We start from the raw sequence: 288,358 nt of genomic DNA, 5'->3' as shown, positions 1-288,358 counted from the left end.
AAAAAGAAAGAGAGAGAGAGAAAGAGAAAGAAAGAAAGAAAGAAAGAAAGAAAGAAAGAAAGAAAGAAAGAAAGAAAGAAAGAAAGAAATTTTGAATGAGAAGGCAAGTAGGACTGTATTTGTATCTGTAAATGTGCTGCAGGTAATGATATTTTATCCCACAAGGGAGTAAATAGAAAGAGGATTTATCTTTAGTTTGTATAGTAGCCAGCACTGTTCAGAGTGTAAGTCTGAACAGGAGCTCTGTTTCATATTGGTTAGGGATCATGTGGGGCTATGAAAATTTGTGTTGAGCTTTTTGCCAAGTATGCAATGCAGAATTTATGTATATTACTGTCTTGCTCTGGAACATAGCTTGTTTCACTCAGAGAACATTACTCTGGGTTTCTTCAACCTGTTTTTCCTTCTAACCAAGAAAAGGTTACACATTCCTATCCAGTCAGATTCATTTTCCAGATTCAGGATATGATACTAACTAAAGGCAAAGCTAAAAAAAAGTAGAGTGGGTAAATTTTCCTTAAATCACATCTAGATCCTAGTGACTAGACAGACATGTCCATTTTAGATGAGGACACATCATTTGGTTTTCAGTAATCTTTTAAATATAGCTGGTTATTTTTTCTAGTACTGCTGTATAATCAACATATCCTCTGCCATTTTGCAGTAGAACAAGTATCAAAATATTACCATTCATTAATTTGTTAATAGACATGTAATATGTATTTCAGTCATCACCATTCATTTAATGAATAAAATTATTACACAGTTCAGGCAAATTCCCATTTTCTCTCCCAATCACTCTTTCCCTCTTTTTATATGATATGGATATACTCATAACAAACATTGCAATTATGTCTGCTTTTTGAATCTCACGAAAGATCTAAATGCAATGCTTTAAAAGCCTGATAGTTACACATTTGTTCCAGGTTCCAGGTATCTTTTTCTCCATTAAGACAAATTGTGGGAAAATTCAAAAGTACCAAACAAAGCAGCACCTGTGGCATTAATTACTGAACAATTGAACATTCAGCAATCTCATGGCTTTTGACTCCACTGTTTTACAGAAATAAAATATTTAGAACAATCACCAGATCTGCAAATTGAGAAGACTGCTTTAGAGCCTGTAAATTGGGAAAAAAAAAAAAAAAAGCAGATGTTACATGCATGGCTCTGTTCCCCTGCCTTCATTTCAATATTCACTTCCCTATTTTTTAATGTTTTATATTATTTTCCTTAGCAATTATGGCTAAAATATTTATGAACCTCAGGACAACTAATTTGTCAAATTTATGGTTCACCAGACTGAGACCCAGAGTAATAATACTGAAAAAATAAGAGATTTCATTTAACATTTCCTGGCTTTATACAACTCGTAGCACTTTCTTGCCTTATGGCTAATCAATATGATGTAATTTAGTACTTTACTTTTCTCTGAAGAGAATAACATTGAGCTGGCAAACTGCAGCCTTTGCTTTTCATGGAGATTCTCTGCAACCCATTTCTCCCCAACACACACACACACACACACACACACACACACACACACACACCACACACCCCATAGGCAGAAAGGAGGACAAGTGGCGAAATCTGTGTCACCACAGAATGACATCATGAATTTCTCCCCTTATGTATTTGTGTGTGTGCGCATAGTAATATAACTGCAAAAGGGCAGAATGCGTGTTACAACATGAATTTCACTAACATTATGGTTAGGCCATTCCCAAACAACTAAGCCAATATTTAGCAGATTTCAACAGCACCGTTTGACCTCTTTTGGGAGATGGGTTTAACAGTGGTGATATTATTTCCATTTTTCCATCTGCTCCCATCTCCAGAATGAAACCCTGGCCCACAGAGCAGACAATTTTTCACTCTGGGTGGGTTTAAAGAATGAAAATGGGAGCAATTTTCCCCTGAGGGATCTCCTGCTCTTACCCCAACTAACACCCCCCCCCCAAAAAAATAGCCATGTCTGGTGAAGTGATAACATCAACAGATGGCCCTTGATGTCAAACCCCTCAACATCTGGAATAACCGTTTTTCAAAATGTTTCCATTCTGTTTATCAGAATGAAAGCTTTTTCTTAAACATAAAAAGGTACTTGCTAATCCAGATTGATTCGGTATTTTAAAAAAGGCTTCCTCAGAAATCCACTGAAGAAAACAATTGCAACCTCATTCTCTTTCCTGAGTGCCGCCTTCTCCTATCTGCACTGAAATCACTAAATTCAACTTTGAGTTTCCAAGAACCTCTCAAGCTTGGATGCCAGATCTGCTTGCCCAAGTGGAGCAACATATATCGCCATTATTAATCACATTAAGACAGTAAAACAGGTGCCATTTGAAAACAAAAAAAGCAAAGAAATCAGCATGAGTGTTTCGTGCAAATAGCCCTGTTGTACCCCAGCCTTCAAGAACAATTGTTCCTGATTACGGAGCCAGTGTCACTAGGCAACAGTGCATCTGATTTGAACATTGCCATCTTGTGCAGGAAAGGGTAGATTGGTTCAGGTGAGAAGATGCATCTTATCTGTCAAATGACCCATGTTGCTATTTTAAGTAAAGATTGCTACTAATTATACCTCAAGGCAAGATCTATATGAGATTTTATTGTTTTTCCAGGTCAATGTTATAATGCATAACTAGAAACATGGGACACTGCCAGTAGAAAACAGGTATGGTCTTCCCTGGTCATTTCCTAAAACATCTGAATGCTGATGTTGCAGGAGATGAATTATATTGACTGTTCTACCAATGATATCCCATCCCCATCTTTTGGCCATTCGGGAATGGAAGGCTGCATGTTTGAGATCTAATATGAGCCCAGAAATAGCAATTCATGAAAAAAACGAATATCTAAATCAAATATAGATAGAATATCTATCAAGCCATGCCTTTAGAGCAGGGGTGTCAAACCCAAGGCTTTGGGGCTGGATCCAGCCCATAGGATGCTTAGATCTGGCCTGGGGGCTGCCCTGGAAACAACAAAGAACCAGTCCATGGTAACTCTGCCAGCAAAAATAGAGCTCGAGAGGGCCGCTGGCAGCCCTCCCAAACTCCATTTTTGCTGGTAGAATGTTGCAGGAACTCGGGAGCCCATTTTCACTGGCAGAGCACTCAGGTCACCACAGGTGCCCCCGACAAGAGTGACGTCGAGCTGGCCATGCCCCCTTGGCCACATCCCCCTGTCCCCTCCCCCCAAGGTCAAACACAACCCTGATGCAGCCCTCAATGAATTCGAGTTTGACACCCCTGCTTTAGAGTGTTTTCTTACTTGAAAACAGCTTTGAATAATTGGAATTGGTCGGTATAAATCTACTGCTGACTGTACATGGAAGAGTGAAAGTCAACAAGTTTTGGACAACTATTGAGTGTAGAAGACTAAGGAGACAGACTTGAAGAAGAAATACAAGAGCAATTATGAAAATACCAACTTAATCATAAAAGAGAAGGGGTGAAAAGGAAGCCCAAGATTGCCCTGCCTTGATTCTTTTCTGCACAAGAGGAGAAAGTGAAAGAAACTGTCAGATTTTCAAGATTCTGTTATTATAACCTCCAAATACAGAATTCCAGTAGTCTTTGTAGAAACATGTTTGTTGACTTGGCCTACCTCAAAGGGCTGACGATGAGGATGGCTCTAATATTTGAAGTGCTATGTACGGATCTTGAAGTTGTAGAACACATCCTGATGAAAGGATACCAAATTTTCCATATTGTAAGGAAGATACATTTTTCTTTGGTTTTGTCCTACTGCATTCACACATTGCTGTAATCAGAAATTAGGAAGATGCAAGAAAGATATCTATTTATATAATGAGTCCTTAAAAATGCTGTTTGTTGTGATTGTTCTACAAAGGACACCAGAGTCAGAAATAGACTTTTCTACCTCTACTTTCCTGAAACTTCTATAACGACTACCGGAATTCCAGACAATCTACATCAAATACAATCCATGATAATAGAGCACCAGAAAATCATAGGCATGCTTAACTCTCCAAACTACACTTCTCCTTATCAAGATACATGCTATTTACAAATTCCATGTGATGTAGTGGCTTTTGTATGTGAATAAAGCAATGGCTCATCATCAACAGCAAGGTTCACTGTGTCCAACATGATTGTAATGCTGCTAGAACTATTACCAATTGTGAATTTATTTCAAAAGTAGGTAATTCAATAATCATAGTTGAGTCCTGAACACTTTAGTTTATCCTGTAGGGACAAATGAGGCAACCCACTAGTGTTTGTGTGATTGTGTCTCCTTCTATTTTGTATGTGTGCTGTCCAAGGAACAAAATCCAAGCTGCATTCAAGCAGAGGCTAGAAGCAGAATCCCCTTTTGTGGATTGAAGATTGACAATAGTGGATCATCAGTAATTAAGGTAACTAAATCCCCTATAGTTACTAGTAGAAGCATTTATCTCCCCAAACCATGCTCAGAGCTGTCTTGTCAATTTGTGCATATTTTTTCCTCTAAATATGGATTTTCACTGGGCATTGTCTGCACATCACACTTGTATTGATTTTATAGCAGACGGCACAGATGCTATGGCTTCCCTAAAAAAAAGCTAGAAAATACAACTAGATGAGCATATTGAACATTTTTTTTTTACTAAAGTTCTTTACCTTCCCATCCAGTATAACATTTCCCAGGTTCCCTGGGGACAACCAAGTCCCTGGAGACATGTAATGACTAGTATTCAGTCTGGTTAAGATTGTGGTGTATATATTCCAAGAGTTCCATCAAAGTTTTCCATCCTAATAGAAGTGCTTATCAATCTATTATTGTCCCGATGGTGGGTTAAATTGCCCTGATGGACAGGAATGATGTAATGGACTCAGAATGAAAGGTGTTTTGTTTCTGTCTGCCAAAATCATGCTCAGATATAAGGTCTCTCTTATTTTTGAACCTTTTTGAAACTGTTGTTTATCAGGAAAACGCACCTCGTTTTGAATAACCAGGCTGTTTCAAAATAGGCAATGTGATCTGGGGGGGGGAACACTTCCAACTGACCCTTTTTTGAAAAGGATCACATACCTTTTGATTTACTAGAGGGATAGAGAGAGGGGGGAGGGGGAGGAGAAGAAGAGAAAGGAAGAAAGGAAAGAAGGAAGGAAGGAAGGAAGGAAGGAAAGAGAGAGAGAGGAAGGAAGGAAGGAAGGAAGGAAGGAAGGAAGGAAGGAAGGAAGGAAGGAAGGTCTTTACATGGCAACCAGGAGATCAGATGAATATTTTACTGCTTCCTTTTTGTTAATTGTATGAATTTAGTTTTGTGCAGCAATGAAAAACAAATTGTTTTGGAGAAATTTCCTTTTCCTATTACCTCAGCTCTATATCCCCTCTGTTTTGGCAATTTAATATTGCAAAGACTAAAATTAGTCTCCAGTCATATATAAATGTCTGTTGCCAGATGTCCATAGTAAGAGTCATTTCTTGGAACAGCTTTCACCAGCTGCTTTTTTTACAGTCATGACTTCTGCTGATTACATACTTTCTCACTATTTTACACTGGGATTTTTTCAAACATTAAAATGTCCCTTGAATTAATAAATACCCAAACTAGCTTGCCTATGATTTTATCTCCCTGTTCTTTACTTGCAAGTTCCTTTCTTGGAGCTCATAGCTATTGGTTAAACGCAGCAGTGATATTATCAGTTTACTTAATAGTTCTGAAATGACTTCATTAAAAATCAGCAGGAGAATGTGTAGTCCTGATGCAGATTTTAATTACTGAGTTCAGTTAAGGCAATATAAGGTTATAGATGAGATACATTTCACATATTATTTGTAGGTAAGAGATCAAACATCCCCAAAATTTGGAGATACAATTTTCCAATAATTATTGCCATTCATTCATGTTTGAAGGTAGACATCTGAACCTTAAATATACAGTTATGGATAGATGTTCAGGTTAGCATTCTTGGGTGCAAGATTTTGAGCATATATTGTTCCAGCTACTAAAAGCACAATCTGTTATGTTTTGCAGCTTTTATAAATGGATAAATCATTGCTGTGAATTCCACCGAGTCTGTATTTTATTTGTTCTGCTGTCCCTTTGTAGACTAACTTTCTTTGTCAGAAAACATAGCCAATAATATTTAAAAGGAGGGGGAATGCCCATGCCAATTTTTTGGCATTGTTAACCAATATATTGCATCAAAAGAAAATCAAGTGAGCCAGCAATCTTTAGGCAACACATAACAAGAAGCAGAAAGGAGCAAGGAGTTCTTAAAATGACAGCTCTACATGTATAATGCAGCTTTTCAGCTATCTAAGGCAGAGGCATCTGAACTTTTTGGTACAGCAATCCTATTTTTATTTGGGAGAAAGACTACCTTCCCTTCCAATTATATAAACTAGAAAATAATAAATAGCAATAATACTTGCAATTAATTTCAGTTCACTTAGTGTGTTGGGTGAATTTGTCAAATTTATTTTTAGATGAAATGAATGGAATTAATTAGAATTCAATTCATTTAAAAATAAACACAATACATAAATATATATTTAATGCAAATGTAATTTAACATTAAAAACTGAAATACAGTAAACAGAATTTCATGTGAAGAGAGAAGAGGAAGGCATTCAAAGGGGAAAAACATTTGAGCTGAACCACAAAATAAGATGACAGCTAGAAGATGACTATGAAATTTACAACAGACAACAATTCATGAAAGCAGCTGAGGCCAAAAGCAGCATGAAAACATACTGGAAGTAACTGAAAGGGGGGGGCGCCCTGAGTCCTTCGGGAGAAGGGCGGTATAGAAATAAAATTATTATTATTATTATTATTATTATTATTATTATTATTATTATTATTATTATTAATTGGTTAATCTTTAGTGAGATTCACAGCCTTTGAGGCTGGTTAATAGCTCAGCAGCTCGAGTCCTAACCAAGGACCTAGGAACTGTTAAGGTATTGTCGGAGGATGTAAGCTGTTCCGAGTAAGGTGGTTTTTTGTAGAGTCAAAATGTTCAAGTCCGGCAAATTTAGAATTTCTAAATAGCGGGGTAGCCCTTTGGGTATTGCTCCGAGGGCTCCAATTACAATCGGGACAACACACGATTTCTTTTTCCACAGTCGCTCAACTTCAATTTGTAAGTCCCGGTACTTTGTGATTTTTTCTTGCTGCTTATCTTCAATTCATGCATCACCAGGTATTGCAATGTCAATGAACCATACTTTTTTCTTTTCAACTATTGTTATGTCAGGTGTGTTGTGGACCAAGTGCCTGTCAGTCTGAATCCTAAAGTCCCACAAGATCTTGAGTTTCTCATTCTCTAAAACTTTCTCAACCTGATGTTCCCAGTGGTTTTTGCTGTACTCAAATCCAAACTTCTGGCACAATTTCCAGTGAATGATTTTAGCAACACGGTCATGGCGTTGTAGGTAGTCAGTTTGTGAAATTTTGCTGCACCCACTGATCAGGTGGTCGACTGTCTCTTCTTTTTCATTGCAGAGGCGGCATTTGCTGTTGGTGGTAACATGTTGAATTTTTGCCTTCATACAGTTTGTGGCTAGGGCTTGTTCTTGAGCTGCCAAAATAAAGCTTTCTGTTTCTTTTTTCAGTACTCCTGATCTTAACCAGTTCCAAGTTAGTTTCTGGTCAGCTTTGCCTTCAATACTTTTCAAGTATTGGCCATGCAGAGCTTTGTGTTTCCAATTTTCAGCTCGCTGCTCAATTACTTCTTTCTTATATTCTGCTTTTGTTTTAGTTGTCTTTAAAAGGCCTCCTTTATTTACTTCCTTAATCATTGGTTCTTCACTTTTCTGGATGTAACCATTCAAGCTGCATTTTTCTTCTTCCACAGTCTGCTTTACTTGTAGGAGTCCTCGACCACCCTCTGCTCTTGGTAAATATAATCGGTCAACATCACTTTTAGGGTGCAAGGCAGGGCCGGATTTAGATGAAAAGAGGCCCTAGGCTATTCCACTTATGAGGCCCTTTCACCTATAGTGCAAGTGTAATTTTAATTTTGCTAACAATTTGAATGTAGGCCCATCTTGATCTTGAGGCCCCGTCTTGATCTTGAGGCCCTAGGCTGAAGCCTAGTTAGCCTATAGGAAAATCCGGCCCTGGTGCAAGGCATGATTCATTGTCATAAGCTTCCTTGTTTTTCTGTCCAAATTGTCTAACTCCATCTGGGTCCAGTCAATTATTCCTGCAGAGTATCTAATCACAGGTATAGCCCAGGTATTTATGGCTTTTATGATGTTTCCTCCACTCAATTTGGACATTAATATCTTACGAATTTGTCGAATGTACTTGGCTGAAGTTAATTCCTTGACTTTATTATGCATTAAGTCAGAGGCTTCTAAAATCCCCAAGTACTTGTAGCCTTCTTCTGATTTTACTGCCTTTATCATTTCTTCATTCTCTAGTTCTATTCCATCCTCTTCTATGATCTTGCCTGCTTTGGTTGCTATTGTTGCACATTTGTCAATTCCAAACTGCATACCAATGTCTTGGCTGAATTCTTTTGTTGTTGTTGTTGTTGTTGTTGTTGTTGTTGTTGTTGTTGTTATTATTATTATTATTATTATTATTATTATTATTATTATTATCTAACTGAGGAGAAATTGACAAAGAACACCAGCATCTTTACTGTGACCTCTTTGTCTTAAAATATCCATCTCCCAAACTAACATTTAGATGAATTTTTCAACAGTATCAAAAATCAATTCAGATTAGGTTCACCATGCAATTTGACAGACCAATCAGGAAAAGCCTCAGGGCTAGAATGGTATCACTTTATAAATTGAGAAAGTTGTAGAGAATCCCAAGCAAAACAGCTGACTGAAGTCTTGAATGACTGCCTAAATAGCAATAGCATTTAGATTTATATAGTGCATCCTAATGCTTTATAGCACTCTCTAAGCAGTTTACAATGTCAGCATATTTCCCCCCAACAATCTGGGTCCTCATTTTACTGACCTCAGAAGGAAGGAAAACTGAATCAACCTTGAGCCAGTCAGGATCAAACTCGTGGCTATGGCAAAGTTAGCCTGCAATACTGCATTCTAACCAGTGGTGGGATTCAAATAATTTAACAACCGGTTCTCTGCCCTAATGATTTCTTCCAACAACCAGTTCACCAAACTGCTCAGAAAGTTAACAACCGGTTCTCCCGAACTGGTGCGAACTGGCTGAATCCCACCACTGATTCTAACCACTGCACCACCATGGCTCCTATGAATGATATGAACATATGAATGATCGTCCTGAACTATGGAAAACTTTGTTTCTAATATTCAAACAAGACAACCTAGAAAACCCTGTTAACTACTGCCAAATCTCTCTTCTTTCTTTGGTTTACAAGTTCTTTACTCAAGTTATACGGAACAAAATAGAGGAAAAATTTAGATGGACATCATTCATGAAAGTAACCTAGTTTTTGCAAAGGATACTCAACCATTGACTTCTTCACACAATTAACTTGCTGATAGAACAAATAAAAGATATTCACATACCTCTCATACATACTTAAGGTCACTCATTATGAAAATGCATTTGACATAGAAATACACGCAAAGGTAAATGCTTAAAAATAATCAAGGCCTATGAAATTAGACTTGACACAAACTTGACATCATTCATTTTCAGTTCACCAATGACACTGTCATAATCCATCATAATATCCAAGAAGACAAACAGAGTCTAAATAACTTCAATATTGCCAATAAAGCAGCTGACCTGAAAGTTAACAGAAAATCAGCTGTAGCTTCCAATGTAAATGGCTGATTGAAGATGTCTTTGCAAATGAGCAGAGACAATGATCATTGTGAAGAATGAATGACCAGCAAGTAGACCAGATCTTCAAGCTCTCAGGAAAACAAGAGAATAAGCAATTGCCCATGAGTGGTCTGAATGGCAGAGACTAAAACAGCAGTTTCCTGGAGGTTTGAGTGCCAGGAGCCAAGGGAGATGACATCTTTATTCTCAGCAGCAGCTGAGCTTTAATAAGGACACTAAACCAGAAAAACTCACTTTGTAATCACATTCAGAAATGTTCAGTTCAAACACTTTATAGATATTAGAGAGAAAACCATAAAATGACAAGCTTAATTTGACATCTGGTGAGATTTACCTCTTTTTTTTTGGATTATTTAAAATAATATACAATGGGCAAAAAGAAAAAGGATTTTGATCTAAGAAAGTTTTAAACAGACTGGGAGGCCAGTGAAGCTTTGAATATTAAAAAAAAAAGATTTAAAAAATATTTTTAAAAAAAGATTTAAAAAACAAGTACATAATTAAATAATGTGGAAAACAACTGAAGTATTAAACACTTCTATCAATTGTGGCTTGATGGTTGCAAATGAACACTAGAGGGAACCAAAGGACTAAACAGAAAAGAATTTTAAAAATGATTTGTTCCCTTAAATTTTTAAAAACTTTTTAATAATTTTAATAACTAACATATCAGAAAGATGTACAGATATCAATGGATAATTTTTTTAGTAGATGAAATTACTTTTTTTTTTTAACTAACATAAGATATTATAGAACAGGGGTCTCCAACCTTGGCAACTTTAAGCCTGGCGGACTTTAACTCCCAGAATTCCCAGCAAGCTGGCTGGGGAATTTTGGGAGTTGAAGTCCACCAGGCTTAAAGTTGCCAAGGTTGGAGACCCCTGTTATAGAAGACAACAAAATTGATATTACCCAAATGGGAATACAAAAGACAAGATCTGATCTGAACAAGAAATCCTGGATGATGCCTCTTTGTGGGATTTATAAAATAGGCTGGTGATAGTTTGCAAAACTCCTCTTGAATTGATGAAACATCAAATCAATGTACATTAAAATAATGTAAATGTTAAGATTGTGAAAAACAAAACAAAAAAGGATATTTGATCAGATACACATCCTTTTTGTGAGTAATTTTGGTTATTTAAAAATTAAAAATATTTTTTCTTTCAATGAATGTGCATTATTTGTTCATATGGCTACTAAGTTGCTAGGACATACAGTATTTAAGATGTTTGAACCTATCTATTTAATAAATGGAACTATTCAGTGTTTCCTTTGGCCTAGGAGCACTATGTAAAAAATACTGAGACATTAAACGTCCTATGAGCCAAGAAAGTTTATACTACTATAGCTCTCATGTCTTTTTGCAATCTTTAATTGAGTGAAACAGTGCATCGTGGGGCAACAATTTTTAAATCAAGGTATCTCAAATGGACAAACTTAAAAAATGCATCCAAACTTCAGGACCATTACTCCTGTGGTATTGAAATCTCAAAGATCTTCAGACCAGTTCCATTCATAAATTTATAGCTGCTGCTGCTGCTGTATCACCACAGTTAGCTATGTTCAAGTGATTGTGATTTTTGACTACACTTCTCAGAAATCCATAGGTTGCATGGAGCAAGGAAAAGACCCTATGTCCAATCGCTTGATGGGAAGGCCTGACTGGCAAGTGACAATTGAAATGTCCTACTCATAGGAATACTAAACTATCCAAGGATCTCTCTATGTTCGTTGTATAATGTTTCAACCAAATGTTATCTGGCATTTTCAGTTAGACATTACCTACTAAATGTATTTTCATGTAGAAGGGGAGATGCCATTTATTATCCTTTTTATATCAATGAAAATATCAAAAGCACAAGGTAGACATCTCTTCCATGTTAAAGAAGAATGCCTGTGTGGGTATGTACTTGTGACAAACCAAAAAAAGTGCAGTGGGTTTTACTTTTGGCTTCATAATAAAATACAATTTGCATTTCAGCATAGCTTAGATCAAATAGCCCTAGAGAACAGAAATTCATAATGAAAAGGCAAATGCTTTGCTGCCTGTTTAAGCTTTGGATATTGGGAAAAGATCATTTCCAAGGGCAACCTGGAAGATAAGTCATAAGTTTATTTGTCAAGCATATATAAGATAACAGGTAAAAGTATAAACATAATTTGAATACATGAAAAGAGTAAGTAAAAAAGGAATATTAGGACAGGGATGGTAGGCATGCTGGTGTATATCTGTAGAAATCACATTTCCTACAGAATAAATTTGTTGCTGTTAGTTTGTATTAGTATAGAAGCATATTTAAACCTGCATTTTCTTTCTTTGAGAAGAATAGTGAATGAGTGCCTCAAAATAATCCCAAGCAAGAATGACAGTTGGAATGAAAAAGACAACAAAAACAACACTTATTCTCATTTAATTTGCAAAATGTGCCACACAAAGCAATGGAAACTGTCAAAATATATTATTTGTTCCATTTTCCAAGCTTTTCAAGACAATCAGTATGTGCTCACATGTGTGCAATTACTGAAATGCAAATTAAAAGTAGCAACACTGTTTAAAATCAAATAATGTTAAAGTTGCATTACTTAATTCTTATCACAACAAAAATAATACAAAAAATAGCAATCCCTTAAAAGTTTAATCAGTGTTCCACACTGCCTCCTATGTTGTTATAATGTTTTAAATATCTACTTACAAAATGAAAAGTTTGCATGTAAATTGATTTTCTTTGTTAACAGAGCATAATTAAATTCATTCAACTTTCTCCAGATGTTTACATACTGTATATCAGATTTCTAGGCAAACACAATGTAATAGTTATCTCATATGTTCTCCGGAGATATAAATTAAAGGAGTTTGCAACTACTGTATACTTAAAAACACAAAGTATCTGCAAATCAAAGTATGAAAATAGATTTCATTATCCTAAATTATGTTATATTTCCCTTAAGGTGCAAAGTGTCTGCATATAATTAACATTTTTTATTTAAGGAAAGGTAATGTATATCACTCTTATCATAAAGAGTGATATACTTCTTTTTAATTGTAAAACAACCAATAAATTTCCCAAGGTTGTAATGCTGACTTGTCTTCCAGTCAGAGTGGATAAATCAGTGGCACCAGCACTTAAGAATGGTAGAAAAAAAGTAGGATTTCAAAGTAGTCTGAAGTGTAATAGATTGGCATCTATTGAATCTATGGAAAAAATGGTTTTAGTTTCTCCTGGGGGGGGGGAATGGAACAGCAGTTTGTCCTGGCAGATGTTTCTGATTGAGGGTATTTTGAAAGAGCCAGGGTGATCACAATAAGTATGGCAAACAGTCAAAAATATGTGTGCTGAAGTTCAAGTAGATGTAAAAGGAGTAGTAATACAGTTCCAAAGGTGCTTTTCCAAAAGGCACTGGACTTTCTTGGTTTTTTCCTTGAAAATGTTTTGCTTCTCATCCAAGAAGCTTCCTTAGTTCTAACTTTAGAACTTGAAAAGCTAAACATTTTCAACGAAAAAAACCAGAAAGCCTAGTGCCTTTTGGAAAAGCACCTTTGGGACAACCATGACTGGGATGATTGAGAATCTCCATATGGCATAGTAATACTAGTAATAATAACAATAGTAAACTCCTAGCTTTACATATATACAGATAGGGTGACTGAGAAAGCATTTAGAGGTAATGGTAAAATTACATATTATGTACCTCTTTCATGTTACTCAGAAAACGCTTCTAAGATATTCATCTGATATTAAATATAAGAAAACCATAGCTAGAATAGCTAGATATAGATCTTTTGAGTAATGTATTTCAAGAACTTATTAGTTAACAATGTCTCATTTTAGATAGTCCAAGAGAAATCAGTGGGATTAAGAGAACTGTAGGAATTATAAATTCACTGGCATTGTGATTTAAGTCTATCAGTAGTGGTAGCAGCAAACCACATGAGGGTTATAAATAGTAGATACCTTTTGTGTTTCGTTTACAAGTAAAATTAAAGATGGGGTTATATTAAAAAAGCCTATTATATCTGTTTTCTATTAATTCTTCTTATAAGACTCTGGGCAGAAGTGGGATGTTGTTTACAGAACATGCAGCTGGTATTAATATAATTTTCTTTTGTTTGCTTTAAGTTTCAAAGAGCAACACCTAGCACCATAAAATGTGTAAGATATGAGATAGGCACAGATAAACAATTGGGAAATAAATGATAATCTATATACTTGGCTACCCAATTCTGTTTCATTAGTATTTCATTTAACAGAACTGCTATGAAAATTAAAGCCGCAAAGCAATTTTTATTTTCTGCTAGCTTTAAGGAAATCCCCAGAATATTGAAAATGTGCTCGCTTTGACTATTTTTTAACAAGTTTACAGGATTTTAAGAAAATGTCTACTGTACCAGCTAAGGCTTTCAGAATAGATATCACATATTAAGAAAATGCTCATTTATTTTTCTTACATGATAATTTGGAATATGGCAGGTCAGTTGCATGTAATGGTTAAAGGCCCCGGCTAGAAACTGGAAGACCATGAATTCTATGAATAAGATATATACATTGGTTACTAATTTTGGATGTTTTTTTATATTCCAGAAATAAAAAGATATAAAAAAACATGGATCTTATTTCTCTTTTTTTTCATTTTTCTTCTTTTATGATTAATGTATTTTAAATATTATAATATAGGATTATTTTTTAATTATACAACTAACTAGTACATTTTGCTGCTCTGGTTTATTAAACTTCACCATTTTTTTTTTTAAAAAAGATGACTTACTGTATTAATTATATCTTATCAATATGGTTTGGGGTTTTTTACAAAGTTTTAAGTTTTTAGTGTCTTCACAGAAACTTGGTTATTGTATAGATTGGAAAAAGAATAATTCAATAGTTTATGTAAACAGACATAAAATACTGATGCAAGACACTGCTAGTCCTTGTCTTATGACACAACTGAGCCCAACATTTATGTTGCTAAGCAAGACAGTTGAGTTCTGCCTCATTTTACAACCTTTCTTGCCACAATTGTTAAATGAATCACTGCAGTTGTTAAGTTAGTAACATGGTTAACTGAATTTGATTGTCAGAAGATTGCAAAAGGTGATCACATGACCCCGGGACATTGCAACCATCATAAATATGACTGTTGTCAAGCATCTGAATTTTGATCACATCAGTGTGGGAACGCTGCAATGGTCATAAGTGTGAAAAACAGACGTACGTCCCTTTTTTCAGTGTCATTGTAAGTTTGAATACTAAACAAAGTGTTGTAAGGACTACTTGTATTCAAAGCCTTATTTCACTGATTACATTATATTACACTCTGGCTCCAAGACTAGTACACATCCCATCCCATTTGAATCTTGCCACTCTCCTATGAAACAGCTAAGCCTAAATGGCATGAATTCAAATCCCACCTTAGCCAAGAAAGCTGCCTGGATGACCTTGGGCCAGTCCCTCTCTCTTCACCCAACTCACCTCACAGGGTGGGGAAAAAAGGAAGAAGTAGTGTTGGATAAGTTCTCCATCTTGAGCTGTAAAAAGGCGAGATATAAATAAATAATAAGCTTCCTAGTTTGAGGTGTTGTACCAGGATTGGGAAGATTTAATTTGACTTATGAAACCTTTATGAAACCTTATGAAACCTTTATTTATGAAAGATCCCCAAGTGACTTTGGCCCAGTCATCCAGACCAGGCTTTCTCTTGTCCTAGTCTGACGCTGAATGCTATTACAATATCTTTCAGAGTAGGCATTTCAAGAGCAGGGATAAAAAATCTGCCTGGTTCTCCAACCACAGAGGACTGTTTTTCTCCAAGCAATGGCTCAGAATGATGCTTCACTCCAACTCTGGCACTCTTTCCCTTTCTTTGAAGACATCTCAAGCATAGATTATTTTATAGGCAGCATGGGAGCATATCAAAGTCTCACATTGCTGATCTCAGTACCTGAATAGTAGGTAGAAGACTGATGTTCTGCCTCAGGTCCCCCTAGAGATAAACATTTGGGTGAGACAAGATTATGCTGCCATGAATGCTGAGCAAAGTACACCTCTTAGGCAAAATCTTATTGAAAGGTACAAACCACAATAACTTTAGTGGCAATTATGCCACTTCTGCCTTTAGGCATTTTTTCAGTTGCTTTGGCTTTTTCTTCCTTTTTCATAATTCAAGGCTTTACCCCTTATACTTCCTCATTACAGTGAAGAAACAGAAAGCATTCTGAGCACAAATGTTGTACGGCCGCAAATAAAATTGAAAGGAAGAACAGATAAATCATAGCTTAGAATCTAATTTCTATCACAGGCGTCACTCCAGTAAAGTGGTGTGCTTTCAAGATAAGCCATTTTGCAAATCTGAGAGGAAAAAAAAACATTTTAAAAAGCAAAAACTTTAATGATTATCTTAAACCACAATCCCAAAGCTACATTAGCTAAATAGCATATGCTACAGAATAAAAATACTAAGCAATGAACCCTTCTCTCAGGTCACAAGCATTTTGCCCAACTCTTTAGTTAAACATGTTTATTCCTAACATGACAGAGGAAGTGCTTGTTCTAGAAAGAGGACAAGGGAGTAGATAAGAAGTCTTTTAATCTTTGCTTTATAAAATAAATCATATTTTTAAAAAAACATTTCCACTTCTTTTCTTCTCTAAGGCAGCAGGAAGCAAACTGAAGTGTTCCAAAATGTATTGGTCATCATTCCTTACTATTGTGTTAGCTGAAACTTATGGAATAAGTAGTGCAAAATATCTACAGAACACGTGTCTACCTTTGTTTTATACTTTGGATGCAGTAAGCAATCTGCAGATCACATATGACCCAACTTAATTTGCAGACCTCTAGCATGCTAAGAGTATGACATTTGATTAATTTAATTTTCAAGTCTGCTATAAAGTATGTTAAATTACGTTATATAACAACATAACATGTTGTTATATAACATGTTATTATATAATAATACTGAATATTTTCCTGCAAAAATGATTCTGCAAAGTTAGTGAGCTGTTCAAAACATGCAAACCTCATTGCTTAGATTTTACAGATGCCCATGTAATGCCCTTTGTATCAATGGTGAAATCCAATTTTTTTTGCCGGTTCTGTGGGCGTGGCTTGGTGGGCGTGGCTTGGTGGGCATGGCAGGGGAAGGATACTGCAAAACCTCCATTCCCACCCCACTCCAGGGGAAGGATACTGCAAAATCCCCATTCCCTCCCCAGTCCAGGGGAAAAAGAGGTACATAATGTGCACAGTGGTGAAATCCAAATTTTTTTACTACCGGTTCTTGGGCATGGCTTGGTGGGCGTGGTGTGGCTTGGTGGGTGTGGCTTGGGCATGGGAGGGGAAGGATACTGCAAAATCTCCATTCCCTCCCCACTCCTGGGGGAAGGATACTGCAAAATCTCCATTCCCACCCCACTCTGGGGCCAGCCAGATGTGGTATTTGCCGGTTCTCCAAACTACTCAAAATTTCCGCTACCGGTTCTCCGAACTGCTCAAAATTTCTGCTACCGGTTCTCCAGAACCTGCTGGATTTCACCCCTGCTTTGTATTAACAAAAGGAAGAGACTGACAATGCATGGTTAGAATTTTTGAGTATATAGATTTTTTGTATTGCCGCTCAGGAAAGCTTTGATTTTACTTTATTTATATACTTCCTTTCATTCTGGACTTCAGAGTGGTGTATAAAATAATCCTTTTTTTTTTTTTTTTTTTTTTGGTGGCTACAATACTGTGAGTGGTTGAGCTAAGACACCGGACCAAAATCACCTAGTATGCTTCTGTGCTTAGGTGACATTAAAACCTAAGTTTCCCTGCTTCTAGCCCAAACTTTAGCCACAATCACATACTGGTTCTGAAATGGCTTAGATCAGGGGTGATCTTATCTTTGCTATCAGTTTGCAATGGGATCGCATGCGCGTGCTTGCTTCGCTCACAGGCGCACCAAGCTTCTGCGCAGATCGCCTATGACATCTGGGGTGGTAAGCGGAGCCTCCCGCTGGTTTTACTACCGGTTCTTGTGAACCGGTCTGAACCGGGGGCAACCCACCTCCGTAGTGCCGTTGAATAAGGCATTAAGAGCTAAGCCCAACGTTTACTTTTTCATAATAATAAAAGCTAACCATTTCTGTAACAACAAATCTAGATCACAGTTTCATCTTTTTCCACTCAAGTACAAAGTCCAGAAATGGTTTCCAAGTCAGACCTTCTTTTAAAATGCAGGTTAATTTGCTTCTACCTTGTTCCCTCCCTGACAGCAGCAAAGGAGAAATAACATTAAGAGCAAAAATGCTGCGAAGCCCCCTTCTGCAACCTTCCAGAGAGCTAAAGGGATGACAGCCAAGTTAAATAGTTTGAGACCTGAAGGCCAAAGGTAAACAACCACCAATATTATAACCCAAGTGGTATAATAATAAAATGCCAAATTAAGCCCTAGAAGCATTATGCCAAACTCCTGCTCAAGACATAAATGTAAATTTATAATGAACTAAATGCCATATGGTTTTATGAGGTCAGGGGAGGTGGGACTGGTAGGTGAAAGGGTTTGCCTTCCAGCTGATCTTGATTCCTGGCACTACACGGACAATTCCATAGTTTTTAAAAACTGAATATTTTTCAGATGTGGTTTGCTATGGACTTCTTTGTAAGGCTGAGGGACAATGACTGTCATAATCAATCAGTTGGCTTTGTGCCTAAGGTAGGGCTAGAACTCCCAGTTGCCACATTTTAGGCTGGTATTTAAACCATTTAAATCACTACAGCACACTAAACTGGCTTTCAAAAAGCCACAGATACTATGGTATTAATATATCCTAACATATGTTTATTAAGTTATTCAGTCAGACTCACTAACTATTTAATATAAAACAGCTTCTATTTGGACAATTATGCAATTTAATGTTTCTAGGTCAATAAAGTAATATAAAAGCCAGAACAAAGCTCAATTGTATTTCTTAGAAAAGTAATTATCTACACTATTCCAATTGTTTTAGTATATGCTTTGGTACATATCCAAAGGAATTCATGCAAGTTAATAATCTGAATATTTTTTTAAAAAAAAACACCAAATACTTTAAAATAAAAGATTTTTCTCCAAGTAAGTAGTATACTTAACAACTGAGATTAAAAGTACATAGGAAGTCCTGGTAATAATAAATCTATAGAAAACATTTCTAACATATGCTTCATTTGAATGGGAATAATTGATTCATGAACATTATTTTATTCAGATACCAAGTATTACCTATAGTTGCTGCTTTACTTACCTTGGCTATATAAATGCCTTTTCTTTTGTTGTGTGAATTTATTTGGGAAAAAAAGATAAGAACTGCTCTAAACCTATTTTATTTCAAACTTTGCTTTTATCACATTCTCTACTATAAAAAACATATCTGTTTTTTACTATAAAAAACATATCTATGCATAGATACATATGGCTAATATAACATAGAAAATATCAAGTAGTGCACACACGAACATGAGAAGTCCAAAGAGAAATTTGGAATATACATATAAGCTTATTTTTAAAAATCTCAAATTTGGATTTCATTTTTTAAGCAAGTGCAGATTAATGTGCTTTAAAATCTTTAGACTTCCTACTAATTGAGGAAGGACCAGTCTGAAAGTCTTGCATATTTGTTCTTTGCTTTCTATCCAAGGACAGTCCTCCATCTCTTCTTCTATATTCCTTCAGGCCACTACACAAAATTTGATTATATTTCTTTATATTTCTCTGGTTGCTGGCAAAGTGTCCAGGTAACACTGAAATACTCTTCTTTAACTAACATTTTTCATGGAATGTGTTAACATTTAATTAGCTATCCACACCATAATTCCTCAAATCTCCCGATTCCTGTCACTGCAGTTCCCTTTTCTTCATGCAACATGGATCAGGAAAGCAAAGAGCTATAGAACTAATTATCCTGGGTTTTCTAATAATTAATCACACTTATATACCTTTCCACAAGCAATTCAGTATGGTGTTCAGGGTTCTTTCTCCTCCAACAGCTGTATTATCCTCTCAAGAACAATCTTGAGAGCTAAACCCATGCAGGCATTATCAATCTACAGCTCTTCTGGGAGGTAATCCCCATTCCCACTGACATCATTTGAATATCTCTATGCATAGTGGATTCCACAAAAGCCAAGCCCTGCCTTGTGTGGAAGTCAAATTGCTTTCCAGCAAATAAGAGGTTCCTGCTGAATTTGCAAGTGCTCCAAGGAAGCAAACGTCATTAGAATTATGGGATTAGAAGACAATTTGAATAAGCAAATGCTGAGAACTCCAGCTTGACGGGGCTTGAACAAAGCATTCACCACTGTTCCAAAACTACACAGAGAGATTCAAGGTTGCATTGAGAGCCAGCTTGGTGTAGTAGTTAATGTGCCAGGCTAGGAACTAAGAGAATGAGTTCTAATGCAGCCTTGGGCATGAAAACCAGTTGGGTGATTTTGGACCGATCATTTTCTCTGAGCCCAACTCACCTCACAAGGTTGTTGTTCTGGGGAAAAATGAAGGACAAAGGAATATTAGGTATGTTTGCCGCCTTGAGCTATTTATAAAAAAGAATAAAGGTGGGACCAAAACCAACCAACCAAACAATAGATCATTGAAGTTGGGTCTTCCAGTCCTAGTACAATCCTTTAATAACTACGGTACGATTGCTGCACATGAAAAGTGCTAGCCAGATTGAGAATTAAGCTTAAAAAGCAATGCCTTCCTTCAAGGGATAAGGATGCATTGAGAAGAGGATGCAATTTCACAATGAGCTGTGATGAAATTTAATCAAATAATTTAAGTAAAAAACTTATGCCTATTTTATAATGGAAGAAAAATTGCAGAGGGGGGAGAGAGAGAGAGAGAATAATCAAAGAAATACAAAAGCCCAATTGTAGCTCCACTGCATTCCAAGATTGCACTGCGAAGGCTAAGTGGCCCAATGGTCAAATTTTGGAAGCATTAATTTCTAGCTATAGAAGAAAAAAAAACTCCTGGGAAGTAGAGCACTTCTATTTTTGCCTAACACCTAATCCCAAATTATGCTGCTGAAGTTTGATTCCAACAGCACAATTTGGATCATTTTGCTGAGAGCATTAGAGTGCTTTTGAAAGAACAGAAATGGGAAACTGATTCCAACTGAGAGGCTTCATTTGCCGTTCCTACATTTAACCTCCAAAACATTAACTAACCTGGCCAAAACATTCATCCGTGACTCTTTCTGAGCCCACAACCAATCCTCCTTGAGAGCAAAAACTGATTTAAGAATAGTTTAAAATAATTCAATTATTTGCTCATTGTAGACACCGGAAAATTAAAATAGTTGATAAATATTACAATTGTGCTTTGCTATTCATCAAATGGATTATTATCCTGCCTTCTTAATACAAATGTTTTTGCATGCTGTGTTATTAGTTTTGTGGAGAAAAACATACCAACAAAGAAGTATAAAACAAAGGGTTTTTTTTAAATAAATTTTTACTGTATAATCAAAATATAATGATATCATATGACATTGCTTAAGAACCAGAAAGAAATTAAACTAACATTTTAGATCCAAACTCATTGATGGAAGAATAATCAATAAGAGGAGTGAGCCTTTCAGTTCCTGCAGATACTGATACATTCTTGTAGCTGCTGAAATTTTGTTCGTGATAGTTAATGAATCTCTAGCACAGATTTTTGGTGAGTTCAAGGTATAAGGGGAAAAGACCTTACATCCATCAAAAGTAAACTGGTTTCAACCAAATATGTTTTCAACCCTTCCTTATGTTGAAAGAGAATAAACAGGTTTACATTGAATTAATTTCACTACAAAACGCTTAAATCACTCATTAAATTTTCCTATTGTTCTAATGTGCAACAGGAACTTAGTATTTTAGAAATAATCATAATTCAACACATACATGATTTTTTTCTGTGTCAATACATTTTAATAAGAACATGTACATCTTTAAAGTAAAGGTAAAGGTTCCCCTTGCGCATATGTGCTAGTCGTTCCCAACTCTAGGGGGTAATGCTCATCTCCATTTCAAAGCTGAAGAGCCAGCGCTGTCTGAAGACGTCTCCGTGGTCATGTGGCCAGCATGACTAAACGCCAAAGGCGCATGGAACACTGTTATCTTCCCACCAAAAGTGGTCCCTATTTTTCTACTTGCATTTTTTACATGCTTTCAAACTGCTAGGTTGGCAGAAGCTAGGACAAGTAATGGGAGCTCACCTCATTACATGGCACTAGGGATTCGAACTGCTGAACTGCCAACCTTTCGATCGACAAACTCAGTGTTTTAGCCACTGAGCCACCACGTCCCTTGTACATCTTTACTTATTACAAATAATGTAGAGTTCAATTTTTTCATTTTGCCTTATCAACTATAAGTACCTTAATTTTTAATTATTTTTAAACACCACAAAATACCAATTTAGCATCCAAGAACACCAATCTATTTAGACAATAATTTTCATTGTTTCCCGTAATTTCTAGTCCATGGTAGTCTAGAAATGAGGCTACTCTAATACAAAGTATTTGAAGCATAAAGGCTGGGAAGGCAGAAGGGTTAATACTGCATATTGAATACACACATGGGAAAATACCACTTCAAATCATTGTATCAATGAAAAAAAAACCCTTTCAAAGCAATTTAAGCTCAATACATGACCTCCGTTAATGAATAATATATAAAAAAATCTAATTCCAGTAAATAAAACACTTTGAATTACTTAGTATATAGAACAAATCCAATAAGTTGTTGCTATATATACGAGGCATATTTTTAAATTTATTTAATGGTATACAAAAAATACTGCAGGAACATCTTCAGAATTAAACATCACCATTCATTCTTAGTCGAGCCTGTCAAGTGGAATCTGAAAATGGTTCCTTAAATGCGTGGGTTGACTTTCCTTGTCAAATTCCATCAGTTCATGTGTTTTAGTATTTTCCCTTGTTTTAAACAAAACAAATGGGAAGTGTAGCAAATACCATTTTGTGTACAAATGGCTGCCTGGTTGGTTTCAAGGGCTATATTCTGAAATACAGATTTAAAAGCAGATTATAAAAGATACCAGGCTATAGTGAAAGCTGCCACGATTCCATTCAATATAGCCATACTATAGCCCATATGAAAAGAGTGTCCAGTCAGTCGCCTGAAAAGAAAAGAAGATCAATTAATTGATTAACAGATTAGAGAGGACAGATATTTCAAGCCATGAAACATTTTACATAGATAAACTGGCTTCATTTTAATACTTACTATATTCTAATATGTATCTGCCTCTGAACACAGTAATACCATCTAGTGAGCTGCCCTTGTATACAAACTTTTGCATTTAGTCACCACCTAAGATCTGCACCAATGTCCTATATGGAGATCTCATGCACACCCCACTAGCCAGCCTTATAAACCATTATGGCAAATATTGCAGATAAATTTCTTACGTAGTGTTAAAAATGTTTGTGTAAAAGTTTTTGGGTGAAACATGCTGCCATATCCCAATCAAACAGGATTTGGATAATAAGGAATTGTGGAGGAATGAGCTCACAATAAGTTTTAAGACCGCCCAAATTATACAACTAATTTTTAGGCATATGTTTGTTCCAACATAGACCGGCAACTAGCCTAAAAATGTTTTTTTCATTATTTTAAACCGATCACTACACAATATAGTCAGTGTATGAAAACACTAATAAATATTACTTAACTTGACATGTTTAGACTTACTGTATATGTTTGTCTATTCGTATGTACCAACACATACAATGAAAACTACACATAAAAATATGCTATTCTTGGCAGAAGTATAGACACTGTTTGCCACTGCCTTCTTTTGGAATATGCAAAATAACATGAAAGCTTGGAGTTTGCAAAAAGCACCTGAAGGACTCTCAGACTGTGAGGAACAGGATTCTCTGGTCTGATGATTGAACTGTTTAGCCTCAATGCTAAACATTATGTCTGGATGAAACCAGGCACCGCTCATCACCTCCCAATATCATCCCAACAGTGAAGCATGGTGGTGGCAGCATTAGGACCTCAAGCTGGGTGAAGGTTCCCTTTCAACATGACAACGATGCTAAGCACACAGCCAAGACAACGCAGGAGTGGCTTAGGGACAACTCTGTGAATGTCCTAGAGTGGCCCAGCCAGAGCCCTGACTTGACCACTATTGAGCATCTCTGGAGGGACCTGAAAATGGATGTCCACTGACGGTCGCCATCCAACCTGACTGAGCTTGAGAAGATTTGCAAGGAGGAATGGCAGAAAATCTCCTTTGCAGATGTGCAAAGCTTGTCATGCCATATCCAAAAGGACTCGAGGCTGTAATTGCTGCCAAAGGTGCTTCAACAAAGTGTTGAATGAAGGGTCTGAATACCTATGCCAATATGATTTTTCAGTTTTTTTAAAATAGATTTACAGACATTTCTAAAAATCTATTTTCCCTTTGTCATTATGGGGTACTGAGTATAGATTAATGAGGAAAAAAAATGAATTTCGTCAACTGTAGAACAAGGCTACAGCATAACAAAATTGACAGAAGTGAAGGGGGTCTGGATACTTTCTGAAAGCACTGTATTTTTTTTTAATTCTTAAGTATAGCCTACAACCAGGCACTCCATAGTGGCCTCCCATTTCAGTTATAACTAAATCTAACTGTTTAACATCCAAGATCAACAAAGTCTCTAGCTGTAAGATATGTATTATATTTTGATAATAAAAATAACAATGAATTCAAACTCAACTGATTGAATTCTGATTGGCTTATTAAGATCTATTATATATGGATTTTACATCTTTTTTATAATATTTTTACATTTTCTGGAATTCTCAAGAAAAGAATTTTATACTTTGGGTTGTAAAAAATTATGCTACAATACACTCTGCTGGCCAACTCCTGAAACTGCTTAATTTGTTGTCTTAGTATACGAATGTGAACATTGCTCCTAATACAAAAGCCAACAAAGGGCCATTTCTATTAGATAAAAGCAAATTATTGAACTTATTTAAAAAGTAAATTTGTGGTCCATTCATTCTTAAACCTTATTTTCTTGCTTTACCACACCTTTAAGTACTTCGTGATTTACCCATAATAATCATGTTCATTTCTTTTGACAAATACAATTCCTTACAATACACTATATATTACACACATATTTTTCTGCCATCATTTCCACTTAATTTTTTTCCTTCTTTAAGGGACACAAATTAATCAGCTTATTCTGTTGTTGTTTTTTGCAACAACAAAAATTATAAATTACATTGTTTATATTACAGCCATTTTTTATCAAATATAATTGTGCGGCCTTCAAGAAATTTATTTTTAGATTTAGATTTTTAAAAAAATACTTAAATTTCAAAGAAAAAATAAAATATGTAATAAAAATTAGGGGAAAAAATAAAAAAGAGGAGACATTTAAAAGTGTGAGAAAAGAAAGAAAAAATAAAAAAGACTTTCAACTTTCCTTAGTACAGATACAAATATATCATCGGTAAATCATCTCTTATTCTAAGTTAACCATAATATAACCATCATCTAACCCTAATAGCATTTACAATATGTTTACAATCTTAAACAAATCTAATTATCCAGTCATTAATTCAAAAATTCATCATTATCAAGATAAATTATAAAAATAATCAATAATTTAAAAATAAATCTAAACAAAATCTTAAAATAACCAAAGTAGTTAATTTCAAGGTCTCCATCAATTCATTTTTCCAAATCTACTCTTTAGTCTCTAATTTTTACATTTCTTTCATCTCTCTGTATTATAGTGCCTCATTGATAAAATCCTAACAAAAAACTGATTCCCACATTTCCTCCATTCTATTCATCCATCATAGCAAAAAAAGTTCTAATCTCAATGACACAACTGTCTCTATATTTTTTTACAAAAATCTCATTAAACCTTAAGATTCAGATTTCACGATGCTTCATACAATCTATCTAAGCTGCACTGCAAATCATTCAGGTTCTCAGATAACAGCATGTCATCTGTATACGGGTATGTAATGCTGTGAATATACAAGCATTCACTTCTTTAACCAGGATGCTTCTGATGGCACAAGCATTCCCTATATACATTTATCCAAAAATACATTAAATCGAGGAGACATCACGCAACACAGACTTGTTCTTTAAGCAGCATTGAACCATTTGCTAAGCATTTCATTTAACTTTATGTCTGGTTATTCCTTTCATATATTTCTCTTATAAGCCTTCAAAAACATTTATCATACTTTTCTAAATCAGCAAATGATCTGCTGGGTAGAATAGTCTGCTTCCTCCCATAAAACTATATTTCATTCATTAAATTCTGCTCATAGTAAGTTATCATAGTCTTTCAATTAGATTTATGCCAAATAGCTTTCCAAATACCCTTAAACTTCTGTCATGCACACATGCAGCCTTTAAAGACAGATTAAACAAGTTGCACAGCCACTCCACAAGCAAATTACAGGTAGTCCTCGACTTACAACCACAATTGAGCCCAATTTCTGTTGATGAGACACTTGTTAAGTTAATTTTGCCCCATTTTATGACTTTTCTTGCCACAGTTGTTAAGTGAATCACTGCAACTGTTAAGTTAGTAACATGGCTGTTAAGTGAATCTGGCTTCCCTCTTGACTTTACTTCTCAGAAGGTCACACAAAGGGATTGCATGACCCCGAGACATTGCAAATCGTCATAAATATGAACCAATCACCAAACATCTAAATGTTGCTCACAGGACCATAGGGCTAGTGCAATGTTTGTAAGTGTGAAAAACAGACATGTCACTTTTTTCAGTGCCGTTCTAACTTTGAACTGTCACTAAACAAACTGTTGTAAATAGAGGACTACCTGTTTATTGACATTTTAACATTTAACACAATATTTTAACATTTCTCCAGCTACATGATTACACCTTCAGCATTACAAGTTTTCAACATTCTCATAGCATTATAACTTTTAATTCTTCCGTTTTCTTCAACTGAGTTTACAGTATTCATTTCAATCTGACATTATTAGCCTTTCTACAAAAAATTCTAAAACTCTCCTCAAAGATTTCTTAGCTTCAGTTTATCCCATATAATTTTTTCACTTTAATTTTTAATTCTATGCATGGAGTTGGACATCGCTTCTTTGTTTATTCATCCAATTAAAAAAACATTTTTATTTCCAAATAAATTGCTGTATTTTTCTGCCTATTTTGATGCTAATCATTCTTCAATCTCTTTGGCTATACCACTAGCACATATCTTTCTCACCTTTTTTGCAGCAATATTTCACATATTTTCCTTATTCATAGACTCTTTTACTTCATCCTTCTATTAAACATTTTTTTACATCTGCCCTATCAGTACAGTTCCTTGAATCTTAATTTATGCTTGTTACTTTTTTTCCTCTAACATTGCAAGTCACAGTCTTCCATATTTATAGTCATCACTAGATGAGCCAGTAGATAATGTTCTCCATTGCCATTGTGACTTGCCAATCAAAGTTTTTACAATCAAATTTTTACAACTTTTACAAAGTTTTTAATAACAATAAAAAGTATAAATTAACCAAGAAAACTCCTCAGTATTGCAGGAGATCATGTGAAAACGTAGCATGCATATTGTATCAATTTCTTATGGCAGATTTTTAAGCCCAATATCCATTCACATTTGATACTTTCTAAACCGATACTCACTTAAATCGTGCAGGTGAGAGTGGAGTAGGAGGAAACATTCCTGGTTCAAATGAATCAAAATAGATAACTGTCCAGGAAAAACTGCAACACGACAGCCCAGTCATCATGGCTAGAACAAGAATACTCCAAAATCCTTATGGAAGAAAAACTCAACTGTAAACAAGGAAGACTAGAATGTTTTGGATGTAAATACATACACTGATTCAGAGGATTTTAAAGATCAATATGCAATTGAAACAAGAAGGTTATTTTCTTGGGATAGATGGACAAACAGCTGGAAAAAGTCAAGGATCTTTGTTTTTATATAAGATAACTGAAGTGAGATTATTATAGGCACAAAGATGGAAAGATTTGGCACCACTCAGAATAGAGGAACGGTTAGTAATGATGATGGAACCTGCAGAAATGATTAAATTTATTTCCTTGACCAGAGAAAAAACATCTATGTTCATTGGTGAATGAAAACCCCTGATAGTCTTTTTGCATGATACAGAAAAAAATGAACTGATGACTTATAAGTAAAATAGATTGCAGAAAAAAGATAGTTTTTTGATAATTAAAGAATAAAAGGTAATTTTGTATTTGTATTTGTATTTATAATTGCTGTAAAGAAAATAAGAAACTACTTCTAATTCTTTCCATTCATTCTTTTTGCACATTTAGCTTTTACAGGTAATCCCCAGGTTACCAGCGTTCCCTTAGCAAATGTTCAAAGTTACGCGATAAGCACCCCCTAGCATTCATGAACAAGTTTCGAAACTACACATCCTGCAGCACCACAGCAGTTGTTCGCCCTTACAAACAACTCAGAGGCTCTGCAATATTCGTCCTGCACTTTGCCAGCCAAAATGGAGGTTTGGAGGGGCAGTCCTGTCCCTCTGACGCTCTGTTCAGGCCTCTGGAAGCCTTACCCAGCACATTGCAGGCCGAATTGGAGCGTTGGAGGACACTCCATTTTGGCCTACAATGTGCTGGGCGAGGCCTGCACAGGCCTAAATGAAACTGCACAGGAGTGCACGCAGCTGAGAGACTGGAGAGGAGACTGCTTGCTGGATCTTTGCACAGTAAGTGACCCGGCGCGGCAGGTTGGAGGGGGAAGCAATTGTGGGGAGTATGAGGTATTTCATTGGGTCGGGGAGGCCTGGGGTGGTCTTAGGCAGGTGGCCTCTTCCACATGGCCTTCCCCACCGAAATACCTCTTGTGTACTTAACGAGCCTCACATTCGATTAGCGTTCAAGGTACGAGATTCACTTCCACAAATCCTTGGGTTACGAATGGAATGGAGAGGCCACATTCCATTCCTAACTTGAGGACTACCTGTACTTTCTTTTTTCTCCCTTTTCTTTATATTAGTTCTTGCTAGCTTTTAAGTCCTTTTTTGAATTTTTTAAAATAAAAATTATGTAAATCATGAAATCTCAAAATTACAACTTCAGCATTAACATACGGTATGCAAAATGCTGAATTCAAAATACCCCATTTTAAGTTAGAAAAAGCTGGACCAGTATGTCTGGAAGTGTCCCAAGCTCACAACTTTCCTCTGTTTCAAAAAGAGGTCATCTTGACCTTGAACACACTTCTGATATGCAATTTCAAATGTGCATATCCCTAACAAAAATGCCCGAATTCTACCACCAAGAAATAACAACTACCTGGAATAAACCAAAAAGTTAATAGACTTATATCATGTCCAAGGAAAAAACACAACATAACCCAAAATATATTTAGTTAGTCTCTTACTTATACTGGACCTGCCTCTATTTAACTGTTTTTAGGATTGCAGTCATGATTACTGTGTTTGCACTTTACTTTTTCAACTTATTGATCTGTAGAAAGTGTTCATCAATTTAAATAGAGAAATGGAGTGGGTAGAATAAAGTCTATACATAAAACTCTCAAACTCTTATGACTGCCAGCATACTTGGTGGATATTACACAATTTGATACAATTTGAAATTTAAATGTTTTTGTATGAGGAACCCCATCTATTCTACTCTCATAAAAATATTACTAGATATAGAACAATAATATATGCTTTATTTTTAATAATTCTTATTAAAGATTACAATTAGAAAACAAAAAGTAACTACAAAAAATCAAATTTGTAGGTAAGAAAGCCGATCAGTTATAGGTATTTTAATGATACAGCAGCATACATTAATTTATGAATGAATTGCAAAATGTTTCATTTCTGTCAAAAGGAATACCCACCAAATATAAGGAAATTGTCAGAATTCCAAAATGAAGTTACAAAATAAGCCTCACCTAAAATGCTGGTTTCTGTACTATCCATTTTCTCTTTTTCATGTCCTGGATCTGTAAATAAAAAAAGTTTATTTTTACTTTAATTTTTAAAATTTAAAATGTTTAAAGAATTTTAAAATTTACAAGGAATTTTAAATCAAGCCAATTATTATGGAATGGGAGACAAGAGATCCACAACAGTTTTCCTACTAAACGAGCTTTCAGTTTAATATTCAGTGAAAAGCATTGAGTTATATTTTGAAAATTCAAAGCCTTTATTGTCATTGTACATCATGTATACAATAAAAACAAAGAAAAAACAACAAAAAAAGCTGTAATTAATTTTTTCTGCTATTGTGTGTCACTTAAGCTAGTTGACTATGATCTCTGTAGTAAGTCATAGTAATGTGAAGAAATATTACTGGATATCAAACATATGTTTATTTTTAATAATTTTTGATTATTATAGTTGCAATTAGGAAACAAACACGAACTACAAAAAAATATAAAAATAAAAAGTCTCTGCTGCTGAAAAACAACCCCACAGCACGATGCTGCCACTACCATGCTTCATTCACTGTTAGGATGATGTTGGGGCAGGTAATTAGCAGTGCCTGCTTTCCTCCAGACATAACATTTAGAATTGAGCCAAACAGTTCAATTTTAGTTTCATCAGATTAGAGAATCTTGTTCCTCACAATCTGAGAGTCCTACAGGTGCTTTTTGGCAAACTCCAAGCGGGCTTTCATGTGCTTTGCACTGAGGAGAAGCTTCTGTCTAGCCTCTCTGCCATAAAGCCCAGATCGGTGAAGAGCTGCAGTGATAGTTGTTCTTCTGGAACTCTGTCCCATCTCCACACAGCATCTCTGGAGCTCAGTCAGAGGGACCATCAGGTTCTTGATCACTTCTCTTACTAAGGCCTTCTCCCCCAATTGCTGAGTTTGACTGGGTGACGAGCTCTTGGAAAAGTCCTGGTTGTGCTTAGCTACTTCCATTTGAGAATTATGGAGGCCACTGTGCTCTTAGAAACCTTCAGTGCGGCAGAAAGTTTATTGTAACCTTCTCCAGATCTGTGCCTTGCAATAATCCTGTCTCTGAACTCTGCGGGCAGTTCTTTTGACTTCATGGCTTTTGCTCTGCTATAGTATGTATTGTCAGCTGTGAGGCCTTCTCTAGAGAGATGTGTGCCTTTCCAAATCATGTCCAATCAATTTAATTTACCACAGGTCGACTCCAATCAAAGTGCAGAAACATGTCACAAGTGGTCAAGAGAATTGGGAAAAACCAGAGCTAAATTTCAAGTGTTGTTGCAAAGGATCTGAATACTTATACCAATGTGATATTTCAGTTTTTTCTTTTTAATAAATTTACAGACATTTTGAAAATACTGTTTTCACTTTATCATTATGGGGTACACAGTGTAGATTAATGAGGAAAACATGAATTCCAACAGCTGTAGAATCAGGCTACAGTACAACAAAATTGACTAAAGTGAAGGGGGTCTGAGTAGTTTTGGAATGCACTGTATATATAAAGATATAGGGATATGTGTGTGTGTATGTATGTGTAATGTGCATAGATGTGTTATGTAAACTTGTTTTTCCCAAAATAAGACAGATTACCGCAGCTACAAGGCGAGGCAGAGGGGTGGAGCTGCCCCATGCAACCTGCACCGTCTTACCTCAGAGCCCCCACAGCCAGCCCATTCACGCCCTGACACCTGTCTCGCCTTGTGGCTGTGGCACTGGTGCCTCACTCAGCCTCCTGCTCCGTTGCAGCTGTGAGCAAGCAGAAGAAGTGGGCTGCAGGCCACGTGGGCTCCTGCTAGACATGGCTGCCAGTGCTGCCACCGCAAGGCAGTTGTCAGGGCATGGATGGTCTGGCTGCAGGGGCCCTGAAGTAAGCTGGTGTGGGGCAGTTCTACCCCCACCCCTGCCTTGCCTCACCTCGTGTTGGCAGCACCACGAGCAACCAGATGGCATGGATGGGTGGCAGGCTGTGCACTGTAGGCTTTTAAATAGGGTTTATTTTGTGGGTAGCGCTTATATTAACTTCACACATAAAAATCATACTAGGGCTTATTTTTGGGATAGCTCTTATTTTGGGGGAAACACGGTATGGGTATGGATATACATTTTCTTTTGAGAGCAAGAATTTCATTTTTAATGTGTGCCACTGTGCTCAGACTAAAAAAAAATGACAATAACGTTTATGCTAATATTAAAAGATTAAATTATTGCTAATATTAAATTAGCAATAATTTAATTATTATTTAAATAATTAATAATTTATAATATAATAAATTAATATAATATATAGTATAATATAATTAAATTATAATAATTTAATAATTAGAAATATTAAATATTAAAAGATTAAATTTATGCTAATATTAAAAGATTCAACATTGATTTCCTTTAGGAAACAGCTAAGAATCTATCTCTAGCATAGGTTTCCGGTCATCACTCCAAATAGACCTAACGCTAATCCTAAACATAGATTAATTTTCATTTGCAATTGGATTTTCTAACAAATTTTACTGTGGTCCATAAAGAAAAACCTGTCAACTTTGTTTCATTTGAAAAATTCTAGGAATCTACTCTAGCACTAATTTCTGGACCTAACTCTAAGTAGACCTAACTAACTTTTGTTTCATTTGGTTGGAAATGTGTTTTTACCATGTATTTTACTGCGGTTCACAAAAAAAAAATAAAAAAATCAGAAGTCAATGTCACTTTCCTGAAAATACGACTCAGAAGATATGCCTAGCAATAGTTTTTGGTCACGACACCAAGACCTAAGCCTAACCATAACCCAAGATTCATTATACTTGAAAATAGGATTTTCCCATGTGTTTTACTGTGGACTATGAAGAGCACTAGAGCAAAAGATGTCAATGTCGCTTTCCTTAGAAAATCTTTAAGAATCTATCCCGAGAGTAGTTTTCAACAATGACCATATGTAAACCTAATCCTAAACCTAACACTGACCATAGATTGTCAAAAGTAGGATTTTCCAATGTATTTTCCTTGATCCAAAAAAAACCTCAGAATAAAAAGCTTGTCAACTATCCTTTCCTTCAAAAACCTTGAGAGTCTACCCATATCATTACTTTTTGACCATGTAGATCTAATCTTAAGCCTAACCAATATTCATTTTCAATTGAAAATCAACAAGTAGGAATGAAAAAAACTGTCAAAGTTCCTTCCTTCAAAAACCGTAAGGAATTTATCCCAAGCGTTAGTTTTTGGCCATGACACCGAGTAGACTTAAACCTAACCCTAACCCTAACCTAATTCATATTAATTCAAATGGGATTTTCCCATTTATTTTACTGCTGTCCACAAGCAAATCAGAATGAAAAGCTGTCAACTTTCCTTTCCTTTAAAAACTTCGAGGAATCTATCCCAAGCATTCGTTTTTGGCCATGACACCAAGTAGACCAAAACCTAACTCTAGCCGTAAATTCTACTTGGTTTACAGCTCTTTGTTCTGGCTTTTCTGTGGACCACAATAAAATACATGGAAAATCCCTTTTGAATTAATATGAATTTACGGTTAGGGCTAGGGTTAGGATTAGATCTACTTGGTGTCATGGCCAACAACTAATGCATGGGATGGATTCCTTGAGGTTTTTGAAGGAAAGTTGACAGCTTTTCATTCTGAGTTCTTTGTGGATCACAGTAAAATATATCAGAAAATCCCTTTTGAATTAATAAGAATTTAGGGTTATGGCTAGGGTTAGATCTACTTGGTTAGGGTTAAGGTTAGGGTTGACAGCTCTTCGTTTTGACTTTTCTGTGGCTAAGGTTAGGGTTAGGTCTACTTGGTGTCATGGCCAAAAACTAATGCTTGGGACAGATTCCTCGAGGTTTTTGAAGGAAAGGAAAGTTGACAGCTTTTCATTCGGATTTGTTTGTGGACCACGGTAAAATACCTGGGAAAATCCAATTGCCAATGAAAACGAATCTAGGGCTGGAGTTGTGGTTGGAAGCTAATGCTAGGGACAGATTCCTATTGGTTTTAGAACGAAAGAAAAGTTGACAACTGTGGATTTGGAGTTGTTTGTGCACCACTTTAAAATACATGGGAAAATTCCATGGCCAAGAAACTGAAACTAGGGTTAGATCTTCTTGGAGTCATGCCCAACAATTAATGCTAGGGATAGATCCTTGGAGGTTTTTCTAAGTATAGCAACTTTGACAGCTTCTCTTTTTGAGTTGTTTTTGGACCCCAGGAAAATACATTGGAAAATCCCATGGCCAATGAAACTGCATCTAGGGTTAGGGTTAAGGTTAGGTCTACCTTGCCCTGTTTGGGGAAGGGGAGCCGTTCTCTCCCGCCCTGCCTCACCTCGCAGCGCCAGGCAAGCGATGGCTATCAGGAGCGCCAGCAAGGCAACCATCGCCAGGCAACAGAGCACCGAACAGGTCCTGCTCGGCCACTTACTCCCCGCGGCTTCGGAGCCCTGTCAAAAAATAAATAAATAAAATTTCAAAGCCCTCCGTGAACTCCGCCTGACGTCTCAACCAGCCCCCTTCACCTCTGCCCTAACTAACCGCAGCAACTGCATGACGCGTCTCCATGGCAGTGGAATATTTGCTTCTTGGGGGGGCAGAAAGGCGGGAAGAAAGCCTTCCAAAGAGCCTTTGATCGAACTTGATGCGGCAGCGGCGGTAGCAGAAGCGAAGACCCGCTTGCTTTTCCGAACGCCGCTGTCTCCCGCCTAGCCACGCCCACCGTCTGAGCTCGGAACTCCCATGCTGCCCTGTTCCATTTAGGGAAACTCAGCGTACGCGCGTGGGTCGGGCTCTACCTTCCCTTCGTCGCCACGTTCCTTTTATTTTATTTATTGTTTTCCCGCCTGGTTTTACGGCCAGAAATGGTACCTCTCGGCTTTCCGTAGCTCCGCCCATCAACCTCCGTCGCTCGGAGCGAGCTGTTTTCCCAGCGTCCTCTGCGGTGCGCGCGTCTCTCTTTTCCCCCTCCTCGCCTCCATTCCGGCTCCTACTGCCCCCCTCCCCACCCCGCACGCACACACACACACACACACACACACACACACACACTCCAATCTTGGCCGTTCGCCCGCCTTCGGCGAGAGGAGAAGCAGAAGCCCCTCCCCTACCGGCGTGAGGTTTTGTTCTTTCCCCCTCCGGCCGCGTGCGCGGTGATCCCACCTCGCAGACTTCCGACCAGTAACCCCTCCTCTCTTCCCCCCCCCTCCCGCACCCGCGTCCCCGGTCCGGTCTCCCTTCCCTTCTTCTCTGTTCGGTTTCCGGCTAACGGTCTCCCCTCGGATCTCGGCGGAACTAAGCAGCGCCGGCTCGGCGGAGCCAGGCCTGCGCCAGGGGGGAAAGCGATGTCAGGTGGAGACTCGGCGGCCGCCGCGGCCTCTCCTCAGCCGTTGCCCTTCTCGCTGCCCAAGCCTCCCCCCCTGATGCAGCTCAACCCCGGCGAAGGCGTGCGCCCTGTGGGAGCTCCCGGGCCGGAACAGTCGCCGAAAAGCGCCCGCATGGGAGGCCGGCCGGACTGGCCTGCCGGGAAGCCCGTCAGTCTTCTGGCACCTCTCCTTCCTCCGCGCGGGGAACCCGAACCGCTCCTTCCCTTCGGGCCGTCCTCTCGCCAGCCTCTCCGCGGGAGGCTCCTCGGCAGGGGCGGCGGCGGCGGTAACAGTGCGGGCAGCGGGAGCCTCCTCAACCCTGCGATGAGGCTGGGCGGCGGCGGGGGAGGAACCGGCGGCGGCGGCATGGGCCGAGATGCTGTTATGGTAGGTGGGCGGGCGATTTTTATTTTTATTTTATTTTTGGTGTGAGGGAAAGGGGGGGTGGGTGGGAGGCGAAAGTTAAGTTTCACGCTTTTGCTTCGGTTTCAGCTCCCGTCCCAAATTTCATAACCGTGAAGTGAAATTTTTAAAAAAACAAAAACACCCTCATTTGAAGGTGAGGAGAGGGAGTCATTTGGCCTCATTTGAAAGTGAGGACGCAGTCTAGTCGCAAGGGACTCTTGAATTACTCTCCACTCCTGGAGTCTGCCTTGGCTGCAATTTTTCCCCTCAGAGTTTATAAGTGCAGGTATTCGAATGGGAAACGGTAGGCTGGGTGGTCTTGGGCACAGGTTTTTAGACCCTTTAGCATCCAGCCCGTATGGGAGGTTTAGCTAATGCCTGAACGCTGGATGAACGTTAAACTTGTTGCTTGATATCTATGGAGATTCTACAAGTCATCCAGGTCATGGTTGTCCCAAAGGTGCTTCCCCCCCCACCCCTCAAGAGGTGACTGGACTTTCTGGTTTTCCTTTGAAGACCTTTCGCTTCTCATCCAAGAAGCTTCTTCAGCTCTGAAGTGAAGCAACTTCTTGGATGACAAGCGAAATGGGAAGAAGCACCTTGATCATCAGTCTGTCAAATTGGCTTTCTTTTCCCTGCACTTAGAAAGGAATGCTGGAAAGGCCTGTTAAGTGCATATTTTCCCACCGTTCAAGAGAATGGTGAGACTTAATCTTTGCAGCAGCGCCTATGGGAGGGAATCAATAGGAATTGAATAGGAAGAAATAGGAATACCATGTTTCCCCGAAAATAAGACCCTGTCTTATATTTTTTTGAACCCTGAAATAAGCGCTTGGCCTTATTGCCATGCGCTCAAAAGCCTGATTGGACATATTATCAAGGGGATGTCTTATTTTGGGGGAAACAGGGTATTATATTATCATTTGAAAAATCTCCCAATCAGTATTGTTGATTATGTGCCATCGCATTCTTTTTGACTTCTAGCAACCACATCGATGCCTTGATTGTCTATTCTTAATCTGGTCTTTCAGGTCTTTTTAGTGCCAGTGTTACTGAGTCCATCCACCTTGTTGGTGGTCATCTTTTTCTCTTTTCTTCTAACTTTCCCACCATTTAGAGCCTTTTCCAGAACAATAGGTGTTCAGATTTGCTAACTTTATTGTAATTTAATTATAAATAGGATTTGACAAATTGAAACTATTTGGCACAATTATTTGGAAAACCGAGCCAGAATTCTGGAGGACTACAGTTTAGTATGAATTTATTTATATTTATTTATAAATATTTGCTTATTTCATTCATTTATTGATCCAAGCAATCCATTGACTTTCATATCACTCTTTCACTGTTCACCTGCAACTCCTGATTTTTCCACTGCTATGTAGATCACCAAAAACAAACAGACAACCCTGTAGTTTTTTATACTGGCTTAAAGGGGGACAGTAAACTTGATTTGAGTCATAAAACAAAGTAATCCTTTCTATTTAGTGCTGTAGTTACAGGAGAAAAAGTATGAAATTTCAGTGACAAGTCAACATTCATTATTATTGTTCCATGTGAATGTTACCAATATATGTGAAGCATTTGAACAGTCGTAACTTCATGTTTCATAAGTTGCCAAGTCTTATAGCTATTTTCAAATGAAGTAGGTCAATGACAATATTATTTGCAGGAATATTTAATAAACTTGTATCATTAATAGTGCTTAATTCCTAAGAAAGGTTATACCACTTATACTCAAATCTGCCTAATATACATGTTATTTCCTCTTTGAAGACTTGCTGTCCAAGTCTTTCCTGTTTGAAGATTTGCTACCCAAAATATTTCTTTACAGAATTAAGAATATAATGAAGGTATACTTTTCAGAGCAGATTATATATATACATATGTTAATATGTTTTATTCATTTTACAATCTAAAGATAGGTGAAAAAAATCAAACCATTATTCTATCCCCCTCCCAAAATGTCATTAAAATTTTAAAATAGCAAAATAACATCTTAACAAAAAGTATTTCCATTTGATTGCAGAACAAAGATTAGTGACTTGAAATACATAGTTTCCTGTATGTGGCACTTGAAAAAGCCCACTTGCAAATTACCCTAATAATTATTGGAGAAAATAATACAAGCAAAGGGTGTTTTAGGTTATCTTTAGTCAGGATTATGCACAAGTAGATAGCCAAATGCTATTTAATTTAGGGTCTAAAAGTCATAAATCACTAACAAGCTAATGGCTAGGGTACATAATATAATTTATTTTTAGTAAAACTCAAGTCTGCCTCAGTATTTGCACTGAACAGTCTATGTTAGGTGATAGGAATTCATATAGCTATATTTTTAATTCTATACAGCTAAAACTTAAGAAACATACAAGCAGTTTTCATTTTTTTATTTCCATGCTTTAACTTTTGCTTACTTAATATATTTAAACCAATAAATTAAAATTAAAGATCTAATTGTTTTAGACCTGTCAGTGCAAATCTGGATGTTTTATTTAAATTGTTTATAGCTACCCAATTCAGTGGACTCTGTTGAAGGCAGTGAACTGTTATATGTATATTTTAACTACCATTTTATCAGAAAACAGGATCTGATTTTACAGTTCAGATTTTCAGAAGAATGTTTTTTGACATTCTCATCTGGCAGAAAATATATTTTGAGATTGGATCATTTGAAATCTGATGTACAATGTTTCAATCACAGAATGCCTTGTTCAAACACAAAACAGTAGTGTTTGAGTGCAAAGTGAGCTGTCGTAACATTCTGAAGCATTTCAAACTCAAAATCGATTGAAATGTGTTGTACATCCCTAATACTTACTATACTTTTTTCTTGGAGACTTGTTATATGAAAAATACAAATAGCAATTGCAATAATAAAATAGCAAGTTTTTAAACGATCATGAGTTGTAATATCCATAAAGGAAAAAAAATAAAACATATATTGACAAGATTGGCAATATTGTAACAATTTAAAATATCTTGCTCTTTGAGAGTCCTAATTAACCAGATTTGGAAGATAGCTTGTTTCTGTTTTGCTTGCTTTCCTAAAATCCTAAACTGTGTTTTTCAGATGGGACATCCAGGCATGCCTCACTATCCACCCATGGGAATGCATCCTATGGGCCAAAGGCCTCCAAACATGCCTCCAGTATCTCATGGGATGATGCCTCAAATGATGCCTCCAATGGGAGGACCACAAATGGGACAGGTAAATGGGCTTCTGTGATTTTGTTTTATATTTATATATATATATATATATACTACTTTGAAATGAAACAATACTGTAATTTCTATCTTTTAAAAACTTTCCATAGTTCATTAGGAATTGGCACTGATTCATATCAGTACAGTCCCCTTAATCTCTTTTTCTCATTATTCCTGATTTAAATTATTTCAGAAGATTTTTTTTTCTTAAACAGGTGTTAGTTTTCTGCATAACATTTGGGATACGAAAGTATGTTGGCCTTACATTCCTTACTATTTGGTTGAATCCTTACTTCTCCTTAATATATTTCTCCTGTATGTCAATAAGTAGTTTAGCCTTTTCGGATCTGGGCTTTTATTTTTCCTTTTTGTAGTGGCCTTAGCTCTTTGTGTTCAGTGTGATATAAGCAGTATAAAAAAATACCCTTTATTACTACTCTAGATAGTAATCCAGTACTCTACTGTCCATACTTACACTAATTCATACCTTGAATTTTAAAGTCACTCTTAGTATTAGTCCTGTGCTAATAGGGCATTCTATCTTCATATGACATTAAAAATCATGTAAGTCCTTTGCGTTCTGGACAGTATCATAATTTGTTAGTACAGGTGCATGTAGTTTAAACAAGGTTGAATGATGAATAGGAAACATGAAAAGTAATTTGAGCAGTTCAGCTACTTATCTTATTACCCATTAATTGCAAAGCCCCTAATTATCAGCCTATTTAACAACTGATCAAATTCCCTAGGCCATTGCTTTGAATTAAATTGTTGTTCTGCTCACATTACTATTGCTTGGCATATTTTACTGCTTGGCTATCATCAGGAATTCATAGACTGCAAATGGGCGATCTTCTTGCACATATTACTAGAAATGAATTCCAAGAAATGTAAGGCAGGCAAATATATGTGTTTGGCACTTAAAATATGGAGAATTATGTCTTGGATATGAGGTTATTGTCCCATTCATTTAAACAACCCAAGTACTTTCTTCAAGGTATATTATTTTTCTGTTTAAGGAAAAAAACTAACAAATCTTTAGAAGCTCTTTTTTATCACTTTTGGGGGTTACCGTGTTCCACTTATCCAGTTTGTTTTATCATATTTCACACGGTTTATTCTTATTTACACGTTTTTTCCTATTGATATTGGTATTTCCTTTCTCCAGGCACTGATTTATAGATATCTTGAGTTGTGCATCAAGTGATATGTCATAAAATTAAGGCTGTCTCCAAGCACTTAAAGCAGGACTAACATTCAGAGACAATGGGTTATAAATCCATGTGTTGAGAGCCACCACATAGTTGATAAACCCCTGGACCTTTGTGGCTTTCCTAAAACCTGGATTTGTCAAGCACAAATGTTTTATTTTATGGGGATAGAATATAATTGGTGGCCTATATTCTGAAAGTGTTTCTAAAACTATTTGGATGGAGATATTTAGGGAGCAACTCTTGGTTGGAACACACTTATTTGGAAGCAGCAGTGGGGCAAGACTCCTTTCTTCTCCTGCTTCTACAGGATGGTGGGGAATGGGAGGGCCACTCCCATTCTTTCTTCTCTTCCTCACGCTTCCAAGAAAACCTTGTGGATTGAGGGTGGAGCAGTAGCCCTACCAAATACCTCTCCCTCCACACAAGATGGAAGGTAAGAGGGAGCAATAACCTGATGCTCCCTGAAGATACATGGGAATGGGGTTATTTGGCCAACCCTTCAGGGATTGTCATTACATATTTGGGGGTTGATTTCCCTAGCACTATTTGTGGGATCTGCCGATAAAATTGGCTGAATACGGCCAATTAATTATATTATGTGTTGCCATCCTCTTAGTCCCCAATGAGGACTGATGAAAATTTCACAAAACCTTTGCCTTTCTTTCAGAAATTTTTTTCTGGTTAATGGCCATGTGCATACACAAGGAAATTAGCTCTATATGATAAATGCCTTGGGTCTTTGCCCAAGCTGGCTTCTATTAGACCCTTGTGTGTATTGTCTTGCGGCATCATTGTCAGAATAAGAATTATCCCTCACTATATTTACACTGATTTAAGGAATAAGGAAAATGATATGGTTTTAATTGGTTAAGGTAGTTTGCATCCTTGTTGCATGCCTTTCTCCGCTTTTTAACAGTTCATGTTTTTGAACCCTGCAGTCATAATTCTTAAACTTTATAGTTCTCTTCATCTTGGAACATCTTTGCAGCATAACTCTTACTCCAGCCCTGTGAGACAAGTTCTTCAGGTATTATCCTCTGTTCATAGATGAGGTAAATGAGCCCTCAAGATTAATAGAGTTTACTTAGGTCACAGGGAATTGGTTTGGGAATTAGAGGTTTTAGAGTTTTAAATGGATTGGGCCCCATTCCTTCAATGACTTGCAAGTAGTCTAATGTTTGGGTTTTTTAAAAATAAGACACAAGCATATGGGCCCATATACTTGTTTATCTTTCTGCTATCCCTCCATACCAGTCTGCTTCTTTCTTCATGTTTTGTCTTGAGTTCCCTTTCGAAAGACAATCAAGAGTAGATGAACAATTGTGTCTTTATTTGTTGGCCCTCAGCAATTAATATCTTGCCCACTTTAATGCTTCTGATCATTTAGAGCTTTAATAGTATTTATTTGGAACATCATCAGACAATTGCTGGATTCCCTTGTTAAACTTATATGCCCTTTTATAACTCTACTCCTTTGTTATGCCCCAATTTAGCTGTTTGGGAACAGGGTTAAATTATATCCTCCCATGAACAAAAAATAGTTACAGATGTAGTGTGACAGGTTGTAAACAAATACAATAATCATATTTTGATTGTAGATGCCTGGAATGATGCAGTCAGTGATGCCCGGAATGATGGCACCTCATATGTCTCATGGCCCCATGCAGCCAACAGGACCGGTAAATATTCTGTTTACAATTTTAAAGTATTTGCTCCCTACTGTACTGATTCTGTATCCTTTTCCTGTACCTTTTGTCCAATATATAGTTCAGTATCTTTTATTAAAACAATTAACCAACTTGAGCCACTTTATTGCTAATTATTTCAAATTTATATAATGAAAAATGCTATAGTCAGAATATGATTATTTCATGTTTCATTATAAGGTAGCCTCAGGAGTTTAATAGACGGCGTAACTATAAAATTCATAAATATTTTAATTTAATTTAATTGTTTTATTACAAATGCAAACTAATAATTTCATTTTCCTCTCATGCATCACTTTATGTTCTAGGGATCTATAGAGAAAAACTTTGTTAACTCATAGGGTATGTGAAACTTAATTTTGGATGAGATAGACTAACAATGGACTACTGCAATGCTCTATACATGGGGCTCCCCTTGGGGTGCACCCGGAGGCTGCACTTAGTCCAGAATGTGGCCGTGCGGGGGATTATGGGAGCGACGGGGCGCTCACATATGACACATCTCCTGCGCGAGCTGCACTGGCTTCCTGTGGTCTTCCGGGTGTGCTTCAAGGTGTTGGTGACCACCTTTAAAGCGCTCCATGGCTTAGGGCCGGGATATCTGCGAGACCGCCTTCTGCCGCCAATAGCCTCCCACCGACCAGTTCGCTCGCACAGAGACGGCCTCCTCAGAGTGCCATTGGCCAGACAGTGCCGGCTAGCGACCCCCAGGGGGAGAGCCTTCTCTGTGGCAGCACCTGCCCTCTGGAATGACCTACCCCCTGAGATACGCACGATATCAGACCTCCGGATTTTCATCGGGCCCTGAAAACATACTTATTCCATCTAGCCGGGCTGGCTTGATCCCATCCTCTCAGTTTTAATTGAATTCGGTTTTAATTGGGTTGTTTTAAACTTTGGGCCAAAATTATTTAATTGTTTTTAAACTGTTTTTAAATTTTATATGCTATGTTTTATCTCGCCCTGAGTCCTGCAGGAGAAGGGCAGTATAGAAATAAAATAAAATAAAATAAATAAAAATAAATAAACAATCCTAGTTTAAATTTGGAAGGATTTGAAGAAAAGTACAACTACAATTGAGCTGAAAATTTATGTTCCTAAGTGAGACATTCATTAAGTGAGTTTTGCCCCATTTCTTGCCACAGCTGTTAAGTGAATCACTATAGTTAATAACATGGTTGTTAAGTAATCTGACTTCCCCATTGACTTTGCTTGTCAGAAGGTCACAAAAAGTGATCACATGACCGTGGGACCCTGCAACTGTCATAAATATGAGTTAGTTGCCAAGTGTCTGAATTTTGATCACATGATCATGGGGCTGCTGCACTGGCCATAAGTGTGAAAAATGGTCATAAGTCATTTTTGCAGTGTTATAACAGCAAACTTGTAAATCAAGGACTACCGTGTTTCCCCCCAAAAATAAGACCTATCCCGAAAATAAGCCCTAACTTGATTTTTACACGTGTGCCCAATATAAGGCCTACCCCCCAAAGTAAGCCCTATTTAAGACCCTGCCCACTCTGCTACATCTGGTTGCACGAGGTGGAGTGAGGTGCACATGTAAAAACCAAGCTAGGATGGGAGTGGAACTGACTTATGTGCCCCACTCCTGCTTATTTTAGGACAGTTGCAGCCTCCCACGCCCCGACACCTGCCTCGCCTTGCCGGCCCACTTCTGCGGCTGCTTGCTGCCACTTCCACACATCCCCCGTGGCCTCTGTTTCGCCATCAGAGGCCTTCAGGAAAGGCCTCTGCAGCCGAGAAACAAGCTCCAAATTGACATGCACGGTGCCCCTGCCCTCTGTTTTACCGTCAGAGGTCTTCAGAAAGTGGCCACAGAAGTAGGCCAACAGCAGCCACACGGGCTCTGCTGGGCAGGGTTATAGGTGCTGCTGCCATGAGGTGAGACAGTGGAAAAGATATCCCCGAAAATAAGACTTAATGCCTCTTGGAGGCAAAAAAAATAATAAGACTGGGTCTTATTTTCTGGGAAACACGATACCTGTATCTAGATTGCAAATAGGAAGAAGGACCAGCATTCTCTTTGTTATTTAAATTCTATGTCCCAACCTCTGCTTTATAGGTACACATGAAAAATGTAAAATAGATTATTTTGTTTTCCTAGAATGGCTAGTTTAGCTTTAATAGTTATCTGTTGTTTAACATGACCTACAAGATCCTTCCAACTCTGTTGATCTGTAGCAATACCTGATGATTTAATAGTAGATCTAGATTTCCCTGACTCTCATTGACTATCTCAAAGCAAACTCTACTTAACTTGAGAAAGTCAACTTTCAAAATCAAATTGATGCCAAATTCAGGGTGTGAACAGAAGTTGAAATTGGGCATGGAGTGTGTATGGCAAATAAGTTAAAAAATTATAGATAATATTTGTAGGATATACTTCCTGATTATTCTGCATTACAATCTCTTTTCTTTGACTTAATCATTGTTTTAGATTGTTACTCTATGTTGTCTGATAGCTCACACAACATTTCTGTTGCAAGATGTTTCTCTTCAGCTTTCTTTCTCATTGAATCTTTAAGGGTTCAGGGAGTTTTACCTATTCTCTTTATATTGTCTCTTTGCATTGTGTTATTTATTTAGCAATATTTTTGGTACTTGCCTGATCGTCATTAATATTCTTGATTTCACATGGCTAAATAAATAGACTGCAGTATATTAATTTCTATACTAGCTAGTGAGAAAAGGAAATTCCCTCTTTTACAGGCAGTAAAAAATACAGTGAACCAGTGAAGATGAATCAGAGCGTTTCCTATAAAATCTTTTTTTTTTGTCTAATTTCCACAAACTTATCCAATTTAAATATCCCAGAAAAGAATCAAAACTGAATTACTTTTTCTCCCTATATGCTTCCTCAATTGCTTTTCATTTTTATTGGCAGTAGCCTGTGATTTTTTTTAGACATGCAGGCATTTCTTTTCTTTCTTTTGGTCTCCATTTTCAGTTAATTATGAAATAATACTAATTCTCCACGAACAGTATTTCAAAAATCTATCCTTTTTTATTCTATACAGTAAAATATACAGTACATTATTATCCTGTAATAATTTTCTGATCTCTTTCATCTTTAATATCTTAATTGTCTTTTTCAAAAGCTGAATTTTTACCTGAGAGGTCTCTTGGAAGAGAGGCAGGATATAAATCAAAATAATATCTCTTATCACTAAGACTCATCTCCCCCCCCCCTCCAATATCTCCATTTCTAGTGACTTTGCAAGTTCTTCATATCAGCTTTCTGGGAGCAGCTTTGTCATTACTCTTGTTTTGAAACAACTGCATTAGTTTTTGATCAAAATTGAAAGTGCTACCTTTAAATTCTCCATTGAGGGTGGAGACAGCAGCCAGTATGGGTAGTACTTGCCCAGTCAGCCTGAACTTGATACTAACTCAGCATGCTGACTAAAACTGCCTATATAAATGATACTTGAGGATGCTTAATGTTTCCTCTTTCCAGTAATCAATGATTGAGAGAACTAGATAATTGTTAAGAGAAAGTAGTAATTTATTATATTTACAGTAAATGTTGCCCAACTCCTACCGACACTGGGTGGATTACAAGTTGTCTGAAACTTTAAACCAAGAAAAAAAAAAGAGATTTAAAAAAGGGTAAAATTGACAGGATGACAAAACCAGATGGGAACAAAGGAAAACAACCCACATAGTGTGAAGGAAGCTTCAACCAACCATTGTCAAGTCTTCAAGACCCTTCAAATACCAGCAAGTGGTTTTGGATCTTAGGGAGCCTCATTCTGGATGGTAGGTGCTACTTTAGAGAAGGTGCACTTATAGTGTCCTAATAAATGGCATTGCTTAGTCAAAGGAACCCGAAGTGTACCAACCCTGCCAGATCAAATTAGCTGGGCAGATAATATGGAGATAGGCAGTCTCTCAAGCAACTGAGCCTCATGCCATGTAGGGCTTTATAGGTAATAGCTACATCTTGAATCAAATAATGCATTCTGGACCAGTGGAAACTTTTAGATGGTCTTCAACGCTCTCCATATAGAGTGCATTAATCTTGCATGATTGTACACAAAACACATTCCTAAAATCCAAACATGTGGAATCTGCATGAAATGGTAGTGACTGTTTACTTCCCCAAAATAATTATTACTTAACATATATTTTACAAAAATAGTCTCCTTTGAACTGAGCTTCATCGCTGTGATGGCAAACCTTTTAGAGACCAAGTGCCCAAACTGCAACCCAAAACCCACTTATTTATCACATGGCAATTTAACCTGAATACTGAGGTTTTACTACCTAAAATAATGATAAACAAGGCAGAGTTCAGCTAATTGTGGTACCTTGCTCAATAGTAGTAACTATGAGAGGGATCTTGGAGTCCTAGTGGACAACCATTTAGATATAAGCCAGCAGTGTGCAGCAGCTGCCAAAAAAGCCAACACAGTTCTGGGCTGCATAAACGGGGGGATTGAATCAAGATCACATGAAGTTTTAATACCACTTTATAATGCCTTGGTAAGGCCACACTTGGAATATTGCATTCAGTTTTGGTCACCACGATGTAAAAAAGATATGGAGACTCTAGAAAGAGTGCAGAGAAGAGCAACAAAGATGATTAGGGAACTGGAGGCTAAAACATATGAAGAACGGTTGCAGGAACTGGGTATGTCTTGTTTAATGAAAAGGACTAGGGGAGACATGATAGCAGTGTTCCAATATCTCAGGGGCTGCCACAAAGAAGGGTTTTCAACATATTCTCCAAAGCACCTGAGGGCAGGACAAGAAGCAATGGGTGGAAACTAATCAAGGAGAGAAGCAACTTAGAACTAAGGAGAAATTTCCTGACAGAACAATTAATAAGTGGAAGAACTTGCCTGCAGAAGTTGTGAATGTTCCAACACTGGAATTTTTTAAGAAGATGTTGGATAACCATTTGTTTGAAGTGGTGTAGGGTTTCCTGTCTGGGCAGGGGGTTGGACTAGAAGACCTCCAAGATCCCTTCCAACTCTGTTATTCTATTTCTATTTCTAAATCTCTGTAGTTGGTTCAGCCAAACCAGCAAGCAGGTCTTCTCAAGATTGCTGAACAAGCTTCTTAAGATTTGGAGAGGAAAGTAGCAAATTGTTCTAAGAAAAACGTGATAAATGCACTTTTATGCCCCTTCATTTTTTTCTGCTTTTGAAATATTACATTTAACAACAATAGAAAAGAAAAATCTTTGTACTATCATTTCTTAGTTTTTCTCTTCATTTTCTTATCCCAATTTTCTCTGTATATTTTTACTTCTTTTCTTGTTAAAATAAAATAGTTTTAATTTCTATTATTGAAAGAGACATCGCCTTCCTCATAACTAAATACCTACCAATTATTTATCTGGAAGAAAACTGTATCACCATAAAATGTCCTGTCCAGGACAGAAGAAGGGACAGTCTCAGCCTAGATACCTTTGGTTACAAGCCAAAAAATCCAATTACCTTTGGACAGGAAATTCAAAACAAGAAAGTGGAGAGGGCAAAGCCTGCAAGATACAGGCCATGTATCTTTCCTGCAAGATACATGGCCTGTATCTTGCAGGAAAAGACAAGGTTAGGGATGCTTTGAATCCGCTGTATGGAGACCAGATAGCTTTTTTTTGTTCTGCTTCGTAGTCTGATGAGTGGTTCCAATTAACAAATATGCTTAATTCCCTCTCCCCCCCCCCATACCTTTCTCCCAAGGACTCTGCAAATACTATGATTGTCTGGCTGAAAAGCACAACATGGGTAGTTACCAATTTATAGTCTTTGCTTCTCCACTCTACGCCGCTACCGCCACGGGGGCGGCTGCTTGTTTAGCAGCGGTGGCCTTGGCTATAGTGGGAGGGTTGGTTGTTTTTTTGTCCACCGCAATCCGTGACGGAAAAAAAGGGGGGGGAAGGCCACGCATGGTTGGGCACGCTTGGCGGCAGGAGAAGGGGTGGTGCAACAGGGCTGTTTTGTTCGCCGCCGATGGAGTCACCAACTGACTGACTGACCTGATTGAAGCTGAGCCCAATGTAGGGGAGACTGCGGGGTTAGTTTGGCCGGGCAAATTTGCTATCAAAGTGGAACCTGGGCACTGTGCTGCAATGTAGAAACGGGAAATGGAGCAGCCAGCACAAGTTGAGGAAGAGCAGGAAGAAGAGAGGGCCACTCTGTTGCCCGTTTTTCCATTGTCGCACCCGGAGCTTGCCCCACCCACCACCACCCAGATGCTCTCGCTTCCCCCAAGCATTTCTTTGCCTACCTGATTTCCAGCTCCGTGGCGTTTCTCTGTTACGTTTCTTGCCATTGTGTGCAGGGAAACAAAAGTTTGTGGGACTAAAAAAAAAGTTCACTCAATCAATTCCAATTTCGTGAGATCTTTTTCTTTCCAAGAAGTGGGAATTGATTGAGTGAAACTTTTTTTTTAGTTCCACAGACTTTTGTTTCTCTGCAAATGACGGCGAGAAACTCGACAGAGAAACATGATGAAGCTGGGCTGGGGCGACGGCACACGTGCCCAGAGAGGCGATCTCTGGCATGTGTGCCATAGGTTCAACCAATGTAGTTTTCTTTCACAGTACAGGTAGTCCTCGGTTAAAGGCCATTCATTTAGCAATCTTTCTAAGTTAATAGTGGTGCTGGAAAAACTGGCTTATAACCAGTCCTCGCATTTAAGAACTGTCAAAGTGCCCCTCAGTCCTGTGATCATAATTTGAGAGCTTGGCATTTGCTGCATATTTATGATGATCACAGTTTCCTGCAGATTGCCATTTACAACCATCCTGGCCAGCTTCTGTAAAGCAAAGTCAATGGAGAAGCTGGAAATAAGTTGCAAATTACAGAAAAGTTTGTAAAATTGGGTTCAGTTGCACTCTGCCTTACTTAATAATTACACTACTCAACAACAAATTTTTTGGTCCCTATTGGTTATATGTTGAGGTCTGTCTGTAGTTTTCTTTCTTCCTAGCCAATATTGTCTGGTTTTGAAAAGCAAAGCAAGTTCGAATCTGGTTAGTATTTGGACAGGAAATAACCAGAAAATACAAGCACAAAAGACTGGAATGGGAAGTTAAAAAAAACATCTGGCAAGGATAAACCACTTCCGCGTTATTACCTGTGTCTGTCTGTCTGTGTGTGTGTGTATATAAACAAGTCTCTGCTATCATCTCAAATTGAAATAGGTATATATACATATATATATATATATATTTGTTTTTTTTACAGCCAGGAGTGAACAGCATGGATTCGCAAATTGGTATGTATGAATAATCAATTATTTGTTAAGTAATTTAGGCTGTTATAAGAAATATTATTTTTTCTAATTAAAACTAAATTAAATTTTGCCGTTAATTTAATTATCAAAGGAAAATTTGAAAATGTCTGTTTTTATAATGGAACAAACAAACTTTATGGTCTTTAGAAATAATATTTTTTGGATTAAAAGTTCATCTAGAAAAATACAAGAGAAAATGCTAACAATTAGGGGAAAGAATTTAACAACAGAGTAGTCAGGATTGTGTCAGCCCACTAGTTATAGTTTTATTTATTTATTTTTTCATTCATCACACTTCTATACTACCTGTCTCACCTAAGTGACTGGGTGGTTATATTAAAAACATCTCACAAAATATCAAAGCATAAATAAGAATTTATTTGTACTCTCCCTGGCCTCTATGGAGCCTCTTGCACATCCCTTTGCACTTTCCCCAGCCAGCACCTCTCATGTACCTCCTTGCATCTTTGCCATCCTGCATACCTGACCCAAATAGTACCTTTTGAACACCCCTTGGTACTTTCCCTGGCCCTCTTGCATGCCTGCACCATCCTCTCATGCGTCCTCTCCTGTGCACCCTCTTGCTCCTTCCCCCACCAAGCAGCAGCAATTTACCTGCCTGTGGGCCTAGGACTTTCTGCTGGCCTTCCCACGGACTTTGGTTGTATTGGTTACTTGCTTAATAAACATGGGATTCTGTTAACATCAACTGGGGCTGCAGGGATTGCCTTCACTAAGCAATGTGTCCACGCTTTATGGCCATATGGCTTAGGAATGGAAATTCCAGTCCCAATTGCTGTCGTAAGTCGAGGACTCCCTATATTATGTTTTGAATAAACCATAATTTTTGCTAAACAATAAAAAGGTATTTGTAGAGCACACTGGGTGAATTCACGCAACATGCGAAAGTGAATCCAACCAACCCAGTTGACTTTGCACAGTATATGAATCTAATCGCTGCTCTGGAAGAGAAATACTTGAAATATTGGCATGAATAATGCTTTCTAGGAAATTAGGTAGTTAAAATGTGATTTGGCTGATTGCATGTAACACACAACTAACATCTGAACACCTAGGATCTGCTTTTTTATTATTTCTGACTTTCTTTTTAAGTGTAAGTGTAGAGTCTAAATTGTATTAATTAAATGTGGCCTCAGCCAAAATGTGCATCCATGACATTCTGCCTGAAATAGTTCCTGGCAAGTAAGCTGTTAAATATAGGACTTGTGTGCCAATTTATTTTAATAAAACTTGAAAGCTTTTTGAATCACAGTAAATCAGGAAGGATTTGTTTTAGTATTTCCATAAAATTGATTTCTCAATTTTTTTTTTCTGCATAGGTTTAGCTCCCCCTGGGACTCAGGTAAGAAAGGACATTTTGTTTCTTGGTAATTCAGTCATTTCTAGCCAGTTTCCCTGCTGTCTTTCTCCCTCTTATATTAAAGCAAGCACTTTGTTGAGTACTTAACTTTGCCAAAGTCTTAGAACACTCATACTTAGATAGAAGGTTTGAATAGGATAAGTAATGCAGGTAAAGTACAATAACTTGACTTCAGAACTCATAATTTGTATCATATACATAAAGTTACCACTTATGCAATTTTGAACTAGATATGATCTTTGCATCCATTTTATTCAAAACTTTACATTAAATTACATTTAAAATGTAGTAAACATTTTCCCTTGATGGGATTCATTCAAAAGTGCTTAATTATGGCAGGATCATGCCTGACGTTTCAGCTAGTTCTGATTTGTTATATCCAAACCAGGACAAACTATTCAATAATGATAATTTGAACTATTAATGAACCTCTGTTAAAAACCAGCCATAATTCTTAACTAAGGAAATCTACAGGATGTTCAAAATCTACATGTTATCAAGTGTTATGTTAAAATGCAAGCCCTGCTGTACATTTATACAAATTGGGCAGACGTGCCATGCCTGCTATTTTGTAGATTTTTGAGCCTTTCCACCAATATGTAGATACCCCTCTTCTTAACTAATTGTACTTTGTTGTTTATTTGATTAATTTTTTATGCCATATGTCTCCCAGAGACTCTTGTCATAATCTGTTGTAATTATTCTGGAAGAAGAATGAGAAGCAAGAATTGTGACTAAATTAGGCTACAATTCTTCAGTTTGCAAGTTCCCTAATAGCTAATATAGTAATGATTAGGAATTACTTTTCAGAGCAAGTAAGAACATAGTATATTTAACTCCAGTCAGGGTGTTATGAATATATCAGAAAATGTTTTTATAATGCAAATGTGCACAGAAAGACAATTTTTAAGTTATAAAATGTTTTTGTTACTTATTGAATCCTTAAGAATTTTCAAGGTTATGAATGTACAGTAATCTTCAATTTATGACCAAAGTTGGAGCCAGAATTTTGGTTACTAAGCAGTGCAATCCTTAATGAGTCATCATGTGGCCAGATCCCATTTTATAACCAGTTTGCTGTAGTCATTGAGTGAATCTTGGTCGTTAAGTGAATCACGTGCTTAAGCGAATTCAGCTTCCCCAATTAATTTTTCTTGTCAGAAGCAAGCTGGGGAAACCATTAATCATGATTATATGAACGAAGAATATTGCAATCCTTGTAAATTATTGCCAGTTGCCAAGTACCCGAACTGCAATCAAAAGACTGCAGGGACGGTGCAGCAGTTGTGACTTTGAGGGCAGGCTGTAAGTCACTTATTCCAAGGCCATTATAACTTAGAACTATCATTAAACAAATGGTCATAAATCGAGAACTCTACCTGTAGCCATTTTCATAAGCAATCCCTATAGGCTCCATTTTCCAAACAGGGAAAGTATATAAAAGTGTCCCTACAGTGAATTTTGACTCCTTGTAATCATATTAATATGTTGATGAATTTTCTTGACTTTATTGTGGAAATGATTTTCCATTATCGTCTTCTTGGATGTATTTTTCAACTTTATTTCCTACATCTGATGATGCTGATAAGGTTTCTGACATCAGAATTGATTAGGTGCTGCCCCCTGCTGTAGATGAGCGTGGCTTATAGAAAGGCTTTGAAAAGGACAGCAAGTACTGTCTTGAAATCTCAAATTTCATGTCCTCTCATCTGAAAAGTATTCATCTTTAGTATAAATTTATTTTTCTATGTCTCCATTACTTTTTTGAGTTTTTTTATTTCAGACAACACTATTTGCATATAGCTATGCAATCACCTGTTATAAAATAATTAAGATCATATTCTGTTCACTTCTCCATTACTATCAACACATTTGAGACTTAGATTTGATCACAGCAATCAGTGATATCATTTCTACATAATGCAGATTTAATTTTAAAAAACACATTAAACTATAGTTAATGAAGCTAGGCTATTCTGGTAAGCATTATTACATTTAATGGAAGCAGGAGTTTCCTGTTCACCATTGTTGTAACCTAGGTTCTTTTCTTCTCCATTGAGAGTGGAGACAGCAGCCAGCGTGGGTAGTGCCCATCCAATCAGCTTGAAGGACTGAGCCTGCCAATTTTCCCTAGTCCCGCCTCTGTTGCCGGGCAGGCCAGCTTTTGGCTCAGTCCTTCAGCGCTGGCTGGTGTGTGGGACTGCTCTCTAGCTAAATCTCTTTATTCTTATTTCTAATGTTTGAATTTCTGGTTTTTTGACTTTGGATTGTGTGACTGTGCTATTTCTTTGCTATTTGGACTCTGATTGATTATTCCGGCTGACCTTGGACTGCCTGACTTCGACTTCGTGAGTTACCCAAGTCCCTCATTTGGGCTTCGTTTTCCCTGGCTTAGCCAGGGGTGTGGGGATTCCCTCGCCTCTCTCCCTCCCAAGGGGTTTTAATTTCACCTGAACTTCGAGGGACATTCCCCCTGACTCGAGCTGCCTTCGCCTGCTCCGTTTGGGCTAAGTTTCGATTTCCCCTTATTCTCGGCAATTCGGAGGGCGCGCTGCAGCCGCGCCGGCCATTTTGGACGCCCCTCGCTTTCCCGCCATTAAGGAAGTCGCGGCGCTCCACAGCCTGCTCTCCCCGTAATCAAGCCTTTCAGCTGGGGGTTTTTAGCCTCTAGAAGCCTGCTCCCTCGCAGCCGTTTGCCCTAACTCTTAAAGTGAACTTAAAGTGCTGCTGGCTGTTGATCAATTGAGGAGCCTCGCAACCTTAACTGTTTAACTGCCGATCTCTGCAGACTACTAATTGTTGGAGATACATTGCTGGCACAACTATTGCAACTGAGGAGCTTTGCGCCCCCGTTTTGTACTGCAGAGGCCATTATATTTATACAGCATATTATTTCAGTTGTGGAGCTTCACGCCCCCCCCCTTTTCTCCTGAGGCTGTATTCATTTTTTATACGCTGTTTGGTTTGAATCCTAGTGGGGTCTCGCGCCCCCTCCCCTTTACGTTACACAAACCTGAGAACGGTGGCCTTAATCTGCCAGTCTGTCTGCTAATTTGAGTGATTCTCTCAATTGGTTGGGCCTTTTCTTTTATTACGCTTGTTGTTTGTGGAGTTTTCTTACGCTCCCTATCGAGCCTATTTGATTTTCCAAATAGATTTGTCTTTCCAGTCTCTGGGCCTAATTGTGGAGTTCCTCTCGCTCCCTTCTGATACATTAAAATATAATTTATCAAAGCGTAATCTGGCGTGTGGGGGCTTACCTTAAAGCACCCCTTGTTTTGTTGCCATGCCCAAGGCCCTTTCTAAATCTAAGCACGGTCGTAAGGCCAGTGCAAGTAAAGTTGGCCAATCAGACTCCACGTCTGTTACCCAGCATTCTGTCATGGAAGATTCCAGGTCCCGTTCCAGAACTTCTCAATCCTCACGCTCTCATCACAAGTCTTCCACTCGTGATGTGTCATCCTCTTCCTCCAAGGCAGAAAAACGAAGAGACAAAGTTTTGACCAGGTTATGTGACAAGGCTTCTGCTCAGTTGTCTCCTCCCACTATTCAACCTCCTACCTCCTCTAATCCACCTCCAGCAGCCGCTCACTCGCCTTCTCCTGACCAGCTTTCTCTGCAAGATTGCCCAGTGACTATTTCTGAGGAAAATTTGTGGGGTCCTGACGCAGTTTCTCAACCGGTGCCTGATCCAACAATTGTACCGGAGGTTCCTTCATCTGACCCTGTACCTGCTCATTCCTTGGATCCTTCCATCCTTCCAGGTCAGTTACAGCAAATGATCGAGGCAGCGGTTCAAAAGTCATTGGCCACCCGTTCGGGTCTTTCCAGTCGGCATGGATCGGTGAGAGAGGTTTCCCCCTGTTCGGCGGACCCCAGTGACGAAGGATGTTCTCATTCTGTTCGCTCCGTTTCTCCTACTTCGTCCCACTACAGTCATCCTTCAGCCTGCATCGACGAAGGAGATCCTGCTTCTGACCTGTCGGAGGATGAGAACCTTCCTCCCGATCAGCCCACTTTCACAGGCCTCTTTCCTCAAGCCTTATTCAAATCATTGCTCTTCAAAGCGGTTAATACGGCCCGTCTATCCTCTACAAATGCGGATCCTCCCCCATCGTCTTCCTCTGGTTCCTTGGACCCTATGTTCGCGGAACCAGCTAGACCCATAACATCCGTCCCTACTCCTCCTCTCTTTCTGGACGTCGTTAAACGTCAGTGGGAATCTCCGGCTTCGGCTCCCCTTCCTTCGGCTAATGACAAAAGAAACTTTCAAGTATCCTCGGATCTGGAGACTCTTCTTCAAATTCCTTCGGTGGATGCCCCGATTGCAGCTCTTCTTCCTAACTCCAATGTTCCGGGCGAGCCGGACGAGGGTTTCCGTCCTGATGAACGCAGATCTGATCAAGTTCTTCAAAAGGCCTTTCAAAGCTCCTCCTGGGCGATTAAAGCTACTACTACAGCATCCTTCTTTAATCGTACAACGTTACTTTGGTTGCGCCAGTTACAAGACAAACTAGCCCCCGGAGATTCTCGTATCAGACAGGACCTAAATAAAATCGTAGCTGCCGTACAATTTTCAGCCGACTCCACTCTTCACGCTGCTAGGTTTTCTGCGAAATCTTTGGCTTCGGCGGTCACAGCTCGGCGTTTGTTGTATCTCCGTCACTGGCAGGCGGATGCCAGACATAAGTGGCGATTGGCTTCGGTTCCCTTTAAGGGCACGAAGCTTTTCGGGGATGCCTTAGATCCCTTCCTCACAGAGACCAGGGACAAGAAGAAGGTTTTAGCGGCTGTTTTCCGGCGAGGAGCGCCCCGTTTTTCACCTTACCCCTCTCGTTCCTACTCCAGAGGTGCGGATGGGGGGTCCTCTTCTTCCTTTCCCTTTCCCAATGTTAGGAGAGAGGGGTATTTCAGCAGGCAGCGGGGTTCCTCTGATAGATCATTCAGAGGACGTCCCTTTAACTTTAAGCGGCCCTTTCGAGGGGGAGGAGGTCGTTTCTCCCGTCGCCGTCGCTGATTGCTCTTCGGATCCTCCCATTGGCGGTCGGTTGGGTCTTTTTGCCGCTGTCTGGGAAGAATCCACCTCGGACATGTGGGTCCTCGCCACCTTAAGATCTGGGTTGGCCATTGAATTTATTGCCCCCCCCCCTCACACCTTTGTCTGCTGTCCGATTTCTCGTAATCCAGTCAAAAAGTTCCGTATGGATTCATCGGTTCAGCATCTCCTGACTATCAGGGCTATTCAACCTGTCCCTTCCGGTCAGGAAGGTTCGGGATTCTATTCAAGGGTGTTTCTTGTTCCAAAATCATCGGGGGGGTGGCGTCCCATTCTGGACCTCAAACGTTTAAACAGATACGTGGCGTACCGAAAGTTTAAAATGCAATCATTAAAATCTATTCTAGACGGCGTTCGGAGGGGCGATCTCCTCTCTTCCATTGATCTCACCGAGGCCTACCTTCATATTCCTATCCTCCCTTCCCATAGACGGTTTTTGAGGTTTTGTTATGACGGAGCTCACTACCAATATAGGGCTCTCCCATTTGGCCTTTCTTCGGCCCCCCGCACCTTTACGAAGGTGTTGTCTGCCTTGGCGGCTCAGCTCCGTCTTCGTTCAGTCCGTCTCCTCTGTTATCTAGATGATATTCTGTTATTGTCTCCTTCTGTACAGCAAGCTGCCTTAGATATTAGTCTGACGGTTAAGACCCTGGCGGCTCACGGTTTCTCTATTAATTTGGAGAAGAGCCATCTCTCCCCTTCCACTAAATTAGTACACTTGGGTGCACTGATTGACTCTGTTCAGGGCAAAGTTTTCCTTTCTCCCGATAGACAAGCTAGTCTGAGACAGTTGATTTCCCGGGTTGAGGGGAGTCGGGTGGTTTCCCCCTATGTCCTATCTCAACTTTTAGGTAAGATGATATCGGCGATTGCTATTGTTCCCTGGGCTCAACTTCACGCCAGGGAACTCCAATGGTTTCTCTTGCCCTTGCAGAAGGCCGGCAGAGGCACTTCATCGAAGCCGATCCCTCTCCCGTCTGCGGTGCGAAGATCCCTTCGGTGGTGGCGCTCCCCGGCTCTCTCGGCGGGTTGCTTCTTCCTCGAGCCCAAGAGGGTGGTGGTGACGACAGATGCCAGTCTTCTGGGCTGGGGAGCTCATTGCCAAGGTCAACTGGCCCAAGGGACTTGGTCCCCTTCGGAAGCTCGGCATCCCATCAATTGGCTGGAACTGAAGGCTGTTTACCTTGCCCTAAAATCATTCCGTCACCTGATCTCCGGAACCCACGTCCTTGTCCTCACGGACAACGTCGCCGCGAAAGCTCATTTGAACAAACTGGGGGGCACCAGGTCGAAATCTCTTCTAACCCTGGCAGTTGCGTTGGGGATCTGGTCAGAGCGCCACCTGTGTTCCCTTCGGGCAGAACACATCTCCGGAGTGCAGAATGTTCAAGCGGACTGGTTGAGTCGCCGTCAAATAGACAACGCGGAATGGCGCCTCCTTCCGCTCCTCTTTCAGGAACTGACTCTTCGCTTCGGCCGTCCAGTGATCGACCTGTTCGCGACTCACGAGAACTCTCAACTTCCGCTGTTCTTTTCACGGTACCCTCATCCTCGAGCAGCCGGTGTCGACGCTCTTCGGACTCCTTGGCCTTCGGGCCTTCTGTATGCTTTCCCCCCTACGGCCCTCCTTCCCAGGGTCATCCGCAAGATTCTATCCGAGCGAGCGGAAGTGATCCTTGTGGCTCCTCATTGGCCTCGGAGACCCTGGTTTGCGGACCTCGTGTCCCTATCGGTGACCCCATCGTGGCGCATTCCTCTCTTGGGCAACATTCTCACACAAGGCGCTCTGCAGCACCCGGACCCGGCCTGGCTCAATCTAACCGCCTGGAGATTGAGCGGTGCACTTTGAGAGAGGTACAAATCCCGGCTGATGTTGCGCATACTTTGCTATCCTCACGACGGCCTTCTACGGAGCGGATTTACTCGGCCACCTGGCGGAGTTTCTGCAACTGGTGTGGCCAGGTCGGTATCTCGCCTCTTCAACCGTCAATTATTCATATTCTGATGTTTCTACAGAAGGGCCTCTCCCAGGGCCTTTCTCCCAACACTCTCCGCCGTCACATTGCTGCTTTATCATCAGTACTTACCTGCGGCTCCTTGTCATCTCTGGCTCATCATCCCTTGATCCGCCGATTTCTTCGGGGAGCGAAGAATTTGTGTCCTCCTATTCTGCATCGCTATCCGACCTGGGATCTTCCTCTGGTTTTACAGTCTCTTACGTGTTCCCCGTATGAACCACTGCGTACTACCAGTCTCAGACTTCTTACCTGCAAGGTAGCCTTTCTGGTGGCAATCACTTCGGCTCGCCGCATATCTGAGCTCGCCGCTTTGTCCACCCGTTCGGACCTTTGTGTTTTCCATGCTGACCGGGTGGTGCTCCGTTTAGACCCTACTTTCGTGCCGAAAGTCAACACAGTTTTCCACCGTGCTCAGGAACTGGTTCTTCCAAATTTCTGCCCCCGGCCCGCGCATCCGCGGGAACGTCGTTGGCATTCTCTCGATGTCCGGCGGGCTCTGCGAATATATTTGAAGAGGACGGCTCCCTTCCGTCGTTCGGAGTCGCTTTTTGTCTCCTTCTTACCTACTTCTCAAGGCAGTAAAGTCTCTCCTTCAACCATCGGTCGTTGGATCCGCCAGACTATTGCCTCGGCCTACGATGTTAGATCTCTTCCGCGCCCTTCAGGTTTGACGGCTCATTCCACCCGCAGCGCGGCTACGACTGCAGCTTGGGCTACACAGGCTTCCTTGCTGGAAATTTGTAGAGCGGCCACGTGGACTTCTCCGAGTCCCTTCATCAGACACTACAAACTCGACCAGTTTGCGTCAGCCGAAGCCTCGTTTGGTCGCCGAGTTCTGCAACGAGTGGTTGCTGGAGAGGACAATGCGGTCCAGCGTGATCCCCCCCTATCTTCGGGACAGTGAACTTGGGTATGTCCCACGCTGGCTGCTGTCTCCACTCTCAATGGAGAAGGATCGTTGGTCTTACCTGATACGTTCCTTCTCGTTGAGTGGAGACAGCAGCCAGACCCTCCCTTTCTCTTCTTCAAACTGGACTCCGCATTTCTATTGTTTTTTTCTGTCTTTGGTTTCGTCTTGGTCCCACACACCGAGTCTGTCTTCCAGTCTTCGCCAAAGCTGGCCTGCCCGGCAACAGAGGCGGGACTAGGGAAAATTGGCAGGCTCAGTCCTTCAAGCTGATTGGATGGGCACTACCCACGCTGGCTGCTGTCTCCACTCAACGAGAAGGAACGTATCAGGTAAGACCAACGATCCATCTCTGAATAACTGCCATTTTGTAGATTGGGTTATATTTCATTGCGCGTAGATTTGAATCAGAAACAAGGTAGATCATAAAAATATGATTAACAGAGATGGCATAGCGTGTCTTATGATCTTGAAATGACAGATTCCTTTATATTGAATATGTCAGAGAATGTTCGGTAAGGTTTTGTTCCAATTGCTATGCTTTTCAAAATCCAACTGAGAAGTTGGACCATTAACTCATAAGATTTGGTCTTGTCCTATTGGCACAAACTGCCATCATCAATTTATTAATATGACTGGATAAATAACTCTGTAATAAACAAGCATGCATCCCTCTTGATTACATCCCTAGCATTTGGAATCTATCAAGACAACCACATAATGAACTTTTCATTGGAACTATTTAAAAGCATTGTATAACACCGAAAGAAATACATTGGTTTATAGTGACATTATTATTATTTTTTTGTTAATATCTGATAAAGGCTTAAAAAGCAATGTGATCAAAACCTTTGCTTTTTCAAGGTACAGAAATAAAATTAAGGAACAAGGTTATCCCTTTTATATCTTGAATAAAAACATAACTGCATTTCACTGGATTAAATTTTAATTCATATTTTCTTTATTTAGCCTACACCTCCAGTTTGTGCGGTGCAACAAGCCACTCCAACCAATAACTCTACTAATGAAGAGCCCTCAAAACAGGTTTCATGTTTTTCTCTTAACAGTTTTGTTATACTCTATCTTAAAATCCCAAGACAGAAATAGAATGTTCTATTTTCCTTAGAAATCTACGTGGTCAGAGCATAAGTCACCAGATGGGAGGACATACTATTACAATACTGAGACCAAACAGTCTACCTGGGAGAAGCCAGATGATCTTAAAACCCCTGCAGAGGTAAAAGAAGCAACTGAAAATGTAATTATTTAACTATCCATGTCTCACTAAATGAAAAAGAAATATTTACTATTAAGAAAAATGTTCCTTTCGATGTGCAATTCTAGTATCCTAGTCTTTATATTAATGCTGCATTAGGCAGAGAATGACCAAAGAATTTTATTTCATGAAACGAATTTTGTGTAACTTGTATCTTTGCAATTTTGCATCTTCATCCAAAGATTCTGAAAGCATTTTACTACATTCATTTTTGTATTATAGAATGATTTCTGATATTGTGTTGTTTCCCCTTCCTTAGCAATTGTTGTCAAAATGCCCATGGAAAGAATACAAATCTGATTCTGGAAAGCCTTATTACTACAACTCTCAAACAAAGGAATCCCGTTGGGCAAAACCCAAAGAACTTGAAGATCTTGAAGGTAATTATGATGTTTTATCTTCAACATAAGCTTTATAGATTGTGGCAATTCCAGTTAGGGAAGGTAGGAGATTCAGACCATATAATGAAATAATCTAAGATATTTTAAATGTTTTAGAGGAATAATTGGATAAATTATTGTTGACAAAAGATAAAAAGGATACAGTCACCCTCAGTAACTATAGAGGAACAACCTGTTGCACAGAACCAGCAGCAATTCTCAGACAGCAGTTCTAAAGGATCTTAGGCAGTGATCTGTTTTTACCATTTGAGACTGGAATTGGTAGGAAATTCCAAAATTGTACCAAAATTATTACTGATTTATACTCTATAGCTCATACGTTAGTGTTAAGATGAAAAGATCAAAGAAGTGCATTCTTTAAATATAATGTTCATTAAGATTTTGGACTACAAAAGTAAACATTAATACAAACTAAACTTGGAAAAAGAGAAAAGAATAGAAAAAAGAATGAAAAGTGCAGGAAAAAAGAAAAGGAAAAGAAAAGATATAATGAAGAAAAAGAAAAATATATAAAGAAGTGATTTCCAACATTCATCACAAGTATTAACAAATTTACTAATTCTTCATCCCTTTATGGTTACAAATATCTATTCATCCCATCCCTTATCTGTGAGCAAATTCATAAAACATCAACTTTTCAGTCCTGGTCTCAGCAAATAAAGCAATTAAAAGATTGCTAGAACTTTGCAGAACAATGTTTTATTTTAACCTTAATCAAATAAGCCATTTTACATTCCTTCCTTTTACCTCTAACAGTTTTAATCTTTAAGTCCTACAAATGTTGTAGGACTTGATTTCTCTTTAATTCTTCTTTATCCCATTACACAGATTCCTGTGTGATGAGATAAAGCCTGTTTTGGTACTTTCTCTGCTATGTCAGATTAAATTTGGTTCCACATCTGTGGTTCCTTCATTAACACCTTTTAGAATAGTGCAGCCATAGAAGCAGATAATCATTATTGACATTGTTGATGTTGTAGTTACTAATTTTTGGCTCTGTTCTCTAATATTTTTGATGTTATAACATTTTATGTCATTTTGTAAGTCCCACTGTTAACTGACATCTAGAACATGCTTGTATTTTTTCCTTACTGCTTAGAATTTTTGGTCCCCTTTAGTGTCTAGTATCCTAAAATCATAAAGTAACTTAATCTTTGGTATGATTTACAATAGCCAGGATAGCCAAAATAAGTCTGTTTCTAATGAGAAATTATTTTTATAGTTAATTCCAAAATCTTATGGTGAAAGTCAGTGTTCCAAATTCGTTAAATTCCTTAAGTTGTTTATAACTTTAATATATCAAAATCTTACTTAGCTTTTTGCTGTCTATTTTAAATTAAGTTCTTAAACTTCTAATTATGTTTTCTTTTATTCAGAACTAAAGATAAATTTACCCAATGAGTTTTCAAATGTTCCAAAAATCTCTAATAGCTTTAAGTTAATAGGTAATTTTCAAAAGTGATTAGACAGCAGGACTTGCAAATTTAGGGTCATTATAATGCTCAACTATGGTTGTGAACAAAATGGTTAAATCCTTTGTTCCCTGGCATTCAGACCTGTGGAAAATCACTCTCCTGCTATCTGCTTGTGAAGAGCAGTTATCCAGAACACATTTGAGTGATCTCTTGTCCTCTTTTTATCTGGAGAGGTTCCAGAATAGTGGTTTACTCACTGGTTCTTTGGTCTTTGCCACGGTCATTGGCTTAGTTTTTGCGAAGATGTCTTCAGTTCACCATACCTCCGCCAGAAGTCTGACGTCTGTATTTTTAAAATACCTTTTGTGTTCTGTCATCTGAAAAAGTTATTCATTCATTCATAAAACACTTTTGACATATAGGCTATACTATATTTTCACTTAAAAATAAAAAAAGTGATTTTTCACATGCAGAATGTTTTCGGGTCTATCTCTAAAATGATATACAATATCTTAAATATATAAATACTTCTTTGTTCTTCTTTTACAGCAATGATTAAAGCAGAAGAAAGCAGGTATGCTTACAAAAACTTTTCTTAAATATGTCTTTGTACTTAAACTAAAATGCAGTCAAAACTGATGAAAAGATTAATCCATTTTAAAAACCTTTTTGGAAGAGGAAAAGTAGAGATTAAATACAATATCTCGGAAAGTACTTAGGTAATTATATATGTAGCATCAAGGTTGAAACCAGTATGTTGAACTACATTCCGAAAACAATTGACAATCTTAACAGGATTTGAAACAATGCTAGTACTATATCATTCCTGGTTTGCATCCCAGCAGCTGAATTTTACACAGTTTTAGCTTCTCAACCTGCTGATATTAATTGTTCAGTAACTGATGTAAAGAAAGAATGGATGTTCCTGGATATTCATTTCTAAGGAAGTAATTGATATTTCCCTAGAAAATGATTCAGCCTTTTCATAAAATTAATTAAAATGAATGCATGTTGACAGCAAATTACAGTATTGTGACCTCTTAATTTTGAGGAACATAGCAGTCACAATCTGAGGCTTTTCCTATTGATGTGTTCCTTAAGTCTTAAAAACAATAGAAAAGGGGTTTCGGAAGTTTGAATTATGAGATTTACCTCCTGCCAAAAAAACCCTTAGCACGAGGCTGCAAGGCGAACCATAACCAAAAATGGAACACCTGCCTATATAAATTTTAATTTAGAAATCATTTAATTAAATATGCACAAATAATGTATGTTAGCGACTAATTTTTATAATTTGGAAGGAAGAAGCTTGCCTCTCCGTTTTATGTAAAAACAAGTGTGGAAGTTGTAAGTTTGAATGTATAGGGAGACTTTGCCCTGTCTTAATGAGTGACTTTAAGAATATCCAGTGAAATTGATGAGCAGATTAGGAATAATAAAAAGCACATTTTATCTCAGGTGTGATTAATTAGTAGTGATTTGCACAGAATATGATTTTCATTAATGTCTTGAATAGCTTTTAAAGTATTAAGAAGTATATTAATTGGCAGCTCTATTAATAACTAATAGCCTTGTTTACTAAATTAAGTGTGCTGGGTTGATATTCTATTTATAACTGCAGATACATGGAATTATATGTGATAGAACAGCCTGCATTTCATTAGACTTTTAGTAGAAATTTTTAAGGCATTAATGCTGTCAAACACCATGGCTTGCCTGTTCTGAAGGAGATGCAGAAAGATAGAAGCTGATGCTATCCCTGTCTTGTAAATCAGTTACAAATTGGACTTTTCATGGGGGAAAGTTATTTACAGATGTGCAGTGGAAAATATGATCTTTGAGAAATTGGCAGGATTTTTAGAACAAAAAATGATTTCTATTTCTATAACAGCAAATCCGAAGAATCTGCTCCAGTTTCATCTGCTGCGGTTGCACCAGGGATTCCAGTTGCTGCTGCCAGTGTTCCTGACATACCAGTACCTGTACCGTCAGCCCCTGTTGCTCCTGCTGTGGCCTCAGCTCCAGAATCAGAGCCTTCCGCTGTGGCTCCAATTATAGAAAATGATGCTGGAATAGCTCCTTCAACAGATGAGCAGGTACAGCCAGTGGCTCCTTCTGTTGTACAAGAACAGAGCATGGAAGTTATCACAAACTCTGTGGAAGAAACGCCAAAGCAAGAATCCTTGGAGTAAGTAATAGTTCTTAATAACCTCATCTCCTATTATTTTTCAAGAGAATCTTTCATTGTTTGGGAGAAAAAGTGGGTTTCTTTTCTTTAAAAAAATGGAAGAAGAAAAGACAAGAAAAGTACTGTTGTTGTTTTTTTAGTTATTAACTTCTAGTACCTTTAGGGGCTTGTCATCTTAAATTGTGCAGGAGGAAAAGATAGCCACAATGGAGGCTTGGTTAAATAGATTATCTTTTAATTTCTTTTCCACTTCCTGTAGCAAAGATAAGAGGGAAAAGTTCCCAGAATATCTTTCATTTATTTTTCCTGCTAGAGAACCTTCTTGTGAAACCTGGAATCTTTTTCTTACAGGCTTGTTTTTCCAACTCTGGGTGTTATACATGGTGTTTCTTTATATTGCCATTTCTGACCCGAATTTCATCTCATTTATGATAGACTATATATCCAATGAACAGAGAGCAACTTGCTAGGCCCATGCCATTTTGTAATAGCCTGAAGAATTGGACAGACTTAATTTATAATGAATTAAATGATTAAATCTTTTGAATAATGAATTCTTCATGGCAAGAATATGTAATTTGGATTGTCTCAGGGGCCACTTTAAGCTTTGCATAACATTGAGAACTGCACTCCAAAAGTGGGAGGAGCCAAAACTCAAAGGGGGCTGATTTTGGAGGATAGGCTTAAGGGACACACTAACTTTCTTAAGAGTGCTCATTTAAGGGACATCTAGTGTATCAGTTGTCTAAGTGAATGATGCATGTCAAATGTATTAATATATTTGGAACTATCCTGAAATGGTTAACTAGCTATTACTTTTGAAAGGGCATCAGCCTAATATGATTACTGCCTCAGTAGATATTCCATTTAATTAATGTTGCTATTTGTTAAAGTAACCAACTTTTTTTTTAATTGATAGTGTTGTACTCAAAAAGGAAGAAGAGGAAGCCCAACCGGTTAAAAAAACTTATACTTGGAATACGAAAGAAGAAGCCAAGCAAGCATTTAAAGAACTATTGAAAGAAAAGGTTTTTATACTGAGTCAACTATTCTTTAAATTTCAAGAATTACAAATATAATTGATTAGGAGAGTAGCTGATTTTTGTAAGAACTTGAGTAACATTCATGCAAAAATAAATACCAAATACTTTATCTAAACAAGTGGATTTTATAAAATGTCCTGTAAAAATCCATGGGAAAAAGATTTTTTAATATGGAAATTTCAGTTCATAGGCAAGGCAGTTATAGGTTTTTAAAGTTTCAGGCAGATAAGTTGGGATAAGAAAGGGTTAGGTGTGTTTAGAATTTTGGATATTCTGCTTAATCATGATTTCATTCTTGGTGACTGCTGAAACATAACTGCTGAATCAAAAAGTTAATGTTTTCTGAGTGATAGTTTTAATACCTTTAAAAACAAGAATTGGGAAATAAGTATTCTTGGGCTTGCTTTTTCTAGAAATGTGAAGGATTCTGTGACATCACAGTGATATAAGTGTGTTATACATGATATTTGTCATCACTATTATATAACTTTTTCTGGGAAAATATATTAACTATATTGGGTTAAAATGTATTATCCTGAGTGTAAAATATCAAGCCAGATAACTTATTTTCCTTTAGATAACAGAAAATTACATAAGATTAAGCAGTTCTTTTTAAGCTCCTCACTTGTGAAAACAAAATGTCAGTTCCAGAACTTGTGTGATTTATCTTATATATTCACAGCGTGTGCCATCCAATGCCTTTTGGGAACAAGCCATGAAAATGATCATTAATGATCCAAGATATAGGTATCACGAGATTATTTTATTTTCATTGCAAAAATGACTAATTTTATTTTCAATAACCTAGATATAAAAGGGCTAATTTTAGTTGATGTTTCCTCAATTTGCAGCGCTTTGGCAAAATTAAGTGAGAAGAAGCAAGCCTTTAATGCTTACAAAGTCCAGACAGAGAAAGAAGAAAAAGAAGAAACAAGATTAAAATACAAAGAAGCAAAAGAATCTTTTCAGCGTTTCCTTGAAAATCATGAAAAAATGACATCAACAACCAGATACAAGTAAGATTAGCTAATATATAGTCCAATGCTAAAATCTTAGTATCATGGCTGAGATCTTTCCTTAGGAACTCTATGTCTGCACACAGATTGCAATAACTACGTAGGATAGGCTGGTGGGAATGACAGTACAGGTAGTCCTTGGGTTACTATGACAATTGAGACAAAGATATGTATTACCAAATGATGCAGTCGTAAAGCAGGTCATTGCATGTCTCCGTTGCTTAGCAACTGAATTCTGGTACTCCTGGTTGCTCTGTAGGACTGCAGGATTCATTAAATGAAAACTCTTGTGATCATGGGAGGCAGGAGCCGCAGGCAAGCAGGTTGATGGATGAGGGCTACAGGCTTGAGAGGGTGCCAGAGAGCATGGGGCTTGCTGTTGCATAGAGTTAGAGATGGTAGACCTTAGCAATGACAGCCTTCAGCAGTCTTTGCCCATTGCAAGGCCTCGATTTCAGGCCAAGCAGTGGACAGAGTGCTATCCTGTTGGTAAATAAATATTTCCAGTTTTAGTTGATAAGGAAATTGAAGGAAAATCTTCGGATTGAATTAGAGTAGGGGTCCCCAAGCCCCAGGCTATGGCCCACAGCTGGGCCTTGAGCTGTTTGAAACGAGCCGTGGGACTGGTGGGGTGAGTGCACATGCGCATCCCAACTTGCGCACGCTCCATTCGTGCGGAACCATCACCCCACACCACCCCCAGCCAGTTTGCAAAGCTGGATAGTTTGGGAAACTCTGAATTAGAGGTAGAGAAAATTAAGAAGAACAATAATACAAATATTAGTGGTTGATGTTCAGAATACTTTTCAGATTTGTGTTAACTGCATATTGGTTCCTTTTTATCAAGAAGAAAAAAATAACTCGATACTAGTTTAAATAATAGAAGGAATAAGATGCTGGTAGTTATCAAGGGAAAATGTAGTCAAAATAAGATGTTTTTAATAGATTTATTATGTGATTTTTGTATTCCTGTATGTAGAAAAGCTGAACAAATGTTTGGAGAGCTGGAAGTCTGGAATGCAATTTCTGAACGTGATCGCCTTGAAATTTATGAAGATGTTCTATTCTTCCTGTCAAAAAAAGAAAAGGTAATTGATTATCTTTCTAACCTAAACAAAAAAAAATCTGTGTTGTACTCTGGGATAATAATGTCTACCGTATTTTTAAACAATATATTTGAGATTCGGGGAGTAAATTTCTGTCCTGGTTTTGCCATAAAAATGCCTAATGTTTTTAATTATTGACTGATAGAATTTGTTTCTTAAATAATTAACAAAAGAAGAGAAAACTTGATGTTCTAGTGTTGGATTTTTCTAGAAAGGAGTCAAATTAAAAAGCCTGGTAGTTCCTTGCTAAGATTAACACTTATCACCTTTCCCTGCAAAGAGGGATTTTTATAGAATTGAAAGTTCAGGCCAAACCACAGAAATAGGGTGCAGTTGTTCAGTATTTGTGCATGTCTGTCATATCAATTATGGGCAATGCTGCATTTTAGGAAAACATCACTATTTTTTATGTCTGTCTTTTTTCCAGGAACAAGCCAAACAGCTAAGGAAGAGGAACTGGGAGGCATTAAAAAACATTCTGGACAATATGGCTAATGTCACTTACTCTACTACATGGTCAGAGGCTCAGCAGTATCTGATGGACAATCCTACATTCGCAGAAGACGAAGAACTTCAGAGTAAGGATAATCGTGTTTTACCTTTCTATAAAAAAATAAACTTTTAATTGATAATAGCAACTCATCTATTAAAACTGTTAAATCAAAATTATAATTGAAAGCTTCTGCAATAAGTTTACCGTTCCATTATAACCACACTCTCAAAATCCTCTCCAAAGAGCTGGGATTTATCTACCATGGATTTGGACAGTGATTTGTATAGAACTGAGTAAATATTTCCCTGTCCCCCCAAAAGCTGCCTCTTTCAGCAAAGCTTGCTTCTGTTGGTGAAGATATATAGTTTGGAATCCACATATAGAGATACAGTTTTAAACTTGCGATTGTGAATAAACACATTTATTTGTATTAAGAAATTATTTTGTTCTGAGTTAAATAATTAGCATAGGGCAAGTATAGAAATAAATACTGTATCTGTCCAGTTTCCAAGAGGAATCGTGAATAAACCTTGCCAATACATATGAATAAGACAACTAGGTAGGCATTTTCAGGACATTGTCATTTAGTTTTTAGAACCTCTGTGTCACATAATTTTTGCCTTCATAATGGTATGAAATAAATCCATTTTTTCATTACCATAGTTTAAAAAAGGCCCCTAGATTGGGAACATAGGATTTGAATTATAGATGAAGTTATAGAATAAATTGCATGTTTATAATTTTGAAATCTCACTTTTAATCCTGAAGTCAGTTGGTTAAAAAATCTAGTCTTCAAGTTTAAGGCTGAAAGCTATTTTTCTTTTGAATACCGGTACTTCTTAACTGTGCTTTCCAGCTAAAATGGCTTCTAATGTGGGGTTTTTGCTGAAATTATTATATTCTGAAATCAGTTTGTAAAGAAGTGACTACTTGTTTGTTTGCCTAAGACATTTCTTTTAAGGTGGCTGTTCTGGACCAACTGGTTTACTTCAGATACACAGAAACAATAAAAATCAATTTTGCCACATTTTGATACAGATCCTTCTGTATTAATCTGCCTTTGCAAGTCCATGAATCAAAAGTTAAAAGACTTTATTTTATATTATATCAGATGTACTGAATGTTGTGCAAGTGCCATTATAAAATTAGGCCACTTTGGGATACTTGGAATTATCAATTTCACGGTCACAGAGTTTTGTATAGCTCTATATTGCAGTGTTTCAGCACCCTATTTAGAGTGAGATAACATTAACTAGCTTAATATTTACAAGCACAAAGAAAAAGTGTGTGTGTTTGAAGCTTGGGGAAGATCACAAACCAAACGATTTATATTTTAAGTGACATATTTAATTTTATAAAAATGTACTCCTATTTTTGTAGATATGGATAAGGAGGATGCATTGATCTGTTTTGAAGAACACATAAGAGCACTGGAAAAAGAGGAAGAAGAGGAGAAGCAGAAAGGCTTACTCAGAGAAAGGCGACGACAGCGAAAAAACAGAGAATCTTTTCAGGTTACTGAGAAAATGTTAACTTCTATTTAGTACCAACTTCAGAGCTTTCAGATATTTTAAGTATCAGCTGGGTAAAAAAAATCAGCAGCTGTTCTGATTCTGAGCATTGTGAATATTTCAGTGATCTTTCTTTGACTGCGTGGAAAATTTCTTCCAAGATTAAAAGCTGGAGGAGGAATGCTGGGCAAGAGAGATTTTAGTACATTGGAAGAGCTAACTGATTTGACTTTCACATTAGAAGTTCTTTATGCTTTTTTGGGATTGTAAAAAAGGACAGTGTCTGGCTTTTTAAAAATTTAATTACAAGATTCCCTGTTTTCCACTTTTCCCCCAGATATTTTTGGATGAGTTGCATGAACATGGTCAACTGCACTCGATGTCATCCTGGATGGAGTTATATCCAACTATTAGTTCTGATATTAGGTTTACTAATATGCTTGGTCAACCTGGTAAGTGTACCCTCTCTTGCTAAGAGATTGGGCTAAGTAATGTTTGGATAATGTGTGTGAATATTTTTGGCATTTCTTACATTGCTAAGAAATGGAGCTTTTTGAATAAAGAGAGCTCGTGACCCATGTAAGATCTCTTCCCCCCCCTCCCCTTTAGGTTCAACAGCACTGGATCTTTTCAAGTTTTATGTTGAAGATTTAAAAGCCCGCTACCATGACGAAAAGAAGATAATCAAAGATATTTTAAAGGTGAAGTAATGTACATTCTTAAATTAGGAGAAAAGCAGAATTTTTAATCCAAATTTATTACATTTATTTCAAAATCTGCTAGTTTTGAAAATAGTAGTATTGTATTTGTAATGCAATACTAGTAGTAGTGCATTACAAATATTTGTTTCTGTGGGATTCCTGTATTTTCCAGTATTATCAAAAACGTTGTATTGCAGGATAAAGGATTTGTAGTTGAAGTGACTACTCCTTTTGAAGACTTTGTAACGGTCATCAGTTCCACTAAAAGAGCTACTACATTAGATGCTGGAAATATCAAACTGGCTTTCAATAGTGTAAGTTTTTTTTAAATATATATCAATACATGTTAACACTATTAGATATTGATTGTGCCCAATGTTATTAAATAATATTAGTCTCTAGTGTCAATATATAAAATCGGTATTGTTGAATCTAAAGTATAAATTCTTCCTCAGTGATGAAATATGCACTCAGTTGGCTATTTAGGTAATGCAAGATCTTGATTTAACACTGAAATTCTAATGCTGAGAGTTCAGAGGTCGTCATTTCAGATACTAGTCTAGCGGAAGACCAGGCCAGTGGTCCCTGTTTTGTCTGAACAGGTAAATGAAAGTTTGCACAATCCTGCAGACCAGAATTTAATCTGAAACGTATTCTTGCAATGCCAAGCTATTGTTTTGTAGATATATCTGAACAACTTCTATATATGGCAAATGATAAGAAAAGTGGTTTGCAATGATATTGCATTATGACTACTTTCCCCTTTTTTCCTGCAATGATCCTTTCATTTAATGGCCCCTTGAATCTTTAATGCAGTTGTTAGAAAAAGCAGAAGCCCGTGAACGTGAGAGAGAGAAAGAAGAAGCTCGCAAAATGAAACGAAAAGAGTCTGCTTTTAAAAGCATGTTAAAACAAGCAACACCTCCCATTGAATTGGATGCAGTCTGGGAAGATGTAAGCATGTCCTACAGCATCTTGATTTTTTTTTCTTTTATTTTAAAAATTAAAGAACTTTTTTCAACTATTTTAATTATTTAACCTATTACTGGAAAATGACCTTCAAGAAATGTATGGTAGTGTAATCAGTAGCAAATCTTTTCCAAAGTATAAGAGGAGTGATAATAGAAATATTATCAAGGAATGTAATTTAAGTATTTTAGGGAATAATTCAGAGAAACAATAATGAAATGGAGAAATTCTCAGTGGTGTTCTTAATATAAAAGGGTGACGGGTGTGTTTCTTTATGAGGTACAGATTTCTTTTATAGTCATAGGTTTAATATTCATAGAATGATAATATTGTTACTGCTATTATTGCTGAAAACAAAATTTTGTTGCTGATGTAATAGTTAATGCCACTTTATGAATTGCTGTCTAAATTCTTAACCTTCCATTTTCACCAAGGTAGCCTTGTGTAAGATGCAGTTATGGTAATAAAAAAAATCAATAACTTCAGAAAATCTATGATTTACCTTATAATGTTCCAATGGAAAACAAAAGACAAGAGTTGGATGTATGCAAATAAATTCATGTGAAATGTGAATTAATAAACAATTTCTTTGGGGGCATGTTTTAAAAACCAAAACATTTTCTTTTTGGGAATACATTGCTTCATAAATTTGCATTACTAATATAATTCCTTTTTGATATAGATTCGGGAGAGATTTGTAAAAGAGCCAGCATTTGAAGACATCACTTTAGAATCAGAGAGAAAACGAATATTTAAGGATTTCATTTATTTACTGGAGGTAACGTCTGACATACCAGTTTAACACAATATTTTCTAATAGATTTGTACAAGTTCTCAAAGAATGGTTACTTTATAATGTTCACTGAAGAGTATTATAGCTATGTTAATACAGTTGAAACTGGTGGACGTGAGAAAGATCTTCAAAGGGCAGCTGTGGAACAAGTCCAGAAAAATGTGGGCTGGCCAACTTCAGCCAAGGCATTGCTCCGTGGTGGCAGGAAACCATAGAACGTGTTCTAGGAATTTCCCAGTCCTTTATTCTCATGCATGATTTTTCACTTACACATTGGTGATACTTTACATTTTTTACAATAACATTATCGCGGGCCAAATAGCAAATGGGGTCATTTTAAACCCTAGGAATATATGTCAGTTTGAGCATACTACTGGTGATTGATAGTTATCTTCATGAGCACTAGAGTTTTGCAAATTCTTTGAAAAAAGTGCTTCAGATTTCACTTGGAACATCTGTTCTTCAGCCTTTAATACAGCTGTGTCTTTTTCTGCACTGGCACAACTATCTCAGAAGCTGTTCTTGGCAATTTGTGGTTGTGCACAATCACTTCTTCGCCCCACCCCCAACACCCCTCACACACACCCAAAAGTGCAAGAGGATACCAGCTACCATGTTTCCCCAAAAATAAGATCCTGTCTTATATTTTTTTGAACCCTGAAATAAGCGTTTGGCTTTCTTGCCATGCGCTCAAAAGCCCGATTGGGCTTATTATGAGGGGATGTCTTATTTTGGGGGAAACGGTAGATTTATTCTTCCTCCTGCAAAGACTGCTGTAGAAAGGGTCTAAGAAGAAGTTCCTGGCAGGCTGTGGCAATATGATAAGTGCTGAAATTTTTTCAAGCAGAATAGTTGTTCTTCAGTCTCTCTCCTAGTAGATTTGCTGAGACTTTGGGGGGCGGGAGGAGTGCAACACTGGAATAAGGTCTATGTAGACCATAAGGGAGGTTTCCAAAAGCTTCCGTTACTGCCTCTCTGTGATTTAGGCAAGTAGTATAAGAAAGCAGCACTTTTGATAACTAGTTTGATAACAGCAAACTATTTGCTGTTTCAAAGCAATAATTCTGATTCTTTTGATGTTGCAGCATGAATGTCAGCATCATCATTCAAAGAACAAGAAGCACTCTAAAAAATCAAAGAAGCATCATAGAAAGAGGTCTCGCTCTCGTTCGGTAAGGCCTTTGATAACATGCTACAGGGAACTCATCTCAAAAGCTATCTTTAAAAGCTCTTGTATGTTAAGCATACTTTTTTTTTTTATTTCTTTAAAGGGCTCAGAATCCGAAGATGACGATAGCCATTCAAAGAAAAAGAGGCAACGTTCAGACTCACGCTCAGTTTCTGAACGCTCCTCCAGTGCAGAATCTGGTATTTTTTTCTCTAAATCTTGGCTGGGAGGCGGTGTGTGCTAAATTTCAACAATCTGATTTCCCTTTCATTTCCTAATTTGTTTTGCATCAATAGAGAGAAGCTACAAGAAGTCAAAGAAACACAAAAAGAAAAGCAAAAAGAGGAGACACAAGTCTGTGAGTATTTCTGTTTTGCATCTTTCAGTATGAAGGATTTTCAATATCTTCTATTTTCTAAGTTTTAAATAACGGTTATGCATCTGTCTCACAGCTTGTTAGTATGATCAGCAAATGTATGTATTTATTTATACATGCAATTTAGGTAATTGCCTTTGGTGGTGCTAAGCAATATGCAAAGATTAAAACCAAAAAAATCATAACATTAATAGTAAAATCAATTTTAAAAACATGAATGTATCACATGCCTGTGTTGGAAGAACCATTAGTGCTTTAGTGACTAAAAAAAATACAAAACATTCAAGCAAGCACACTTAACTTCCGGACTCAAGTGCCTGTGAAAATATTTAGGTCTTTAAAGCCTTAAGAAAGACAAACAGGGTCAAGGCCATCCCAAAGGCAGGCACAGTAACAGAGAAGATGACAGGATCTGGAATATGCCAACTCTGCTCATTCTGGTGGGGTTGACAGACAGGTGGCCTAATGCTAATAGATAATACTGCAACCAAGGATTAGGGTTTGTTTTTAAATGAGAACTTGGATTCAGTTCAGTCTTGTCTTGTGGACCTATTTGCAACAGCATTGCTGCATATTTAGGTTGACTGTCACCTATTTCAGCTTACACATTAGTAACATAGAGGAATAAGCAGTACCATTTTTATAACGGTTGTGGCCAACTTCAAGCCTTGCATTTTTTTTCCTCCTCCTTTTGTGAACTAGAATTTCAGTGTGGCAGTGCTTAATATGTCAGGTTACTGAGCAAAGGGAAAAAGCCAAAATTTATACTCTAGTTAGCTTGACTTGATATCTACGGTTAAGATAAACTTCAGGATTTGATGTAATTCTGAAGAATTAGTGGAAGTCGGAAAGTTTAATCCAACACAGTTTTACAGCATTAGTTTGGAGCACATGGAAATTATTTAGACAGAGTATGTTTATTTATTTATTTAATTATTTATTTATTTAATTTATTTAATTTATGTCCCGCCCTTCTCCCCGAAGGGACTCAGGCCGAGAATTAAAATAACATGCAATATAAAAGTTAAAATAATTAAAAATAAATTAAATTAAACGGCCGCCCCAATTTAAAACCCTTAGCAATACAATTAAAAACTCCTAAAATCTATTCAGGCCAGGCTGAAATAAATTTTATTGCTGAAATAAAAATGTCTTCAGGGCCTTACGGAAAGTGCGGAGATCCAGAATCAGCCGTATTCCGGGAGATAGCTCGTTCCAGAGGGCGGGTGTTTCCACAGAGAAGGCCCTCCCCCTGGGGGCCGCCAGCCGACATTGCTTGACCGACGGCACTCTGAGAAGGCCCTCTCTGTGAGAGCGTATTGGCCGGTGGGAGGTTATCGGTAGCAGCAGGCGGTCTCGTAAATACCCTGGCTCTAAGCCATGGAGCGCTTTAAAGGTGAGAACCAACACCTTGAAGCGCAGAGGGTTCACATTTTAGAAGAATCTTGGGGTAGTACACTGGAAATTGCAGTAGATTGCTGTTTGCAATATATTGCTGCTTTTGATTTATATTCTTTTATTTTATTTTGCACAGGATTCCCCGGAATCGGATGCAGATCGAGAAAGAGAGAAAAAAGAGAGAGAAAACGAAAAAGAAAGAAGTAGACAAAGATCTGAATCTAAGCATAAATCGCCACCTAAGAAGAGACCTAACAAAGATTCTGTAAGTTTGTTTTATTTTACCAAGTTCAGTATATTAATGACTGCAACATTTCTGAATTATACATGGTTTCTGGAATACTATTTCCATTCCATAACCACAGTTTACTTTGATCACACATGAACATCCCATGAAGCATATAACAATCTTTGACAGTCTTTAGTGTGGCTTGCTGCCTGTGCCTTGCTCAGAGTATGTGCGTGCTTGCACATACACACACACACACACACACACACACACAGAGAGAGAGAGAGAGATTTATTTCTAGCAAGTTGGAGAAAATATATGAATGATGCTGGGGAAAAGGCTTGCAAAAATCAGCCTGTTTGTTTCATCCCTGCATGCAAATTACTATCAACACAATCGGCCAAATAACTGTTTAAAAATCTCTAATAACACAATTGGTAACACAGCAGATCCTTTTTGCAAAATCCCTTTTCCATAAAACACATCATCACCCTGTTTGATGGGCTGGATAAAGTGCAATTTGCATAAGGAAGGTCATTCTGGCATGTTTTCTTCCCAGCACAATCCTGCAACCAACAGCGTTCGATTACAAGAAACATCAGAAGAAGCAGATCAGATTCGGGTAAGACCAGATATATTGCATTTGGTGTGGTGTAGTATGGTGGGGCGTGAGAACAAAAAGAAATGAAGTTTGCACATACTTTTTATAAAATGCAATTTTTGAAAGATCTCAGAATATTTAGTTCAGTATGTTTGAACGGTCAATATTTGGAGACTCAATGAAATCTGTTCAAATCAGAGATTTAATCGAAGAGGAGGAGGAGATAAGGTCAGTTTATACAGGCATTTGCCAAAAAATGAAATTTCTGTAACATCTTTTATGTCAACACATATAAAATGACACGTATTATTCATCTGAATAATAGTATAAATGTTTATTATATCCTTCTAATTACTATATTTTTGATATGCAGAATGGCACTTGAAAATAACTCCCCCACCCCCCACCCCCAAAAATTAAGGTTACAGATGACCTAGATGAAAACAAGACATGTCCTCAGGAACTTTTACATAGGCTATTGGATATGTAATTATCAGAAACAATGTTTATTTGAACATGTGAATGCCTTTGTAAGGTTAACTTAGACTAATAATTGGGGATGTGGGACGGATAGTTTGCAGTGTGAAAGTTATTTGTGCGAAATTAATTTTTTTAAAAAATAATGCTGGCAGAACTCGGTTAAGTGACAGTACTCAACTGAACTTAAGTTGATCTAAATAGCCAACTAGGATTAGTCCCAATTAATACATAAATAGGAGTTTATCTGAAGGGTCTATAGTTTTAAATTGACAGTTCCAATTATCATTTTTTCTGATTGATAATTCTAATTTTCCTTACATCTTGGATTGAGGATTCAAAGATCACCTGATCTGTTTCATCTGGCTGTGAAGTGTTGATAAACTTTGACTTAGATGACTAAATGAGAATTTTAAGCAAGTTGTATTTTTAATATTTAAAATGGATATTTAATAATAGTTAAAGGGTCACTAAATCTTCATCTGAGAAAACAGAACAGTTTAGTGCTGTTATGCCAGTAACCATTCCTGATGGGCTATTTGAAAAAATACTTTGTGACTTGCCTTAGGGAACATGCAAAGAATATCATTAGTTTTTTTAAAGAAAAACTATTGGATTGGATGAATCAGTTGTCTATTTTAAAAAAAGACTATTGGATTGGATGAATCAGCTGTCTATCAATATGAGTCTGCTTAACAGAATGGATTCTTCTGTTAATGTATCACAGACTGATAGGTATTTTGAGTGCCAATTTTGGGTAGGTGCATTTGAAGATGAGTAGGAAAATAGCATTAGACTACTCAGTGTTAGGCACAGCCTTAAAATTGCTTCTTAAATTCTGGTTGTATCCAGATTATCCCTTCACATTCTCCATTTGCATAACAGGAAAATATATTTTGTTTAGCACAGAATTTTATAGAAATAATTTTGCAGTAGTTTTTTTCCCCCCACCATCAAACAAGTATGAAATCTGTATTACCTATTGGTAACCAAATTGCATTTCTTAATATGGAATTTGTGTGTAGCATAAGAGGTACCGCCCAATAAAATCAGTCCTGGGAGATGAGGGTTACAGGGTGGGCTGGGCAAGAAAGGCGGCTGGTCCCTGATCTAAAAGGAATTGAATCAGGAGTGAAATGCTACCGGTTCGGACCGGATTGTCCGATCTGGTAGTGATGGTTGCTGCTGGTTCAGAGAACAGGTAGCAAAAATCCCTGCTCACCCCATGCCCAGCTGAGCCACACAATCATCAGAGGCTTTTTTTTTACTTTTAAAAGCATAATCATCAGAGGCTTTAAAAAAAAAAAAAGGCAAAAAAAATGTGTTTAAAAGAAAACAAAAGCCTCTGACCATCAGGCAAATCAGCTGGGATCATCAAAGCCTTTTAAAAGTATTTTTTTGTTACAACCTCTTCAGCCAAAGAGGTTGTAGAATGCAATGTTTTATCTTGGCTGTACACCGCCCTGACTCCCGCAGGAGAAGGGCAGTATAGAAACAAAATAAAATAAAATAAATAAAATAAATTTGTCATTATCTGTTTGCAGGGTAATTGGGATACCTCTGGTAGTGAATTAAGTGAAGGTGAACTTGAAAAACAAAGGAGGACCCTCTTGGAACAACTGGATGAAGATCAATAAGAAATATTTATACCAAATATGTTTACAAATTTGATTTAATAAAGATATAGATGACTAATTTCAGGAAATGGATTCCAATGTTCTGAGTTACAGTGGCATAATTGTGGCTCTTCGGTTCCCTTCCATAACTAAATATTTGACACAGGTAGCAGTTTGGCAAAGACGGTGAATATTCAGGATTCAACCTGAAGTCCTATTTCTTATCATCTAGATAGCCTGTATATATCCCCCCCCCCCCATGTACCGTTCCAATTCTTAAGACAGCACATTAGGATGAGCAGAAAAGCTTTTTTAAAAAAAAAAATCTTTAAAATAGTGGCTTGGAAAAATATTTAAGCCTTTCAGGCCTCTCATCTCTAAAATGGCTCACACTCAAAAGTCATTAAATTCTTTTCCTTGTCAAAGAAGCTCCAAGCGCAGGTGCACCTGCCCCTCCTGAAAAGAAGCTTGGTTATTTTCTTGCCGTTCCAATTGGGTTGGGTGGTTACTCCTTTTCAAAGAGAGGAAAGGAAGAGGGAAGATGCTTTTTTTCTTGTTTTGATTTATGGTAATCCAGGAACCGGTGTTAGGTTTTTGAGAGTTACCCTTCTGGCCAAATTGATGATGGTGATTTCTATTGAACACTGACCGTAGGTTGAAATGTATACAAGAGCTTTACTCAGAGCTTAATTTTTAGTGTTAAGTTTTAAAACTGTGAAAACTAGACGATTGGTGGAAATCCTATTAGGCCCTTAATTATAAATCTGGTAAAATATACTTACAAAATATCATAGCTATCGCTTTTATTAGAGGAGCAAAATCTGGAATATTTAAAACAATTGGTAGAGGGCATTGTTTCAGCAAATCACAAAATCAGACTGTAAATTAATTGCAATATGTTGCCTTAAGGACTTTCCGAAGAATGTACCACCAAATTTTGAAAAGCAGTTGCAATACTCTTGTTTAGAAAATCAATGTTGATGTAATATTTTTCTTTTTAAGATATGTTGATCGGATGTTTAAAACTTGTTTTCCTTTCATTCTGTTCTCTTCCTTTGTACTAAATAACTTCTATCTGACGTTGATTTGATGAAGTACTATCTACCTATTCATTCAGGAGTATTGACTACTGTGGTACAGACTAAAATCTTTCTGATTTGAATATTTTTGTACATTTTTATCACTTATTAAACCTTGTCTTCTAGTGTGTACTAGTATTTTTCCGTTTTATAAAAACTTATGTAAAGTTGACACATACCAATTTTACATTCTCTCACTTGTTACTTTGAAGAGTGCATGTAGAAATACATTTCTCTAGTATAATCGTTCTAACGTATGTTTAATAATAGCAACAGAAAAGGCCTCTTCAGGATATATCATAGCATTAACATGGAATATTTTATGTGATTATTTAATATAATGATGTTACTTCAAAGTTGATTTTTCACTATAGTAATTATAAGTCTTGATATTTCTTCAACTTTCTAAGAAATAAGATTTTTAGAATAAGTTGCATACAGTCAGTCATTCTGATTACATATATTAATTTAAGTAAAAGTGAAATTAGTTTGAACCAGTGGTCACACCAAAGGTGTAAAAAACGTCAGTCGGGCACTTCTGTTGCAAGACAATGTGAGATGTGAATGAAAACAAACTCCAGCAGATGTATCTCCTGCAGTTCAATTGCTTCGACAACTGTTCATGATATGCACCAAACTCATCTTTGCTTAAGATGTAATCTGATCATTTAGTGACAGTTATATTTGTTCCTCATCCATTGGTTCAGATAAAATCATAGTGCCATATTCAGAAAAGGACAAGGTACTGGGAAATATATTGTTGCAGAATGATGCTATCATGATTCTGGTGATAAGTTGTAATTATTCTCCAGGTTCTGGATCGTTGATGTAGAACATGATGGAATCATAATATATATTTTGCTAAACTTGTTAAAAAAACCTATTTTGAAAAACTGTAAGTGTTGTCAGCTAGTTTAAAATTCCGTAGTAGTAACCAACAAGAAACAGACAAAAAAAAAGCCGCCCATTATATTAGATGGCTCATTGTGACTAAAATACTCAGGTTTATATTGAGACTAGAATCCTATCCCAAGAAAACAGATCAGAGCTTCTCCCTCCCCCACCCCCATGCAGTAATATTTATGTAAAATACTTTTATTACTTTGCATAATTTACATGAAGGAACATGTTTCTAAGTAAATATTAATTTTTAAAGCATTGTCTTTATTTTTCCATTAAAAATAAAATGCTATAAATATAACACCGTTTCTTAATATTTCTCCATATCTATGCAGGTTACATGGTAACTCAAATTTTCAGTTTATGGAGCCATTATATAGAAATGTGTTTTTGTCTTTTGTAAAGTGTCTTCTATTCTTCCTTCAAAAGAGGTGAGCAATGTAGCAGAGCTTTTTCCTTTGTCGTACATGGAAGTTCTGCTGTGGCTCAAGGACATTCTTAACTGGGATTATTCCTCCCACTGCGAAGCCAGGCAGGATCACTTACGACAGAATCAGCTTGCTAGTTCTTTTTATCCTGTCTCTGCCTACAAGCAAATTTCCAGAAAAACGTTTGACATAATTTTTGACTTTTCTTGCAACTTTCTTTTCTCTCTGATGCCTGTAATCAGGAAGTTCTATACTCTCCCTGGACACATCAGGGAAAGTTGGTGATTGGGTTTGCCATTCCTGGACATGGCCCTTTAAGAGAAACAAGGGCATGCTGGACCAGATTGCTCTCCTACTTACCCAAAAGGCCCTTTTTTCACAGGTGCACAATAGATAAGAGGTTAGGTTTCTTACAGCAATGGGGTTCACAGGAGTCAGTCTCTGGGAATCAAGGAACTCGGAGATTGAAGGAAACATTCCTTATGGCACCACATCAGGGGAGGCATTCAGGCTTCTGTAGTAGTTCAGGCAAGGAGACATTCCTGTGCTTATCCCCTTGGATTCCACCATGCCCTCAATGTTCTGAGACCCTAGCCATTCAAGGAACCTGACTGCATGGTTAAGAGTATGGTGGCCACTATCTTGAAGAGATCCAAGAGAGGGAATGGCTTTTTGCTCAGTCTCTTCACCACTTGCCAACAAGCTAATTTGAGAAGGGAAAAACAATGACTCCTAGGATGCTGGGCATAGATCCTTGAGTATAAAGTCAGGCTTTTATCATCGAGAAGGGAAAGCTAGTCCAGGAGGTATAGAGGTATGTAAGAAATTCAGTCCAATCCATTTTCCATTGAGCCACTTTCAGATTCTGGGTAACCCCAGTATTTCTTGGAGTACTATATATAACACTTTGATCCTAGATAAATTGAATCAGGAAGATGAAAAATATATTCTGCTGCAGGCAAACAGGCCCTGGCTCTAGCCATGTTCAAGTCTGTTCCTGTCACCTTGTGATGTCACTGATTGCAAGAGACCAGCTAATAACTCCAAAGATCCCTGCAATGGATGCAATGGCATTTTTTGAAAGAGCTCATGAGACCAATATTTTGACAAAGAAGTGAGGGCCATATCTACTTAGCCAATACTTTTTTTGGAGATGACTTCTAGTGAGATACACTAGTGATAGACTGCCAAGGCAAACTGGCCAAGATTGGAATCTCCACTATCCTAGTCTAGGCCAGTTTTACAAAGTTCTCCATGTCAGGAGACTTACATTTTAAAATCTGGAACAAGGCTAAGTCCAAATCTATTTGTCTCTTAAGGGCAGCAATGTCAGAAAGAAAATGTTTGTCCTTCTGTCCCTAATGGAAAGAAGGGCAACGTATTAGCTCCTTCCCCCATTCTCGTCACCCTCTTTTCATCCCCTATTTAAAATCAGCTACAAAGGAATCTGGCCCCCACTTTAATAATCTACCAGCTGTTTTTTTAATTACAGGTATCCATGTGACTGAGTAAGAAAAAGGTGCATATTCAAGTAAAATGGTGATTTTTCTTGTCTAATGGGTTTCTTTGGTCTAACACAGTGATGGTGAACCTGACAGGTTTGTCACAGATGATGCTACATTTTCAGTGACATGTCAGCATTCACCAGCATCTGACATAGTTCTCAAAAGCATGCCCCATTCTTGTGTGATTTTTGGAGGCTGCCGAGGCTGTGCAAGAATGGGACCTCTGGCCCCTCCAGAAGTTACACAAGAGGGCCATGCAAGTGCCTTTGAAAATTGTGCGAGAATGGTGTGTGCTTTTGCATGGTTTTTTGAGGCTGCAGAAGCTGAAAACATTCTTCAAAGCTGCTTCAAGAAAGAAGGCCTGGTGCAGCCTCAGATAGGCTGCAAGGGCTTGTGCACAGAAAGAATACCACATGAAGGTAAGTAGTATGTGGCAAATCTTAGAGGATGCTTGACTGTGGAAGCAATTACACCATTCCCCAAGACACCTACACCTTGGGAAATAGTGCAAGGCGGACTTTGTGAGTGGCAGTGGTGGCACAAGGGCTGAAGCTGAGGCCTAGAGCGCTACTTCAGGCACAGCCTCAGTGATGCTGCAAATTGCCACTATTCAGTGTGGCCTATTTGGGGGGGGGGGGTGAGTGCGTGACATTCCAGCAGAGTCAAGTCAGGTAAGCATTGTCCCAATTTTTAACATGCCAAGCAGAAAGATTTGCCATCGGTGTTCTAGCACATCAGTATCTACTACAATGGCCTACAGAAATGACTATGTTACTTCCCCCCTCTCCCTTTTCAATCATGTCCGATTCTTGGAGACTGCCAGGACTGCAGTTTTCTTGGGAAAATTTTTCAGAAGTGACTTGCCATTGTGTCCTTCCTAGAAGGAATGACTGGCCCAAGGTGACCCAACTAACTTCTTGTCCAAGGTGGGATTAGAACACAAGGCCTCACGGTTATTAGTCTGAGGCCTTAAGCACTGCACCAAACTGTTACTTGATGCACTAATATCCCACAGTAACACCCAAGCCTATGTAATCTCTGTTCTTTTTGTCAGTGCCACATTCTTCTGGCAAAATCATTTTTGAGCTGCCAATAGAGGCTGTGTCACATGAATTAGGTCATCAGTCCTTTCTTAGCACTCAAATCTACACCAGTAGGTGATTTCTAGTCATTATCCTCTTATTCACACACAGTTCTAAGATGGCTTCTCATCTAGCTGAGAAATCCCTTTCAAGGATATCTAATTTCATGTGCATGTAAATATATTAGCTGAGGTGTCACCTGGCTATCTTAGCCTAATGGACAGAGAAAAGTGGCTTCTAGTTATGCTTCAGATTTAATTGGAATGCAAATGGTCCAACCTCATCTAAAAATAAGTACCGTAACTTCTGCCCTCTGCTGAGGTGATCATTTCTCAGGATTTTTAGTATTTCTTACCAGTGGAACCTGGAAAAGGTAGCCTGAGTCATCAGAACTAAAGGTTTGGATGGAATTAAAAATCACTGACCTTTTTCTCTGTCAGCAGGGAGGTTTAGCTATCTTTGGTTCAAATCATTTGCTTTGTCGATTCTCTACAAATTTAATTGTGAACAATGCTGTTCCCCCATTGAATTCCCCCATTTTGCATTTATCAACATTTACATAATTGAGAAATCTGGGCAGAGAGATGGATGCAAACCATTGCTGGTTGCAACTGATGTTTGTGTGCGTGTTATCTGGATCTAGTTTCCATCACGTTGCAAGGTTTCAGACACAATATAGGTGTAAGTTGGCTGCAGCTTCATTAAGTGAAGATACTTTGAACTTGATGGTAGATGTACTTTAGTTTTTCCTATATAGAGAACTGCTAAGTCCATCAGAAAGCAATACTTTAATGCACAAACAAGCGGTAACAAACAAACAAGTGCTCATTTTCAACAATCCTCCAGTTCACCATTTTATAGGATTTATACTTGGAGATTATCATTGGGTATCTTACATCTCTGATCTAAATTCAAATACTCTAAAGGAAAAAATGGTACACGTTTCAAAAGTGCAGTTCTTTGTGGGGTATATTATAAGAAGTCTAACTCACTGCTTCTGCAACTATTTAAATATAGTAGGTTGGCTTACTGCTTGTCACTCCAAAGAAGCTCCATTCTTGCCTGAAGAGCACTACAGTTCATTCTACACATGATTCTCTTTTTGTATTTTTTAATCCCATTATTATTTTTATAAATAACTCAAGGTGGTGAACATACCCAATATTTCTTCCTCCTCCTATTTTTTCCATAACAATCACCATTCTGTCTGGTGCATTGGGTTGAGAGTGACTGGCCCAAAGTCACCCAATTGGCTTTCATGTCTAAGGCCAAGACTAGAACTTACCATCTCCTGGTTTCTAGCCTGGGCAATGCACTAAGCAATCCATAACTATAGTTGTATCTATCTCAGTTCATCTTATTTGCTCTCACAGCCTACTGCATTAGGAGTACAATCTTCTTTTTCCCTTATAGGTTTTCAACTGCCAATAAGGATTTAGCAAGAGGGAAATGCTCTACTACACCTGTTGGATCATATTGTAGAAGCTGAACCATCCATGAAAAGGCAATGTAGTTGTGTAAATAGTTTATTCAGTCATATGCCATGAACAGATCAGAAAAGTAACATGAATTGCTTTTATAAAACACCTATAATATTGCTAAGAAGCAGATCTATCTACTAGATAAAAGATCCAAGAGAACATGCCAATATTGCAGCCTATTTAGTCATATTGAAGTATTGCAGTATGCTACGAAATCTTTTGCAGCTGTTTATGGGAACTTAAATAATATTGCTGAGCTGGATTTTACCCAAATCAAAAATGTTCATCTTTCATAATGGAAAAGATGTAATAATGGCATGTTCTCTTTTGCATGTCAAATATACATTGCTGGATTCTGTCAGCATGTTGGCAGTTGTTTAAAATAAATTTTCTGTAAAGAGACAAGCAAAGGTTAATGAAACAGCTTTTGAGCCCCAGACTGTCCATTTAGTTAAATATAAAAACAAAACAAAACTATAAGTTAAGAACATTCAGATTGTATAGCACAGGTTGATGCATTTTTAAACAATATTTACAGTATTACCCGAGACTAGAGTGGGAATTAAAGAGAAGTGTAAAAACCATAAAAAAGCACCAATTTTGTAGCAAAATATCTGTACATTTAAAAACATTATATAACTACACATTATCAAAGGAATATGGGACCTTGACCAGTGGTTCACAGAAGCACAATATAAAAAAAAAAGAAAAGAATTAAGTGGTTAAATACTATACAATAAATTTTACAATTAACATAATAATGCAATGCTACCAGCAATGGGAAGAATACAGGCAAGGTGATTCTCTTAACTTCCAGTTTTTCACTTTTGGAGGGGAAAAATCAAGGGTCCTACCTTGAAGCAATATTGATAAATAAGCTGTTAAAGTTAGCTTAAAGTTTAACACGTGAGCATCCCAATCCAAAAAGAGGATATCTAAGCATTAATCATCTGAATTTTCCAAGTGTACCTAGGAGAAGGTGTGGCAGAATCTGAAGGTGGAGTTAAAAGAGGGATCAGCCTAGAATCCGTACATGGCCACAAGTGAACTAAGTCCAACCTCTTTTGAATTCTGTTGACCCTCCTCTAACTCCAAGCAGGTGCTAACTGTTAGTTAAGAATATTCCTGTGCATGGGCATGAGTAATAATAAATCAATTTAATTGTACCTGAACTTTTATGCCTGGCAATATCCTGCTGCACTGCATTACATTCAACAGTTTGTGTAACCTGAATGTTAATTGAAGGCAATCCAGTGCAGAAACATTTAAAATGGATTGGTGCAAAGCATAAATGGAAGTGAACTACGCAATTTCCTTTGTACGGAATCCCACAGCATTCCTACAATGTTACCCTAACCTTGTTCGAAGGGCACTGCCTTTTCACCATTTTGAGAATTGAGCAGTTTGTGATCCTTATGAATTCTAATACTGATTATTGAGAAGTTAATACCTTAGTGCTAATTAATAAATAACATTGTTACTCCAGGGTTAGGGTTAAGGTTATGCTTGCCACTACTTAAAAAACACAACAACTGTGTTTGCAGTGTGCCCATCCTCTTAAGCTATATCACCTCGTTTTATTTATCTTTACCAACAACTGTGTGTACTAGGCAGAAGTTGAAAACAGGCAAGTGTGTTAATCTAAATTCCATATTATTCCCACATTGTATTTACAGAAGAAATCCCTCTAGCTAAACCAATTAGCTTTAAATCTTTGTCAACTGTATTCACATCTCCCTTAACATTGGCTTTATGGATATTTCCCCCCAGCCTTAAAGTGAACTAAATGTTCTTAAAAGGGTCCGAGTTATTTTAATATCTTTTGCTCCTTTATATATGATAAAGTCCTTCTCCATGCATACATGTACACATATGTGTGTGCATATATACACCTACATGTATATAAACACACACATACACATCTATATAATGCTAGTAAGTGCAGCTGAAGCTCAAAGTTAACTCTTCAAAGTGTTCAGGAATGTACTGAAAATATTAAAAAAATCTACAGCAGCTCTTATCAGAATATTCCCTATTTACAACCTGTTATGAAATCAAAAAAGTCCACTGAAGGCTATTTACTAAACTGTATGTAACAATAACAAAAAAAATACATTATGTATTTTACATTTTGGTTAAGAACACTGAAGAAATTTTATTGGTGTAAAAAGTTACCCAATCAAAAAAGAGTCCTATTGCTTTCAATAATTTGAGTAGGTCCTTGAAATTTAGGCACTTGGTAGCTACAGTTGTATGGCCAGCCCATTTTTTTTTTTTTTTTGCTTTAAATTTTTTATTTTTCATTCCTATGCATTTTCAGTCCTTACTGAGCCCTTCAGAAGACTAGTTAAAGGAATTCCGAACCAGGCCATAATCAAAATGGCAACATAAACAGAGTCCGCATGGTGAGGAAGCAATCAAGGGCACTTTCTACTGGTTTACAGGCACGGTTTCGCCCATCTGGCTCACATAGCCAGTTCAGCACCATTGACAGCACGTAGGTTCTGATCATCAACACGCCGCCGGACGCTTCTCCTCACCGCATCGGCTCGTCGGTAGGGTTGGTTTCTAAGATCTGTGGGGAAAACAGTGGAGGAGTCAGAAGCCGGCCACCTCCTGCTTTTGGATCCAGAAAGAGAGGGTCCTGCTGGCAGCCCATCAAAGCAGCTTGAAGCCAAGGAGAAAAGGGACCACTTAGATTCACAGAGAACTGAGCAAAGAGTATAGAGGGGCCTATCTTCACCCACTGCTTTAAAAAGGCAAGAATTTATTTATTTATTTATCTTTCTTTCTTTCTTTCTTTCTTTCTTTCTTTCTTTCTTTCTTTCTTTTCTCTTCCTCCCTTCCATCCTTCCTTCCTTCTTGCAAGCCTATGATGGGGACAGAAGCTTCTGATCCCTTGATGGCAGCTCCACTTTGCTATTTATGAAGCAGCTGTGAGAGCCGTTTCTCCTTCCGTCCTTGCCTCTCCTTCCTGAATATCTCCACAGGTTGAAGGCTTTCATTAGCTCTTTCCTGGCAGAGTAAATCACTCGCTGGAAGAAAGGTCCTTCATCACAGGCTCAGCCATGGGATGTCAACCCGAATCTTCACTAATGATCTCCCTCAGGAAGAAGGAAGAAAAGGGCGGCTGTTCCCACAATCCCAGAAGGGAGAGGAGAAAGGAAAGATGCTAGTGGGGACAGCTCAGTGTTAACCTCTCCTGAAATCTGGGATTCTGCTGATTTCTTAAGAAGTTCCTTTTCCCCCTCCCATTTTCTATTTCTCAAGGGAGGGGGTCTCCCATGTTCAGTCTAAAGCTATATAGATATACCACAGCAGAAACAAAAGTGACAAGCAGGCACTACTCTTTCACTTCCTCTCTTTCTACACCTAAGATCCTTTCGTCCGTATGTCCTATCTTCCCAAGATACATCAAATTTCCCAGCTAAATTGGCTCTGCCATTCCCAATTCTACCAGGTGAGCTGACAAAAGAAGCAAAGAAATAAAAAATAAAAATCAGGGGCTAGTAAAGGCCCCTGTTGTTTCCTGATTATTAAGAGCAAAACAGATAATCTAGCAGCTGGTAAAAATGATGGTTTGCCATTTTTATTTCCTTCCTGTGCCTGAAGGGATCCAGTAGTGAACCCTCTGCTGAAAAAGGACATTCTGTGGAATTCAAGTGACTTGCTAATACATCTTTTCTCAGCTTAAGGAAGAGGAGTGGGAATTCAGTAGAGGGCCCTCAGGTAAACCTGGGACATCCAGTTCATGCTTCTTCAGAGCTACAGAAGTGATTGGAAACATTGAGTTTTAGGTGGGTGAAGAAAATGACAGATAGATTCCTAGTGACTTCATGGATGTCACTTGGCAGTTTTAGAGGTATCTTACAACCTGCCTTCTGACAGAATGTCTTCTGACCTCTCAGTCTAGCCTACAACCCTGTTCTTCCTGATGGTCTCTGAGCTAAGAACAAACCAATCCAGGCCCCGCTTAATTTCTGGTGTCTGGAAGATACTGTCACCTGTTGAAAAGTGGTATAGTTTGTGATATCATCTTAAGAGCCACCTCACAGGTAGAACTGGTCCTGTTAACAAAATGCATGGGTAGGGCTGACTGGAGCTTTCTTGCTACTACAGCACTGCCTGAATCAGGGGCTCGCTATCCTGACCGAATATGATTAGTAACCCCAAAACCAAGGTCTTCTCAGACCGTTCACAACTGAAGCAAACCAAGCAGGTAGTGAACAATGGGGCACATCCCTCAACTTTTATCTTCCATCAACAACATCTTAGATTTCCTAAGAATTTTTTTCTATACACATAAGAACTGCTTGCATATATAAAAGCCTATTCCCTACTATCTGCTCTGCTGGATTCTTACGTCCAAGATGGAGGAGAGGCATGCATTTCGGGACATTTTGAGGGGGGAAAAAACATTGTTTCCTACAGAAAGTTGACATTGGTCTTTTTTTTACTTGGCTCCCTTTCCTACACTTCACCTTTAGAAATCTGCTTTCATATATTTTGCTCAGCTCTTCAGAGCCCCCAACCTACAAACTGAAACAGCAAGAATGTCATAATGCCTCAGTCTTGGACAAGGGGATTTAGAAGGAGCGGCCAAATTCTATGGAAGAGGCATTCAACTGGTGACAATCACAAAGTCTCCCCAAAGTTCAAAATAAATGGTTTATTGCCAGGAAGCAGGTCCAGCCCATTTTACTTGCTGGCCCAAGTAGAGGAGGATCACAAATCAATGATAATTGATCACAAATCAATGTCTGCAGGTGAATCTCTGTCCCTAAAACATTTCACACTTTTCTTTATTGCACAGTAGCATTCTCTCTGCCCCTGGTGGTCGTGCATGTTAAAAACAGCCACAACCTGATCTGCAAATATTTTAAAGGGGCATGTGCTTTTTTCCCCACTTAATGCTCAACCCAGAAAAGATTTCATGAGTTCAACCTCTATACACTGGGATCCCCTTGGCGAGGGGTGGGCATTTGAGGCATGCAGTTTCCTGCTCCCCCTTGTGTAGATCCCAATACCTTCTTGAGTTCCCAAACATCCATAGAACTTCAGATCAGATTATGGGAGGAGAGGAAGTTTACTTTGGAGATATTTAAGCCTTTAACATGCTCTTGAAAAGTCCTTCACCCACTCTGGTGTCATCAAATCACAACTATCCCTATGGAGGTCCCAAAAGTGTTTTTTCAAGAGGCAACCTCATTTTTCTTTGAAGACGTTTCGCTTCTCATCCAAGAAGCTTCTTCAGCTCTGAAGAAGCATTTTGCCCATGGAGCATTTTGTAAAGAGTTCTGCTATAAAAAAAGGGGCCCACCTCTATAAGAGCAACTCAGCTGCTGGGATCTGGGAGAAAGTTGGCTGTCTTCCTTTATGGCCCTCTTCCCTCCCTCTGCCCCTAATATAGGTCAAGACATAAAGCACAGGCAAAGCACCTCTCTTTTTGAAAGCAAGGCAGAAAGGCGAGAGAGAGCACTGATCATTGATCAGGGCTACAAGTGAAGAAACCCCACATATGACACAGACAAATGATAGAAGAGCTAAATGGGCCAGCAATGCTCCTAGGCCTTAACTGGAGACAGCTCCTTCCTGTTCCTAGGATCTATCGTGCAGCAATTTTGTGTGGCATTCAGAGAGAGGAGGAAGCTAAATAAAAAGTGATGCTTGCCAGCTCTGTGTATCCTCCACCACCGGTGTGCTAGAAGAAATCCTTACCCTCGAGTGAACATTTGGAAATTTAGTGATATTATTCTTCTTTAAGGCTAAACAAGAAGGGGAAAAAAAACACAGAATGAAGGTTAAGTTTAAAATGGGATGGAACATGAAGAGCAACTCAATTCAGTGCCCCAAAGCAAAGCAAAACAAAACCAAAAACCACACCCTACTTTAAAGGTCCAGCATGTTAGCAAAAAAAAAGAAAAGAAAAGCAAGAATGAGTGAAGCCAAAAAAGTAAAGAAGATTAAACAGAGGAAAAAACAGGCCACCCTAACCATTAGCCAATTAAACTCCAAGCTGCTTTGAACATTGGCTCCAGAACGACCAGGCAACATTTTCATTGGAAAGAGCAAGCAGGATTTGGACTGATAATATCACTTTCTTTTATACCTTCTGTCTTTATATTAAGGGCAACAACATTAACAGATTCATTCAACCTCCACTTTGTAACAGTTTACATCAAAAGATTTCAATGCATCCAGTTCCATGGCAATCAGCTTGGGATATTTGTTATCCAGAGACAATTTGAGACATGTTGTCACCAGCTTTGCTTTTTCAAGCAGCAGAAAGTTAGCAGACTTTCTCCTAACAGAAACATTTAACCTTCATGTAGATCTTCTCACTTCTTAGCTCAAATCTCAAGGCCGCTTGTGATTGGGGGAATAACCTGGTTCCAGATTTTTATTTTAAATTTTGATTTTAAATCTCCCCAATTATCAAATCCCAAACAGCTACTTTGTTTTCTTAAAGGTGATATTCATAGGAGGTTCTCAATTACATTGGCATGGAACTGAACCTAGCACAGCTATGGATCTGACAGGATAAAAATGGAGGGAGGGAAAAGATTTTGACATGCAAACACCAACATGCAAGCAGTGAGTAGAATGACAAATATGAAAAAATGCTTTTGCAGATCACAAACCAAGCCCCCCCCCCTCCCAAAATTTAACTCTTCTTTAGAGCTGCACAGCATTTGTCTCCAAAGGGGGCTACAGTGATTCTGATCCAGTGTGGGCACGTTGCGGTAACTAACTTTTCTTGAGCTCCCAAGAAAGCCATCAAGAGTTAGGAAAATACTGAGAAACAGGTACCCCACGAACAAGCCCTCAACTTCCTATTTTCCTGGCCCTTAGAGCAGGTGCCATGTGAGCTCCAGAAAAGACACAGATACATTGAGGGAACTCCTACTAGATCTGAAGTACCTCTGCCCACTTCAGATCCAAATACTGCACACTTCTATCTTCTCATACAAACATAGCTTATTTCCAGATAAAGGCTTACTACCAAGACTTATGCAACAGTGATTAATCTGCTAAAATCAAAAAGAACCCAAAGTAGAATAGCATACAAAAAACAAATGGAATTGTCTGTCATGATTATCGCTACACCCCTCAACAGGTGCCTATAAATTGAGTGGAGTGGCTGGAAGCACAGCTGTTGCTGGTCTTAGTGACATTCACCGATTTCCCATATTGGATGCCCTATGGCAGTTATAACTAGACCAGGAGTGTCCAACCTTGGCAACTTGAAGACTTGTAGACTTCAACTCCCAGAATTCCCCAACCAGCCATGCTGGGGAATTCTGGGAGCTGAAGTCCACAAGTCTTAAAGTTGCCAACATTGGATACCCCTGATCTAGACCCCTGAAAATGGATGGGGTGGAACAAGCTTTCACATGGTGGGTGGAAGGGAGCAAACCATTACTGGCAGACAGGAACGTGCAAGGAGATGATGGTCAAGGAGAGGATCATGTAAAACGTGATTCCACAGGGATGCCAGACGTCACAAAACCCCATTCAGCACCCCCATTGCCGTAAAGTGGAGAAATGTCAAAAACCTACAGCAACCTTTTATTTTTTTAAGAGGATCAGCTGTGAAAGAGGAATAGTTTAGTAATGGAATTCCTCTGTGAGAACAGGTTCGCAGAAAAACCGAGAGCCACGCTTGGCCGTTCGGGCAGTAAAGGGCACCGTCTTCAGCACTGCATGAAAATAACAGCCAGACAAGACAGAAGACAGTAAGAAGCAAAGATCTCTTGCATTAGTATATAGTTAGTGTTTTATTAAAGGCACCCTGCAGCAGATCATCTCTCGATTAACCACAATAAGGGTTGTGTGGCTGGGTTACTGTCAGAACGCCTTTCCACCTTGGTGGCAGCCCCGGGGTTGTTATATACTGCTTCACAACTCAGCACAACTTCCCTTTGCAGGTTGATGTTCCCTCTACCTGCTCCCCATAAATTGGGCTGAAGGAAGGGAATTCCCAAGGCACTTTCACACGTAAAGCCAGTCTGACTTTAAAGACCAACTGGGAAGTTCTTGCCATTCCAGTGAACTTTTTGCAGAACAGGGGTTAGCCTCTGTATGCCTAGCCGTGTTTACTTATTATTGACAGTAAAAAGCAGGCAAATCGAACTTCAGCAAGTAATGGGTCTGTTTCAGGAACCTTATGTTGTCTGTCCAAGCTGTCTTTCACTTATCTATTACAAATTAGATCCAGCCATTGTATCCCTATTGCGTTCAGTTATGAACTGCATATAAGAGGGTGCATAAAGTTTGTTGTAAGAAGAATATGCAATTCCAAAGTTTCGTGCAATTCAGCATTTCGCATGAAACCATGCCCTCCATTACTCCTCTGCAGATAGTTCTCACCAACTGTCACGTTTAAAAATTGTTCAAAGTTAAGATGGTGTTTTTAAAAAAGTCGTGTGACCAATCCTTACATTTGTAGTCCGGTGATTGCCATGTCTGTGCTTTGCAATTGGCTTGTGACAAGCAGAGTTAACAGACAAGAGAGGGCGGGAGTAAAATCGTAAATCATGGTCACGTGATGTTTCCCTTAGCAATAAAGTTGCCAGCCCTAATTGTGATCGTTAAGTGAGAACTACCTGTAATGTTGTGACTATTAATGTTAGTAGCATTTTTACAGTAATGTGACCTTTTTAAGGACAAAGTTAAAACACTAATAGATTTGCAAACAAATGAAACCGATTCCAAGATTTCTCTAGCATGCCTCTGGTGAACTAAAACATAAGGAAGACTGTCCGATCTATGGCTTTAGTTATGACAATGTGAATAAATACACAATGATGTATCAGTGAGACTGCTGCCACTAAACAGGCCTAAAAGCCTGAGATTTGCCTAACTTAAATTAATGGTGCATCAATTAATGTTTCTACTTGTTACTGTTTACAAAGCCCTAAACAAGCAATTAAAAGAGAACATTTGGGGTGTGTGTGTGTGTGTGTGTGTGTGTGTGTGTGTGTTTGAAACAGGCTCCAGTATGGAGGGAGGGGGCTTTACCTGTGATGATATCTTCAATAGCGCCATCTTTTCCTTCATAAACGTGTCTGTTGTCCTTGACTTGTCGTCGTCTTAGTTCTGCAATTAGTTCTTGTTGCTGTCGCTTAGTTTTATGAGATGGAGACTGAAAGAGAGTAGCACAGGGTTGCAAAGTCGAGTAACAATCAGCACTCCTTCTCTACTAATAGAAACAATATCGGATTGGAAGGCAATACAGATAGTCCTTGACTTATGGCTACAACAATGGAGCACAAAATTTCCGTTGCTAAGACAAGTGAAATTTGCCCCATTTTATGACCTTTCTTGCCACAGTTAACTGAATCACTGCAGTTGTTAAGTTAAATAACACAGTTATGTGAAACCTGGCTTCCCCATTGACTTTGCTGGTCAGAAGGTCGCAAAAGGTGATGATTACATTATCCCGGGACACTGTAACCATCATAAATTCATGCCAGTTGCCAAGCGTCCGAATTCTGATCATGTGACTGGAGGGATGCTGCCAACAGTTGTACGTATAAAGAATGGTCATAAGTCACTTTTTTCAGTGCCGTTGTAACTTTGAATGGTCACTAAATGAACTGTTGCAAATTGAGGACTATTGGAAGCTGTTCTAGTTCTACACCATAGTAGCTCATCTGGATGAGCATGATCTACTTCAGTGATAAGCTACTTGATATCTTCCTGATACTTCAGTTTTAAATTTGCCCCAACCAACAAAATGACAAAGTGTTGATCGGCACTGAATGGCCATGGGATTGCTACCCAAAGTTTTTCCTAAGCTCAAAAAAGGCAGATACTGAATCTTGAATACTCTGCATGCAAAGCATGTATTTCCCCCAATTGCGATTTTTTAGACTCTTCAGCCTGATCTTTAACTTAATTGTCTTCCGTGGTAAACTCCTACAAAATATTTCCTAACCCTGCCACCTAATTTTTAGATTACTTGGAAGCAAACAAAACTAACGAAAGTATGAGTTGATCCTGCAAAATAAAATATCATTGTTCAAAAATGCCATGAAGCCAATTATTTCAAAAGGGCAAAAAGGGGGGGGGAAAGATTTCGGGTCATTTTATGATCAGTGCCTGCATGCACGGACGCACACACACATGCTGTAATTATATAGTTCATAATATTTTTTTTAATCCCATAAACAAACAGGAAATCAATCTTGCCACATTTGCAAATGCTTTATGCCTTAAAATGGTTTTTCTCTAGAGATAACTTTGGAATATACTACATACTGTACAGAGATCACTCTATTTAAGCGCTATAGAAATAAATCATATTTATACACCACTCTAAAGAGAAAATTAAAAAGAAGGAAATGAGAACACCAGAACACATCCTCTCAAACAGTCAACATCTAACTAAACAAGAGTTAATTCCAGGCAAACAATCAAGCAGAAAACAATATCCTAATTAAGCAGGAAATCCGCCCTGCTACTAAAACTGGCAGAGAAAGCTATAGCATAGAAACCGGGAGCAAACCCCACGCTCACTTGCACTGATGATGTTACCTCATTGGGTAATGAAATGTCTGCATGCAAACAATCAGGCTCAGAGAACACGAAGGCCTCTAAATAATTGTTAACTTGGTGCGTTTGATATTAGATATGGGAAGCAGTGTATTTGTGGTCCAGGTGATCTAGCCTGATCTGCAGGACTTGCAAATATACATTACAATCAATTTTGAGGGAGAGAATTCTGAAAATTCCTTGTCTTCATTAACATTTAAAGATGTTTAAAATTTATCTTTTTCTTGGGAGCTTCCTCCAGGGGTGGATTCTACTTACCTTTACTACCGGTCCGCAATGAGGCCATGTGCGCGCGTGAGCGAAGCAAGCACGTGTGTGCACTCTTCTGCGCATGTGCAAAAGCATTCTGATGACGTCGGGGTCGGTGGGCGGAGCCTCCTGCCGGTTTTACTACCGGTTCTATAGAACCGGTGCGAACCAGGGGCAACCCACCACTGGTTTCCTCCATACATGACTAACTGCACATTTACATCTGTACACTAAATGACATTGTTTAAAAATTCCAAAAGCCAATTATTTTGGGATAAACATTGATGGACTAGAGATCACTGCACTCACGACTTGAGGTCTGAAACACCTTTTTAAGATTTAGGAGTAATCAGAATAGGATAGGAATGTGAAACTCTTGTAATTTCCATAAAAGCTTCTTGAATGTTGTTTACAGTATTTTGGGAGGAGTGGGGCAGGGGACTTTCGGTACAGAATAACCCCAACTTCCCAAAATTCTGACTTACCATGAACAAGCCTTATAGCACATATAAATTAAATCACAGCTGTTTGGTATTATTTGCCAATAAGAACAGCTAACCAGGCGCAAAAGCTTTTCCCACCGACATAGAAACTGGGATCTCTGGTTTCTTTCAAACAAGCTCAAAATCAAAAGTTAAGAACGAACCATGGCTTTAGACCCAAGAACAGACATTAGAGCTCCTTATTTGTACATCATAACAAACCATAGGCAGGTCTTCTATTTTTAGAATATTTTTAGTAGTAATAATAAGCTTCTAAATAATAAAATGCTTCTACTAGCGAGAACAACTTAGCAGGAGCAATAAATAAGGCACATCTAAGATTATTACAGACCTTGGGAATTCTGGTTTATTGTAATGTGCAAATGTTCTCAGGCATTGTGACTTTAACAATTTAATAATAATAATAACAGTAACAGAGTTAGAAGGGACCTTGGAGGTCATCTAGTCCAACCCCATGCTCACACAGGAGACTTGTACTAGGGATTCGAACCGCCAACCTTTCTGATCGACAAGCTCAGTGTCTTAGCCACTGAGCCACCTAGTCAGGCTTTCATCAACAATTGTCAAATGCTTGCTTGTTTGTTACCTTTTGGTCTTGTTGTTCCAGCAATGCTTCCTGCTCCAGCAGTTTTTCCATTAATGCCTGTTCTTGCTTTTTTCTCAGTTCGTTCTCCTCTTCTGCTTGCTGTTAAGAAAAACAAATGTACACTGGTGCAAAAGCTACTGGAATTTCAAATATACAAGGGACTGATTAATTCAGCAAAAGACGTATCTATTAGTACAAACTTAACTCAGACATGCTGCCTATCCAATGAGACAGAACCCAATCCATAGCATTATCTATAAACTCTTTTAAAGACTTATTTGCCGAATGCAGAGGAAAGTACATGTCATAGGGATGACAGAGGTTCTTCATTTGGTTCTTCCTCCTTTATAGACAAGGATCCCTGATTACTCAGGTCCTTCACTGGTTCCATCTTCGTATGTTCAAATTGGCAGCTCCTTTCAACTTCCCAAAACAGAAAGGCTGCACATTTGCACATAATGATTATTATCATAATGAGTCGCGGTGGCGCAGTGGTTAGAGTGCAGTACTGCAGGCTACTTCTGCTGATCTCCAGCTGCCAGCAATTTGGCAGATTGAATCTCACCAGGCTCAAGGTTGACTCAGCCTTCCATTCTTCCAAGCTCGGTAAAATGAGGACCCAGATTGTTGGGGGCAATATGCTGACTCTGTAAACTGCTTAGAGAGGGCTGTAAAGCACTATGAAGAGGTATATAAGTCTAAGTGCTATAAGGGAGTATATATTAAGGTAGACCACACATAGTGAAGACAAAAGGAGAAGCATGTATGCTACAATTCTACAGACGTTCTCCCCAACCAAGACCCAAATCGGGGAAATCAATAGTTTGAGGATGACTACAGATGACTACAGATACACAAATGAATAAAAGAAGGATCATACTGGGTCTTACTGCTTCCATATGACTGCTGCTAACTATCTCGGCTAAGCAAATGCTTCTGAAGAACTGGAAGCTAAAAGACAGGTCAAATGAAAGAGCACTAAACTCATTACTAGATTCACTGTAACTGGTACAACAGTTTTGAGAATTCATAGAATTGCCATAGTTCCCTTAGACCAGGGCTGTCAAACTTCCTTGCCTTAAGACTATTTGATTAAAAGTCCCATTAACTCTTAGACAATGGGAAATTGTGGGATAGGTGTTCAAAAACTTATCAAAGGGCTTCTAGACCAGAGCTGAATTTATTTCAAACTCCCTATGGAATATATTCCTTATTGAAGGAATATAGAAGCAAAGTTTTCTCATTTCTGTTTTAGTCATTGTGTTTTCAAAATATGCCCCCTCTCCATTTTTTGAGCCTGCTTTGCACAAAGAAATTTCAGAACCAGAAGCTGAGGATGTATTCAGATTATAATGTGATCAGGGCTTGTGGCTTTGGTTTACCTTGTAAGCTTTCACAAATCGTACGAAGACCGGGAAGAAGACTGACGGAGGAGTTGTCTTGGGATTTTCTCCAAAATATTTCACAGCATCATCAAAGGCATCCTGTAAGAGAGACGCTTTTAGTTTCTTTCCCCACTGAAGCAACTATTTTTGTCTTTTGCACTAAAATTACAAAGAGCCAAGGCTTAACTGATAACCAATTCATTAGGGCATACATATCTCATTTTGTTACAACAAAATACAGCTTCATACAATGCAATAAATACTGACAGGAGTAAAAAGACATAAATATTTTTACACATTTCTAATAGAGAATTGTATCCTTCCAGGTAGCATATATAACCTTTCACAAAACCTCTCTATCCTTTGAGATATTCCCTCTGCTATCACTACCAAATAAGAGCCTTCCTGTGAAGTTGCAGCCTGCTTCAGGAAATAGCAATTCTCCTTTGGAAGTTTTTAAACCAGGGCTTAACAATTATCCATCAGGGATGTTGTAATGGAGCAGGGAATTGGATTAGATTTACAAAGGGCCTTCCAACTCTATGAATCTACTTGTTACAGTTGGCTGCTTTTTCTATTATTACTTGATCTCCATGCCTTGGAGAATCATTGTAGCATGATGTGAGATGCATTTTCAATTGGCATACATTACTATTGCTTACATGTAGGATTTCAATCTACATCGATATGAAGTATCCCAGTTTTTGCTACCTTATTTTCCTCTAGGACAGAGTTCCCCAATCTTTTCAGCTTTGTGGACCAGTCCTGGGGGCGGGGGGGGGGGGAATGGTTCCACGTGTACAGCTCCATTTGTGTGAGCGGATATGCACCCTCATCCACCACTTCCGCAGCCCGGTTCCGAAAGATTCAAGGCCCAGCAGTTGGGGACCCCTGATCTAGGAGTTGCCACATTTCAAATACTCCCCTTTCAATTCTGAGGAATTAAGGGAAACATCCACTGTTTTCTCTGATCCACTGTCCTCTCCTCCAGACCCTCATATAACCTGGTAGTAATTAGCCTCATATAACCTGGTAATAATATTAGGTTTAGGCTGAGTCAGAAAGACTAACCCATAGTTACCTCGCAAGAGGGAACTTCAACCAAGGTCTTTGTCAGGCACTATAATTACTATGTCACACTTGCACTTAGAAAATGACTTGTGCTTCTGTCTGCACTGAAGAGATAATTGTCACAATCAAAAGATGAAATGTTCCTTTGCTCTCAGATCGGGATATCTAAATCTAAAGAGACGAACTCTATGGAATACCTGGGCTATTTTTGCATCATCCTGCAACTTCTTCAGTTTCCCTTCGTTGTTCTGGATGAATTCCTTCAGCATGGTATTGTGATCGTGCATAGTATACTCTCGCTTTGTTAAGTCCAGACCTCTTTGGAGTTCCTTTACATCTAATAGAACATTTTCAAGGGATACTAAAAGAGAGGGAAAACACAATGGGTTACATTAGAGAGCACATGCCTCTAATTCAGATAGCATCTAAAATCCAATAAGGAATTTTATACAGTAAGGCATGCAAATTTACCTGCTTAAGATAAGCATGTTTCATAAGAGATGTACCATAAATATAACTTATACTATAACATTATCACTACTAAAATAATGAAGGATCAACTGCATTCAAAGTATTATATATGTTCAAACAGAAAATCACAAGAGCCAAAGAGGCAGTGGGCAAGGTGATGCCAAATGACATAAAAAACAGAAATAGCTTATAAGAAGTATATTTCTGAGCCTCTGTACCAGCAGAGCTCAGAGCAGAGCAGCTTTTCCTCAACTTCTGCCCAAGTAAAGTTTTTTTGTCCAAGCATTGTGACGGCAAATATTTTCACCTAACAGTGATGAAACAAGCTCTTATGGGGCAGACTTTTGCTGGGATATATAGTTGGGTGTTGGAGTGACATACATTCAGAATTATGAGAAAGCATGGCCAATTTACCAGCAAAAGGGCCTAGGGCATAGGGCCTAGCTATCTTCGAGACCGCCTGCTGCCACCGACGACCTCCCATCGACCCGTGCGCTCCCACCGAGAGGGCCTCCTCGGGGTGCCATCAGCCAAACAGTGCAGGCTGGTGACCCCCAGGGGGAGGGCCTTCTCTGTGGGGGCACCTACCCTCTGGAATCAGTTGCCCCCAGAGATAAGGAGAATCCATGACCTCAGTGCCTTCCGCCGTGCCCTTAAAACCTTTTTTTTCCAGCAAGCCAGGCAGGCCTAATTTTTTAAAGTGTTTTTTAATTGTTTTGTTTATCGTTTTTAATTAACGGGGCCAAATTTATATATATATATTTAACTGTATTTTAATATTTGTATTTGATGTTTTTATTTGGCTGTTCACCGCCCTGAGTCCTCAGGGAGAAGGGCGGTATACAAATTTAAAAAAAAAAAAAGCATTTGTAAATCAGGAGTGTACAAATCTCATTCATCTGCATTGGCTTTTGGAACTGCAGTGCAGAGGCCATATAATGAGTTTTAAAGAGTGGATGAGGATTAAAATATTTGAATGGAAGATACAATATTATATTACTTATAAATGACATTATTAGGGATCCTTGGATCTGGAGCTTGGTTGTTTTCTTGCAAACATTTCATTACCCAATGAAACATCCTCAGGGGTAGTCATCTAGCACTGATGATATTACCTAGTTTAGGTAATGAAACATCTTCAAGAAAACCACCAAGCTCAGAGAGCATCAAGGACCCCTCATTTTCACCCTGAGTTACAAATATTCTCCTTTATTAGAATGACATTACTTTTAATGATTAATTTTAATGATTAAATTTTAGCATATACAGGATATCTCAATTGATTTCCAGATTTAAAACAGATGAATATGAATAAAAGGCATCCAAAAGCAATTGAGGGCGGGGGGGAATTAATTGCTGGTAGGTCACAGAGTCTGGTGGATGCACCTGCTAAATATGCTTCTATGTTATAAAGAAATAGATCTTGCAGTGAAACTAAGAAGGTGGTCTTATTGCTAAGAATAAAGTAAAGGTAAAGGTTCATCTTGCACATAAGTGCTAGTTGTTCCTGACTCTAGGGGGCGGTGCTCATCTCTGTTTCAAAGCCGAAGAGCCAGCGCTGTCCGAAGACGTCTCTGTGGTCATGTGGCCGGCATGACTAAACGCTAAAGGCGCACGGAATGCTGTTATCTTCCCACCAAAGATGGCCCCTATTTTTCTACTTGCATTTTTTACATGCTTTCTAACTGCTAGGTTGACAGAAGCTGGGGCAAGTAATGGAAGCTCACCCCGTTACTTGGCAGTAGGGATTTGAACTGCTGAACTGCCAATCTTTTGATCGACAAGCTCAGCTTAGAATAGAAGAATAATTGCTAAGAACAGAAGGAATTAATTTTAAAATCAGGATAACTTTGTGATCTCCCATGCTCAAACCTTCTTCTTAAGAGTCCATCTGCCTTTTACAAACTTGCGTAGCTCCCAAGCTAATAGCTTCACCAGAGGCTCCCTTCTTATGAGTTATCATTGCATTAAGACAGGCATACAATAAATCTAAAACTATTTCTCACACTTCATAAGTAACAAATGGCCATATTACCTGCGGCAGCTTTCTCTACATAGTGAAGTTCATTGTAAAAAAGGCAAACCTGCTGGTATTTCTCCTTTACAACATTGGATATATAGTGCAATAGAGTTTGTTTTCTGTCTGTTGATTTTGTATCTAACAACTGCAAATAAAGCAAAAAAGAGGCACGTTAGTAATGCAATAATCATAAAATTCTAAGATAAAATCACAGATTTCTGGGAAAGAAAATTCTCCACCTTGTCTGCTCTCCAGCAGCAAATTATCACTTTTTTCAAAACCACTCCAAGAGGATCAGGGAAGTGAGGACTTTCCTTGACAACAATAGATTCCAACCAAGATGATGATATAACTGGGAACCTTCTTGCCATGAATTTAGCTAGTTAAAAACCAAGGCGGATTGGAAGTAATTACTCCTCTTGCTGATACTTCTGTACTCCATTCTACAACTGCCTTTGCAACTACTGGAAGTTTTCTCTTCTATGAGAGATCTTCAAGTACCTTAACGTATGGCTCAAGTCACTGTCTACCTGTTTTAGGCAAAACAGAATTCTAAGGAAAACAGCTTCTGACAATTTTTTAATAGAATTGATAGAATTCTTTATTGGCCAAGTGTGATTGGACACACAAGGAATGTGTCTCCGGTGCATAAGCTCTCAGTGTACAAGCAAGCAACAAGAAATAAATCATGATCATAATCATAAAATATAATCATCATAAATCATAAGATACAAAGTCAGCAATAATCATAGGATACTAAATAAGCAAACAACATAAATCGTAATAGGATACTAAATAAAGATAATCAACATAAATCATAACATACAAACAACAAAGTTATAGTTATAAGAAGCTAAGGAAATAGGCAAGAGGAAGAGGAAAAGATGAGAAGGATAATAGGTAATACAGCCCTACTAGGTGGTTGACATCCTAGGGTATAGACAGTGTTGTGGGAATTAGTTGTTTAGCAGAGTGATAGCATAGGGAAAAAAACTATATTTGTGTGTGATTGTTTTGGCGTGCAACACCCTATAGCATTGCCTTGAGGGAATTATTAATCAATCTGTTGAAACACTGTCCAACTAAATATGTTATATTAAAAATATTTTCAAAACAAGAAATTGAGTTTAAATGGAAGCCAGCATGTAGAAGGATTAACCAAACTTAGCTTGTTCAGATTTGTCTGTTTTTATTATAACCATCACTCATATTTCTTGGAAATTAAAATCAGAACAAATTCAAACAATGAGTATAATGAACAATGAAAGATACAAGGATATTCTGCTTATTTTTGGTTCTCTTTTAATGAATGGCCCAACCAACCTCATAGGGATGATTTCTTATTAGTTATATACTTCTTAGAACATGGTTATTTTTGGGTTTTAATTTTAAAAAATTGTAACGTGTCCAGAAGATGAAGTTAACTTTTTAAATTCTATCATTCCTTTTTACAGAATTTTTATACCGGAAAATATATCCAAAAATATATCCATATTGGGCACATTTACTTGCATGTAAATGACTTTAGTTTGATACCATTCCTGATGGCTTTTAGACAAATGTCAGTTTTCCCCTCCTATGATATAAACTGGGTGAATGAACGGGGATTTTTGTAGGTAAGTAAAGGCCCTTACTTACCAGATCTAAACTTTGAAGTTTAAATCCATAGACAGCTCCTCGTTTACTGCTATTCATATAGTTGCCCAGAGCCAAGATTATCTATAGGTATCATAAGAGATGGAAAAAAATTAATTATCAGCTAAAGTTGAAATTTGCTACTTGAAATGAAACACAAATATAAAGTTCAAAAGACAGCAGCAAAAATTAGAGTTTCTTACCTCTAAGATTTTTTTGAGTTTCTGAGAAGACTTTATGGAGACAGATGCTGCAATGATTGCATGCAATTGCTAAAGGCAAAAACAGGAAACAGGGTGAACATCCTTAAAAACTCAGCAAGCGCAAATTAAAATAGAACACTTGGAGATTTCAACAGGGAATGCATTTCAAGTAAGCCACTTTTCAAGGTAGAATTAAGCAATATGTTCAAGATCCCGTATGTTTTCTTTTCTTCTTCCTTATATTTCTTCTTGTCCATTCTTGTTCCAACTTTCAAGACTTTAGCAAGAAAGGGCAGGAATCACACAATGCAAATACTGTAGAACCTCTCACACAAGTAACCGTATCCAATCAAGCAACCATTAGTTAGGCGCAATCAAGTTGGACTGCATAGTAACTTCACTGAAAAATGTCTGCTGACTTGACATATTGCTAGTAAAGATTGTAGCTCTTCCAAGCACAGTCTCTGTAATCTTTTTCAAACCATCCATGCTTCTTAGGTGTTGTTTCCTCCTCCTACGTCTCTCAAAATTTCTAAGCATAGCTAGTTTTCCTAGTTCATCATGTACACATATCACATGTCCCAGGATCTGATGTATCTGATGTAAGTAGTGATACCTAACACAATTGTCTCAATGCAGCTATATATATATATTTTATTAGATTTATATGCTGCCCTTCTCCGGAGACTCAGGGCAGCTTACAATGTGTTAAGCAATAGCCTTCATACTTTTGTATATTTTATACAAAGTCAGCTTACTGCCCCCACAAACTGGGTCCTCAATTTACTTACCTTAGAAAGGATGAAAGGCTGAGTCAACCTTGAGCCTGGGGAGATTCTAACTTGCAATAATTGCAGACAGCTGAATGTTAATAACAGGCTTTTAGTCTGTTAAGCTATCCAGGCTCCTAATTTTTGTGGCTAAGAGTGGCTAGAGATGAGCAGGAAAGCAGGAAAGCAGGAAATGATATCAGACCATCTCCAATAACCATCTCCAATCAGACCATGCTCAAAAAAGTACGCTAACAAATGTATGGGTAGTTTTTGTTTAGTAACTGAGTCACACAGTGAGTGTTCACAGTTACAATGGTTATCAAAAAATGAAATTATGTGATGAGTTCCTGCATTTGCAACCTTTGCAGGTCTATAAAGCCAAGGAAAGCTGAAATATGAATGTAAAATTGTGATGTTTCATTATGTGTCTGTTTCGCTTCATGATTGAGTGCTGGACCCAATTGTGGTCACTAAACGAGGATTACCTGTAAGCCTAACTCTGAGAATTAAGTTGTAGTCCTTTCCCTTTGTAAAACAGAGCTCTGATCCACATCTCACTCACCGGTGTGAGCATCTGTATGCTTTCAGTAAAGTTGCCAACAAATGCCATGATGGTCATTTTCTGCATCAGCCTTTCTATTTTGCTGAACTGCATCATAAATCGATCCTCATCTGACAGATTCTCAAAGGGTTTCCTTTCCCGCTCATAAAGCCGCAACACTTTCACTTCATTTTCCGTTGGCAAGAATCTCATCAGGCATTCAACAAAATCTACCGGCAGCGTCTTCAAATCAAATCTGACAATACAACACAATGCAATACCACTTAAGTTCCACAAAATGAACAACAGAAGTACATCTTTAAATATTTTGCCTGAGGGTACAACATAACCACACAGTTTTCATAAACTTTTCAAATTACTGAAGTTATTGTGAGTCCCCACATTTCACAAATATTTCCCTTTGAAATATTTGTAAAACTTATATGTGGTAAACTGGACTATAGAAGTGTTTTCTGGAAAGAGATTTGGCTAAATTCCACATTCCTGGAAAGACTGCAAAGAAATTCTTTAAGCTAAGCTCATAAATGGCTCTTAAGATAAGCATTGTGCTGAAGTATGATTTGCAACTGACATTCAGATACAATAACGGACCATTTAATCACTAATTGGTAGCCAGCTGAGCCAGCTGAACATTTGAAGATGCAACCTATGCACAGTAATAATGAATCACATATGCAAATGCCAGTGTACATTTGTTCAAGATACTTGGACTACATTCAAATAATATGCAAAGAACTACAATCTTTTCATTTCCTTAATAGCTACCATATTTCTTTCAAATTGGTATTTAACTTGCCGCTAAGAATGGAAATTTCGCATGACAAGCATTATAGATGAATCCATATGATGTTCTTCAAAACAAAACAAAAAATACCAATTGTATATTATAGTAAAACAGGTCAGTTTTCTTCCTGCTTTTGTGGCATATGTATATTGGCTCTCTGCAGCTTAACATGTAAGTGTATCCCAAGGACTTTAAGGAACTGAATCCACAAACAGTGTGTGCAGACTTGAACTTTAGTGTAAAAAAACCCCAAGCAACAGCCACTAACCTATGGAATATAAAACAAGCAAACCTTCTTGTATCTATTCTAGTTGCACAAATGCTGCTTGGCAGTTCATATATTTAAAATTGTGTATAAAATCTTTTCACTTACGCTTGAATAGCTTTACATATTTCATCGGCAGTTTTTCCAGCTTTTCTTAAGGTGATAGCAAGATTTTTAGCTCTATTTGCCTCCAGAAGCGTAACTTTGTTTGATCCTTTCTGAGTTATTTGCTTGCTTGAAGAAAGGTCGATAGCTGGCCCTTGGGCTTTTGTCTTGAATATTTCTTCAAATTCATCCACGTTTAAATCCTAAAAGAGACATTTTTTTAAAAGAAAGGACAACCTGGGAAACAAAAATCTTATAAAATGCATCTGTAAAAAGCAAAAGGGGCCAATTATAAGAACATCTATACAATTCAAAGTAAAAACACCAAGACTCTCAATTCCTCATCAAATACACTTATCACTGGTCATGTGAATTTAGGTCACACTTCTGCAACACAGGAGAAAACAAAGATGACTTCTGAAGCAAAAAAAACGAAAGCTGGCTCCAAGTGTTCAGTTAGAAACAAACTTAACACTAACTAGACCAGTGTTGGCGAACCTTTTCCTCGTGGCGTGCTGGAACTGTGTATGTGCACGTGCAACAGCTCGCGTACGTGCCAGCACCCATAATGCAATGCAAACCCTCTCACATGCGCATGTGCACACGACCCCCCCATGCATGCGGCCCACATTGCGCATGCGTGCCCTGCACATGCACTTCGCCCCTCCTCCAGCCCCGTTTTGGGCCTGGAAAGTCGTTATTCTGAGGGCAGTACGGGGCTTCCCTGTCTCCCCGCCCGAGCAGATTTCTGGCATAGCCCCAAGCCTCCGGGGAGAGGGAGGGAGGGAAGCCCTAGCCTGCCGTTCCTGCCGCCGCCAACCCCTTGCCCCCAGCAAGAGTGGTTCTCGTGCTGCCACTTCTCCGGCAACACCAGGAGCAACTGCCAGGGCAGAGAGGGCGGGGGCAGGCTGTGGTGGCAGGCCGTTCTCACCGGGTAACAGACAGGCTGCTCCTGGAACAGGCAGGAGAAGGAGAAGCCACCAGCAGGGAGGCAAGCTGCCCCAGGAGGACTGGAGCGGTAAGAAATGTGCGAGCCAGGAAGCGGTCATGCTCCCTGGCAGGAGAGGGTTGCATGTTCACTCTAGCAAAGGTTTCTTACCGCTTTCCACAACCATTTCCCCGCTGGTGGATCTCCATGAGTGAGGAGCTGCGCTCTCCTCCACTCCTCCTGGGGCAGCTCGCCTCCCTGCTGGTGGCTTCTCCTCCTGCCTGCTCCAGGAGCAGCCTGTCTGTTACCCGGTGAGAACGGCCTGCCACCACAGCCTGCCACCACCCTCTCTGCCCCGGCAGTTGCTCCTTGTGCTGCCGGAGAAGCGGCAGCATGAGAACCGCTCTTGCTGGGGGCAAAGGGGGGGGTGGCAGCGGGCCAGGGCTTCCCTCACTCTAGAGGCCTGGGGCTATGCCAGAAGCCTGCTCGGGCGGGGAGAAAGGGAAGCCCCAGACCGCCCATCCTTGCCACCACCGCCCCCTCACCCTTGGCGGCAGCGGTTCTCGCACAGCCGCTTCCCTGGCAGTGGCAGGAGCAGCTGCAGGGGAGAGGGGATGGCGGCAGGCTGTGGCAGCAGACAGTTCGAGCCGGCTAAGAGGCAACGTTCCTACTCCTGCCAGCCTTGAGCTCAGCTCCAGGCAGCATCCAACCAGTCATACCTGGCCTCCCCCGGAAGCAGCCCACGTTGATCCCAGGCAGCGCTTCGGGCCTTTCCTCATGGTGGTGGTGACGAGGCAGGCAGACAGCTGAGTGCATAGGAGCGACTGGTGGCAGTGCTCCTGGCTGGCAAAGGGCGGAGTCCCGGGGCTGCATGTGGGCAATGATGGCATGGCCGGTGTGCACGCGCACTAAGACATTAAGGCCAGCTGATCATCGCACCTGCATGCACACCAGTAACCAGCAGACTAGCTGGCTGGTGCGCATGCGTGCCCTGGAAACCCGGAATAAGAATGGGCAACACCACGTGTACTGGGCAACGTGGCTCTGTGTGCCATTTCCAGCACGCATGCCATAGGTTCGCCAACACGGAACTAGACCAAAAGAAAAACAGCCAAGTATCCAAACAAGTAGGGGTAAAGATGCAGATGTGGACAGGAGAACATCAATTTAAAGTCAGTCCATCAAATCGGGTATTTTTTTTAGATAACAATGAAATTTTAAAATCTGCTAAATACATATGACAAAATCTGCAATAGCAAATCAAAATCATTCCACTTCATCAGGAGGCAATCATTCCTATTAATCCTCCTGGAGCCCCTCTCCTCTAGATATTCAAAATCACAATGTTCAAGGCTCATACCTCCAAGATCCTTTCATCATCAATTTCATTGAAGACGGTCCCATTAATCTGGTTGGGTTTCAGAGCCACCCAGTTAAAAACTGGCATGCGGAACTTGGTCTTAATTGGCTTCTTGATTTTCACAGCTTAAAAGAAGAGAACAGTGCAATTACACATTTCAGAAGTCCTAATCATTACAGTTATTACATTAAAAACATTGAAAAACATCTAGCCAACATTAAAAAAAATATATACTAAGTATCCATAATGATTAGACACTCTTGGAAAATTTAAAAAAAACGCAGGGAGAAAGATTTCAAGTCAGAAACTGACTTCTGATATGATAATTCATATCAAAATTTGGCAACAAGCATACAAAAAAATAATTGCATACTTTTTTTCCTACTAGCTGTCATGAACCGCAATCTAATGCCCACTTTTACCTAAAAATAAATCCCGATAAATTCAAGAGAACTTACTTCTAATTAGACATGCACAAGGTTGCATCTTAGAATGCACAAATACCTTAATCACTGCAAAGTATATATAATACATCATGATTTCCTGGCCATGTAATTTTAGTCCATTCTCATTCTGACCCCCTTAAAATTAAAACTCCAAGCACAATGCCTTTGGGGGGGGGAGGGAGAGAGATTAATCTCACTGTCTGAGGAAGAATTATAATCCATTTATTTAAAAGTTACAGACACTGCATCTGAAGCTTATAGTCTTGGCTAAATTAAGATTGATAGGAAGGGATAAGGGATGCTGCAAAGCATTTAGAAGTTGTAAACCATGATTGCCCCGGTGTTTTAAGAATAAGCTCCACATATAAACACTACTTGTTTTCTAGGGAACAATCTAGGGATTGACATTTTCAGACTGATTAGAGACTCAGACATGTAATTACAATGATTGAGCAGCACATTATGCAAATGTGACATATAATGACTTAAGCCTATTATGACACTAATTGTGTTAAAGACACACATTTGCAAAGATAGAAATGTAATTGTAGGATTCCTCCCATCTCTATAAACAGGAAGGAACTTACATGTCCAGTTCAGGTATTTTCAGATGAACCTTGAAACGGGGACCTTCAGAATTACATACATTATCCCACCCATGTAAACGGTACCTGAAATTTGACGTGTCTATTAGGAAAAAAGTATTGCTGCCAAATTTAAACAAGCCAGGATTTTGTATTCTAAATGGTGTAAAGAACATGCATCAGTCTCAGTACTTCTAACCGTTCTTCATACTGATTTATCACACACACACACACACACACACACACACACACACACACACAAATCTAAACTCAAGTAGGGCGAGTGTGATATTCAGGCACACCTTCACCATTTCTGGGGAAAATGCAGGGACAGCAAGAATAGGAAAATGGACCAAGCTCAGGCACAGTCAGGGATTTCTGGTTTTTCGCCACAATTCTTTTTGAGGATGGTGGAACACAGCTACGTAATCTTTTTAACATTCTGGGGACGTGTGTAAGACCTGAAACAACTAAAGGCAGCGCTTTCCTCACCTATCCACTAAGATTAACTCAGGTATTTTCTCCTGAAGGAGAATGAGTCTGTACTCTATGGCATAACACTTCAAGATTTCTCTTTTATGGTGTGTGTGTGTGTGCGCGTGTGCGTGTGTGTGTGTACCCATTGATATTTTATTCCAAGAAAGAACTAATATTTTTCAGGATTTGTAGTGGTCTTAAATACCAAGTTAAGTGTTGGTGTTAGGAAAATAACAACACTCTGTAAGCACTTGTGAAAAGGAAAATCTACCAAGGCAGCATTCTTAACTTTCCGATGGAGTGTGCTCTTCAAAACTCGTTTCTACAACCTTACAAATACTGTAAAGTGAAAAGTCCCTGCTAATGCCTCTTCGATGAGACAAATAAAACTTGACCAAGTGATGGTTTCTAAGTTCAAGGCTTTCATATTGAATAAAAACAAAATACCCTTAACCCAGATGAGATAGATTGCCTAATAGCAATGGCTCCTTAAGAAAAACAAAAAAATCTACCCATTTAAAGTGGAGATGCCAATAACTCATTCTGGGATCTTTGAATACCAAGATAATTATATTATGTGCATATGCAAAATAATTTAGAAAAATCCTTCATAATAGTACATAACATGTCAACATTATACAAACATATTAATATTTCTAGTCTATTTATAATAGAAGAGTGAATGTATACATAATTCTAGTATATATTATTACACCACAGACCTCAGACATAAATAGCATTTGTATAATATTAAATTTTATGTGTAGATTAGATACAAAACCAATCATGTCTATAGAGGGCAGACAAAGTAATAAGTTAAAGAAGCCAGTAAAGCAAACAACCTGCAGGAATGGTTTGTTTCACAAAGAAAATATACATATGTTTTGATCACAAGACAACATGAAGATAATGGCTTTATGCAGTTTACAGTATGGATAATATTTTACATAATGCAGACCATCTCATGCTTTTAGATAAGGCAAAAAAACCCACCACAATGTGGTTTTTTAAAATGGCAAAATCACACGCATACCCACAAAGGATGTTGAGTTTCAGATCTGAAGCTAAAAATTATTTCAGATGATTTCTGCGCACCTTCTGCTCCAACTGGCACCTCCTTAAATAAACAGCCTGTTTTCCTGGGCTCCCTCTATAGCTATGTAGCATATCAGATCTAAGAAAGCACCTTAAGGATGTGACAAGGTGCTTTGGAGTGAGTGTTAATGCTCAGTTTGTGACCCTTAACTCAGATATGTGCTTTTTTGGAATTGCACTGCTACTGTGTAAGCCCAGCGGAAACCCCTGCTTTTATAAGGAGGTGCTGACAGGAACATCACACGTGCCCACACCAAACTGCCTTTTTAGCTTTTTATCTGAAACAGAGCACATCCATAATTACAACATATGTGCATGCATGTACATTACATACACACACATGCAAAGTGTAACAGGACAGAAAAGAGAGGTATTAGAAAACAAGGTAAAATACTTAACAAGAAGGAACCTACAGAAAAGCTTGATTGGCCCATCTTAAAGTGAAGCAAAGGGAATAAAGAAGAAAAGAGTTAACAGTAATCAAAATTAGAGGACAGTTATTTATTTACTTATTTTACTTAAACAAAACAATGAAAGGACGTTTTCATATATAACTATTTTTCTACCTAGAAATAATTTTATTCATTGTTGTTTAATTTTTCCCTGCCTTGCAATCTGGCTAACAGGAGTACAAGCAAATAAAAAAACGAAATACAAAACATAGAAAACATAAATTTAAGTATGCATTATACCCAATTAACAATTAAAAACCTGTGGCATCTCTTTGGGTTTTTTTAATACTACAAAAGTGGCTCAGAGATGGTTGATAAAGGGATGTGTGTTTGTGTGTGTGTGGTGTGTGTGTGTGTGTGTGTGTGTGTGTGTGTGTGTGTGTGTTTACTTAATCTACCTTCACCTGTAAGGCAAAAATAGGGAATCAGACCAAGCCCATCATTCTTGACTAATAGCCATCTGGCCAGAGTTTAATGGAAGTTAAAGTAACTTTTGGAGGACTCCAGCACCTTACCCATCCACTCATGTTTAGGGCAAAGTGTATTTTCTTGCTACGTTACCCTAATGATGCACGGGCCTCTCAAGAATCTACTTCTGATGTCACCTAAACAGGCAGTGCAAGACATCCATGCACTCTTTTTCCCATTGTCAGTTTAGCTATTAAAAACATTTAGCTTAAATAATATAACAGTAATGAAGGTGAACCGGTCCTTCTACCAATATCTACCCTAAACAATGCTCTTTTGTCCATGGGCCTTGGAAAACAGAAGACTCAAATATTTTGAATACAGTTCTTAATAGGTGTCATTTTCAAAAATACAAGTGTTTCATCTACACCAAAAAGAGGCAGCAACATTTATGAATTCTTGGAGCTCTTTTCATATTAATGAGCTTTTGCCCCAGGAACTGAATAGATTTCAATGGGCCAATCTGAGTTACATTTCGATCTCTTCCAAGTCACACTGGATATAAAGAAACTGTATTAATTATAGCAAGACAATACAGCATTGGCAGGGTAGCTGGTCATCAGATTTAAAGAGAGGACTGTGACTAATGATTAAACTAAGTCAATGGCTTCAAGCTGGGAGGGGGGGAAAAAACTGGAATCGGGTGAATAGAATTGCCCAGACAGAACCTGGAACTGAATGTCTATTGCAAAATGCACATATACTATTAAGAAGGTGAACAAGTGTAGATGTTGGATAAAGTCCAAGAGAAAGCACTTACTAAAAGTACATATATTTGGCTAGCTGAAGTTCCAGTGATGCCAAATTAATATCCCAATGGAGCAGAGGCACCCAATTTTTTTTTACGTAAGACTATCACAAAACTCTAAAAAATAAAACATGTCAGTTGCATGTCTAAAAAAAAAAAAAAACAGAACTGAGTCCTACTGCAATCTTTAATTTCTTTCAGAGGAAAATGGCACAGACAGAACTAATAAAGGATACAAATCGTTTGTCTATTTTCAAAATATATTGAGAAAGCATACCAAAGTTTTCTCAATATAGTTCTTTCATGGCACCAATCTATACAGTACAATCTATATTTGCTCATTTGATTGTCTCCATTCACAAACAGCATCATTTTTGAAGTGCACAGCTTAGCAGCATTTTGTATAAGTTAGCGACCTTTAAATGTAAAGATTATCCAGCTGATTCTAACAATGTGTGCACAATTTTCTTTTAGAGGACTAAATTTCTGGCAGGGAAATTAGCATACCCTTCATCTATTGTATCATCAACATGTAAGTGGTTGTACTGTATCATCATATAGTAAGTGCCCATTACATTTTTTTAGTAATACCGAAGAGAAAATGGAAAATGGATAGATAGCATTCTCAAACCAAACATACTCCACAGATAATCTGTTTTTTTTTCCCTCCATAATAGATTTTGTTGTTGAAATAAGTAATAGAAGTAGCAATGGGGGAAAAATGGGAGTGTTGCAAGTTGACTACAATACTGTCCCTCCTCCCTCCCTCCTTCTCTCTCTCCCTAACATTTCTTAAGAAGACAAAGTGAGAAAAGACAAGGGAGAGACAATATTTATCTAGCCTGAATCAGGTAGGGCAATTCAACAATATAACTTGGATGGACGGTAATAGGTAAAACAGTGTTGGCATAACCATGGATAGCAGAAAAGCTTCTGAAATGTTAATAACATTCAGAAATATTTATGTATTCTGAAACTGAGCCTGGAACACGGATTGGGCAGTGTTCTAATATAATCATCAGAGAAATATCCTTTGTAGGTAAGTTTTGAAATTTTGTAAAATGGAACTGTATTAGGGCAGGGATTCCCAACTCCCGATCCGTGGGCCGGCACCAGTCCGCGGCATGCCAGAAACCAGTCTGTGCAAACAAGTGAAGCCCCATCCACGGAATGCAGGCAGCATGCAAAACTATGCTCCCTCCACTTTGTAGAAAAACCTCTCTTCATGGAACCAGTCCCTGGGACCCAAAGGTTGGGGACCTCTGTATTAGGGCATGTTTAAAAAGTCCTGCTTAAGCTTAATAGCATATGTGAGCGTATTTTTCCAGTTTGAGCAGACAGAAATTGAATAAGAAATTCTTTTTTCTGGTGCATTAAAGCTTTTGAGAACTACGCTATATGTCAGAGTTCACATGTACTTTTTCTCCATTTCCTCCTGACTTCAAATGCAGCCATGTGCATGACAACAAGACTTGCTTGTGATGCACAGGAGAGAAAAGAAGATTTGTAACTTCTTTGCAGTAGCTTTTGGTTTACAGCAGGCGTGTTCAACCTTTTGGCTAGCTTGGGCCTCATTGAGTGAAGAGGAATTGTCTTAGGTCATATATATTATACATATTTTGTATAAATGCAGAAAATCATGTTATAAAGGTTTAAGATATTGTTGGGCCACATTAGTAGCTGTCAAGGACCACGACCCATGGGCCCCTGGTTAGACACTATGTCTTTCCCTATAAGACTGCATCTTCAGCCTCAAAACCTTCCTCACATGCCATGCTTTCTGTTGCTTCTTACCTGCTAATCCTGAGTTGAACACAACGGTAGGAGAGGCCATTCCTGGAAGTGGGGGTGCTAATGGTGGAGGTGGGATAGGAAGAGGTGGTGCAGGTTCTGCAGCTGGACCAGGAAGAGGAGGTGGGGGAGGAGGAGGAGGAGGTGGCGGTGGTGGTGGTGGCGGTGGTGGTGGAGGCATTGGTGCTGCCATGGGACCATTTTGCACTGTGAAATGAAAAATATACACAGCATTTGGAAACGTTTCATTAAGTATTTCACTGAGAGGGGGGGTTGTTCCTCTGCTCCTCAAGGAAGCAATGGTTCACCTCCACCTCAAGAAACCTTCGCTGAATCCCACCGTACTGGAAATTTCCACAAAGTATCTAACTTCCCATTTCAGGGAAAGGTTTTGAGAAGCCAGGCAGGAGCTTCAGAGGCTTCTGAAGTGGATTATCTGGACCCCTTTCGGTCACGATTCAGCCTTGGGTATGGGATGGAAACATTATTGGCTTTGCTTTCAGATGATTTCTGGCATGGGCAGGAATTTGCACACATCCATTCTTACTCTTGACCGCAGTATCCTTCTAAGCCGGGTCTGGGGATTGGGGTGGGTGATAACTGTATTGTGCTAGTTCTCCTTTCTCTATGGTCTATACCAGACAGTGGTAAAAACGGAGAAGAGATCCAGCTCTCAGCCCCTTCTTTGTGGGAGTCCAATCTCTCCTCTTCCACATTAACATGAAGCCACTGGATGAAACCATGTACTGCTATGGAGTGTGGTATAATCAGTAAGATACTCAATTATATCTTTCTGCCTCTAGCGCTTTAAGCATTGCTGTTGATACTCTATCCTGGTGCCTGAAGGCTATGGAGGACAAGAGGCTTCAACTGAACCCTGACAAAACTCAATGACCTTGGTTTTGGGGTCCCTCTGGTTCAGGAACTGTGCCATTTTTAGTAACTGGATGGGGTTGCATTGACCCAAACAGACTCAGTGCACAGCCTGGGGAGCCTCCTGGAGTCACAACTACAGCAGGTGGCAATTCTGGCAACGTGGGCCTTTGCACAGCAACTGAAAGTGAGTGGGTGACCACATAGATTCTCTAAATAAAGAAACAAATTAAATTCTCTGTCAGCCCATTTTACCTGTTTCTGATTCTGCTGCTATCAGTGGCAGAGGTGAAAGTGGCACTGGAGACCCTGCATTGGCAGTAGACCCTCCTGAAATGCCAACCGAACCTTCTGATCCTGCTGGTGACACCCCAACAGGAAGGATGTTGATGTCCCCATCTCCTTTCTTCTGAATTTTAATGGACCCTTGCTTTTCCAGTTCATGGATCTTTTTCTCTAGTGTTGACTGCCGTTGAATGGCTTCCTCCTTTTCTTTGACCATTTTTCTTAGCGTGTGGACTTGTGTATTTGCATCTTTGTATATTTCCTGTGAAGGAACCCCCAGAAAAAAAGAATTCATTTCATTTGAAAAACAGGGAGAACATGAGATTTCCAATAAGCTCATCACCTGGGAACATATTGTAATGATGGCTTTCTTTCTATATAAGTTAATGAACACCATATTCATCTGAAGTAAATGCAGGTAACTCCCCTGGCAAAACTAATTTAGCTAAGTGAATCAAAGGAAACTGCCCTTACTTCTGTTGGGTATATGATTTTCCCCTCTTCTCCTATTTTTTTAGATATGGCTACACACAAAGTATACGAATATGTTCTGTAATTAAGAGTATCCATCTAGAATCTGGAAAGCAAGCAAATGCAGTCGACGATATCCCAGAGCTAAGATCCAAAGGGATTTATGTGAACTCTAAATTTAATGCTTCCTGTTTTGAAAATAAAACCTCAAACTTCATCAAAGTGGCTGGATCAAAGGGGAACATGCTGCTAATAAGCTTTATATACTCCTTGGAGTTATAAATTACCATCATGCAGCAAGGCACAGACATATGTATACTTTCTACATATCAGCAATTGCAAAATGGCAGATAAGATATGTTTAGACAAAGGAATAAAGAGATTTAGATTTTAATGGCACAATACACACGTGACTTGGAAACACACAGCCTCTATAGAATGCAAGTAGAATGACATTCAACTATAAGCAACTGAGGATACAAAGATGCATCTAGAAGCAAAGTTTGAGAAGTTATCAAACATTAACATCTGAACTTTTAGGAAACTTACTCGTACGACATCCAGTTCTTTGTTTCTTTGCATAAGTTGTTTTTCCAGTTCCACAATTTTTGCCATAGCTTCATTTTCTGTGTCTTGAAGTTTTTCTGATAACTAGATATTATTAAAATGAGTGATTAGTTGGTAAGGAAAGTCTCACAATGCACCCTGATATGAGGACCTTCAGAATTACAGACATTATCCCACACATGTAAACAGTACCTGAAATTTGATGTGTCTATTAGGAAAAAAGTATTGCTGCCAAATTTAAACAAGCCAGGATTTTGCATTCTAGATGGTAAAACAACACACATCACTCTTAGCACTTCTAACCACCCTTCATACTGATTTATCACACACATAAATCTAAATTCAGGGTAAGTGTGATACTCAGGCACACTTTTACTATTTTTGGGGAAGATGCACCGCCATCACTTTAGTACGATTGTACCTTTGGTACAATTTTGTCTTAGTTCAAATTCCCAGAAAATCTCATAGGCCAGCGAAAAGATATGATTACTCTTCTTTGGTTAACTAGTTTAAATATTTTTTTAAGATATTGTTTTTTATTAATATTTTTCTTGGGTCTGAAAGCCATCTTAAGATATTTCGTGCTCTGGAAGATATAAATGGCTCAATTACTCAAAGTAACTTTCTTAATGTGGGCTACATTTCAGCTACATTTATTCTGTAATAAGGAGAACACCATGAATGGAGCAAAATATGTAACTTTATTACAGAAATTGATTTTCTTTTATTATACTACAGACTATAAGGACTCCATTTAATTTTTCATGGATACATTCTGTGGTGTTCAATGCAATCACTCTATTGCCATTTTTCTCATTCTTTGGACAACTGCAGACACAAACTGAAGAAGACTGGCCACAGTTTAATTATATACTTAAATAAATAATGTATAGCCAATTTTTTGGAACTAAGCCAGGATATGAAGCTGTGGTTTGGAGCTGGCTTCTGCATCCTGCCTTGTTTGGAATCAGTAACAGCTTCCAGGCAAGGGGAAGCAAATGTTTACTGTGGCTTCTTTGTGTATATCACTGCATGCATACTGGTGTGGTTCATTTTGCTGGAATAGAAATAGATTCACATAACTGTTATGCTTCAACAATTTGCCGAGCACATACACGTATGTGTGTGTGTGCACACGCACACCCACCCACACTTTGCCCTTCAACCTTGGTCTCCACAAGACCAAATAATAAAGTTCAGATCCATCCATTCTACTCCAATTTAATTTCTGTTGCTGAACAAAATCAAATGGGCAAACCATACTGTGTTATTTGTGTGCATACTTTTAAACTATGACATATGTTTTCTACAACTATGGATTTATATTCAATTAGTGGGGAGTGGAAACAAGTCACATGACAACAGCTTTGACGGTTCAATTATTCTTCCAAGTGACTGCACCTGAGATTATAAAACTGAATTCACCAGAGCTATTTGAATCATTGTCCTAGTAAGAAAAGAAGAGTTTATATAATATATGAAACAAGATTTTAATGGGTAATATTAAATTTTAATGGGTGTAAAATTGCAGAATGGGAAAATGAGGAATGTCCAAATATTTCCCCTTTTCCATTCCACCATAATAAGAACATAAAAGACATGCTGAATCAAATATTTTGCTAGTCCTACTTTCACACTGGCTATGAAGACCTACGGTCTGGGTGAAATAGAAGCCATCCATGTCTATTCCACAAGTACTGGGATTTGAGGCAGTGCTATTTTTTGATAATAATGGGAATATACTGGTCAATGCTATGCTTGTTTTTCTAATTTTATCAAATAAAGGGCTTCCAATCATCATTATAACTTCTACAACCACATTTAGCAGTTCAACCATGCGCTCCTGAAAAATTGCTTTCTTCATCAGCAGTGGACTAGATGAAAACTGTCATTTAAATGAAGTGGAAGCCTGAGGTAAAATTGCACTTTCTACAACTTAGTTTTTTCCAATTCTTTAAAAACAATAAGGAAGCAATAATTATCACAAAGTGAGCAAAAATGTTTTATCAAAAAAAACAGATGCATAATAAACATACATTTGTAATCACAGCCTAATGTTGACAGCCAATGGTTCTTATTATATATATCTACACACACACACACACACACACACACATCCACCCACCCACAAACCCCTAAACATTTCCCCAAATGAAAATAATCTACATCATTTTTCATGTATCCCCATAATAAATATTTTCAAAGGATTAGAACTGATACTAACATGAGATATATTTTCCTCCAATTCTTCAACTCTTTCTAAGGCAGCATTCTTGGTCTCAGCATCTTCAAGCAAAGCTCCCACATCAAAGACATTGTCCAGGTAAGCCTGTATTTGCACTTGCAGCTTATCACTTTCAGTGTGTTTCAGCTTCTAGAAGGTCAACAGCAAATTAATTAAGGAATAAAAAAGAACTATCAAACAAACCTGGCACCATCCAACTTCTCAATTTTGCCCCACATTGATGTGATTAATCAAATGTATTTATTTAGTTACTATGGAATTTCTATCCCACTATATCCTAATAACTCTAGGATGCTGAATATAGACTACCATTTGTATATTAAATTGAGAGACAACACTATAGATTCACTTGAAAAGGGAAGGGGATATTGAAAGTTAAATCCTTTTTCTTTTTGCAATAATTCAGATATCTAGATTCCTGTCCAGAGGTATAGAAACACATCAAGTTCTTAAAATTCAAGGCACTATATTTACAGAGAACATCAAGGTTTTGGAAGATAGGAATTTTGGAGAGAATTTTATAAAATGTGTAAGATTGATCTATACTTCAGAGAAAGGACCAATAATTATTACTGGAGAACTAACAACATCCTATGAAATACAAAAAGGAAAAGACACGGATGCCCACTTCTCCCCTGTAGTTAATTTTGGTTCTTCATATATTAAGTAGCGATACAAGAACAAGATGGAAGCTTTGTGAGAGAAATGATTTAAAATGAAACTTTTAAGTTAAGGGATTTTGCAGATGATTTGGTATTGGTTCTGCAAGATCCCTTAAAGGGAATTGAAATATTAATGGCCAAATTAAAATAATTTGCCCCAAAAAGTTCTCATGTAGGAACTTAGCATCAGAAGTAAGTTTTTTTTTTTTTTTTGCCAAAACACAGCAAGAGCAGCTGATCTCTTAAGCAATAAAACTTTAGTTTTTGTTTCATGCTACAAGTTCCTATGAACTGATACAACAGGATAAGAAATATAAGAGCCATTTTAGATACAGAAACAGGATATAATAAAGTTTAAATGTGGACATTATCATCTAATTCCTAACAGGTATAAAAGAAAATCTTTGAGCTGTATCCAATTGTGCATCTGCTTACAATTTTCTGTTCCCCTCCAAAAGATCATTTGGAGCAAACCTGGGAGATGTGGGAAGTAGTGGGGAGAAAATGAAGAAAAGTTTTATTTCTCCCCAACTTGTCATCTAACATACGGTTTGACCAATCAAATAAATAAGTAATGCCAGAAGTACCATAAATAATCTGTCACAAGTTTTTTTTTAAAAAAAAAGATGTGGATCTGAAAATTGATTGCCAAGTATGAATTGGGTTTCCTTTGCTCACTGGCAGACTAACTTGCAGTTTTGATTTAATCTGCTGTCAAGCTTCTAGTTATACTAGAAATATAATTCCATGGTAGTTCTTGAAGGGAGGAAGGAGGGTAAAAACAGTTTGCTTATCTGCAAATATGCATTCCCATGTTAGGATGTTCCTGTATGCCTGCCCATGCCTAAGTATAACATTTACAGCTGAATTGTTTCGGATGGATACCCAAAGTAGAGGAGGTTCTTTCTTCAGTGGGCATGCTCCAAAGCACTCCCATTACTACAACAGAATTAATGATGTTATCTAGTTTGAGTAACAAAACATCTGCAAGAAAACAACCAAGCTCAGAGAGCACCAAGGACCCCTCATTTCAACCCTGAGCTACAAATAGCCTTTTTTATTGGATCTCAGATATGCATAACAATGGACATAATCATCTAGGATTTTGTATATATTCAGAGAAAGAAACTATGTTATAGTTGATGACTGCCTGAATATTTGCATCAGAAGAAAGTATACTGATGCCCCCAGATATATCTGACTGTGACCATGTTCTTAGGAGAGTTAAAATCAGCTCCCCACCCTGGACAGATGTATTCATAGAGAGTAATTGGGGGAAAGAAAAACATTAGCTTAGATTGTAGATTGACCCCATCATCTTAGACTGTATTTGGGATGGCAATTTGCATTCCTCCTGTTAGGTCTGGTTGTCATGGCTAATAGGTACCCTAGGAGCTACTGAGTGGTGTTTTCTGCTAGACATGGACATCTAGAGATGTGCCCAAATTACTTGACATAATGCCATGACCTCAATAGTCTTGTCCTAAAGAAGGAATGCTGGAGCCTGTACTGAATCTAAGAGAACGCCTCCATATTGAAATGATCTGGGAAGGCAAGATTGTCCCAAGATTGTCCCAAGTTCACAGACAGAGAAGGTAATTAGGGCCTGGTGGCTCAGCAGACTGATAGATTGTGATTAACACCAGCTGTCTGCAATTACTTTAAGTTCGAATCTCACCAGGCTCAAGGTTGACTCAGCCTTCCATCCTTTCTAAGGTAGGTAAATTGAGGACCCAGTTTGTGGTGGCAATAAGCTGACTTTGTATAAATATACAAAAGTATGAAGGCTATTGCTTAACGCATTGTAAGCCGCCCTGAGTCTCCGGAGAAGGGCGGCATATAAATCAAATTAAATATATATATATATCTCCTTGATTTCACATGGTATCAATGAACCAATTGACAGAAGGCAAGAAAAAAAATGCAGATATCTAAAGCATAAATATTAAGCTAGAACCACAGAGGCTAGATTTGAAAAAGACTCAAAGAAACACCAACAAAATAAAAGAAAGGATTCCTCTAGCAAGAAAAAGTTCTGATAATCAGAAATTTCTGATGATTTGGCAGATGGTTTATAGAACTGCAGGCAACCCAAAGCTCCTACCAACAGAACTGGTCCCCATAGGCGAGCAGGGCATAAATAAGACTGTACTATCACTCTATGGAACTACTGCAGCCAAATAAAATCCTTGAAATTCCAAAAATGCACATAGTTGCAGCTCATTTTAATGAAAGGCGTAACAAAAAGAAGAACAGCAAACAATACTACCTTCATGAGAAACAGGTTGACTGAAGCAAATATCCAGGAGGGAAAAAAAGAAGTAGGAACATTCTTTCAGCCACACATTTAGGGGAGAAGTTTGTCTGAGTTCACAATGTGTAATTCAGCTACAGATTGTCTCAAAAAGAAGTACAAAAATGTGGAGAAACATCTAATGTATGGGGCATGGAGTCCATCATGAAAACAAATTATCATGGAGTCTTTTAAATAGGCCTCTATTCTGCCAAAGTCTTACACCAGCTTAAATTTCTTGCACAATTTTATTTATTTGTTGGATATGTTTCCTGCTGTTTTTCCAAAAACTGAAGGCAGCTTACATGGTTATGCCTCTATAATACTGTTCTTCTGAACCCAATTTCTCAAATCCTGTTTCTGGCAAGATGAAAAAGGAAATAACTAATAGTATGAATCATATAAAATTACACAATGGAATCTTTTTCTCTTTGGACTGTAGCCTTTACATTGTGAATGGTCTATCTTAATCATTCATAAGCCATGTCTGAGAATCAAAGGTCAAGCTGTCTTAAAGTAGTTTTCTGTGACAAAATAATTCACCAAATGAACTGTTTAGATAAACTATGCAAACTTTCTATTATGAATCATTCACTTAAAACCATGTAGGTGTAAAATGGAGATCCAGATGAAAATCCACATTCTTTAAAGAAACAAAAAAAGGATTTGCCAATCCCTCTTTAGGCTGCAGTTCAGAAGTACAATACATACTTTTTCTAGAGAGGATCCCATTCCCAGATACAAATTACCAGCATGTACTAGGATGGCAGAATAACCTCATTTGAAATCCTGGTTAAGCCATTGTCATTTGATGCTCCCTATATGTGCTCCCTATATATTCCAACTCTGAAATTCCCAACCAGTATGCCAAAGTATATGCTGTCAGAACATTTCACTTCAGAAGTTGGGTCCCTGCAAATCTGGAGAGCAAAAGACTATAATAAAAAAATATAGAATTATATGAGGGAAGTGATGTGGAGAGAGGAATGATGAAGGACATAATGAGAAAGATCAATATATTCTACTTATGTTGTATTAGGTGGTTTTCCAATAAATGAATAAACTTCTTAAGTTATGTGTACCTCTTTTTTTCTCATCACAAGACAAAATCCAGAAATGATATCCAAATAAAAAAACATAATTAAATTAAATATTCTCCTCTTTGAATAAAACAATCAATTTAACCATTTCTGCTTTATCTTCCTTGCTGTGGAAATAATATGTATTTCTATCTGCACTTACAAATCTTTATAAACTATCACCATTTACATTAACAAAATTCATTGTACTCTTTCAGAGTCTTTCACCTTAAAGGTAAAAAAGGTGTTTTAGTTATAAAACACTAAACTTTTCTTTAAAAACATTTCTGAAATCAGAACTTTCTAATACATCTTTTTTTTAATCTTCCTCTTAACATGCATACTTCAAAGTTCACTGTTAAATTTAGATCACTCCCTCCAAGCTACCTTCGTAGAATATTTTTCTTCTTCTTGTATACATCCTTTTAAAAACTCTAAACTTTTTAAAAACTTTTCATCGGTTTGACATTTGTAATTGAAAGAAAAACTTAAAGTCTGAAAATGTATTTTTCCTTTTTATATAATGCTTAAGTAATTCCTAAAGTTTGTAAAATATTATTGGAAGTATATTTGAGAGTTTCTGTGTTAAGAGAAAGTTATGAGTACCTCTTGACTGTAGTTTTTCAGTCACATCCATATCATATTTGCCTATACTACCGCTATTATGATTGCCTCTAAATCACTGCTGCCAAGAAGGCAGTTATCAACTGAGTTTTGTAGCTCAACAACAGGGACAACAATGAGTGAAATGCTCAGAGAACAATGACTGAGCATGTTCTAATACTTCTTTCTGAAAAAAAAGGACCAGCAGAAGGAAGCATGGGGAACTTCTAGTACTCTTGAAATGTAGCCAACTGTATCAGCAGCAATCAGCGAAGAGGAGATACATGTAATACAAAGTTCCCTACAGTGTGTGCACACCATATGGTTTCATTCACTTCTCTTGGCACTATAAATGAGTGGCGAGTCACGTCCTTATAAAATGCACAGACGCACTTTGCAAGTTCATAGATAGAGTAAAATCACTGGACACTGAACACATGAAAAAGAGCACCAGTTACCCAGATCCATAGGACATGAAGAGGTATCACAGCACCAATGAGAAAGGAACAGCAGAAAATAAGGAGTCCATGATGATGATTTTTGCAGAAGGAGAAATCAGGTAGCTTGTCCACTATTGTAACTGCTTTTTAACAGCAATATTTTTAAAAAGGCTGCTTAAACAAGCATCTGATAAAATATAATTTTGCACAAAGGTGCATCCTAGAGGAAAGCTAATGCAAAAACTTAAAACAGCCATTTAAAACCCCATCCTCCACCCTTTTTAAGAACAGGAAACTGTAGTATGTGATTTTAGATCTGTCTGTTTATTGGATTATTTTTGTAACATGACTGTGTTTAAGAATGGTCAATACTTAGCAATTGCTGAAAATAATTCAGGTAGTCCTCGACTTACAATAGTTCCTTTAGTGACTGTTCAAAGTTACAATGGCACTGAAAAAAGTGACTTACGACCATTTTTCGCAATTATGACATTTGTAGCATCCTGATCAAAATTCAAAAGCTTGGCAACTGATTCATATTTATGGCCATTGCTGTGTCTCGGGGTCATGTGATCACCCTTTGTGACCTTCTGACAAGCGAAGTCAATAGAGAAGCCAGATTCACTTTAAAACCAGGTTACTAACTTATCAACTGCAGTGATTCACTTAACAACTGTGGCAAGAAAGGTCGTAAAATAGGGAAAACTCGCTTAAGAAATATCTTACTTAACAATAGAAATTTTGGGCTCAGTTGTGGTTGTAAGTCGGGGATTACCTGTAATAATGTAAAAACAAAGGACCTCCTTGTGGTTCTTTTTAATATGGGAAGTGCCAATTCTTTCTCTGTATGATCAGATCCAAGTGCAACACGTGTCAAATATTATAACAGACCCCATCTCTAGAAGACACTGATCATCTAAAGCAGGGTGTACTTACATCCAGATATTCATCAAGGCCTAGCTTTGTAAATTCATACTGGAGATGAACTCTGAAATTCATATCTTCTACTGAGTGTACTACTATGTTGACGAACTGCATGCACGCCACCTGCCAAAGGGGAAAAAAATGGTCAGAATAAGCTGTCCTATATATTACATCTAACAAGTTAGGCAACGATAGAGAAAAGCAAAATTATACAAATGCAGTTAAAGAATCTTTGCAGAAATTATATTTATCTAGGCTAGGGGCCCGCCCTGGAAACAGTAAAGGACCAGCCCGTGGTGCCTCTGACAGCAAAAATGGAGCTCGGGAAGGCTCTGTTTTCGGTGGCAGAGGGCTGCAGGAGGCCGTTGTGACCAAAAACGGGGTCCTCCCGAGCTCCATTTTCACTGGCAGAGGACTGCAGGAGGCCGTTGCAGCTGAAAACAGAGCCTAAGAGATGCATGTTTTCGCTGGCAGAGGGCTGCAGGAGACCGTCCAGCCCTTCACTGCCTAGGGCTCTGGATAGCCTGCACCATCATCCAGGGGTCCTCTGCATAGCCTGAGAGGAACAAAGAGGTTCCTCTGGAGGTCAAGGGTTTGGCGCTTCCCTGGTCTCGTCTTCCTCTGCTAGAGACAATGGAGCCCTGCCTGAGCCATCACAGGTACCCCCAACATGAATGACACCGAGCTGGCCATGCCTACCCCGGCCAGGCCCGCCCACCCCCGGCCTCTCCGAAGTCAAACACAACCCTGATACAGCCCTCAATGAAATCGAGTTTGACATCCCTAATCTAGGCTGTGCCAGGATCCAGAGTTCAAGCTACCCTATTCCATAAAAAGACTTGGTTTAAGGGCTTCCTGAAGAGTGCTATGCATAATCCATTTGCTTTCCAAATGATATTTTGCTTTTCCAGTTGGAATTACCCTATGGCTCTAATTCCAAGTGGGAAAGTGGATTCCTGAGCAAAGGCAAATTCAATATATTCAAACCAATTCAATATGTCCCGAGGAGATGTATTCAACAGGTCCTTCTCCTAGGAAGTGAGTACAGAATTGCAACAACCTTCTTGATGTCCATTAATCGTTACCTTTTACCAAATACAAGTGAAACACTGTGTGTGTTTTATAATTCTGCAGTAACACTGAACAAATGATAACTATAATAGTCATAGGAATAATTCAAAGTTCTAAACCTCAGGAGCTTCCACCTAAATATATTCAGTTAAACAAGGCAGCAGTGTCCAAAACAAAATCAAGAAGCATAGCCCTGAGATAAAAATCACTGAAGAAAGTTTTTCTACTTCTCTAACTATAGGATAGCCGTAGAAAAGAATGGAAATGAGATATGACAGAATAATTCAGAAGTTTCTGTAAATCAGGATGTTACTTTTCCTGATGCAGTAGGCAATGACAGATCTTTAAACTTCCTATCATCAAAGCTCACATTTCACTTTGTAAGCTCTGTCTGCAAATCTGAAACCTGACTTGATACAAACCACTACAGCAAAAAATAATGATCTTGATCAAGTAAGTAGCTACTCTGGGGTGGGTGGACAAATCCAGATTTCCACACTAATCATACATCTCAGTAAGGAATAGGGGCTGTTGCCTACTGAAGCAAGGTATCTGGAGTGTTTTAAAAGCACTCCTAGCTCACTGGCTTGACAACAACAGCTGGGACTCTTCAAAACCTCCTTCTGTTCTTTGTATCAGGAAAGGAGCTGCCCAGGATTCATGTCTGCTAAAAACAGTTTAAAGAGATAATTTCACTGACATATCGCCCTAATTGGTCAAGTTTCTGCAATATGAAAGAACCCCCAGCAAAAATTAGAAACCAAAATGGTTACATAATGAAAGTGGACTCAGGAGATCATCATACAAAGTTCCCGATTCTTCTAACATACAGCATGTTTGCTTCATGCCTACACATGAATTTAGTATCCAGGCAGGTTCCATTAATTCTCAACTACACCTTCCACAAAATTATTGCATTTAATCATAGCAAGGAAGGGAAATGAATTGATAAATCAATCAAAAGATGCAAATGCTAACTTAAAGATACCATTTTCCTTATTCTTCTATATGTTGTGTGTGTGTATATATATATATATATATAAATGGTAGTTTAAAGCATGTCTCTTTATTTTGCAAATAACAGCATAATGTGCTGCTCTAAAGAATGCCAGGATTTTTCTCCTTGTCCTGTTTTAGCACAAAGGAAGGCAAGGGAACATCACAGGCAGACTACTGAATAAGTTCTGAAGTTTTATCCAATACTAAGATAATGTCAAGTCTCCTTCAAGTTGATTTTTACTCCTGGTGACTTCATGGACTATGTAATTTTTTTAGCAGCAATATTCTTCTAGGATGTTTTTTGTCTTTCCAATCTATTTTACAATCTATCTTGCTATTCCCTTGAGGTCTCCCCTCCAAGTGTTAACACCATGGTAGTGCTTAGCTTCTTTGTTCAGAAAAGGTTGGCTGGATGCTTGGCTGAAGAAAGACAAATATTCACATGCTTATTACTTCTTCAAGTGTAACAGAAGAACATTCATTTTCATTCTTCTACTCCAAATGCTCTTTCTTCCCTTTCTCCTGTTTTTAGGCCTATTTAGTCACCGCTCCATTGATAGCAGAGTTCATAAATTCTATTAAAATCCAATTGTGCATTAGAATTGTGTTCTTCTCGCTCCAAGAGAACCTGATAAGCCGGGGATGGGATGGGAATATGTCCCAGAATATGAAAGCTGAGGGAGAAGTCACACATTTGTAAGTGAAATATATGCACACACCTACCATGAAATCTATATTATTATCTTCATTTCGAAAATGTTCCATCAACTTCTCAAACCGCTGTTTTTCCCCACAAACCTGGAAAGAAATTGCAGAGTGGCTCTGTTATGTATCAGTTTATTAGGAAACATACTATGACATCATCAAACCATTTTAACATAGAAAATATACAGAATTAGAGGGAATGTTGCCCATGACAAATAGATATTGACAACTGGTTCATCCATTAAGGCTAGGAAGAGTTAGCGATAAAAGGAAACCAGGCCGCCAAAGAACACGGTTGCTGGACACCATAAAAGCTGACACCAGCCAAAGCAGAAAAACTCAGAGAAGTAGTGCAAGATCAGAAAATGTGGAGAGACCTGGTCCACAGAATCGCCATGAGCCAGACATGACTGAATGGATAATATCATCATCATCAAACTACAGTCCAGTACCAAAAGAAAAAGCCTTCAATTCACATACTCCTCCTTCAAAATTAGTAATATTTTTTACTTACATCCACACTTATTTGGATTAACTTTAAGTCAAAGGGAGAAACAAAATATCATTTGCAACTGTTGACCATATTACAAGAGAACATAAGGAGTTAACATCTAAAAATGCTATTTCAGACCAATGGCTTTAAACATCCCAAATGGGAAATTTTGTCAAAACATTCCCAAGTATATAGTCTGTAACCCTTTCAGAAACCAGTATTTATTTATTTACTTACTTACTCCAATTTAGATGCTGCTCCAATCATATTGATTCTGACAAGCCCATACAAAAGACAAAAAACAAAAAAGGAAAATAATCCAATAACAATGGTGGCTCTCAATCTAATGGGCCACTTTTGTGCACCTCTGTATGTTTTTAAGAAACAAAAAGCAGGCAAGCAAACATCTCTTTACATGGTACATTCACATGCGTAGACAGAAAACAGCTGTGCACATATACAGTAGGTTTTGCATCCCAAAATAAGTTTCCAGGATGATATACTGTATCCACTCATACTCCCTTGTCATATGGAAGAGATGAGAAATTTTGGCGTCCATCTTCAACTACTTATAATAAAGAGCATGGGGAGTGGGGGGGGGGACAGTGGCAGCGAAATGGTGAGTGTGACCAGATAACTGAACCCCACCCCATTTTATGTCTCTTGTAAGTCTTATCCAATGCCCCTGTGGTGTTTTTTTATTGCCTAGTTGTGCCTTCTGTTCGGATGTTGTTGACTTCCCCTGATTAATTTTTTAGTGGTTTTTTTAGAGATTTAGAAATTATAGATGTTTATTTTAGAGTTCATTTTAACTGTAGGTACTTAGGAAACCATTCTTAACCCTGGCTTTAACAAATGTATTATTTCATCAATTGCTGAATGAAATAGGAGAAAGAAGAAAATTGACATTTTTTTCCAATAAAATCAAGTTTCCAGGGATAAGTTACCTGCTGTTCTTATTGGACTCCAGAATTAAGCATGAAATAATTTGTTTGTCCCAAAATAATTGGATTATCATATGTATTACAGCTTCTAGAAATTATATGCATAATTAATGATCAGACTGACCTGTAACCTAAAACACATCATTTTCCTTCCTTCGGTTTGTTTGTTTACTTATTAATTCAGTTGTATATATTTTGACATGAATTTAAGCACACTAAATTGAGAGCAAAATTTCAAGTTCCTTTTTAATAAATGTGTTTGGAATAGGAATGTTAATGAAAACAGAATTATAATTGCCTATTTAAATATGGCACATAATATTTTAAATAAGTTCTTTTTCACAAGAGATATAGATAGGCCAACATGCAGCTGCCAAAAATAACAAAAGGAGTAATAATACCTGGTATAAATTGCTTTTATACTTGAGAAAAACAACTGTTGTGATTGTTAAGTGTGCTGAATGATATGGAATGAGATTTTGTGAGAACGTGGCAATCTGATCCTGCAATTTGAAATACTTGGAACATGTGTGTGTCATAAAGAAATAGGAGACTAAATGGGCAGCCATACTCCAATCCTTTTCCCTAGCTATTACTAATAATACCTGAAGATGGGGAAGAAACCCTGAGAAAAATCAACATATGAAAGTGTGAAAATAATCCATTGTTAAATTGCTTACTTAAACATTAATTTAGCACTTTCCTAAATATTTTCTTTCTTTCTTTCTCTTTCTCTCCCTCCCCACCCCCTCCTCTCCTTATTTCTTTGCTCTTCTGTATGGTGATGTCACAATGATCTCTTTTTATTCTTAACATAATGGTCTGGTGTAATCTGCCAATTTCACTCCAGGGCTGGGCTGTTTTGAGAGAATGTTTCTTACAGATTGCCATGAAGTCCTCACAGTTTGTTGAGGCAACAAAAGTCCAATTTTCTTGACATTTCTGCTTAAGCAAAGAGTAATTTACTAGGCTGAAAACATTTTCTGTTTTAATTGATTTTTAAAAAAATAAATAAATTGGCCATATCATTTACAGATTACAACTTCAGGAATTGGCTCAGGTCTTATGTATTGATTCTAAATCCTAAAATTAAATATCTACACTTAATGATCCACAAAGATAAAGCTCATTGGCAGTAAATTCTTCTCCTGAGTTAAACTTCATAATTTGAACCTCTATTCATCTCTGTATCAATCCTAGATTCAGGAATATCCTCTTATGTTCTTAGAGAGAAGCAAGAAGGAAAAACTAAGAGCTAGAACCCATCTGTCAAGGAGCTGATCTTTGGAAGCTTCCTATCACTGACTCAACATCCTGGTGCTCCACGATGTTAATGATGTTTGGGTCATCTCTGACAATTTCAGTGTAATTTTCTTCCAAGCAGGTATATTGAGAATGGCAACCTCTTATCTCTCTCTTTACCTTATCTGAAGATAAGTAAAATGGGTTGATGGTCACCACAATGCCATGAAAAACAGAAAAAGTTCACTTTGTGTGAAACGTACTCATCTAATTTATATCTTTAAACATTTTTACTTCACGTCAGATGTAATAGCCAGAATTTTCAAAAATCAAAAGTTGATAAAAGAAGCTAAACAGAGCTGTTTATATGAAATAATGTACTATAACGCCCTTAACTGATACCTAATTCAATTACTGTTTTCACACATTATACTTAACCACAGAGGCTGATTAGTTGGCTTATTCTTGACCACAGATTCCTTAATCATGAAGCTAGGAATCATCATTTATTTACAATTATGTTAACCAAATATAGAATGAACAATATTTTGGTCTGGAGTTAATCAAAAGATATAGACCTACCATAGCTTATTTTACATCAACTTTAGTAAATAATCAATCTTTACTCCTTGTGTTCAGGACTGGAAACAGCTCAAGGAACAAAAATCCAAGATTAACAGGATTTATCAGGAAGAAAGTACAAGTTGTAACGCAAAAAATTCCAGGGAATATTTTTATATATAATAATTCCAGTGCAGCAAAACTGTTCTCCATTCTCTACCTTTTCTCTGCTGAGGAATGGAAAAATACTTGCCTGTTCTTTGAAGAACAGGCAGTTTGAATCTGTTGTCAACCTTTTTATAACTCTCAACCTTTCTACCTTTCTGGTTAGCTTAAATATACTTTTGTCTTTTATTTAGATTTTTTTAATTAAAAAAATTAAAATATACTTATTATTTATAAAACTACCCTGGCATGGATTACTGATGCTCCTAATTTGAAAAAAAGGGAAGCATTGGCTACATGCAGGTGTATTTCTGCTAACCAGTGAAGGCAGAATTGTACCCAACATAATATACCACCTTCAAGTAGAAGTCATAGGGGTTTTATTGGGGGGAGGGAGGTTTCCATCAGGGAGAAATTAATTTATTAATGATATTTTATTTACAAATAATCCAAATTTAAATTTCTGAATTAAATAATGTATAATAATATTGTGGTTAGCACTATTTTTTATTTATTTATTTATTCACTAAAGAGTTTTACCACTGGAAGAAGACTATTTTTATAATTAAAAAAAAATCAAAATTGAACTCATATAAGCCTAGACCTTCAGAAAAGAAAAGAAAAAAGAATATAACGTACAGTGAAGTTTCAGCAGGGTTGATTATGATGGTATAAAACAAAAGTGAACTCATGTCACAATATTTAAGATAACTGCAATATTTTTGTAATTTATTTATCCCAGGATGTTTTAAAGGGAGGATTAAATTAGATTAAACTACTGGAACCAGTTCCAAATGTCTGCTTGACTTCCTGCCTATTCAGCTGTTCATAAATAAAAGTTAATAGGTCTTCATTTATCATTCTAATAAACTAAAGACCTTCCCTGTTCTTTTGATGCTCTATGGATAACAATATTGGTGTGTAATAAATGCAATGTATTAAATCTGTGATAAGGGAGAACATATATTAATAGACGCAAAATAGCAAACTGTTTTTCAGTGACAATATATTTAGATGCTTTTCTGGGCCAGCTTTATTCCTGCAATAAATGTAAAGTCCTTCCTAAACATTTGTAGGGCAACCAGATGTCTTCTCTCGAGAAACTCCTTTCTCTTCTGTTTCATCAATCTTATAATTTTCCTCCCCTTAAACTGAAAAGATTGTTACTGGGGAAATGATCCTCCAGCACACTATTCCCACCATGCCATTGGGACAATGTGCTGGCTACAACACCCAATTACTGAATACTGTCCAATACAGTAAGAAAGAAGAAGTAATAGCATCTGCATGAATTTTGTTCACTACTGTTTATAGGCAGTCCTTGACATAGGACCATAACGAAGTCTGCCCATTACAGATGGATGTGGCAGTCATTTTTGGCAAAAATATTGTAGAATGTGGTCACATGAACACAGGATGCTGCAAACGGCTGTAAATGCAGCCCTGTTGTGAAGTGCCCGAAGTTCAGAAATGTGATTGCAGAGGGGGGTCAGACCATCAGAACTTCAGAACCAGGTCCAAATGGTTGGCCACAAGTCCAAATGGTCACTAAATCACCTATCATAAACTCGAGGACTACCTGCATTCTCTCAAGAAACAGAGGGATTCCCCAGTTTAAAGCCTTTCAGAGGTTCAATCACACAGCTGGCTAGGAACTCTGAAAGCTGCAAGTCGAACACATTGAGAAAGGCTGGCCAAAAGAACTTCCTTAGTATTTTATGAATATGGAAACCAACATCTCATTGTTGAACAGCTATCAATGTGCTGTTTAATTTCACTTTTAAAGATCTTTGTGATTTTGTTTTCCTTAGCATCATTTATTAGTTCCCTATAAACTAGGAGTGTCAAACTTGTGTCTTCACAGCATCAACACGTGCCGTATCGTGACTTTTTTCCCCTTTGGTAAACCGGGCATGGTGGGTCCAGCGCATGACGCATCCAGCCTGTGGGCTGCGAGCTTGACAGCCCTGTTATAAACAGTACAGTGAAGTTGCAGAATAATAAATCCTTAATTTAGAACTTTTATATAAGACAATTCCTCAAAAATAAAATCATGATTCGGGTACAGTGCAGTCACCTACATAACTTTTCCCATGGTTTTTGCACCAATCATCTATGCCAGCAGTTACCAACTGATGGTCCGTGGACCACTGGTGGTCCATGAGAAAATTTTGGTGATCCGGAGAAAAATTATTTGCATTTTTTATATTGCACTAAATCAGGGCTCCTCAAACTATGGCCCCTGGGCCGGATACGTGCAATGAATGGTTGTGTTCCCCTTTGGGGTTATTTTGTGTGGGTCAGAGGGGGGAAAGAAATTCCGACCTGGGGTCTGCTTCAGCCTCCTGGTGCGGGGCTTTGGGCGAAGGCTGGAGGGAAGTGCCGCTGGTGGCAAAGAGCCGGAGTGCCTCGTTCCAGTGGGACTGCATCATGGCCTGGAACTGGCTGACCATCTCAGCCCACTGAGCCTCGAGGCGCCGGTACCTGGCCTTGCACTCTTTCCTCTGCTTGGAAAGCCTATGTTCCTATAGTCCTCAGTGAGGTGCTTTTGCTAAGCCTCCTCCTAGGTCAGACCCAATTTGAACTGAACCAGCTGTTTTGCCAACTCTTTCTCATGGTGGCTGCTTAGCTCCAACAACTGCTTCCTGTTGAGGCACTAAGGACCCTGGGCGGGCAGGCGAGGAGGGGCTAGGAGGGGAGGGGCGAAAAGAGGCTGCTGAGGCACCCGTCAACGTGAGTGACATTGAGTTGACCACACCCACCCAGTCACGACCACCTAGCCACACCCACCCAGCCAGTCATTAGGAAGATCATATTAGTGGTCTGCAGGATTTAAAATTATGAATTTAGTGGTCCCTGAGGTCCGAAAGGTTAGTGACCCCTAATCTATACTATCTTAAAAGTAAATAAGTGCAGAAGTGGGAGATTAGGACTCTAGCTCTAAAACAGAAATTAGACAACATTCATAATAATGACATGTTCATCTGTTTCTACTCAGCAGTCCTGAATAATTTAATTTCAGCATTTAAAATGAATGAAAAAACAAAACAAAACCCAAAGCCAAATACTGGAAAAATGTATTTCCTTTCTGAAACAATCTTTTCATTTTGGTTGCTGTAAGCATAGTGGGCCAAAAGAGGGGTGAAAGTCCAAGAGAAGATTGATCAAGAGCTGGCACTTGAAGGAAAGATCAATTGATATGATTTAAGCTTTGATTCATGTGGTGGGATATAAACGTCTCTATAAACAAATATACATTAGTAGCCTCACTTTAATCAGGATGCCTTTGTTTTGGATTGTGTTTAAATTGGGGGTTGCATAGAGGAGAAAGATGTCCATATGTCCACAACATGAACAACCAGTTATTTTGGAGGCAGAGGTCAACCACCAAGCTGCCACAGACCTTATCCAGAGAACTTGTGCTAAGCAGGCAGCTCCCTCTGTCACAACTGAATGATTTACCTCTTTAAAATTGTCAAAGGCAGACAAAATGATTTCGTGCCCTCCTCGTACGAGACAAACAGCTGCCAGCAGTTCTAAGACCAACGCCTTTGTTCTGTGCAGAAAAGGGAGAGAAAACCCATTAGAACAACGTGATGACTCAGCTTTTGAAAGAGAGACGCAGTGACATCTGAAAACAATATTCTGAATGTTGCTCTTTCAAAGGCTGATCCTGCCAATACCTTAAAAAAAAAAAAAGAAGTACAAATTATTCAGTATTTTCTTAAGCCCTGCATTAAAATCTCCTGAAGTTTTTACATGAATGCAAATAGAATTTACAAAACCATTCCTAGGACTATTAATGTCTAGAAAGTACAAAGTTTAGAAAGTACAGCTATCAGAGACAGAACGGCATGTAAATAAAGTTATTGCAGAATGATTTTTTTTAATAAAAAAAGGGAAAAAAACAACAACCACAACAGCCATATCAAAAACATTAAGCACAAAAAGAGGCGTTTACCTGGGATTCTTGTTGTTGAGACTTAGTGCAATTTCATTAACGGCATGGGGGTGCGACATGACCATATTGAAGCCATACTAAAATAAAAAAGAAATTTCAGCTGTTGCAATGGTTTAAAAAAAAAAAAGCAAAAAAGATAAATAGAAAGCAACTCTGAGCAATTTAGCATACGTTTATCGTGGTACCTCTGCATCCAAAAATACTGGAATGTGTGAAAGATATGTACCCAATCTGTTATCATCTTTAGTAACTTTACTTAGCTTTGTTCTCTTTATACAGAATGAGCAAAATCAATTATTGCTATGGCCAATTAGTGTACATTAAATGACTTATTTTTAAAACACTGTAATGCATAGACACAGTAGCCATCACATGCCCCTTTCTTTCCTCAAAAAACAAGCAGCTTTCCCGGCTATTACCCTCATGATTGTGATAGAGATGGACAGTTGCTTCCTTCTTAACACCAAAGATAGCACTCTGATTGAGCACGTCTACTCTGCTTCAACTGCAACAGAAGTGGGGGGTTTTCCACCACCACCCCCCCACGACATTTCTGCTCTGAGGCCTGAAATGATGCATACAGGTGGTCCTTGCTTAACACAGCTTGTCCAGCAACTGTTTGAACTTATGACACTGCCGTGTCCCACAGTCATTTGATCATCATTTGCGGCCATCTTTGCTGGCTTTCCACAAGCAATGTCAAGGGGGAAGCTGGCAGAAGATTGCAAATGGTGACCACGTTAACACCATGTTTACAGCACAGGGTTTACTTAACAAACACAACTAGATGTGCCAGAATTTCCAGCAGTAAGCAAACCAATCATGTAAAATTGCACTTAATGGCCACATTGTGGATGTGGAAATTCCGGTCCCAATTACCATGATTAACGGAGAATTACTTGTATACAGACAGTCCTCGACTTACAACAGTTCATTTAGTGACCGTTCAAACTTACAACGGCACTGAAGAATGACTTATGACCGTTTTTCATACATGGCCATTCAGCCTCCCCGTGGTCATGTGATCAAAATTCAGACGCCTGGCAACTGACTCATATTTATGTCTCAGAGTCACGGGATCCCCTTTTGAGACCTTCTGACAAGCAAAGTCAATGGGGAAGCCAGATTCACTTAACAGCTGGGTTACTAACTTAATTACTGCACTGATTCATTTAACAACTGTGACAAGAAAGGTCGTAAAATGGGGGAAACTCACTTCCAAAATGTTTCACTTAGCAACAGAAATTTTGGCCTCAACTGTGATTGTTAGTCAAGGACTACCTGTATATATTTTTTCATGTGTCATAGGAGTTCCTATTTTTAATTTTAAAAAAACTTAAAGAGAGAGGTTTTTTTCCTTGACTAAGAAACCTCATTATGGCCATGTTTCAGAATCTTCACCACCAAAGAATTTCTAAAATTCAGCTACCTGATAATTCATGATGGCACGCAAACACATGATGCAGACATGAACATCATCCTTTTTACTCACTAATCTTGAATTTTTAAGAGTTCTTCTGCTGGGTAAGGTGTTATACCTATCAACAAAAAATAATTAGGTCAGCTACTGGCTTTTAATCATTTAAAAAAAAAAAACACCAGATTTTTAAAAACTCTATAATCATCCTGGAACTTTTGCAAATAACCTCCTAATTAAAGACAATGCTGATAATCAATCTTCATAATAACCAATAGTGTTAATTACGTCGTTCTTCCATCGACTTTCAATTGCTGAAAAAATGCATTCCTCAGCAAAGTAAATTTTCTATGAGACGACACTGCAGTGAAAGATCTTTTGCAATAATCATAACTGTAATATATTATTTTATTATAAACGAAGAATTCTAAGGGCTTTGAGATTAGCACTGAGGTGCTAGAATACAATGATTCCCCGTTTTCCATTTCCGTGGAAGTCTTGCCCTCCACTACCTTTTTGAGATTAAGGACAGAGATTTCTTTGCAAAAGGAAATTGAGTTCAGAAACGCATGAACTTATTTGCCTTTTACTTTACTTTTAACATGGTGTCTGTCAGATCTTGGCATTCTGTCAATGTGCACTATCTACATAATTAATCACTATTGTGCTGCTTAATATCCATCAAAACCACATGTTTGTTTAGAGTACCTTTATCTGTCAGTCTCTAAGAATCACTCATCCTTCAACTATGTACAGCTGAACAAGCCAGAATTGTTTTACTATTACTGGCTGTTTTGAGTTGGTTATTAGCCTTCTTGAGCCACATGGGTGGCCACATAAACCGAAATAAATAAGCAAATAAAGCACTTCCTTATTGAGAATATTTTACCGATCTATTCCATATTACAGTCAACACTATCTGGTCTCAAAAAAGATAAGCAAGGTCAGTATTTGGAAGAGAGAGCACTAGGAAGTAGACAAGGAAATTGAAAAAAACTTTCTGGAAAAAGATAATATCTACGCACATTTGTGCTGTCCACTAAGACGTTAAGAGTTGAAATGACAAAAATAACTTTCTTCATAAAAAATAAATCTGATTCAGAATTGAACTCTAACTGGAAACTACTCTTAGCTCCTAATGTTATAGAGAGAGAGGTATGCCCCAAACCAAACTTTGAGTGTCTTATTTACAGAATTACTGTATCTATAGCTACTTATCTAATTTGCTGCTTACTGTTTATATGTTTGTTAGTAATTTATACTGTGCTAACCAATTTGGTTCAGTTTAAAATTTAATGGGGATAGTTATTGTTATCTTTTGTTTTCTTAATTTCTGTATCTGTTTAGTATCTTTGATGTTTTTTCATTTTATTTATACTCCTGACATATTAAATAAAAGTAATTTTAAAAGGGGGGGTGAGAAATCAGAAATTGAGAGAAATGTTTACTACTGCTGTGGACATGACTCAAAGGGTTGATTTTTTTTTTTTATCTTTTCCACATAATCCATGTTCCCATAATAACAGACATAAGGCCATGTCCCTCATGATATTAGAGCAGATATTTCAGCCTCTTAAAAGTTATATTTTTAAATGCATAATCCTAGGCAAGATTCAGATAATGTTTCAAAGCATTCTTTTTATTCTGTTCTCTTCTAAATGCATTTTCTTGAGGAGGAATTCATTCCCAGAGATTCCAAAGTAGTGCAGGCTAAAGAATTCTGGGAGTTGAAGTCCACACATTCTGAATTGGCCAAATCTGAAAAAACACTGGGTTAGAAGCTCAGCTGTAGGCATGGGCTGCACTGCCCTCTCCTTCAGACAGCCCTTTGGGTCTATGCCTAACTCTCCAATGGGTTCCATCTGCTAATTGATTTCCCATTCATGGAAAACACACTTTGTGTGAGAGAGAGCACTGGCAAGCGCTTTTCCAAAGCAACCTTTGACCTAATTCCCGCACAATGGAGTTCATTACATCCCAAGCCATTAGAAAAATAATACCTCTATTAGCACGTTTATCTTCAGTGTCAAACAATGAGGTACTATTCAACCTTGCCAAACAAAAGCTAATTATTCTAAAATGGGTTTAAGCTTTCATATTTCACACTGAAGATAAATATTAGCCATTATACTAACTCATTTTGTAATGTAGTTCAGATGACCAAGAATCAAACCTTACGAAAGATTATAAAGCCAAGACGTACTGACATGGGTAGAATGAGCAATGTCTCAACATCTAGACTGAAATCTTTAGAATAAGGAGAATACTAATGAATACACAGAATTATCCCAATCCTGCAAATTTCCATTGGTAGCAAGTATCATGCAATCTCAAAAATCAGCCCAAATATAAGAGCGTTTGGGCTCAAAGGATCGGCTTGTAAGCACTTTATATTCTAGCCTGTCCAACTCAGCGGTTGCCATAATCCAGCAGATGACAAGGCAGTTCATGTCCTTTACACTTGGTTGAACACCGAATAAAAAAAAATGCAGCAAAACTAATTTCAAAGCCCACTTCCAGAATTGTTTGGAGAACGGCAATTGACATGGGCATTGGAATTACCCCTGCAGTTTTACAGCAAGAGTCACTGTTTCCCTCAAATGACATCGCTGCCTGCAATGGTAATATAACAAAAAACAAAAAACCAGGACACTGTGTGTTAGCTGTGACTTAAATTTGCAGTAAACAGAAACTGCAAGCAATTGGGATCTCCTTTTCGCCTAAAATAAATGAGACTGTATTCTCTTCACTGAACATCCATTAAAGTGAGAAAAACACATCCTGGAGAATCTATCTTATACCTGAGGTACACAAATAGGCTGTGCATTTTAGAACAATGCAACCCAGCATTATGGGAAAATAAACCATTTCTAACTCTAATGTTAACCATCTGAATCAGGTTATATTTTACTTTGCAAAGACATGCATGCATGTATTTGAGAGAGAGAGAGAGAGAGAGGGAGGGAGGGAGGGAGGGAGGGAGGGAGGGAGAGACTGTAGACAGATGGATGGATGGATGGATGGATGGATGGATGGATGGATGGATGGAGTAAATTGACGGATGGGCGGACAGGTGAGTGGATGGATGGGTGGGTGGGTAGACAGACAGACAGACAGACAGACAGACAGACAGACAGACAGAAAATGAAATTTGAATGTAAAAACAAAAATTTGAACTCTGCTAGTTTGTAAACTGAAGAAATGCCAGAGGTAGCTAGGTGAAGAGTAACTCTGGAGGCACTTGAAGTTGTACAGGACAATGAATTATTTGGATGGCATTTAGCGTGGATAAGTGTGATGGAGAAAGGAATCCCAATGAGGTGGGCCTGCTTAAATAAATAGATAAATAAGTATGACATGAGGGGAAAAAACGAAAAAACAGTGAACCTGAGAGAGAATGAGAAAGTATTAGAAACTGAAACTAATAATGAAGCTAGACAATGTTTTCAGAAAGAAGATACAGGAAAACCAAGACCAGAAAGAGTGAATTTAGACACTGTGTAGTCTGCATCTGAATTTTGCTTTTCAGCAACAAATGCAGATTCATAAATATTGAAAACATATGTTGGCCATACAACAACTGATTTATTGATTTTTAAAAATATTTCGTAAAAATGCAGCATTCCAAAACCGCAAGTACTGTTCAAGTAGATTTCCTAAGAATTATTAAATATTCTAATAGGTTCTGCAGAGAAAACTGTTCAAATGATTTAGCCAATCAGAAATGTTAAACTATACTTTAAATAATACCGCTTTCTTTTCCATATTCTTCATTCAAATCTATAGCTAGTAGTTTAACCTTTATCTTTTACACTTTCATTTTAAATGAACACACTTCTTGCAAATTATTCCTGTATAGACATCAGCTTTAAGCCCATTGATATAACCTGACCATCTGTGGTTTACATGTGAAGAAAAATAATGGAGTTATTTTATTTTTATACTGCTATTATAAAGTCTCATTTACTCTTGGAAGTTTGTAAAATACAGGTGGGAGCAGTGAACTTAAAATGATGTGACATTTAATACCCACAACCTTGTATGTGTGCCTGTGCGTATGTGTGTAAGTGTGCACATACGCATACACACATCTTTATGTCAATGTTGACTCCTGGCAGCTGCCTGGACAAGTCCCTTCAGTTTACTTGGCAAGATTTTTCAGAACTAGTTTCCAATAGCCTGCTTCCTAAGGCTGAGAGAGGAGGACTCTCCCATGGTCACTGGATGGCTTTGTGCCTATGATGGGACTAGAGCCGTGATGGCGAACCTATGGCACGTGTGCCGGAAGTGGCACACAGAGCCATGTCGTCCGACATGCACGGCATCACCCATTCCTCTTCTGGGTTTCTGGGGCACGCATGCACACCGGCCAGCTAGTCTGCTGGTTACTGGTGCACATGCACACATGACAACAGTTGGCCTTCACGTATGCGGCAGCGGCCAGCAGAAATTCATTTCCCGGCGTGCATTTAGCTCGGGTGCACACCGGCCATGCTGTCATTGCCTGCATGCAGCTCCGGGACATCCACCCCTTGCCAGCCAGGAGCGCTGCCACCAATCACTCCCCTGCGCCTGCCCGCGTGCCTGCTTCATCATCGCTACTGCGAGGAAAGGCCCTGAAGCTGCACTGCCTGGGATCCACGTGGGCTGCCGCAGGGGGAGACCAGATATGTCTGGCTGGATGCTGTCCGGAGTGCGAGACTGGCATGCCTCTTAGCCCGGCGTGAACAACCTGCCGCTACAGCCTGCCACCGCCCCGCCAGCTGCTCCTGTCACTGCCAGGGAAGCGGCAGTGCGTTTGTGCCAGCAAAGTTTGGTGCAGGAAGCTTTCCAGGCCCAAAATGTGGCATGGGGGGGCGCATGCATTGGGAGCATTGGGGTGGTCATGTGCACATGCACAGGTGGGGGTACGCATTGCATTATGGATGCCAGTACGCATGCGCGCACACACACTTTTGGCACGCAACGACAAAAAGGTTCGCCATCACTGGACTAGAGTCTCACAGTATCCTGGTTTCTAACTGAATGCCTTAACCATTATACCTATCTGTGTCCCACCTATACCCCATACATATTTGAAAAGCAATGCCTCCACTGAATTAAAAAATTGCTGAGCATGAGTATTAAGTTCCAAATCAACCTTGCAAAGTTGCCACCACCATTAAAAATCCAACTAATCAGAAGCAGTTGTTTGTGTAGATCAGCATCTTCACACTGTTTTGACTGCATGTAAATATGCCCACAATGTCGGGAAGTGCTTCTAAGCAAACATGCACATATTGATAAACAGGATAGGCCACAGTTAGCACAGTGACCTTTCACACGAGTCAAACAAAGCTCAGGTTAGCTGCAGGACCATATTCACAGGAATCTGATAAATGTATTACCAAAAGAGTGCTATGAATACAATTGGGGCAAAATACAGCAGCAAACCTGTTGGCGGGAAACAGCCACTTCTTACATATAACTCTGGTGCTTTTATACAGTAATTTACCAAGAATCCATGGAGCTGAAGGCATGAACATTAAATAATAGATGATTTTTTAAAATGGTCTAATAGGAACTGGAAGTGGTGTGACTGGTGACATAATGAATCATTGAAAGAGAGGGTGAAGCCAAAGCCTAACAGCCAGGCCCTGGCTATTGTGGGAGGATTGTGGGAGCCACAAAAGGATTGCTGTGGAAGTCACATGAAGTTGACAGGCTAAGAGTTGCCTACCCCTTCCTTTGAGGAACAATAAAATGTTGCTACAGTACAGTATAATACTGATCAAGAATTACTACCTTATATGATAGCTATAGGACTATGAGTAGCAATGAACAAATGGAACCCTCTAAAATGAACTCAATGTTAGTGAAATTCCTATATGTAAAATTATTGAATAGTATGTTTCTTCTCTAGTACTGAAGCTGCAATCCAATGGTGGGTTGCCCCTGGTTTGGACCAGTTCGCAAGAACCAGTAGTAAAACTGGTGGGAGGCTCCCCCCACTGACCTGGATGTCATCACAGGTGATCTGCACACCCGCGGGCGCAATGCGAACTGATAGTAAAGGTAAGTAGAACCCACCCCTGCTGCAATCCCATAAGCACTTATATCAGACTAATTGTTAGGGAGATTATAATGAACACATGCATGGGTTTGTGTTCAGAACTGCAGACTTACAATATATTTATATAGAACCATGGACCATTCTCCCCTCCCCCCAAAAATGAAGCATATTTCTATGAGTAGCCTGTGTGGTGCAATAGTTAAAGCACCTGGCTAGAAACTGGAAGACCGTGAGTTCTAGTTTCTTATCAGGCACAAAGCCAACCTGGTGACCTTAGGCCAGTCACTCTGTATCAGGCAGACAAGGGGAAATTTTGCCTTTTAAGTTCCGCAAACTACAAGAACAGTCCAAAATCAATTTTATTTCTTCATCTTACCTTAGAGTAGAATGCCTGCTGGAACAGGAAATACTATTGCCAATTGGAGAAGGTAAGTTACTTCCCCGATGGAGATCTTCAATGGATCGACTCCATGGTTTAGATTTGTCCACTGAATTTTCCATATTATTTTCCAAGCTTTCAAAGTCAAATCTGAAAAGAAATAGACACTTCATATGCCAGTGAGAAGGAGGAGAGTGCTTTTTTTTTCTCCTGCTGCAGAACTCAGAAATGTCCCAATAGATTACAATAAAGTGGTAGAGAACCATGTAAATACATTTTCCTTTGGGCTGAAACTCAGTGCTGGTTTCACAATAAAATTGGATCTTGAAATGGAGGGAATAAAAGGCTACCACAAGGAAAGGAGGAATAAGTCACAAACTTTACAGAGAGACTCTACCTAATTTCAATTTTACTGAAATTCTTGGAAGACAAAACAACCTTTCCATACTATAGCATAGATGAAATGTCAAGAATGCATTTTGTTTTAAAGATAAACAAACAATGTATTCTAATTACTTTCAACTGTCAATATGCAATGGAAATGTTTCTTCCAATATGTTGGCCAAGGCAAAATTCCAAACATATGTAATACATTATTGTAATCATGACTGTAATCTTCCTTTGTTTGGTTTATTTCTCAAACCTTGTCTAATGTACTGCTGGTTGAAAGGAGAATTATGCCATCCTCTTCCATAGACTTTGAGGTTATTTCTCAAACTTAGTACATGAGGAAGAATGGACGGTAAGAAAAGCTGCTTGCTTTTATCTGAGTGGCCAGTTCACACATCATAATATGGTTTGTTGGTTTTCTGTTTGATATGATCAACAAAACTCATCTGCATGATTTGTAAACTATGGCTTCCTTTTGCAGACCAATTCACACATCACATCAAAGAATCCCAAACAAGCCACATTATTGTTTAGCTCTATACGAGAATGCAGCTGTTGTTTTTAAAGTCAGTTGTTTTTCTGCCATGTGCCATTCTTCTTATCTCATTTACTATTTTAGCACAGTTTAGGTCCTTTCTTGTCCAGCAGTAGAAGAACCTTTTTTTAAGTCTCCACCCTAAAAATAACTTTATACTTTTGTGCATCTTGGAACGTTTGGATCATGATCGAGCAGAAGCAGAAGCTTCTCATTCTGCATATGCTCCTTCCCTTCCCTTCCCTTCCCTTCCCTTCCCTTCCCTTCCCTTCCCTTCCCTTCACTGCTAGGAAGGAAAGGGGCTCTGAAGCCACCTTCTATCAATAGGGCTTCATTCTGAAGTCCAAGTCACTTTCCATCAGTGGGATGGCAAAGCAGAGGAATTTCTTATGGGAAGCTTATGGGCAGCCTTCCTGCTTCTTCTCACTGGTGACCCTGAGGACTAGTTCAAGTATTAAGAAGAGACAGGCAAGGGGCTAAAGCAGCATGACCATTGTGGGCTTCTCTTTCTGTTGCAGTACTCAACATGGAAATTACCAGTTTTGTCCACATTAACACCTGGACCTCAAGATAGCAAGATATGAAATCTCCTTCTGCAAATTGGAGCAGATGAACATCAGCCCAGTTGTAGATCATACACTTTGTAAGCAGAAAGTCCTTACATTTTATTTTTGGCATCTTCAGTTAAAGGGAACTCAGAAAGGACTTCAGTTGGACTTCAGGAAACTTAACAGAAGCCACTTGGAATAAGGCAACTTCCTGTATACCTCATCAACAATCCCCTATGCTTTTGTTTTTTCTATTGCTGCATGTGCATTTGACTTGACTTTCAATGCACATCTGAAGACTTGGCTATGGGAACAGTAGATCTCAGCACATAATAACCATTTATCATGCTTCCCAATGTTTCCAGAACTGACACTACCATTTATTGTCCCTGAAGTGAGCAGCGCAATTGGCATAACAGAGAACAGAGACTTTATGACAGCCATCTTAGGAAGACAGACATATAATTATTTGAATAACAGGGTTTTATACCAACTGTGTTCACCGTTTACTGAAACAGGATGAACTAATAATATCTTTCTCCTTCTGCCCAGATTGTGAATGTGTGGATCATATTATACTTACGTGACTGCATACTGTGCAAAAGACAAATACTCTACCAAAACATCTAGGCCTTTGTTGTCTTCATTCAAAAATTCCCTGACCCACCTGGAAAAACAATCATCAAAAGAGATCATGGTATTTATATCTGTACATAAACCAAATATTACAGGATCCAAAAAGATATTCATTTCTTACTCAGAAACTTGTGAAAGATAAAAGATTGAGAACCACATTTTCAGAGCAAACTTAAGGGTTACCTTCAGTGTGACTTTCATGCAGAGTTTGGAAATATTATTAGAGGTCAGCAAACTGGTTAATTATTATGATGAGTAATTTGCAATTAGATCAGGGGTGGAAATGCTCCTGGTTCAGACTGGATTGCCCAATCCAGTAGCGAGGGTGGTGGGTGGTTCGTAGAACTGGTAGCAAAAATCCCTGTCCCCCTCTCCATGCCCAGCTGAGCTGCACGGTCATCAGAGGCTTTTTTTTTACTTTTAAAAGCATTTTTTCTACAATCTCTTGGGCAGAAAAAATGCTTTTAAAAGAAAAAAAAGCCTCTGATGATCGCACAGCTCAGCTGGGATCATCAGAGACTTAAAAGCATTTTTTCTACAACTCCTTCAGCTGAAGAGGTTGTAGGGGGAAAAAAGCCTTAAAAAGCCTCTGACAATCCCAGCTGAGTTGCCTGATCGTCCGAGGCTTTTAAAAGTAAAAAAAAAAAAAAGTTGGCCACGCCCACCCAGTCACATTACCCCACCACCAAGCCCCGCCCACAGAACCAGTAGTAACAAATTTTACATTTCACCACTGAGTTAGATGCATTGTTTAAGACTCGTGAAAACAATCTAACCAAGGACCTAAGAATTATTAAAGTAGCACCTAAGAATATATACAGTATGGCAGCTCCAAGCAAGGTGGCATTTTATAAAATTAGGGTGTTCATTATTATGGTTCATCACACAGCCAGTCAGATGTTCAGACTGAATTTGGCATTGTTATTTGCCTGTCAAGTCCCTCCTAAGGACCTGGGATAGGCAGATGTTGATGTTTCATAGTGTTAAAGGTATCATCACAGGATGTAAAATATTCTGAGTAAAGCTGACTGCTGCAACTGACTGATAGTGATTTTGTCAATGCCAATGATGTTCAACTGGCGCTTCAGTTATTTTGGGATTGCACCCAAGGTGCCTATGGCTATTGGTACTTTGCTTCCTCTTGCCACAGTTGTTCTATTTCTATTTGCAATGTTTTGTATTTTATTATCTTCTCCAATTCTCTCTCTTCTATTCTGCTGTCTCCAGATACTGCCACATCCACTATCCAGACTTTTTTGTCACTCTTATCAAAATATTTAAGTTTCGGGTATTATGTGGCATGTGCCTGTCTGTTTGAATTCTGAAGTCCCAGAACGCTTTAGCTTCTTCATTTTTTTCAATTTTTCATGCACCAAAGCAATACATATAGATGGAACAAAGCAACTCAAGTAACGTACTCAATCAATTGAACTATGCCAAAATAAAATCATATGGATTTTGAATTTCCAGGAGCAATTTTGCAGGGGGAATGGGACCCAAAGTATAACAAATAAACCTCATTGTAGTCCATTCTATCATTCAACTATTTAACAGAATCAAATTCTTAATATTCTATTTGGATTCCAACTAAATAATGCCAACTGGCTTTCAACTTAATGGTCAGCTTTTTGAGAATCACCAGATCAGAAAACAGACTACACCAGAAGATTAGTGTTATACTTTGTTGAGTAAGGCACTAACAGAATATGGGGGCATGATGGCTCAGTGGTTAAAGACGCTGAGCTTATCAGCTGGAAAGTTGACAGCCCGGGTTCGAGCCCCAAGCACAGCGTGATAGGTTGAGTTCCCATTCCTGCCTCCTTCCCACCTAACATTTCAAAAGTACGCAAATGCAAATAGATTAATAGGTACTATTTTGGTGGAAAGGTAACAGCATTCTGTGCACCTTTGGCATATAGCCATGCTGGCCACATGACCACAGAGATTGTCTTCAGACAATGCTGGCTCCCTAGACTAAGATACAGAGATGAGCACCAACCCCTAGAGTCAGACTTGCCTGGACAGGGGAAACTTTTATCTTTATAACAGAATCCTGACAGTCTGTGTTTATTCTCCCCTCCTTCTTATAGTCAGGGAGGAGCCAAACTGAGGCTCTTCCTATTATTTTTCCATTACCCCAGGCTCAAAACATGTTTTTGTGCTATTTGTTTGCTTGTTAACAGTTTCTGAACAGTTTCTCAAAGTCATTTCCATGGCTCACTATACCAAAATAACTAAATACCTACTTAAGATCTCCAAATAGTATTTGGTTTACAAATAAGGCAATCTTTCCTGCAACAGCTCACCTACCTTGCATATAGGATCAGAAAAACAGCATTAGTCTTGAAGAAGACACATATTTTGGACTACTAACAGTGAACAACAAAGTCCCTCATTAAAGAAATGGTTCGTGCCACTTAGATCTTTTTATTGTACAAGTCGCATAGCGATTTCTCATCTACTGACATACTATGGTTTATGCAGTGCCAATGAAAAATCTCTACATGAAACATACACAAAGTTAATCTTGCTAATTCTTGCTCACCATTCAAAGTATCAAATGCAAAATAAAAACAAAAGATGGAATGCTCTTCTATATTATTTTTAAAGAAAATCATGAAGAACTTCATGACATACCTAAAATGTGAGATTTCACTATGTGTAGGAAGTCACTATTTCTACTCTCCAGTTAGTTATGTGCAAAAGCACTATAACTAACATGCAATTACTTTGCTCAGCTAATAGTTACATTTAAACCTTTTCCTAAGCAGACACGTTATGATGTCTAAATCCTAATGAATCTGGCAGGTGTAATCTCTAATAAGAAGTCACAGCTAATAATTGCCATCACATCACAATGCCTGGTGTTTTGAAAGAGTCAGCAGTTTGTGGGGGGAAATAAAAGGAATGGAGAAAGATTGACTGCTGTAAAGTATTTGGCTTAGCAAATACTGCTGAAATCTGGAATTTAATTGATGGCAAAACTGTTGCAATTGCTTACAGATTTCCCTGGCTTCTTATCTCCAAAATAGTACCTAAATCTTCACTCACTGCCAATTATCTCTTGGAAATGTTGGCCTAGCATTAGTATTTCATGGTCAATTTAACTTTACTGAAAAGGTGGAAGGGGAGGAAAGAGACAGAACCACAACTTTTAAACAAAAGCAGTTTCTGAGATCTACTTGGGAGATGGTAAAGTACAATTTGTTTTGAAGCAACCCTGCATTTGTTGAAATTGCTTTTTCCTTAATTTTCCTTTCCCTGAGAAGCCCAATGCTTCTGTTAAAACTAAGGTACATCCCTAAGCCACAGTGCCCTGGAGATGAACCTATTCTATTCAACAGATGACACTTTTCAAGCAAAGGAACTCTAGAGCTTCTTTGAAGTCAATCATGAGATTCTCATGCAATCCCATGATTGACTTGAAAAAAACTGAATAATAACAGTGACAATATTTTAAATTTGTGTTGGTCATGCCCCAAATCATTTCGTCAAATACCATTGCTTTAAAAAAAAAAAAAAAAAAACTTACCCAATGTGATTAGTCCTTAAAGAAATTTCTAGTTCCCGTAAAACTTGTGTAGATTCTTGAACTCTTCTCCTAAATTTCTAGAATTTACAAGAAAGGAAAAAAATCTTATTTGATATCTAAATTAATGAGGATGACAGTTCTATAGCCTAATCCTTACAGATTTTTCTTCTTTCTATTATGAAATAAACCAAGTGCCCTTCAAGATATCAAGAACAGGACGTACAGTACGTTTTAAAAAAATGATGAACAGGACAACTCTTCTGAATCTATGTTTTTTAAGCATAAACATATCCGCCACCACACACAAATAATTTTGTCCAATCAAATCTTCCAATATTCTACCCTGAGAATAACACAAAAGGTCTTTCATGTTTTTCCCCATGATTTGTACACATACAGTATGATAATATTTCCCAGGATGATTTAAATGATCAAGATCTTCCCCGGGGGGGGGGGGGGGGAATCAGCAACATCATAACAATCTGGACAGGATAATGACAGCATGGATGAAAAGTCTTGTTTTAGAATACTTCAATAGTTTGACCAGGACAGGCAACTTCCATCCTCATATTTCATTTTCTTGTAACACCCCCCAAAGCTTCCACTGAATTTTAGTGATCCAGTTTCTTAAAACTGGCAGCAGGGTTCCCTGGTTGTTGTGAAGCAGGAAACACATGGAAAACATACAACGTACTTTCTAAATAAAATACTGGTTTTTTTTTTTTTTAAAAAAAGAATAGTATAAATCCAGATTCTCAAAAACTCGAGAGGAAAAAAAATTAAAATCCTCTGCAGATTTCTTCACTCTCCGCATCTTAAAAATTTTGAATGTGGCTTATGGGTCACCCCAAATTTTGCCTAACTTTTGTTTCTATGGTTACATTGGGGCTGTGGACTTGTTGACAAAGAATCTTAGAATTATTATCCATAGGACACCATCCCTGACAAGCCTTGAAAAAGAAGGTCCTCATACTAATCTCAAGAGATGAATGGTGACTCTCTCAGCAAAGTGTCTGGAAAACAACCATGGCTTTCAAAATGGGCAAGAGCTTTCTTTTCCTCCTCATTTCTGGCAAACAGAGAAAGCTTTTCTGCTTGATGTGGCAAAAATGACTGTTCTTAAGCAAGAGAACGAGACCAAAAAAAATCCCATCTTTTTCTTACCTTCCTAGTTACAGCCGGATCAAGATAGCCTTTTAATTTCTGTATATATGTATGAGGTGGATTCTTGACTTGAAATCTTTCCTGTAAGTAAAAAAGTAATCATTAGCCATTAGTTACCAAATATAGTAACTAATATCTATATAAAGAAGCATGTAAACATGCTTCACTGCTTTTGTTATTTCTTTATTTAATTAATATTTTCTTTATTTGTGTATTAGAAACCAAGGCCAAATACTTTGAAACATCCACTAATTTAAAAAAAAAGAAGAAGACAGAACTGTACAAATTCACCACACTAGCACCTCTGCTGCTCATCAATGAATAAGATAAATTGTGTATTCTGTTAAAAGAGAAAGATGATGAATGTTATTGAGGCTATCAGACTGAATTTATGAGCACAGTTCATGATATTACAGTTTTGAGTTTTATTGTCCTAGAAATCGTCTTGTTATCGTGGAAAGAAACTATTTTACATCAGCTCCTCTGTGCACATGCTGACCAAGAACTTGGTGCCGGGAGAGGTATTCCTTGACTTACAACCACAATGGAGCCCCATCATTACCATAGTTAAGCAGGACAGTTGTTAAGTGTGTTTTGCCCCATTTTACAACTTTTTTGCCACAGTTGTTAAGCAAATCACTGCAGTTTTTAGGTGGATCACGTGGTCATTAAGTGAATCTGGCTTCCTCCACTGACTTTTCTTGTCAGAAGCCAGCTGGGAAGGTAACAAATGGTGATCACATGACCCCAGGATAGTGCAACTGTCATAAATACACTGCTCAAAAAAATAAAGGGAACACAAGCAGAAGACATCTGAGATCTGAATGAATGAAATAGCCTTATTAAATACTTTGTTCTTTACATACAGTAGTTTATACACTGCTCAAACAACTAAAGGGAACTCAAAACTACTGTATGTAATGAACAAAGTATTTAATAAGGCTACTTCATTCATTCAGAACTCGGATGTCTTCTGCTTGTGTTCCCTTTATTTTTTTGAGCAGTGTATATAAGTTGCCAATCGCCCAAATTCTGATCACGTGATGCAATGGAAACTGGTCATGTCATTTTTTTTAGTGCTGTTGTAACATTGAATGGTCACTAAACACATGGTTGCAACTCAAGGACTACATGTAGCCTAACACATGTGCAGTAAACTATGTTCATGAAAACTGCATTCCACCAAACCTGATTTTTCTTTTATTTATACAATTGTTTATACATTTATCTATATATGTAAAAGCGAAATACCACTCACGCATCATCACAAAATTTCCAGAACCGTAAAGCCTACAAACTTGAAATTTGCCACATATGTTCCTCATGGCTTCTAGGTGCTAAGAAAGGGTTTTTCAAAATGACCATCAGAGCAGTAGTATTTCCTATATTATTATTAACATGCTCTGGTGCTAAGGAGTTCCACTCCCCCATCCCACCTGAAAAGAAATCTGTTCCAAATGCAAAACACATGCAGAGGAGAGGAGTTTCAGTTTCAGATTTACTTTCACAGCAGCAAGCAGGGGATAGGATAGGGGAGGCTTCTATGAGGCAAGCCTGAGGGAGAGAAGCGGATAGGATAGGGGAGGCTTCTGTGGGGCAAGCCTGAGGGAGAGAAGGGGATAGAATAGGAGACATTTCTGTGGGGCAAGGGTGAGGGAGAGAAGGGGGATGGGATAGGATAGGCTTCTGTGGGGCAAGGCTGAGGGAGAGAAGTGGAGAGGAGAGGCAGATCGTAACTACTCATTAATTTTCAAGCTGTAAGTGTTGATTTATCAAGCCCGATCACATAGTTTGATAGCGGAGCATGGGTATTCAGCTAGTACAATTATCATTTTTTATTTCAAAGAGAATTTACCAAACAAGTGCTCAAAACTAAGAAGGTAGAGGACTCCTTTCATGGAATCTCCTTCTGAGATTCAGGAAATGGAGCAAAATAAGAACCTTTTAGGTGTCGCCCCCATCCTCTTGGAAATTTCCCTCCCACCCTGGCCAATTCACCCCGGCCATCACACCCTGGCTGACTCACCTCAGTTGAATCACTGCAGTTCACCACAATTCACTGCAGCTAACTCACTACAGGACAACTTGCACGAGACAATTCAATGCTCGGGATAACTCAAGAGAGGGACAAGTAGAATTGCAGCTCATTCCAGCATCGAGGACTTCTAACTTCAGAAGGTTCAAACCTAAAGTAAGACAAGGCCTGCTGCAATTCACTTGTTCCTCTCTTGAGTTATCCTGCTTTGAACTGTCCCATGGCAAGATGGCCGCAGTAAATTGTCCTGTTGCGAATTCGCTGGGGCAAGTTGTACTAGACTCCTCCTAGAAGGCTGTTGAAACAGAACTGCTCAGGAGAACCTTTGAGCATAACAATGTTGTCTGCAGAGGGCTTAATGACAACAATATCAAATTTTAAATTATTTCTTTCTTTGCATTTGTATTGTTTTTTCCTGTCTACTGTCATTTTAAATTGTAAACTGAAGAGAGTCCTCAGAAGTGTGTCAATGTAGAAATGTAGTAAATAAACTAACTATGGTCTACTGACTGTAGTGATAAAACTGATGGGACTTCTAATATTTTCCCTAGGCTCACATTATTTTTAAGGTGGCTAATTTTCAAAACACGAGAAATGTATTTTCATTTCTTACAAATCTGAGCTCCTTGCTCCTTTAAAATCTGTTAATTTTCAACAAATGTACATTGCGATAACAAGGCAATCTTGATTCTCTGTCAATGTATGTCTCTTTCCAATATTGCTTTGTAGTTAAATACCTGGCAATTACATCACAGAAAGTTGGGTGTTTCAGTAAACTACATGAAAAGAGAAGACCATAAAAAGAAAGTGCCATTAAAGTGAAATAAGGAAGTTGGAAAAATCATCAATGATAGAACTCCTCAAAGTTCAAATGATTAATCATTTATCTTTATGTATATGGTTTCATTATGAAAACAAACCTTGCACCTATTCTATCTCAAATGATACAAATGTTGGAATACACACAGCACTATAACTTTTTTTTTTTCCTTTTCTGCCTTTAAAATCTATTCCGGGAAAACAGAAGAGTGTGCTTAATAGTTTCCTTCCTGAAAATAACCGAGCAGTAGCTTTTCTTTGTTCTCAGAAGAAGAAAAAAATTATCCTTCAAATGTGGGTTCTAACGTGAATGTGGGGATACTGGAATGGGAAAAGAGGAAACCTTCACCGACTCCTTTTCCACTCGAAATTGCTCCCTTCTGAAATACAGCTTGACTGCTCGCAGTGTCATTTCTGTTTTGCTATCACGGTGCGGATGTATATATCAGACATGACAATTCAGAGCAAGGAGCTATCATTCACAAGCAGCTTATTTCTGCAGGAGAAGCAGGATTTACCTTATCTGTAAAAGGAGGAAGAGGAGCCCCAATTCTTTCACAAAACTATCATTTAAAGGCATCTTAGGAACTGGGGATGGCTGTTAAACTTGTTAAATCTCTTCAAAGCTGTGGAATCGCAATCAACTGTGTTTGCTGTTCATTGACGGTGGGTTAAAAAAATAAGAAAATGCCTACTTTGACTCTGCTGGCATCTCCCTCTCTCTTTCTTTCTCTCCCTCCCTCCCTCTCTCTCTCAAACACAGAAAGAGAAAGAATTCATAAAAAAGTAATACAAATTGGAGTTATTTAAATTTATTATTTAATAAATAAATGTTTACATAATTGTAAATATATTTTTTTTAAATGCCTATCTGAGGCAGTTCTAGAGGCCTTGAAAATTTGAAGAGTGCTCTTGGGTGGCCTTGCAGTCGCCAAAAAGAGAGGAAACACAGCCCGTTCTCACACAATTTTGGGGGGTTCCAGAGAATATGTGAGAACAAGGTCTTCCTGCACAGTTTTCAGAGGATAAAGAGGTTTGGCCTATCACCTGTGACACATATGTCATAGATTCTCCCTCACAAATCCTGCCCATTCTATTCCATGACATGATTCAAAATGCTGAATTGGTCCTATTGGTCTGTTAGAGCAGTATTTTAAAATCATCCTTAATGTCATACAGACCCACAAATTATTGTAATGCTTCATTGGCTTAACCTATCGTAAACACCTACAAATCAATGTTTGAGGAACTGAGGCATCATTTTCGGGACTATAAAGCTTACTAAATTCCGGAACTTGCTTCTAAATAAATCGACATAGGATTGAACAATGAATTCTACATTCAACTACTTTGCTCCTACTCAATAAACATATTCGTGATGACACTCATGAAAGCTTCAGAAAGGCTATAAGCTTGAACTAACTACAGTGCAATTTTCTTTCTTAGCCCCAATGGATAAGGATTTCTAAAAGCATGTTTTCCTTGTTTTACCTTAATGCCATATTTATACATTATAACCTGATTCTTAGCATTAAATGCAGGGTTATACATTGGATTTTGTTCTGTACAATATTTTCAATGCCTGATTAACTTCCGTAGATTTGCATTATATCACAGTACTACACTATATTTAACAGATCCTGTTTTCTATGTCAATGAAGAATCCGGCATATTAATATGCTTATTTCTATTTAACTTAAAATTAACACTATACCTGAATATGGATAACCATATGAAAAAGGAAACAAATTACTCAATTACTTCCTTTAAAAATGAATCACAAATTACACAACTTTTAATACCTATTTCTGCTTGTGTCTCCTAGCTTAGAATTATGCTATCTTTATTACTATGTGAAAATATTTATGCAAACATTTTAATGCAAATAATTTGCAGAATGTGGGCTGTATGAATCAAGATTGCAATTTAGCATTAAGGCCTGTGAGCTAGTTTATGAGATATGTCAGTTTGCATCAAAATGTGACTCTGTGAATCACTTACTAATATTTATACCATCATGAAGACAACTCTACTTTCTTTTTATTTTTCACAAGATGTATATAACTGTTTTCAAATGATTTACAGCATGTGTAGATGTGTGTGCTTCTTAGAAAATAAAAAAAAAAATTAAAGGCATAACATTTCCTGAATATCAGATTTTTTTTTTTATAATCAAAACCAATATGTGGGAAATAAAGCTATCCAGAAAGAGATGTCACTGGATTCTTTCTACTCATATATACTGAAAAATGGCATTTATTGTATATTTGGGGTATGTTCTTTCATCTCAGGGGCTACATAACATGAAGAATACTTTCCTGATTTATATTGATATTGTTTCCTGATTGCTTATTTGTAACCTAGGTCTATCATTAAGTGTTGTACCTTATGATTCTTGATGAACGTATCTTGTCTTTTTATGTACACTGAGAGCATATGCACCAAGACAAATTCCTTGTGTGTCCAATCACACTTGGCCAATAAAGAATTCTATTCTATTCTATTCTATTCTATTCTATTCTATTCTATTCTATTCTATTCTATTCTATTCTATTCTATTCTAACCAGGATTTGAATCAACAGCTTTGGAAGGGATAGATTTTTAAAAGCTCCTCATAAAAGAATTGGGGTGTACTATTAATAAAGGTCATATTAAAGTCAGTACTCAGCATGACTTCTCAGAATAACTTATAGCCATGGTTAAAGACAGTAGATAAGATCTATATGCAAGAAAGAAGAGACAGCGTATCTGAACATATGGAAGTGATAAATGTTTTGAAAATCATGTTTATTTTAACAATTTCCTTTACTTTTTTTCAAACATGCTCTTCAGTTCGAAGCAAAAGTGTAACAAAAGAAACCACCCAACTGCATTGTGCTGAAACGTGAAAACACTATGTTATTATTCCTAAAATCAACTGGAGAAGAAAACCTTGCGAGATCTCTTGATCATCATTGTTTTATGGTGATTGCTTGCATGCTTTAGATGTGAGCAGAATGGCAGCCTCTTGGGTGCATCACACAACAGATTTTCTTTCCAGAGAAACTGGAGTATTCTAACTTCCCATGCTGAAATCTGTGCATGAATGTCCAAAGGTGCTTTTTCAAAAGGCAACTGGACTTCCTTTGTTTTGCTTGAAGACGCTTCACTTCTCATCCAAGAAGCTTCTTCAGTTCATTTTGCAGAACTTGGATGAGAAGTGAAGCATCTTCAAGCAAAACAAAGCCCAGTTGCCTTTTGAAAAAGCACCTTTGGGACAACTATGACCTGGATCAGCAATCTCCAACCTTCGCAACGTTAAGACGTATAGACTTCAACTTCCAGAATTACCCAGCCAGCCACCACGGTATCCATCCTGCAGCATGGCTGGCTGAGGAATTCTGGGAGTTAAAGTCCATAAGTCTTAAAATTGCCAAAGTTGGGGACCCCTGACCTGGATGACTGAGATGCTCCAGAGACACTATGTATGAATGGCAGAGGCATGAGGACTGTCAAAAGAAGTGCTGCTGACATAACTGTAACTATCCATCTACTCTTCCATTTGCCCATTAGGGTAAGCATCTATGAAGATGTAAGATCCTTCACCTGAATCAGAGTAAGTTCTGAATGAAAGATGCCTCTCTGAAGCCAATCATGGGGAAAAAAAACTTGAGAGCTTTGTACTGCATTCTCTGATGCAGACATTTCTGACTAACTATGTGGGAAACGGTTCACTGAATCATAAACCAGGCAAGCATGAGTTGTAAAATGTAATAGTCAGTTATAAACCCATATAACACAGAATTATTCTCCTGCCAACATCCCGAGTGCAGACAGATCAAAAATTAATGACTGCAGAGAATCTATTACTCTGCTGGGAATATAATTTCCTCCTATTTATTCACAACAGTCAGCAAGCCATTTCCTCAATTTTTACTTTTAACAACTCGAGCACTTCACAACTCAGCTTCTTTTCTGTCTTTTCTACAAACAAATGAAGAATTTTTGGAAGTCCAGGCTTTGGGAAGAATATTTTAATCATAGATAATATGCTCTTACAGATTAGAATTGCTTTCAGATCAAGATTTGCTCTGTCTTGAAAGCCCCCAACTTGTTTGTCGGAGGTAACACACTTTGAAAATGGTTCTACTACTTGCAGAAGAGTAGTTTAAGGATTTCCCATCTTGTGAAATTGGAAGGTAACATCTGGGCTAGGTAAGTAAAAGGATAGCAGGGATATATAACAATAGATACCTAGTTTATTCAGTTTATGATGGAGATCCCAAGAGCAGGCAGCCTATTAACTTCTGAATTTCCCGTGCTTGAAATTTAGACATGTATAAAAGGTAAAGGTTCCCTTCGCACATATGTGCTAGTAATTCCTGATTCTAGGGGGCAGTGCTCATCTCAGTTTCAAAGCCGAAAAGCCAGAGCTGGCCAAAGACGTCTCCGTGGTCATGTGATTAAGTAAAGGATGAGCTCCTGTTACTTGTCCCAGCTTCTGCCAACCTAGCAATTCGAAAGCAAGTAAAAAATGCAAGTAGAAAAATAGAGACCACCTTTGGTGGGAAGATAACAGCATTCCATGCGCCTTTGGCGTTTAGACATGAATAAAATAGGGCAAATGTATATTGGAAAGAGATTTACCTTCTTATTACTGGTTTCTAAATTTCCAAGGATTTCAAGCAAACCTCCATTGTTAGTGTAGGCATTCATCAACTGTTCAAGGCATTCATTTATTAAAAATGTTTTAAATAAATGCACAGTATTTCTACTCAACGTTTTTCCACCAATGGAATTAAACTTGGCTAAATCAACTCAACCCTTCTCTTGAATCTAGAACCTTTGCTTAGGGAGCATAACCTCCAGACACAAAAGAACTAATATCTATCTCATTTGTCCACAAATTGTAATAATTCCAATTTTTGTTGTCCAAAATATTGTAAAGAATCTCTTTATCTATTTCAGCTTTCTCAACTGTCTTGACTAGGGAAGATGTGTAGCCCAATACATCTAAAGGCATCAAGTTGGGAAAGGTGCAGGGCTGGGTTCCACTTACCCTTGCTACCGGTTCGCAACGGGAGCGTGCGCAGGGCGCTTCTGCGCATGTGCAGAGCATCTGTGATGATGTAACGTCTTAGCCACATTCAGCTTTGAGTTTGCTTTTATTTTTTCAAATACTAAGCAGGGACAATGCTACTTACATTACCCAATGTGATTCAATGCTGCAATTTATTTTGTTTAGGACACTGAAGAAGGTCATACAAATGTACTGGGACAAGTGTACCTATTTAGATATTTTTTTAAACGTTACAGCAATTTTTTTTTCAGTTGCCCTTCCCCTCTAATCCAAGGAAAATGTTTTTTTCTCTCTGTCTTTTCATATTGGTATTTTCTTCAATGCAATCATGATTTAAGGAGAAGATCTAAATTCCCCATTTACGTTCTCCTGATGGTTTTGAGGTCCTTACAAAACATTAACCCTCTGTCCAGTTTTTCCCACAAGCACCACAGTTATCTGTTGTGTGTCAGACTTGCTTTTTGATTTATCATCCTTGATTGCTTCTGAACAACATGGTGCCTAGGTCTAAGCAGCTAGAGGCTTTCATCATAGTGTGAATTTTAATTAAAACTTGGGAGACTAAAAGTGGCCGAGTCCTACAATATTTTTTTTCCAATTGTTTATGACTAACTATAAATGGCACTGCTTTGCTCTATGTAGAGCAAGATAATTATTCCATTTATGTTTTCTTTCCTCTCCTCTTCCAACTCAATCAATTTACACGCCCATAGTTTACGATTCTTTCCAGGGCATCTTATTTACACCTCTTATTTGACAAACTTTATTCACTTTTATTTTTATCTTGATCCATCTATTAGAAGAGACATGTTACCCTATGCCACTTGGTAAATAAAGTAAATCTTTTCTTCTGTAAATGTAATGTGCTATATTATACAGTGGCATCTTGGTATTCAACTGCTAGGAAACTCATCCAATCTGATACTCAACACATTTTGACGTGAACATTTTGTCCTGGTGCTCATCATTTGTTTGGTACTCAATTCATAAGCTAGAACTTGTTGGTGTCGGCTGCCTTGTGACTCACTACATTATTCCTTATGGGGGGAAAATTGTTTGGTACTCACTGTTTTTGGTACTCATCACACCTCCCGGAACCAATTACGGATGTTACCTTAATTGGTAACTGTAACACTGTAATGTCTGGTCTTTTTTATCTGGATATTGTCTGAGTTAGTTTGGAAGAGATTTCCCCCCTGGTTAGTTTGGAAGAGAAACCCCCCCCCCCACCCCACCCAGTTGAATCATAGTAAGAACATCCTCTCTGGATCCCATTATCAAAAACCAGGTAACGTTCTCACACATGAGAATGAATGTATCGTGTCCTGGCTCAGCATCTGATATATTTTTAGTACCATGTGAAAGGATACTCTGATTTGTCTAGGCCTTTTTGATGCCTACAGTTTTACTTCTTCTTCTTCAATTCTTAAATGTGTTTACAGAATTGATGGTATCAAATGCATTTTAAACAGAGAAATTAACAACCTGGCAAAAGCAGGTGGGGGGAAGAATTCCAAGGTTTTTTTTCCCCCCCACAACTGCAGAATCTGCTTTTTTTCCCCTGGATCAACCAAGTGTTGACCCATCACTTGTGACATGAATTGACCAATTGGCTTGTTGCCTGAGCTTGATGCTGTGAGCTGAGAGAGAATGACTGTCCCAAAGTCACCCAGCTGGCCTTCACGCCTAAGGTGGGACTAGAACTCAGTTTCCTGGTTTTGCAGGATGCAATGAATGCATCTGCTCTCTAGGAACAATGGTTAGATAATTTCAGTAGGGAATTGAAGACTTTCTTTGTAATGGAAAAACAAAAAAGAAACACTGATTTCTCCTATGTGAGTGAATGCAACTTGGCATACATTAGTCTGTTTTTTAGAAGTCCTCTGGCAGTAATTCACTTAGCTTGTGAGCCTGCTGGACTAAACAAAACTCAAGTGACATGAATGCTTGTGGAGCTGATACAAAGAAACTCACTACAGAGGTATAAGCAATTGCTGCTCAGCAAGAACTGAGAAAGCTTAGGAGGCTGTGAAACAAATAATAAAAAAAGGCAGAACAGAACCAGATAGGGTGTCAGCTAAATTTTTCCGATGTAACAGAAAATAGACTGGAGTCAGGATTTCCTTTTTAAATCCTTTCCTTCCTTCCTTCCTTCCTTCCTTCCTTCCTTCCTTCCTTCCTTCCTTCCTTCCTCCCTCCCTCCCTCCCTCCCTCCCTCCCTCCCTCCCTCCCTCCCTCCCACAAATGTCAAAAAGTTTGAGGGAACTTTTCTAAAAAGGCAGTTAATTTTAAAAGTCCTAAAATAATTCAGAGAGGAAGTAGAAAATAATGTTCAAATATTTCTCATTATATGTTAATTTGGACTGAAATGCTTTTATGTAAGGAATTTAAAAGTAAGTTTACAAACCTTGACTTGTTTTGAAATCCATAACCATGGCATAAGAGAGTGTTATGTTTAAAAACAGAATTGTTATCCCTTGCCACTGAATGAAGAGCAAAGGGGCTACAATCTGTATAGTGGCTGATTAAGGGTTGTAGGCTTTATCTGATGTGTAAATGGGCCAAAGAATTAGTATTCTTTGATTCCCATAACCACTTTTCTTTCCCTTTGATAAAAAGTGTTCTCTGAAGTCTAGAATGCTTGCAGAAAGAACCATCTTTACGATCTTGGTTGAGTTCAACCAAGTGTTGAACTCAACCAAATGGTATGGGAAAATGCACACCATAGATTGGACCTAGAAATATTCTAAAAAAGGACACATGGCAACCTGAATGGAGTCTTAAAACTAACATAAACAATAGAATATAATGACACAATGCCCATACACATATAAATATTCTTCTGGAAAATAAGGGTATTTTCTTTCTATCATGTTTTTGGATAGAGTGATTGAAAGGTAAAGGAACGAATGCTGTACAACAGAGTCCTCTTCCCCAATATGATACTCTCTTTAAATGTCCTGGGATTTCTTCTGTTTAGTAGATATCTGGACTTTTGCACCTCTCAGATAATTCTCCTATTTATTCACATTTTTATCTATCTTTCAAACCAGTCCATAAGCCTCAATAGGATCAGTGGCATGTCTGTTCTTTTTCTGTTTAAAATTGCATTTCAGTGCTTCGGTCTTCCATTAGAGGGCGTGAAAGGGCTGTGTGATAGGTTCCAAAGCCCCCTTTCCCCAGCCCCCTTAGCAAGCCACTGGCTGAATAACCAAGAGGATGGACCAGCCAATCTCAAAGTCCCTAAGGGAATGGTCACATGAGTCCTGAAACAAGAATACCACTTAATCACATGATTATATGCTCTCTCTCATCCATCTCTGTTTCAGCTGCTAAGGTCCTATTAGCAGATTGCTATTAACAATAAGGAAGATCAATCTTTTACTAATTTTAGTAGGGGGGGGGCAAGGCATTTGAAGAATGCAGATGCTTGCTTTGATATTAGTTGATTACCTATAGAGGGGCACTAAAAAGGGGGGGAGGGGTCTTCATGTCATTCCAGAATCATTAAAAGATTGAGAGATTTATAAAAATAGGAAGGTAGTATTTGCATATTCTGAAAGCCTGCAGGCTCTTCACATCTTCTATAATGTCTGAATTTTCTAACAAAAAAATCGTAAAAAGTTTCTCCTTCAAGTCAAGTTTAACTCTGCAATTTCATGGACACATACATCCATATAGTTTTCTTGGAATCCAGATTGCAATGGGTTGCCTTTGTCTTGTTCTTTCACCTCCCAGTCTAGCCTCCAGTCCTTGGGCTTAATGGAGGTCTCCCATTCATAAATTAACCAGAGTTGACACTGCTTAACTTTCCAGATCAGTAGAATATTGCTGTAGTAATCTCTAATAAAGATTTTGGGATTGGACTATGTTTAAATGTATTTGTTTCCATGGTTCTTGTTCTTAATAGCAGTAACAATTATTTGGGGTTATGAGGTTTTGGAATGAAAAATATTAAACTGTGTTGAAATGGAGAATTTCATTTTCATTCTTCAGGTCTCAAAAATAGCACTGAGTTAGATCCATTCAGAGAATCCAACTCCATTTGCACCATGGGATGTTCTCATCATCTCTCCTCACTTTTTTTTTTTTTAATTTGATTTATATGCCGCCCTTCTCCGGAGACTCAGGGCGGCTTACAATGCGTTAAGCAATAATGCACATCCTCACTTGCACATCCTACCTCTACAGACTGAGGAGGATCCTGTGTGGAAAAGTGTTGAATGAAGCACCTGAGTGAAGCCATCACAAGGATATTTCTGTCTATTCAAAACCTAAATTTATACGCAATCATATCTGTCATATATTAGAAACTAGATTTTTCACACCTATTTCCAAAGTGGCTTTTTATAAGGTCCCAGTTTCTTTTGATCAGTCATTAAAAAAGCCCCAGAACTAATTTATTTACCAAATCCACCCCTTTTGACCTCCTTCCCTGATTTCAGAGAGATTCCAGGCCACAATCCAAAAGCCATTTGAAAAGCCTGTCAAAGCCAAACAGGATCATGTCAGGACTGGGTGCAAACTGTACATCAATTTTTAGGAAAACAGCTTGAGCCATGTGCCATAATTGCACTGCTGGACCTATAAAAACATCACACACCAAATGCTTCATCTAAATCTCTTTATGAAGTTTCTGTTTCACGGCTGCTCTTTATTCCCACTGGTAAATAATTCAAAAAGGAGTCAATAGGTCAGCCACAAACAGGCTGCAGGAGAGGAGGAACATTCCAATATATTGTAGAAACCTTAAAACAGAAGAAGCTGAGGAGACGGGTACTTTGATTTCTGCCTCACCAAACTGATGAGGAAACTGAAAACAAGAATTGGGACATTCTATTCCAATCAAGAAGATTCGCTGGCTGGACCAAGGTGCTTCAGATCAGCGGTCACCAACTGGTGGTCCGCGAGAAAATTTTGGTGGTCTGCAGAAAAATTATTTGCATTTTTTATATTGCACTAAAATCAGGGATCCTCAAACTACGGCCCCTGGGCCGGATACGGGCAATGAACATTTGTATTGCTGCAGAGAGTCTACCCCTTTGGGGTCTTCTTGTGTGGGGCAGAGGAGGGCAGAAATTCCACCTTGGGGTCTGCTTCTGCCTCCTGGTGCAGGCCTTTGGATGAAGGCTGGAGGGAAGCGCCACTGGTGGCAAAGAGCCAAAGGGCCTTGTTCCAGTGGGACTGCATCATGGCCTGGAATTGGCTGACCATCTCAGCCCTCTGAGCCTCCAGGTGCCGGTACCTGGCCTTGCACTCCCGCAGGTCTTCCCTCTGCTTGGAAAGTCTATGCTTGTAGTCCTCAGTGAGGTGCTTCTGCTGAGCCTCCTTCTCAGTCAGATCCAATTTGAACTGAGCCAGCTGTTTTGCCAACTCTTTCTCATGGTGGCTGCTTAGCTTCAACAATTGCTTCCTGTTGGGGCCCTAAGAAGCCTGGGCGGGAAGGCGAGGAGTGGCTGGCAGGGGAGGGTGAGTAGAGGCTGGCGAGGTGCCCCTCGATGTGAGTGACACAAGTTGGCCATTGAGTTGGCCATGCCAACCCAGTCACATAACCACATAGCCACACCCACCCAGCCGGTCATTAGGCAGATCATATTAGTGGTCCATGGGATTTAAAATTATGAATTTAGTGGTCCCTGAGGTCCAAAAGGTTGGGGACCCCTGCTTCAGACAGTAAGATGCTAATGTAGTTCTCATATTTTCCCATTCCCATTAGGTCGTCTCAGTCCTGACGTCAGTATATCTGTGGACTCTGAAATTGCTGAATTTTAATCTGAAATGGATTGTAAATGAATGCAATTAAATTTAGCCTCATGAGTAACGTTGCCTGGGCCCCAACCGTACACAGGTAGTGCTCGACTTACAACCACAATTGAGCCCAAAATTTCCATTGCTAAGCAAGACAGTTGTTAAACTGAGTTTTGTTCGATTTTATGACTTTTCTTGCCACCGTTGTTAAATGAATCACTGCAGTTAAGTTAGCAACAAAATTGTTAAGTGAATCTGGTTTTCCCATTGATTTTTCTCATCAGAAGGTCACAAAAGGTGATCACATGATCCCGAGACACTGCAACCACCATAAATACATGTCAGTTGTCAAGCATCCAAATGTTGATCACACGACCATGGGGATGCTACAATAGTTGTGTGAAAAACAGTCATAAAACACTTTTATTCATGCTGTTGTAACTTCAAACAGTCACCGAATGAATGGTTGTAAGTCAAGGACTACCTGTAATTCATTTATTTCTTGTATTTTTAATGTAATTCTTGCATTCTTCTTGAATCCTGCTGGCTGATGGTGTAAGGTGTAAGGAAAAATGCAACTCATGGGTTTTTCACTCTAAAGATGCTGGCTATTGATAAACATGCCCAAGGAAATGAGTTACATACAGCAGGTTAAACAGTTTGCCACTGTGTCTCAGTAAACTACTGTATATTTTTAAGCCATACAATGATTTAAATGTTCCACATAGAGTATTTAATAAACACAAGCTAATAGTTCTGCAATTCCAAAACTATTTGACAATTGCTCTACAGCATATATAGGGCATATCCCACAGAGCAGCAATTTTTAGTTATTAAATTTCGGTTGTGTCTTTGTAACTTCTGACAAACTTTCTGGCTCAGTTTCAAAAGTGCTAAACGTGAAGCAAACTTGCCCAGTCTAGTCCTCTTTTTTAAAGTCTTCAGTAACAGTCTTCCCAAGATTAACGATATCTTATTTTTATATAATATTTTTTAAAATATTTGCTTTGCCTCTCCGAAGCTGGATATAAGTATTGAGGGATTCTCTTCTAAGAGCTTCTTTAATTAATGAACAATGACCAAAACATAAACCCATTTCCCACCAAAATGTTGATTGCAGTTTCATAAGTCCTAGTAAATAAATAAAAAAAATTACTAGAAGTAGTCTTCATTCAGTGATCACCATTGGGACTGGCAACTTGTTAAGTAAGAAGTTGCTAAGTAAAACATCACGATTTTGTGATTTTACTTTAGCTTTGGCTTGCTTTATAGAACTGTGAAGGTCATAAATGTGAAGACCGGTTGCAAAGTTCATCCCCACTGTAACTGTGAACAGTCTAAACAAGTTGTTAAATGAAGGGTACCTATATTAAGTCATATCACTTTTTTGCCTATGCTGCAGAACACTTTAAGCATGGCGGCTTCACCTGTGCAGAAACCAGACAGACAGAGTTCCAGGCAAGGGAAGGCAAAGCCAACAACCTCACAAAGAAAATGAATGAACTAAAATTTGTCGGGATTGTATCATTTTCAGAGCCAAGGTCACTGGGTCAAGAAAGAAGAAAAAGTGAAACCCTGTGCCAGGGGTAAAATGCTCCCGGTTCGGACCTGATCGCCCGATCTGGTAGTGATGGAGGCGGGTGGTTCGGAGAACCGGTAGCAAAAATCCCTGCCCCCCCCCCCCCCGCCCAGCTGAGCCGCACAATCATCAGAGGCTTTTTTTTTTACTTTTAAAAGTAAAAGAGATCTACAACCTCTTCGGCAGAAAAAATGCTTTTAAAAGTAAAAAAAAAAAGCCTCTGATGATCGCGCGGCTCAGCTGGAATCATCAAAGACTTTTAAAAGAAAAAAACCCTTTTTTTCTTTTAAATGCCTCTGACAATCCAAGCTGAGTTGCCTGATCGTCAGAGGCATTTAAAAGAAAAAAAGTCTCTGCCGATCAGGCAACTCAGCTGGGATCGTCAGAGACTTTTCAAAGCATTTTTTTACAACCTCTTCGCCGAAAAATGGTTTTAAAAGTAAAAAAAAAAAAAAAAATTGGCCACACCCAGCCAGTCACATTACCCCATTACCATTACCCCATTACACCAAGCCACGCCCACAGAACCGGTAGTAACAAAATTTAAGATTTCACCACTGCCCTGTGCTGAATATTTGGAAAATTAATCCATCTCTATTCCATGTCACACAGAAAAAATGCCAGGATAAAAAAAAAAAGACCCTCCAAACCCAAATCCAGAACAAAAAAACCCCTAACATATTCAAGTACATAGATAGGAAAGATGCTTTGAATTAGGGCTTCAGCTCTGAGCTGCTCTGAACTTGAAGTGATGCAATTCAAGTGGATTTTAGAAAAGAAAGCTTTACATGTTACTTCAACTATTTTCTCCCCTGCTGTTTTCTGACCGATCGGCATCAGCATCTTGAGCATGACATATTCTGCAGCTTCTGAGCCTCTTCTCCAAATGGACAGCTACTTCTTTTGGCCTAGCACCAAGATGGTCTTTAGGCCTAATCATAATGATGGGAACTATGATCATTACAGTAATGCTTGCTTTAGGGTGGGAAAAGCTGAAAATGAAACACAACTGGCTCATCTTTGGCAAAGAGATAAAATAAAGATATATTTTCCAAACAGTGTCTATACACCCCAAAGTGCTGTGTCTGTAGAGATTCTCAGTCATCCAGGTGATGGTTGTCCCAAAGGTGCTTTTTCAGGAGGCAACTGGACTTTCTTGTTGTTGTTGTTTTGAAGACGTTTTTCTTCTCATCCAAGAAGCTTCTTCAGCTCTGATAGGATAGTGGGGAATGGAAGGATTTAAGAATCAAGGAATATGCAAGGTATATAAATCCTTCCATTCCCCACTATCCTGTCAGAGCTGAACAAGCTTCTTGGATGAGAAGAGAAACATCTTCAAAAGAAAAAACAAGTAAGTCCAGTTGCCTCCTGAAAAAGCACCTTTGGGTCAAAGTGGTTTTGTGTGTGTGTGTGTGTGTGTGTGTGTGTGTGTGTGTGTGTGTGTAGAGAGAGAGAGAGAGAGAGAGAAAGAGAGATGGGGAGGAGGCTTTTAAGCCAAGCAGAAATCAAAGATGTTTCTATTTTTGTGCTAATTTTTTAAGAAATTTCAAAAAGTTTCACAATTGGAGAAGTACAGATCTTAGCAGGAAAATGCATTCTTTACAAGCTTAAAGTTCCAGTTTCTGTCCCTGGGATCACCAAGTATTGGCAACAGGAAAAACGCTCCTCTAGTCAACAATAAGCAATCATCTGCCTTAAGAGACAAATCATTGGTCCTGGTACAAGGCAGCTTCCCATGTTCCTGTTATCACAACCTTGGAATAGTTTTTCTAAAACCAGCTTAGCAGAGATTCTGTACCTTTAAAGTGCCTTTGGGCTGCTACACTTACCTGATCACATATCAGCTCCCATTTCTTCTCATTGTCATATTGTCGGAGTAGCCGTGCTTTGTCAGGAGGCAAGTTCATGGCATTCTGTGAAAAAAAAAGAAAGCAAATCTGGGTGACCAAAACAGGCTGAAGGTTGAGAGAGGTTGCATATGAATAAGTGTAAATAAGCAGAACAACGTGGTTACAGTTATGTGGTTTTTTTTTTAAATGTCATAGTTAACAGAGTTTATCCAAAGCTTTCCAAGAAAAAAATGGCAAAAGAGCAATGAAAGATTCCTTCCCCTCCCCACCCTCTAATCTAAGATATGACTCATGTTGAACAATGTCAAGGTTGAGAGGTTTTTCACGTAGGGTAAAACTAGAGAATGAAGTTGTGGTTAATTCAAGGAGAGTTTGTTTTTTTTCTCTCCTATCATATATTACTGCTACATAAAATGCAATAACAATTGCATGCTTTTATCTACTTAGAAATGCAAGACTGAAATCCATGCACAATTCATAGTTATAGTAGCATAAGATATGGTTCGCCACCAATGTATACAACATTTAAAAGGAGAGCCAAATAAATCTGTTGTAGTAAGAGAGGAAAAAGGTTTGCAGTATGGCAGAAGTAAACAGATTTACTGTGATATACATTTGTGGATGAGATTCTATTTTAGCCAAAAGAAATTAGTGCTCCAAATGGAACCCACCTAAATAGCTCTTATATAGTATCAAGGCTATCAAAGTTGAAAATTTTAATGAAAATACACAGCAATGTGTACATTTGCTTAAGATGCATACAAAGAACATTATAGAGCACATGGAAGAGCAGGCGTTGTTAAGGGGAACTGCATCCCATAGAATTCCAAAATAAAACTGCCATCAGAGAAGGACAAACCTTGTTCTTTATTAGAAAACCAAAACCTATCATAGCAAAGAAAAGAGAAACAATACAGAAAAATGAGACTTGATATACCATATGTTGAAATCTGCGCATACACTTCCACAACAGAATTTCATAAAAATTTCAGTAGCACATATAAAGTCAGAAGGACAGTTAGTTAGTCAGACAGACATTTCCTTTATATATAGTTACGCCTGCATTTAATTTACTGGGAGAGATGAGAATTGGAAATTACAGTCAGATAGTGTTATATAAAATTTTGCATAGTTAACTACAAAAGATAGAAAAAAATTCTACCTGCTTTCCTACTCTTACATTGGTCTGCATCAACCTGGGGCTCTAAAAACAATTGCCAGAATTTGTAAAAAAATATACATGAATGAAATAGGATGGCTGATTAGGAAAGGAAACACAAGCGCTCTCTCGTCTGTCTGTCAATCCAGTCCAGTCCAGTCTAGTCTAATCTAAAAATTTCTACCAGGACCTCCAGATTCTGAAGAATCTTCTATTTAAATACATTTTTCCTGGGAAGACAAAGCAGGAAAGAGCTGTTCTGTTTTTTTCAAATCTGCTCATGAATTCCGTAAAATCTTTAATTGGTTCCTGCTATGTTTTTATACTGAACCAACAAATTAAGTTGTAGCTCTGGAACCTGTTTCTTCAAGGATGAAACCTGATGATTTCCAGATGTTTTACATACATGTGATGTAGTCCCTGACTTAGCCAAAATACAGAAAATGTGTAGTCCAGATTATATTAAGGGTAACAAATTCACTATTCCTAATTTAACGATATGACATGCACTATATACAGCACTGCACAGAATTAAGTCCTTTACATTTCAGGACCTCACTAAATGTACACTTTTTTCTTCTTGTACAGCTCAGGCTACTGTTGTTAAAAGTACATATAAATCTAGCTGCAATGCTGGCAAAGGAATAACTGTGGACCTACATTTAAAATCTCACCAAAGAAATGTAAGCATTAAAATGAGAACCATATTAAATCTATTGCAAGAAGGGGATTATTTTCTGATTTTGACAGGTCACCATATACAAACTGAGGTTAACAATTTAAATTCTTGGCTTCTAATCTATTGTCCATAATGATATGGATCCTCTCATGTGAAAGCAACTTAATGAATGCAAAATATTGACTGAAAAGCATCACTAATGAAATATTTAAAAGGAAATGATAGCAGGGAAAAATGCTCCCAATTCTGTATTTCATGCATACAACCCCCTATATCACTTCTGCCCTCTCCCTCTCTGGCAACGCTGGACTTTGGGCAGAAATATAGCCACTCCAGATCCGAAGTCTTCTGTGTGGTTATGCTGCCTTTTTTTCCCCAATTTATCTGAAAACAGGTGGCTTCCTACCCATATTCTACTAGTATTGCAAGACTACATCACCACGTGTCAAGAGTCACAAAAGGTTTGTTTTGTTATGCCTGTAGTGGGGAACTCCTAGCCCTGAATTGCAATCTCAGCTGGCATGGCCAATGGCCAGCTATGCTGGAGCTGTAGTCCTTCACATCCCATTTTCCATTCAAACACTATGCCCTCACTTTTACAAAACTGCCACTTTTCCAAGATGTAAAAAGCAACAATATCTACCCACAACCAGCAAGAGCGCTAAGAACCTTCTCATATGAAAATTAGTGTAGATAAGAATTCAAGGGGCCACAGCTGCCCCCCTATACACACACATGGTCCAAACATTGCCACCATATTACTTAAGAATTTAAGTGTACTAGGATAAGAGCCCCTGATATCATAACAAATAGCAGTTCATTTAAAGCTAGAAAGGCCAAAGGCAACATTTTGAAATAAATCTCTTGCCCTTTGCAATGTGGAAGTCAGGGAATGCATGGCTCATAGACAGAAATTTCAGACAGATATAAGAAGAAGCAGAATGAAAACAGAATAGATACAGATTAACAGAGTTGGAAGGGACCTTGTAGGTCATCTAGTCCAATCCCCTATCCAAGCAGGAGACCCTACACCATTTCTGACAAATGGCAGTCCAGTCTCTTCTTGAAAGCTTCCAGTGATGAAGCTCCCACAACTCCTGAAGGCAACTTCTGTTCCATTAGTTGATTAATATTAATAATAATAATAGATCATGATGATCATGATCATGATGATAAGAAGGAGGAGGAGGAGAAGAAGCCTAATATTATATATACTGCCTCTTATATTGCTACTACACAGATGGTCCTAGACCTATAACAGTTTGTTTAGTGACCATTTGAAGTTACAATGACACTGAAAAAAGTATCAATGTATTCTGCTTTATGACAAGACAGCATCTCGCTTCTGAGAAACTGACTGATCTGTGATTTTTCTGGTGTAGAATATTAGCCTAAAATTAATATGTCAACCACAAGCTAACTAGAAGCTAACCCTACAGATGCCTCATAAAATTACAGAGCCACTGTTAATAGTATTTATTTATGCAATTTTATTTCAAAACTATACATATATATATATATATATATATATATATATATATATATATATATGTGTGTGTGTGTGTGTGTGTGTGTGTGTGTGTGTGTGTGTGTGTGTGTGTGTAGGTCTTTGGTTATTCGGGTTTTCTCCCGCGTAAAATTGGAGGTTTCTAGGCAACATTTCGACTAAGTCTCATTCATCATCTTCAGGCTGGTGTTCTTGGCTTCGTGCTTCTAGGAGCAATGTGTGTGATCGCAGCTGTTGTGGGGGTGTGAACTGATTGGGTGGGAGCTTGGCTGTGTTCTGATTGGGCGGAGGTGTGTTCTGATTGGTTGGGGGTTTGGCTGTGCTCTGATTGGAAGGGGGGTTGGCTGTGCTCTGATTGGCTGGGTGTGTGTTCTGTTTAGGTGGGGGCTTGGTTGTGCTCGGGTTAGTCTGAGTAGCAGGGGGATTTGAGCTGGTGAGCTGTGTTGCTGTTGTTTGGCTTCGTGTTCGTGGCCATGCTACCTCTTCAGTCTGTGGGTGTCAGTCTGCTTCATGTATGAATTGGAGGGGTTTAAAGTGGCTAATCATGTAGCTGTGGTCTGGCTTCTGGTCCGTGGTCGTGCCTCCTCATCAGTGTGGGTTTGAGTCTGCTTTCTGCGTGGATGTGTGCTGGTTACATCCTGTGTGGCTCTCGTGAGTGTGGGTCTGGTGTCATTCTTTGTGTTAGGGACTCGTTTGTCAATAAGGGCGGGTTTCCAAATGGCTGGTAGACAGGCACAACCAAGCCCCCACCTAAACAGAACACACACCCAGCCAATCAGAGCACAGCCAAACCCCCAACCAATGAGAACACACCTCCGCCCAATCAGAACATAGCCAAGCTCCCACCCAATCAGTTCACACCCCCACTGGCAGTTAAGAGGAAGAAACAGCTGCGATCACACACATTGCTCCTAGAAGCACGAAGCCGAGAACACCAGCCTGAAGATGACGAATGAGACTTCATCAAAACGTTGCCAAGAAACCTCCAATTTTATGCGGGAGAAAACCCGAATAACCAAAGACCTACATACCAACACCCGCGAAAACCTCAGAAAACATATATATATATATGAATGTGTTCAAGTGAGTAATAGCAATTTTTAATCTGCCTTTCATCTAAGACAGAGCTGTCAAATTTGCAGCCCACAGTCCAGATGCATCACACGCTGGCCACACTCATGCCCGGTTTAGCAAAGGGGGGAAAAGTCCCAATACCTCACGTGACAACGCCGTGACATCAGTTTTGACACCCCTGATCTAAGATATCAACAGATGTAAACTCCAAAACTGACTGAAGTCCAAAGCTGACTGAAATAAAGTATAGGTATAATCAAGCCATAAAACAACATTATGCTAATAAGAATAGAAATCAGAAAACCAGATCACTACAACAATTGTCCTAACTTTCAGATTAACCTTTTATGTGGAGTTTGTATAAAGGTGGTTTACTGCCTGGGGGTGAGAGTGGGAAATCTCCTTCATTGGGTATTTGAGTACAACTCTATTATAACATTCCTGGAATTGCCAGAATAGTGAAATTCCATAGTGACAGAACTAAAGCGATGCAAAATGAATTACGACTAATGAGCCTCCAAATTTTTGTTAGCAATTTAAGCTAATACAGGCAGAAAATCGTCTTTGTATATTACTTTTTGCAAAACGTCTCCTTAGGTTAAAAGTTGAGGAGAAAAATTTTGTTGGCAGTTCTTATAAATCAAAGGATCTTTCAAAACTTGTTCTACTTGGCTGGGAATTAGCAGTATTTTTTCAGAGAATCACTTGCTTCAGATTTTTAGTTAGAAATGGATGGGTTCCTTTTAGTAATTATAAAACTACCAGAAAATTTGGATTTTTCCGCCCTTTTAGTTTCTACTATTCCAGCACTGCCTTCTTAACTTCTTTCTCACACATCTATTCCTTTGAATTTTACCAGGAAAGTTTTGCACCTCTTCCTGTACAATGCTAAATGATTCATATTTTAGCCTGAAGATGTCTGTGACTTGTCCTCTTTCCTGTAATTCTACTGCTTGGAATTGAGTAACACTAGGAGTCATACTGTACTGAGCTGTAATCATCTTGATCTAAAAGATAAATGGGCAGCATCTACTGTACAAAGCCTTCTCGTTGCCTCACTAAAAAGAAGAAAAGTGACGAGACTTCTTTTGATGGTACTGCATGTTACTTTCTCAGGTTCAGAAAATGTTCATCCTGACCCTGAGATTCACTAAAACCACCCAGGCAACCACGTCACAAGTTTTATTTATTTTAAAAAGTAAGAGAGATCAGGAGCATACACAGGAAGCAGACAAGATGATGGTCGCTCCATCCTGATCTGAAGCCCACCCCTTTTCCATATATTGATGTTTTACCCATATACAAAGTGTGAGAGAGATTCAATTACGATACCATGATGCCATTTTGCCTGTTTGATCCTCCCCCATCAGGTGATATAAATACACAAAATTCTTTCAATGTGTACCCATAAATCTGAAATATAAATATGAGCCCAGCATACTGAGCAATAATTAATCCCAATTTGCTTCTACAAAATAGAAAAATGTTTCTAAAGCAGCAATTATAAATGCACCAATTAGAAGAGTGTTCTAAAAGGTCACACAGATGTATATTCTTCTGAGGATCAAGAATCCAACCTCACAATTACTGATTTTGCCTCAGTTTTACATGGGAGAAAGGGGCCTCTTCATCCATTATGACTTTGGAAGACAATGCCATGCTTCTTAAGTTATATATTTATTATTTTTATTTATTTAATTTTATTGGCTGTCCAACTCCAGTGGATTATTCTTGGGTTTCTCAAAAATCTATTCTGTAACAGCCAAAAGAGCCCAGCACTCACAAAGCAGAAGAGGCAATGGAAGCTTATGGGAAACAAAGATTTTGACTTTTATGAGATATGGGAGCATGATGTGCAATGAAGTTATAATAGTTACTGCTAACTTGAAACTTGATGGACAGGATAACATTGGGGAAAAGGAACATGCAACTTGTTAAATGCTCCTGTCTTCCCAGCAAGGGGCTAAGAGGTCCCCAGATAAATAACATTACCTATAGAAAGTTATGGGGGAAAGAATTGGGGGAAAACACCTCCTCACTTCTTAAACTCAAATAGCCTTCATAGCAGTGGTGGATTGCTTCCGGTTTGCCCCAGTTCGGGTAAACTGGTAGTGGTGGCAGCAGGAGGCTCCGCCCATCCACCCAGATGTCATCAAAAATGCTCTGCGCATGCGCAGAAGCGCCACACGCTCACGAAGCGATGGTGCGCCCACACACTACCAATAACGAACTGGTAGCGCCAGGATTTGAAACCCACTACTGCTTCATAGTTTTGTATTTGAATTCTCAACCTTTGAAAACAGAAAGAGAAATTCAGCCCCACATTTGTAATCCTGTCTGTTTGTTAAATTGCTAGGTTCTTTCCTCCCCTTTGATCTACTTAGATTTTAGATAAAAGGGCAGGAAACTATTACATCCCTAATGATCACCTGATGGTCTGGAGAATTGCTCACTCTATCAATCCAGTGTGTGACTCATATATTCTTTCTCGTGTTTTCCACTTTCCTATCTGAATCCATTCCTTACCTTTTTCGGTTGAAAATAGCTTCCCTTCAGGCCACTGTTCTTGTTGGACTCTGTTTTGTTATTTATAAACACCCTCTTCCCATTCCAATTGCTAAATGATATGGTAGATGGAAGATCACCAACAGCAAAGGATGCCTTCCTCTTCCAAGCCTCCTGCCCCCATTTCTTTCAATCTTGTTATTTTGTATTTGACTGTGTCTTCCTCTTGTTTTTAGTCTTTTTTTTAATACTTTCTCACCCATGGCTGAGAGACCTTGGACTGTATTCCTGGGATACACAAAGCTTCAAGGATAGATAGAAGTATTGCTATTGACAACCAAGTCATTAACAACCTTTAACTATAGTCTCAGAAGCTATACTAGGCTAATAAAAGAGATTCCTCTCACTGTATTGCCAGAACTCACTTGGATATAGGATTTCAAGGAAAAGAAACTGAGAATCCTGATATACAGTATCTCTCAATCAGTACTAAGTATAAGGCTCTAGTGAATAGCTCTTTGTTGGAAGCTTGTAAATTAACCTCTTTAAAAAAAAAAATAAAACTTGCTTCTGCATTTGTGATTTTGCTTGTTTTGTTTTTACCTCTCAAATAAAAGATTATAAATTTATATAACATTAGCCAGCTTTGTTTTTTGCTGTTTTGACTTGAAATACTATACTTCCAAACTATATTTTATGCCAGAATAATGGCTCCTATTATTTAGTAGCACTATTACTGGCACAAAACCATCTTCAATTTGTTATGTGAGGAAAAAAGAGCACTAGGTTTCCTATAAAGCTTACATCTATTGCTCTGTATTATATTGTTATGTAAGCATTATATGAATCTTAATTTAAAATCAAGTTGAACAGAATTCTCTTATCCAGCCTTAGCTGGTGGGGTTTTCTGCATCCTTTTATTTCAAGTATTTTTTGAAAAACATGGTAATATCCAGCTATTAAAAAGAACTGAATCGTATTGCTGAACGTTTGGAGATTCTCAATCATTCAGGTCATGGTTGCCTCAAAAGAACTTTTTTCAAAAGACAACTGGACCTTATTTTTTTCTTTGAAGACATTTCACTTCTTATCGAAAAAGCTTCTTCAGTTTCAAAGCTGAAGAAGATTCTTGGATGACAAGCAGAACGTCTTCACTATAAGCAGTGATGTCATTCATTAAAACACCAAAGAAGCATTAAAATCTAAAATTAAAAGGCTTAATTTTACACCTATTCTAGAAACAGAGACAGCTTCTAAGGAACTAGAATGTATTTCACAGTTGTATTTGTATGGTCTGAGTTACATACACAGAGTGCATGTAATCTGGAGATATATACAATTGCGTATGTGGTCTGGGAAAACCCATCAATCAATCAATCTTTATTCTGTCATATAGTAAATAAAATGCAAAAGTCACTGTTAAATTAGAATAAAAGGGGGAAATATAATTGTTCTAAAATAACTTAAAAGGATTTATTAGAGGAAATATCATGGCTGACTGTACAAACTAAAGAATAGAACTTGGCTATAATCAAGGAATTAAATCAGATTGATCCAGTAATAAACAACTTAAGATAAAACAAGTGACCAAGATACTTAAAAAAGATTGGAAATAATAATTCCTGGCGAGCAGGAAGGGACTATGCCGAACATGTGTGGAAGGGACAATGCAGAACAACGTGTTCCACAGTTTAAATTACTCCTTCATCGCACGGACACAATCTCTGTTCAATGGGGATCTTTTGGTATCTCCCTTGAGTAAAGGCTGTTGAGAGAGCATTGAATCTGGCTATACATAAAGCCTTTCTGAATTTGGGGAATCGTTATGTGCTAAGATATCTAGCTGAAGCTGTGCAAGGTAGTGTTTCTGGATAGAACTGGAAAGTCTGCTTGCAGCTCTAAATTGATGGTCTGCTGTTTAAGACCAGCCAGTGAGCATTCATAGGGAAAACCCAGCAAATAATACTCCAGCATATATGCTGTGAGATCAACCAGACTGGACAAAATCCAAGATACACAGCATTAAACCAAGGCCACAGTAAGTCCTCTCAGCTTGCAACTAATCAAAGCAATAACATCAATCAGGGTTTACCTGGAAAAAGATAAGCCCTAAAGTAAAGAGTATATAATTATCCTAAAGAATTCACCCCACCCCACTTTTACAGAAAGAATAAATTCAAACATACAATATAAACTATTCTTAAGGATCCTTGCAGAGGATTTATTCTTGAAAAAGTTCTAAGAAGGGTTTCATTTTTGTAAACAAACTTGACTGAAGGGCAAACATCTTGGGTGGACCAAGCAAAGTCCATTGATTTCAACCTTTCCTGCCAGAGAATGCTAATGGCAATGAATGAACAGACTGGATATATTTTCCCACACTTCGTTCCATGAAGGACTTTCTGTGTTTTTTCAGGTTGCACCTTGATGATGGATAAAAAGGCAAAGGCAGCTGCTCCTCATCCTTTGTTTTGGTACACATAGGCAACCACAGAAAACTCACAGTCACATCACGCTCTATGGTACCTGTGTAGCCTGGGCACATCCATGTTCAATGTAAACAGGGAATAAGATAGGCAAAGGTTGAATTATCTTAGGGACAACAGAATATGCTGTTGTGACATTTACAGTCTCATCATAAATATATATTATATACTGTAAGTTCCTCAAACCATGCCTTGAACTTTACCTCTTTGCAATAAATTCTTTGACTTATGCTTCAATCATCCCTACTCATATAAGATATGGGTTGTATTTAGAACAATTCAATTCCTCAAGGTTTTCTTTGTTCTCCATTTTTAAAACTCAGGGGAGGCAAATGTTCTACAGATGTAGTTTTCCTCATCTCAAAACAGAAATGTATTGGTATGAGTTTGAAGCCTCTGAAAAGTCCAAGGTTTTTGTCCAAATGACAAAAACGGTGATCCATCATCACGGTACAAGTTCTAGTCCTTTTGTACACAGGTGCAACTTCACAATGCATGTTCAAAAGGGATGAAGCTTATGCTGCAATGTTGCAATACTGCTCTCTTCATTTGCTCCTGCTTGCCTTCCCCCGACATCTATGCCTGAGTTATTGTCTTTATTGAGAACACTGTTAAAACTACAGAAAAGCCCTTTTAGGAATGTGGCCACCCTAACTGTAACCTCTGTCAAACCAAAAGCAGTGTAATATTACAGATAGTCCTTGACTTAACAACCAATTGTTTAGCAATCATTGAAAGTCACAACAGCACTGAAAAAAGTAACTTACAACTGGCTCTCACACTTACAAGTGTTGAAGCAACCCCATGGTCACATGATCAAAATTTGAGCACTGGCAACTGGCATGTATTTAGGGTGGTGGAAGCATCCCAGGGTCATGTGATCACAATGTGCAACCTTCCGAGCCAGCTTCCCACAAGCAAAATCAATGGGGGAAGTCAGCTTTGCTTAACAGACATGAGATTCACTTAACTGCCATGATTCTCTTAGCAACAATGGCAAAAAAACATCGTAAAATTGGGTGTGACTCACTTAACTATCTTGCTTAGCAACAGGTCTCAATTGTGGTCATAAGTTGAGGGCTACCTTTATATAATATGCCATCCAAAATGAGCATTTTGCTTCTGCAAAGTGAGTGTTAACCACTCAAACGGCAAAGAATTAGAGCATCAAACCTTGCCAAGTCCACAAATACAGCTTCTTTCTGCTTTTACCTTTCTATCATGTACAATGACGTGCTGCATTTATACACTGATAAGGGAACAATAAAATGCTTGTTGGCTGTTTGGTAATATAGGATGTGGCTTGGCTAAGAGTAAGGTTGCTTGGTTTGTCTTTGAAATGGACCTATTATCCAATCATTGCTTACTAGATTGTCCCTTTCCTTCTCATATTGAAAGAAAGAAAGAAAGAAAGAAAGAAAGAAAGAAAGAAAGAAAGAAAGAAAGAAAGAAAGAAAGGAGGGAGGGAGGGAGGGAGGGAGGGAGGGAGGGAGGGAGGGAGGGAGGGAGGGAGGGAGGGAGGGAGGAAGGAAGGAAGGAAGGAAGGAAGGAAGGAAGGAAGGAAGGAAGGAAGGAAGGAAGGAAGGACTACTTAAACTGGATCTACATCAGTTGGATCAAATATCTGGAATAATAGGTAATTCCTTCAAAAACAACCATGGAAAAGTCATTCAACAAAAGGAACACCTACCAATAATACATACAATATTGATGTCAATATAAAATGTTTATTGAAAATCTACAACATTTTGCATTTGATCCTGTGATGGAACTGACTCTGTATTTCATTCATAAATGCACACATTTGTACAAACACACACAAAGCCTTCTTCAACTGAGTCGCATCAATGTGGTTGTGGTGGAGAAAACAGCATATGAAAACCTTAGAAAATCCATTCTTCCCCACCATCCATTCTCTCATTTCTCTATTGCTCAGCTGGGGGGAAAGGGATATCCTAAGAAGTGCACTGAAAATTAAAAATAAAGTTAATATCAAGCTTGGATCAAATCATGATGTTAGATTTACTTCAATTCTAATTATGAATTAGACAGTTTCTTAAGTGTCAGCATGGAATTTTCAGTGCCTTCTTCTGATTTGTAAGAGGAAGAGCAGATAGGAGGAAATATATAAGCTCATCAGATATGGTTTATGCAAGTGGAAATTATAATTTCCAATTACATCTATTTCTGGCAATTGTATCACTTTAGCCATAGCAAAATAGTTCCCTTTTCTTTATTCCAGATTATGTGTTTAAACTGGCGGTGGATTCCTCACCTTTCATGTATCTATTTTCAACAGCTATCAAGAGAACAGAACAAGTTCTTTCTTTCAATTTCTGTTTTCTCCAAACACATGTCCAGCATTATTGATCCTCATTAGAGACCAATAAATCAATTATCTAGATAGTCCTATTATTATTATTTTTTATTATGTACCATCAAATTTTTGTCAGCTTTTAGTGACCGCAAGGACTTTATGTCCTATAAACCCCAGTCAATTTAGATGGATACTAAACATTCTGAGATTTGAAATCCAGCACATGCAGAGGTGGGTTTCAGCAGGTTCTGACCAGTTCTGGAGAACCGGTAGCGGAAATTTTGAGTAGTTTGGAGAACCAGTAGTAAAAATTCTGACTGGCCCCGCCCCCATCTGTTCTCTGCCTCCCAAGTCCCAGCTGATCGGGAGGAAATGGGGATTTTACAGTATCCTTCCCCTGGAGTGGGGTGGGATGGAGATTTTACAGTATTCTTCCCCTGCCACACCCACCAAGCCACGCCCACAAAACCAGTAATAAAATTGTTTGAAACCCACCACTGAGCACATGGGGAAGCGCTCCGAGTTAGCAAAGGATAAGTAGCCCTTCAGAAAAGGAGTTCGAAGTCATTGTAATTCATCTACTCCAACTTGTCTTTTAACTAGGATGAGGCACCACTTGATCATGCCTCCAACTGTTAGTTTCTCTGATATAATACTTGTAAATATTGCAGGCCTATCTAAATACATTCATCTAATCAGTCATATAAAGATATGCAAGAATTATTTAACAATGAAATCATCTATTCACATTCTGGTAAACTGATACGAATGACTGTTCAAAGCCAATAATCACATATTGAAATGAGTAAACTCATGATTCTGTTTGAAAAATGTTAGAGAGTAACTGTGCCTAACCAATTTTTATTTCCTGAAATAAAATTATAAAATGCTCTAAGAACCATCATGAACACAACTTCTTCCACCTTTTTTTGCAAGGATAGTTATTTATTCCTTAAACCTGGAACTAAAACGTAACGAGTAGTGTGACAGTGCTTCTGTCTCACTACTCGTTCTCACTACTCGTTCTTCTGTCTCACTACTTGTTCTGGTACTTAGTTCTGCCAAACTAAGTACCGTGTTTCCCCCAAAATAAGACCCTGTCTTATATTTTTTTGAACCCTGGAATAAGCGCTTGGCCTTATTGCCATGCGCTCAAAAGCCCGATTGGCCTTATTATCAGATGTCTCATTTTGGGAGAAACAGGGTAGACATTATATAAGACTGATAAAATTTGACACAACTTTTAATTTCTCACTAGATAGCAATAGGGCCACCTTAATTTGAGTCAAAAACCTCACCTCAGTTACCACGCATCCATTTTCTTTGACTTTCCAATCTCTATTGTTCAATTGTTGAAAGACAGTAATCTGTTATGTTTAGCTAACATACCGTATCTTACAGCAGCCCCTACAAAACTGATTAAAGTTAGACCTGACGAGTACTTGATTGAAAACCACAGTTTTTTTTACATAAAACTGAGACTTTAAAAAGAAAAAAAATATTCTAGAAGAAGAGTATGCAAAGTGTTGTGTATGTATCTATTTTGTGCGGGAAATTCAAATGCATAGTGAATCCTGATTGGTTCTTGGTTGCCTCTGGAAAGTATATAAAGAGGACTGTTGCCTGTGAGTTTTTGCTGAAGTCTCACCCTGAATTAAAGAGCTGTTGTTACTAGCCTGCTTGTGCCTCTCGTTATTCCCGCGCTACAACACAAAGCATTTCTATATTGTTACTAATAACATCAAATTCAGTTCCAAATAATTCTCTTTTCATTAGGCCAGCAAGAAACAAGGTCCTATGTCCAAAGTCATGGTCCAAATTATGCAAGGCTTGTGGAATAAACTGCAACTGGCTATATTTGCCTAATAAGCCAAAGCAGAGAAGATCACATTTCTGCTTAGCACAAATCAAGCCAATATATCTGTGATTTGCTAATTTTTGCTCAGCTACCATAGAATTTCTTTCCACGTCCCCTCTTAATGCATTTGTTTGTTGTATTTTACACTAATTGCCAGTCAGTGCATGTGAAAGCTTACATTTACTCTCAATAAACTCTGACAAATGTCAGAAGATAAACTATGTTCCTAATAGAAAGAAAGAAAATACATAAAATGAAGATAACAAACTGTTTGAAGTAGCCAACAGTTTTTAATTGATTGCAAGAATTACAGGGCATCAAAGTCTTAAATTGTCACAAATAACTCTGTCTCAAATGAGGCTAAATTCCTGAAAACTGTCACATCCAGCCATTTATCAGTGGGTTATTGCATACCAACAGTAGGTGGGTTTGAAGCAAACTATGAGTAGACCTAACCAATCTTCTTTCCCACACCTCTACTCCACCACTCAAACTTCCTTGATTCCATTCCTCTGCCTCATAGATAAGAAAAGAAAGTGAGGGAATAAAACTGCTTGCTTGCCATGGGTAAAAATCATAATGAATTCGGCTGTGCACCAGAAAGGGCCACAAGGAACCATAGTTCTCCTCCCATGTGTATTAATTCATTTGTTTGCATGAAAAACAAGGTATGAGACTAGAAGAATAGAACTGTTATATAATAATAATAATAATAAATAAAGCTGTTATACCCACACAAGACTAGCATTTAACCATAACACTATGTTGGAACTGTATTTAAGCAGTCTTGAAAAGTTTTGAAGGATCTATCTATACTATCCACAGAGACTTCAATGCAAGAATCCACAAATCCTATGCCCTACCCAGTTGCATCTAGTATACTAGACATAGCTTTCCATTTTTTCAATACTAAATTAATCTCAATGAGAGTAAAAATCTAAGCCAGAGGAACATGACCTCATGTTAACCGAACTTGAACACCCACTCAGTATTTTGTGAATGTAAACACTTTGTTTCCTACAAAGATATGCTGTGCTGCCTTGCAAGTGGGAGAAAGCTACAAACGTGCTGATAAAGGCCAAATCATTCATATACCCATCTAAACTCAGCATTTTAAAGTCCACCTCCACAATTAGATAAGAGCTTATCAACAGCGGAAAGTACAATGCTGAAATCTGGCCATACAAACTGACATCACAAATAGTCTGTTTTGCTGCTGGTTTCTTTTTTTCCCTTCTCAAAAATAAGAGTGTTAGCTAAGATTTTAAACGAACAGGTTCAACCGCTGTAACTTAAAGCTTTATACACGTCATCAGATGCCAGTTCAAGTACCTACTAAAATGCACACCTTTAAATTTGTCTTGAATTTGAATTTCCTGATAAATTCATCATCCTGAGATCTGCCATCAACTTGTGAGTCTCAACATCTGTCAGAAATGTAGATGAAGGACATGGAAATCCTCTTCCATGAGTGTTTTTGTTTCTTTTTTAAATTGTTTTGTCTATTTAATTGTTGAAGGACAGTAATCTCTTATGTTTGGTCAACATGCTACATCTAATGGCAGCACCCAGCGATATTTGACTACGGTTGGACCTGATGTACATGCGATGGGAAACTGCAAAAATTTAGGTAAAACTGACAAGTGAAAAAGAAAAAAAATATTCTGGTAGAAGAGAATTACAAGCTTTTTTTTTTTACATTGTTATTAATAACATCTAACTCAGTTCTAAATAAATCTGTTTTCATGATTAGGCTGTAGTGGCAGCTGACACAGCCAGAATCACTTGTCCAAAGTCATGACTGTTTATCTAAGGCTTGTAGAATAAACTACCACTGCTTAGAGTGGGAATCAGAAGAGGCCAGTTGGTTAGTAATTGTATTAGTTGGCAGTATGATACAAAAGACAGGTTGTGATTATTCATTGGACAAGGAAATGCACTCTATTCTTTCTCAGAGGTGTTTTATTTCATAGTCTGATTACATTACTAGTAAAAATGTCCTGGATATCCTAAAGGCCACAAGCAACATATCCAAACGAGGAAAGTAAAATGGCAGATAATTTTTTAAAGCATGAAGAGTTTAGTTATATGTAGAAAATACTGATAAAAAGATGAATATAAAAAATGAGACAGGTTGGCAAGCTAGGCAAGTTTTGTAGTGACAGAGTGGGTGGGAAGGAAGGAAGGAAGGAAGGAAGGAAGGAAGGAAGGAAGGAAGGAAGGAAGGAAATGATCTTTTCATCAAAATGATAAAAGTAGCATTACAAGCTCTTCCCCTTTCATTATTGTGACTATCCTTTCTCTCCCTGTGCACACCACTGAGGAAAGTCTGAATGACTCAGTGACAAAAGAATACTAAGAACAAAAAAAGTTTTTCCAGGTAAGTTTGAAATAGAAGACAAAAAGTAGTAGCTCTGCTAAACAGAGCTGAAGAAGCTTTTTGGATGAGAAGAGAAACATCTTCAAAGGAAAACCAGAAAGTCCAGATGCCTCTTGAAAAAGCACCTTTCGGACAATCATGACCTGGGGTGACTGAGAATCTCCTCAGACATTATGCTAAACAGTCACTTATACATTATCTTTGTGACATCAAAGAGAATGAATGGAATGATACCAGAAGTCAATGTAAGCAAACACCTATATGTTAAAAAAACAAAACAATAATGTTCAAAGAAACTGCAGACTAGACTACTGTAATAAATTTCAGGAAAAAAGGAGAACAGCATGAGTTTGTCAAGAATATGTTCTATTGCTCTGTTTTTTTCATTTATAGAATATATTGTGGAAACATACTGGATATAATTTATTCTGGTTATTCTGAAGGTCCTCTCCTGCCTTTTTAATTTTAATTGTTTTCTTGTTTTAAATTGCCTTTTATTATAATATTTATATACATGGTGGTGCAGTGGTTAGAATGCAGTATTGCAGGCTAATTCTGTAGACTGCTGACTGCCAACAGTTTGGCAGTTCGATTCTCACCGGCTCAAGGTTGACTCAGCCTTCAGGTCAGTAAAATGAGATTGTCAGCAGTATGCTGACTCTGTAAACTGCTTAGAGAGGGCTGTAAAGCACTGTGAAGCGGTATATAAGTCTAAGTGCTATTGCTTTTGCTATATATATAGCGATTATGTTTTTAGGTCTACTTGAACACTGATACCATATCAGATGTTCTCAACTTTCAGCAGAAACTCTTTACTTGCCCTAAAAAAATTTTAAATGTAGTTCAGTGGCACAAAGTATTTTTTTCCAAATCAAAAGTGCAAAAAAACCCTGGCTGATTTACATATTTACACTTTTTTATGAGCTAAATTTTAGGCTTGCAAATTTTCACAGTTAACTTGTTACTCTGCCACTTTGACAGAGGGGAAAAACAGCAAGATGATTTTCTTATTGCAGAGACCTTAATAAATTTCCATTTGTGTCTTAACAGTACTCACAGTTATGTAAGTAGTCAAGATTATTATGGTAACCACCAGGTGCTCAAATTTGGTACAGTTTCATATGTTAAAAATATACAGATAGTCCTCGGCTTACAACCATTCATTTAATGACTGCTTAAAGTTACAAAAGTACTGAAAAAAGTGACTTATGTCTAGTTCTCACACTTACGATCGTTGCAACCCTAGTCACCTGATCAAACTTCAGGTACTTGGCAACTGGCATGTATTTACAATGGTTGCAGCACTCCATGGTCCTGAGATTGTCATTTACAACCTTCCTAGGGAGATTCTGATAAGCGATGAAGGAAGCCAGGTTCACTTAATGACTGCATGATTCACTTAACAACTCTAGTGATTCACTTAACCATGGCAAAAGGTCACATGCTGGCATAGTGGTTAGAATGCAGCATTGTGGGCTAACTCTGCCAACTGCCAGGAATTTGATCCTGATCGGCTCAAGGTTGATTCAGCCTTCCATCCTTCCGAGGTCAGTAAAATGAGGACCCAAATTGTTGGGGACAATATTTCTAAGTGCTATTGCTAAAACTATGGCAAAACTCACTTTTGAGTTGGCAAAAGTCACGCCATCGCTGACTAAAAGTTGAGTTGGCAAAAGTCACGCCATCGCTGACTATTGGGGGCGAATTGCTGGCCCCCACGGAGAAGGCTCGCAACTTGGGTGTCCTCCTGGATTCACGGCTGTCTTTAGAAGAGCACTTGATGGCCGTGACCGGGAGGATTTTTCATCAGGTTCGCCTGATTTGCCAGTTGCGAATCAGGATCGGGACTCCCTACACACAGTCACTCATGCCCTTATCACTTCCTGCCTGGACTACTGTAACGCTCTCTACATGAGGCTCCCCTTGAGGAGCACCCGGAGGCTCCAACTGGCGCAGAGTGCGGCTGCGCGGGTGGTTATGGGAGCAACATGGCGGTCCTGTGTGACACCTCTCCTGCGCGAGCTGCACTGGCTCCCAGTGGTCTTCCAGGTGCGCTTCAAGGTTTTGGTTACCACCTTTAGAACGCTCCATGCGTTCTAAAGGTGGCTTAGGACCTGGTTATTTACGGGACCGCCTACTACCACAAGCAGCCTCCCACCGGCCGGTAAGCTCTCATAGAGAGGGGCTCCTCCGGGTGCCGTCAGCTAAACAATGTCGACTGGCAGCCCCCAGGGGGAGGGCCTTCTCTGTGGGGGCACCCACTATCTGGAACGAGCTCCCCCCAGAGATACGGAGGATCCGGATCTGCGCACTTTCCGCCCTGCTCTTAAGACTCTCCTATTCCAGCAAGCCGACCTGGCCTAATTTTTTCCCCTGTTTTAAAATTCTTTTAAATCAAAATTTTAATCTGTTTTAAATTATTGGGATTTTTAATTGTCTCGGGCTAAATTATTTAATCTGGTTTTAATTATGTTCTTAACTTTTGTATCTATGTATTTTATTTTGTGCCTGTTCACCGCCCTGAGTCCTTCGGGAGTCGGGCGGTATATAAATCTAATAATAAAACAAACATAAAACTTAACAACTGCCTTGCTTATCAACAGAAATTTTGGGCTCAATTATAATCGTAAGTCGAGGATTACCTGCATTGTTGAAATCAGTTTAGGAAACCATGTTGATAAAGTCACAGAACGTAGAAGATCATTCAGGCCATCTTGCCCAATTTTCTTTGGGCAAGATAGGAATCCAAATTAACAGCATCCCAGATAGAGGGGGGTGTCCATCCTCTGTTTGAATCCAACCAGCAAAAGGAAGTGCATAGGGCTTATGTAGAGTAGCTGGTATTTTGGTCTTGACAAAATATGCTTTGGGCTATGGAGACCAAAATTTTCTTTGTCAAGTTAAAGTGATAGTTTAATTTTCCTCAACCATCTTGCACTAGTCAGAAGAAAGGAACATAGCCATGTAGCCACTTGACTTCTAGAAGCAGGGATTGTTGTGACCAAGGCCCAAGTAGTGATTACCAAACACAATTCAGTCCTCAACAAACTTATTTTAGCTGAAAATTAATTCATTCTCATCTTACTCCAAAACAAAATTCTTAATAACCAGTCCATCGGCCTTATCGGCAACCTGCCAAAGACTTTTCTTGGCAAAAATCCCACAAAGTTCAAGAGACGCTGGCAAGAAGCAAGGGAATCAACGTTGCTTTTCTACAAAGAACCAAACAGCTCGTTGCTGCTCTTTTAAGCCTTATGGGAGTGGCCAATCATCTTCTGGCCTTACTCCTAGGTTGTCCTTTTTTCTTCAGCTGCTCTTGCCTTCTGCCAGCTCTTCGCATGCGTGCACTAGGAACAGGCTCCTCCTGTTCCTCTGCCTCTCTGCTGTCCGCTTCTGGAGGCTCTGGAGTCTGCGCATCACTCCCAGATGGCCCTGGCCCCATCTCTGCCTCCAACGCAGAGCCCTTGTCCAGGCCTTCCCCAGACTCCATGACTGGCCCACTTTCCTCCCCAGCCTCCTCACTGTCCGACTCCGCTGTAGCCTGTGGACCACAACAGGGATGATGCCGAGTCATTTTGAAGAGTTGCTTTGTTCGAATCATTTTTTTAAAGCTAAGGAACCATCTGAAGATCTGCATCACCCTAGAATCCAATGGCTTCCTGGTAACTGAAATGCTGCAGACTGGGATCATCTGTCTATCTATCTTTTATGGCTTTTACTTATCACATGAATTCTGGATGTCTTACAGAGCTTACATATAAAACGCAACAGAGGCAGTCTTTGACCTACAACCATTCATTTAATGATGGTTTGAAGTTATGCGAGCATTCGAAAAAATGACACGACTTGTCCTTCACGTTACCACCTTTGCAGCACTCCTGTGGTCATGTTATCACAATTCAGGAGTTTGGCAACTGACTCACATTTACAACTGTTGCAGCATTTTCTGGTCACGATTGTGATTTGCAACCTTCCCAGTTGGCTTCCAATAAGCAAAGTCAATTGGAGAAGCCAGATTTGCTTAATGATTGCATTTCTTAATAACCACATGATTCAATTAAGAACCATAGTTTTTTAAAAAATGGTTGCAAATGCTCCAACACTGGAAGTTTTTAAGAAGCTATTGGATAACCATTTGTCTGAAGTGGTGTAGGCTTTCCTGCCAAAGCAGGGGGTTGGACTAGAAGACCTCCAAGATCCCTCCCAACTCTGTTATTCTGTTTTCCCAAAATCAGGTCAGTGTGATGACTCACTTAATCACACTGATTAATCACAAATCAGTGTGATGACTCACTTAATGATTGCATTGTTTAGCGACTGAACTTCCAGTCCCAATTGTGGTCATATGTTGAAGACTACTTCTATAAGTCATTACAATAATTAATTGTGTGAATTAAATATTAACTTTCCACTCACTCTCATGCAATGATGGTGAAAAAAACGCTACCATTTTTGAATTCCATTCATAAATCAATATGTGCATTGATTATTGCTTGGAAAGTCAACATCTTTCTGACAAATTCCCGCTCCAAGATTTCTTGCATTAAAATGTCTGAAAGCTTCTAACAGTGAAAAGCAAATATTCTTAACCCTATAGCATTTCGTCTTTTTCAAACTTGGTATTAGGCTTAAGTTTGCATTTTAGAAATGTCAGAAGCTTCATTAATTCACTTTACTCATTAATTACAAAATTTATGTATTTGGAAGAAAGGGCTGATGCATAAAAGATTCGAAGCTCTTTTCAGAACAGCACGATGGTGGAGGTGAGGATGATGACGTTGAATCATTCAAGGTGGACGGTAACACTAGATAAATATGCTTTCTGTTAAACGAAAATTAGATTACACATAATCTAAAAAGGAAAAAAAAATATTACAGAAGCTTTGAAAACAAGGTAGTTATGTGAGAATATTTACAGTGGCCACATAAATGCCTATTTCACATCATTTTATAGTCTCTTTCAGTTGCTGGGTGTGATTCACAGATCAACTAAGGCTCTACACGCCATGGACTTCTCCCATCCAATGAAAGGCTGTCGTATACCAGAAGATCTTCATTATCAAAGGCCCATCACGAACCAATTTTCCTGAAAAAAAGACTATACTTCCTCTCAGTATCAGACAGCTGATCCATGCAGCAATTTTCTCAGTATATACAAAATTACCAAAAATATACTTTTACTATGACTTTTGTTTCCTTCTGCAGCAGGGGGACTCATCTGAAACAACCCAGAATGAAATGCCTCAAAATTCCTAACCTGATGGTAATTTTCAAATTGTGCTGGATTACAATCTCCCTGAAGTTCTACATTTCTTCCCCAATATTATGCTGTTCCTTTTTTTCATTTGCAAGTTTTGCAATATATAACTCAAGGCAAAGGGCTCACCTAATACTCCTTCCACCTTCTATTTTCTCCACAATAACAATCTTGTAAGGTGGATTGGGCTGGCAGAGTAATTGACCACAAGTCACCCATAGCTAAGATGGAATTTGAACTTGCATTCGCTTGCTTTCTAAGCCTGGTGCCTGAATTAAAAGTTTAATATCACTAAAAATTATACAGAATGTACATTGAGGGAGTTGTGGAAAAAAATCATGCTATCCACAGTAAGACAAAGCAAAATGAAAACTGACAACAGTGGTGTTTTTGAGATTGCTTATTTTTGACACAATTCTTCATTGTTTGATGGCCCATTCACTGTACAGCTTGTTTGTCCAATTCAGACATTTGTAAAGGTTTTCACATTAGCTGGGTTGACACACATTGTTACAAAATAGATGGTGGATTCATTGTCTGGAAAGAAGCAATTGAGAGTTAGGTAATTCTTCCAACAGCACAATAACTGATATTTCTTAATCTGTGCCTCGTCAAAATATTGTATTATACAAATAATTTATCAGTGTACTTAAAAAATGGAGAATTCGGGGCAAAATTAAATGCTAAATCATTGCATATTGAAGGATTAAGCACTGGGGCCATAAAATGGAGGACACTTTGTCCAAAGTCAGACTGTTCCATTAGGATGTACTTTTAGTATATACAAACAATTAACTCATCTGATAATCAGTCCAGAAGTCCTAAGGGAAAAATTAATTTCCTGTAAATAGCTAAATCTAATTGGACTTGAAAGTTCAATTAAAAACCATATGTCCAGAGGTTTGTGGTCTTTTTAGCATTTAAAAAAAAACCTATATTTCTCATTTTCCGAAAGACATAATACTGATAGACTGATCTTCAAGTCTCAATACACCTCTATGTTTAACTAAGTTTCAACAGTTTATATTCATCAATCCAAAATATGGATATGGTCAGAAGAATCTTCTTTGGCCCTGGATATGGACACTTACTTTGAACAATTGTTTCACACTCTGGTTAACACCAATGGCATAGAATTGCTACCCACTTTCCCATAAGGAAGAGAGAAATATCCTGCAAGGAAAAAGTGAAAATATTTCTAAAGCTATCCACAAATGTTTTAACCGTGTTTCACAAGAAAACAATATGGCCTTTCTGTTGAGCATCCATGCTGAATATCGCTATGCAGATTCTTTACTCTATTGTCAGCTATTTAAGTACTATTCTGTCCCTGCCCTAGCACTATCTTTGCTAATAATGGAGTATGATAAAGAGACAGGACAGGGCATTACGAGCAGTGTGAAGGACAAACACAATTCCCATGCAACACATCTATGTAAGGTGTCCTGCCTAGTCAAACAGCTTAAAAGTAATACCTTGAATAGGCCAAGAAGAGTGTGCTTCAGCTCATAAAAGCATCAGTAGCCCAAAGGGCTCAAATGAGGAAGTCCTTCATGAACTGAAATAACTGAAACTCCCACTGTAACAAACAGGACCAAACAACACCCAGCACTGCAGCCTGAAGGCATGAAAGTTTCTGTACCTACTATCAAGGGGACTTTCCTCTAATCAGACATGCAAACGCGCTCTCTCTTGCATAGAACTTGGAAACCAAATGAGAAGAATTTGGTTTTTTTTTCACGGTCTTCTGTACAAGAGATAAATAAATCACAGGGACTCTGTATACTTGCTCTGAATTGTTGGCATTGCTAACTGCCAAAAAAGCTAGGTCCATGAAATTCTAGATCAGATGAAATATTAACAGAAATTGAAACCATTCTCTTTTGACCCTGAAAATCAACTTTGCTTTGTCTTTTCACATCCCTAAAAATGAACATGTTTTGCAAGCCACAAGTTAGGTGATTCATTTCTGGAAATACATCTTTATGTATCTAATAAGAGTAAAATAAATGTATTGTAAAATATAGAATTGCCAGGACATTCTCTGAATCTGAAAGTTTGAGTAAGTAACATAGGAACATTCTGTATGATGAAATATTAATTTAGTTTAAATTGGAAGGAACCAATCAAGAGAATGCTTCACAATATTGTTATCATATATTCATATATATGAATTTTTCAAATCCTATCTATCTATCCTTGACCAAGTGCTTGAGGATCCTATGATCTAAAATCATAATGATATTACCACAGAACTAAAGCACAACAAATGGACTAGGGAAGCATATACATATGATCTCAGAAGCCAGGATGTATCATAGTCTAGATAGTACCACAAAGAATGCCTCCCGAACAGGCACCCTTCGGCTGTTACAGATGTCATTATAAATTTAACACACTACAGAAAGCTATAAAAAGAGAAGCAATAGTGGAATCTTTAATACTTGCTACAAAAAGTATAGTGGATTATGAAGCAAATATTCAATTTATTGACCACCCCCCCCAAAAAAAAGAACAATGCAAATCAGATCAATATATGCTTAATCATGCAAAGCTAATTTTTATGAAAAAATTCTATAGAGCCATAAAATCTTAAAGATAAATCACTAATTCCATTTGATCAACAACCAATCACCAATCCAAACTGTTCACATACAGCTGACACCAGCATTAATCTGCTCAGTATCAAATATGCATTTAAATTAACCACAATCTTGGAGTCATACAAGAGTTGCATATAATTAAAATGCAAGAACAACAGAATCAATTTAATTCCAAATCACACTAGAAGATATAAACCTATAATTACTAAGAGATTTAATTGCTAACTGGAATAATTTCATACTACCGTTTTCCCTATAATTGGAAACAACTTGAACGGCTGCAAACATGGAGCTCCAACAATGATGATAATTTTTTCTTTACCAACAAAGAAAAAAAAAAAAAGAGAGAACAACTAATACTCATCAAGGTATGAGTATTACTCATTTGTATGAGTATACAAATATTAAACTAATTGATAGCATCATAGGAGTGTTACTGTTCTTAAGGATGGCCAATGCCCTAGCAGAAAAGATATAATTAGTGTTGGGAAGACCAGTGACCCATGAGCTTGTTACCAAATTCAGGTGAAGGATAAATGGGAATTGCAATTCAATTCCTGGATACAAACTTTAATCTACAGTTTAATCTTTGATCCGCTGATTTGCTGAACTAGCAGTCAGCTGAAGTAGCTGCAATACTGCACTCTAACCACTGCACCACCTCGGCTCTTCCAATATGGCAGTCTAACAATAAATTCTATGAATGTAGAATGCAGTGCAATAACATGCCATCAAAACTGTTCTGGAAAGTTTCTGCTTAATAGCATGGATCACAGTAACATGTTACTACTGGGCTTCATAAAATGTTAATTGGGAGATGAAGAGTGACAGTCCCAACAGTAAAAGAGACATCCAGAAGCAGAGGATGAATTTGCTGACTTGCAGATTTCCTTCATTTTGAAGTGAGGAAGGAACAATTCAAGAAGAAGTTCCAAATTAGCAGGAACCCAGAGCTTTCAAAAGTCAGCATCACATCAGCATTTGTTCACAATTATTACTGACCAATGGAGGCATTCATATGCCACCAAAAGAGCAGAGAGAGAGAAAGAAAATCACTCGCTTGATCTATTCAGTAACTGCTGATTAACAGTTCTAATTTGCCAAGGCACAACTTTTGAGATAAAACCACAGTCTAGTAAGTTCAATTTTCTAACAAAGATTTAGGTCTTCTTATCATTGCAGTTCACTGGAAAATGAATCAGTGAGAAAAAAAGTAAAACCCAAGCACAAAACCTTTATTCAGAGTCACTATAGTTATCTCTCTAGACAATGAACAATATATGTGAGCTAGGCAATATATTTTAACTGCACAAATCTGCGTTGGAGAAGGGAATTAGCATGATAATACCTACTGCATAGAAATTCTGTGTTATAGCTTGATTCATTTTGTCTATTTGCTCTACTCTCAAAGCTCTTATTAAAACAGAAAGCAATGACCGCATGCCTTATGGTATATTCAGAGTGGCACTCTTCTGCTGATTTCATTGAATAAGAAGTGGAATAAGGTACCAGGATTTACAGTTTTGAATTATGCTGCCAACTTCCCTTTGCTGTTAAACAAGTTATGAATGTCCTTGATTTAGCCATAAAAAAATCAAAATGCCAGAATTTCACCAGGTATTCTGGATCAATAGTGCTTCAGCTTTTGTATTTTAAATCACATCAATTGGTTGATCAAAGAACTACCAAGATAGAAGCAGGCTACTTTTACCAAAAATATTTATACATTTACATCCAATATCTTGTTCTATTGTTATTGGTTATGATAAATTTTAATTACATAAATATTGCAAAAATATTAATAATAATTTATATTTACACTTATATATGTAAAATCTGAAGAGAAGCAACAATTTTATCACCAGGAAAGAAATGATAGAACTTTTATTAATTTGTAACTTTGCCCATTGCTATGTTTAGACTCCCGGTGGTTAACGGTCAAAGTATACAGTAAAAAATAAAATGAAAATATTTAAATAAATAAACAATTAAAACATCCACAATAAATCAAATCAATATAATTAAAGAATCAAACATAAAAAGATAAAGTGTGGATACCTCTAATCTCCACAAGGAAGTTGTTCCAGAAGACAGCTGCCCACTAATGATAGGCCTCAACATTTCAAGGTAGTAGATGTCAAGAACCAGTAGTAGCAGCTTCTCCTAGTGTCACCATAATTCTAGTTGGAAAAGGCCTCTGCAAGTACCAAGGTGTTAAGCCTTACATGGTTCCATAAATTAAAGCCAGCATTGTGAACTGCACCCAGAAGTCTAATGGAAGCAATGCAGGCTTTCAGCACCAGTCATGTGCATGGTGTTGGTGTTGACCATTAGCTGCACCAACTGCAACTTTTGGTCTTCAAAATACAACACATTGTAATAATTCAAACAAGTACCTATGAAAATGTGTTACTATAGCAAGGTTGTCCTGCTGGTGTATTAGTCATAGCTGAATAAAATCTCTTTTTGCCCATCTAGCAATAGCTATGAGACCAGGAAGACCACAGGTTATGGATCTGCTCCTTTGGGCTGTACCTCCCCATCAGAAGGCAATGCTAAAGTCTGCTGCAGAGTCAATTCGCAAAGAACAACTCTATCCTGATTAGGTTTCACTTTACACTTCACAATTTCATCCCATCCAATTTCCAACAACCTCCGGGTACTGGGACAAGATATCATCTCTAGTATGGCCCGGGGAAGGCAATGTACAGATTTGCCGTGCAGACAATTGCTGTGAAGATGACATTCTAATAAGTCTGTTAAATTAGCAGCAAACCCTATTAAGATTAACAGGCTAGAAAAACTGCATTGGGGATCTTTTCTACCCTAGCAAGGATGACAGTGAAATACTACTAAAGTGGACCTTATGCATTTTAATTAGGGAACTGAAAGGTGTGGCAGACAGTCCCTCTAACAGAAAAACAGACACCCACAATGTGAAATTAATTTGCTAGCTTGCAGGTTTCATGCTGATCATATCACACTCCAAACATAAGGATGAGCTTCCCCAGCAATTTCAAGTAAACATGAAGAAGCAGAGGAAAAGGACTGCATCTTGCAATGCCCCACAAAAAAAAAATTGGTTCTTTTCTTTTCCTCTTTCACAACCACCAACCGAAACTACTTGCTAAATAAGAAATGGAACCCTAATAAAATAGCACAAGTTGTAATAGGAAAAGAGAGGCGCAGTCTCTGATGAATGTCTCTAAAAAGCCATCTTCTAGAGTACAGTGGTGTGTGGGAAAGACCTTGGGAGACTGAGCCAAGAGACGATGTCAAGGGAAGTGTCTGATAAGAGATAGCATAGGAGCTGGATAGAAGTAAGGCAAGAAGCTCAAAAGAAACTTTACCTAGTTTCTCTGGCTGTAAGGAGACTGGGAGGGTTGTATCTTCAGACTCGCACAATTCTGTCAATATAGTTTTATAATAAAATAAAATTATAAAATAAAACAAACAACAGCCAATGACTTAATAGCCAGCCATCAACACCACAATCAATATCTAAAAAGCTACATACAACAGGCACCATATACAGGTAGTCCTCGACTTACCAATTCATTTAGTGACCATTCAAAGTTAAAACGGCATTGGAAAAAAAATGACTTATGACAGTTTTTCAGAGTTACGACCTTTGCAGCATCCCCATGATCATGTGATCAAAATTCAGACGCTTGGTAACTGGTTCATATTTAAGACCGTTGCTATTTCCCAAGGTCATGCGATCACCTTTTCCAACCTTCTGACAAACAAAGTCAATGGGAAAGCCCAATTCACTTTACAACCATGTTACTAACTTAACAAGTGCAGTGATTCACTTAACAACTGTACTAAGGAAGGTCGTAAAATGGGGCAAAACTCACTTAACAAATGTCTCACTTAACAACAGAAATTTTAGGGTTAGGGTTCAACTTAAAACACATGCTTCCTTAATTCACAGGAATATAAGAAGGGGGAGGAGATACAACACAATTAAACTTGCAAAGGTCTATTAATATATTAATATCACTAGTAAAAAGGCTTGATTTAAATCAACTCAATGTAAGTATTGTAGCATTTCTGTGTAGTTGAATTCCTAGTCTGGTCTACCAGGGTGGATTTGATTTAAATCAAGTCGATTTAAATCACAATTTAAATCATGATTGAAATCACTAGTAAAAAGGCTTGATTTAAATCAACTCTATAAATCAACTATATTTAAATCATAATTTTTAAAGAGCAACTGTCATGTGTGTCCCGCAGCGGCTCCTCCTCTGACCTGTTAGTCACTCACCAACAGTCCCGGTAATAGGGCGGCTGGTGACGCGGCAGTGACACAAGGTGGGGGACATGGCAGGTAGCAGGTTGAGTGGATGCCCGCTAACAGGCGCTGCCATGATGGATCTGAAATGACAGGTGCTTTTTAATATTATATTTATAAGCTGTTTAGAAGGTTTCACTTTCATTTTTACTGCTTGCCCTTCCTCCTCACTTTTAAGAGTCCAGTGGTACAAATGCATTTCTCTTCAAACTATCATATAGTTTGTAGTGTACATAGATTTGCAAAACAATGGGAAAAAGGAATATTCCTGCACATTGTTTTATGATTTACCTCCTGGTTACTGGGAAATTGTGTGAATGGATCAATGCAGTACACGTTATCTCAGCTTGCAAAGCTTGGATTCATTGAATGTTTACCAAAAATGTAAATACTGCAGAATATACAGTCTCATGCTACATAACTAAGCTCCATTTCATGCTGAATAAACTAAATTATTAATGTATCTTAAATAGAAAACTATCTTTAGGTACATTTTTATTCCAAAAGCATTTTATTAAAATAGATTTGATAAAAATAAAAAAAAATCCAATTAAATTTTTAAAAATCTGATTTATTTTATTTTATTTTTTTAAATTATCAATTTTTATCCACCCTGTGGTCTAGCCAACAGAAAAACAGAAAATAATAGGGAGAATATTTCTCTATTTTTAGGTCTATTTTAATAGCTTCCTGAACATTTTCAGGATGGGAGATCATCTAGGATTATTAAAGAGCTTCCTATATTCACTTGAAAGGTATTGCTTCTTGACTCAGGCCCAATGTCACTTCATACTTGGTATCTGTCGGCCATCAGTATACTGTTAATGATATTGTATCATATTTGCATTTAAGTGCCATACATGCATTTAAGTGCCATACATGTTTTTTCCTATTTTAAATTGGAATATTAACAGCCAGCTGCAGGGGATTTGTTACAGCATCCCCATACTGCAAACTAATACAAGTCAGAGCAGTACGTTCACAGAAGCACTTCCCTTTATTTCTAGTTCAAAAGTCACTTTCCAACATCGGTAATTGGTGTGCATGCTGTTCCCACCTTGTCCTTCATCATTACACCAGCTTTGCCCCTAAGGACTTTACTCACAATAGAAATAAAAAAGAAGAAGCACAAGTTACTAAATTGTGCCCCAAGGATTTCAAGCCTTGTCACGTCTCTTCTCAATAAGCTCCATTAATAAGAGAATCCCACTTGCAGAGTTGTGAAATCTGACCACAAGACAAGAATTAGCCAGTGTCTTAAGACAGCATTCAACAAACACATGGCCAGTCACTTTGCTGCAGTATTATTCACCACAACTAAAACATTCTTATTGAAACAGAATAAGTCTTTATTAAGCGGTCTGTGTCCTTTGTTGAAAAGAAAAAAAGTTTTGCTTTTTAACTTCTCCAAAAGTTATTTCATTTCCTAAATGATATGAAGAAGCTCTTGATTTCTTTTTGTCTTTGCCTTTGTCTTTGAAATTTGCTTATACGATTCTCACTTTTCACTTTGCTTTAAACAGAAAAGCAAAGTATACTTATCTCTCTGCTTTTTCCATTGTCATAATACCTTTGAGAATCTATAGTGCAGCCCCAATGTGTGCAGGACTAATTGCCACTTTTCAAAATAGAAGTAGAACTGGAAAAAAAAATAGTAATAACCAAAATGAACAAACAACCAGAATAAAAGTCAATTGATGCCTATTTGTTTTGCATTATTTTTGTGGAAACAAGGTTATTGTGGTGGTCCTAACTTCCTCAATTTCTTTGGAGACAGAATCTTTGAAAATTAAAACCTCAAATTCCGTAAGTATTTCGTCATGAATTCCTTGGATTATTTTATTTTAGTCAGTTCATCATACACAATTTGAATGGTAATTGCCCTTGAAGCACTTTATTGAAAATAAAATTACATCCAGCAGCAAAGGTAACAGTAAAATATACACATATTTAAACATTTTACAAAGCCAGACTAAAATAAAATAGAAGACATTAAAGCCTAACGTCTGTTGGGAAGTGGAAGATTTTACTCTTGATTCTAAATATAGACAAAGAGCACATGTTAAAAAGGCTCTTGGTTAGTTTTCTTTAAAAAAAAAAAACCAAAACCTGAATGTTGGAATGTTTAAATATGAAAAAGGGGAAACCTGGAAACTATTTTAAGAATTTGAATATAGTAAGAACAACATGTCTTAACCTATATTAACCTTATTCGGAAGAAATGTTCATTTGGGGAAAAAACCCACACACATTTGTTGTTAATCTATGTCCCAAACTACGGAACCAGGCAAGAGTTTCATTCAGTGCGTGAGAGTGTTTCTTTTCCCTTAATGAGGAAGTCCCTTGGGAAGTACGGAAATCAGCATTCTTCAGAGCTGCTAAAGAAAAGACATCTCTGTTAAATCAAGCTTCCTAGCTTCTCCAACTGAGAATTAAATCCCTTAGATGGAAATTAGGTTAAGCAGTTCATCAGCTCCTTACTGAGGAGCAAAGTATGACCCAGAATGAAAATAGCTATACAAGCTAGCAAAAGCTCTGAGACAAAATCACAAAGGGAAACACAATCGTCTGTCACTAAACTTCACTTTACAAAAGCCAATTTGACACAGTGGTTAAGGCCCCAGTCTAGAAACTGGGAGATAGTGAGTTCTAGGAACAGAGCCAGTTGGGCAAGTGTCAGGTGCAAAACGTCCACACGTGAAAGTCCAATTAAACTGATTATTGCTAAAAAGCCTATGCATAGGAATCTAGCATTATCGTTTTTTTAATTTTAATTTTATTTTTTATACTGAGTTTTCATTGCTTGTGAGCTGCCTAAAGTCACTGTAAGTGAGTAGGCAGCCATATGCATTTTCTAAAAAAATAAAAAAATAAAAATTCTCAATTAACAGTTAGCACCTGAATGGAGTTAGATAAGGATCCATGGAATTCAAGAAGGGTTGAACTTAGTCCGCTTGTGGCTATGTAGGGATTCTAGGCTGATCCTTCTTTTAACTCTGCCCTCAGGTTCTGCCACTCCTCCTTTTATAGTCAGTCACTTTCTCTCAGTCCTAGAAAGGAGGCAGTGGCAAATCACTTCTGCATAACATTGCCAAGAAAACTGCAGGGACTTGGCCATGCAACCTTTGTGACTGAGAAGAAGAAGAAGAAAACACTACCCTTATAAACAGGGCTTCCATTACATTAACAGCTAAAAGTATTCACTGAAGTCAAAGAACAGTTCTGAATATACACAAGCAAGCAGGTTAAAATTAGGGCCAAAAATTGTCCTCTTGATCAAGGTAAGTAAAAATTCTCACGCATTATAACCAGGTCTAGGGGCAGGCTGCTATGACAATAACACAAATGCAAGTGATGAAGTCCGTTAGAAAAAACAGAGAGACCACCAAGAAGTGGGTAATCTTTGAGAAGATAACTGTAAATTAGCTTTTCAAACAGACTGAAACGACAATATCCACAATTTCCAATGCTGCAGTTCAGTCCTTTTGGGGCTGACTGCAGATCCCCATCCTGGTTTTAGTTTCATCTCCAAAATGATGTTTTTCTCAATCTTATCCAGCCCCAATTCCCCAACCCATCTTTGAGAGATGCCATATCTTCTCCAGACCTCGATCTGAAATGGTCAGAATGGGATCCAGAGCAAAAAGAAAAGCACTAAAGGTTTTTCTGTTATCTGAATGTAATGTCTGGAACAGCAGCTGGAAGTAATAAAAAGAAAGCAAGAGAAGTTAGGTGAACTAGAAATTGTGAGCAATTCAGATTTCCAATTTGTTTATCCTCAGTATTGAGCTGGAATGGATGAGGAATAACATACAATATCTCTGAAAAGAAACATAGCAGGGGAATCAATTTCTTAGTATTTTCAAGAGATATTTTTTAAAAAGGATCCCATAAATCCACAGGGTTATTGTGTATAGCCCTTTAAATTAAAACAGCAATTTCCCTAATGGTGAAGGAAACAAGGTGTGGATGCCATGAAGCTTATATAGAAAATTAATAAGAATTATAATAAGTAGGCATGCCAAATTTATTTTAGATAAATTGATTAAGCATGTTAATCATATCCTACAATTACCCAGTTCACACATTATGTTAGATCCAAATCAAACTATGTTATTGGTTAAAATGTTAGTGAACTTTTCCTTGGACCCTTTTGTGACTAAGAGATTTGCAATAATGCTGGTCATTTCAAATTAACCTCATTTAATTCCTTTTTTAATCACTTGGTATGGTATTGTTGCTTATTACAGTATTGTCTCCTTGAAACATAAAAGTCACAAAGCAGTGAGAGGAAGCCAAGCATAGAGAGGAACGCACAGACTAAAACTTGCCTGAAAAACAATAGTCTAGAACTATTCCATATTCGAACACCTCCAACTGGGTGTTTTGATAGCTGTTGGTGCTGGTATTCATAGCTATACACCTCTGGAAGTGCCTGTCATTTGGGAAAAGCTGCACCACAGTAACTACACAACACTCCCTCTTCCCTAATTTACTGTAAAATATTTGACCTCTCACTATGACTGTAGCTACCACAAATCTCCCTGTGTTAATAATACAGAGGGAAGGTAAAAAGATGAACAGCAGTGCAAAACACTTCATGCCACTGAAAAAAATTGAGGAAGGTCAACCTATGCTATAAGGCTCTTTTGAACAGACTGCAAGCAGTAGCCGCCTCTTCGGCACCAGTCCTGATTGAGTCGCCAAATAATCAGCACCCTTCAGCACATTTCCAGATGGCATGACTTCCTAAATTTCTAGATTTCGATTCTTAGTAAAAGGAAAGAGAAAAAGGAGACCGTTCCTCCACACCATTACTAGGAATACTAACTTACAGATTAGCACCTACAAGTGTAAATGTTTGAATCTGCCCAAATGAGCAATTGGGATTCCCGGAGACCTCCTCCATCCAATTTTAAAGAAGCAATGAATGCTATTTTTAGGTTCATTGAACCAAAAGAATGTCAGCAAGAACAATGAGATGCTCAACCAATGCAAAGCAAGGGATGCCAGGTGACTGAAAGATGATTCCCATTACCCACTCCAGCAGTGGTTAGACTGATGGAAGAAGGAGGGGAAACTACAGAAGGGGATCGTTTTATAAAACTTGAGTGTGGCACAGAGGGACCTACATTTATTCAAGTGTATGATTATATTAATTTAAGCAATTTCTTATCATGGTGGCAGCATAAAGAGCTCCAAGAGTGATCTATACTTCTCAGGTTGGAGGTTATGTTTTGCATTCCATTAAGTTAAATTGAATGGAATGGAATGTCTGAAAACTATGGGATGGTGCTGACCAATCAGAAACCATCTAGTGAACTGGCATACAGGATAATGAATATCCGCATCGAAAGCTGCACACATAAACATTGTTAGAGTGGGAAAGGCTCCAAAATTATACCTTGTCCACAGCTCCAAGTTATCTGTAATTCCTTTTTAGTGCTTGTTTCTTTCTTTGGTCACATTCACAGTAGAAGGTAGTTCTTGACTTATGATCAAAATTGAGCCCGAATTTTGATCATAGGAATGCTGCAATGGTCATAAGTGTGAAAAATGGTCACAAGTTACTTTTTTCAGTGCCATTATAACTTCAAAGAGTCACTAAACAAATAGCTGTAAGTCAAGGATTACCTGTACAGTAGTTGCTAGAGTAGTGAGAATAGGCAGCAGAATGGTTGCAAGTGATTAAATTAAATGAATAAACCAATAGCTAAAACATAGCACAGCACACTTGCAAACCTCTTCGCCCTGGAACCTAACCCCCGTATTTGCAAATCAAGCAACTATTGGTTTTTCCTTTCCTTCCACTAAGTCCCTCCAGTCATCGACTGGAGAACGATTTTCAACCATCAAGGACGTTGTACTTACCTGAACGTCCATTTTATCCTCGCTGCGAAGATATTCCACCGATTGGGATAATATCCACTGTCACTGGACTGACTGGGTGCCATTCAAACTTCCTCTACAGCCTGGTCACGCCCCTTTCTTCTGCGCATGTCCAGTCTTTTCACGAAGTCGACTCTCGTAATGTTCACTTCCAGCCTATGGACTTCGTACTGTATCTCACCATTTATCTCTTAATATACTCCATTCTTTGCTGTAGAGGAAGAAAAAACAGAAACCCCAACCCAGGCCAGGTGATGGAAGTTCACTGGGAGGGCTGGAATATCTTCGCAGCGAGGATAAAATGGACGTTCAGGTAAGTACAACGTCCTTTTTCCTCCCTCGCTGCTCAGATATTCCACCGATTGGGACATACCCAAGCCTTCATTCAATGGGAGGGTTTAGACTCCATCCCCTGGCTCTGGTTGGAAATTACAGCTTGTAAAACTCTTCTACCGAATGATGCATCCGCAGCCGCAAATGAATCCACTCGGTAATGTCTGATAAAAGAAGAAATAGACGACCATGTGGCCGCTCTACAGATATCATCAATTGAAGCCTGAGTGGCCCAAGCAGCTGATGTAGCCGCACTGCGTGTAGAATGTGGAACTATACCTTCAGGAACTTGTGAACCTTGCAACTTGTAAGCAGCAGCAATGCATGCTTTAATCCATCTACCCACTGTTGTAGACGATACTTTCTGTCCCATAGTAGATGGTAAAAAGGATACCAGCAAAGCCTCAGACTTACGGAAAGATGCCGTTCTCTTAATGTAACATTTTAATATCCTCCTAACATCTAATGTATGCCACCTTTTTTCTAATGGATGTCTAGGATTTGGGCAGAAATTAGGTAGGACAATGTCTTGCGATCTGTGAAATAATGAATTAATTTTTGGAATAAATACCGGATCCAGTCTCATAACCACTCTGTCCGGAAAGAAAATACACAGATCTTGACGAATAGATAATGCTGCCAATTCAGATACTCGTCTAGCCGACGTAATCGCTAATAAAAATGCTAGTTTCATTGTAAGATGTCTTAATGTTATTTCCTTTATAGGTTCATAAGGTTCTAGTGTCAATGACTGTAATACTAAATTGAGATCCCAAGTTGGGTATCTATGTACTGTTGGTGGTCTCAAATTTACAGCACCATGTAAAAATGATCTAATTCTGGGATCTTGAGACAACGAATGTCCCTTGTCAGTATGAAGCACTGTAGCTAACGCCGCTACCTGACGTCTGAGAGTAGCTGGTGCAAGTCCTTTCTTGAATCCAGATTGTAAAAACTTAAGAACGTCTTGTACTGATGCAGTTGTAGGATCTGTATGTTGTTCAACTGCCCACTTAGCGAACCTTTTCCAGGATGCATTATAAATGCGGACTGTTGCTGGTCTTCTAGCCGCTTGAATAGTGTCTATTACATCATGTGGTAACTGATCTTTCAAGAGACGGATCCGTTCAAACGCCAGACGGTCAACTGTAGCCAGTCTGGATTTGGATGATAGATTGCACCTTGACTCAGATCCTGTCTGCCCACTGGTAACTTCCATGGTTGATCGATCAAACGGTCTTTCAGGTCTGCAAACCACTCTCGGCGAGGCCAGTATGGTGCCACTAGAATGAGCTCTGCTTTTTCCATCATCATTTTCCTTATGACAATTGGAATGATGGGAATGGGGGGAAATGCATATAAAAGTCCCTGAGGCCAAGGACTTCGCAGAGCATCTAGAGCCTCCGCTCCTGGAGTCGGGAATCTTGAGAAAAATCTCGGAAGTTGTGCATTCTTTTCCGTGGCGAACAAATCCACCATCGGCTTCCCGAACCTGTTTACAATTTGTAGAAATAGTTTTGGATTCAATCTCCATTCTGACTGATCTATGATCCCCCTGCTTAACCAGTCTGCTTGTTGATTTAAGGAACCCGAAATGTGTTCCGCTTTTATCGACAGTATATATCTCTCTGCCCATGCCATCAGTTTTTCTGTCTCGTTCATGAGCGATTTTGATCTCGTACCTCCCTGTCTGTTCAGATGAGCCTTTGTGGCCATATTGTCTGTTAGAACTAATACATGTTTCTTCGCTACTTCCTGATGGAAATGTCTTAGTGCTAATCTGACTGCTCTTAATTCTAGGAAGTTTATGTTGTACTGTTTCTCTACAGGAGACCATTTTCCCTGTGCTAGTTGAGACCCGAGATGGGCTCCCCATCCCATCAGACTGGCATCCGTGGTCAGCTTGATCCTTGGTGGCTCTATAAATAGCGTTCCTGCTCTCAGGGCTGGTGATATCCACCATTTTAGTGATAGTTTCACTATCGGAGACAGCTTTATCTTGAACTGTGAGTCTGCCGTGCCCTGCTTTTGGTAGGGCAACAGTAGCCATTGTAACTGACGAGAGTGTCGTCGAGCCCAAGGCACAATGTTTATGCATGAAATTAGTTTTCCCAATAGTTGAGACAACAGAATCAAAGGTACAGTTCTCAGAGACAACACTTGAGATATCATTTTTCGAATGCTGGATTGGCGCTCTGGGGAAAGATACACTATTCCCTGTCTGGAATCTATTACTGCCCCTAGATGTAATATTCGGGTTGTTGGTTCCAGCTGACTTTTGTCCCAATTGATAGTCAATCCATGATTTTGCAGTGTTTGAAGAACTGTCTGTCTGTCCAGTTCTGCTTGATGTACCGATGACGACAGGATTAAAATATCGTCCAGATAACAGACAATTCTTACTGATTTCTCCCTTAGTGTTGCCGCTACTGCTGCCATTAACTTCGTAAATATTCTTGGAGCCGACGAAAGGCCAAAAGGCATAGATCGGTATTGAAAATGGTGATTTGCATATGCAAATCTGAGAAATTGCCTGTGCGTTGGATAAATCGGTACATGTAGATATGCCTCCCTCAGGTCGATGGATTGCATGAGATCGTTGGACCGGATACATCCTAGCAGTGACCTGAGGGAGTGCATCTTGAAACGGCGATACCTCACATGGAGATTTAATCGCTTTAGATTGAGGATGCCCCTCCATCCTCCCGAATTTTTGGGCACAAGAAAAAGAATTGAATAAAATCCTTTGTGTATTTGATGTGGAGGTACTGGTTCTATTGCTTTTATTTGAAGTAAGTGTTGAATTTCCAACTCCATTAGTTGTCTTTTTAAAGGGATGTTTGAAAAGGGACATTGAAGGAAAAACATTGGAGGTGGTGACGTGAATTCCAGTTGTAGTCCGTCCGTCACTGTACGAAGAATCCAATTGTCTGTTGTTGAAAGTTTCCACTCTTTGCAAAACAATTGGATTTTCCCTCCAACGGGTACAGGGGTTGTCGAGTCATTTTCCTCTGCGGAACGAGCGAGAACCCGTTCCCCTAAAAGGACGTTTGAGACCTGCCTGACGTCTTCCCCTGTCTCGAAAGGACGCTCTATCCAAAAAGGAAGAATACTGTTGAGTAGAAGCTCTTTGAAAATTGGAACCACTAGGTCCCTGCTCTGGCCGAAAGGACTGTCTTGAATATGGTGAAAAACGTCTATCATAACGCCTATATGAAGATGGTAGTACTTTCTTTTTATCTCGACCTTCCACTAAAATCGATTCTAATGATGCCCCAAATAAAGACTGTCCTTGATATGGTGCCGCAGTAAGGCGCCATTTTGACTTCATATCAGCTCTCCACTGGCGTAGCCAGAGAAGACGCCTTGATGAAACTGCTGAAGCCAACGCTCTTGATGCAAATTTTGCTGCGTCCGGAGATGCATCAGCTGAATATTCTGCTGCAGCTATTAACTTAGTCACATTTTGCATAAATTTAACATCTTGTGGAGGTATCCCCTCTTTTAATTGACGGAGCCAAGTTAATGAGGCTCTGTTGAAAAATGAGGCGGACGTTGCCGCCCTGATTGCCCAAGCGGCAGCCTGATGCATTTTTTTGAAAATCATCTCTGCCTGTTTGTCTTCCAATTTTAGACCATCTCCAGCATCACTAACCAACACCGATGGTGAAGTGAGGCTGGCCACGGGTTCATCTACCGCAGGTAACTGTAGAAGAGCATCCAATTCAGGGGAGCTACAATAAAGCTTTCTATCAAATGTATTGGGTCCAGAAATTGAACCAGGCCGATTCCACGGTTTCTTAATGACTTGAGAAAACAAATCTGGAAAAGGCACATAGTCAAAATCAATTGGGGGAACTGGAAATAAACTATTAGTCTTTTGAGATTGGGAATTTGGATCCAAATTCTTGTCACTACTCTGTTCCATATTGGTAGCTATTCTCGCCTTACGTAAAAGAGACTTAAAAAGCTTAGGATTAAAAAGTCCTTGAAAGGTAGGCTTATCTGTATCCACCTCCTCATCATCTGATAACTCAAATTCATTCAAATAGTCTGAATCTGGATTTTCCTCCTCAAATTGACTACAATTAACTACAGAATGTTGCATAGTATTGTGAGACATATTGTAAGAGGTTGGTGGTATAGGTTCTGATAATAGACCTGATTGTTGCAATCCCGCTTGAAAAATGCGGGAAAATGTTTGTGAGAGTAAAGCCTGGAAATCCAAATTCTGACTCTGTAATAGACCTTCACCAACATGTAGGCCAGCGGCCATAGGAGTGAATGTGGCCTCTGGAGCAGCCTGAACAAAAGGTTGTTGATTTGTCCCCACAGTGACCCTGCTTTGGGTTTCTGTATTCAAAGGCTTAGCTGTCATAGACAAGCCTTGATTGTCTGAAGGTAAATCCTCCTGCTGCCAAATCATTGCTTCCTCATCTGTCTCAGGATATATTATTTTTTCAGTAGTCTGAGGTAAAATCACCTCCTGAACCTCTCTTTGAGGTATAACTTGAGCTGCCAGTCTGGCTCTATTGAACTGTTTTTCAAGAGCATTATGTCTACGTAAATCCTCTCTGGAAGGCCTGTCCCCTTGCCTGGACATGGGTTGTTCAGACATATCCCTGGTCCTGGCTCTGCCCTTCTTGGATTTATTAGGCTTAGGGGATGGTGCTCTAGGTGGTGAATCCACCTGTTCTAAATCTGATGAATTTTCTGCCTCTGCCATTGTTGAAATTAATTAATCAATCTCTCAAATAGAAATTAAAATAATCAAAATTAATACTTTCCTTTGATGGCAGTATACATAAGGTTATTCAAACAGACAGCGTCTGTAGATAACAGCTCGTAATAGCCGTTAACGATCCTCCAACGGCTTATCTGAGAAGCTGCCCCAAACCACTCTAAACAATGGGCGGATGGGCGCTGAGCAGGCAGATCAATACAAGCTCGAGATCGGAACCTCAGCCGACTCGGCTTAAATGCAGCCTCTGTCCCTTCTGCCAATCTTAAAGGGGAAGTACCCTCCTATTATATGGAGTTTGCTGCAATGCAGGGACTCCAAAGCCGCATACAATTTAAATAAACGATATGGAGAGTTGGGAGAGCGAGGGCGGCTTTGCCGGCGCGCCGGATGCCCCTCTCCTCGCTCGCGGCTCAAACGGCTGCTTTAGGACCGTTGCAAGGTCCTCTGTCCACGTGCTGTCAAATAACGTTCAAAACGGCTGGCGCCCCATTCAGGAAACCGCCAAAGCCGCGTAGCACTAATTGCACTTCAAAAACAATCCTAGGCAGCTGGCGTCCCAGCCAGGAAACGCCGAAGCTGCTCAGCGCTGATACATTGTGTCTTTTTGAATCCACAACTCTCCGAACAAAGAAACAACTAAAAATCCTACCATTTGCAACAAATTAACCAAATGTATCTAATAACGAAAGGCACACCAGTCTGATCACCTGTGACTGAGTGAAAAGACTGGACATGCACAGAAGAAAGGGGCGTGACCAGGCTGTAGAGGAAGTTTGAATGGCACCCAGTCAGTCCAGTGACAGTGGATATTATCCCAATCGGTGGAATATCTGAGCAGCGAGGGAGGAAAATGCAATATTTTCATTGTACAATCACTATCCAGACTGGGCAGTCTAGCATACAACAATAATAAAACAAGCTCCTATTACTGAGAATAATGGGCCAGAAATTATTCTTAGGTGGCCCCATTCTTTGCAACCCAATTGAACCCCATTCTTGGCTTTCTTCACAGAGACTCCAGCTCATGTTCCTTAGTCACATAGCAACCTTTGCAGTAAATTTCTGCATCCAGGCACTGCATTCAACTCAGCCTCTCTGGAGCCTACAGGCTAAGACACTTCCTCTTCCATTTTCTGCAGCAAATCTTATTGACACTGATTAGCGCCTACTTACATAAAGTCGTCCAATTGCTTATGAAAGAGAAGTCATTAGCACACATAATCCTTTTCACAACTCGGGCATTTCATTAGCAACAGCTGAGCTTTTCAAACATATTCGCACACCATCAGGAAACTACTATGGATAGTCAGTTACTAGTTGGAAAACCCCATTGTAGAAAAATGAAATGGGTAGTAAGCAAGACAAGGACAATGGCAATGGGAGATTCTGTTGGATGATCAAACAAAAATACTATGTTAAGTTTGCCAAGGCACAGATATACTTTTTTTTTCTTACAGACTTTTCAAAGCCAAAATTTGCTCCTCAGTACTCAGTACTTTTTATTTTGTGACTTGAATACTATAGTGAGAGATGTTGGTAAACCTAGAGCAAACTGAAAAGGCTTTTTAAAAACTCCCTAAAAACCAGCCTGTTACCTGGGGTCAAAATATAAAATGCAATTAATAACAATGTTTATAACATTTCCTTAGCCAAAGTGAGATTAAAGTGATAACGTTAATGGCAGAGAAAGAGAAGAGAGAGACCTTTGTCTTCCAGAAATTCTAAGGAAGGATTAGAGGTCCAGGTGGATATGACTACAAATACCAATAATCCAAACAGTAGGGTGGGTGGTGGGGTATTTTAGCAGTTACTAAACAACCTGTGACCCTTTGACTCATTACTTTAGAGATATTTTCTTAGCTAAACAGGGGGCAAAAGAGCAGTGGGAGCGGCAGCAACTTCTGACTTCCTGCTGGCTTTCCCAATGACTTTCCTTGTAGGAAGCTGTCACGGAGGATTGGAAATGATACTCACAGGGCTTACCGTAATAGGACGGCAGCACTACAATCCCATAGGAGTCATAGGTTCTGGATTTTGGATGCATTCTATAAGTTTGCCCATTTGGGGTATGTTGATTCAAAAATGCCAGTTGCACCATTGCGCCCAGATGAAGGTTACAAACAACCAAACAGATACAAGAATTTTAGTAATAGATAGATAGCCTAGTATCAAGTTGCCTATCCCTGCCTTAAGATTTACTAACCATTTATATATAGTCAGTTAAAAGTGAGCGCACATTAAACTATCCAGATAATAAATAATTCTACAGAAGATTCAGATTCCTCCCATTACTTGTGAAATTTTGGGAAGGTGGGTCGAGGAAGAATGGAAGAAGTTAGAAATAAACCATACCATTTTCTTGGCAGAATTATGGAAGTGGTCTGCATTTGCCATTAGCAATCAGTATTTCTTGCTGTTGTTGTTCTTTATACTCCAAATGGTTGGAATGTTTCCCCATATTAATACTTTGAAAATGATATCCCATGCTTTTCTTAGATTACATTAAATGGACTTCATTTGCTATGAACAGTTTCGGCAATGCAAAAATTGGTGGAAAATACAATATGCATATGTAATGACATAGATTCAACATGCCACTTGTGCAATTCAAGAGGCAAGAGAAACTGGCATTAAAAAAAATTAAAAATCAACATGGAACTTTTTGTAGCTTTTCAATTCACACAGCACCGACCTGCAAATAATCGAGGAATGCATTCAAACACATACAAGGATCCCGAATAACTTTAGCTATCACAGCTGTGCGGTTTCATTTTTATCACTGAACAGTAATGTCATTTGGTGGTAATATTGTTTTCTCTTCTCCTGCTCTAACCACACAAACAGAAAAACAGAAACTGCCCAATTATTGACTACTAATGATACTTCTGTTAATCAAACCAGGGCTTCCCGCTATTTCAAGGAAACATCTCTTTATTGCTAAAGGAGGTAGGCAGACAGGCAGGCAACAAGACTGTCCCCTCAAGTGTCATGTGGCACAGCATCTGTTGCCTTCATTGTACACTTGTCAAATATGCCTCCCAAGTGGTTATTTTACCAGCACTACAGGGCAACTACCAGCTGCTTGGGAAGAGTGCAAACGTTGATCGGATTCTTCAGCACAGAGTTAAAATTTAGTACAATAGATTGCATTAAATTATATCATATATTTTTTTGCGTTATAATCACAAATGGACCCCACAGTTTACATTTGCAAAGTCTTGAAGTAAAACACCACTGTTATGTGAACAGGAACATCCTCTTCCCTTTTAAACTGAAGATCAGAATGGAGCAATTGCAAATGATGAGAACCACTGCCTTTACGAGTGTCGATGCCCTCCTACAAAACTCCTTCTAGATTCCACAAACAGGCACCATCAGCTCACAAATTACAGATAGTCCTCAACTTACAGCCACAACTGAGTCCTAAATTTCTGTTGTTAAGCGAGACATTAGTTAGATGAGTTTTGCCCCATTTTACAACCTTTCTTGCCTCAGTTGTTAAGTGAATCGCTGCAGCTGATAACGTAGTAATCCGGTTGTTAAGTGAATCTGGCTTCCCCATTGACTTTGCTTGTCAGAAGGCCGCAAAAGGGGATCACATGACCTTAGGACACAGCAACGGTCATAAGTATGAACCAGCTGCCAAGCATCTGAATTTTGGTCACATGATCATGGGGAATGCTGCAAAGGTCGTAACTGTGAAAAACGGGTCATAAGTCATGTTTTTCAGTGCGGTTGTAACTTTGAATGGTCACTAAACGAATTGTTGTAAGTCGAGGACTACCTGTACCAGTTTCTCTTCACAGTTGCACTGTAAGATGATTCTTCTGGGGGGGAAAAGGGCATTTGATTGCTGTGATGCTAATGAAGTTATACTTGTAGACTATGATCTGTGACGGCTCTTTCAAGCTTTCAAGTCATCCCTTGAGAACTGGGCAATTACTCAAGTGACAAATCACCAATGTGTGTGAAATAGCCACAACCTCATGTGGAAAGGTGTCAGGTCCATCCCAGATGAAATACAGATGAATTATTTTCAATTTTACTCCCCCCCCCAAAAAAATATGATTATGTGTATGCATAACAATAAATAATAAATGAAATAAAATTCAATAATGTCTGATTAAAAAGAAAAAAGAAGATATAACTCCAGAATCATCATTCTCTTTTCAGGGACACACCCAAATTAAAATTCCTACTTAGGCAAGAAAATTATGAATCGTATTGATAAACATAAAATTATGTGTATGTTTAATTGTTTTGAATAAAATTACAATATATGCCTATTGTAATATTACACCTCCATAATAACTGTAATAAACAATGGTAAACCTTTTCCGTGTATGACTGTATGGGAAGATGTATAGTAATATATTTAATAAGTAAGTCAATGAGTTATTTTTCTCATATGTTCACACGTGGTATTAATTTGCAAATAAGCATTCATTCCTTTAAACAGATGTAAGGCAGATATAAAAAGGGCTCTCAGACTATTTGATTCCCTAGACATTAGAAAAAGGTTGACACTGTTTCATTAAAATACATTTATCTTAATATTCAGGAAATTTATGGTTATGTTATATTGTTGGGGTCCCATCCCTGGGATTCAAGGATTTTGGGTACATTAAATCCTTAGCAGGCACATGAGAGTGCTGCACAACAACACTGTATTTTTAAGATATTGAGAAATTTGAGATGTACGTATGAACATTATTTTCATTTCATACATTATTTCATACATTACTTTCAAAAAGAGATTAGATGTTCACAGGACACACACGCGCACACACAAATAACAGCCACAGTAAAATATTTGGGTTTATCCAGCTTAAGCTGGTTACTATCTCACATTGTAAGACTGCCTCACATGACTGTGCCATGGTAAATGAGTGGAACACGAATTAGATATATCATGCTAAACAACTAAGAGGAAGAACGAATTAAATAAATGAACAGGATTAATAACAAAATAAATGATGGCAACAGCTGCACTTTTGAGTTATTCTAGGACATTTACCCCTCCCGCGTGCGTACACACACATATACACACACACTGTTGTGGCACCTCAAAGATTAACTGAGATTTTGTGGAATAAGCTTTATAGAAGTTATTTCATCTAGTGCAAGTCTTACTTCACTTCATTTCAAACTTCTTAAAAAGATTCTGATCTACAACTAGAACATGCGTAAAATGCTTGCTGGCCAAGTACTGCCAACTGAGGCTATCCACAAAACCTTTTAGCTCTCTGGGTGCTCTTGGAATGAAACGCTATCTTTGACCATTGTTGTACAATTTGATTGGGATCCAGACAAAAATACAGTGAAAACACTTTACGTTGTTTTGCAGCAAGTCGAGTTCAGCAAACATTAAGCTGCAATGGAATAAATTTAAAAAGGGTTTCTATTGAGTGGCAGCACCACTGCACTTGGAACTGGTGGAATATTGTGTCATGGGCTATGGAGCAATCTCCTCTGGGAACTTTGCTGAAACTCTTTTCTTATCAGTGTTAAAGATCAAGCAGAGAAGTTTTTGGCAGACACAATTCAGGCACAGGAAATCCCTTCTCAGTACAGTGGGCTGAGCAAGATTATCGCTTTTTATGGACTGTCCAACTCTGTGACTCCTTTAACTTATTCAGGGTTTAAAATAAACAGCCACAGGGATGAGTCTGGAGATAGGAAGTCCAAATTCAAAGTCTCTTTGAGCCAGTAAGCATACGGGGTGGTCTTTGGCAAGGATACATTTCAAGAGAGGGTGTTGTTCTCATCTGAAAGAGAAGAGAACAAAGGGAGGAGGGGTAATGATGTCCCCTTGCTGCTATCCCTGGCCAAAAGTAGACCTTTCATTACACGACCTAACCTTGCAGAATTAGGCCCTTCCTTAATAGCAGTTTCTCACTTCTTCTCATCCTTTCCAAGCAATAACACTGACAAAATAAGATATATAGTTGCCATAAAGAAAGAAAGCTACAAAAAACATGTTCTTATATACCAGGTATCTTAGAACAGAGGGTCTCCAAACTTGGCAACTTTAAGACTTTTGAGCGACAACTTCCAGTTTTTGGGAGTTGAAGTCCACAAGTCCTAAAGTTGCCAAGTTTGGAAACCCCTGCCTTAAGAATAACAATTATCTGTCTTTCCCAGCGGAGATAAGGGAATGGTAGTTGAGACCAGCAGAAGAGAGGTGAAGATAAGAATGTCAAAGGGAGGGAGGGGGAGAGAGAGAGGGAGAGAGAGGGGTCAGCAACCTGTGGCTCTGGAGCCGCATGTGGCTCTTTCACCCCTCTGCTACGGCTCCCTGTCATTCAAAATATGCATCACAACCGCCAATGCGTGACACCTGCCGGCACACAATTTATTGAGCTTTTCAGCTCCCAGGCCAATCCTGGATAAATCCAAGAAAAGAAAAGTTTCAGAAGAAAACAGAACATTTAATTCAACTACATAGGCTAGTTTTGTGGTCACTCAAAAAATAGTCACGAGAAGGGTTTTGTGGCTCCCGGTGTTTTCTTTTCTGTGGGAAACAGGTCCAAATGGCTCTTTGAGGTTGCAGACCCCTGCTTTAAACTCTTGCTTCAATCTCACAACAGAATACTCTTGGGAAACTCGAATTCTCATAAAATATGGATGCTAAATCATATACAATCTTCCACATCAGGGATTATCTTCTAAGTAATCATGTTGTACCTTGCCTAGCAACTTTATTCACAAGTAATGACTACAAGCAAGATGCCAAGTGCTCATTCATAAAGCATAAAACCCCACCCAGATACACAGACATATCAGCAACCACTACTGGAATACTACATAGGATTTCAGTCTGGCTCCTACAGAGTCCTGCCGTTTCCGTGACTTTTTTTCCAAACCAAAAGAGAATTAGTAATAATAGCTGTGATGCGATGTCTCAAGTTTTGACTGAATCATCCCACAGCAGATCAGAAAGGGAGGAGAAAATACAGAGACTTCCATGGGCAGGGCCTGACTGCAGAATGAACATACAGATTTCAGAACGCAAAAGGTACATCAGCTCACAGCATCATTGGTTTGTAGTCCATGATGAAGGGCACCACCTGGTATGACTCTTCTTTTACAGCTTCAGGGCATTTCTGGAATGGTACTTCAACTTTATCAATGATTACTCAGCAGCAAAGTAGTCAACCAGTCTAGCCCATAAGTTATCAAAAACATACTACTAGAGAAAGCCCGAGTTATCTCAAGTATTCTTACAACACATATTTCCCTATTTCAAGGTCCTAAATGCAAATTAGTAGAAGTTGTTCTATTTTACTTTTCAAAAGGTGGTACAAGTAATTTTTTTTTATTTATAAATTTATTTTATTTAAAAATACAAACAAAACAAAACAAGTAACAACAAAACATACAGAACAGGTAAACAAAAAATTCAATATACATCTTATCAAAGTTGTCGCAACTGTAATCTATGCTCTTATTTGTGCTTTTGACTCCTTGTTTTGGTCTATTCTCTTATATCTATCTTTGTGGTTCACTGTTAACCTGCATTAGTGGTTTGTGTTCCTATCCCTATATTAGGTCATTCCAGTCACTTCCTAATCTTTTTTTCCTTTTCTATCTTCCAACCGAATGTACCACTTCTCCCATACTAAATAATAGTCATGTTCCTCTTTTTCTTGTAATTCCTTTCTGAGTCTGTCCATTTCTGCACATTCCATGATTTTACTAATTACTCTATTTTCTGTTGGTATGTCAAGGTGGTACAAGTAATACTGGACTTAACAACCATTCGTTTAGCAACTGTTTGAAGTTAGAAGAGTGCTGATAAGTGACTTATGACTTATAAGTGACTTAATAGTCGTCACACTTACGACTATTGCAGCATGCCCCCCCCCATGGCCATGTGATCAAAATTTGGATGTTTCACGACTGGCATGTATTTATGATGACTGCAGTGTCCCAGGGTCATGTAATCACTTTTTGCGACATTCTGACAACCAAAGTCAATGGATTAGCCAGATTCATTTGACAACCGTATTACTAACTTAACAACTGCAATGATTCACTTAACAAATATCACAAGAAAGGTCATAAAATGGGGCAAAATTCACTTAAAAACTGTCTCACTTAGTAATGGAAATGTTGGGTTCAATTGTGGTTGTAAGCTGAGGACTACTTGTATATTATATATTTCCTATGTGGCCCAAGACACTTCTTCACTCAATGAGGTCTAGGCAAGCCAAAGATTGGACAGCCATGATATAAATCTTACTTTAAAAATGACAAATATATGGCATTTAAATAAGGAAACTCTGAATTTATGGCTGCTAAATTAAACACAGTTAACAATTAAATAAATTAGTTCTTTTCTCAATTTATCATTGCAATAGTCAGTGCCAGGCTCATCTACTGGAGCCCATGCTATATCCTACCAATCAGAACCAAACCCTAAGATGCATTCCAGTTCCCAGTTTTGTGTCTAATTAAATATGTGCAGGTCCTATTCGGGTTACAGCCACAACTGCATCTAAATCACTTTGGATAAATCCATACTTCTATACTTTTCTATTCATCCAACTGTTATTAACCAAAGCAACATGCAGATACAGCATGTAATATGAAAGGTGGAGGTTTAGATTCTGGTACTGGAAATACAGAATATAGCCTGTCATTCTGATTATACCTACATCATTTTCACCCCTTACACAACCCCCACCCCCAATGAATCAGGCAAAACCAGAGAAAGAGGGAAAATATAAAGCAGAAAACAAAACCATGCAGAAGCTTATGAACATTAGTCAATAGTCCCATGATCCTGCTTGGCATGATTTATTATATTTATAGGAGCAACTTCTCTGTATCTGGTAAATTCCATTTTCTAGGATTTTCTAATCTAACATTAGCACTTTTCAGACAGAGTAATAATTAATAAGCTCCGAGTGAAGGAAACAGCTATGCCTCCTAAAATAAACTTCGATTGATGTTACTCACTGGACTCTTTTAGTTCGGAAGCTCCAAGACCATCTGACCTTGCATATAAAATCTGGGAGATGAATGTGACCTCCAAGGAGAAAATTGAACCTTTGTAGAAGGAATTTTTAATTATTATTTTATAGCCCTCGTTTCTCATTAGCTTTCCATTCTGTCAAAATGAGATCATTTTATTGTTTGGATCTTCAATAAATACTAATAAAAATTATGAGATGCCTGCTTTTAAAATGGGGCAAAAATAGAATATTTTAGTACCAGTGGGAACTCGTCCACTTTGCTAATTTCCCTCTGCAGGAATGCAATGAGAAGCTAGCCATAAAATGCCTGTCTTTACAATCTGAAAAAAAAAGTGGGGGGAGAGGGAGAAGGAGCCCAATATTTCCACAGACTAAATTGGCTGAGAAAGAGGGGAGAAAAGGCTGGAAGCAAAATCATTTTTGTGGAAATAGGACCTGATCCCAATTGAATGTAACCTTAATTAAACTATTCCTCAACTAAAATAGCCACTGTGTTAGAAGATCCAGTTTAATGCTTTGGAAAATGTTCAAGTTATACTGATTGATCAAAGGAAACTTTTCCCACTTGGCGACTTCTTGGATTGGTCTTTAATTATTAAATTTATCTCCCACTTTTATGTTGTATACTTCAAGGCACTTTACATAATGCTCCCTCCTCCAATGTTCCCCTCATCAAGATTATTGTGGAATTCTTGAGCTGAGAAAAAGTATCTGCCCCAAAGTCACCCAACCAAATTTCATGTCTAAGAACCGACTAGAACTCACAGTTCTTCTGTTTTTTTATCTAATACCCCAACCACAATCTTGCAAAGGATTACAAGGTACTCATGCAAACACAGCCACCCAGCAACTACTTCCAAACTCAGAGGCCCACTCTGCAACAATTGAGAAATTTCCTACTATTTTTTTTTCTTGGTGTGAGTTTAGCAGAAGAAGTTGAAGTTTACCAAACAGTAGCAGCAACACAAAATCACATGAGCAAAAGAATGAGGGGATAATATGTCTGTTTTTAAAAAGAGAACTTAAATGCTTTCACTAAAGTTTCTTGATCCTGTTGTATGTATGGAACTACAAAGTCATTTTCCCTCCTGGTTGAAGATAACAGAACTTGCCGTCCAATAAATCTAGAAAGTTCTGTACTAAATTGGAAGGATTGCATACTCCCAATTTGTCACCTGCCACTTATTGGTTGACAGTGAGTCTATGGTCCAACACATCTGGAGGAGATCAGATTAGAGAAGCCTAAATAGAAGCATCCTCAATTGTGGTTTTAATGCTGAGATTCTCAACAGGAAGAATCTGGAAATGATTAGGCAATGTTCTTCATAAAAAAGAACAGATATGGTCCTTTTCTTTTCCAGTTTCTGTTATTTCCTATCCCAAATCCTTTTTCATTTTGTTCTGATTCCCTTTAAAAATAAATCAAATGGCATTCAATCTCTACATTTTGGCAAGAGACAGCATATTGTGTTGTAAAACTATTTCCCTGACATATACATTTATTGTCATACTGAGAGACAAAATGGAAAGAAAAAATGTACTGAATGTAAAATGTTCTGTTTAACAGGAATAACAACTGCAAATTAAGTGTGCTGTAATAAACACCATAAATACATTTTTTAAAAAACAAAGTTTAGTTTGCCAGTGTAATAATATGAGAAGAAGTCAGATCTAGGGTTTAACAACTAGGAGACGTTGGTGAATCACCCATTGTGTGCTGAGTATCAGTGAGCTTTCACAATATGGATCCAGTTTGGCCTAGTAACTAAGGCACCCGGCTAGAAACCAGAAGACCGTGAGTTCTAATCCCACAGTAGCCATGAAAGGCAACTGAGTGATCGTGGACATATCACACTTTCTCAGGCCAACTGATAAGATTGTTGTTGTGGGGAAAATAGCGGAGGAAGAAGTATCAGCAATAGCACCTAGACTTATATACTGCTTCATAGGGATTTACAGCTTTCTCTAAGTGGTTTACAGAGTCAGCATATTACTGCCAACAATCTGGGTCCTCATTTTACCCAACCTTGGAAGGATGGAAGGCTGAGTCAACCTTGAGCTGTTGAGAATCGAACAGCTGGCAACTGGCAGTCAGCAGAAGTAGCCTGCAGTACTGCATTCTAACCACTGCGCCAGCATTGCTCTTGGTGTTAGTTATGTTCACTAGCTTGAGCTTTTTATGAAAATAATTGCTACAAAGTTAAAGTCAGAAGAATAAAAGGCATTTTGAAAGGGCACGGTTAATAGACACATAAGTCAAGTATAAATCCTGCTAATCTTAAACTAGGCCCAGATGTATAATTGAAGGGTTGACAGAAAAAAGCAGAATGTTCCAACTTCAGGCATTTTACATTTGCTTCAGTATAGGAGGTACAATAGGAGCAATCTTAATCTGTATAGCTCCAGTGTTAGAACAAGGGAGAAATAATTTCCAATGATCTATGAAGTCAGGATTTGGCACCACTCCCAACTGTGTGGAAAATGTTAGGCTATGGAGGAAAACTAAAGCAAATGACCATGACAAGATACTTCTCAATACCACTCCAGAAAAGAGATAGACTCCATATTCACAAAACAACAGTCCATAAAGCCTCTGATATATTATCTTTGCACATAGAATAAAAGCCAAAGTAGATCTTGATAATTTGTACAGGCTGTTGCTGCTGCAGAGGCCTCAGGCACTCTGGAAATTACTTGATATTGCTATCAAAGAAACTTTACAACAGGCAACCCACAACTTGTGGCCTGCCTGTGGTTAACGAAACTTTTTTTCCCTTTTTTTTTTTTTTTTTGGTAGCTCAGGAGCTTTTTTGAATTAAGTATCAACAGCAGAAGAAAAAAAGTTGCATTAAGTCTCAAAAAGATTTTAAATACTTGGGAAAGTTTAAATGCTGCTCCCAACTACACAAAACAGAAAACAAAACAAAACTCCACCAGGTTATCTATAGCCCGTCCTGGTTTAAAATGATGCAGGGAAAACCTTCAACACACCATGAAGGACACAAACTAAAGAGCAGAGGCTCTAAGCAACAAGTTTCAGATTAGAGTCCCCCTGGGATATGATGTGCCCTTAAGCTTTCTGCTGATAAGTATCAGGAAGAAGGGGAGGAAGGGGAGAAATTAGTACCTGGTATCATCCCTTTCTTACATGCTTGACAATCCCATTTAGCACCTTCTAACCATGTATATTTTCAACACCAGATAAGGAGACTAGCTGTCAACAACTGGTATCTGCTAAACCTCACCATCCAGCTGTAAATGGGAAGCTTGTTAATTATGTAAGACCAAGAGTGTGCCCGGAGTAAAGCAGGCATCCAGAGACGAAGTTGGAGATGGCAGCGAGTCTTCCTTTTTCTTTACCCCGAAGTCTTAGTGCAGCACTCAGCAGAGTTGGCCACTTCTGCTCAATTACACAAACAACAAGGCTAATCGCTACTCTGGCAAAGGCAACACCTGAGACCCAGCATTAAATGGATAAGTATAAGGGAAAACTGTGACTTGAAGGTAGCCGGGAGAACTTGACAAACTTTCCATAATTCGCTGTGATCCATCATTATAGATTTCTTTGAACAGTTTTCTATCCAGGTTCAGGGTGACTTCTAAGGCAAAGAGATTACTGTATTGTTAATCATTCAAGAATGGGTTGACTGCATCATTCAGCTTAACACAAACAACCCCAAAATAATAGCCTTTGTTTTTAAGGTTGTTTGAATATACTTTTTCCAGACACTGCTCTTTAATTAATATGATGTAGACACTGTAGAACAGATAAAGATCTCATATATTCTTCATTGCTGTTCATCGCACCTCAACTGGATTTCCATTCATCCAACTTCACTAATTATAGCCACTACTTGCTTTTCAGCCTCTCAGGGGTTTCCCACCTTTAATCTGAAGACCTATGATGCACTTTTGGCATTTCCTCCTGCTTTAGAGAAGAGCAGTAGTAGAGCATATGCTTTATATGCCAAAAAAAATTTTCCCCTAAGTTTAGTCTTCAGTTTCTCCAGACATAACAGGGAAAAGACTGAAACACTGGAAAGCTTCCACCAGTCATTATGCATTGTACAAACATGTTATTTATTTAAATCTAGTTTATTAAAACAAACTATGAGTAATAGTTTACTAAACAAACCACTATTGCGTGAGTTTGCACATTGCTATAAACCATGGACAATGCTGAAACAAATAAGCAGACATCTGATTTAGTATAAGATAACAAAAATTCTCTTATACTTTAGTGTATAAAAAAAACCTCTCACCTTCTTACAAAGTAAATTCTCTCTTAACATAAATTAAACTACCGATGACTATTAATGCTTTTTCAATTTACCAAACTAACCTACAGCCCTGCAATTTCCTGGCTTCCTATCTGAGTACTAAACAAATCCCTCTCTGCTTAGGTTTTTGAAATCAGCTACAATTAGCTACGTGGTTGCAATCTACTAAGATTTCTCCTCTTTTACTCCCCACTTTTTTCAAGGGCAGAAAATTATGTACTGAGGTTGCACTTGGCTTCTTGGTGGTAGAAACATACATATGAGATTCCAGTTGCTTCTCCCAAATGTCCAAAATTGCTTAAATATATTTCTATTCAAGTTCAAGTACAGGTAGTCCTTGACCTATGACCACATAGGACCAAAATTTATGTTACTAAGCAAGGAGCGGTTCAGTAAGTTGAACCTGATTTTACACCCTTTTTTTTGCCACCGTTGTTAAGCAAATCACTCCAGCTGTTAAGCGAATTGTTGCCTATTGACTTTGCTTGTCAGAAGCTGGCTGGGGGAAGGTCACAAACAGTGATCACATGACCCTGGGATACTGCAACCATTGTAAATACCGTATTTTTCGGACTATAAGACACATTTTTTTGTCTCCCAAAACGAGGCGAAAATGTCTGTGCGTCTTATAGACCGAATATTGCCAAAGCCCTGCCCACCTGCCAGCCATTTTTTTTGGCCTCTGCACACCCTGTTTTCAGGCCTTTTTTCAGTCTTTTTCAGGTCCATTTTCAAGGCTTTTTTCAGCCTGTTTTCGAGGGGTTTTTTTTGCCCATTTTGGGAGTTTTTTCAACCCATTTTCAGGGGGTTTTCAGCCTGTTTTTGAGGCTTTTTCTGGCCTGTTTTTGGGACCTTTTTTGGCCTGTTTTTTTCCAGAAAAAATGGGCAGAAAAAAGCCTTGAAAATGGGTAGAAAAAAGCCTTGAAAATGGGCAGAAAAAAGCCTTGAAAATGAGTGGGAAAAAGCCTTGAAAATGGGCCAAAAAAACCCCCCCAGAAACAGGCCGGAGAAAGACTGGAAAAGGCAGGCCAAAAACTTTCTTTTTTTGTTTTCCTCTTCTAAATTTAGGTGCGTCCAAAAAATAAGGTACATGTCATTTGCCACACACCTGAATTTTAATATTATTACTGGGGAGATGCTGCAATGATCATAAATGTGACAACCAGTGGTAAGTCACTTTTTTCAGTGCTCTTTGAACTGTTGTTAAACTAATGGTTGGAAGTCGAGGATTGTATGATCACTGAAACTACCAGTGTCATTACTGATATGCTGGGCATACCATACAACTTTATACAAAAGTACAGAATTACCCTACAGGTAGTCCTCAGCTTACGACCACAACTGAGCCAATTGTTAAGTGAGTTAAGTTACTTTTGCCTCATTTTCTCATCCTCTTTGTTAAGAGAATCACTTAGGTTCTTAAATCAGTAACACGGATGTTAAGTGAATCTGGCTCCAGACTCCAAAGAAGCTTTCTATAACCAAATCAGTGAGCCAAGGAACATTTATTCTGTCTCACAAAGACACCAGGAATGAGAAACAAAAACATGATGAGCTGTTCCACCCATACAGATCTGAAATTTGGGTGTAGCTAAGTATGAAGCCAATAATTATTACATTACTCCTACTGCGCCTCCATATCCCTGGGGACGGCATTTCCTTTACTAAACAGCCTACCCAACAGAAGGAACAGCAGAAACCTATAAAAAATGCAATAGTATTTTATAGTTCAGAAGAGCTATAAACATCTTGAGGAAATTATATTGAGCAAACCCTAGTCTCATTGAGAATCTAATCAACATTTTTAATGTTAGATGAACAACTAACATAAGTATTAAACATATAGTAAGATCAAAGTAAGAACAGTAAAGGAAAATTCATAGCAAAGAATCCAGAACTCCTACAACTTAAGATATCACTAAATGATTTTCAAAAGTTGTGTGCATGCTCTGTCTTTCCTCCAATAGTCTACATTTTATCCTCATCCTTCCTCCCTATCAATCTATTTTTAATTATCTATAATTCCTTGTGAGTCTGCCTGTAGTTCTTTAACTCTTTCAGCTCCTTCTTTCTTTCCCTTATTATTTTCCCCATTTCCCAGTTCTAGTTCAGACTACAAATTGATCAAATCAAATCAAACTACAAATTGATTCTCACCAGAATGTTTCACTGTGGCTTGAAAGTGTGTCTCTCTTTCATACCATATTACTCTTCTGGTAAGCAGCATCCTTTAAAAGAAGTGTGACTCTAGGCTTCCTATCCGAGTTAATTTAGGTCAGGATTAAAAGCTTTGTATTTCTATGGAGATTTATTCTTCTGCTGCCCAAAATGCAGTATATTTGACATTTTTATTAAAAAAAATCAGCATGCCTGAAATACCTACCTAAAATTACATACCAATCTACTGTAGGGCTTAGGATATAGGTTTCTGCCACTGTGCTTTTTCCTTGTGTACTAACTGAGCAACGAAAATCCCACTTGATGGCATAACATGTGCTAGAAGTCCAATAGCTGGCAATTCAAGAGAGGGCTGTTGAATTCCACCCCCCCCCACCCAGCCCTCTTAAAATTCAGCATCAGCTGAAGAATTATATATTCACAAAGACTTTTAGTTGAACTAATGTTGCTACCCCGTTTAATGGGTTGTCGTTGCTGTCCTTTACAAAGCTGCTGTATGGTTTATTCATTTATTTGCAGAATTTATAGGCTGTTCCAATAAGCCAAATCTGAAGTAACTGTAACTTCTGCAATTACCTTTGGTGGCATTGGCTTGTATGGTTGCACTGGGATTGCTTTTTCAAAAAAGCCGATTAAATCCCATCTGGATGAAGCAGGCAGCCTGAATGAATTAATGAAATTATCGTGTTCCCACCCATGGAGTGAAGCAAATTTTACAATATTACTATAATCTATGGAAAAGAAGGTGTATTATTAAAGGATGCATTTAATACAGCCATGAGATCCTTTCACTGGTTGTTTTTTGTAAGTTTATCAGTTAGTGCTCTAGCAAATCAGCCACCGAATGGTAGTTTTCTATGTTTTAGTCAGAATAATATATATAGTAAGTTAAAGATGACTAATTCATTTCAATTCAGAGATGATATGTCAATTTTTAATTCAGAGTGGGTGTCCTGATTTTCTAAACAGATCCATAAGATCCTGTGATTGTAAGCCACCTAGAATTACAAAAGCCCACATATATGTCAATAAATGATTAGTAAGATCCCCACCCCCCCAGGAAAGCCTCTTCAGATGAAATAAAAACATAAAGCATTGGGGAGAACAAGTTAATAACATCCGCTATTTACATTAAGTCATTTCTTCAAACACCAGTTATTTGAAGAGGAAGATGCAGAGATATAGGCAGAAAACAATTCCCTCTGCCTCCAAAAAGTACCAGCAATCAATCTAACACAACTGGGACTAAAGAATATGGAGGCGTGAGAGCAGTGGCATCCAAGTTACAGGAATGGAACAAAAGATAGATAAAATCTTACTGATCCAATGATAGTTGCAACCAGATGACTTTTGAATACTATTCAAAAGAGAATAAGGTAAGGTCCAGCCAGTTTAAAAGCAAGCATGGGTTGAGTTGTTCCTCCTGATTAAAAGCACACAGAGAAAAACAACTCTCTGAAATTTAAAGGATCTTGGATTCCTTTTTCTCAGCTATCCAGTCTCTAATTATCCTCCTGGGGAGAAAAGTATGTCTCTAAAATTTGGCAAGATTTCCATCTCTTAACAACAACTGAAAGGCTCAATGCCATGCAATACAGCTTGCTAATTAAAGCTGAGGATAGTTACTCTTAATTTGATGTGTTTGCCACAACACCTACCAAATCCTTTTGCACAGATCCTCAGGGCCTGGGCCTTCGGCTGATGTTATGCAATGCCAGGTCCGTGGTAAATAAAGCCCCCCTCATCTGCGATCTTATTCAGGAGGGGGGAGCGGACCTGGCGGGTATTACGGAGACCTGGCTGGGCCAGGAGGGGGGGTCCCCCTCGTTGAAATGTGCCCACTCGGTTTTCACGCATTTCATTAGCCGAGGACGCAGGGGAGGGGCGGGGGGGGTTGCGGTTGTCATTAATGAAGGTCTTCGGCCGAGGGAGGCCACTGTTCCTCAGACTATCGGATGTGAGTCCCTCCTTGTGAAGTGGAGTCATGGAGTACAGGTGGGCTTGCTGATCACGTACCTGGCTCCCTGCCATGTGGCAGCAGCCCTGCCCGAGCTGCTCAACATTATAGCCGCGGTGGCGGTTGATACCCCCAGACTTATGGTCATGGGGGATTTTAACTTGCCATCCGTTGGTGAGACGTCTGAGATGGCTCGGGAGTTCATGGCTTCCATGACGGCTATGGACCTGACCCAGTTAGTTCATGGCCCTACTCACACAGGGGGAAACACGCTAGACCTGGTTTTTGTCTCTGGTCAGTGGTTGAGTGATCTTGAGATAGGGGATATAACGATTGAGCCCTTGTCATGTTCGGATCACTCCCTCCTTCGCTTCAATCTCCGAACTGCCACACCCTGCCGCAGGGAGGCGGAACCGACGAGAAGGTTCCACCCCAGGCATCTGATGGAGCCTGATAGGTTCCAGACAAAGCTTGGGCCATTCCCTGAGGCTCTGGCTCACGCCTCGACTGAAGACCTAGTGGCCGCCTGGGATAGGGCGGCCGCTGGAGCTTTGGATCAGGTCGTGCTTTTGCGGCCTCTGACCCGGCGCCGGTCTCAAATGGCTCCTTGGTTCACCGAGGAGCTGAGGGAGATGAAGCGTTGGAAAAGACGCCTGGAGAGCAGTTGGAGGGCCAGCCTTTCTGAATCTGACCGAACACTGGTAAGATCTCATATTAAGACTTACCTAGTGGCGATAAAAGTGGCAAAGTGTAACTATTTTGCCGCTCCTATTGCATCATCAGATAACCGCCCGGCTGCCCTGTTTAGGGTGACCTACTCCCTGCTCCATCAGGGAGCGCAGGAGGACCCCTTGGAGGGTAGGGCCGAGGACTTTGTCCAATATCTGTATGACAAAATCACCCAGATTCAGGAAGACTTGGACTCTGACTGGGTAGATTCAGGAGGGATGATGGAGGCAGGTCTTGAGAATGTTATCTGGGAAGAGTTTGACTCTGTGACTCCCGAAGACGTGGACAGGATTCTGGGTAGACTGAATGCAGCTACATGTTTATTGGACCCGTGTCCCTCCTGGTTGGTGCTGGCTTCTCAGGAGGTGACACGAGGATGGCTCCAGGGGATTATAAATGCTTCGTTGAGTGAGGATGACTTTCTCGCTGCCTTGAAAGAGGCTGTGGTGAGGCCTCTCCTTAAGAAGCCTTCCCTGGACCCGGCAGTGTTAGCAAACTATCATCCAGTCTCCAACCTTCGCTTTGTGGTGAAGGTTGTTGAGAGTATGGTCGCGCGACAGCTTCCCCAGTATCTGGATGAAATGGTTTATCTGGATCCATTCCAGTCGGGCTTCAGGCCTGGGTACAGCATGGAAACGGCATTGGTCGCGTTGGTTGATGATCTCTGGAGGGCTCGGGACAGGGTTGTTCCTCTGTCCTGGTCCTATTAGATCTCTCAGCGGCTTTTGATACCATCGACCATGGTATCATGTTGCACCAGTTGGAAGAGTTGGGGGTGGGAGGCAGTGTGTTACGGTGGTTCTCCTCCTTTCTCTCCAACCGGTCGCAGTCTCTGTTAGCAGGGGGGCAGAAGTTGACCCCGAGGCGCCTTATATGTGGGGTGCCACAGGGGTCGGTCCTCTCGCCCCTTCTGTTCAACATTTATGTGGCGCCACTGGGTGAGATCATCCGTGGTTTCGGGGTGAAGTACCATCAGTATGCTGACGACACTCAGCTGTACATCTCCACCCCGGACCACCCCAATGATGGCCTTGAAGTGATGTCCCGGTGCCTGGAGGCCGTGCGGATCTGGATGGGGAGAAACAGACTCAAGCTAAACCCATCCAAGACCGAGTGGCTGTGGTTTCCGGCGTCCCGATATAGTCAATTGGTGCCATCACTGACTATTGGGGGCGAGTCGTCGGCCTCCACTGAGAGGGCTCGCAACTTGGGTGTCCTCCTGGATTCGTGGCTGTCTTTAGAAGAGCACTTGATGGCCGTGGCCGGGAGGACTTTCTATCAGGTTCGCCTGATCCGCAAGTTGCGTCCCTTTCTGGATCAGGACTCCTTACGCACAGTCACTCATGCCCTCGTCACTTCCCGCCTGGACTACTGCAATGCTGTCTACATGCGGCTCCCCTTGAGGAGCACCCGGAGGCTCCAACTGCTGCAGAGTGCGGCCGCACGGGTGGTTATGGGAGCAATGTGGCGCTCCCATATTACACCTCTCCTGCGTGAGCTGCACTGACTCCTGGTGATCTTCCGGATGCGCTTCAAGGTCTTGGTTACCACCTTTAGAGCGCTCCATGGCTTAGGACCTGGGTACTGCCTGCTGCCACCAGTAGCCTCTCACCGGCCAGTACGCTCTCATAGAGAGGGGCTCCTCAGGGTGCCGTCGGCCAAACAGTGTCAACTGGTGGCCCCCAGGGGGAGAGCCTTCTCTGTGGGGGCACCTGCTATCTGGAATGAGCTCCACTCGGAGATACGGAGGATCCCGGATTTACGCACCTTCCGCCGTGCCCTCAAGACCTTTTTATTTCAACAGGCTGGCCTGGTCTAACTTCCCTTTTTAATTGTAAATTTTAAATCTGTTTTAAAATTTTAGGGGTATTTTAATCTGTTCCGGCCCAAATGATTTAATTGGGTTTTATATTGTCTTTTAAATTTTGTAGTCTGTATGTTTTATCTCTTTGGCTGTTCACCGCCCTGAGTCCTTCGGGAGTAGGGTGGTATATAAATCTAATAAAATAAAAAATAAATAAAATAATAAATAAAATAAATAAATAAAATCAGTTCTTTAGTGAGAGTCCAAAAGGCTTTTCCACCATCTCAGTTTACATACTTCAACAGCAAAGGTCACTTTAAGTACTGTTTTATCACTGTTGTTTATGTGCTTGGAACAGCAAAACAGGAGACAGGAAAAGCTGGAGTCTAAAATGACCCTGAAAATATTTTGTTATTTCTGTTTTGTTTGTATTGCACATCCCTAACATAATGTGGTCAGTTTGGCTAGAGATACTCTTGGGTGATTAGGGTAGCAGACAGTTGATGATCCTGATGAGTAGACTTGGGCCTAAATTGCAACAAAACCAGGGAATCATGGAGTCAAGTGCTCTCATACCAAGGACATAATCAAGTAGTGTGGGTGTCCAGGAATGTAGCATCTGGGCTCAGACATCAAATGCAACAAGAAGTCTTCAAAATCACTTTGTGTGTCAAGAATATGCCTAGGAAATTAAGCCTAGATGCTTAGTCTTGCTACTGCATTGCCAGAGACCACTAATGTACAGGCCCAGCCGATGATAACTCCCAAGTGAAAAAATTAAGCAGGATCAGATCTGCTTAGTACCAAAATGACACTAAGCCACCAGCATATTTAAGAACTGAAGGCTAGATGGGGAATCTTAAAAAAAAGGTAAAGAGATTACATCAAAACTAGCCCAACAGATAACACAGATGTATTGATTCAAGGAGACTTGACTTCACTAACTATATTTCTAGGCTGAATTTCAAATATGTCATTTTCAAGGAGGGAAGGAGGCAAACATAAGAATTATGTGATATGAATTCATCATTAAGAAGCATTTTTTTAGTTGACCTATGAGTCCTTCAAACAGTGGTTTTGCCCACCTGGAACTGCTTTTGTGCATCTTCATGTCTTCAGTTTCCAAGAGGAAGCATAAAAACTGAAGTCACGTGACTTTCAGCCATGGTAGCTTTTTTAGATAATGGGTATGTTTTATCCCAAAAAGAGGTATCTGGCAGAGAGCCAGTCTGATGTAGTGGTGAGGGCCTTGGGTTAAGACCAAAAAAACCTAGATTCAGCAATACCCTTTGCCATGTTTTTGGGCTAGTCACACTCACCTCACAAGGTTGTTGTGTGGGTAAAAATACTAGAGAAGCAAATGCTATGATACAACCTGGGTCTCGCGGAAAAAGGTAAGATATAAATCTAATAATTAAATAATAGATTCAAAACAAATACATCATCACATGGAATTGTTATGAAGCCCACATGAATACGATATTACATAATCTCCTTGAGATACATCAGCTCATGCTGCCCCAAAAATTCGGAAAAAATGAACTGTATAAATAAGTCATACATGTTACAACATAACTATCAAATACTCCTCTTAAAAGTACAGTCTGTAAATCTAATACTACTTGAGAGGTGTTCAGTGTATCAAAAATTTATGTTAGCATTACCAACTGAAATATCTAATCTAATTTACTTAAAATTCCATGTTGCATACAAGTATTTGGATCACAACGCCCACCTACATAATCGTATTGTTGGCAGAGAGCAAACTAAGGAAGTTATTTTTCATTTTTAGGTTGATAATGTCAGCATGGTTTCAATATGGACATTCTCCAGATACTTTTTTTCCCCCGAACTCCACACCAAATCTATCGTTAACAAAAATCAGACACCACTTATGTCCTTATGCATACTTTTCTGACAGATCTGTATCCATTGCACGGTGACTGGAAGACCAGTTTTAAATGGTTACATCAGCTTAGACTTTACAAAGGCTAAGTTGCAAAGATGACTGTGAAAGCATCTGCCAGTCATTCACGGTGACTGATTATGAAAGCATCACAAAGCATAAAAGACTGTGATTTCAGGAGGATGAAACAAAAGGTGGTGATTAGACAGTGTACAGTTTGTTAAAATATTATCACAAAAAAGGGGGAAATCGGCTTATTTCCCTGCAACCAAATCATTGTCCTAGTCTATTGTTAAAGACGCTTACAGTTAATACTGGCTATTTCCAGACCACAGGTTTCCAAGGCTGTCCATCTTTAGACTTATTCCATCTTGTTCTTCAAAACAGATTTCTGCACTCTGTTAAAAATGATGAAGAAACCATGTGGAAAAGATGAGAGAAAGGGCTCCAAAATAAAACACACACACACACACACACACACTGCCACTCCTCAGTCATGGAAGCTCACAGGATAACTATGGGCCAATTGTTCTCAATCTACCTCACAAGTTTCTTGATGGGGAGGGTATAGAAGGAGACAGCGGCTCCATAGACCGCTTTGAGTTTCTCAACAAAAAGGTTGCTATAAATCTAAGAAACAAACATAGCCTCAGAACTCAGAACAAATTCTGCAGATGAAGTGAGATTTTCTGGAAAACTCTTGGTAAATTTGAAGGATTCAAATGAATCTGGCTTTCCCACTGACGTTGCTTGTCAGAGAGTCGCAAAAGGTGATCACATGACCCCAGGACACAGCAACCTCATAAATACATACCAGTTGCCAAGCATCCGAATTTTGATCATGTGACCATGGGGATGCTGTAACGGTCGTAAGTGTGAAAAATGGTTATAAGTCACTTTTTTCAGTGCCGTTGTAACTTTGAACAGTCACTAAACAAATGGTTGAAAGTTGAGGGCTACCTATAATTCAACATAGCTGGAAGTAGACACAAGCTCCAAGGCCACCAGCCAAACATTCTGCATCCAGACTGAGTATCTGCACTTAGGGGTATATCAGCCTAACCAGAGGTGGGTTTCAGCAGGTTCTGACCAGTTCTGGAGAACCAGTAGTGGAAATTTTGAGTAGTTCGGAGAACCGGTAGTAAAAATCTGGCCCCGCCCCCATCTATTCTCTGCCTCCCAAGTCCCAGCTGATCGGGAGGAAATGGGGATTTTGCAGTAACCTTCCCCTGGAGTGGGGTGGGAATGGAGATTTTACAGTATCCTTCCCCTGCCACACCCACCAAGCCACACCCACAGAACTGGTAGTAAAAAGTTTTGAAACCCACCACTGAGCCTAAACCCCAATCCTAAGTGTTTACTATGTGGCTAAATATTTGCAAAGTCAGGGACAAGCTACAGTATCTGTTTCAGGACTCGGAATACCACAACAGTATCTTTGCACCCTGGAGCAATCCATTAGATACCCAATAAAAAAGAATAGACACATCTTTCAGAAGCTCATTTTGGCACTGATACCAAACCTTTGAAATAGGTTTGCTTTTCTGAAAATCTCAACAAAGACTTCCAGTCAATAATTGTGCTTACAGTGAGGAATGTAACTCAGCAAAAGTGGGAAACTATCACTGATGCATGTTCTAATTTACACAGTGCTCACAACAAGAATGAAGGGTTCAAGAATAGTGTAAAAATGCATTTTTAAAAGAAAGATGCAAAATAATTCGTTTCATCCAAATAAAAAGAGTCTGTTTTACCAAATTTGAACAGCTTATAATCAAAGGCACTACAAATGAAAATTGTCAGTCTATCACACATTGTGCACTATGTGTGTTAAACAAACTGGCATGTTTAACACTTTCACTTTAATGAAAGAATGCCGATTGGCTAGTTCCACCCAACATACTAAACAATAAATTGCTGTTTAAAAAGTGTAGTTGCTGGGTTTTCAATGATGCTAAACCAAAATCTATGACTAGTTATGATGAATGAATCTATGACACACTGAATACCAGTTACTATGGGGCAGTGCTATTAGTTCAACCATTAGCCAAAAGGATTTAATACAGGTTGTTCAGAAATCAGGAGGACAAAAAATATTCAATCCAAATGAAAAAAGTACACAGAGTTACTTTCCTATCACTATATTTACATTAGGAAATAGAATTTAAATGCCTGGTGTGTTAGGATTAGGGTAAGTATTCTTGAAAGGAGATTTAAGGACTTCTATATATTACAGTGTGTGTGTATGTGTATGTGTATGTGTATGTGTATGTGTATGTGTATGTGTATGTGTATGTGTATGTGTATGTGTATATGTATATGTATATGTATATGTATATGTATATGTATATGTATATGTATATTATTAATCACTCTGACAAATCTAAGACACTTAACAAAACATATTCCTTCTCTTTGGCTGTCTTGCAGAACTGTATGCCACTTTGTTGAGGGAAGGGGAACAAAGGGAGCAATGGACCAAAGGTTATCTGTACCTCCATTACCCATCTTGGCAGGGCCCAAAGGCTCCCCCCCTCCAGGGTGGAAAAGAACTCACTGTTAGCTGATATTAATATTGGCTCCAGCCAACCCTATTAAGTCAGCAAGCATCCAAGCCTTTCTCTCATTCTTCCCTTACTATCCACCACCATTAAAAGAATTCGAATTTCAGCCTCAGTTCCAAACCAGCCAATTGCCGCTCACTTCATTCCCATGGGAGCAGGGGTGAAATGCTCCCGGTTCAGTCCAGTTCACCCAAACCGGTAGTAAAAAAGGCTACTGGTTCGCCGAACTGACAGTAAAAAATGTAAAAAAAAAAAAAAAGTTCCGACGATCAGGTGAGCGACGCGCAATCGTCGGAATTTTTTTTTACGCATTTTTTAAGCATTTTTTATACTACCGGTTCTCTGGAACCAGTAGTAAAAATGCTTTTAAAAAGTAAAAAAAAAAAGGCTCCGACGATCACAGCTGTGGCGCACGATTGTCAGAGCCTTTTGTTTTAGTTTTAAAAGCATTTTTTACAATCTATTCGGCCAAATAGGTTGTAAAAAAATGCTTTTAACAGGTTAAAAAAACTGGTCCAACGATCACAGCAGTGGCGCGCGATCGTCGGAGCCTTTTTTTAACCTTTTAAAAGCATTTTTTACAACCTATTCGGCTGAAGGAGATCACGGGTCTGCCGCCCGAACCCGCAATCCCCTTCCTGATTCCAAACATGGGGTGTGTGCAGAGACAAAAAAAAGTGTACCGTGTTTCAAGCGGCGGATCTGGCCAGGAGGAAAGAGAAGAGTCTGCTGAAAAGGAGGACGGGGGCGCGCGGCTCTGCAATGTGCAGAAAAACACTTTTAGGCGGCAGCGCTACAATCTCCTCCCCGAATCCAAATCACTTCCCAGTTCCCCGCTGCACATTGCAGGGGAAATGGCCGCCACCTGAAGCGCGACTCTTGAGGTTTGCACTTTGGAATCCGGGCAGCGATGGCTGGAAAGGAGGAATGTTTCCCTTTAGGGGCTCCCATTCAGCTTGACTTGGCTCCTGGGCGCAGAGAGGGTTAGGCAGCGGCGGCGGCGGCTCCTCACATTGCTGGGGAGTGAAGTCAGTGCAGCCAGAGGGGTGACCAGCCGCAAATCGTGGCACCCGCCTTGTTCCCCAAAGCTGCTGGGCAGATTTCCCCCACACACACACCGTCCCGAAGAGGGAGGGTTGTTCCTCAGGCTGTGCCCCGACCCAGATCCCTGCCGCCTGGAACTGGCCGAAAATGGCCGAAGGGTGGGGGCTGGCAGGTGGGCTGGGCTGCATTCGGCGTATAAGACGCACCCAGATTTTCACCCCCTTTTTGGGGGTAAAAAGGTGCGTCTTATACACCGAAAAATACGGTAGTTTCTGGAGGCAGCCAAGAAAGTTTAATTGCAAACATATGGCAGCTGTTTTAAAGGGTTTACCTAGACTTATTTGGTCTTACTGTTTCCCTTCCATTTCTGGGATTGTGGAAGAATCTGAGACTAAAGATTTCATTCAGAATTTTATTATGGAAATTTTCCACAACCAAAGCCAAATTCTGCTTTCAGATGCTTATGCATGAACCCCTAAAATAGCTGACTATGGTTGTACAGCAGGATTTTAAATCCTAATCTCTTGCAGGATGTGAGAATAAATCTTCCTTTTCCTACATTTTGTCTACTCTGTCACATCTACGTTAAACAGGGTTGGGTAACTATGGCCCATTTATGACCTGTGGACTTCAACTCCCAGAATTCCTGAGCCTTGGAGATTCTGGGAGTTGAAGTCCACAGGTCATAAAGGGGGCCATAGTTGCCCACCCCTGCTATAAAAGGCTCCACTGTTTAAACTGCAGTAGTGACCACAATTGACTTCTCTGGAATAGTGATTTGCAAGTCCTGTCTGCAATAAAGCCATTTAATTTATTGAATCAAAACTAAGAAAGATTAAAGAAAAAAATCTTATAATAAATTAAATTTCAAGGTAGTTGGCAAATTAAAAAAAAAAAAAAAGAGCAATGACCAGTGCTGTGGAGTCGGAGTCAGAGTCGGAGTCGAGGAGTCGGAGTCGGAGGAAATTTTGGGTACCTGGAGTCGGAGTCGGCAAACAATGCACCGACTCCGACTCCTACTAAATTTAGATTGGAATTTTAAAAAAAGCAAGTTTAAATGTCCCAATTCACAAAAAAGTGAATACATTCGCATATTAATACAGAGGAGTCGGAGTCGGGGAGTCAGAGTCGGAGTCGTAAGTACAAAAAACTGAGGAGTCGGAGTCGGAACATTTATCTCCCGACTCCACAGCCCTGGCAATGACTTAGCTTTATGAGAATTTTTTTTGTTTGGAGATGAAGAAGAAACTCAGTCCTCCCAATGATCCCTATATCCTTTCTCTCCTAAACTTCTTTGTCTGATCAAGTCACAAGCACAGTTTTATCCAACGCATCCAATGAGAATTACAAGCAATTCTTGCTATCTGTCATTCCTAAACTGACTAAATTTGATTAGTGCATACTGAAGTTAATTACTGTTATGACTGTATAAGCAACGCATGATTCAGGCTGTAAATTTCTGAATGTTTCTGGGTATAAAAATATTTTTATAAATAAAATACAATCATGAACATTATTGCCAGTTCATTCCTATCTATATAAGTTTCCTGCATGCAGTTAATCATTTTTGCACAGGAGGCAAAAAAAAAAAAAAATCCCCCAGAAACATATTACATGTACAGTAAGAGCGATAGAAACATTTTTTCTCACATCAAAATATTATCACCTTCATGTGTAAAAAGGATCAAAGGCAGCCTGCTACAGCTGGGTAAACATACTGTATATTACATTACAGCTGGGCAAATAAATATCAGTTTTACAATATTGGACTAGTTCAGACATAACGTAATGTTAAATTACATATTAGCATTAAAAGTAATATACAAAATATAGGGAGCACTATTCTTCTAGTTTCACTTCTAATTAATCAAAGATTGCTTTGTGTTTTGAACCAGAATAAATCAAGATTATTTGTAATTGCTTTTAGAGGAAACATATCCATTTCAGGCCATGGTTTATTAGATTGACTTGTTTAAATTAACTGCAATTAAATATGATCTCTTTGTACTGTATCAACATCAGAGGAAGAAAGGGAAGAGATGAAGCTTTTTCTCATAATACTAACAATGGTTTAGTGTTACTTCCAAACACATTAAAAAAACAACTTTTGAGAAATCATCAATCACAGAGCATGCCCCATGTGAACTTATTTGATGTGTCACATAATTTTTCTAAAATTATAAAATAACTATAAATGCATTATTTTATAACTATTATTGCCATAATTCTTCAAGGCACGAGATCGTAACTTTTCCTAACTCAATTTCTTATTTTCCATCATCCTATTGTCATTCTGCCTCACAGATATAAATTAGAAGAATTTATGGCATCTCGAAGGTCCATACAAAAACCATCCTGTGACTTCATAAGAATTGTTTGGAATGATTACAATTATTTAACCATCCCAAGGTGACTTCTAAAGACAGATTTAAATAATAAAACCAAATTAATCTTGATTTTAGTCCCAAAAAGAATTATTCCTCATAATTATTTCAATACAAAAAAAAAACGAATTCAGATGGGTTCTTCACTACTCTAGTGGCTGAAAAATCAAAACCCAATTGGAATACAAGCATTTGTAATCCTGATCATGTCTCATCAGAAGCAAGTCTCACATAGTCTAACGGAATTTATTCCCATGTATTAGATTACAAAGAAATTGTAAGGATTATTTTCTTTAAAAAGGAGACACCTTAGAAGAATGTCAAATTCTAATAGTATAACTATTATATAATTACATAATTAAATTAATATATGCAGAGACTTCACGTCAGTCTTCTATACTCATTTGTCTGAACTGCATATGTTTCACGTTTCAGCTACAAATGTCTTTATAGGTTATCTCTGTGGTTATTTTATGGAGAGGAGATTCTTTCCCCTATTGCCTAAAATTCAGACATTCCCCATCTTTCAAGATATAAAAGATACACCAGAGAGAAAACACACTAAATCAGGATGTTTCAAGAAGAGACCTCACATGAACTGTATTTAAAATCAGTGCTCTGGCAAAGAAATACAGAAAATATAGAACAAAATGCAATTATGAATTATACCAGGGATACTTTACAGCTGACAATGAAATATTTCCCAAGCATGACACATGCTTGAAAAGCCAAGTTTTAGCAGAATTAAGTGGCTCTTTCCTCCCTGTATGAATTCAAGGTTTTTCCAGAAAGAAGTGACTGTATGAAGACTTATCTAAAAGCACATAAAAATAATACTTTCCTATAAAAATGAAATAAGACTCCCCTGGATACATATTGAGTTCTTTTTCAGGCATTCTTTTTTTCCTTCTATTTATAATTATTTTATCCAGCACATTCATGTGTGTGTATAGACATCCCATGTCTCCTCAATCCTTAATCATGTCTTCTTTCTCTTCTAGTGCAGATTCTAGGTTGATTCTGCAAATTAGGCCTTTGGCTTCAAGTATTAAGCTCCATTAGCAAGAAAAGGAGTGAAGTAGAAATTATATGGCTACGTTGAAAGGAATTCTAGGGCAGTTCAGGAAGTATTTCAAAACTATGGATTGCATTTAAATACCCTGCTAAGGAATAGTTCACTTTAACTGGTTTGGTTAAAAAAAAGTCAGAAAAACTCTTTCCAATGCACCTTGGCATATGAGTTAAAGGCTTGCCTCGGGCACACAACAAACCAGAAATAAGCCATAACAAAACATAGCATTACCTTCAGGCACCTGCCGAAAACAAAGCTTGTTTTATTTACTAATCACAGTCACATTTGATGAGCAAAAAAGTAAACACCCCACTTTCTAATTTAGCAAATCGTGTTAATTTTTCTTTGACAAAGGACAAAATTTCAAAACTTTTCAAAGAATTCCAAGACTAAGTAGCACAATCAAGGATTACCCCAACTACACATATCATAAAACCAAGCAGCCTCCACTCCAACCCCCCCTCTCTTTCTCACACACCTCTTTCTGCTAATCAAAACATGTGTCTATAATTATTTTCACACATTTTCAGACCCACAACAATCTCAAGACAAGGTGCTTTCGGTTTTAATCAGCCCAAGAAAATAGCCTTTCCAAATGCACTAACAAAATCTTCTCTCTAAAAGAGATATTTCTAATGGCTGCTGGGCTCAACAACAGAGCCACTTTTAAAACTTGTATTTTTCTAATGGCCTGAGATTGGGAGATGGTTTTAAAAGAATGTGAGACCACAAAATGCACAGATAGAAGTTTATTTAAAACAATACCCAGAAAAAGAGGCCAAACGTCTAGTGCTGGTTATTCTGGCTACATCCAGTTGTTCACTTCAAGGATGCACTACTGGGGTGGGCAAACTTCAGGATAAACATATCTAACCACAGCTTTGTGCAAAACTAAAACAATCAAATAACTTTTTAATGCAGGAATTGAGTATCAGAAGTATCATATATATACTAGCACAACAGAGATAAAGTCTGCCTTGATCCAACCTACTAACTTTATGGACACAACCATGCAAATTTTTTGGTCATCTTAGGGAAATAATAATAATAATAACAACAACAACAACAACAATTTTATTTATAATAATTATAAGTAGCCTGAAACTGCCTTTTTCTGGCACTTTTTCTTTTAATTTCCTGGTCTAGCTTTAGTCCAGTGTTTTCCTGGTTGTTTCCTCTCCAACTACTAATCAAAATCAGCTTCAGACTCAATTCCATGCAACAGACTGGCAGATCTGCTTCTTTATTAATATTTGTTATTGCCTTTTTCCGGGAAACTTTCACATCAATGCAATAAACCACTTCTGTTTACCTTCATCTTCATTTCTTCCTTTTAGCAATTTTATTTATATTTAAAACGCATTAGCTACTGAGTGGCAATTTTTATTTAAAATAAAAACCCAAATAATTTAAGAAAAGTGGGAATCCTTTTGTCACTGCAGCAATTGAAACTTTGGCACTTTACCGAAGCTCATGCGAAAGTCTACAAGAAGATTCTGCACAAACTCAGTTAATGGATGTGTCTATTAAATCCAGCTTTTCTATCAAAAATGGGCACATGCCCTGTAACGTCATGGCATATGTATAAAAGGGGCAGAGTTTGCATTGTGATACACATTTCATTGTTTGTTTCACCTTGACAGACACCATGTGCTACTTATATTGGCGAGACAGCAAAACAATAGTGAGATGGGTGGCCTATACATTTAATAAACAAATAAAACAAAGATTTGTTTCTGATTTTCCTAGTGTGCACTTCACCAAATCCTTGGTTCTGCATTCTGCACATATTATTGTTACTATATTCTATGGAGGAATCACCAACATGGCTTGTATACCCCCTGCTTCTCTAAACTTCAGAGCACAGCAAAACACTACCTTGTGCCTAAACAAAGCATGTGACTAGTTTCTTCCTCCCGCATTTTACAAATGATGGTGAGCTAGGCAAGGGACAGGTGGAGGCAATATCTAAAATGGGCAAAATGAATCGGCTGCTGCATCTTTCAATCTTCACACAGCTTCTTAACTATTTTAAGAGAAGGGGAGAGAAAATCAAGTAGTAGGCTAAATCCTCAGGTGGTATTTTAAGAAACAAATTTAACGGCCGCCAACTGCTGTACTTGTACCTTTTATATCTGCGCACCAGATGGTAATTTAGGAAATCCTCTGAGCACATTCGCTACACACCAAAAAAGATGTTAGCACTCATCACCCATACACAAGCTTCCTTTTTATTTCTTTCCTGAGCTCTTAACATTTTTCTTCATTTTAACCCATAAATAGTCGCTGGGACAATCGAAATATTTTATCATTACGCATTATATTTTTATCCTGCCTTTATTATTGTTATAAATAACTCAAGGCAGTGAACATTTAGATAATACTCCTTCCTCCTCCTACTTTCCCCTCAACAACAACCCTGTGAGGTGGGTTGAGCCGAGAGAAAGTGACTGGCCCAAGGTCACAAAACTGGTTTTCATCCCTAGGGCGAGACTAGAACTCACAGTCGTCTGGTTTCTAGGCCAGCACCTTCTCCACTACACCAAATAATAAGAGGGCAGGAAAATCAATGAGGACTCAAAATAGGAATACAGAAGGCAAACTGGTGATGGTTCAGATATGGAGCAGCCCACCCTGTAGCCACAATAACTCCCATATGTTGCTTTAAATGCCACAAAAGGTTCCAGTGCTTGGAAACCCAGTTGACACAGCTGTCATTTCTCTAAATCACAGGTCAAAGTAGGCTGTGGCGTGTCTTCTGAGGGCTATACCTATAACAAATGTTCAATTTGTGGATTTGAGGCAGACTCATAGTGAAATAGTTGGGCTCAGTGGGAAAGGAAGATGCAAACCAAGGGAAGCTTTATATACAGCTGGAGCTTACTCAGAGCTCCAGAAGATCCATTTTCTGTAATTAACAGTTCTATAAAGCTGCTGGAGGAAAGAAGAAGAAAGGTAATGCTCATTAAAGGGCTGGAGTTGTGAGAAGTAAGGCAATATACCGATAATCAAAAATCTGTAATAAAATATGTACTGTACCTACTTCCCACTCAAGGTAACATGTCTCCGGGATATGATCCTGGAATTGGTCTTAAAAGGTAATCTAAATAATCAGGAATACCTTTTACAGTGGTCTACTGAGTCTATATCTCCTCTTCCTTGATAAAACTGGATTCTATATTGTACAGGTAGTCCTTGACTTATGACCAGTCAAAGTTATGACAGACCCCCAAAAGTGTGTTATTCTATACAAAGTTTTGAAGAACACTTCCAAAATTTATCTACATTTAATCCTTTATCTATGACAGGGGTGCTTAAATGTGGCCTGCGGGGCTGGCCTGAAAATAGCAAAGGACCAGCCCACGATGCCTCTGGCAGCCGAAACAGGGCGCAGGGAGCCGCGTGCCTCCTGGAGCACTCTCGGGGGGCGCACCCGAGCTCCGTTTTGGATGGCAGAGTGCTGCAGGAGGCATCTGTCCTGTCTCTGCCCCTTTCCCACTCCCCCACCCCAGCTGGCCTGCAGAGAATTTCCTGAACTATAGCTCCCTTTACCACATACAACAATAAGCAAACCTATTACCATAGCAGCAGCAGCAGCAGCAGCTAGATAACACCCCAATAAAGACATTCAGTAAATGCTATCTATTATCATCATTGAGAGATAAATACATACCATGTTTTCCCGAAAATAAGACCCTGTCTTATATTTTTTTGAACCCTGAAATAAGCGCTTGGCCTTATTGCCATGCGCTCAAAAGCCCGATTATGCTTATTATCAGGAGATGTCTTATTTTTGGGGAAACAGGGTAGATAGTATCCTCATAGATCAGGGGTGTCAAACTGGATTTCTTCGAGGGCCAGATCAGTACTGTAAGTTTATGCCTTTTTAACAAAATTTGCTAGTATAAAAGACTACTCTCCGACTCCTATTTGTAAGACCTAGGTAAGGTAGATAGGTGGCTAAGGAAAAAAAAAGAAAGAAAGATTGAAAAATAGACCCAAATATTTACAGGCAAAGTCTGAGATGGGTGCTTAGGTGTAGCAAGAAACACAGGAAAATAAAAGCCAGCCTTGAGGATTGAAACTACTTCCTCATATTTCTTTTAAAAGCTTTTCCTTCCATTACTAAAGAACCTTCTTTCTCAAGTTATTGGATCTTTTACAGAATTACAATTACAGAAAAAGGTATAGGAGAAAGACAGCCTTCTATTTGTGTTGAAAAGGAAAATGAAACATGGCTGAGAAGCATCTCTGTTCAACAGCACTATTCCTTCTAGCCAGCCTTCTACCAATACTGTTGTTCCCCCTCACCACTCTGATCACAGCATGACACAATTGTTCTTTGTCTTAAGGACAATGTAATCAACCAGGCATTTGTTGGATCTGTGTGTGTGTGTGTGTGTGTGTGTGTGTGTGCGCGCGTGCGCATGATTAATAAGGGATGTATTTCTGTCCCTTGCTGTGGCCACTTTAGGGATTTCACCAGGTAGGGCAAGAAAGCAATCACTGTCCTTATTATCTATATTCAGATTTGAAACCTTTGACATCAAACGTAGAAACTCCATGAATAATAGCTGCTCAAAGGCATTTCCCACACGAATTGCCAACAATCATTCAAAGTGTTGAATGATACTTGCTTAGCTGCATTTTTCAAAAACATTGTATTCGAGCCTAACGTTGCTTTTAGAAACTGTTCAGGAAAATATTGTCCTTGGCCTCAAATAGATCCAGCACCTGCTCAAATAAGGAAGGTTAGTCCACTGGAATGATTCCACTGCTTCTTCTTCCAACCAGTTTCCATTGTTCTGCTGGTGTCTGCTAAGTAAATAGTTTCCTTATAGAAAATAAATTGCATCAAAACAACACATAGGAAAGGGAATCTGGTTCATGGTAGCTTAATTTAGCATACATCTGGCCAGGAATTCATTCATTCCAGGAGGACTCCACAGTCTTGTCACTACACTTATTCAATGCTATAAAAACCAATGACCTACATGACTTCAGGCCTATGCACGCTTACTTGACATAAAGCATCACTGAGCTGACCAATAAACATGTAAGGAGCGAAACATAGCTAACAAAGTAAACACAAAGGACTTAAGGAAGTTTAATCACAAAGGCTACAACCAGCAAAATTTGTCTTTTAAATTATATTTTCTTGTTTGGTATACTGCTACTGCCTATGGCTGCCTTTGATGCCATCCAGATAAATGGATTTCAACTTCCAATGATAATAGTAGCGATGCGAGTTCTAGGACTTGAAGTCCAAAACTCTGGAGGGCACCCAGTTAAGGGAGTAAGAACTATAGCAGCGGGGTATGTGTTTAAGTAAAATTTTTATTCACAATTTTTTCCATAAATAAAAGCGGCAAAAAAACCCCAGAAAGTTAAGAAAAAAGATGGGGAAAAACATGTAAGAAAAAAGAAGAGATACTAGAGAAAAAGTAGTTCCCGATCTTTACATCAGTCACAAACAAGCTTATTTTCTCTCCTCCCCCTTTAAAATTTCATCCATGTTTCCCTTCTCCCTGCATTCAACCTTTTTAATTAATGAAAACAGAAAATGACCCAGGTAATTTTTCACAAGAAGTCCATCAAGGTTTTCAATCCTTTTATGAAAGTGCTTATTATTTTACCCCTGATTAAGCAAATTTATTTTGTATTCCTTCTTCATAGGCAATCTTCTAATAGATGCTTCTTTGGCCAAAATTAACTTGATGTTGAAGTACTGTTGTATAACTTATCATCTTCCTACTAAAGTGCACAGGTATACAGTATCTCTTAAAACATGTTTTATCTTTACATATTTTTGCTAATTTTGTACACACCGTCCATTTCTGTACCCTCATTTTCCTCCTCCCATTCCATAAATTTTATGGAACAGCTCTCTCCTTAACATCTTCCAAAATTACTCTCAATTATGGACAAATTTCTTCCTCTCTTTACTCCAATAACGCAACATCCAGATCTTCATCCATTTCTTTGGTTGTAATTTCCATCTTACTTTCTGGGATCCCCATTTTCCTCAATTTATTTAACACCTCCAGTCATTTGTACTGCAGATTTTTTCAATGTTTTAATTCAATTTCTTTTCCATATTTGCTCATCTTTCAGCCAGTAAACTTGTCACTGACTTTGTAATATTCTTTTTCCATTCCTCAAACATTCTTTGTAACATCCCTGCTACCTTTTCCTGGTGTTTGTTGTCTTAGTGATTCTTTCCCTTTTTTTGCTGTTTCCCTGATAATAGCCATATCTCTCATTATAATCCTTGTATTTAACGGTATTTCTTTCCATTTCCCCTTATTCATGTTCCAGGTCTTAGGCACACTTGCCAGAAGGTCCAATTACTCTACTGTTCTGAAGATCTCTATAGCTTTGAAATAATTATAATGAAATGGAGTTAGATCAGACCCAGTGACTATTACAGAGGTCACTGGCTGAGGTTACAAACATGATCTTTCTTCTTCAAAGTAGCGACTCTGCAGGCTTCCTCACAAGGAACTGCCTTCCAAAGCACACACGGGCAGTCTCTTCAGCTTCTCCTTATCTGGAGACACTTCAACTGTATGAGCTCACCGCATGGTTATAGTTGTCTTCCACAGTGTTATCCCTGTTCTTCATTTTTTCCACCTGGAAGCCAGCTATACCAATGTTACTAAAACCACAAGTTATGCGCATTTTTTCCTTGAATTAATGATTATGTTTCATTTAATTAATTGGTACTTTCTTCTAAGAAAACACAGAAGAGCTCTACTTACACAAGTTTGAATGGCTATCCTCTTAGTAAAGAGATATGTGCCTTCAGCATACAGGTGTACCTATTACATGATGCTGGCAATTATTAATTATAGCCAACCCACTGCTCAAATTCTGAGATCTATTCAGTCCAATCCTGAGAAATAACTGTAAAAATGGAAGAAAAAAGTGAAATAATTGTGTAATTGTAGTTGATTTTCTTTAAAGAAAAAACTTTACATCTTCTTTGGCCATAGATTCATAGATATGGATACTAAAAGCAAAGAGGAGAACAAAATTCTCAAGAAGAGAGGGGTTGCTTCTTTATGTAGAAAATCCCACAAAAGAGCATAGCTGAGATAAAGAATTCTGCTTCAAAAATCTGTGAACTTTGGCTTTATTCAGAAAAAGCAAATCTGCCAAGAAAAATGCAATTTTCAGCATGTCATATTCTTACGGTTCAAAATGTCAAAAGAATTTTTTATCCATTACCTGCACTAAGACTAGCTGCCAGAGAAACCATTATAAAATATTACATAACTTTCAGAAGAGGTCCCTTCTTACACATTGAACAAGCAGCGATCTCCTATATTATATTAGGCGGTTTAAGAAGTATGTGCAAGAACTTATAGACAGAAAAATAAAAATGTATGATAACACAACTGATCTTTACAAATCTAACAAAAATGTTTTATTTGGCTTATTTATTTACTCAATCTTTTTGAGTAAATCTGCTTATCTCAAACAAGTAAACTCTGGGAGGTAAAAATCATAAAGCCAATTAAAGAACAATTATAATCACAATACAACAATAAAAATTAAATACATACGACAACAGAGTATTATAATTCATAGTTATAATAATTCATATAAATCATTATAATCCAGGAAACAGGGACCTTCACACACTCAGGATCTCAGGCATAGGCACATAATCAGGGTCCAGAGTTCCAACTACCCCCCCCCCCAGTCACATGACCATTTTTGGTGCTCAACAACCGGCCCACAATTACAGCTTTTTGCAACATCCCACAGCCACATGATAGTCATTTACAATATTTTCATTGAAAACTGGTGTTTACTTTGTATTGGGTCGGATCGGTCATGTGATGACTTACTTTACATCTGTTACAATTTACAACTGTAATGGGCAGTTTCTATAAGTTGAGAACTAACTGTATGAAAAAAGGCTTATATTTCTTTCCTTCCCACTCCCCCCACCCCCGACTATGATTATGCATCTGTGCCTGAATACCTTGCTTAAGTCTTCTGTTGTTAGATTTCATGTTTTTCCAATTATATCTATGTGTTGGCTATCCATAGATACTTCATTTCGGGCGGATGCCTATGCAGTGCCACTCCAAAGTCAATTAAAAAGGGACAGTTCTTCATGAGAACAAGGTTTAGTAGGAAAGAGAACACATTTTTCATTTTCCCTTCCTAATTGCCCCTCTAGATCAGACTCCCCCAGAAAGAGCGTGGTGTTCACGTGGTTAGAATGCTGGGTTGATGATTGGCAGGCTCATGTTTGAGACCCAGCTGCTGCCTGGGATGGGGTGAACTCCTGTCACACTCTCCAGTTTCTGCCAACCCAGCAGTTTGAAAGCAGGCAAGTATATAAATGGGTACCACTTTAGTGGGCATGGAAACATGGACATCCCCCAGGTAATGGTGATTTAATCCTTTCAACCTGGAACTGCTTCAGTGCTTCTGACATGACGATAGCAATAGCTTTCCCTAAACATGTGCTAGTTAATTCCCATCATCTCCTGCCCATTATGAAAGAAGGAAGATAAGAGTAAGTCATATAACTCTGCAGGACACCATATTGGGAAAGTCAAATCTGGACCAAGTACTAATTGGTGAATTATTTACTTGGGAGAGGCTAAACAAAAGGAGGAAGGGTAGGAGACATACCCATTCTTACAATGGCAGAGACAGCAGACAATGGCTGCAACAAATGACTGTCACCCTCCTAATGAGGATCCTACTTTCCAACAGGGACAAGATGCTGAAGCCAACACTGTGCTGCCCTGTGAAAAAGTAACAATACTCCAGTGTTTTCTTCCCCTTTGGGAATTAGTATAAGACGTTCAGTTGCAAGCCCTTGTTTGCCAAAGAGAAGAAAGGGTTTCAATTCTTTCTTGCGCTTTTGTTTCAATGGCTCACAACTGTCACTGCAAATCTTTCCTCTTGTCTTGGATCCAGTGATTAAGAACCTATTGTGTCAGGCAACGAGCCAGCATCCTACTTCTGCCTGGCGCCTTCTGCCAAGGCAGCAATCAGTGCCAGGTATTCTATGAAATCTTTTGGGCAAACAACATTCCCACATGGCTGAAAGAGCAGAGAAGATGCTAGCTGTCACTCCTGGCTCCCAGGAACCCCTAACTAATCCAGTTCCCCTTTCTCATGGAGAAAAGAAACATCCCCAACTCGGACTCTAATGAACCTTTTCCATTAAGAAAAAGTATTTATTGCAACAGAATCTTCCATTCAATTGTTAACAAATTAGGACTTTATAAAGCTTGGCAAAGAATTACCTTGAAAAGTATGTCAGCCCATGCAAAGCATCTCTCCTCAAGGCGTGAAAGCAGTACATCCTCTAGAAGGCTTGTACCACTATTTTGTTGAGTAAAAGTTGAATAATCTGAAAAATCTGGATTGGATAAACAAATAAGGCAATTTTTTCATAATATTTTTCATAAAGTTCTGTGAAGAGAATCTTTGTCAACACCTGTTTCAAGCAACAGAAATGCAACTCTACACATGAGCACTGCTGGATAAATAGCATCCAAATCAAATAAATTATATAATACGACAGGGACAATCCAGTCAGCCTAGAAATGCTAGGAGATATTGTGAAATACGAAGTGGAAAAAGGATCCCCAAAAAATTCAAAGAAAAGAAGATCCACATGGATTTTAGCACCTGCTGTCATGATAGCAAAAGAAATAGGATGAAAGCTTTCAGCAAAAAGAAAAATGTGTGACAACAGAACCCAGATTATCAATATAATGAAAGAAAGAACAAGAAAATATATATCAATAAAGACAGTCAAGAAATAGATGAATATAACAAGAAAAGGACAAAGAGTCTTTAAAAGATTACATAAAAATTCACTGGTAAAGTTAGCATAGTCAACATATTCAAGGAAAATATCTGATAGAGTCAAACAATATTAAAAAGATGAAAAGACTGAACTGAAACTTATGGCAAACAAGATCAGATACACTGAGGAACCAATTGCAGTAAAAACTGAGGTACGGCAGAGAAAACAAACAGCAGTCTACCATAAAAATATCAGATACAGATGAAATTACCCACAAAAATGTTAAAGCTGAAGAAAATACTAACAGTTCTACATCAACAAATATGGAATAAGGCTGCAAGGCCCCAAGACTGGAAAAGGTAATGTATATGTACACTGAAAAATGGAGAAGCAAGAAAATGCATGAATTACTAAGTTATTGCCCACATTCTTCATAAAACCAAAGTTTTCGCTACAACCTGACCAAGGCATATCAACCTATGCAGAGAGATAAATTTAAGAAAATTTATACTTGAGGGGAAGCAAGTGAAAGTGGTTTAATAATTTTATTTTCTTGGCTCAGGAACAGATAAAAAAGGGCAATGTGCTGGAAAAGTAACAAAACGAATGAAGAAGGCAATACTAGAAAAACAGACAAATTCATGAAAGGGATATTATTATACTCAACCCAAAAAAACAGAAAACTTAAAGCAATGTTCTTTTCAGCAGTTGTAATATATGACTGTAAAAACTGGACAATGAGAAAGACTGAATTATAGATTTTGTTGTGGTCTGCAAAGAGGCAATTAATCAGTTCTACACCACAAGTGGCCGATTTCCTTGAGGCAGTGATGAGGAAGCAAAACCTTACACAGTTGGGCATATGATATGGGGTTTTGATAATTTTAAATGATTATAGTTTTTTTAAAAATGGTGATAGGAGAAGGATAAGACATTACTTAAGATGGATGGGTCAAGTCAAGATTACTAAAATGTTCTTGAGAGACTTACAAATTAGTGTCAGTAGGTAAAATTGAGAGCTGGTGGGATGACTCCCATGTCTGAAATATAGCAATTAAAGTATAAAATATTTTTATGGGCAAAATAATTGGAAGAGGAATTGTACTGAATGCCCCTGCTCAGATATAAAAATATTTTGCAATCCTGTTTTTTTTTTAATGAACAAATGAACCTTATACCATTTTAAGGGAAAGTAAAACAGGCATTGTCAATATGTACCTTGGCTTCTAACAAAGGAATTATTATTATTATACTTAAATTGACAGTATACACAGCAAACAAGATGACCATGCTGGATTTTGTATCCCAAATCACTAGTCGAAAACTTCCCAAGCGTTTAGGACTGTGTGATGTATCGGCGGATTATGTGAGCAGATCACAGTAAGGTGGCCTTCTGCAGCTGACCAATGGTGATCTTGTCAGCGCCAATCATTTTTAAGTGCTTGCCTAGGTCTTTAGGCACAGCACCCAGCATGCCGAGTACCATTGGAACCACCTGCACTAGTTTATGCCAGAGTCTCTGCAGTTCGATTCTCAAGTCCTGATATCTGGTGACTTTTTCAAGTTCTTTCTCATCGATTCTGCTGTCACCAGGTATGGCAATGTCGATGATCCACACTTTTTTCTTCTCCACAATCATGATATCCGGGGTATTGTGTTCCAAAACTTTGTCAGTCTGTATTCGGAAGTCCCACAGTAGTTTTGCATGCTCATTTTCGACCACTTTTTCAGGCTTATGATCCCACCAGTTCTTTGTTACAGGCAGATGGTAGTTGTGACACAAGTTCCAGTGGACCATCTGAGCAATTGTGTTATGGTGTTGTTTGTAGTCAGTCTGAGCTATTGTCTTGCAACCGCTCAGTATATGATCAATAGTTTCACCCACTTCTTTGCAGAGTCTGCATTTGGGGTCATCAGCATGCATGAAAATCCTAAGATTTTAAAATGTATAATTGCAAAAATCTTTCAATGAGATAGAAAATAGAGGAAAGTAGAAGAAGCTTAAGTAATTAAACAGCTTACTAAAACAGTCAAAAAGTCACTAAATTGATCCTCTTTGTAGAACTGTAGAACTGGGTTAGGCGAGTGAAAGTTCAGAAGGAGTTGAGGTTAAAGAAGAATGCTAAGACCTAAAAGAGCTTTAGATACAAGTAGTCCTTAATCTATGGCCATTCGGTGTTACAACAGCCTCAAAACAGGTACTTGATGGCTCACAAAGCACTTCTGGCTACTGTAAAATATCATCCCTTCCTTTGTGTCACATGACCACATTCCAGGTGCTTGGCAACCCTCATGATCAGTTGCAGTGTCCCACAGTCATGTGATCATAATTTGTGATTCTTTTTGCCAGTTTCCTGCATTTTTTGCTGGTTTCTGATTGATTTATTGCTGGCTTCTGGCAAAAACTACCATTTGGAAAGAATGGGCCTGTTTAACGACCACAGCATTCACTTAATGATCAGATGATTCGCTTAACAACTGCCAGGAAAAATGTCCGAAAAATGGGTCCGGTCATATGGGAACCTCAATTTACAACTGTAAATTTACAACTGCACAATGACTTACAACAGATTTTCATCTAATAAACCCTCACTCTGCATCCCCTGTCCTATAATGTATACATTTTGAAGACAAAATTTGAGGGATGAGGTAGGAGTTGCAATATTTACTTGGATTCCATGTGGGCTCTCAATGTCTTTCAATGAGTAAGCAAAATTATGCATCCATAAATTGCTATTTAATCTCCATTGTTATTCTGAGCATCTTTCATGGTTTATTCCAAAGTATTTAAGGGAGTAAAGAAGCATCTGTAAACCATTTTGTGCTGGTACTACCCATAACTATACATTTAATGGCTTTACTCAGAAGGTTTTAACTCAATTACATTTGAAAATTTGCAGTTGCCAGTTCTGAGAACCAGGGAATTTGCATTTTTCAATGAAACATTTCACCAGAGAACTGGAAAACTGCCTGCAATACAAATCCATTTATTCCAAAGAGCCTCACTGTCTCTCTCCTCCTTTCTTTTTTTTCCCTTTTTCTTTTTTGTTCCAATGGTTCTGCCATTATTGGTTTTAGGACTGCAGCCATGTGTATATTTTACATTTAAATTGAGACATACGTATCAGAGACATCTTCACTGTACGGGTACTTGGCAAAACAAAAATGCTGCTAATCTCCCCATCCACCCCCCATCCCTTTTTCACATTCTACCACCACTTGGAGATGCTTGATTCTTCATCTGTGTATCTTGCCAAGTCATGTCAGAATGCCATGGCAACCCAGTTTGAACATGTAACTATGTCGCATCTGAAAAAGCAGGCCAACTGCAAACACTGACAGAACATTTCCAGTGTTCACTTGATTCCAGCTACCAGACCACCAAAAAAAAAAAAAAAAAGCAGCAGCTGATGAATCAGGTGGGTGAGTTTCAACATCCCATCCTTTTATTTATGAAAAGTAAATATCTATCTAATCAACGTTTTCTAAATTAGAGGAAATATTTTAGGTCTGTTTAGGCTGTGATCTGGAAGAAGAAATGCATATTTTAATTGTTTTGTTTAGAAATGGAAAAAAAAAAACTTTTATTTTCCCAAGCAAAACTACAACTAACCTTTTGTTTAAAAAAAAAAATGTTATCCTTCAATGGTAGCTTTGGACTTATTCCGCCTGTGAAACACAACTATAACATAATTGCCGACAGTAAAAAGCAATTCAAAATAAAATATGTAATCTTCTATTTATTCCTCTCCAGGTCTATTAAATAAAGAATTATGATTAACACAATTTCAGGCACCCATTTGAAGTTAAGATAAACAATTATGAAGGTAGTCTCTCACCCTTACTTTCCTTTTTCTGGTAGTCTTTCTAAACAGGTAAAAAAGAAAAGAATAATCTGCGCAAATATCCATGCGGATGTTTTCATGCTGGACAGCTGCCAGTTTAAAATGGGAAATACCTGGTTGAAATAAGATATTTAAACTTGAACTAATAAAGGGAAAGGAAGAAAGTCTTCCCATGATGCCACCCATTCTTCTCATGTGCTGAATTTGTTATGAAGGAGCCCAAAAATGTTGCTTTGGCTTGACTGACTCTTCTCAGAATATACAGCCACCGACTATAGGAGAATATACAGCCATTTGTGAAAAAGAAAGTACATCCACTTTGAGTTCTATGGCCTTATGTAGCAGGACAGTAAAAATCATCTGATCCTAAGCAGTTCTTAAAAGTAGGTAAATATAACCTCAAATGAACAATGCATGACATCATTTATTCACATGGCTATACTTCTCCTGCTTAAGATATGATAAGCGCAGAAGTGGAGGAACTCTGGGACTCTTCATTCAAATCTCATGTCCCATGAAATGTCTCGTATTTAGTCCAGTGGTTCCAAGCTGCCATTAACAGGGAAGAGGATGAGGCTGAATTCATAGACTATCAGTGACAAGCACTGGATCTATTCATTGTCTGCTGCAGATGTGGATAATTTTTTTTCTCCTGGAGTTACATGGACATTTTTTTTTCTCCTGGACTAATAGCAAGAAATTGATGGGGCAGAGCAGAAAGTGATTGCTAATACCCATTCCTTGCTGAAGTTTTGTTTCCATATTTTTGATATTCCATTCTATTCCTCAGAGCATGATGCTACAAGGAAGAGACATATCTTATAAATAATCTGAACTTCAGTACAGGTAGTCCTTGACTTAGTGACCATTCAAAGTTACAATGGCACTGAAAAATGTGACTTATGAACGTTTTTCACAGTTATGACCTTCCCAGCATCCCCATGATCAAGTGATCAAAATTCAGATGCTTGGTAACTGTTTCATACTCATGTTGGTTGCGGTGTCCCAAAGTCATGTGATCACCTTTTGCAACCTTCTGATAAGCAAAGTCAATGAGGAAGCCAGATTCACTTAACAACTGGTTAACTTATCAACTGCAGTGATTCATTTAGCAAATATGGCAAGAATAAAATGGGGCAACACTCACTTAATTCATGTCTCATGTTACAACAGAAATTTTGGGCTCAATTGTGTTGGTAAATTGAGGATTACTTGTATTGCTTTTCAAACTGGGTGGCGGCTCCATGAAAGTAGCCTAAGGCAGGGGTGGGCAAATGTGGCTCTTTTACAACCTGTGGACTTCAACTCCCAGAATTCTTGAGACAGCCAAGCTGGCTCAAGAATTCTGGGAGTTGAAGTCCACAGGTTGTAAAAGAGCCACATTTGCCCACCCCTGGCCTAAGGACCACCAGCTATCAAGTTGTTACGGAGCATTATGCTGTTTTATCATGGTCATGAGGAAATTCCTATAGGTGGAATATCAAAATCATGGTTTCAAATTCCACTTCATGTTTACTATATCTTGTAACTGTTCCAAGCAATCCATACTGTCAGATCTTTTGTATATTACATGAATAATATTTAGCAAGACAAGGAAGGAATATTTTGTAAAAAAATATGCTATTTCAGCAGCATTATGAAGCAGGCCTAAATTCCACAGTAAAAATGGGGAACCAGCTCATTATAGTATACATCCGTTGGTCATCTCTATGGAAGTGCTCTGGTCTGTTACTTTGGGTTTGATTTGAAATATAAAATTGTTCTGTGAATAATAAATACATCTTCAGAAAATGGAAGATTTCCCTATTAGCTCCAAAACTGTGAAAGAACAAGAAATATCTGAAACCTTACCAAACTTTTATTTGCACTTTCTGACATATCTGCTTCCTGCTATGCTAAATTTCATCCAAATTCTCTTCTGGCCAGCCATTCTCACCCTCATAACCTCATAGCCCCTGACCCTATTCAGTCAATGTACTCATTTTAAGATATTTCCCTGCTCAAAATGGGTCCATATCTCAAGTCACAAGCAATTCAACTCAATATTATTTTTCCTTTATGTTAATTTTTAAAAAATATATACACAGTAGACTAGCATGGGCTTAGATTCTATCACCGCATCTTCAGGGGTTGCCAAAAACACACTGAATCCCACTTCCAGTTCTCTCTAAAGACAGCTTTTTGAGCTACAACATTAATCACCAAGCATCCATGGCATTAACCCAGCTATGTAGTCTCTGAGGTAATAAAAAGACCATTTTCACTTTGAGCACTTTCAAGGCTCAACCCAATTGAGAAACAGACTAGCAGCACAATTCGATCTAAACATCTGTGAAGCAAACCTATGTTTCTTTACATAATTCAACACTGAACGGGATTCGAACTGAATCCCTTAGAAGCAATGGGATGAATACAGGTAGTCTTTGACTTACTACCAGAATTGAGAACAGAATTACACTCCTAAATTGTTGTTGTACATCGAGGCATGACGTGACTGGATTTGAAATTACAATCTGTTTTTCTTACAACAGCCATTAAATTACTGCGAGTTCAATTCTCACCAGGCTCAAGGTTGACTCAGCCTTCCATCCTTTCTAAGGTAGGTAAAATGAGGACCCGGTTTGTGGGGACAATAAGCTGACTTTGTATAAAATATACAAAAGTATGAAGGCTATTGCTTAACGCCTTGTAAGCCGCCCTGAGTCTCCAGAGAAGGGCAGCATATAAATCAAAATTTAAAAAAAAAAATTAAAAAAATTTTTTTTTAAAAGTGAATGTTGTGGTTGGTAAATAAACACCACGGTCATTACATAAATCCTTTTTTTCCCAATAGGCATTTGTTGCTGAAAACCAGAAATAAACATTGGAAACTGGGCCTGGCATGTTAAAAATTTGTAAAGTACCAAGCTTGATTCTGTTGGTGTGTCACCCCCTCCCAACAAAAAGAGAAACGATTCTCTATCTCCCCCTCATCTAGACATATCCAGAACAGTGACACTATGCAGAAGCATCAACTGAAATAGGGGCCTGGGCCTTAACTTCACCCTTAGTACCACAGCTGCCACTCAAAAGCACTGCCTCACACCATTCCCATGACGCAACATTCTCCAGGACAAAGATGGGAAATTATAGCTAGCCTAGAAATTCTGGGAGTTGAAGTTCATAGGCCATAAAAGCTGTCACCCCTGGCCTAGGATCTGTCACATGTCTTTTACTTCCAGGTAATGTTCTCTTTTTGTTCTGAGAATGTCCTCTCTCTTTCAAACAGACCCCTGAGGCCAACCTGAGGCTACTCTGGGTCACACTAGGCCTTCATTCTTAAAGCAATTTTGGAGAATGTTCTTTTGCAGCCTCCAAAACGTGTACGAAAACACATCCTGTTCTTATGCAACTCTGAAAATCACACAAGAACAGGGCATGCTTTCCAGAATAGTTGTCGGGTGTTGGTAAACACCAGCGTGTCACCCAAAACAGCATGGCATGTCATCTTTGAGACACATGTCATAGGTTCACCATTGTTGGTAAAGCCCCTTCACTGTACACATGGCTGGCTGGCGTGAGCAAAAACAGCCATTCTGCCACATGTAAGAAGGACTGCTTAAATTTGCTTACACAATCCTGGAAAGCAATTAACCATAGACTTCACATATGTAGTGTGAGTGAGACATAAAAGGCTACCAAGTCTCCTCTCTCACAGACCTGATTATTTGAATGTGCTAGCTATGTAGAGAATTTTGCCTTCTAAGTAACCTTAACATCACTCATCCATGAGTAATGCTTGTCCCACCATGTTTCCTGTCACCTCTGGTCATTTTGTTATAACATCTCTCTTCTTTTTTTTTGCCCCTGACCTCAAGATTGTAGAAGTGTTGGTTGCAATAACACACAGGCTGCAGTTTTATAATTGGGGAATAAAATATAAAATAAAATGGAAACCAACTGTCTCATAAACATTTATGGAAGGGGGGGAGGTTCCCTATTCTAATGAGGTTATTATTTTAATCATGCTTAAATTAAATGATAGGTATGACAACATCACTAACTTAAAGCTAGCCCTGAAGACAAAGTAAACTTGCAAAGCAAAGACATTTAGAGATGCCCATTTATTGCTCTTCATGAACTAAAAGTACTGTAATGTGGCAGGGAGAAAAGAGGCAGTGGAAACGGAAGAGTGATTTTATTGTAATTCTTTGAACTAAAGTTGAAACACACATGTTCCACTGTGAAGAGACAACAGACCTGACCAGAAAGCAGTGCACAAACTGTGACAACTGCCTGAATTTAACTAATACGACTACTGGGCATCTTTGGGCATCAGGCAGACAAATAAGAACAAGATTTGTGCAAAGCTTAGAATTAAAACTCAATGAGCATTGTGTCTGTGACTGTGTGTGCAAAATTAAATCCTGTAAGGCAATGCTATTGATTTGCAAATGACCTTTTTTTGCTGGGGAGAAAAAAAACCCCATGGTTGGTTGACTTGGAAGTCTTTTCATGGGATAAGTGCTGTAGTTGTTTTCAGAAGGCAAACCGACTGAGGATGGCCTTTATCAATCCAGCCTGCTAGCCGGTGATTACGGAAGATATAACCTATCTGGGTCCTTGGTGCTCTCTGAGCTTGGTTGTTTTATTTTGCAGACGCTTCATTACCCAAACTAGATAACATCATCAGTGTTAATAAGGAGTGGGGTTTCCTCTCAGTTTATACTGGTATATATACCAGATAATATAACCCTGTGATGGCGAACCTTTTTTTCTTTGGGTGCCCACACCCATAATTCAATGCCCCCGTGCCCCGCCCCCTGCACACACGACCCCCATGCTCCCCCGCACACGTGGGCATGACCCCCCCGTGCCCCATTTTGGGCCTAGCAGACCTCCCTGAAGCCTCCAGAGGCCGGAAACGGCCCATTTCCAGACTTCCGGTAGGCCCAGTAGGCCCGTTTTTTGCCCTCCCAGGCTCCAGAGGCTTTCCTGGAGCCTGGGGAGGGCGAAAATAGCCTCTCCCCCGCCCCACCCCCCCAGAGGCCGAAAATGCCCTCCCAGAGCCTCTGTGCGAGCCCTGTGCTTACCTGGCATCCAAAATGGGCCGTGTGGACGGGAGGGACAGCGTGGGTGGGGCCAGCCGAAAGCTGAGCTAGGGCAACATATGGCTCCGCATGCCACACATGCCACAGGTTCACCATCAGGGATATAACCTATCATCTGGAAGGAACTTACAAAAATGTTAGCTTGTTAGTCCCTCAAAATAGTAAAGGTATGAGGGTGAAGGTTTGTTCTTCGAGCTTGTGGGTTGGCTTCCAAACCTTTCATTAGCAGGCTAGGTAACATCTTCAGCGGAGTTTAGGGGATGTCAGTGTCAGTGTTTAAAGATATGTATTGGCCAAAAACATTGCTAATGAGCCACGGTGGCACAGTGGTTAGAGTGTAGTACTGCAGGCTACTTCTGGTGCCTGCAGGCCAACTGCCTGCAATTTGGCAGTTCAAATCTCACCAGGCTCAAGGTTGACTCAGCCTTCCATCCTGCCAAGGTGGATAAAATGAGGACCCAGATTGTTGGGGGCAATATGCTGACTCTGTAAATTGCTTAGAGAGGGCTGTAAAGCACTGTGAAGCAGTATATAACTCTAAATGCTAAGTGCTAATCCAGCATTTTGTTATTTAAAGTAGTCAACCAGATATCTCTGGAAAGCAGGTGATGAGTAAAATAGGACACCACTGCTTGTGTCCTCCAGCATTCACAAGCCTATTGTTTCGATATAAGATAATATAATTGATATAATTGAGAGCCAGTTTGATCTAGTTAGTTAGCTAGAAAGAGGGCCACCATGAGTTCTAGTCTGCTTTAGCCATGAAAGCCAGTCCCTCCCTCTCTTTCAGCCCAACTCACCTCACTCGGTTGGGGGAAAATAGGAGGAAAAAGATGTATTGGATATGTTCGTCCAATACATGAGTTATTGAGTTATTTGTAAAAATAATGACGGTGGGATATAAATACAGGAAATAAATCTATGTTCATGCTATCTTTAACAGGATAAGGAAATTAACCTATAGACACCCATTCTCTCTGCCACATACACACATGTGCATTGAAAGCACAGACCATTTAATCTGGGCATCCTGTTAAAAAAAATCCCTTTGGCTCTGCTCATTTTAATAAAACCATTACAAAGTAAACAATAAGATGACTGCATTTAACTCCACGGATCTTAGAGATGGGGACCTAACAGAGATTGAATCACAACACCACTGAGGGATATCAAGAGCAAATCATATCAGTGACTATCAGGCAAGCATTGCAGAATAACTGTTATAACTTTCCCCCTAAAAGACAGGACAGTATATTTGAATTAATGCCTTTATTATTATCAATTGCCTAAGCTGTATCTTATAGAGCAAAGTCCTGAATAGTATCTATGTTATTGATTATAAAATTATAGGTGTTGTAATATATGACTCTGTGATATATTTCAAAACCACCAAAGTAATTTTACAATCCTTGTAAAATGTTTCAAACAATTAATCTGCTTAGTAAAACTCAATAAGCAGATTTATTGGGCAAAGTCAATTCTTACCCTTTGACTTTTTGAAGGAATTCAGTGTTCACCTTGGCAGGCAGAAAATTCATCAGTTAAAAGGAGCTTTTCTTATTATCTGGGAATTATGATGTATAGGTTGAAAAACAAATAAGCTGACATTAGTAAATTGAACATTGCAGGAAAATACCCTCTGTTTCTTTCCCCTTCCATTTGATGTGCATACTTAACTGCTCTTTTTTTTTTTTGAAGGGCTACATCGTTAATCTAACACATTCAGTTCTGGTCACAGCATCTAATTAACTTTGATTGGCTTCAACAGAGTTCTGCTGGTTAATATTTGGATGGAAAACCACTAGGAAATCTCAAGGCTGTGGGATATACTAGGAAGCTGAAAAAATATTCCATAAGCAGCAATTGAATTGCTGAATTCCATTTCATTCCAATGAAATAATTATTATTTGAGGGGAAAACAAGGACATGGGCTATCTCCTGCAATTACAAAAGCTGAAGTCAAAGAATAACAACTCCTTCAGTAAGGAAATGGGGAGCAAGAAACCGTTCAGGGACTGGTGAGATCAAAATTTGGAACCATTTTTTTCCTTTGTCTTTTGGGATGGGATATTTCCACAAAAAGAGATATACTAAAATTACCAAAAGTTTAAATATTTATATTCCAAGTTTTGTTTTGTAGAAACAAAACTGCAAAATCAATCTCATGCCATCTAAAATCAAGATCAATAGCTCAAGATGGGTTGCCTCAACCCAAATATAGCGTAACAAAAGATGCACAAGAGTCCAGCTATACAAGTTCCAGACAACTGTGGAGGAAGCAAGATTTATAAAGTTGCAGATCTTCATTTCAGTTGAGGCTAGGCATGAATACTAGTTGTTTCTTTAGAAATAAATACAATTTGGAAAATCCATGCAACTTGGAAATCTACTGCTCATTTTTAGCAATTCAATCTTTTGGACTGAAAGCTAATGTCTAGGCCGCAGTCACTCAGTGAACTTCCATGGCTACAGGAGAGGTAGAACTCCTCTCCTGAGTTTCCCTATTGCCAAGTCAGCATCTTACTACTAGACCCCATTAGCCCTTATAATTAAGGATAGCCAATCATCATTTGATTTCCTGACAATTTATTGGATTCTTAAGCAACAGCTCTAGTTCTTTACTACTCAGCAGGCAAATACACCTGCCCAGTCTGGTATAAATCAACACAAGCTGGGAAAATAGATGTTGCTCTGAACGAAACTAGTAGAATTTTTCCTGGATGCCTTAAACCTACCCCTCTAGATAAGATCCATCACTCAGCCAGCATTGTCCCGTCTGCTGTTCACAGAGAAGTAGCAGCAACATACAGAGAGAGACTCAAATATCAATACCTACACAACACCCTCTCTATAGCCTATGACCAGCTCATCAGAGACTAAAATCCAGGAAAAGCTTTCTTAGGTCAAAGAAGACTGAAGAATTTGAAACAGAAAAACAGTATCTTTGTATGGAAAGCTACAAAGAACATCACTGGATGGAACCAATGGAGGAGATTCCACCTGGATCTAACAAAAGCTGGGAAGTATGGAAGTCATTGAATAGACTGTGCACAGCTACAACAAGATCCAGAGACATTCTGAACAAATGTGGCTATCTTGTGGTGACATGCAGACAATACATATGTGTACCTGTCAAGAGTACACTTGAGGCAGCACAACAGAACACAATTAATGTTGCTAGTTTCTGGGCAAGATCTGTTTAATTTGTACATATTTTAATCTTGTATTTTATATTAAATTTTATGTCATACACCATGCCTTATTTTAATAGTGATGCTTCTGACACAAATAAACGAACGAACCTGACTTTTATTCCTTGCTTTCCCCTTCAAATTAATTCCAAGAGTATACTAGTACTAATTACCACATTAACAGTTGAAAAGTCAATTTCTGCTCTGGTGGTAGACCTTTTAGCACAACATGCATAAACAACTTAAAAAAAAAACCAAACTACCCTCCACTGTAAGTGAAAATTCTATCCATCCACTCAGCCCCCCTTAACCCAGAACTGAAGATGATACCTATAAACAAACAAAACACAAAGAAATATCCAGGTAACATATAACACAACTGCCAATGAATAATGGTTAGCTCAGATGTGCAAAGACTAATATTATATTGATGTCAGGCTCCAAAACCCAAGGAAGACATGCAGAGGTTTTTCTAAGCAATTCCATTTATTGTTCCTTGCCCATAAACAAAACCTTGCCAAACTAAAGCAAACTACTTATATCATTAAACATGTGTTCCAAGAACTTCTAGGATGGAGCTGTTCTGATTCTTTTCCACCCACTCAAAATATCTTTCACTCCTCTTGAATGCACTCCCTCCCTCCTGGGAATACAGACTACATTCCACCACAATTGGATGTTTTTGAGGACTCTGAAGTGCTTTTTGTTTGTTTGTTTGTTTTTTGTTTATTAACTCTTTTTTTTAAGATGGTGACTGTGTGTAACTGCTGGTTGTAGGCTCAGAAGGTATCAGTGTATGGTTTTTAGATGGATGGACTAGGAGACTCTGGTTGGGTTGTGATTAGCATCATTTTGTCGTTCAGGTATCAGAATGAGTTCTGGAGAAGGAGATCTATGGATTTCTGGAGGATCAGAGCAGGAAGACTTTTCAATGTCTACATAAAGCCATTAGAAGGTCATCCATCAGCATGGGATCACTTATCATCATTACACAGATGATATTCAGCTTTGTATCAAAATCTCTGGCTATGATATTGTCCCAGGCCAGGAGGCTGTTGGAATCTGAATCTGATTGGAACAGGCTTCAACTAAATCCCAGCAAATCCAAGTGGGTGTGTCCAGTTCATAGAGCATCTTATTCTGGCAATTTCCCATCCTTAATTCTGAATGGGATTGTATTTCCTCAGACATGGCTGCTGTACAATTTGTAGGTTTTTCCTGGACTCACAGCTCAAAGAACAGATGAACAGCTGTGACCAGGAAGGCTTTTGTGCAGTTTCATCTTGTGTACTTGCTGTTTCCTCAAGATCATGTCCTGGTTACTTCATATCTGGACTATTACAATGAGCTATGCAAGAGGCCTCACTGGTAGAACACTCAGAAGCTACAGCTGGTCCAGAACACAGCAGCACAAATGATTGTGCCTTGGTACACCCATGTAAGACCTCTTCTATGTGGAAGATGTAATTCAAGGTGCTGGTTATCATCCACAAAGCACTACATAGCATAGGACATAGCAATTTGACGAACAATTGTTCTCCATTGTTTCTATTCTATAAAGTCTAATAGATTTGGCCTGCTTCAACTCCTATTTATAAAAGTATTATTTTATGGGACCTAGCAGGCATGTTGCCTTCTGTGTCATGGCATCTGCCCGCTGCAATAGGTTCCTTCAATAGCATCCTTGGGGATTCAAACAGCCCCAACCATGTTTGCCTTAAAATGAGTAGGTATTATCCTCTATTTAAGTCAGGACTAGTGAAATTGAGATGTATTAATAGTAGTTAAGTAGGAAAAAAAAATAGAAAGTTACATGAGGTGTTTTTACTACTGCCAAATTTAGATTCACATATGTGTGGGAGGTGCTGTTCATGTGTAGTGTAATTTCTTGGTAGATTATGGAACTAAGAAATACAAATGAAAACCTATTCTGCAGAACTGGAGGGGGAAGGGTATTAAATCTACAAGGCCTAGAGGGATTAAGCCATAAAAAGGAGTTGTAAGAAACCAGGCAAGTCTATACTTCACATTTTCAAATATTCATAATTACAAGACATAATTAGGAAAGGAAGATTGGAATTTTGGTACAGTTTTCAAGAAAAACTGGATTATGGGGTTGATAATGTTTCTTTCTTATTTAGCATACTGTGTTTAGAAACCAGCACGATGTCTGACACTCGATTAAATTCTTCAGAGATAATCCTTAATTATCTATGAAATTTTTCATAGATAATCTAATCCAGGATCAGTATATAACTTGATCTATTTGGGATTGTTCTCCCCATAAAACATCAGTATCACTCCAGGTTCATAACAGAGTGCTAAACCATGGCTTTCAAATCAAACCACTTTTTCACACATGGTCATTTTTTGAGTTGCTTTAATTCAAAGTACATATATATATATATATATATATATATATATATATATATATATATATATATATATTATTTCTTTGCAATAGGCTCTGGCAAATAACATTTTTATGTCAAACCACTGCATTTTTTCTTAGCTTTATAGCTTTATAACTATATAGCTTTAATTTAATCATTTGGCAATTTCCTATCAAAGTGCAAGCAGTTTGACATTGTTTTATCATAGAATATGATGACCCTGTTGTAATATTTTCCATTAGTTTACAGCAAGTTTTTGTATTGTAATTGCAGCAGACAGAATGAAACCACCAAGCAGTTTTATTGTTAAGATTGTTGATCTTAAATTCAGGAAATAAAAATTAAAATACCCATACAGCCTAGAAGCTTGGTAGAGCCTTGGTAGTACAGGGGTTTAAGGCACCCTGTTATTAAGCTTATTAAGACCAGCTGCCTGCAATTACTGCAGGGTTCGAATCTCGCCAAGGCTCAAGGTTGACTCAGCCTTCCATCCTTTCTAAGGTAGGTGAAATGAAGACCCAGTTTGTGGGGGCAATAAGCTGACTTTGTATAAATATACAAAAGGATGAAGGCTATTGCTGAGCACATTGTAAGCCGCCCTGAGTCTTCGGAGAAGGGCGGCATATAAATCAAATTTAAAAAAAAAATAAAAAAAATAAAAAAAGCTCATTTGATAGTCATGAATATGAATATGTACTACTGTATCTATCTTTCAGAGTTTGGGAAACTTCACAATAGCCTCTTCATGTTGTAAAAATGCCATTATTTTATAGGATAGCCTCTAATACTTTGCTACCACTCATTCAGTCATATGAATGAGTGGTAGCATATCAAGTCAAGCTTGGCATATATGAGATATGGAAAGTGCTGCTCATGCATATTAACCAGCATACTTCTCCAAACAATTCAAGTCTTTCTATGCACTGAAGAAAACTATCTACATCTTCCCAAGTTTCTGAATCTTTTCCCACACCAGATGAGGCCAAGAACCACAGATAAGGATGTTGGCATGATAATTTCTGGTGGTGATTACAGACATGATCAGCAGTGTTAAACTTTTGAGACTCCACTGCTGGATGTCCTATGATAGTCACTATATAGCTTAAATTAACCTGGCTTATTTTTACATAATTTGTGAAAGAGATTATCATTTGCAACAGCAATATCCAAGGGACATAATAACTTAAGGAACACAAAATATATTTCATACATTGGAAAGACATCTGGAACAAATTTATTTTCTTTCTTCCTCCAAAGATCAGCATATACCACACATGCTCCTAGACAAGCATCTGCCAAAAAAACCCGACCAGATGGATAAGAAGAAAGATAAAAGGAAACGGACTTTATTTGCAAATATTAAGAGAAAGACGAAAAGGGATCTCCTAACATAAGGGCCAATTGCCAGCAAAATCTGTTGAGAAAAGCAATCAACAGTACAAGTAGAAGTCATTTTCTTGGGTCATTCTCTGATGCATAAAGAGAAATGGCAGGTACTTACATGAAAATGATAGCAACCAAGCAACAAGATCAGAGGAGGTGAGCTAAGCTTAAGTGCTGGGGGGAGGGGGGATAAGGGCTTAATCAACACAGTACCACAGTACTCAAGGTCTTAATCAATGTTAAGAAAAAGAAGGGGGGAAAAACCCTTACACCTAAATCTTTCATCCTATTTCTACAGCAATAGAATGTAATTGTGCGTCGCCCTTCCACCCCTGAAAGAACCAAGGTACATCGCTCTCATGGAAAACAACATCTGCTTGGATCAAAACAAGAGAACAATGAAGGGAATAATAAATATGAAAGTGGGGGGGGGGGGAGGAACAGGATAAAGGTCACTAGGAAAATATGTCATAAAGAATCAAGATTTTTTTTTTTACATAATTGGATCTAAAACACATCTTGGCCTTACTTTTTAATGCAGACTTGCAAATACTAGGCTTTCATTTTATACACCGTAGAAGAACCATGCTAATAAATAGTAGCCAGCAATCAGGAGCCTGATAACAATTTTTCCACTAACACATTATCAGGCAATGTGTTTTGTCAGCTGCAGCTCTATCAGTCGCATGGAGTGGCCTGACTGATGTAGGATTAAATTGGGGTCAGGCAGGGGAAGAAAAGAGGGGTATGACCGGTTGGTTATGCAGATGCAAGTTGCATGTGAGACAGATTACAAGTGCCTCAACAATTAACAATTGTAATGGGTTAAAGACCCATTACAAAACTTGATTACAGACCTCAAGGAAGCTGTTCTGGGAAAAAAAACAAAACCCGAAACTACATCAGCATTAGCGATCAAGAGAAGGCAGACCTCATGTATATCACTTTGGCTCACTCAGAGGTCCTTAATAAACACAATGCAACACACTGCAATTGCTAAGTGATGAGGTTACTTGTAATCTGTCTCGCATGTAACCTGCAACTGCATATTAGCCACCCTTTGTCTTCTTCCCTTGCTTCATCTCAATTTAAATCCTACATCAGTTTAACCACTCTATGATGAAACGAGCTACAGTTCAAGAAGGCTTATGCTGTTTACTATTTAGTCATTAGAAAAGATGCTACCAGACTCCTTCTGATTTGGGGGCTTCCATTTTATATAATTTAATTTATAGAATATAATTTAAATGTTAAATCTTACCAGGTATTTTTGTTTGTTTGTTCATAAAGCTGGTGTCTACACATGAATCCTTAGAGCAGTGTTTCTCAACCTTGGTAGCTTGAAGATGGGTGGACTTCAACTCCCAGAATCCGTCAGCCAGCACTGCTGGCTGGGGGATTCTGGGAGTTGAAGTCCACCCATCTTCAAGCTACCAAGGTTGAGAAACACTGCCTTAGAGGAAGAGCAAGACAGAAGGCGAAAGTATCCTATCAGAGAAGGAAACAACCACTTGGCACCAGATTAGCTTCACCCATAATTGCAGGCAACTGGCCTATTCTGTTTTCTACCAAGAAGATTGCAAAAGAAGAATGAAAGGAGCTTATTTGGATGGTTTTACCATCAGTGGCATCAGCAAGGGATTCAGGGGAATTCAAAAAAGTAAAACTGGCAACTATGACGGTGCCCCTAAAGCCCTGACCCCTTTTTCTATGCTTCGTGTATTTGACACACATAAAAAGGGGGAAAGAGCTTCAATCACAGTTGTGGCTGCCATCTTTATTTTTTATTTTAACCCTGGGTGTAATTCTCCCAGCAATATCTGAAAGCACAATGATCAAAGCTATGCTGCATCCACATTAAGGAATAAAACATATATTTGAGGAGAGAGGTGAATGTAAAATAAGGGCGTTGAAACCCTACCAGGGTTTCCTTCTCCCAGCCCAACAATGCAAAAAAAAACAACCCTCAACAACCACTAAGAAATAAGGTTCCTCTTAAATGCCTATAAAGGCAGGACATCTTTAGCCAAAGGGGTGGGGGAGGGGGAAGAGGCACACGATGCTTCCAAGCAGAGATTTTTCTCTTCTCATTTACAGTATATGAACAATTAATTGCCTCCACTAAAGGTCACCTTTATCACTGTTTAAAACTATTTGTCTGGATCTTGTCAGCTTTTAATTATCTCACCCATGTCATGATTGCAAATTTGCTACTGAACTCTGCTCAACAGCAGAGGCCCTTGCAGGATAATTAACTTCTGTATCATTAACCTGCAAAAATCAATGCTGTTCACCTTTACTCAGCACGCCCACCAAGATGCGCAGCAGTAGTCCAAGACTGACGCTTGGATGCAGGGAAATGCGAGGAAGTCCCTCCTGTGACTGCTCCTAACCCTACATTTTACGCAGCTTGTTTTCAAGCCTTTCAGAGACACCAGGAAAAAAAACATTTCCTCTCCCACTGAAATCGGACCATGTGAACTCTTACACATATTCTCCAGTTGAAAAACACACCCACCCCAAAACGGCTTGCATTTCAGTTTATGGCAGGAATCCCATGCTTGAGTACTGAGGAGGCCCACCCAGATTCTGGCCTGTAAGTGACTCCTTCTGGATTTCTACACAGATAACACACCCAGCAGTTAGCTAACACCGTAATCATGAAGTCAGGAGGAATTTCATTTGGAATGTCTGTGAAGTGAAAGCTAATTAAGGAATACCTTGCCTCTTTGAACTCAGAATAAGCAGAACCTGCAAAGCACTCAGTTGCTGTGATAACCTCTGCCATGGCCAATACTGGTAGGCCTTGACTTACGACATGGATGTCAAACTCGCAGCGTCAAGTTGCCATCACGTGATGTGTCGCGATGTATTTCCCCTGCACGGAGCTGGGGTGGGTGTGGCACATCCGACCCGCTGGCCACCAGTTTGACACCCCTGACTTACAACCATTGGCAACTGGCTCATGTTTATGATGGTTGCAATGTCCCAGGGTCATGTGATCACCTTTTGCAACCTGTCGAGCAAAGTCAATGGGGAAACCAGATTCACTTAACAACAGTGTTACCAATTTAATATGCAGTGATTCACTTAACAATTGTGACAGAAAAGATCTTAAAATGGGGCAAAACTCACTTAACAATGGAAATTTTGGATTCACTTGTGGTCGTAAGTCAAGGACTTACATAGTAAATATTTTAATACACTCACATCTTGCCTTTTGGCTATCATGCAACTCACAGTGGCCTTTAGGGTTCTAAACCAGACCTTTTCAGTTCAACCATTAATGCCTTGAAAGTTATGCCGAAGGATTTCCAAACTACATTATAAATGGAGGGTGGGAAACCTATGGGACTCCAAATGTTGTGGACTCTTCCCAGCAGCTCCCATCACTGGTTATACTGTCTGGGCTGTTGGGATCACAGTTTAGCAAGATCTGGAGGAACATCATTCCTTCAGCCTGGTCACAGACTAACTTCCAGAGTAGAGCAATGTTAGACTTCAATAGGATCCAGTTCCTCAATTTTGCTTAGTATCCCAGAAAACACAGAGCCCTGACCTGACTTACTTGGCTCTCTGTCAGTCACTAGAATAAATCAAATTCCACTTGAATTTTTTCCTTGGGCCCTCTCCACCACCCACTTCCAAAACAGCCTTGAGTTCCAAGATCCATGCCTCACTGCTGGCCATAGCTGTAGTCTCTCACAGCTCTGCCTCATCAACGAAACCTCAGTCTTCACCTCATACAAAATACTGGACTTCAGTTTTGCTATTGCCAAGCATCTTTGTTTCCACTGCTTCTTCCAATCCTTTGAAAGAGAAGGGCAGTTCTCTTCACAGGGTTAAGTCCTTCAACAAAGCAGTTCCCCAACCCCAAAAAGACGGAAAAGCATCCGTCAATCAAGAGTCCTTTGCCCTACTAAGCTGAATGCCATGGAAACAGCTTTTTCCCCTCCCCTCCAAAGTGAGATTAAGGGTGTCCTCTTCCCTTCTCCAGGCCTCAAGGGGCAATTTGCAGAACTCTCATTTGAAACATATCTTTGTTGAGATTTGTGGTTTTGGAAGGCAGCTTCCACCCTACAAAAACAGCAGAGAAAGAAGAAGCTGACAGAACACACAGAGTGCGCTTCACAGAACAGTTAACACGCCATATGAAGATGAACAAGTCAGGAGTCATAATAATCCCCAACATTTTGAACAGTGTAAAGGTAAAGCTTCCCCTCGCACATATGTGGTAGTCGTTCCCGACTCTAGGGGGCGGTGCTCATCTCTGTATCAAAGCCGAAGAGCCAGCGCTGTCCGAAGATGTCTCCGTGGTCATGTGGCCGGCATGACTAAACGCCAAAGGCGCACGCAATGCTGGTACCGTCCCACCAAAGGTGGTCCCTACTTTTCTACTTGCATTTTTTATGTGCTTTCGAACTGCTAGGTTGGCAGAAGCTGGGACAAGTAACGGGAGCTCACTCCATTATGCGGCACTAGGGATTCAAACTGCTGAACTGCCGACCTTTCGATCGACAAGCTCAGCGTCTTAGCCACTGAGCCACTGCGCCCCTTTGAACAGTATAGCTAATAACTTATTTTGTTGCTAGTGTCTACACTGCACATCTTTTTTAAAAGACACAACAGAATCCAAAGATTATTTGGCCGCTCAGAGTCGACTTGAACTGGCAGATGGGTAGAATTTAAATTTAATAAATAAAGAAATTTCAAAACAATATCAGTCCACCAATTACTGAAAAAATCTGTAGCAACACAATAAGAATTATATACAGATAACACACAACTGAACTCCAAATTTCTGTTGTTGTGAGACATTTAAGTGATTTTTGCCCAATTTTACGACCTTCCTTGCAGCAGTTATTAAACAAACCACTGCAGTTGTTAAACCACTGCAGTGATTTAAATGAAACCACTGTAGTCATTAGGTGAATCTGGCTTCCCCACTGACTTTGCTTGTCAGAAGGTTGCAAAAGGTGACCACATGACCTTGGGACACCATAACCGTCATAAATATGAGTCAGCTGCCAACCATCCAAATGTTTATCACATAACCATGAGGATGCCGCAATGGTCATAAGTGTGAAAATGGTCATAAGTCACTTTTTTCAGTACCGGTGTAACTTTGAACGGTCACTAAATGAACTGTTGTAAGTTGAGGACTACCTGTATTTCTAAACCCTATACAACTGTGAAAGGTCTGGACTCTTTTTTATTTTATTTTTCTTTTAATTCTATTTCACCCACGGAATGTCCTCCCTTCTCTGTTTTTGGGCTGAAAGACTCCATGTGATTTTTGCTGGATGCAGGTAAAGGAATTGCAAAAGCTATTAATATTGTTCTGATGAGTCAACTCTTGCATGAGTGCTACAGCTATTATCACCTTCTTTCTCTCCCTTTCACACAGTTCTCTAGATCAAGATCCAAAGGCTCAGGATACTTTGATCTTATGATTATAATATGCTAATGACGTGGTTAAAAAGAATGTACGCAAGGGCGTATATCTGTGTGAGAGAAAGTGATGAGTCTGTATCAAGGATGTAGTAATAATTGCTGTGTCAAGGGTACTTTACTTGATTGGGCAAGAAAATGTCATATCCTTGAGATAACTAGAATACTTTACATAAACACAGCAATATAGTTATCAAAATATATACCGAAACAGATTATACTCATCAGAAGAAAAGGCTCCAGCAATAGTTCCATCAGGGAACCCTATTCTGATTTCCAATTGCTGTTTGACAGTGCAATGATTGTAAAAGTGACTTTGCACTCTTTTGCTGTTCATTTCCACAATCTTACCACCAACCAAAATCTTTCAGCTAGTTCTGTTGGATGAAGCTGGAACATCTGTAAGATCTTTTTGCTGCTCAAAACTAATTTCAACCCTAACCCTCCTATTATACGTAATTCTCCAAAGAGAATTTCAGGAGACAAGGAAGGATCTACTGTGTGCTTATAATTTAACGCTTCCCAAGTAGCCATTTTGATCAATGGGTGTGGTCAGATACGTCAACAAAATCACAGATAAACCAAACAGAAAGCACTCTCCCCCAAGCCTCCTTCCAAAGCAACTAGTTTCTCAATATCCAATTCCATTATGAAAAAAAAAATGAAGAATTTTGCAAATGAATTAAAAGTCTTTCTACAAAGCAAGAAATAGGCATGTTTGTGTATCGCCAAAACGCTTCCCTGTCCAGCAGATTGACCATGATGTCCCCAAGAAATGCATGAATTATTTTATGCCTTCAGCACATGTAATATAATAACACCGTAACATTAAACATTGTAATTGTTCAACATTTAATTGTTTTTGCACTGTCTGCTTTTACTGTTGCAAAAAGATATGCCTTGCATCAATATTCTCTCAGAGATATAATTTCACTCCTTGGTGGGAGAAGAAAAGCAGATATCACTAATTTTCAATAGAGCAGGAAACGTTTGGGTGCTGGGGGGGATGCATCTAGAACTTGGAGAGTACAGCTGCCATGGAAGACTAACCTACCTCCAAAAAGGAATAAAGTGTTCTTTGTCCAGAAGGAGAACCACACGACTCTCAGGATGCCTTCTAACATCCCCTTGGCACTTCTGGGGCACCTAAAGTATTATCTGAAAGATGCTAGTGACAGCTGCTTTGTTTTGCAAGTTGCCAACTTCCGTTTATCTTTTTAATTAAAAAAAATATTTTCTCAGAGAGAAAACTCAGTGCAACTGAATACCACCTACTGTATATGATAAAGGAAAATCAATGTGAGTTCCAGTTCTTAATCTGAATTCAAATCAGGTCCCCAAACTGTGCACCGTAGTTTATTTTGTACAACCTGTACGAGGAAATAAAATGGTAACCAGAGAGGTAGTCTGGTTGGAGTTTCATTTTAAAATTGCTATCCCCGCTGAACGGACAAAGACAATATAAATCAGGGGTGTCAAACCCAATCGCATTGCGAGCCATATCATGACGTATCGGGATTGTTTTTCCCGTTGCGGAGCTGGGGTGGGCATGGCCTATGCACGGGCTGTGTGTTTCACACCCGTTATGTAAGTGATATAGCTTGAAAGAAGGTCCAAACCAGGCATGACTACAGCAGACTCAATCCTAGGTTAGAGTCTGTCCTCAAATTCTGAAGAAAGTATGGTTTAGCATGAACTTACATTTATGGTGGAACGTATTTTATATCTTCCTCACAGAGAACTCTAGTGCTTTTCTGTTATCTCTGAACCTACCTCAGGAAAAAGATAAGAAATTAGTCCTGTCAAGAAATAAATTGCTAATTAAAAAAAAAAAACAAGACTGTTTTAAATGAAGACTGCAGATTAATAAAAGCAATGTCAATGTCCACTCCCAAAGCCATTTTATAGGAAATCAGCAGAGCTATCTCATCTAATCATGCTCTAAGATTTTGTGATGTACTGAACAATTATTCTCTTCACAGGACAATTCACACTCAAGAGAGCCTGAAGGCATAGCTATTGACCACCCTCATTGTGTTAAATGACTGTAAATCCTACCAAATGACATTATTAACTCTTCTTATGTCAATTTCTGCAGAAACACTAGACTAAATAGTGGCCTTCTCATAAATGGAACATAATTTTCTTGACATGCCTTCCCAAGAACACTGGTTTACAGTTCACTCCCAGAATTAATACCAGCATTACAGTGCAGAGTCAGCATGAAAGTAAAACTCAAATCATGTATGTATTTGGAGTTACAATATTACTACGTAATATTACTACGGGTTTTTTTTCCAAAAAGAATTGCCTTTGACCAATGCAGACATTTAGAATAATATACCCACCTGCAAAAAAAAGTTCCTTGAACCCAGCTTGAGTATACAACAACACAATAGTGGCATTAGCTCCTTGCTCTCTGCTCACCTCCCATCCATCTTTTTGTTATCATATTGGTGTGTTCTCATGTTCTTTGTCATTCTTTATTTAATTGTTCTATTATTTTACTTCTCTTTTATTTACACTGATCTCATATCTTTTTATTGTTGTAAGCTGCCTGTGAGATAGGTAGCAAATAAATTTAATAAATAAAGAGAAAGAGAAAGAAACATCAAGTCTATTTAGCCCAGCACAAGTAAAGCAAACACACACACACACAAATACACAGAGAGAAAGACAGATTCCGTGGCTCCTTTTCATAGTGTAAAATCAAACACAGATAATTTTCAATTTATGTTCACAGAAACTTGCTAAGAAACTTGCTAAGTGATGAAGTTGTAAAGTGAGATGTCACCTTACTTAGTGATTTCAATACCTGCAATCCCAGTTGCTATCCTTAATCAAGAATTGTGAAAAGTACCCATGTAGAGACAAGGATTCCTAATTCTGGAAAGTCACCCCTTGCCCTAAGAGGGTGGAAATGTTGATGCGTCTTATACACTGAATGTGTATACCCGCCCCATTTGTCCCGCTTTTGCAAAAAACGGGGCATGCAGAGGGTTTGGCCCTCCCCAGCTTCCAGGAGCACTCTGCAGGCGTCCCAAACCCTCTGTGCGCCCCATTTTTGCAAAAAATGGGCCCATTTTTCACAAAAACAGGACACGTGGGGCGGGGTTTCGGGAGGCCAAAAATAGCTGCATTCAGTGTATAAGACGCATCAACATTTCCACCCTCTTTGGGGGGGGAAGGGGGAGAAGTGCGTCTTATACTCCAAAAAGTACAGTATATTATTTTACTTACCAGAGGGAAAATGAAAGATAACGGTCTTATAATTAATCTACTTCTGAAAGTACAAAAACCAAAAAGTTATTGGAAAAAAATGCAAAACCATGCAAAAATATATCCCTTCCCCAAATATACCCCTTAAAAGGGGTAAATTCATACAAAACCTAAACATATCACACACACATTTCAGCTACTCAGATTTTAAATATTAAATTAAACATTATCCATACAGAGTCATACTGATCACTTTTTCTGTTCCATTGATAAACAGCAAATTCAAAGGCCAACAGCAAAATGCATCAAGACTTCAAGTCCAGAGTAGCTTCCAACAAAGCTAAATCAACCTTTTGGCAGTGCTCCAAGCTCAATCAATTTAAACTTCTTCATATGAATTAATAAACTCTGGATTTTCAATATATAATCCAACATTACAAGAACACTTTTACTTGATCGTTCTACATGTTGCAAAATGTCATCAAATTGCTTGAGTAAATCACTTAGTAAATTTCACGGTTAGTACGTCATGTGATGTACTAACGTCATGTGACGCACTAACGTCATGTGATGTACTAATGTACTAACAAATTCATAAGGTATGGATTTATACCTTATGAATCCAGCCATGGACTAATCAATTAAGAGAAGCCATCACAAGTAAAGTAGTGCAAGTATTTGCCAAGTCCTACAACAACTAAAATATCCTCCCAGAGAGAGATGTCTTCTCAAACCCTCTCTGAGTAGAGTAGATAAATTAATTAAAGATAGTAGCCTATCTTTAATTAGTTGGCTAATTAACTATTCCAACTGCATTAATTCGCCCATAAAAATTATACAAATTATGGTTAGGCTCAGAAGGCTTCTCTTCACAAGTTACCTAAAACAAGAGAGAAGAAAGTGTCCCTGAAGCTACACTGTCAATACATCACATCACAGCCACTTCAGGATTATTTGATAACCAACCTCAAAGGAATTAAGAGTCCATTATATTCATCCCTTAATTCAAACTAAGGGATCAAACACTTACAAAGTAAGAGATTGGTATCTGTTCCATAGGACTCTTAGCGGTGGTGCCATAGTGCAATAGCCTGCACACCCATGCTGCAGCTGCAGTTTATCTTCCGCCTCCAATAAACATGAGGAAGCTGCTGGTGTATCATCTCATAACCTTCCTTCAAGCCAAGAAGGAATCGCTGAATTCAGACACATGCCTCCCATCATACAATGCAGGCATACAAAATCTGTTTTGAGACTTTTGCTAGATAGGCCTGGGCATCTGTTCACATTATGCCAAAACTTTTTTTAAAAAAACAAAACATCATCAAGCTAGAGAGGGGTGAGTTTGTAGATTTAGGCTTTTAAAAGCATGCACATGAAAACTAATCACCTTAATCTGATCTCTGTTTGAAAAGCTCGTTCTGGTTCTTTTCCCAACATCAACTCTACATTCAATAGCCACTTGCATAATGCAATGTTCCTGCCAAAGAGGAAATGGTATTCTGCATGTGAGAAACACCCCTAATGTGCGAGTCAGTGATCACTTAATATCAGCAGCACCTCATTAGACTACACAATCCTTTCCACAACCTCAGGCCTGGCCTCCTCCTTCTCCTCTGGCCACATGTCTTCCTTCAAAAACATTACATTTTATTACAGGTTTGTGGGAGGGGAGGACACCCATTTGGAAACCCAGCCTCATCCGCTTTATTCTCTAGGGTCCCAGCCCAAAAGGTTTTGTGCACAAGCCAGAAGAGCAACAGCAATTCAGACACCCTCCTTCTCACAACTCCCTTCTTAAAAACGCAAATAGAAGAATGAAAAACACAAAGAGGAAATATTCAGAACAAGGAATGATGTAAGAACCAATGATGTGTTTCTGGCTGCACACGGCCATTCTGAATAAGGCTGGCAAGAGCTATATACAAGCCCCATTCACAGATGCGAGCAGACATTACTTTTTATACGCATGCAAGGTATTTGGACAAAAGCATTCCCTCTTCGTCTTCTTTTTATGTTTCTGGGAGGGGGTAGTAACTAGGAAATCATAATGAAAGTGCCATTTCATCAGAGATTAGTTTCCAGAATTAAATTAGTTTGGGGGCCCAAGTCATATAATGCAAATTCTCATAAGATGATGAGGTTATTTCACAATGATAAGAAATCGCATTCTACACATATTCAAATTGTTTTTTAACATAGGTTAACATGAGTGTGGGTTCAACTAGATCAGGGGTCAGCAAACCGTGGCTCTGGAGCCGCATGTGGCTCTTTCATCTCTCTGCTGTGGCTCCCTGTTGCTGGTCGGCTCCACAATTGATAGGTCTTTCGGTTAGGACAGGTAGAGAAAAAAGGACGCCGCGCTAGGAGGAGACTATGGTAGGGGAACTGGACTTCCAGTCAGCTCCAGAATTGAACAGGGAGCTTCTGGTTAGGACCTTTGGGGCTCTTTGAGTGTTTAAGGTTGCCGACCCCTGAACTAGATGATCTCCAAAGTCCCTTTCCACCATACCTTCTTAGGCAGGTAATGATAAATAAACCTGGAAGAAAATCCTAGTAAATCATCTCTCAAACGTTCAGTCAGTCAGGCAACAGATTCCTTAATGCATCCTGAGAATGACAAATTGTCTTTTACTTCTGACCTCACAGCAAAAGGACTTCGCTGTGATTAGTACAGGTAGTCTTCGACTTATGACCACAATTGAAACCAAAATTTATGTTGCTAAGTGAGAAATTTGCTAAGTGAGCTTTGCTCTATTTTACAACTTTTCTTGCCACATTTGTTAAGTGAATCACTGAACTTGTGAAAATTAGTGACACGGTTGTTAAGTGAATCTGGCTTCCCCATTGACTTTGCTTGTCAGAAGATCACATGACCCTGAGAACACAGCAATGGTCATAAATATGAACCAGTTGCCAAGCATCTAAATTTTGACCACGTGATCATGGGGATGCTGCAAAGGAGCATCAGTAAGTTTCAGTGATATTTCAGTGCTGTCGTAACAGTCACTAAATGAACTGCTGTAAGTTGAGGACTACCTTCACTCAGGTTGGAAACCATCAGGGGTTACCAGAACTTGAGGCAGTGTGGAAAAGTGAAAAAGCAATTGCAAACCACCTTGATAGTATTGCCCCAAAAACAAAAACAAAAACCTGAACATGCCATTAAGTCACAAAGAGACAAGCCCAACTAAGAGAGTTTATTTTAGCCAGTGATACAAAAACATGCTTTGAAAAGACTTTTGACATGCATAAAGGAAGAGATAACAAGACCCCAAAGGTCTAGCTGAAGCAAAACTTACATATATAGTTTTTTTAAAAATCCCTGTGAACTACAGCTAAATTTAATAATTTAACCTGACGGATCTTTTTTTTCCCTCTTCACTCCGAGATAGATCCAGCTCAGCTTCTTTGTTTCTCACTCTTTTTCACAGGCAATACAAATTTTGGAGCAGCCAGCATCTTCTCCTGGCTGATTAGAAATTCTGTCATGATAAAAAGAAGAAAGCAGAGTAGCTGTTGCTGCTGCTGCTACTTTCTCGCTTCAAACACAGCTTAAATTAGTCAGAAACAAAGCAACATTCTGCAGGCTTTGTTAATTGGAAAAGATACGACCAGAATTGCTTGGGAAAAGATACATCACCATTCATTTTCAAATACAAGTATGAAAAATAAAAGGTCAGGCAATGCAGGTCAGCAAAATTGGGGAAGCCGTAGCAGGATTCCACCCACCCACTCCCAATTTAGGTCGCTCAACCTTTTTGATTACCAAAATGAGAGCTTTGACATTTCAGTCATAAGTAGTGTTGGAAAAACACAAATTACTTTGACTGCTGGATGCCTTCACGGTTATTCAACATTCTAATATTCTTCCACAAAGCATAGATTGTCAAAGAAAAGTGGTGCCAGGAAAATCTCTATCAATTCCACCAGCTCAGATTTTGTAAAAAAACAAAAAAAACAGGCATCCAACCCCCTACCATGCGGATCTGTTCCTTTATGACATTGCCTTGGAGTAAAGAAAGAAGGAAAAAAAAATAGAAAAGCATCTGTAGTTTCCACAATGCTGCACATTGTAGTAAGCCCTGGTTCAATCCAAAACTGGACCAATTATATGGTGACTTAGGATAATGCAAAAACCTTGTCACTTATTCCATCACTCCTGTTCAATAATTTCTAATACCTCATTTCAAAAGTCCTTTGAAATGCCAAGGGAATTTCTTATATGGGTCAGTTTCTATCATGTATTCAAAGCAATTAATGCTTGTAACTAGATACAGCAACCAGCTGCTTTGTGCACAGAATTCGGAACATAGTTTTGGGTAACACAAAAGTTATCCCATCTGGAACAAGAAGAAACCCATGTTACATAGAGAACAAGGACAGGTGCCTACTCCAACAGGAAAAGTTTTAACTGAGTTTGATAAACTCTAGTAATAAATAAACCATCATTAGATCAGTGGTTAAGCTACAAGCTGCAGTGGTTAAGCTACAACTACCAGATCAGTGGTTAAGCTTCTTTAGTTTCCCGTATGGTGCAAAACCCTACTGGTTTTAAAACCAGCGGACATAAACCATGGTTTAAAAACCAATAAGGTTTTACATAAACACACTGTAGTTAGCCACTGATTTAAAGGGGGAAAAAACATCTACGTGAAGCCTTTCTGGATTTTAATGACTTGCCATGCACTTACTTGTCACCAGTTATCCAGATTTCAGGAGTTTTCTTTTCCCCAGCTTTTCGTGGACATCATGAAGATGAAACTAGGCCCTCTGGCATGAAAAGCCCCAACTTGATCTGTGCTTTTTCCTGCCTCTTTTAATGGTTCTGGCAACAATGCCAGCATTTTTATTTTCATACAGCGTCTCTTGTAGAAGACTTCTTCTCTGGCTGATATCCTAACCCTCTTACCATGTAATACCAAATGCTTTTAGCACTTTTCCTTGGCTAGCTACCCAGGAGTATCTAGAGATGCCTTTCCAATGCATTTGCTGCATTTTTCAAGACAGATTGTCACCACCTGTTTTAGTAAACAGAAACCCTCTTTACATTTTCACTTTCAGATTTAGTTGACTTTTTTACTTTCAGAATTTCTTTACAGATTTATTTTATATTTTACTTATTACACTTTTACTCTTTATTTTTACTTTCTGGGTGCAGAATTTGTAATCTATGAATATTTATTTATTTATACCCATCCAACTGAGATTTATTCAATAAAGCCATACATAGCTTTAAACAACAGGTGAAGCTCTTGCTAAAAAGTTGCTTGACTCTAGAACAGAGGTGTCAAACTTGTGCCCCATGGGCTGGATGCATCACATGCTGTCCACGCCCACTCCCCATTTAGCAAAGGGGAAAAAGTGTTGTGATATGTCACGTGACAACACCGTGACAACGCGAGTTTGACACCCCTGCTCTAGAATATCATGATGTGTAACTATTATAGTTTGTAAATCACTATTACGTCTTTTTGACTTAACATGTGGGATTCTAGCCAACTCTGTCTTATTCAACAGGTGATGGTTAAGCAAATCAGATCTAACAGCTTTATGAATGTCATCATTCAAACTGTCCAAACGCAGTTCAAAGGTCTACCCATTCTGAATCACAGATATTATTAAAAGTTTCAGACCCGGTTCATACCTCACAATAAGTCATAATCTGTTTGATCACAGACGACCCAATATCACAATTGGCTAGGTTCACACAATACACTGTCATAAGTCATTGATCCAAATCATAATGGCTGGGTTCATATAACATGCTAGGTCAAAATAATTAGTACAACTCATGAGTTCAGAACTATGAATCAGATTTCTCACACATTTTTAAAGACATAATGAACACATAGTAAGCAATCATACCTTAACCTGGCACCCTACGCAAACCAAGCCCATGCAGTTATTTAATGGCCCAGTGTTTGATTATGTTAACTGAGTAAACTGTAGCTCAACAAATGTGTCACAGAAACCTTGCTGTCTCAAAGTTCAATAATTATATAGATTACACACATCCTGGAAGTTCCGTAAGGTTCTTGTCAAGGCCTTTTAATTTTCCAAGTATTTAAACAGCATGTTGAAAACACCAATTTATTTTGAGGTGGTGAATCCCCATAAAGGAGAAAGAGGTTTCCAAACAAAAGTCACATGCAGCCATGCAGCAGCGATCAAAAAACAGTCTAATACAGACATGTATGAGTAATGAAAGACTTTGATAACAATACATCATATATCACTACATGTTTTATTATCACTGTTACATCATAATATATAATATGATCCTCTAGAACAGGAACAGATAGGGGATCTGAGACATCAGGATGAAAGTAGACATAGGAAATACCTTTATCACTCAATCCACCTCCAAGAGTGGCCACCTATTTTATCATTTCAACATCTTACAAAGTAGGTTAGGACTGAGAAACCCGGGGGAAGGGGGGTGCAAAATCATCCAGAGAGTTTCATGATCAAGTATGGATTTGAACTTGGGAATTTCTCAATTCTAGTTCATTAAAGTATACTAACCACCCTGGCTCTTCTGCTTCATCAAACGCATGACATTACAGACATTAGCTCATTATTGTTTCCATTTAAAGAATAATTTCCTCTGTTGCATAGTTAATTGTTCCTCTTTTTTTTTTTGCCTAATTTTACAAGACAGCGTCTAGCTGGATAAAACTGCAAAACCAAGAGTGTTGCAAGTACAAACCAAAAGTAAATGCAATTTTGACAGCTTCCTTCAAGGCATTTTTTTTTCTTGCTGAATATGTGCTCAAGAGTCGATGCCTCCCTACTCCCAACAGTATTTGTGCTTTGACAAACTAGCATACCAAAGATTTTAAAAAGGAACTATTGTAACCCTACTGAGGACAAAATCCCCAGCTCAAAGTTTTTGAGAATTGATACATCTCTCCTCTTAAACTAAGTATACGGACTGACCTCTCAAGCCATTTAAAAAAAAACCTTTATGAATGTCAATTGGAATCATAATGTTGCTTGCACATTCTACACAAATAAATGCCAATGGATATAATCTATAGTTTTCATATTGTATTACAAAGTTAAGTTCACAAAAAGGTATCAAGAATAATAACAAATTAACTCCTTCAATATTTTAAAGAAATGCTGAGATTCCTTAGAATACACACATGGATTTACAAAATACATAAAACCTTGTGCCAAATGCTATTAAGTTATGGCACTCAAAAGGGGAAGCAATCTGTGGACTAAACATCACATCAATCATTTATCCAGCGTCATCTATTGAAAATGTGGATCTAATGAGAAAAAAAAAATAAGTCTCTTATATACACCATGTTATAGGAAGACACAGTTAGTTAAGATCCTTAAATGTTTCTGAAGCAAAAGTGACTCAGGGCAACTGAGATGTGGATGTTGTCAATATGCAGTTTGTCTTAATCATTCAAGAAATAACAAGGAAAGCCCCAAACCTCAAACCTAGTGCATTTCCAGTGCACTAGGAATATATTTCTATAAAGTGCAATCCTTTTGTGCGCTTTTATTTCAAATCAGTGCCAGCAAGATCAGTCACGCTTGTTTGGGAGTAAAGGTGTATGTAGAATAGGCTCCCTTCCCCTGACCAGATTTAAAAACTTAATAACCAACAAGGGGTGTCATGTTTTCCACCCGGAATCAACGTGGGAATGATTTTCCCGACTGTTCCAGGTTTTCCCGATCGCTTTTCCTCTTCCACCCCTGCTTGCAAATGAGATGCAGATCTTTTGCTGGGAACAAACCAGTAGTAGGAAGTGAATGGCCGCCTGGAAGGCAATAACTTTAAGCGGAGCCCGGATCTCACTGGATCGTAACACTTTTCAAAGCCTCCAGGGGCTTCACCGTCCCTTTTGAAGAAAGCCTGTGCCGGAGAAAGCCAGGCACTTATTTGCAAGCTTCCCGGTTCCTTTGCACATCCCTTCGCACGGGGACAGCGACTCTGTGGCGAAGCTCGCCCCTGGCCCCACTCCGCTTCAAACAATGGATCAGCTGCTGCAGAGACAGGGCGATTTCCTACGTACTATTCCGAGCCCCTTTCCTTTCCCCCCCCCCCAAACCTTTGGGCTGAAAGCCCATCTAAAGATCGCGACGGGATGGAGACCCCACACCGCTCCCCGTCGCCGCTGCCTGCCGAATGCAGGGCAGAAGGGAAAAAAGAGAGAAGGGCCGAAGGAAACCCCCCGTTTTCCGCCTCCATTGGGTTGTCTGCGCCGCGCTGGACCGGGATGGGTAAGAGGAGGGGAGGGGAGGGAGGCAAAAAGCCCACTCGGTCCGCACTTACCAGCACGACGGCGAATCTCTCTTCCAGCTCGCCCGGTTCGGGCATCGGGAGCTTAAGGGGTAGATTGTGCGCCCTGAAGTCCGTCTGCTGAGAGTCCATGCTCCCCGCATTGCCCATGGCGACGGCCCTTCCTCGAGGAAGGGGAGCGGGGGAGATCGGTCCACCTCTCTGCCCGGGTTTCTCCTGCCGGATTTCAAGCTCCAAACCGTCGCCTCTCCTCCACCAAGCTCCGCGCGCTGCAGCCGAGTCGTTCCCTGGCTGCTCCGGTACTCCTTCCCCGCCCAGTCAGCCCGCGCTCGGCTCTGCTCGGCTCTCCTCACGCTCCACGCGCCGATTCCCCCAGCGCCCCACGCGCGCAACCCCCCAAATTTTTTTTTTAAGAATTAAGAGCCGCGGGGAGGCGAGGCGCACAGATCTCTGTCTCCCTCTAGGACCGGCCTTGGAAATGCCCGCCCTCCGCCGCCGCCGCCTCCTCCTCCTCCTCCTCCTCCTCCCCAGCACAATCGGATTCCCTTTCTTCCAGCGCTCGTGCTGGAAACCCGGGAGCTTAGCGGCAGCATGTTGCATGCTTTTCACGCCAAGCAGCCCGGGCTGGATAACGCATGGCTGGGGCGGAGCGGTCCTCCTTAACAAGCCCGCCGGTGGTTTCTGGACGGTCGGTTGCAGCCAGAGCCGGGCTCGCCCGCTCCCCCTCCACCCCGCGCAGCGCCTACCAAGCGCAACCCGCAGAACAGAACCGGCCGCCACACTCTACAGACACCGCGCACCGCAGCACAAAGCCCCCTCTCCTTCAGACACCTCCTCCGGAGCTTCTCCACGCCCCTGCCCCGGGGAGAGCTGGGAAGCGTAGTCCTCGTCTTTTTCCACGGGACCGCATCTGTCGACATACCTGCCTCTACCTTCTCCCTCCCCGCATAAATATAACGAAATGCTTTTGTTGTGTTTTTTTTTAATAGCAGACTCTCTACTTCTGCCATCTGCAAGCAGAAGTATGATTTGCCTTACACTGATGAGCTTTGGGATCTAGACATGTACAGAAGAGCAATATTTTCCACAAAAGATTGAGGTATCCTGTTTTGAGATGCTGACTGAAGACAGCAGAGCTTTATCCAAGGTTTGTGTCCCAAAAAGCCAGTCCCTGAATTCACCCAACAAACTAACCCCATCAGTTCTGGTTTACAAATAAACTATCTTTTAGTTTAGCATACTGGGTGAACCGGGTCATGGCATGTCACGAAAGGAGAGCCGATTTATTCTTTATATATCTGTTCGAATCCTGACAGCAGTTTACAAGATCATCAAATTACATTAAAACATCCATGGTACAAAATAATAAAAATAAATGATTGTAACCCTAATGCCTGAAAAAAGGTAGTGTTTGTAAGATTTTTGCTACATAGTTGTCAAAAAGCCTTGAATCAAGAATAGCAGGGGTACACTTGACTGCTTACCTCACTTTTCACTATTATTTCTCTCCCATCCCCACCACAGGAAATATTTTTCATGGTATAATACCTCCTCCTTTTCAACAGTTATTAAAAAAAGAAAATTCAAAGAGCAATTTCTAGCCAGAACATGAGAGACTTCTTCTAAAAAAAAATAAGGATGTATTGGTTATTCTAGGTTCACAGAAATAAACCTGCTTTGTCATCAAGTGGATATTAACCTGGAATCTGCACTAGATGATGTTGTGTTTTATATAAAGTGTACCCGTATTCTTACTTCTTAAGAGTACAGCTTATTAAGTAATATGTGAAATGGCAGCTGTGAATAGGATTGAGTTGAGCTTTCTTGCTGGAATTCACTGGAATAGCAGAGTGGTTTTCATAAAAACATAGGAAACTGATGGCAGGAAAAGACTCAGTGGTCCATCAAGTCTGCCTTTTGGGTTTTTTTGTTTTTGTTTTCTTTTTATTATTTATTTATTTATATTTTATTATTTCATTTAGTAATATTTGTGATCCCAATCAGTAAATCTCTTTTCTCTTCTTGCCTTTGCTGATCTGGTTGCTTGGCCTTGTTTATCAAAGAGTAGAACAAGAGAAAGGTCTCCTTGGAAGGCCTGCTATTCTTTGGAGTAAAACGGAGCCATCATTACGTTTACCTAACATTCATCATAACTGGATTTTGATGGCTGTTATGTAGCGACTTCGTTCCTTCCTTGTATATACATCCCTTTTGAGCTTGTGCCATTGACTCCATACAAAAAAGTGGAACTTGAATTATAACACTGTCCCCCATCTTACCAATTCTGATCTCCACTGAGGATGTCTGTAACATCTGCCACCAGATGAAAATCCTGACATACTTTGGTTGAGCCTTCCCAATCATTTCCCAATATATTGAGGATATATCACATTTTCTAATTTTACACGTAGTCCTAGAGTTACCACCATAATTGAGCCCTGCAAGTCGTAAGTTGTGATGGTGACTTGATCTGCTTTTACAACCTTTGTTGCTGAGATTGTTAAGTGAATGCTGTATTAATTAAGCGAACCCATTGTTTTTTTTTTTGTTTTTTTTTTGCTGAAAACTAGAAATAAACACCGATTTTTGCAAAAAAATGTAGATCATGGTCATATGAGAGCTAAATGTGGGCTAATTGCCAAGCAGCTGATTGTCAAGCAGCCAAAATATGATCATATAAGCAGAGGGGCGACGTTAGAACTTCAAAACTAGGTTGTAATTAGCTTTTAGAGAAAGGATGAGTTCTTTCAGAACTCAGAATGGTCAAGAAGCAACCAGTCATAAGGAGGACTACCTGTACAACTTTTGAAAGTGCTGGTGTGAAACTACAGGAGTTGGAATACAGCAAAATTGAAAGATGTGGTTTGGGAAAGGCTGTCCTGGTTCATGCTTTGGGTTCAGATTCTGAAATTCATTCGTTTTTCTAAGTAGTCCAAGCAAAACCTGTGAACCATTACAGGTAGTCCTCAACTTACAACAGTTCACTTAGTAACCATTCAAAATTACAGTGGCATTGAAAAAAGTTACTTATGACCTCTTTTCACAGTCACGACCTTTGCAGCGTCCCCATGATCATATAATCAAAATTCAGATGCTTGGCAACTGGTTCATATTTATGACTGTTGTTGTGTCCCAAGGTCATGTGACCACCTTTTGCAACCTTCTGACAAGCAAAGTCAATGAGGAAGCCGGATTCACTTAACAATTGGATTACTAATTTAACAACTGCAGTGATTCACTTAATAACTGAGGCAAGAAAGGTTGTAAAATGGGGTAAAACCAGGGGTGAAATGCTCCCGGTTCAGACCGGATCGCCTGATCCGGTAGCGATGGAGGTGGGTGGTTCGGAGAACCGGTAGCAAAAATCCCTGCCCCCCCTCCCCATGCCCAGCTGAGCCACACAATCATCAAAGGCTTTTTTTTTTAATTTTTAAAAGCATTTTTTCTACAACCTCTTCGGCTGAAAAAATGCTTTTAAAACTAAAAATAAAAGCCTCTGATGATCCCAGCTGAGTTGCCTGATCGGAAGAGACTTTTTTTCTTTTAAAAGCCTTTGATGATCCAAGCTGAGTTGCCTGATCCGCAGAGGCTTTTAAAAGAAAAAAAGCCTCTGCCGATCAGGCAACTCAGCTGGGATCGTCAGAGCCTTTTGAAAGCATTTTTTTACAATCTCTTCGCCAAAGAAGTTGTAGAAAAAATGGTTTTAAAAGTAAAAAAAAAAAATGGCCACGCCCACCCAGTCATATTACCACCACCACCACCAAGCCACGCCCACAGAACTGGTAGTAATAAATTTTAGATTTCACCACTGGGTAAAACTCACTTAACAAATGTCTCACTTAATAACAGAAATTTGGGACTGAATTGTGGTCATAAGTTGAGGACTACCTGTAATCATAACAGAGAACCCCACACAGGCAAGAAAGATGAATGTTTCTTAATGTAAAGCAGCACAATACTTTGTCTTGAATAGAATTTGGAATAAAGTGGAAAGAAAGAACCAATGTTTCCACATCCAAATTTTGATCACATGATCATGGGGATGCTGCAAATGTCATAAGTGTGAAAACCAGTCATAATTTACTTTTTTCAATGCCATTGTAACTTTGGTCACTAAATTAATGGTTTAAATTGAGGACTACCTGTATGTATTTGTGCATGCATTTGTGATGCACATAAAAGGAGTGAGGCTTCATCTAAACCAGGGGTCTCCAAACTTGGCAACTTTAAGACTTGTGGACTTCAACTCTCAGAATTCCTCAGCCAACAAAGCTGGCTGAGGAATTCTGGGAGTTGAAGTCCACAAGTCTTAAAGTTGCCAAGTTTGGAGACCCCTGATCTAAACAATCCTGGTCATCATGTTGACATGTTTGATTTCCCAAGACACCCCTTCATCCTTCCTTTCCCAAGCATTTTTATAATTTTACATTCGATTTTATCTCAAATTCCTGCTCTATGATAAAACAGTCAATTTTATCTATCTTATATTGTTTATCAATTTAACATTATTCTATTAACTACATTGTAATGTATTGCTGTTTTTCTGACATTTTTAGATTTTGCTTTGATGCCTCAAGTAACCGTGAAATCTGCTCAGAAAAATTCACTTACTGAGCATATTAGAAATGTAACTCATAAGAAATAAGATCAGTGCAAATATCCCCAAAATGAAATCATTAAACTATGTATTAGGGGTAAGACTTAGTGGACATTGCAAATATATGTCAGGGAATTATGCAGCAGCTGTCGGAGACACTAACACAAACTTGCAGTTTTTATTGCAGGGGTCTTCAAACTTGGCAGCTTTAAGACTTGTGGAGTTCAACTCCCAGAATTGAAGTCTGGGAGTTGAAGTCTGGAAGTTGAAGTCCACAAGTCTTAAAGCTGCCAAGTTTGAAGACCTCTGTTTTATTGTCATCATCCAGAAAGAGAAAACCCAAGATAGTCAGGAACACAAGACTATCATGAGTTAAATTAAAGAGTATCCAGAACACACAGAAGAAAAAGGTGGGAAAAAAGGGAAACTCCCCCTTTGTACTTATCAACCAATCATAGTGCAGATTGCCTCATGCATGAGTCAGCACTCTCTAACTAATCAACTACTACTATGTGTTCTGGTCTATTGTACACTTTACTGTTCCAGCTACTAAATTCAATATCCTAACAACATAATATAATTTTCTGCTGGGATATAATTATAAGCATACCACAAGCAAGCAAGTTCCTTTGAATTCAAGGGAGCTTACTTCTACTTGTTGGGATTGGGATAAAAGAGATCTGTAACTTTTTAAATTTATTATAGATAACAGCTATAGGCAGACATCAGAAAAATCTCTTCAATACATATCATTAAATTTATCATCAAATAGCTGTCAGGAAAACCTTTGATATGTGTGCGTGTGTAGCAAAAAAAATATAAAAAAGGTGAAAGTGATATATCTTCTTGAAACATTGCTATACCTTCTTGAAACCAAATTATATAAATACATTAAAGGAGGGACACATAAGGGACAGTGTGAATTTCTATGGGGATAAGCTATGTCCTTTATGATATATAGAGTGTTGATGCAGTCATGTCTTAACCATTTTAATTTCAAAGTGTTCATAAAGAAGAGTTACATTATAATACAACCCTTTATTTGTGCAGTTTATTTAGACAGTTTATTTAGACAATTTACAAACGCCTTATTTGGGCCACCTCCCAATTGATCCAATTCCTAAATAATGCCTAGCCTAAATACTTTAAATACCTTAAGATAAATTATAAGTGAAACTTTATGTTGCTTGTAAGTATTTTTATCATATTTAGATTATTTGTATTGTTGTGAGTTAGTTTTAGTCTCCCATCATTATCATATGTAGCAGTATGGTTTAGCAGTATAACACACTTAAGCCTCAGGACTACCATATCTGGGGTGCACAAATCTGGATAATCACTAGGTGGCAGCAATGAATATCTCCTTTTCTTAGACATTTAATGCCATCTATTTTTGAGCAGCTGAAATCTGGCAGCCTTTTTACAGTAGTACTAATTAAAAATGGTGACAAAGTCAACTTCTTCTAACATTTTTGCATTCAGTACTGTATTCTGTTCTCAACAGGTCAATGTTCCAGACAATAAAACCAAGTATAATGGTATTGCAGCAAAATGTCTTCCCTCCTTCTCTTCTTCCTTCCTTCCTTCCTTTCCTAAATATACTCTTATATTTTTCAAAAAATCTCTCACAACCCCCCCCCCCAAAAAAAGCCAAAAATGACTTGACTGGGGTTACAGTTGCCATGTGCTAGGTGGAGAAAAAAATACACCCCTCACCTGCTTTGTTTATAAATAAAAAGTTTTCAGCCAGAGGAACGAGGAATAGAAACTTAAACAGATGCAATGGAGATGATGTTATAAGAGTAGTTTTTATTTTTGCTTTGTGCTTATTCTTGCCCTCTTCATTGCTTCTTGGAGGACTGATATCTGTATAGATATTCTGTTCAATTAATTAGCCTTTAGCTGTGGTTCAGGAGACACCCTGAATTGTTAAGATAACTTACAGAGGGCTGTAAAAATATGCAGATTTCATATCTGACTACCAGCAGTTAAATATTTAGAAGCTGCATCACATTTCATTGCCTCAAAAGCCCTACTACAATTTTTCTGCCTCTCCCTCTTTATAAATGGAAATAGTTTTAGTTCCAGTTTATTTACGAAAAGCAGTTGGTATATAGCAGATGTTTTCCTATCACAAACCATTCATAAACATTACGGAGATTGAATTAGGCCAATGAGAGAATAGCTCCCCCCCAAATTAGAAGACATTTCATCTCCGGTTCTGTGGTCCCCAATAAAACCAGAATAATTTCAATAATAATAATAACCTATTAAATATTATCTACTGCATTTTTAAATGGCAAAACTTAAGAGCGCAGAGTCTAAGTCTTCTGAAAGATGTCCTCTTCAAAGTGAATTATTTCAGTTTCAAGGCTTCAAATTCTCTCCTTTGTGTCTTTGACTTATTTTTTTATATGACTGCCTGGAGATTTCCAAAGTGAGTTTGCTATTGTCTTATTCCTAGGACTTAGAGAGAAAGACTGGGCCAAAGTCATTCTTCATGCTTTCTGGTTTCGTAGCAGGAATAGAATTATCAATCTCCAAGTTTTTAACATAGTGCTTTAAATTATTTAAGCCACTACACCAAACATACTCTCCAAACCTACTTGAAAAAAATCTAAACCAATTTTTTACATTCCTTGAAGCTACAGTTAGTCCTTGACTTACGACCAGTTACTTATCTATCGCAGTTATGATGTACTTAAAAAAATGTACGTCACAACTGCCACACACACACCCCCTCAGTTATTTGATTGCATTTTGAAAACCTGTTCACATTTATGACCAGTTGCAGCATCCTGCAGTCACATGATCATATTTTACCAATAAAATCTGTTTTTGGCAAAAAAAAAAAAAAATAGAAAAAAACCACCCATTAGATAATCTGGATTTGGATTTATGATCACATGATTAGCTTAGTCAACTGTGGTGACTTGCTTATCAATTGTCGTAAAAATAGTCATAAAATTGAGTCTGGTCACCCCGGTGACTTGACTTATGACTACAATGACTTATGACCAAAATTCAAGGCTCAATTGTAATTGTAAGTCAAGGACTTCCTGTACTATCTGATTGATTGATTGATTGATTGATTGATTGATTGATTGATTTTATTAAATTTGTATACCGCCCTACTCCCAAAGGACTCAGGGCGGTGAACAGCTATAGAATAAAACATAGATACAAAATTTAAAATAAACTAAAATGAATTAAATAATTTGGCTGAACAAATTTAAAACCCCAATAATTTAAAACCAAATTTAAAATTTCCATTTAAAAAGGGGAAAGACTTAGATTTAAATTTCATATAGAGTTTGAGATTATCACTTACAATTTAGAGATTCATTTGTAATAAAATTTCTTTCCAGATCTATTCCTTACTCATTATTCTGTGGTTAATTTACAATGCAAAGTAACCTGACTAAAACAAACAAATAAATCACTTTGAGAATCTGAGCTATTTTTGTTATATTTTAGGCAAGTGATTTATCTGTGTGTTTTGTCATAACAGATCTATACCTGTGTATACATGTTTCTTGTGCAACAGCAGACTTTTGCCAGATGGAGGATGATAGGGGCTTGTGTGTTGTAAGCAGATAGTAATAGATCAATCTAAGTTAATACTTTAGTGGTCTAAGAACCCCATTATGTAATTTCCTTTTCAAATAGATATTAACCAACAGGCTTCAACTGTGATTTAACTTAGAGTACAATCAGCATCAGTGAAATGCCTCTGAATGATTTAAGCTTCTATCCTAAATTGATAAATAATGTATCTCTGTGCATGTCTACTCAGAAAGAAATTCCATAAATTGTAATAAGACTTAGTCCCAAAGGTACAAAATTGTCTCACACAACTAATAGAGTTGCCATAGGCAAGGTGGAGATACCTGTGGCTAAATAGGGGTGCTATTCAGCAGGTTTTTACAGGTTCTTGAGAACTGGTAGCGGAAATTTTGAGTAGTTCAGAGAACTGGCAAATACCACCTCTGGCTGGTCCCAGAGTGGGGTGGGAATGGAGATTTTGTAATATCCTTCCCCCAGGAGTGGGGAGGGAATGGAGATTTTGCAGTATCCTTCCCCTGGAGTGGGGTGGGAATGGAGATTTTGCAGTATCCTTCCCCTGCCACGCCCACCAAGCCAGGCCCACCAAGCCACGCTAACAGAACCGGTAGTAAAAAAAATTGAATTCCACCACTGCTAAATAGGGTTTGCCTACACATTGGATATTCCAAGGTTGGGCAACATTTGGTATCAGCAGGTTACTGTTTATTTATTTAGAAAATTTATATACCACTTTTGGCGCTGCAGCAATGAAAAGTTACCTGCCTGACAGTCATGGGCAAATGCTCTGTGGTGACCCCCTTCTCTTGGCACCCCAAGCACGTGCTTATTTTGTTTAATAGTTAATCCTGGCTGCTGGCCAGAAAAGGTCAGGATTTCTTCTTGACTTTAAATCTGTTTTAATGATGAGTTTTAAGCCTGCTGATCATTATATGTGTAGTGGGCCAATTTGTAATTCACAGTGCCTTAGGATAGGTCTTTTTTCTGTTTTTTCTTTGGAAGAGCAATTTTTAGTGCAAGAATTATTTTGCACCTATGATGATGATGATGAAATATATTCAGTCCAATACAGCTGACATTAAAATAATTTAGCTTTCTGCTGGTCATTTATCCAAAATGACCTTATATTTTATTACTGAGAAAAAATGGATAACATTTCCCAATTCTTTTTAAAGGCAAACATGAAATATGCTTAGGACAGGCAGAAGACATAATGATCCACAATATGTCACTGTATTTAAAGCATGGAAACAAGACAAACTGCTCGCCTTTATGTTCATTCTTGCCAAGTTCCTGGAATTAAAATGAATATACTCTTTACTGGCCACATTCAAGCATTTCATACAGCCAAAAGGTAATTTATTTCTGTTTAGGATTATAGATGATCAGCCATTCACATAATGTGAATTTTTGTTTAATTACCATTGGCTAAGTGTATTCCTAAACCAGGATTTGCTAAAATCATGTAATATGTCATAGCATAAACCATGATTTAGAAATGGCAATGGCTGGGATTATTCCGCAAACTAAGCCAAAGCCAAATATACACAATTGTATATTGTGTAGTGAATGATTGTAGTGAATGAACCTTGTTTATTCAACAAACCATGGTTGGCACAAATGACTGAATCATACACTGAGTTAGGTTTCCCTAAACAATAATTCAGTGAATCAGCATTCCAGCAGGAACCCTTAACAGTTTTTCTAAAATCCAGTTTATATTTGCCTTTTATTTCTATAAGCCTATTATCAGTTGAAAGATAATTGAAGAATTTTCCTTCATGCAACGGGTTTAGGACCAGTGGTATGACTGTAGCTGAGCATTATAGGCTTCTCGCTGTCTGATATGATTAGTAAGCCCACTGCTCAGGTTCCTGCTGATGCCATCTGTCAAAAGACAACAGGAAATAGGATGGCAACTTGTATGTAGGATGGCTTGTTTTCTCCCTTTTTCTTGGACAAGAATGGTCTTGTCTTTTATCACAGCATCTCCTCTTTCTGACTGTTGAAGATCCAGAACTAGACAATTAAGTAAGTGGGTACCTTAAAACTTTGACTGTCACTCTCTGTATGTGCCACGCCAGTTTCTCTAATCTTGTCTTCATTCTCATTTTTTAAAGTCACTCCCACCTCTACAAGTGTTTTCTCGCTGGGGAAATAGGCTATCGACATACACATTCTGTCCTCAGTTGCATGGAACAAATACTGTTTTCTTCAAAAACTCATGTGATCTGCTTGGCTCTCTCGCCAACATCATTTTGGCAAACATTGTGGGGGGGGGAGAGGAAGAGAAAGAGAGAGAGGTCATTTGCTCAGACATTTATCACTCAATTGGGGTATACATCAAGCACATTCAAAAGTCAGTTAATCCCTTATTTCATGGATAAAGTGGTTCTCTGTTCTGCTGTCCTTGCGGCATCTCAGCAATACATTTTGTGCCCAGGGAACAAACCAAAGACCACACGTTCTGGTACTCAGCTCTTTTCAAAGCAGTCTCTAGAACCTGCTGCAAAAAGTATGCAATGAGCTTTTTATCCACAAAAGCTTTTGATACCGTAGAGATGGTTGGTGCACGTTGTGTTGGTTGTTTGCAAAAGATCAGCATCTTCTCTTACAGAAGTAAAAAGCAGCTAAGCCATCACCAATCCTCAAATAAACCATCATTAAAATAAAATCTCTTTTAAATTGAGAATTCAGTTGTTGGCAATTTCATGACCATGTCTAAGTATTTGCCTTGGTAGCATGGTGTTAGTTGTTGCCATCTTGTCCTCCCCACACTAGCCTACAGCTGTCATATCATCTGAAAGTCTCTGAGCCTTGTGACTACCTGCTGACACCGATCTTTTTTTATAGTAACACTAATTATTCTGATTCTGCTAGGCAGTAATAAAAATCAAGAGCTGATGCTGAAATCTGCTGTACAGTTTACTTGAAAATCCTTTTCCTTATCTTGTCTCATCTCTGTCTGCTTAAATTTTGTCATTTATGAGCCATGGTGGCGCAGTGGTTAGAATGCAGTACTGCAAACTACTTCTGCTGACTGCCAGCTGCCTGAAATTTGGCAGTTCGAATGTCACTAAGCTCAAGTTTGTCTCAGCCTTCCATCCTTCCGAGGTCGGTAAAATGAGGACCCAGCTTGTTGGGGGCAATATGCTGAGTCTGTAAACCGCTGTAAGAGAGAGGACTGTAAAGCAATATGAAGCAATATGTAAGTCTTAAATGCTATTGCTATTTATTGTCCACACTAAACAGAAACACACAGAAACACACACCCATACACCATCTAAATCTCTATTTCATGCTGTGTTGATTCTATTCTTTTTCTTTGAGGGCCTTCAACTAAGTCTTAACTTCAAGTGATTCCCTGGAGTAGTCCCCATGTTTTTCTTGGCAGCAATTTTGGAAGTGGCATTACCTCCTTCCTAGGGCCAATAAAGAATGATTGGCCCAAAGTCACTCATTCAATTTTGTGTCTAAACAAGAGCGGGACTCACAATGTTCTGATTTCTATCTTGGTACTTTTAACCATGGCAGCAAACTGGCTCCCACATTTTGTCTAGTTCTGTGCAAAAAAAAAAAAAAAATTCCCTCAGTTCTTATGAGGGTAAGATGAAAAGCCCTCAGAGTGGTTTTCCCTTTAAAAGATCTGAAGCAGGGGTGAAATCCAGCAGGTTTTGACTGGTTCTGGAGAACCAGTAGTGGAAATTTTGAGTAGTTCAGAGAACTGGCAAATACCACCTCTGCCTGGCCCCAGAGTGGGGTGGGAATGGAGATTTTGTAATATCCTTCCCCCAGGAGTGGGGAGGGAATGGAGATTTTGCAGTATCCTTCCCCTGGAGTGGGATGGGAATGAAGATTTTGCAGTATCTTTTCCCTGCCATGCCCACCAAGCCACACCACACCCACCAAGCCACGCCCACAGAATCGGTAGCAAAAAAATTTGGATTTCAGCACTGATCTGAAGTCCAGGAACTAGGAAGTATACAGAGGATGAGTTTCTGCAAATGGAGAAACAGTCCAGCCACACAGAGCAGCTATAGAGTCACTGTGTATTAGTTGGGCAGCCATATAAATCTATTTAATTAATACTGGTTTTTTTATTTAAAAAAAACCTGATTGATAGTATTTCCAGAAAGACGTTGGCTCATCCTTTTCTTCTCTTGGTTGTGACAGATCTCGTTGGTCAGCCCAGTAGTGAGGCACCATGTGGCTTCCTCACAGCAGCTGGTGTTCTTCTCCTTTAGAGCTACTCTTTTGGCTAGTGATGGAGGGAGTCAT

The 288,358-nt window shown here is 38.7% G+C and overlaps 3 protein-coding genes and 1 long non-coding RNA gene across 14 annotated transcripts in view; 2 read left to right on the top strand and 2 right to left on the bottom strand.

Annotated features, from left to right (window-relative positions):
- LOC117670215 (uncharacterized) overlaps positions 1–7,005 on the top strand; it is a 15,843-nt gene extending 8,838 nt beyond the window's left edge. The window contains exons 2-4 of the long non-coding RNA XR_015731122.1: positions 1–2,677; positions 4,292–4,384; positions 6,551–7,005. The exon at positions 1–2,677 is cut by the window's left edge and continues 6,730 nt beyond it. This is a non-coding gene — a long non-coding RNA (uncharacterized LOC117670215). The remainder of the gene's footprint in view (positions 2,678–4,291; positions 4,385–6,550) is intronic.
- A 14,653-nt stretch (positions 7,006–21,658) lies between these two features.
- On the bottom strand, positions 21,659–35,375 carry ARL6IP6 (ARF like GTPase 6 interacting protein 6). 2 transcript variants are annotated; one of them, XM_087881886.1, is made up of 5 exons: positions 34,557–35,375; positions 34,021–34,135; positions 29,689–29,739; positions 27,423–27,555; positions 21,659–22,894 (listed from the first exon to the last, which is right to left on the bottom strand). In XM_087881886.1, the coding sequence occupies exons 1-5, from the start codon at positions 34,581–34,583 to the stop codon at positions 22,801–22,803; spliced, it is 420 nt and encodes a 139-aa protein (XP_087738012.1). In that variant the 5' UTR covers positions 34,584–35,375; the 3' UTR covers positions 21,659–22,800. The 2 variants fall into 2 exon arrangements, with proteins under 2 accessions (XP_087738012.1, XP_034281085.2); XM_034425194.3 differs by having other exon boundaries at positions 34,227–34,608.
- Positions 34,614–78,194, top strand: PRPF40A (pre-mRNA processing factor 40A). 3 transcript variants are annotated; one of them, XM_034425181.3, is made up of 27 exons: positions 34,614–35,437; positions 38,529–38,666; positions 41,475–41,555; positions 48,800–48,830; positions 50,189–50,211; positions 59,180–59,254; positions 59,337–59,447; positions 59,746–59,866; positions 61,852–61,876; positions 63,194–63,490; positions 64,410–64,518; positions 65,216–65,280; positions 65,385–65,549; positions 66,529–66,637; positions 67,083–67,233; positions 68,529–68,662; positions 68,997–69,111; positions 69,269–69,360; positions 69,558–69,674; positions 70,177–70,314; positions 71,012–71,107; positions 72,208–72,294; positions 72,394–72,490; positions 72,587–72,648; positions 74,201–74,329; positions 74,853–74,915; positions 76,916–78,194. In XM_034425181.3, the coding sequence occupies exons 1-27, from the start codon at positions 35,030–35,032 to the stop codon at positions 77,006–77,008; spliced, it is 3,132 nt and encodes a 1,043-aa protein (XP_034281072.1). In that variant the 5' UTR covers positions 34,614–35,029; the 3' UTR covers positions 77,009–78,194. The 3 variants fall into 3 exon arrangements, with proteins under 3 accessions (XP_034281072.1, XP_087738010.1, XP_087738011.1); XM_087881884.1 differs by having other exon boundaries at positions 34,615–35,437; positions 59,337–59,468; XM_087881885.1 differs by lacking the exons at positions 34,614–35,437; positions 38,529–38,666 and adding an exon at positions 40,296–40,903.
- Positions 78,195–83,491: 5,297 nt separating this feature from the next.
- On the bottom strand, positions 83,492–276,775 carry FMNL2 (formin like 2). Of its 8 annotated transcripts, none has more exons than XM_034425103.2 (28): positions 275,953–276,769; positions 165,287–165,370; positions 148,217–148,297; positions 147,053–147,129; positions 143,468–143,551; positions 141,409–141,561; positions 134,993–135,101; positions 133,564–133,640; positions 133,065–133,158; positions 126,216–126,290; positions 123,435–123,545; positions 117,401–117,550; positions 115,159–115,260; positions 114,109–114,400; positions 112,984–113,187; positions 109,935–109,955; positions 106,920–107,044; positions 104,635–104,834; positions 103,478–103,712; positions 102,143–102,211; positions 101,943–102,023; positions 100,320–100,449; positions 98,011–98,174; positions 96,740–96,841; positions 95,358–95,456; positions 92,484–92,607; positions 89,134–89,227; positions 83,492–86,037 (listed from the first exon to the last, which is right to left on the bottom strand). In XM_034425103.2, coding segments are annotated over exons 1-28 (3,255 nt in total). In that variant the 5' UTR covers positions 276,070–276,769; the 3' UTR covers positions 83,492–86,036. The 8 variants fall into 8 exon arrangements, with proteins under 8 accessions (XP_034280994.1, XP_034281013.1, XP_034281022.1 ...); XM_034425122.2 differs by having other exon boundaries at positions 89,181–89,227; XM_034425109.2 differs by lacking the exon at positions 89,134–89,227 and adding an exon at positions 91,029–91,162 and having other exon boundaries at positions 85,955–86,037.
- Between the last annotated feature and the right edge of the window lie 11,583 nt (positions 276,776–288,358).

The sequence above is a fragment of the Pantherophis guttatus genome, chromosome 1 (genome assembly GCF_059756535.1).
Source record: "Pantherophis guttatus breed Tessera chromosome 1, ASM5975653v1, whole genome shotgun sequence".
NCBI classification, from domain to species: Eukaryota; Metazoa; Chordata; class Lepidosauria; order Squamata; family Colubridae; genus Pantherophis; species Pantherophis guttatus.
Note: the sequence above shows the minus strand (reverse complement) of the source record. Positions and strands in the feature narration are given on the sequence as shown.

Bases quoted from the DNA above. Each gene is read 5' to 3' on its own strand.
- ARL6IP6 (XM_087881886.1), bottom strand. From the start codon at position 34,583: ATGGGCGGAGCTACGGAAAGCCGAGAG. The intron at 27,556-29,688 runs GTGAGGCTTATT...TTCTTCCATAAG, and splicing joins TACAGAAACCAGCATTTTAG to GATTTTGGAGTATTCTTGTT. The intron at 22,895-27,422 runs GTGAGTATCGGT...TTTTCTTTTCAG, and splicing joins CTCTCACCTGCACGATTTAA to GCGACTGACTGGACACTCTT.
- PRPF40A (XM_087881884.1), top strand. From the start codon at position 35,030: ATGTCAGGTGGAGACTCGGCGGCCGCCGCGGCCTCTCCTCAGCCGTTG. The intron at 67,234-68,528 runs GTAAGGATAATC...CTATTTTTGTAG, and splicing joins AGAAGACGAAGAACTTCAGA to ATATGGATAAGGAGGATGCA. The intron at 68,663-68,996 runs GTTACTGAGAAA...CTTTTCCCCCAG, and splicing joins AAAACAGAGAATCTTTTCAG to ATATTTTTGGATGAGTTGCA.
- FMNL2 (XM_034425096.2), bottom strand. From the start codon at position 276,069: ATGGGCAATGCGGGGAGCATGGACTCTCAGCAGACGGACTTCAGGGCG. The intron at 126,291-133,064 runs GTAAATCATTCA...ATTTCTTTCCAG, and splicing joins CCTTTGACAATTTTAAAGAG to GTTTGTGGGGAAAAACAGCG. The intron at 92,608-95,357 runs GTAACAAACAAG...ACTCTCTTTCAG, and splicing joins TGGAACAACAAGACCAAAAG to TCTCCATCTCATAAAACTAA.